Below are 283,582 nucleotides of genomic sequence, written 5' to 3'. Positions count from 1 at the left end.
ATACTCAAAAAAAAGAATTGTTTATTCTCCAAATAAATATTGCCTTCTTACATGAAAATTGATTTGTTCTTAAATTAAAAATATTCATTCTAAATTAAAGAGGGTTTGGTTTTTAAAAGAAGAATGGTTTACTCTCCAAAAAAGAATATTTGTTTCTTACATAAGAAATTATTCGTTCTTGAAAATGAGAGTAAATAAATACTTTAACTACGAATTCTTATGACTTCAATTTAAAACTATTCGTACTTAAATTAAGAACTGTTCATGCCTAAACGAACGTTTTTTATACTTAATTTGTTCACTTGCACAACTTAAACTAAGACACTTTTATATTTGCAAAAATAATTTTTCGTACTCAAACCAATGTCTTTCGCATTTTTGAGTACTTGGACTGATGACGTTCATTCTTAAATGTAGAACTTCGGGATTGAATAAAACGTACTTGAATATAGCCTTTCGTACTTGAATCAAAAATATTCGAGTTTACCTTACATTTGACATCGTTCGTTCTTGATTTGACACCGAAATTCTGGATTTTTTCTATGAGTGTAATTCTAAAATATTTAACCATTCCTTCGACATATAGTAAAAAAAAAACAAGAAAGAAAGCAAACTTTTGCAAGCCGAAGTTCATATACCCTTGCAGCTATTGCAAGAATTAAATATTTTTTAAAACATTAAAATTATGATTTACTTGCGTATATGTTTAAAAACATTGAAGCTATGATGATTTGCAGCTTAATTATTAGATAGCTCTTTTATATATTTTTAACATTTCTATGGGAGCTATATGATATGGTCGTCCGATTTTGATGAAATTTAAAACGTAATTCTGAAATATTTTACCATCACTATATGTCAAAGAACTAAAAAAAAAAATATGAAAAACAACAAAGTTATAATTTTTATTTATTTATTTTTTCGATTGTTCCTATGGGAGCTATATGCTGTAGTCGTCCGATCCGGCTCGTTCCGACTTATATACTATCTGCAATAGAAAGACAACTTTTGGGAAAGTTTCATGGAGATAGCTTTAAAACTGAGAGACTAGTTTGCGTAGAAACGGACGGACAAACTGACAGACGGACGGACAGACGAACATGGCTAGATCGACTCGCCTAGTGATCAAGAACATGTATACTTTATAGGGTCGGAAATGTCTCCTTCACTGTGTTGCAAACTTCCGACTGAAATTATAATACCCTCTGCAAGGGTATAATAAAAACAGCAGACTTATAATTTTTTTTCATTTATTTTTCCGATTCTTCCTATGGGAGCTATATGCTATAGTCTTCCGATCCGGCTCGTGCCAACTTATATACTACCTGCAATAAAAAGAAAGTTTCATGCAGATAGCTTTAAAACTGAGAGACTAGTTTGCGTAGAAACGGACGGACAGACGGACATGGCTAGATCGACTCGCCTAGTGATGCTGATCAAGAATATGTATACTTTATAGGGTCGCAGATGTCTCTTCACTGCGTTGCAAACTTCTGACTGAAATTATATACCCTACAATACCCTATATAAGTCAGAACGAGCCGGATCGGACGACTATAGCATATAGCTTCCATAGGAAAAAATCGGAAAAAATTTGTTTTTAATTTTTTGTTTAGTTCTTCGACATTTAGTAATGGTTAAATATTTGCGATTTACGGTATAAATTTCATCAAAATCGAACGACTATAGCATATAGCTCCCATAGAAATAATAAAAATATATAAAATAACTATCAAATAATTGATTTGCAAATCATCATAGCTTTGACCACTGCACCACGTTGCCACTTAGGAGGAAGCCGACAAGATATGATATTAAGACATTGACACATTCAAAGTGTCAAACACAGACAAAGCACACTAAGGTGCGCCAAAAACGTCCCCTTACACTACTTGGTATATGCTGCCAAAAATTTTTGGTAATGTTATACTTACTCCCAAGAACACGGTGCGTATCAAAAACGAAAAAGGTTTTATTATAAACGATCATACATATGTTCCAGAACCTCTTGTTACTGAAAGAATTAAATGAGCTTACATTTGTAGACTGTGGCTGTTTACAAGTGCTTACGATCAAAATCTTATGTTTTTATTTTCCATTTTGGCTTCAAATATCATTTATACTTTAAATAATATTATTTTTAATAGAATGTCTCAAAGCTGATATCTAACTAATGAGGACCGAGTAAAAGTTTCAGCTTACCGCGAAATGGGGATGACACAAGTTGAAATAAAGTGAACAGAAGCTACTTTACTGTCCAAAAATTCCTGAAAGATTCCCCGTCGTTACTCCAACTCCTTGATAAATGACATAAAAAGGTCCTTGCCGTTAAAGAAAGCCAGAGTGTTGCCCAAATTTGTCGCGAATTGGCTCTTCCCATATCGAAGCTCGAGTGCAGCAAGAATTATGATCCATAATCCATTTAGCTGAATCGAATATATGCGATGGGACATGGGACATGGAGTAGACAAATATTATCTTTAGTGATAATAAGAAGTTTAATTTAGACAATTATAGGGATAATAGGACTCCAAAGCAGGTAAAAATGTGACGCAATTTTCAAGGAGGCTCCTAATGGTGTGGGGTGCATTTGGGCTCGATGGCAAGAGTGATATATGCTTCATAAGTCACAAATGGTCAAAGCTCTCAATGACTTCGAAAAAAAAATAAATCGGCCAAAAATGTTACTAACATTTTCTTTCAACTTTTTTTTTTGTTTTGTGGCTTTAGTTGCCGCAACACCCGTAAGTGCCGTGGAGTTATTTGGCCGCCCTCGCGAACGTGATTCTTTCAACTTTATTGTTTGTTTTACATACATATATGTATAGAAATTTAATTTGAAAACGAGCGTCGGTCTTTTTTGTCCACTTGTAGAGCTATAATTGATTCTTTATAAACATAATAATTCATAATTAATTGTTATTTTATTAATTTACGTGTTAAATGAAATCATTTTACTTACGAAATATTTTTATGAAAAGCACATGCCTCGTTTGAGAATTGAACACGGGACTTTTCGCTCTCTAGATGAAAGCCTTAAGCACTCGTCCACGCTCGTTCTAACTTGTCAGTAAGCAAAAGCAGCACAACTATTTTCTTTGAAAAGGCGATTTTTTAGAAATAATAAAGTTTTACATAAATAAGCATTAATAAAATAAAAAAACCTTGGGTGTTAACTTCGTGGACCGGTCATCTCACACCGCTAGACCACGGATTTTGAGTACATTTTGCCTCATTATGAGAACATTTTTAATTTTTTTAATTTTGCAGAGGGTATTATAATTTCAGTCAGAAGTTTGCAACGCAGTGAAGGAGACATCTCCGACCCTATAAAGTATATATATTCTTGATCAGCATCACTAGGCGAGTCGATCTAGCCATGTCCGTCTGTCCGTCCGTTTCTACGCAAACTAGTCTCTCAGTTTTAAAGCTATCTGCATGAAACTTTCCCAGAAGTTGTCTTTCTATTGCAGGTAGTATATAAATCGGTACGAGCCGGATCGGACGACTATAGCATATAGCTCCCAAATACAAAAAAATTATAACTTTGCTGTTTTTAAATTTTTCTATTAGTTCTTCGACATATGGTAATGGTTAACTATTTTAGAATTATGGTTTAATTTTCATCAAAATCGGAGGACTATATCATATGACTCCCATAGGAACAATCAGAAAAAAGTAGAAAAAAATTGTAACTTTGCTGTTTTTCAATTTTTCTATTAGTTCTTCGACGCATAGGAATGGTTAAATATTTTAGAATTACGGTTTAAATTTCATCAAAATCGGACGACTATATTATATAGCTCCCATAGAAATAATAAAAAAAATATATAAAATAACTATCTAATAATTGAGCTGCAAATCATCATTGCTTCAATGCTTTTAGACATATACGCAAGTAAATCATAATTTTAATGTTTTCAAAAGTTTTTAATTCTTGCAATAGCTGCAAGGGTATATGAACTTCGGCTTGCCTAAGTTTGCTTCCTTTCTTGTTTGAAAATAATTTATATCATTCTTTTTCAGTTTTTTGTCTTATAAAAATACACAGTTTTAACGATATTTTTCTCAATGCACGGACTGTTAACCAGAGGCCTTGAAAAGCTAATTTCAATCTGTTACTAAACGAATATTCAACTTGGACTCGTTGATATCGTTTTTGGGCTGCGCCAGGTACAAAAAGTCAAGAGCTCAATTACGAACTTTATGTTTGGCGCACAAAAAATGCTTTATTTACTCTTTTCCAGCTGCTTTTGGTTCTTTCACTGGGTTGGGCCCAACAGAGAGCCAACAGCCTAGGACCGCTGCAATATTGTAACTTGTCTGGCAGTCCGCAAAGCCAACCAAAGAAAACAAAGAAATCAGAGGAAAAATCAACTTTGTGCAAATAAATGCAAAATAATATTACGAAAAGTTGACCGTAAAAAAAAAGTTGCCGGCACAGTCGAGCGAGCGGAGCTGGCGCGGAGTCGTTCACTCGGACTGGTAGCTTCTCTTGCCTCTGCTCCTCCTTGTGGCATAGCAGGACACACTTAATTTGAAAATAGAATTTTGCCCTCTTGGCGAGGGCCAAAAGTTTTTTCCGCTAGCCTTTCGCCCATTACTTGGCCATTGATTTCAATTCCATTTCGCCCATTGGCTTAAACTCCCAACGGCCCTCCAATCGTTTTTTTCCATACGGTTATTTAATGTGCAACTTGGAGAATATGTTAATTTGGATCCCGTTCTTGGGGCTTTAAGTTGCCGACTGGCAAGGAAATACGCAAGTTAGAGGCTTCATCTGATTTTTCGTGAATAAATTTTATTATTCCATATGCTGGGACAACCCAAGGTCTACATATTAGAGAAGGGCAAAAAAGGGAAGTCAGTTGGATAGGGCGTGGCCCAGCCCCGTCCGACTCTACTTCCCGTGTGTACTTTCAGGATCAATTTGGTTCAATATGTCTAGGTTCGGGTCTGAGGCCTAGTGGCGGTGGCGGTAGCGCAGACGGCGCACTGTCTTATAGCGGTAGCCGTCCTTAGCGAGCTCCGTTCCCTCCTCGGCGGCCTTGGGCTCGGCCTCGGCGGGGGCGGGGACGGGGGCGACTGCAGCCTCGGCAGGGGGCAGGTACTCTCCGTTGGGGGCGGCCTCGGCGGAAGCCTCCTCGGCGGCAGCCTCGCGGCGGTGGCGGCGGAACTTGAGCCGGCGCACGGTCTTGTAGCGGTAACCATCGCCCAGGACGGTCTTCAGCTCGGGGGCCAGCTCCACCTCCACGGGCGGCAAATACTCGTTGCTGGGCTCCGCGATTTCAGAGACGTCGCGGCGGTGGCGGGCTCGGAACTTGAGCTTGCGCACCGTCTTGTAGCGGTAGCCATCGTCGGACACCTTTGTGTCCCCGATGGCAGCGGCGTCCACGGGCGGAAGATACTCCTGGCTGGGGGCGTTGTCCACCGGGGGAAGGTATTCCGAGCTGGGGAGCTGGGCGGCTGCGTAGGCTACCAGGCAAACGGTAAGGGCGGCAATGAAGAGTTTCTGCAAAGAAATAATGCATTCGTTTATAAAAAAAAGACTAGTTTAACTCAAGAGAAACCTGATACACTTTTAATTAAATTGAATTAAATAAAATAATTCAAAACAAAACTCCTTGTGGTATGTACAGGGGCAGGGCAAACGGTACTCACCATTCTGAAGCTATAGTTATAGGCTTCTGGATGTTGGCGAACTATTCGAACTGACTGGAGATGTTGCTGAGTCGCTAGTATTGAACCCAATGATACCTTGCTCCAATTCGACAGGCGACTTTATAGCTAGACTTTGGCGGGTCGGCTGGAATCAAGTTCTCATTACCAATCTCTGTAGTAGGTTGAACTCGGTCGAGAAGAAATCATAGCCGCCAAGTCGAGTGTTCATCAAAGCCAACATCGAACTCTATTAACCACTTAAGCGATGGCGGTGGGCTCTGGACATTGGTTGCCGGATTCGTCGATCCGCATTTGGCCACGCACTTGAGCGCAATTATTTTTGGATCTGGTTTTGAATGTGAAGTGTCTCGAGCATTCGTGAGGCAGCGATGAATCGTGAATGCTTGATGGAGCTAATGTGTAAAAAGCCTTGTGGTAACCATATCGGCGAGCTCCTGGATGAGTTTCCTAAATTCCGCCAGCCGTTTTCGGAGCACTTATAAAAGCCACTTCACAAATTTAGCACCAAAGTATATTAGTGTTTTGGCCATATTCTAATTATCTGACCTTGAACACGAATACGTCTTTGGCAAATTTGTTTCCTGTATGCTTAAGTGCCACTTGAGGTGAGAATGATCAAGGGCCTGCGCCGACAATAAAATCGATTTGCTTGTTCCATAGAAAAGCTCCAGCTTAGACGACTGTAAATTTCACTGTGATAGATTTTCTAGTGTGGTAAACGCAAATTCCGCGAACATAAATTTTGTACCTCCCAATTAAGTATTTTCGGCGACCTTTCCACTTTTTATGTAGTAACACTCTTCAGGCACCGACAAAGGTCCCGATGCATCTGTCGGTCTACTACGCGATAATCAGTATAATTTCAAATAACAGTCGACGAGCACAGACAACAGACAAACATAAATGACGACAGCGACAGTCAGCAACAACAATAATTTGCAACTCTGCCAAAAATTATGCATTGAACACGCTTCTGGCGGTAACTCAACCCGGACAAGGATTCCACTCCATTGCAATCATTTGATTGTTCGATAAAGAGAGTGTTGGTAGTCAGTGGCAGCATTCGGCAGGACACCTTCATGAGATATGATTTGCATTAAAATGAAATTAAATGGATGCAGCTGCGTTACTGGTCCTGTTGATACTGTCATTGTTGTACAAGCGCTGCCGCTCCTGAATATTTAATAGGCATCGAGGATACGTGGTGGGGGCCTTGTTGGTTGATGCCTGAAACTGACCATCCTCTTCTTTTAAGCCAAATTTTATCGCTCTTTAAATGGGCTGCATAGGTCAGGTTCATACCATGCCAGAATTAAACATTTCCCAAAGACATGAACATATTGCTCAGAACACGAAACTCAGATATTTGACGACATTTTGAATGTTATGGCTCAGTTAAATTGAACTTCATTCAGAAAAATATCATACAAATATTTTCCCATGGAACTAAATATTTTCGGTACTTGTTTTTCCCGAGAGTTGTTTTGTTCAAATAGTCGTATACTATACACACGCTCTAACTGCGCATCGGCACTACATGCACTGCCGCCCATAGAGATTTAAATTAAACAAGTACATATTCAAAATAAAAACTGAAAATACAAAACAAAATTTGACATAAAAACATGTTTTTTAGTTAAAAAAAAAACAAGTTTTATGCACGCCTGCGACAACTGCAATGCGTTTTATAAAGAAATTATTTTATTAAATTATTTATATACACGCTTAACATTTTAAATAAAATTTCAGTGCAAAGTGTACTTAAACTTCTTTTGCCGCATGTATGTATGTATGTATGTATTGTACATTTATATCTGTAAGGAAGATTTATTGAAATGAAAGAGAACTAGTAATGTTTAGACGTCAACATAAATATTCTATAATTTTTTATAAATTCTTACATAAGCATTTACCTCGGGTAGAAATCGAACCTCTGACGCAATGATTTCTAAGCTTTTATTTGCAGTATACACCTTTGTTGAGTCACTTGTTTCAAAATACTTAGAGCTACGAAGCCTTGCGTTTTAAAGAAACTATGCAAAAAAAATATATTAATGCGTCGATTAATTGTTATTCATCAAGTTAGCTATATTAACATTGTATACCCTTGCAGAGGGTATTATAATTTCAGTCAGAAGTTTGCAACGCAGTGAAGTAGACGTTTCCGACCCTATAAAGTATATATATTCTTGATCAGCATCACTAGGAGAGTCGATCTAGCCATGTCCGTCTGTCCGTCTGTCTGTCCGTCCGTTTTCCTTTTCCAAAAGTTGTCTTTCTATTGCAGGTAGTACATAAGTTGGAACGAGCCGGATCGGACGACTACAGCATATAGCTCCCATAGGAGCAATCGGAAAAATAAGTGAACAAAAATAATAACTTTGCTGTTTTTATACCCTTGCAGAGGGTATTATAATTTCAGTCAGTAGTTTGCAACGCAGTGAAGGAGACGTTTCCGACCCTATAAAGTATATATATTCTTGATCAGCATCACTAGGAGAGTCGATCTAGCCATGTCCGTCTGTCCGTCTGTCTGTCCGTCCGTTTTCCTTTTCCAAAAGTTGTCTTTCTATTGCAGGTAGTACATAAGTTGGAACGAGCCGGATCGGACGACTACAGCATATAGCTCCCATAGGAGCAATCGGAAAAATAAGTGAACAAAAATAATAACTTTGCTGTTTTTATACCCTTGCAGAGGGTATTATAATTTCAGTCAGTAGTTTGCAACGCAGTGAAGTAGACGTTTCCGACCCTATAAAGTATATATATTCTTGATCAGCATCACTAGGAGAGTCGATCTAGCCATGTCCGTCTGTCCGTCTGTCTGTCCGTCCGTTTTCCTTTTCCAAAAGTTGTCTTTCTATTGCAGGTAGTACATAAGTTGGAACGAGCCGGATCGGACGACTACAGCATATAGCTCCCATAGGAGCAATCGGAAAAATAAGTGAACAAAAATAATAACTTTGCTGTTTTTATACCCTTGCAGAGGGTATTATAATTTCAGTCAGTAGTTTGCAACGCAGTGAAGGAGACGTTTCCGACCCTATAAAGTATATATATTCTTGATCAGCATCACTAGGAGAGTCGATCTAGCCATGTCCGTCTGTCCGTCTGTCTGTCCGTCCGTTTTCCTTTTCCAAAAGTTGTCTTTCTATTGCAGGTAGTACATAAGTTGGAACGAGCCGGATCGGACGACTACAGCATATAGCTCCCATAGGAGCAATCGGAAAAATAAGTGAACAAAAATAATAACTTTGCTGTTTTTATACCCTTGCAGAGGGTATTATAATTTCAGTCAGTAGTTTGCAACGCAGTGAAGGAGACGTTTCCGACCCTATAAAGTATATATATTCTTGATCAGCATCACTAGGAGAGTCGATCTAGCCATGTTCGTCTGTCCGTCTGTCTGTCCGTCCGTTCCTAAGCAAACTAGTCTCTCAGTTTTATAGCTATCTGCATGAAACTTTTCCAAAAGTTGTCTTTTTATTGCAGGTTCTGGATACGTTTGTTTCAGGGATGTGGATATGGCGGTATTAATTTTAGAGCCTGTTTCCTCAAAGGTTTTCCTCTGTTGTCTACATTTTGTTACAGATTTACACCGAAAATGACCCCAAACGGTTTAGTTATATATTTTTGACAGCGTTTTCTGTTTGTTTTTTACCATGTTCTAACATTGTGAAATGGATACTTATTTAAAATTGGAAATTATTTCTTTGCAACAAATACTTAATTGTACTTTGTTGGACCGAAAATGTCTATCCCACTGCGACGCAAGCTTTTCACTGAAAATAAAGTTATTAAAGTTTTGTAAAACATAGGGCACTAAAGTAAATCAAATAAATTCAAATGTGTGCCCCAAAAAGGTATAATGCTAAGAAAAATCTACTTTTGGCCGAAATCCAGTCTCTTTGGCCCAGCGTGCTTTACAAGCCGTATGAGCATCTTGTTATCACCTTAAGCGAATTTAAACGGTAGACCCTTTGTTCCCTCCACGCATTATCTGCTTGTGCGTGGGCCCATTTATCGTTGCAAGTGGCGAACTGCTGAAGTGGGGGGCTTGGGGGCCATGTGTACACACTCCTGGCCTTTGACATCACTGCCTACCATGATAATGTGTCATTATATTAAAAGCTTTGCAAGTACGCCCACCACCGGCCCTAGGATGCGCAGAGTCGACTCTACCGACCCGACTTTCCCCGCCCACTCACCCCTACCCCCGGCCAACGCCCACCGGCTGAAGCAAACACAGCAATGCCGCCTGGGCTGAAAATTTCATTAGCATTTCTACTTTGTGGCTGTGTTGTGTTTGCTCATAAAACTAAGATGCCATTGGGAATTCGCCGCAGGTTTGTTTGAGAGCCTGTTTGTGTGCCTCCTTCAAATGCACCCAGCAAAGTAGGCAATTAATTTGTTAATTGGCGTGAATATTGTTAGTCGAATCGAAGGCAATTGACGAACATGTCCTTGGCCGAGGTCGAACGGCAGAACGAGTCATTTCCGGGACAAATTGAGTTTTCGCTCCCTGCAACGGACTAATTTGGTCAGTTGAGTGGATTTTGGAAAGTCGGCATTCGACATTCCAACATTGTTTTAATGAACAGGCTGCCTGGCGCTGAGGGCCATAGTCATGAGATTTGATTTTCATGAGGGGCCCTCTGAGATATCTATGACGGGATTCTTCTCAACGCATTTATATAACCCAATTGATAATGCAAAAATATATGTTTTTTATCCGAGCCTTTTTCCCTTTTCTTTTTGGGAGGCGTATTTGCATTCGAAATTTTATGAATCCTTCAATGGTAAAATGCTGCATTCATTGTTTTCATCCAAAGGGCCATTTTATGGGCTTTTGATCTTTTCATTACGGTCATAAAAATACACAAAGTCCCGCCCCTGCCACGCCATCCTGGCTTTTTATGTCTGTCCCCATCCCGCTGATTTGATTTACCCAAAAGTCCAAATGCGATTTCACGGCCATGTTGGCTGTTTACATAACTGCTGGCGTTGTTGCAATAATCGAGAGGTGCGAGCCGTGCAACAGTGCGTATTATGAATTTGGTTAAACGGTTCGGTGCGTCGCTTCGGGCCAAATCTAAAATGTGCTTTAACCGCACCTGCAAATTCATGCGAATGTTTTATTTCCCGTATGTGACGTGTGTGCAAAGATATACAGCACGAGCGTTCGTTTAATTTGTCATCAGGCACCTGCTGTGCTCGAATAGAGAAAATTGTGTATTTATTTAGTTGCTTACGCTTTTTGACGTTACAACTAAAAAGCAATTAGTGTGAGCATCTGGAAATTGTTAATCAGAACCGTATGTGCTGCCAGAACCCTCCTGCGTATATCATCATTATCGGTAATACCGCCACCCTCCACTTCCCGAAACTCTCCAAGCACATTCCCTGCATTCAAACTCCCTGGTATCCGAGGATTTCAGTAGTCGAGTTCATAAATGCTTGTAGCACCTGTCATCATGGTTGTGTCTACCAACATCTGTCTACCAACAATGTCATCATTACGACCGCGAGATGGGTCCTTTTTTGCGGCTCCGCTTAGCATATGCTGAAAATGTCCGCTTAATTCACTAAATTCCTCGCTGCCCACTCACTCCATCCATTTGGGACCGTTTTTTTGCCGTGGTGAACTGGTCGATGTCAAACAATATTTATGTATATATTTGTATACTAGTCGCCTTTGCTGTTGCACTCGCATAATGTGCGGATTATTTTCTTAATTGATGGCGATCGGGCTATTATAGGCACATGCCTCAACTGCCAAACAGTTTGAATTCAGAATTTATTTTTTTATAAATAAGCGCGCGCGGTTGCAGGGGAAAATTTATTCGCGCTAAAAGTTAATTTGATTTTGTTGACCGCATGTACAATTTTGAACTATTTGACTTTGACAAAATTGCGGATTCAAATTGCATTGAGCAGGCATAGGAAGTTGGCGGGTGTTCTGCCGGTGAACGGAGTGACCAGAATTTCGGTGACCAATTTCGGCTTTAATTCTATTTTGCAAATTGAAAATTTCAGATAATTGGACTGCAGAGTGCCAGAGAGGACAAACAATCTATCGACCTACTTTGGTTTCTAGTTCAACAAAACAATTTAAATGAGAAAAATATATTGGGACCAGCATTGGGAATCTGCTTGCAACAAAAGAACAATCTGAAGCGGTTTCAGGCAGCCTGTCTAATTAAAAACCAATAAATAGATGCAAGCTTTCCGGGCTTTCAATGGGTACCAGTCTACTGGGTTTGACCCCAGCACTCCTAGCTCATACGATTTGGTGACAGGCTTATGAAAATGCACGCAACTCAATATACAGAATGCTCCAGAGTCCTGATCCCAACGGCACGCTTCGCTTGCCGCTACATTTTACAGGATTAAGCACTTAACAACAATTTTACGCACGCATTTTAAATGAATTATGCATTATTTATAGATAAACAAAATGCAAACGCACCGAAAACTTTGCAAATGATGTGATGTGCAGTCATCCCCGGAACGTCCTCGTCCTGGTCCCCGGATTCCTGGACCCATGAGCTCCCGCAGGATGCCGAATGAGGTTGGTGGTGAAAGCCGCAGGACGAACATGCTGCGCTTAAAATACTTTGCTAATTTTTCGCTAATATTTACCAGGTGGACTGACGCCAAGGGGAATTCCACCCTGCTGCTGCACCCCTCGTCCTTCGTCCTTGAGCACGGTTTGTCGGTTTGGCTTGTCGGAAATAACAAATATTTAAACGTATTTAATTAAAACTCACAAATGAAACCACAAACGCAGAGTGCTCGCAATGAGCGCCTAAAATTTCAGGCACTGCGCTCCTCGTCATTCTCCCTTGTCACTAATCCCACTGCCCTTCTCAGGCATTTATTGTTTATTTATTTACCTTTTACGGCAGCTCGCAGTGGATTCCCATCGAATAACTCTAGGCCGAAAATTCATTTGAACCGCACTGTAACGCAAATTGCGTTGCATACTCAGAAGCGCTCACGGTAAAGCGCGGGTTTTGGTGAATCGATAAAATGAAAATTGCATCCGCCTGGTTAGCAGAGTTTGGCAATTTAATACCGCTAACCACCGGACAGAAACGCATCTGTCATGCATATAGTGTCAACCTCTAATAGATACAATGTGGAAAAGTAACGTTTATACAAAAATTAGGGTTTATACTTAGAAAACTTATGACAATTTGATTGCTTTCAACTTACTACTAAAACAAAACTGGCACTTGCCTTTACTTGAAGTATACTTTTGGGCCGATTTTGGAGAGTCTATTGGTTACAAACTGGCAGGCAAAAAATAGAAAAGAAAATTTCTGCAGACAAGCTTATGCTTGCCATTACTCGAATAGCAGCGTGTGAAAAATAGCATTTTTTCGCATATGTGCGCAGCAAAAACACAAAAGTCAAATTACGATTCTCTCTTGCAATATTCTTTGCTTTCCGCCGACCCGCTCAATCCCACATAAGCATTTGATATGCTTTTAAAGTGCATAAATTAGTGCTGGGAAGAGATTGAAATAGAAGGGGTTAGGGGTAAATCCGGCAAAACAATTGTGTTTTCTCAGTGGACGCCTTTGTACCATTTGGACCATCCAGCGATGGCAATCCTCCACTTGGCATATTCAGTATCCCATTCTATCCGTTCATACATACATACATACATATGTGCTGCGAGTTTGTGTTTGTTTGCATTATCCAAGCAACTTTTGTCTGGCTTTTTGGCTCTGAGCTGCCCCGACTATTTACTCTTGAAGTTTCCCAAGGCATAGAAATAAGAGGGGCGTGGCAGTTGGGGGAGACAGGCTGAGCGGGAAAAGGACCAGATTCTCAGCCATTTAACTAAGCCGGTTAGCAAACAGAGTGGATGTGGATTTTGGACTTGACCTCTACGGCAGACCCACTCGAGTTGCCAAAAAGCACAAAGAAATACGCTCGAAAAGGGCTGCCCAAGCCAAAAAAAAAAAATTTTGACTCTGACGCCAGGCCCATCCGAGGTTGTAAAGAATGGAGCCTGGGAACCGACTGCAGCAGTTTCTGGATAAATCCTTATGAGCCCCAGTACTCGTCGAGTCTCAGGACGCAAAGATTTCGCGGTGGTATCCAAGCGCACATTTCAATTAAGTTTACCAAACACTTTATGTTGAACATCATTGCATTTTTAATAAACAAGAGGGGCAAAATTCGTTTCTGTTTTTCGCTAATAATAACAAATTTGGGAAGCTTAGCAGCTAAATAGCTTAAATACTAAGTGCGGCTACGGTTGTGTGGGCTGCACGCGTATCTGCGATGACGTAAAATATTATGGTACAAAATTCCATTTACATAACGACAGTAATTGTGACAAATATACAAATATGCGAACAATATTACTCTATATATTTACAAATATCACAACAAAAGGGGAATTGCGGCGGCATCGTTTGGGTTTGTTAAAAGTTGGTTAAAAGATACATAGGTGTAATGGTGTGTAGAAGGTTAGAAGGGTGAAATGCTAAAATAGAGTCTGTTCTGAGCTCTCTCTAGAAGTCCTGAGGCGCACAGAAATAACAGATCCGCACGGCCGGGGCAATAAGGGCTGGGCAGGCACAGTGCAGATCCATTTAATTTCCATACGCAATCTATTCATCTCTCTCACATAAACGTGCTAGCTAAGAAGGCAGAGGAGTCTTTGTTCTATTCAGAGGAAGATGCAAAATCGAATGAAGTTCAAGTTGTGGTAGAAGTTTGGGGAATAATACTTGGCTAATCGCGCCTATGGCGCTTACAACTTCTCGGAGAACTCATAAGACGGCGGTTGTCGCCCGTTCTCCACCTTGCAGTCCGGCTCGAAGGCGGCATTCTCGTGCTGACCCTGATGCTGCATGGTGTTGGCCGCCACCTCGGCGTGGTTGCGAGCTCTGGCTATCTGCGTGGAGTTCCGCAAGCCGTAGCAGAAGTAGATCACGTAGCCGATCACGATCCAGATGAGGAAGCGGATCCAGGTGTTCAGGTCCAGCTGGAACATCAGGTACAGATTCGCAAAGACGCTGAGGCAGGGCACGAACGGCACCAGAGGCACCTTGAACGTCAGCTCGATGGTCGACACCGGCTGCATGCCGATCACCACGCAGATGAGGATCAGCACAGCGCCTACCAGGCTGAGGGCCACGATCCCACCAGTGCTGTCCAGGTCGAACACCTTCTGGAAGGAGCACCACACCAGGCAGAAGATGGCGAACACCACGATGCCCACCTTGGTGATGGCCGAGGTCATCGAGTTGGGCTCCCGGAAGGAGTTGCCATTGAAAAACTGCCGGAACAGGTTCGGGGCCTTAACGGACACCAGCTTGGTCATGTCCTCGTCCTGGTATCGCAGCACGAGCACGCAGATGGCCACGATGGTGTAGGCGAGCAGCGTTCCGATTGACATCATGTCCACGAGCTGGTCCAGGTTGAAGAGCAGAGCCATAATTGCTGCAAAAGGAGAACAATTTAGCACTCAGGGGTCGCCTGAAATGGGGATTCGCATGGATTCCGCATGGGCTACGGCTACTCACAGGCAAAGATGCCGGACACAATGGTGGCCAGGAGCGGGGTCTTCGTGTAGCTGTTCACCGTGGACAGCTTTTTGAACAGAATGCCGTCCTTGCCCATGGCGTAGAGGATGCGAGGCAGCGGGAACATGGCGCCCAGCAGACTGGTGCAAAGCGCAAACACGGCGCCGATGGTCACGATCCACTTGATGGTGTACCACCCGACTTCATCGAAGGCGTGCGGGAAGGGGGCGTCCTTGTCCTGCTCATAGTAAGGCAGCATCATGGTCAGCACCGTGGACACACCGAAGTAGGATAGGAAGATTATGATCAGCGACACCACGATCGAAAGCGGGATATTTCGTTTGGGATTAATCGCCTCCTCGCCCGTAGTGGCGATGCAGTCGAAACCCACAAACCCGTAGAAACACTTGGCGGCTCCGGCCATCACTCCGGCAATGCCGAATGGCATGAAGCCGCCCGTGCCGAAGCCCGCGGGCACATCCGTTTCCGGAATGCGCCAGTTGTCGGCGTTGGCATTCATGGCTCCGGCCACCAGGACAATGGCGATCGTGACCAGGTTGACGGTGGTGAAGATGTTGTTCAGGAAGCTGGACTCCTTGGCGCCAAACGCCAGGATGCCTGCCAGCAGCAGCACCATGCCGAAGGACAGGAAGTCTGGGTAGTCGCCCAGAAAGTCCACGTCGATGTGCATCGACGCGTTCAATGCCTTCGACATGTCGTTGTTGATCAGCGAGTCGAAGTATCCGCTCAAACCGCGCGCCACTGAGGCCGTGCCAATAACGTACTCCAGGATGAGGTTCCATCCAATGGTGAAGGCCACAAACTCCCCGATGGTCACGTAGCTGTACACGTAGGCGCTTCCCGCCTTGGGCACTCGGGCGGCGAACTCCGCATAGCAGATTCCCGCGAAGGCCGACGCGACGGCCGCAATCAGGAAGGAAATAGTCACCGCCGGCCCGGCTATATTATAGGCCACCTGACCGGCCAGGACGTAGACGCCCAGCCCCAGAGTACTGCCCACTCCCAAGGCCGTCAGATCAAAGAGGTTCAGGACTCGCGCCAGCTGGGACTCGCCTTCGTTTACGTCATCCGTCTTGCGACGCGTCAGTGCCTTCCACAGATTGGTCATGGCTGGGGAAAAACAGATGTAGACAGAGATCGGTCAAATACTGACGAGATGATTTGTGTAAATTGTGTAAACCAGTGTAAAGAGCCTTATGGCCAGAAGTAAGGAAGTCAGTGTAGAGCCGAGGAAAAGAAATAAACAAAATAAACTTGACTCAGCAAATTGTAGAAACAGACAACAACGGGTAGCTTGTTATTGAACCCATCAAGAGAAACAATCCAATCTAAAGAACGATTTGATATTGGAACAAATTTCATTTCAAAAGTAAACTGGTTGTTATTTGTTATTTGTTGTTATTTTGCTTAGCTTTGCCTTGATTAATGAATGGGAGTATCCGTTCTGTAAACTGGTCCTGCAAAGTGCAATGGTCTTATAATTAATGCTTGTTAAATACACTTCTACGGTTGTCATTGAAATGGTTTTTATTTTATTTTTATACCCTTGCAAAGGTTATTTTGATTTCAGTCGAAAGTTAACAATGCAGTGAAGGAGTCATTTCGGACCCTATACATTATTTATATTCTTAATCAGCATAACTAGGAGAGTCGATCTAGCCATGTCCGGTTCTGAGCAAATGGAGTCATCAACATTATAATCAATAAATCAATGTTCTGACTGAAATTAAAATACCCTCTAAGAATAAATGAAAAAAAATTATAACTTCGCCTCTTTTTATTTTTTTGTAATTTATTTTAAAATTCTGCTTGACAACGTTTACTTTCTTTATTGTTAATTTGAACCTAATGCGTTTGTTAAACAAAACACATAACAAACATTCTAGGGCACAAAATCTTAACAACAAATTTGTGTTACGTTGCCCGAATTTGAATAGGAAATTAAGTGTGGCTTGACATAGACTTCCGCTGCGTCGTCTTGTTTAGTCTAAACTTGGTAGCTTTTATAGATTTCTGAAATAGCTACATAAAAAAAGGTATTCAAAAACACTGAAAACACAAAATGACAATTATTTGAGTCAGATAATCGTATTCCTAGGTATTCCGCGGAGCTTGTAGGAAATGATGTAACACAAATATCTATGGGACTTTTACTCAGAAGCACCCAATTATTATCCTGTGTTATTGGCCTAAATTTTTTCTATTTCAGAGATCTGATTATATCATTTTTTTCAATATCACATTGATTGCAATACCAATAATGTTTTACTGTCAAGAGAAAAACATATATTTAGGTATCAAAGTAAAAGTCTATGCAAATGTCTTTTTTATTCTTCATAACCTGAACAAAAAATAATCATGTATTATATATCAGCCGAGTCATTCAAAGCACTTTGTATTGAAATACGTGTGAAAATGCATGTGGTCATGAAACGATAATTGCTCCCATCTGAATGGGGAAACCCTTTTGTAGGTATAAGTCGTTTTGTATTATTAAGCAAACTTAACTTAAAGCACACGTAGCCTAGCATGAAAAAATTTCTAATTTTTGAAAACACAGTTGTAAAACCAAATCCAATTTACACTTGCTTACAAAACGTATTTAAGAATTTACCCCAACAGATATGGTTTCAGTTCAAAAGCTTAAGTAAAAGCAAAATATTCGTAAAATTAGGTATATTTGCATATATAATTTATTTTTTTCAGTATTTGTATAAAGATTTGCAAATATTAGGCTCATCCCTGAGCTCAAACAAAATAAGATGTCTATTTTCTATGCCTGCTATATTTGACGAAAATTTATATATAATATTTGCGAATTAGACAATCCTGCTGCCAAATTGGTGTGCCATTGTTTTGCAGAAAAAGAAAAGCACAATAGAAAAAAAGAAAAACAAGAAAGAAAGCAAACTTCGGCAAGCCGAAGTTCATATACCCTTGCAGCTATTGCATGAATTAAATACTTTTGAAAACATTTAAATTATGATTTACTTGAGTATTTACTGAAAAACAGTGAAGCTATGATGATTTGCAGCTCAATTATTAGATAGTTATTTTATATATTTTTATTAGTTCTATGGGAGCTATATGATATAGACGTCCGATTTTGATAAAATTTAAACCATAATTCTGAAATAATTAAACATTTCCATATGTCGAAGGACTAAACAAAAAATTAAAAAACAGAAAAGTTATAATTTTTTTCATTTATTTTTCCGATTGTTCCTATGGGAGCTATATGCTATAGTCGTCCGATTTTGATGAAATTTAAAACGTAAATCGGAAATATTTAACCATTACTAAATGTCGAAGAACTAAACGAAAAATTAAAAAACAGCAAAGTTATAATTTTTTTTCATTTATTTTTCCGATTGTTCCTATGGGAGCTATATGCTATAGTCGTCCGATTTTGATGAAATTTAAACCGTAAATCGGAAATATTTAACCATTACTAAATGTCGAAGAACTAAACAAAAAATTAAAAAACAGCAAAGTTATAATTTTTTTCATTTATTTTTCCGATTGTTCCTATGGGAGCTATATGCTATAGCCGTCCGATCCGGCTCGTTCCGACTTATATACTACCTGCAATAGAAAGACAGCTTTTGGGAAAGTTTCATGCAGATAGCTTTAAAACTGAGAGACTAGTTTGCATATAATCGGACGGACAGACGGACAGACCGACGGACAGACGGACATGGCTAGATCGACTCGCCTAGTGATGCTGATCAAGAATATATATACTTTATAGGGTCGGAGATGTCTCCTTCACTGCGTTGCAAACTTCTGACTGAAATAATAATACCCTCTGCAAGGGTATAAAAACACACTTAGACTTCTTGGTAGGCACCCATAGTTTTATAAATCGAAACTGCTTTCGTGCGGAGCTGTGTATGCAGTCTGCTTTCTGAAATACTATGTTAAAGCGCTTTGCATTTTGAAGCATAGAGTCGGTAATATAACACCTAAAGCAAATTTTTAGAAATTCGGCTGGTTAAAAGACAATTTAAAACAAGGAAGCAAGCTTCGGCAAGCCGAAGATCATAAAACCTTGTAGCTATTTCAATAATTAAATGTTCTTGAAAACATTAAAATTATGATTTACTTGCATATATGTTTAGTAGGATGGAAGCTATGATGATGGGCAGATCAATTGTTCGACAGTTCCTATAAAAGCTTTACAATATCGTGTTCCGATTTTAATAGAATGAAAAGCGGAATTCTGAACTGTCAAATTATAAATGAGTCAATAAGAATTTTTTAAATAACTACAAAATATTACATATGCGGGAGCTATTTGATATAGTCGTCCGATTTTGATTAAATTTAAACCACAATTCTGAAATATTTAACCATTATTATATGTCGAAGAACTAAAAAAAAAAAATTAAAAAACAGCAAAGTTATAATGTTTTGTTTTTTTTTTCTATTGTTCCTCTGGGAGCTATGTTATTTGCTAAAGCCTTACGATCCGGTTAGTTCCGACTTATGTACTATTTGCAATAGAAAGATAACTTTTGTAAAAGTTTCATGCTAGAGTAGACGGGCATGGTTAGCTAGAGCATTACTAGGAGATGCTGATCAAGAATATATATTCTTTATAGGGTCGGCAATGTCTCCTTCACTGCGTTGCAAACTTCTGGCTAAAATTATAATACCCTTCTCAAGGGTATAAAGACTATTTTTTGGGTCTCTCGTGAACATTAAAATAACGAGTTGTTTAAGAACCAAGGAACCACTACTCAACACTTTCATATGATGTCTGCATATATATGTATTTCAGGTTTTATTCCGAATAGGGTAGTGCCAATTTTATGGACTTGTAGTTGGAGGATCGGTAATCTGTTTCTTTATATAAATCGTCGGCCAGCAAAAAAAAATAAGTTAGAAAGAAATCGAGTCATTCGAACCAACGCTGTTTAATAGATAGATAAAAAAAACCTGCACTAACATGAAAGTTTCTTGTTTAATCTTAGTTATGCAAACTTATTTGCATCGAAAAATTAACTTATTAAAAATAAATGCTTTTTGGATCATAACGCCCTTACCGACCTTTTCAACATCTAGACGCTAACTAGACAATGTATCAGCATTAAAACAATCATGACTGAGTCTTCGTTCGTTAAGCAGGAGTTCAGTTTGATATACAAAAGAGACTTGGACTTCGTTACTTTATAACTAAATGGTAAATGACAGCAAAACAATACAATTTGTGTTTCGTTCGGTAAGTTGCATCGAAAAACCCAGTCATAATAATAACATTTATACTATGTCGCCTTAATCAGTCTAATTAGCTAACCATTCTATAAGTCATTTCACATTATTTGGCTTTACCCAACCCCCATTGAGCGATAAGCCGCCTTGGGAGCTGGTGAAGCACGCGCCGGGCTTTATCTTATCGAGCAGGGTTCAATGTAGAATGGCCAGATTAACACGCCGAATCGGAGTAAACGGCATTGCAATTGGGGTAGCGTTCAAGGGGACCGAAGATTGGTTGGCTTAGATTTCCAGGGTGGCAAGCGAAAGTCAACCTTCATTCTTCCGAGAATCGGTGATTAGCTTTTATAAGTGCGAGTACTTACATTGTCGAGTAAAGGAGTGGTTACACTTTAAAACTGTTATCGGAAACCTGTTTCTAGCGTCTTATCTATGGGACGAAGTCTGGCAGCTCCCTGATCTTGACTCGCTCGAAATAAATCTCAAATAGTCTGTGAGAAGGTCAACTATCTTATTAGTTTCATAGCTTTATGGTATAGGTCGTTTAAGTCCAATTAATAAAAGCTTGTCACTAGAACACGCAGTTTGGAATATCAAGGCAAAACTACAAGTCAAAATCAATAAATCGTACGTTCTATGGCTGACAAAAAAAAAAAAACAATAAATTGGTAGCTATGCGGCTTATAAGGTGATCTTCAAATTCGGAATTTTTCACCAAGCCAAACTATTCCTTGATCACGCTGTGTCGGCGTGACTCTTTTTTTATAATTTTGTTTGCTAAAATCATTCGTTGGTCTGGTTTGCATTATAAATTACACAATTTTATAAGCTCGTCATTAAGTTAACGTTTGTTCTCTTTGCTTTCAGGCCGCTTGAGGACAAACCCTGACGATAAGAAATGTATGAACGAATCAGCCGTCAGCGAGTCAGCTTTTTTCAGAATTCAAAACAAATGGTCCTTGCCCATTGTCACAGAGAGAAGTTTGCATCCTTTCCCCTGAAATTCACATACTTTTTCCCTCTTTATTTTTCCGCGGGTTTGAGTCGAATGGCGCACCGTTTCACTTCGTCACTTCAGTCTCACTTAGTTCACGAACTCTCAAAATGGTCACAAAAGTAACTGCCGATCAAGTAACCGCGCGCAACGCGCTCCAAAGTGCTTCTGATCGTCGTGCGCTGCTGGCGGATCGGTTAAAGCTTTGGTTTTCGCTTTTGGCCGACGCGTCGGCAGATTGTTAACAACATTTTTACCCAACGAAACGAAAGCAGCGTCGCCCTGGGTTTCCGGTTCAATCCGATTCGCACCCGAGGGCATTTTCATTTTCGGAACGATCGGATCGGCCGAGATTCGAGACTCGGAGTCTCGGGCTTGAAGCCGTATGTTGAACTCGGCCAACAACTCCCAATTACATAAATATGGCGCCTGATAGCGGGTGCTAGCAGCTGCATTTGCCTCACCGCCTGACGTCACCGCGATAAGCTGTTTTCGACCGTCGCTCGTGCCACTGATTAGCCATTGTCGAGCGTTTCGGGCCAACTTCTATTTGGGGGCTGCTTGTACAAACACTCAAAGCCTCGTCCCGCCCCCCTACACCGCCCCGTCCCGCCCCGCTCTCTGGGTAACCAGCGCGGGTCTAAAGGCACGTTTGTACGCAAAAAATGCGAGCGGAGCGGGTTAGCCATGAATTTGTAGTCGCAAACGCGTCGTAAACGAAATGCCTGCAAGTCGCTTAGAATGCAGGGCATTGCACGTGCGTGGCAATGATCGCGATCGCCTGCCAACCGACCTTGACCTAGTTGGGCGGCCCTCCCCTCTCTCCCGAAACCCCCTTCCCGAAAGACCAAAACTGTTCTGGAAACACTTGCCAGCAGCTGTGTTCGAGAGCTCAGCTGTGGCGGACTCGCGATAGAGAAACAGTCTTTTAGAGATTTAAAAAACAACTTCTCAGACGCAGCTCGGTTATTTTCCATACCTCAACTTGGACTAAGCGGCTCTTCGGCCGAGTGCGAATCGCCGATCAAAACAAATATATCAAGCCGGAGCTGGCTTTGCCTCTGGGCCTCGCGGCCCCTCATTTCAAATTCCAAGTAGCGGCCAGAGCCCCATGACCAATGTCTTGTCAAAAACTTCTTGAGTGCAATGGCTGGGCCCGAAAACAGACGAGACCGGCTCCCAAAGGGGCGGAGGGAGTAGCTGTGGGCCAGTCAAACTCGAAAAACAAATCACGGACCCGCGAACATCTCAAAATCTCGTTTGGTAGTCCATAGTCCAACAGTAGGCCTAATTTTCTGCAACGTGAATCCCAAGCGTGCCATGGACACGAATCTCCAAGCTACGATTACATGTGTGCCAATGCAAGTCGATGGGTGGGCGGCAATATGTTAGCATCGAAATACCAACGTCTCTATTTGATGTGTCATTAGCAACCATACAGCACCGTACCACTCTTTTCAGTTCTCAGCGAGACATTTTGACGTCAGATTGTCGTTTTGTGACGACATCTCGACCTGATAAATGGTCGCCAGAGATGGAGTAATTGATCGCTAATTTGATCCGATTGCCTGCAAATATTTGAACAATCCATTGGCTGTGGATAAACAATTTCACACCTTTGCCAGACGTCTTTGGCTGTGTCGAGCCATCGTTACCGCAAAGGCACCATTACCTTGCCGTGTCTGCTATGGAGCAGCAGCAGCTGTCAGCCGATATCGTTGGGATTGTGGAAAGCCCAGTCGGTTTATGATCCGCACAATATATTTGCTCTTTAATTTATGACCCCTCAACTGGGGTCTAGTTTTTACGATCTCGCCCCGATTGCGTTCAGCCGTTAGAACGCCCTTGCCGGTCGACATGTCCCCCCCGCAATAACACTTCTTCGAAGTCACTTGTTGACTCGACAATTGAAAACTCTATAAACACTTCCTTTGCCACTTCTTACTATTAATGACCTAAAATAAGCCGAAAGGATTGTAAATACCGTCTCGATTTTATACTATATTTCCTTTTTGCTGATGGGATCAAAGCATGTTTATAGCGTTTCCCAGACGAACCATAAAAATTAGTCAAATTGTATAATCCCGTGAGTTTACGTTATCTTTCACCGGTCGACAGACGTTGGCATATTAACCGCTCGAGAATTTCGAGGCAAGAAGAGGCACTCATGCTTAGTGCAAAGTCGGCCTCTGCCGTGTCGGCGGTCCCATATAATTTTTTCATTCGCCTAATATCTGATGCAATTAAAGTAGGCCCCATCCATTTGGCAAGACCCGCGATAAGAGATAACTGCACTCAAATAAGCAATTCCCATGTTGTATTTTTGCCACTTGGCCACTTGGCCGCAACTCGTGAGTTCACCCGATAACAGAAAGGGAGAGAGTGTTGCCCAGGTTTTGTGGTTCTATCTTCAACACTATCTGACAATGGTTATTAATTCCTAAGACCGTGAATCAGCGTAAAGTATTAACACTTTGAAGTGACAAGATGGTGGGGCTCATCATTCATTTAGTCTAAAAGTAAATACTTGCTAACATCTGTTTTACCAATAACATTGTTGGGATCACAGGCTGTTTAAAAACTTATCAATGCACCAATAAACAATAAAAAATAAGCCTACATTTGATTGATCTTCCTTTTAGGCGAATAATTTATAGTATAGAAAATGTTTAGACTTTTCAAATTCGGGGAAGTTCCGCTCGAGTTGTTGATATATACATCTCTTATTATTAAGATTACACTCCCAGCTGTTCGGCTAAGCACAGCCCCAAGGCAGATCTTAATTACTCTGAAGTCAGTGAACTCGTTGAATTATTTGGTTGTTCAAAAAGTTTCAATGCACCTGGGGAAGAACATTTTGCATACTATTTTAACTAATTTTCATTAGCTGACGAGCGGCGCAGTGGGGAAACCTACCTGCCTATAACAATGGGTTCTGTTTTAATGCGGCTTGTTGAGTGCTCAGTGTTGCTTGCAAATTGCAAATTGTTTGTGACTTTGAAGCACCGCGTGCGGCTGCCTTTTTGTTGGGCTTTAGCTTGGGACGGGGTGTTTTCTTGACTTGACATTCGCAGAGTCAGTTGCAATTGAAAGGTATACTCGGGCGATCTTACTTTAGAAAGCAATTTTAATCTAATTTAGAAGCTAAAACATTTTCTAAGGTGAATCACAACCGAACAGAAACCCCAATACTCCACAGATTAATAAAGCAAATGATCGTTATAACCATCAGCGATTGCAGCGTTAGCGTACTGATACGGCTCTTTTAAATTTATAGACTTGCCTTGGGCGTACTTTAAAAACATTTAAAGTAATACATGGCAAGTTCCATGAAAACAGCTAAGATTGCCTGTAAATATTTTTGGTTGAAATCTGATTTCGTGGACAATAACGAATCACTCCTAGTCTTGACCAGATTATTTTATCAGCTCCTTTAATCACTTAAATTTGCAGTATGGTTGCCATGTGGCGTTTAACGTCTTAACTATCATCGGAGTGTGCATTGGTATTAAGCGATACAAGGTGCACAGTAAATCATAAATTCGAAATAGATTCCTTGGGCGCTCAGCCCAAGCTGAACCCACTTCAAGAGCAGAGCATCATTGCCAATGATTTACTAATCCACTTTTAGAGTGAAGTCATTGTTAACAACCTTGAATAAATCCAGTGACAGCAATTAAGTTAACAGCCCCTACATAAATACAAAACAAATTATTTGCTTTTTTCTTCCGGAATCTAAGCAAAGCGAAATAAACACATGAAAAAATATCTGTTTTTTGAAAACCGTCGATATGAATACTCTTTTAAACCCATTTACATTTACATTTACGTTTTATAAAAATAAAAAAAGTTTGCAAACCATTTTTATACAAGGTTTTCTAATAGATTTTTTTATCTGATAAAACCACTTTAAGAGTTAATTAAGAATTAATCAGACAAGTGAAAAATATGGTTTCTGCTAACAAAATTTGTTAGCTTCGCAAAGCTTCTCGTGAAAAATATATGACCCATAATACAGTTATTACAATGATGTCATTTATGGAGACCATGCGCGGAATACAAACACAAAAAGAAAGTCCCAGTGGTAATATAAATTAAGAATAACGGAAAAAGGGGCAACGTTGAGTACTCTTCAGAACCGGAATTACCGTAGTTTGAACAAAACTTTCTGGGTTTCAGGTTCAATAGGTATATAACTTTTGCGTGATGTGAAGCAGCGCAGATCGAGATAACGGCAATCGAACGTCACACAACACTTTATTCGAAGTACTTTCCATAAATCATTCGCGCCTTTATTTTATACTTTATGCCTGTGATCAGATCAAGGGACAGAAAACACTAATTAATTCAACTCTCTTCCCGCGCGCTTCACGTGAACTTTATTAAGCTAAATGCGCGACGAGACGGAGCAGACTGCGCTTAAACACCTGAACCGCACAAAGTGTTAACAGGAGAAGCAAGGGGAATTCTGATAAAACAAAGAGTTGATGATCGGTAGAAAACGAAACGGGAAGAAACGCTGAAAGACACTCATAGCATATTCCTATTTGAGTGGCTGAGAAACAGACTTTGAAGAGAGTTATAGGGCTAAGAGATCAATGCAATTATTTTTCATTTATTTATTTCGACTAGTCGAGGTTTGTGTGCCGTGGCAAAATTATAATAAAATTGTCTTTTTTAGCACTACAAAAAAAGATTCTCAACCTTGGTACTTGCTTTATTTTTAATTTAAACAAGAAAGAAAGCAAACTTCGGCAAGCCGAAGTTCATATACCCTTGCAGCTATTGCAAGAGTTTAAACATTTTTGAAAACATTAAAACTATGATTTACTTGCGTGTATGTTTCAAGCTATGATGATTTGCAACACAATTATTAGATAGTTATTTGATATATTTTTATTATTTCTATGGGAGCTATATGATATAGTCGTCTGACTTTGATGAAATTTAAGCCGTAACTTAAAATATTTAACCTTCACTATATGTCGAAGAACTAAACTATGGGAGCTACATGCTATAGTCGTCTGATTTTGATGAACTTTAAACCGTAATTCTGAAATATTTAACCATTAATATATGTCAAAGAACTAAAAAAAAATTTAAAAACACCAAAGTTATAATTTTTTTTATTTATTTTTCCGATTGTTCCTATGGGAGCTATATGCTATAGTCGTCCGATCCGGCTCGCTCCGACTTATATACTACCTGCAATAGAAATACAACTTTTGGAAAAGTTTCATGCAGATAGCTTTTAAACTAAGAGACTAGTTTGCGTAGAAACGTACGGACAGACTGACAGACGGACAGACAGACATGACTAGATCGACTCTCCTAGTGATGCTGATCAAGAATATATATACTTTATAGGGTCGGAGAAGTCTCCTTCACTTCTGACTGAAATTATAATACCCTCTGCAAGGGAATAAAAATGATTTCATTTTATTTGTTTGATAAAATTTTTTTTTAAAGGTAAACCTAATTTTACTACCCGTGCCTTCCGTTTAACAAAACAAGTTTTGTCTTCAAAAAGAAACAGACTGAGAAGTTAGATTAAAACGGGAGGCGAAACTACAGAGTCTGCCACAACATAATTTCTTTGTTCTAGTGGAGAGAAGATTATCTCCATGTAATTTCTTTTGTTATATAATAAAGATAAAGACATTTAAAAAATGAACTATTTTATCTTTTATTATGCCAAATTTCAATTCAAAATTAAAAAATGTTTGCTTCAAATAAAATAGTTTTGTGTTGTTAAGTTAACTATTATATTCTTTATTTTATAATAGCGTATGTAAAGTGTCATCTCTAGCTACGAAGAATAAATTGCAGTATTACAAAAAAATAACAAGAAGAAACGCTATGGATAAAAATAATGGTTCGATTTGGAAAATGTTTGACAGAATACCCATATAAACCCTAACATATCCCAGAGTGACTTGACAGACTTTCGCGATTTATGGGCATAAATATAATCTGCATGGTACATCGCTTATCTCTCGCGTTTAAAGTTTCTGAGATCTCGACGTTTATATGGTCAGAAACGTTTATTCTATCTGTTATTTAATTTTTAAAGAATACAATTTACCCTTTACTCTATTTAACTGCAACAAAACCCACATTTTTCACATAGAACAACTTTATACATGAGTGTTAATGCCCAATAACTGGCAAACAGGTTGCTTAGATAACTTAGATGTGGCTATATTTAGGAACCGCATCCTATTAGTATATGTAAGGGGTTTTCTCGTGCACCGCAAGTTCCGAACGGTCTATAGAAAGCTGATACCATCAAGCAAGTGAATACGACCACGCTTCGAAGTCCGTCCATTCGCATTCGCTATTTTTCAAATTAGCAATTTAACATTAATTAATTATATTGCATTATTGCGTTTACAAGTAGGTGAAAAAACCGTATTTACCGACATTAATCGCCGATTTTGGTTTTTGTTGATTTTCTGTTTTTGTATCATTAATTGTGTGTGTGTTGTGGGTAGGCTCTCCGAATTGGGATAGGAAAATAGGATTATCATTTTCATTTAAATTGGCCGCAAGTCATTTGCGTCTGGTGTTGTTTTTGAGAAATTAAAGTAGAATTTTTGTTGTGGCTTTGATAGTCGCATATTATAGTAATATAACTAGAATGATTGATTTATATTTGTTTACAAATTAATGCGGCTGTATAAACGGCTTAAATCGACAGAACATTAATTTATACAGCTTTATAAGAAAGTTATTTTAATAAATCTGAAAATTTGCTAATAACCCTCCACGCCCTTTTCAGCAGTCGTCTTATTTGTTTAGCAATATTTAAAATTAAACCATAACGATATGGGCTCGATGTGAGCTCGAGAGGCACATCCCACCAAAATAAACACAATGCTAATTGGGCTTTCCTGTCTCACGTCTTATATGTTTACATTTGGTGCTTTTGATTCCGTTTTAGCGTTCAAAGCTCCCACTGCCTCATTATTCATCACTTCAATTTATTGTCTCTGAAGTCGACATCCAGAAATCATATTTTAATCAGTGATGGCAATTTACAAGCCATTCCAAATACTTCAAATTAATGCAAATAACTCTGCCAGCGGCAAACTAATGGTTGCCTTCAATGGGAAGTATATTTAGGGTGTCTTCCCTGGAGGACAGGCCATGAGAAATAACTTAACAAGTGATTAGCTGCAGATAACTTTTCAGCATCAAAGTCTGCCTACCGCCCATCCCATTTCAATTCTCCTTTTTACGAAAAAGCCTTGCAAGATTACAGAACTCACTTTGGAAGCTATTTTAACATAAATTATTATAACGCCTTACTTTCGGTTAGTTATTCCCGGACAGCTTTAAATAAGCAAGCAATTTCCCAACAATGATGGAATTTTGTACTCCTTCATTTGGCCCAACGCAATTGGACTTTACTAACTTCGGATTACCATACAGACAAACGCAAGTATATAATTGAGAGTGATATTTGTTATCTGGTTCATTCCACTTTCACATATAAATTGGAAAAAAAAAATATTTCAGGAAGCAAACCTTGAATTTATGATTTACATCCGCTAAAAGCCCAAAATCACAGGACTCTCTTGCTTAAAAATCCGTCATGTCTTTATTAATGTTCTGTCTTCAAAATAATGCGATGCAAATATTTTCGGTATTTGTTCGTGTATTTTTATACCCTTAAAAATAATTTTTACTTATCTATTCCTTACTTTTTTTTAATTTTTTTTTTAATGTCTTTAAACATATACGCATATAATTCGGAATAGCTGCAAGGGCTTGCCGAAGTTTGCTCCCTTTCTCATTTAAAAAGGTCTTCTACTCTCGCAGTTTCAAAAAATCGTTTTTAAACCCTTGCAAAGGGGATTATAATTTCAGTCAGAAGTTTGCAACGCAGTGAAGGAGACATTTCAGGCCCTGTAAAGTATATATATTCTTGATCAGCATCACTAGGCGAGTCGATCTAGCCATGTCCGTCTGTCCGTCTGTCAGTCTGTCCGTCTGTCCGTCTGTCCGTCTGTCCGACTATAGCATATAGCTCCTATAGGAACAATCGGAAAAATAAATACAAAAAAATGATAGCTTTGCTGTTTTTATACCCTTGCAGAGGGTATTAGAATTTCAGTCAGAAGTTTGCAACGCAGTGAAGGAGACATTTCCGACCCTATAAAGTATATATATTTTTGATTCTTGATTCTTGATTTTTTTTAGTTCTTCTACATATACAATCATATAAAATCGAAAAAAAACAATATAACTTTGCTGTTTTTTAATTTTTTTTAGTTCTTCGACATATAGTAATGGTTATAGATATCAGAATTACGGTTTAAATTTCATTAAAATCGGACGACTAACATAAAGCTCCCATGAGAACAATACAAATATTTTAAAAAAAGTTTTTTTTATTAACTTTTTTATTTTGTAATTTTTTTAGAAATTCATTTTGACTAATTAATAATTTGACAGTTTAGAGTAAAAAATTAGGAGTAACTTTTAATTTTATTAAAATCGGAAAAAAAATAATTGAGCTGCAAATCATCATAGATTCAATGTTTTTAAACATATCCGCAAGAAAATCATAATTTTAATGTTTTCAAGAATATTTAATTTTTGCTATACCTGCAAGGGTAAATGAACTTCGGCTTGACGAAGTTGGCTTCCTTTCTTGTTTTTTATTATTTTAATCTATATGTGTCTGGAAGTACGCTGCAAAAAGGATTTTGTCGAGGTACTAATTTCAATCAAGTTATACAGCGTTATTTATTTTTCCGAAAGAACTAGTAAGATTTTTATAATTTTTTCTTCCAATTGTTCACAGCATACACACATCCGATTTTTAAATTTTGTTTCCCATTTTAAGCCCCTAAAATTGAACTGCCTTGGGAAAACGTTGTCGACGTAACTACGAATAACTAAGAATAACATTTTTCTAATTTCAGATCAACCACTGTAGTTGCTACATGTGTTATGAAAACCACACTTCAAGGTTCTGAACAATTTTTTTTTTCAATTTTAAAAACAACATTTTTAAGTCAAAACATATACCTTAAACACTTTTGTTATTAATTTTCTAAATAACCAATCAGTTACCTCGAAAGTAGAAGACCCCCTTAAGAATTATTTTATGGTGTAAAAACTTCAGTTTTAACTACTTTGTCGAGCTCTGGCATCTAAAATAGAAATCCTACATTACGTAGTTGAAGAAAGTTTTATTTTTAGTAAGATAAGATATCGATGACCGAAATCTGTGAGGCAGGATTAGAGATAACAAATAAAACATGCATGAAAATAGGTAATTTACACACTAAATTTGTAAGCCAGTGTAATTATCACAAGCGATATGTGATCGTAAATTCTCGCTTTTTGTGTGGGGTGCAATGCGGAAATGTCTTTATATTGCTCAAACGCATTCGTTAGTACGAACAAATGAATATAAGCTGGCATGATGCTGGGCTAGTCTGTAATTAACGAGACAGAGTAAACTGTCTGACTGTCGTTTAACTGCGATTTGCGTTCTAAATAAACTTCAATGGACTAATATTATACAGTTCGGTTGCAGAAGGTAAAAACAATTGTATGATCGCGTCTTCCAAGGCAGAATACTTTTCTAAAAGAAAATAAATACTGTAACAGACATGACCAAATACACTAGACTATTGAAAACAAAACAGGAAGCAAGCTTCGGCAAGCCGAAGTTAATATACCCTTGCAGCTATTGCAAAAATTTAACATTAATTTTCACTTCAATTATTCCAGCGTATCTATGGCAGCTATATGATAAAATTAAAAGCGTAATTCTGAATTATTAAAATATTACTATATCTAAAAGAATAAAAGAACAATTAAAAAAGAAATAAATTGAATTTTGGTTGTATTTTTTTTTTGTAATACTGCGATTGTTCCATCCTCGGATTATCCTCAGATTTTAATCAAATTAAAGCCGCAATTCTAAATAATAAATATATAAAAAAGCTGTATATCGAATAACTAAAAAAAAATTAAACAACAGCAAAGTTATAATTTTTTTCAAATTTGTTCCAATGGGAGCTATATGATAGAGTCGTTCGATCCATCTAGTTCCGACTTATATACTGCCTGCAATAGAAAGACAATTTTTTAAAAAATGGCATGCTTTAAAACTGAGAGACTAGTTTAAGTGGAAACGGACTGACGGATATGGCTAGATCGACTCTCCTTGTGATGCTGTTCAAGAATAAAACAGAAATGTATCCTCCACTACGTGGCAAACTTCTGATTAAAATTATAATAACTTTTTGCAAGGGTATAAAAAAAGAAGTCAACTTCGACCAACGTTGGGTGGCCCTTGCAGCTAATACAAAAATTCTCTGCAGTCTGCACCTGCGCCTAAAAACTATTTTTGCAATGAATTTTTCAATCTTTCCTACGGTAGCTATATGGTATCGTTGCCCTATTTGTATAAAATTAAAATTGTAAAATAGAAATCCATCAATAGAGATGTATATTTATAATAATAGATTATAAAGTATATTTGCAAAAATTTTAAAACATCGTAGCTATGTTTTCCGAAGCTTATATGAAGTAATTGTCTATATGAAGTAGTTGTCTTCTCAATAGAAAGACTTTTAGAAAAGTTTCATCCGAATAGCTTTACCTGATTAGTTGCACAGAATTGGACAGACGGAAATATCTAGATCAAATTTCATGGTGATACTGATCTAGAATATGTATCTATACATTATACATGGCCCTTTTCCGCGTTGCATTTTTTTGACGGAAATTATTATACCCTATATACAAAAGAATTTAAATAATTAATAATGTGTTTCTCTGGACATCAAGCTTAACAAGAAGCCAGATCTTTAGTCTACCGACTATGCGATATCCGTAACTAGGTTATCAATTTAAAATAGATATAACGCAAGCAAAAAATCGGCTAAGAAGCTAACAAATCCAAAATTAATGGTTCGATTAGGATATAGTTATATCAGTCGATAGATATAGAACCAATTAACATAAACAACTAAAATACTGAACTTTCTATAGCAGCTATATGAAATCGTTTTTTGTTTTTAAAAAAATTAAAAGCGTAATTCTGAAATTTCAAACCATTACTATGTTTAAAAGACTAAAACAAAAATGTAAATAGAGAAGTTACATTCAGTCGGACATGGCTAAATCTCTCCAGTGATGCTGATATATACATACATATATACTTTATTCGGTCGGAAACGTCTTCTTCACTGCATTGCACTACAATAATACCCTCTGTAGGGGTAAAAAAATATAGCTAGATTTAATGCCATCATGAAAAAGTATAACTCCTCACTTAAATGTTTAACATGAAATAAATAAATCGATAGCTGTCGCGGTTTAGATGGGCTCAAACTAGTTAAATACTAGTTTAAAGCAGCCTCATTGATCTTTAAAATTCTTTATGGGTGTCATAGAACAGTACCTCGACTCCACAATACCGAAGTGATCTCTCGGGGCTTGCTCTGTAAAATTCACACACCAACGCGGAGTTAACTCTATTCCAGCCAGTCGTGGCAGCAAGAACACCTGTGGATGCCGAAAGCTTTGGGATCGAATCGAAACAAAACCCAACCGAATGCGGCAAACGCTGACAATGAACTCAAGCGGGCTGTAGACAGAAGTCCGCCAAGTTGGCATGGAAAGGCACGGAGAACCAGCGAACAAGCAATTTGCTATTAAAATGAGAGGGGTTGAATGCGGCCACACAACGGCCATAATAATGCCACGCTCACCTTCACAATTATTAAGCATAACACCAGATCTTAATTGATACAACTCACGAACACCGGTACGAATTGAACTGTATTGGTTTTTGCCCTGAGTGCGTAGTTAGAGTTTGTAAAATCTATCTACGGAAAGTCAGTTACATGCCAAACTGGCCGCGTTGCTTGGAGGTTCCCGGGTGTGCATCCTCCTGGTCGGACTTGGCACTCTGCTGGTAGACCAGGCCATCCACGCCCGGAATGGTGTTGCATCCGACACAGGCGTGTAAGGTCTCGTGGATGAAGATGTCGCAGTCGACGCAGAAGAACTGCTTGCAGAACCCGCACCTGAAGACAACCTTGTCGGCGACCTGCCCAAGGGCTTTAGCGCAGGCGTAGCACTCCTTGACACCGCCGCCGAGGTCGGTGGAGGAAGCCGGCATCGCATCGAATGGCAGTTCCTCGAAGTTGGGAACCGGAAACAGGTGGTGGTATGATCGGGCAAGGTGCGGCGCCGATACCAGAGTCAGGCCGCAGGACTGGCACTCCACGGGCAGCTCGCAGTACTTGCTGTTGCACTGTGGACAGTGGTGACCAGTGGTGCACAGTTCACTGGGCTCCTCAAGGTTCTCTATGTGACACATGCACATGGAAAGCGGCGCGTCCTTGCCCTCCACTTCGCTCTTGGTGTGCGGGAAGCCCATGCGAATGAGGGAGTTGTGCTGCGTCTTGGCGGCTGGCGGCGGATCCACCTGGGACATCAGCTGGTCCCGGAAATGGGCGTCATCCAGAACAGCCCCGAAGGTGCCCATAGTCTGCTGAGTAAGGTAGCGAGCCACGTGAATTTCCGCCGACAGGGAAATGACCGAACACCTTATGCCTTCCTTTTTCAGCTCGTCTATGGTGATGTTAATGTCGACAGGATCGCAGGTGGTGAGCGAGCCCATTATTATGACGATCTCGCGAGAGGCGTGCGTGGGCACCACCTTCAGTGTTTTCAGGGCTAGATCCAGGCCGTTCTGCAGCGAGGGCTCGCTGGTCAGAGACACGTTGGCCAGGCTTAAAAAAAAAGAATGTGATCGATGTCGGGAATCATGCAATTAACCAGAACCCACCTTTCTAGCGCCTTGAGGTGGACGCGCGAGGTACCGGTGAGCTCGGTCACCTTCTCAGCCCGCTTCGCCTTTAGCGCTATGATGCCCAACTGGCTGATAGGGTTCTGGTCGAAGAACTCCTCAATGAACAGCTCCAGCAACTTGACGGTGCAGCGCAGTCTCGTGGGCTTCAGATCCGGAACGCTCATGGATTCGGAGCAGTCCAGCACGAGAAACAGGTGGCGCATCATTCCCAGGCGGTTCTGCTTGGTCTTTTGCGCCTGCCGCTGGCGCTTGGCCTTCTGGATGATCTCCGCGATGGCCCCATCCAGCAAGCCGTCGTCGTCATCCTTTATTGCTTCCCTGGAAGAGACCGAAAGTGACAGAAAATGGGGGCTGATATCTCTTGCACTCCTCACCATGTCTTTTCGTAGCCCGTTTCCCAGCGGTATTCCTTCTGGTCCTCTTGGTCGTCGTCGGCCATGCTTGCAGTCCTGTGCCACAACTAGCAGACAAATTAAACAAATAAAACAAACGCAACGAAATGTGCCGGCAAATTAAACAGTGTGTACACACCGCACCAAGAATAAATACAATGCGCTGGGTTGCCACACTGAGCGGGGACTGAACATTGCCCACCAAAAAAATAATTTTTACAACTGCAACTAATAATAAGAATTTAAAATTAATAATTTATAAATAAGAATTTAAAATTGTAACATTTGTATTATTACACAGCGCACAAAGGTACCACATCGTTGAAAAATTTCACCACAGTACGTGATTGGCTTACCAAGTGCACCGCTTCGCGTGCGAACGGAAAAGAGCGCTACACTCGATGTCTGGGCATTTAGAGCATAGGACGTGCAGGAAAGCACAAATTTAAATAAAATATATTTGACATCAAAAATAAAATTTAAAAAGTGCACAAGTAAAATTAACATAACATTTTTTTGCACCATTGCATTCTTAGTTAAATTTCGCAAAGTGCACTTACAAAACAGAAGCGCATACAAAAGTCCGTCTATCCGAAATAAAATCATCACTGGACATTTTTCGTTCAGCCGAACCAATTCTGCATTTGGCATTCAGAGTTCGCGCGTACAATTGTGAACAGCAGCGGTGCTGCGCGTGTTGAAAATCGGGAATCAGTTAAATTAAAAGTTCCATTACCGTTAAAAAACTGTATTTAGTTTAATTCTGCAAACGAAATTGTTTATGAAGGTGTGTACTGAATTGAAGCAGCCAAACCGTTGTAATGACATTGTGGGAAAGTCGTGTTCCTTGTATGAAAGATTTTAGCGGGCAACATGAAATTGTATAGGTTATTTGAAGTATAATTTATCATTATGATTATCATATGCTAAAGGGTAGGATCCATCCGCCTTGTTAGTTTTCTTTTGTATTTAATCAGTTTTTGTCAAAAAGTTTTTAACTAAATATCTTAAAAATTTGCAAAATAATAAACGTGTACAAAATTTGTGATTTATTAAATGCTTCATCTAATTACTTTGTATATTTTTTTTGGCGCTTAACTGGTTTAACAATGTTATACAGTGTTATTTTTTGTTGCTCAAAGCGCCGCTTCATTTTGCCCATTGGTTAAACCCACCATACCGGGCACACACCGCAGACGGGGACAAGTTGCGTTGCCACCCGGTCCAAGTTTACGCAAACACACCACGGCACTGTACTTTTTCTTTGCCTGTTGGGCGGATTGAAAGCCAAGCAATAATAAAAAATTTGAACAATACTTGCATTACAAGTAAAGTATTTTAAATGTATTTCACAGAGGCTTGGGCGCTGGGGTCGTGAATAATGTTGGCACAGGAGATCGCACCCACGGAAATTGGCAAACACGCAAACATTATCAGAGGTGAGTGGCCGAGGAAGATTGGCAAACTTTGCAAATGTAAAACTTTATCTGTGCCCTGCAGCTGCCCAGGAGGAATTGGCAAACATGGACGTTCTCGTGTGCGGACGATGCCTGAGGGCCTACCACTTCGTGGAAGAGTTTCAGGGTCACAAAGAGGATGCCTGTGAGAAAGAGAACGCGAACCTGAAGGAGTCGCTTGACACTAAACCCACCATCTGGGCGTTCACTCTGTGGAAGGCTACGCAGCTGCACACGCGCAAGGACACCAACTCGGGGAGCTCATGGGCCCTGTACCAGCACTGGGTGAAGCTAGAAGACAGCGTCCGGGAGCCTTGGATCGTGGCTGGAAAGACCATACAGTCCTTCGGCAAGATTGCCCATGGACAGCTTCAGGACATGCCGGTGCGCATTACCAAGACGGTTGTGAATCCGAACAATAACAATACGTCCAACAGCAACAACAATACGAGCGTCTCCCCCACCAGAAGTAATTAAAAAAAAAACCAGAAAAAATTTAAAATTAGTATTAAACTTTGCACTTATATTGCCAGAATCCCCGGCCGGTAAACTTCCCACCTTGGCCAATCAGCTGAAAGACACGGAAAACGAAAGACCCAAGTCCAAGCCGGGCACGCCAACGCTTCCCTCAGTAGCCGCCGCCGGAACAGTCAAGCCCAACAACCGCATAGCCATTCGCATCGATGCCAAAACAGAGCAGCGTACCGAAGAACCAGTGGAAAAAATAGTGGCCAAGCGGTTCAACCCGCGCAGAAAAACCCACGAATATTTGGTAAAGTGGGTAGACCGCTCGCACCATGAAAACACCTGGGAGGTGATGGCCAATCTCGAGCGAGTTCCCTACTTCCTGCAGATGTTTGAGAAACAATTGGCGCGACAGAAGCTCACAAGAGAGAAGGGCCTGGACGCACTAAAACGCATGCAGCCGACCGGGTCGTCCTCGAAGACGGATACAGTCGCCCCACTTAGTCCGGTCCCGGCGCCTTCACAAGTATCGCCATCTTCTCGACCCTCACGCACTTCCAAAACCAAGGCCATGGACTCGTTTAAGCAGTGGGTCAATGAGACTGGCGGCGGGGATGGTTCTTCCTCGCCCTCCTCGGCTAACGAGGATGAATCTGCTACGGAACAAGAATGGCCACCATCGTCGGGTCCGGTCAAGCGCAAGCTTAACCACACAGACTCCAGTCTCGAGGGGACCGGGCTGAACGACTCTATGGACCTTGAGGACCTCGAAGAGGACCTGCCGTCGCACACCGTAAAGCGTCTAAAAAACGGAGGAAGCTCCGTGCAGTTGAATAAGCCACGGGTTCAGCCCACGGAAAAGCAGCAGACTAAAATCAATGGCAACTCGACCGTGTCCGTAACGGAGCAGAAGATGGGTGAGATTATCTACACGGAGGACAGCACCAGCTCGGGGATGTTTCGCAAACCCGAAATGCCGAACACTTTGCACCTGGTAAATAGTGAAAATTACATTTCTGTGCAGCGTTAATTTACTTGCTATCTTCATACTCCGTTTCAGAAAAAGGAGAAACCAGAGTGTCCCGTGCGGTATCTCGCGCGCTCTGAGATGTCCAGCAGCACGAGAGGTGTCTTTCGGGTTGAAAGTTCTGAAGCACCTTCTCCCGTTTCGCCAGCCGCCGCGCCACAACAGAAGGTCAGTTCCGCGCCCATTGGCGCAGGCGTAGCCAAGCGCCTGCCCGTGGCCCGACCTGCACACTCCGGCGCTAACTCCCCCATCACCGTGGGTCAACGACAACAGGTGCTGCGCACCCCCGGTCAGGGCCCCACAACAACAGCAATTCAGCGTCGACCTGTGGTGGGCGGCACACCACTGGCGCGGCAGAACCAGCAGCAGACGCCCGGCCGGGCTCACCCGGGCGGTCGAGTCCTAGCCCGCGCTGGTGTCGGAACGCCGCAGCAACGCCAACTTGCGCCGTCTTCGCAGGGCGGTAAGGTAGTGACGCCAGAGCAGAAGATTTTGCAACTTTCGAAATCGGGGGATTTGAAAGTTACGCGCAAAGTGGTCACCCGGGAAGAGATTTTGGCCCAGCGCGCTACTCAAGCCCGGCAGCAGCGACACGTGCAGGCTCAACAACAGTCATCCCAGATGCAGAAAATGACTCCTGGCCGGCAAAGGATAGCTCCAAAACCGACGCTCCAGCCAACCCCCCTGCAAATGGAGTTAGAGGAGGAAGTGCAGCAGCACCAGGCTCAGTTGTGTCCGATCACCGGCAAGCTTATCGGCCAGGAGGAAACCCAGTTGCAAATGGAGCAGGAGCAGCAGCAGGAACAACAGCGCGAGCAGTTGGAGGCCGCGGCACAGGCGCTTTTGGGCAGCGATCAACAAGTTCTTACCAACGAGGACGGCTCTGCTTTGTTGGTTCGGGGCGAGGACGGCACTGTCTACCAGGTGGCGGGAAAAAATGCGGAGGGTCAAACCATACTTGTTACCCAGGGTCCGGATGGAGAGCAGCAGTTCGCTTACGTGGCTGCCGCCGAGGGAGAAGACCAGGATGTTCTCTCTCTTGACCACGCAGTGGCAGAGGCCGTTCAAGCAGGAGAGCAGGTTGAGGCACATGGAGTCGCAGCAGCTTCAGCGGATGGCGAGCAGATTCTGGTGTCTATGACAGAGGAAGAACTGGCGCAGCATCAGGTGCTTCAACAAGCAGAAGCAACGGTCGCAGGCACCGGAACACCGCCCACGGCCCAGATCCATATCACGACTTCCGATAGCGATGGCACGGAAGCCCAGATCCCGGCCGAGGTGGTGCAGGCAGATTTGCCTTCACCGGGTAAGTTGTGATGATATACGTTTTAAAATCGAGTCTATAAATATCGTATTTTTTTGTTTATTTGTTTAGGAGGTACCCGTCGTGTCGTTTTATTGCTACAGGATGGCACCTTCATGATGACTGAGATGCACGAAGAACAGTTCAAGACGCTTAACATCCCGACGTAAAATCATGTTTATAGTCTTCAAACATAGATTTAGACGTAGATCATAAGCGATAATATTGAAAAGACCTGTCGTTGCTAGGTTTCTCCCACCTTCAGTTCCGTTAAGCCCTAGCCATTCCCACACTGTACACCACATGGGCCGCGACTGCCAGTGGTTTTAAGACTATTATATTTTGAAAGCATGCCGGGAATTGTAGATTACAAGCTGTTCCTTTGCCCAAACTTAATATTGCGTCAGGAAAGGCAGCAAAGGACGACAAAATAAATTACGCGAATACATAAACTATAACATTATTTTATCGCGGGAAGGCTTTATCTCCGCCTATACAAACAACCTTGAGGTATGTCCATATATTGCGCAATCAATAGTTTTGGTTGTTTTCGATCATTTTGTTTACCATATATACACCCCCATCAAGGATTGCGAAAAACAATGGACTGCCTTTTAATTTACAACTCTTAGAAATTAAAGACAAGACTTTAGTAACTCTATGTCGTAGAATTTGTATCCGAAAATCTGCAAATTCTGAATTAAAATACAAAAACAGGCTTAGATGTAAGTAAACTTACGATAGATACCAATTGTAAATTATTTAAGTAATTTTAACCTAGAAAACTAAAACAGATCAGCTCGTTAATACATTACGAACGTATAAAATCTGGGACTCTTTGAATGCTAATGTAAACGTAGAATTTGTCATTTTCGTTTTATTACTTCAGCAACCGAAGCTCAATCCGTATTTCCGCTAATTAGCTTAAATAAAGAGCAACAACAAAGAAAAATTACGAAATAACGAGCACAATAAACAAAACATTTCAGTGAAATTTTATGAATTCATCAATCTTTCTGAAACTTGGCAATGAAGAATCCCACCGTGTCTGCACTAGCACCGCTAGGTCCAAAGCGCTGCAACAGCCTCGACTTGGTTGCATCCAAATCGGGAAGCGTGAATCCTGGACCGCCCCAGCGGGGCGTGGCATCCAACAGGTGTAAATCGGGAAACTTTCTCAGCGCCCAGGCCACTATGCACTCGCACTCCGCCTCGGTGACGGTGCACGTGCTGTATACGAGGATGCCTCCGGGGCGCAGGAGCTGCACTGCCTGCCCAAAAAGCCGTCGCTGGATGTTGGGATAGGATTGCAGAACTTTGACCTGCTTTACGCTGCAAGACAGCAGTGGTCGGTTGCCCAAGCCACTGCAGGGGGCGTCCAGCAGAATGCGATCGAAGCTGGCGCTGGGAAAGGGAGGGCCAGTGACTGTTTCATTGTGAGCAGCGGCCACTGCCTTAGTGGAATCAAACACATGAGTCGTAATGCTCTTGTAGTGCTCCAGTTTGGGTAGCATGCTGCGCACGCGACTTTTGGAGTTGTCCAGAGCCACCACGGACCCTTGGTCGCCCATTAGCTCGGCTATGTGGCTCGTCTTGTTTCCGGGGGCAGCGCACATGTCCAGGACGCGTTCGCCGGGCTGCGGATCGAGGACGCGCACGCACACAATGGAGGGTAGGTTCTGAAGCAATGCGTCTTTGCTGCTCAGGTCCCCCAGCGAGGGCACTCCGCTGACGTTGGACTGCATTTCCACGGCAACTCCAGTAGCTGGTTCGTGGGAGTCGTTGAACAACTGGTATCGCTGCATCAATACCTTGCCCGTGCCCAGGAAGATCTTCTCTGAACTTTCATAGCGGGTTACCGAACCGCGCTTGCATTTTCCACTCAGATCGGCGTAAACGCTGACCGATTCCTGGAGCTGAGTGTTGGATTCCATGGCGAGGACGCCGGGGGCGTATATGTGAGCACCTCGCAGCAGGGCGGCTCCGCAACTGGTGTCTACTATGATCTCCTTGAGTGAGGGATCGGCAGAGACCTCTGGAAACTGTGTGACTAGCGGTTCAATGCACAGCATCTCGGGCAGGTTCGGCAACCCATAAATCTTTGGAGACTTCGGGCCGTAGCGAGCCTCAAGTTTATGTTCCAACTTCTCACGGAAGGCTTCAACGGAAATGCGGTGAGTGTTGACCCGGTACGTGGTGACTTTTGGTGTCAGGCACAGCCATTCCAGCAGTGGAGCAAGTGCAGCCGACTTGACATATAAGGGAATCAACAGTTTAACATATTTGAATGCCAGTGTTGGCTAACAAGTTAATTGATGTGCGCACATTGCGAGTGCCTTACCTACATTCACTTTCAGGATCTCGCCCTCCAGCAGGGGACTACCCAAAAACGGAGATTTCGGATAAAACATAAGTACAGTGGATCTGAATGTCTTTTAAGCCTGTTAAAATCACCTGGTTAGTAAACGTTATCGATTTCGATTTGGTGTAGGAATACTTTTCGATTATTTCAAAGCGATGGGAACTCTGCCGGCGGTGGTGGAGAGGAGACGTGGCAGCATTTCCCCGTGTTTTCACCACGACACAGTACTGTATTGCCATTCCTCTCTAGCACATGGCCCGACGAGCACTGCGCTGCGCTCATCTCTATCGGCAACGTTTTGGTTGGTGAGTTTGCAGTTTTTCAACGGCAAGTGTATTCTCGGTCGAGTTTTATTTTGCTCTGTGATTTTAGACATTTCCAAGCTGAAGTTTTTAAAATTTCCGCTCCAATACGAGTGCATTTGATTCAAGTAGTTGGTGCGTATTTGTTTTCAGTCGAAATCAGAGGTTGTATGAAAATGAAGTAATACCATTGCTGTATTTAAGAACTTCCGCAAATGTGCAGGATGTCGGTGTGTTCGTATTGGTGTGGGTTATAGACTACTGACGCAGCGATTGCAGCTGTGGGGAGTAGTGGAAGTAATAGTATTGGAAGGCGTTCGAATTTATCGTTGGCACTTTGTTTATTGCATTTGAGGATTAGGAAGAAGTGGATAGCCTTTTACAACAACAATAACTAATGTGCCTGAAATTGGACATAAAAAATATATTGTAGTTGTGCATTTCTCGAGTTCGGCCCACTTAAAACAGTGTCTTGTGTTCATCGCCTATCGGACGAGTATGCTATCGATAAATTTCTTCCCATTATCTTTCTCTTCGCAATTCGGTGTGTGGTGTGTTTGGCAGCAGAGAAAATTCAATCAAAGAAAAATCCACGAAAGAAGCCTGATTAAGCGGTAAATTAACGTATAAAGCGATCCTAAACAAATCACGTTATAGTTGATCGATTTTCCTGCAATTCGGAACGAGAAGTTGTTCTTTTCGAGAAAACAAGGGACGGCGCCGTCGCATTTCACCAACCTAGAAGAAAAAAGCGTACGTCACACACACAGACGCATTTAACCACGTATAAGGTTCAAATTTGCCCGATCCGAATCCAAAAAGGGCTTTATCGAGAAGGTAGCGTACCTGGCCAGGCTTGTAGAGTGGTCATCATCGCAGTGTGACGTCGTCGACTTGTGCTCCGTTTGGAGCTTGAATAAGAGGCATCGGGCAGGGCTTGGCGCAGTTGGCAACCCTGGCTCCTGCGTGTGTGTGTGTGAGAGCTGAGTGTCGGTGTGTTAGTGGGTTCGCCCCGCTTCCCACAGCTTAAAATTAAAAGCTGCTACGTGTAGTTTTCGATTTCGGTTTCTTCCAGCCCAACTATCGTCAGCTGGCTGGCATTAGCATCTTCTCCAGAGCGTAGGGCGTTTTTATTTGCGCATTATCGGGGCTGGCACCAAAACTTCTAGAGATTTTAGTTGACTTGTAGATGCGTTTTAAAGCTACTTCAAAGTTGTAAATATTACCGTATGTTTCGTTGGCAACGCTTCGATTTTTGTGTGTGCGGGGGCTGAACGGGCATACATCCTGGGTTCCACGATTAAAGCAATAATTGGTTTGCGTATTCCAGGCTGCTAGATGGCAGCGATGACTCACCGAAGAGTTTGGCAATCACCCCCTCCGCCCCACAAACTTTGCTTAAAACTGCACATTACCTGGCCAAAGGCCTTATCATTTACACACTTTTCAAACCGCACGTTTCTTGAAAACGCTGGGTAAAGTGTGAAAGTGGTGTCGGAAGTTGGGAGGGAGGCCACAGAGCACCGTCATCGTTCTCTACTACAAATCGATATCTTATCAGCGGCAACCGCTAGAGAGCCACACAACTGTGTTCCTATACATCCTTATTTTAGCGTTATTAATAAGTGAGCAATTAATTATATAAACAACTTTCGTGGGACTGACACACTTCCAAAAAAAACAAACAGCTTTATTTAAAAAAAACGAAGCGAAATTTCGTTAGCGATTCGCTTAGCCTCTTCCGGTTTATTATTATGACTCAACACGTCAGAGCGATCGGGTAAAACAAAGCCCCACACAACATCACAAAACCATTGCTTCCACCGTCGTGCAAGCCGGCCCGAAATCTTCTGGCTTGCCATAAATAATTTCCGAAAATAATTCTCGGTTCGATCGGTCTCTTTGCAGATTCCTCCAGTTCAAGCACACAAGTCCGCAGTTTGCATATTCTGATCGGTATTGCAACTCGGATTTGAACTTGTCATAATTCCAGCCAGCAAGCAGCGAGAAGACCAACCAGAGACCCAACTTCCTACGACTAATTCCGAGCATCAGAAAGACAAACAGCAGTCATGGGAAATGTGTTCGCGAACCTGTTTAAAGGCCTCTTCGGCAAAAAGGAAATGAGAATATTGATGGTCGGTTTGGATGCCGCTGGTAAAACCACAATTCTGTACAAACTCAAACTAGGCGAAATTGTTACAACGATACCTACCATTGGTGAGTTTCTGGGGCCCCTTTTAAATGCCTATTTTCCGTGTCTAATATTTTCCTATTTTTGTTCCTAGGTTTCAATGTGGAGACTGTAGAATACAAGAATATTAGCTTTACGGTGTGGGATGTGGGCGGCCAAGATAAAATTCGTCCCCTGTGGAGGCACTACTTCCAGAATACACAAGTAAGTGTGATTTCAACCGAAACCCAGATTCCAGGCGATCCTAGATGATGTTAACAACTTGTAATGAATCATGCTGTGATTATTCAAAGTTTATTTTGTTTCAAGACGGGACTGATGTTTTATTAGAGATCCTAGAGTTTGTCGACCCGAGGACCGCCATTTGAGTAATTTTGGCATCTGGTTTCTTTCAGGGTCTTATCTTCGTCGTAGACAGCAACGACAGAGAGCGTATCGGGGAGGCGAGAGAGGAGTTGATGCGCATGCTAGCGGAGGACGAGCTGAGGGATGCTGTTTTACTAATATTCGCCAACAAACAGGTACGTTCCGTCATAAGTATATAAGTATGGCCTTTATTGGCATTTGCTCTTGGTTTAATTTCGCAATTGGAGTTGCCCTTAAGTTGTAATACTTCTAATGCACATCACTTTTCTATAAAATAATTGTAGGATCTGCCAAATGCAATGAACGCGGCCGAAATCACCGACAAGCTCGGCTTGCACTCACTCAGAAATCGCAACTGGTACATCCAGGCGACGTGTGCAACCAGTGGCGATGGGCTCTACGAGGGACTCGACTGGCTGTCTAACCAATTGAAGAACGCTAATCGCTAATTAAACATACTACAACTAAAGCAACAATATGAATAAAACTAACTCTGATTTCAAACAAGCCGAAGCAGTAAACCAGCAACAAAAACCACAAGCGGCTCAAGAACATCAAACAGAAGGTAACCGGTGGAAATCGACATCAGAAGGAATTATCACAAAAAACAGCAGCGGCAAAAACACCAACAACAAGAGCAGCAGATCTTCGCATAATCTAATGGGCTCCACCTGGCCGTATTTCCAAACAAGAAACTGAATTGTTTATTGAATTGCAAAAACATAACCTTTCAAGCAGCATATAAAAAACGCTATAATTTAATTTAAATTCTTATACATAATTATTGGATGTTTAAAAGCAAAAAACGAGTAAAAGAGAACCCCAACCAATCACAAGAGAAAGGAAAACTATAGTATATGGTAAAAATGTCTTTTTTAAGTTATTTTTGTCCTCTCCCTCCCCCTCATCAATATATATTTCTTATTAATTTTATAAATATAAAAGTAATAATAATGAGAAAAAACTGTAATTGTAATTGCTCTTTAAAAATACAACAAAAACCATTTTAATTTTTAACTCTTTCGTTTCTTGTCGCTTGGCCATGCAAAATCCATAGAAACTCACGCATATACATAAGACCATATTAAAAAGGAAAGTACTACTTAAAAGGTAATTCGAAATAAAATTTAAATATAAATGAAAACACCTGCTATGCTAAAGATTTTTTCAACGAGTTTTAAAAAAGTCCGCGTCTATCGATAACAAAACGCCAGTTCACGACAATGGCCTATCGAAATTTGTCAGCACTGTCCGGAATTCAACGTTTGCCAACACTAGTTGACCAATTGGTGTTAAGACTGAAAATTTTCATTTAATTCCATAATTAAGAGATATTAAATAAAATAAATACGCAGCATGTCCACCAAGCAAAATTCGAAGAAGTTCAAGTGGGCGCTGGACTTTAACGTGAGGTAATATTGGATGTCTTGCAAATTCGGCCATCTTTTCACCCCACTAATGCTTGCCTCTGCAGCAAAAATGCTGATATTCCCTCGCCGCTGGGCTACAATCCTTCTGCCCTGGTAAACCAAAGTGAGGTGGTTCGAGACCAGCGTCTGGTTATTAAGAAATCCTGGGACCTCGCCCTGGGACCTCTGAAGAACGTGAGTACTACCCCCATTAAGTCGCACGGCTAACCTTTGGATTTCCCGCAGATACCCATGAACCTCTTCATCATGTACATGTCCGGCAACTCGATCTCCATTTTCCCCATCATGATGGTCGGCATGATGCTGATTCGACCCATCAAGGCCATCTTTACCACACAGGTGACCTCGAAGATGGCCGAGGGCGCGCAGGGAACTGGTCAGCGTATTGTCTACTTCCTGGGCAACTTGGCCAACGTGGCTCTGGCCCTCTACAAGTGCCACAGCATGGGACTGCTGCCCACCCACGCCTCTGACTGGTTGGCCTTTGTGCAGCCCCAAACGCGCCTGGAATATTACGGCGGAGGAGTCTCTTTCGTCTAGTTTTATACATGTAACATCGCTTTATTTGATCAAAGATAAATTTGTTTAAACTAAAAACGTGGACTTAGTGCAGCAGTCAGTCGTCCAGTGTCTTCTTGGCCTCCCTTTTAATGTCGTCTACTAATTTCTCGCCGGCCGATCTGTGAAAAGAAATGTAGCATTTGCTTTTAGTTTTAAACGTATTCTAGCACAATTTTAGGATACTGTCGAAAAAAGTCTTCATTCTTCAGGGATACATTTAAATGACGTTTGCTTCCAAAGCTAGCTAGCTTAAATTATAAGTTGTAGCCACTTTTGATTATTTTCAATACTTTAAATATTTCTTGCATCGATATGCTTTAGTTGTCCATTTAAAAATGAGATTTGTCCCTTTGGGAAAAGTAAGTTTCAATTTCTGCGTTTGGAATTCTTAGTGCAATAATGCATCTACAATAAAACGCAAAAAAATTACAGGTTAAATTGATTTGGTGATGAACTTTTATACAAACAGATTTACAAAAGGGCGATCAACGGATATATTCAAATTTAGTGACGGTTAGGTTGGGGTTCCCATGTACAAAACTACCAAGGCCATTACTTGTTCTTGCTTTGGTCCACGAGTTCCTTCACTTTTTCGTTGAGACGCTGAACCAATTTTTGGGGATCATCTACTCGAGGAACCTTAACAGACATAGAAGGGTTAGAAGATTCAGTTTAAAATATAGAGCAGAGTGCTTACCTCATAGTTTTGCGAAACATAGATGCCAGTATAAACCCCGGCGCCAAAGGTCAACTGAAAGAAATAAAGAAAGAAAGATAAATGTAAAAGCAGGTGGTACAGTAAGGTCTCCATTATAGTGGTTCGAAGAGAGGCTGTGGAGTCGCCAGCTCCGGAAGTGGACATCGCATGCTGACCGTGGAGAAGCCGAGCACTCTCTTGAAGGTCCAAAAACGTTTCTTGGGGCAGCACGGTAGTGGCTCCTGGATTTCCGGTGGGCAGCGGGTACTTGTGGAGCGGCTTTGCCCGCCACTCTTGAGCCTAATCACTTGTACCCCAAGTCCGAGCAGTTTCATTTCGGTTTCAAGTTTAATATTAACGATCAATTTTGAGAGGTTCGTGCGGCTTTTTAAAGAATCTGGGTTTGTATTCCTGAGCTGTTCGAGTGGAAGTCGACATAGTTCCCAAGGACAAGCTGATTGTTTTCTTTGGTTGATATTAGAGTTGGTGGCCCTTATATAACCTTGAATCCTACATCAGCACATCCGAACGAACAGTTTTGTTAGCGAGTTTCTCTGGTCAGTCAGCTCTCACAATGGGCAAAGACCAGACAAAAGCGGGCAAAAATGTTAATTATGAAATCCGTGCTGAATTACCCATAAGCTAATTGCATCTTTATTTATTTATTTAAAGCTAACGTATAGTTAAAACTAAAATCTAAATAAAGAGCATTCCGCTCGTTTAAGGTGGCATAATTAAATTAATTTAAGAGAATAATTTGAACAATTTAAATTTTATGAATGAGTTTTGTTTATGTAAGGAAAGTAATCATTTATGTTGATGCTGGTATGGTTTGCTAAAATGGTAACAGGTAAGAAACATATTTTTGAACATAGTTTGCACTGCATGAATAAAAAAAGTGCATTTTGTGTTTTTTCACTTACATTGTTAAGCTAAGTTGGAGTCAATTAAATACATTTAAAATACTTTCTATAAAGGAGATTAATTATATAAGAAGGTATATCGCAAATAATACTTAATAAATCTGTTTCTTTGGGTCTCGTGAAGTAAGGATTTTTGCCACCTTTTGGGAAATGATAACTTTTTAGCTTTGTCTGACAATATAGAAAATGTTTCCTTTTAATTCAATGATTTTGTAAAAAAAAATAAAATTGTTTCCACTACATAACCCATTTCGACCACTGTGCCGCGGCGCGTCATCGCCGTAAAAAGCAGACCAACAACAATTGACTTTGCATATTTTACAGAATAATTAATATGAATACATATGTTGGGGAGTTATTTAAGCTCACAGGTGTAAGCTGAATCAAGGAAACTTGGTTTGCGGGGAACTTACCAAAAACTTCAGCATTGTCGAGTAGTTAAAAGCGCCTTTGTCGCCCGCACCCGCCAGTGTGAGAGTTTAACCAAAAGTGAGAAAGTGCAAAAGAAACGTCAAAACGGCGCGAGAGAGAGCGCGCTGCTTCAGCTGTACTGTGAGAGGAAGAGTGTGACAGCAGCTGACTGGCTCACTGTGATTAGATAATCGGGTTGACACTGATAGCGCTTCTGCAGTTAACTGCCTTTAAGCACAGAACTTTAACTGTGTTTATATACTTCAAAAGCTGTGATTACCGTCCGCGTCAGTGATCACTTCGAAACGGACAAAAAATAGAGGCAGCGCGAGGACAAGCGAAAATGTTAAGCGATCAACGACGTGGCCACTATCTTTACCAAAACATTAATTTAGCCACCTTTGCCAGGGTTTTTATTTTTATTGTATCATTTTAAGTTTGCCGCCATCGCTTTTGTTGTTTTCCAACACTGCCAGCATCTGAGACCAAATACAGTAAAACTCAAAGAATCAAACTTCCCCAACATTCATTTTTCAGACACTAACCTTCCTTAAAAGGCTAACGCTGTTTCTACATATATACAAACTGTTATGTTTTGTCGGTTGGTGGTTCATGTTATCGCACTTCGAAGGCAAATCAAAAAACAGCTTTGACGGACGAATTGAGATTTAATTTTACTCTTAAAACATGTGTGTAAAAAACGAATCTATTGCACTCTTCATTAAAGGTTATGACTTAGACTACATTAAACTAGGACAGGACCGCCGGACGGGTTTTCAGGTAGACGAACAGTATCAGGAAGACCGCTAGAACGCCCACCGCCGGCAGCACCACGGTCCGGATTTTGGCCTGGGTCTCCAGGTTGTCCAACTTGCGCTCCTTCTTCTGCTTGCGCGTCTCCTTCACCTTTCCCTTCAGCTGGCGCATCCTAATATATTTTAATTATTTGTTATTAATTCCTTAATGGCGCTGGTGACGTGTGTGATTCCGCGGAGTGCTTGTGCGTGGAACAGCAAAACAGAGAGCGATGTGCTGGCTCTTTCTGACGCTCAACAAGTAGTTTCTGGTATTTTGCTCAGCTTTTGTCAGTCTACAATGCTGGCAGTGTCTGCTGTGCAGTGTTGAACAGCTCCTGACGTTCAGTGCTGCCAACTCGAAAATGTAAAGCGCGCGATTTAAATAGAGTTTTCATTCTCGGGAAGTGGTTATGCTACTAACCCAACCGACTGCCAGATGTTCTTTTGCCAGGACTCAAACTTAAAACTTTAAAGTTGAAGATTACAAATTATATGATTTATAATACTATGAATTTGTATTAAATTGAAAAAAGTATGGCAAACCGTCAGCCTGCGAAATCAAAACAAAGGGGAAACTAATATTTTATTTCTTCTGGTACATATAAGATGATTTTCAATTTTGTTGTAACAAATCAGTAAGTAACGGTAATCTTATAGTCAGGACTTGTCTTATTAATGTAAATTAGGTATGATTTTAAAGGGGAGATCTGCTTGCCAATCCTAAATATTTTCCTTTCATGTAAACTCAAAAAATTATCCGTCTTCCTTACTAAGAAATTCGGTTACGCTCGTTACGCTCGAATTTTCTTTGAGTGCATTGCGGCGTAGGACTTAGGGCGTTCTAAGCCCAAGTGTGGGCCAGCTTTTGTTACCGTCTTTAAGCATGCGCCATCCACACGAGTGTGCACAAGCCTAACCCATATTTTCCATTAATTAGCCTGCCCCGTTAAGCCCTTTAACTGTGCCCTGTGGGCCGCAGACACCAGATATGGCAGCAACTGTTGCACCTTCACCTTTAAATACGATTTCGAAAATGTTTGAGCAGTTCCAAACGCTCTCAGGGGTCAGGTCTCTGCCGCTGCCGACTGGTCGGTCACTGCTTAGGCTTCTGTCGCGATTTCACTTTGCACGTTCTAGCTGTTGGGCACAAGACGAAGCAGTAATATAGCAGCAGACTTAAAATACCATCGTCCTTGATACTTCTGACACATTACACCTTGGGCTAGAAAATTCCTTTCTAATTTGAAGGGCATTTTTCTAAATCTTAAATTGAGCTATGAATTTTTTTTTTAACAAAATACGATTTGGAAAGAGGTAGTTTAAAAATAACACCTTATATTCAAGTCAACACAAGGGATTTCTGCAACACAAGGAGTATTCTGGTCTATAAGCCTGAATTTTAGGCATATTCTCAAGTATGATAAAAAAAGAAAACATTTTTAATATATAGGGTTTTTTATAGGTTTTTATTAAAATTTAAAGAATAATAAAGAAAAAAAAAAAACTGAATATTCGCCGAGATACAGGCCTGGGGAGTGTGGTCTTGAAATAAAATCGCTGCGTCCTTGTAGAAATCAAACTAATTCTTCATTGGAAAAGATGACGTTATCGGGTTGACCACTTTCAAAAAAAAAAATTTTAAATAACAAAACTATTTGACTTGAAAGCAAAAAATGTTTTTTAACCAATTCTTTCCAACTTTTTGAATATTTTAAAAATACTTATAATCAAAAATATAATAAAAATAGAGAGTTGTATATAATAGATATACTTGTATACCAAATTTCAAAGGAATCGGTTCAGTAGAAGAAAAATCTTTTAAGGATCTAAGCCAAACGTATAAACTTCAAAATTTCTAGACCAGAATATTCCATTTAGATAACTTTTCAAGAATTCAGAAAATATTTTGTATTTCTTAAATATGAAAAATTTTATTTTAATGAAATTTGTTAAGTCAACACTGAAATAAAAATTGCAATGAATTTTCGAAAATCGCCCGTGATTTAAAACGCGATGGAATCAAGAAATTTTATTTTTGATTCTAAGGAAACTCGCCATTTAAAATCAATTTGGTAAGGTTGAACAAGAAGAAGCATGTCGATTTTTTCTCGATTTTTATACCCCCGCAGTGGGGTAATGTCGATTTTTTTATAAGTTTTTCTATGAAGAAGAAATGGTTCTTTTTTTTTTAATTTTTAAGAGTTTGAATCATTAGAAACTATAAAAACTAGAAAAAACTTGCAGAGCAAGTTTATTTTAAAACGGAGCCGCGCCCAATGAACCGCCCAAAAATTGTGAAAGTATCTACTGTCACTGTGAGACATGTTAGGTCTAGGGGTTCAATGTGTGTGTGTTTCGGTCATATCTATCGGTCGACAACAACAATTTTTAAAATCGTGCTAATATTTGAGAAGTTGTAAGGTTTTGAAGTTATCTGCCGTCGCTCTGCCGCGCCTCTGCCGCTGCTCGCCCAAAGTTCGGTCGCTGCGCTGGCGGTAATAGCTGCAGCAGGTGCACAGTAAAAATTAATCAAGTTTATTGCACTCAATTTGAGACTATTCGTACTCCAAAAAATTCAAGACCAAAAATTCTCAGTTTGAGTTCAATTTTCTCAGTTTGAATAAAAATTTTTAAGAAGTATCTTTTTGTCAAAATGAGAATCCACTAAAACAAACCTGCCAAAAATATAACAAACATTTTCTTACAACTGTGTTGTTTGTTTTACATATCTATGTATGTAATTTGTAATTTAAAAACGAGCGTTAGTTGACTCATAATTAATTGTTATATTATTATTTTACGTGTTAAATGAAATCATTTTACTTACGAAATACTTTTATGAGAATCTCGACTGCCTCGACTGAGAATTGAATATGGGACCATACGCGCTCTAGATGTAAGCCTTAACCACGCGTCCACGCACATTCTAACTAAACAGCTGCATAAATAAGCATTATGCTCGAAAAACTAAAAAACAAATCTATACAATTCGATGTGAACTCAGAACCTCTCTCACTTTGCCTCATTATTAGAAAATTTAGCTAAGAACTAAAGTCCTGCAAGAGTAAACTTTTAAGTTAGAACTTAAAGTTTACTTAAAATGATCACTCACTTCAACTTGAAAAAAAAAAAATTCAAGTCGAGTAAGCCAAGTACTTAAAACGAGATCCGAGTTGAAAAAATGTTTTCAGGTCACTCCCAACACTTGGAATTTGTAAAGTGAACTCTATGATTTATAAGACATCTGAGCACCTTCAATTTCCTTTTTACAGACGTCACGAATTATCGTGAGAAAAAAATTCTTTGATGGATCGCGAAATCTTAAGAGAAATGTATGGTGATATTGACTCCTTAGAATTGGTAAGCCGCTTAACTTTTAAAGTGCCTTTTAGACCAACCCGCAACTACCATCCTCTTAACTTGCCAAAAAGTACCTCACATTTTTTCTACAATAATAAAGCAAAACACAGTAAAAAGGCAGAAAACTGTCGTAAGCTTTGCCCGTTCGCGACTGCTTAACTATCGATAGAAACAATTTTCTAAAGCAACGTTTACACTGGGGTTGATTTTCTAGTCTATCAAGTTTTGGGCACAGGAAACTAGTGATGAGTAAGTTTAAGTTGAGTTTTCCTCATTTTCAGGTATATCATAAGATGATTTTTTATTTTTGAGCTTTCGTTTGCATATTGTGGGTCTATCATTACTATCCAGTCAAAAACAAAAAAACGTAGTCATTAGGCGTATTCACCAGAAAAACATGATCACTGATCACTGATGGATTTATATCGATAGTTGTGATGAACGCGGGTGAATTCTTTCATCATAAACAGCAAAAAAGGAGCCGAAAAATACAACGCTACCTTTTCTTGATACATAATATCTGATAGCCTATATCGATGGTGTAAATTTAGATAATAATAGACCAAAACTGGGAGCACTTCGATAGTATGTCATACATCCTGCAGTCGTTCAACGAATTGGATGGTAGCGTTGTGGACAGCATAAGTTATTAAAATTTATGAAAATATGGAAACTAAAACTGGAGATGAATCGATAGATAGCCATTCTACTTCATTTACCAATCATTCTGTAATGGAGCAATCGGGTCATCCAAAGGAAATGCGTCGGATGAATGGGACCGACCGACAAACTAAAAGTTATGAAGACATTGGCCAACGATTCTAAAAATTTTAAAATAAAATATTTAAGTATTTAGAACGGCAGCAAAAAATACATAAATAATGAATAAACTGGTTAAATGTTTTTATCGAGAGTTTCCATTTATAAAATTTCCATTCCATTCCCTATTTGAATGTGTGCTACTTCCTGCCAGATGTCTTTAACCCGCAGTTGTGGGCAATGCTAAAATTGTGAAGGATGCAGCAAAAGGCAATTATTTGCGAAGTGTTTCTGATGTCGTTATCCAAACCTTTTCCGATCCTTCGAAATCGAACCTTAATGTGGTCAAAAGCGTTCTCTACCACCCTCCTGACCCTACAAAGGTGGTAGTTGAAAACTCTCTTCTTAGGAATTGCTTCCACAGAAACAGGTTTTATCACATTTTTAAAAAATTAAAATGCTGGTTGTTTAAAACTAATATTGGGACTTACACTCCTTGTAATGCAGATTGCATCAATTTCTTGTTAAGGTTTGACTTCCCAAAAATTATTATGGCCCCGTCCGGGGCTTCCTAAACTTATATAGGAGAATCTGTAACTGTTTGCATATGAATTATTAAATAAATATATTTTTAAACAGAACCAGAAACTTCATACCGAAAGTCTACGGTTGAGTACCACCCCTTGTAGTTTCGTTAATCCTCTACATCCTTAGATCTCGGTCGGAAATCGGAGTGACATCCATCTTAATTTAAATGCTTTACAGATTACCAATTCTTATATCTTTCAAATATTCTTGCCCTACCCATAGCTCCAAGGCATTGGGTAAAAAAAATGCCTTTAAATCCCTTTACTGTTTTCATGATCTTCTTCTGTGTCAGAAAGTCAGCTGGTAAGTAATCGCCTGCAAGTTCGGTATAACCTCACGGAAAAATTCGAATATTGTTCGGTATTCCGCAGAGGATCCAAGTGCACACAATGCGATTTGCTTCTCGCCTCTCTAAAGGAATTGAGAGACGAAAAGGAATGTATTTTTTCCAGAGATTTGGAAGCCGTTCAATTAAAATGTTAAACGCACTTCTATTCAATCGGAAATTTTCCTTGAAAAAATCGTCTGAATTTTTTTGGACACCTTCTTCCAAAAAGATCGAAATCGTGGCTAACAAGTTTTTAACATCCCCGCGAGATCTACTATTTGTATCATTGTTAACTTTTGTTGTTTCAATGCTGATAAAGGGGTTTCTTCATTTTATCCATTCATTATACCCTTGCAGAGGGTATTATAATTTCAGTCAGAAGTTTGCAACGCAGCGAAGGAGACATCCTTGACCCTATAAAGTATATATATTCTTGATCAGCATCACTAGCACAGTCGATCTAGTCATGTCCGTCTGTCCGTCCGTCTGTCCGTCAGTTTCTACGCAAACTAGTCTTTCAGTTTTAAAGCTATTTGCGTGAAACTTTCCCAAAAGTTGTCTTTCTATTGCAGGTAGTACATAAGTACATAAGGAACGAGTCGGATCGGACGACTATAGCATAAAGCTCTAATAGGAACAATCAAAAAAAAAAAAAAATTATAACTTTGCTGTTTATACCCTTGCAGAGGGTATTATAATTTCAGTAAGAAGTTCGCAACGCAGTGAAGGAGATATCTCCGACCCTTTAAAGTATATATATTCTTGATCAGCATCACTAGGCGAGTCGATCTAGCCATGTCCGTCTGTCCGTCCGTCTGTCCGTCCGTTTCTACGCAAACTAGTCTCTCAGTTTTAAAGCTATCTGCATGAAACTTTCCCAAAAGTTGTCTTTCTATTGCAGGTAGTATATAAGTCGGAACGAGCCGGATCAGACGACAATAGCATATAGCTCCCATAGGAACAATCGAAAAAATAAATTTAAAAAAAAATTATAACTTTGCTGCTTTTTAATTTTTTTTTAGTTCTTCGACATATAGTAATGGTTAAATATTTCAGAATTACGGTTTAAATTTCATCAAAATCGGACGACTATATCATATAGCTCCCATAGGAACAATCGGAAAAATAAATAGAAAAAAATTATAACTTTGCTGTTTTTAAATTTTTCTATTAGTTCTTCGACATATAGTAATGGTTAAATATTTCAGAATTACGTTTTAAATTTCAAAATCGGACGAGTAACTATATAATATTTGAGATGCAAATCATCATAGCTTCAATGTTTTTAAACATATACGCAAGTAAATCATAATATTAATGTTTTAAAAAATATTTAATTTTTGCAATAGCTGCAAGGGTATATGAATTTCGGCTTGCCGAAGTTTGCTTTCTTTCTTGTTTTTAATTTTTTCATCGACATATAGTAATGGTTAAATATTTCAGAATTACGGTTTAAATTTCATCGAAATCATATAGTTCCCATAGGAAAAATCGGAAAAAAATACAAAAAAATGATAACTTTGCTGCTTTTTTAATTTTTTTTTAAGTTTTTCGACATATAGTAATGGTTAAATATTTTGTAGTTATGGTTAAATTTTCATCAAAATCGGACGACTCTATCATATAGCTCCCATAGAAATAATAAAAATATATAAAATAACTATCTAATCATTCAGCTGCAAATCTTCATAGCTTCAGTGTTTTTAAATATAAACGCAAGTCAATCATAATTTTAATGTTTTCAAGAATATTAAATTTTTGCAATAGCTGCAAGCGAATATATTTTTTGTTTTCTTATTTTTTTAATTTTTGATATCAGCAAACTGCCAATATAAAAATCAAGTTTGCCGGAACTCGAGTTTCTATATACTAGTGTTTGTATGAATGAGCTATAAACAACACGAGAATAAATATTGGCGGGATGTTAGTTTTAAAGGATATAATATATATCAACCATGTTTAATTATTTAATTTTGGATTTATTATTGTTCAGATAAGCAGAATCGACCACTGTGCAGCGGTTCAATTTTAAAACGTAAGGTCTAAAATGATTCAAGGCTGGGATTAAAACCAAATAAAATATAGGCTTAAATAAAAAAACATTTTATATATTTTATATGCCTCGAATTAATGATTAGAGCGAATAAGGTTTTTACACGTAAAATGTTTGAAGTTTCTTAAGTTCGAAGTTAATTTAAAATCTTTCTCAAAATAAGTAACTTAAATTTTTGACTTTTTTAAATTTTTGACTTTGTCGAACGTGTAAAAGTTTCGGTAGGGATTTGTTTTTGGTCGCGGCATTTTAATATAATTTAATGTACAAAATTTTGTATGCTTCTTTTTTTTTGCATTGTAAAATAATCCTCTAAAAGAAAATCATTTGCAGGATTTGACACATGAATTTGTTAAGACGTTAGGAATTATGTTTTCTTAGAAGACATTAGCAAAGGTACAAAGGTTTCGACTTACACTCCTTGTAATGCAGATTGCATCAATTTCTTGTTAAGGTTTGACTTCCCAAAAATTATTATGGCCCCGTCCGGGGCTTCCTAAACTTATATAGGAGAATCTGTAACTGTTTGCATATGAATTATTAAATAAATATATTTTTAAACAGAACCAGAAACTTCATACCGAAAGTCTACGGTTGAGTACCACCCCTTGTAGTTTCGTTAATCCTCTACATCCTTAGATCTCGGTCGGAAATCGGAGTGACATCCATCTTAATTTAAATGCTTTACAGATTACCAATTCTTATATCTTTCAAATATTCTTGCCCTACCCATAGCTCCAAGGCATTGGGTAAAAAAAATGCCTTTAAATCCCTTTACTGTTTTCATGATCTTCTTCTGTGTCAGAAAGTCAGCTGGTAAGTAATCGCCTGCAAGTTCGGTATAACCTCACGGAAAAACTCGAATATTGTTCGGTATTCCGCAGAGGATCCAAGTGCACACAATGCAATTTGCTACTCGCCTCTCTAAAGGAATTGAGAGACGAAAAGGAATGTATTTTTTCCAGAGATTTGGAAGCCGTTCAATTAAAATGTTAAACGCACTTCTATTCAATCGGAAATTTTCCTTGAAAAAATCGTCTGAATTTTTTTGGACACCTTCTTCCAAAAAGATCGAAATCGTGGCTAACAAGTTTTTAACATCCCCGCGAGATCTACTATTTGTATCATTGTTAACTTTTGTTGTTTCAATGCTGATAAAGGGGTTTCTTCATTTTATCCATTCATTATACCCTTGCAGAGGGTATTATAATTTCAGTCAGAAGTTTGCAACGCAGCGAAGGAGACATCCTTGACCCTATAAAGTATATATATTCTTGATCAGCATCACTAGCACAGTCGATCTAGTCATGTCCGTCTGTCCGTCCGTCTGTCCGTCAGTTTCTACGCAAACTAGTCTTTCAGTTTTAAAGCTATTTGCGTGAAACTTTCCCAAAAGTTGTCTTTCTATTGCAGGTAGTACATAAGTACATAAGGAACGAGTCGGATCGGACGACTATAGCATAAAGCTCTAATAGGAACAATAAAAAAAAAAAAAAAATTATAACTTTGCTGTTTATACCCTTGCAGAGGGTATTATAATTTCAGTAAGAAGTTCGCAACGCAGTGAAGGAGATATCTCCGACCCTTTAAAGTATATATATTCTTGATCAGCATCACTAGGCGAGTCGATCTAGCCATGTCCGTCTGTCCGTCCGTCTGTCCGTCCGTTTCTACGCAAACTAGTCTCTCAGTTTTAAAGCTATCTGCATGAAACTTTCCCAAAAGTTGTCTTTCTATTGCAGGTAGTATATAAGTCGGAACGAGCCGGATCAGACGACTATAGCATATAGCTCCCATAGGAACAATCGAAAAATAAATTTAAAAAAAAATTATAACTTTGCTGCTTTTTAATTTTTTTTTAGTTCTTCGACATATAGTAATGGTTAAATATTTCAGAATTACGGTTTAAATTTCATCAAAATCGGACGACTATATCATATAGCTCCCATAGGAACAATCGGAAAAATAAATAGAAAAAAATTATAACTTTGCTGTTTTTAAATTTTTCTATTAGTTCTTCGACATATAGTAATGGTTAAATATTTCAGAATTACGTTTTAAATTTCAAAATCGGACGAGTAACTATATAATATTTGAGATGCAAATCATCATAGCTTCAATGTTTTTAAACATATACGCAAGTAAATCATAATATTAATGTTTTAAAAAATATTTAATTTTTGCAATAGCTGCAAGGGTATATGAATTTCGGCTGCCGAAGTTTGCTTTCTTTCTTGTTTTTAATTTTTTCATCGACATATAGTAATGGTTAAATATTTCAGAATTACGGTTTAAATTTCATCGAAATCATATAGTTCCCATAGGAAAAATCGGAAAAAAAAAAAAAAATGATAACTTTGCTGCTTTTTTAATTTTTTTTTAAGTTTTTCGACATATAGTAATGGTTAAATATTTTGTAGTTATGGTTAAATTTTCATCAAAATCGGACGACTCTATCATATAGCTCCCATAGAAATAATAAAAATATATAAAATAACTATCTAATCATTCAGCTGCAAATCTTCATAGCTTCAGTGTTTTTAAATATAAACGCAAGTCAATCATAATTTTAATGTTTTCAAGAATATTAAATTTTTGCAATAGCTGCAAGCGAATATATTTTTTGTTTTCTTATTTTTTTAATTTTTGATATCAGCAAACTGCCAATATAAAAATCAAGTTTGCCGGAACTCGAGTTTCTATATACTAGTGTTTGTATGAATGAGCTATAAACAACACGAGAATAAATATTGGCGGGATGTTAGTTTTAAAGGATATAATATATATCAACCATGTTTAATTATTTAATTTTGGATTTATTATTGTTCAGATAAGCAGAATCGACCACTGTGCAGCGGTTCAATTTTAAAACGTAAGGTCTAAAATGATTTAAGGCTGGGATTAAAACCAAATAAAATATAGGCTTAAATAAAAAAACATTTTATATATTTTATATGCCTCGAATTAATGATTAGAGCGAATAAGGTTTTTACACGTAAAATGTTTGAAGTTTCTTAAGTTCGAAGTTAATTTAAAATCTTTCTCAAAATAAGTAACTTAAATTTTTGACTTTTTTAAATTTTTGACTTTGTCGAACGTGTAAAAGTTTCGGTAGGGATTTGTTTTTGGTCGCGGCATTTTAATATAATTTAATGTACAAAATTTTGTATGCTTCTTTTTTTTTGCATTGTAAAATAATCCTCTAAAAGAAAATCATTTGCAGGATTTGACACATGAATTTGTTAAGACGTTAGGAATTATGTTTTCTTAGAAGACATTAGCAAAGGTACAAAGGTTTCGCTATCGGTTACGGTTAATCCATTTGCTATACATTTTGGTTACGGTTTCGGTTAGGCAAAAACAAATTTATCGGTTTCCTTTTCGGTTACGGTTTTGATTAGGATATACCGATTAAGCATAGCGGTTACGACACCGATTGGTTATTCTGATTTAAAGTGAAGCGAAAGGTTTTCCCAAACTGTGGGCCTTAGAGTGTGTGTGGCTTGGTTTTGAAATAGACTTGCACTGAGTAGTAATTAGTAGAATATGCATGCCGAATCCCAACACTCCAGCTTTTATAGTTTCCGAAATCTCGACCAGTATACAGACGGGAAGCCGGAAAGACAGATCTTATTGATCCTGATTACAATATAACCTAATACTCTACGAGTAATGGGTATAAAAATGTCGTCGGATTTTCGTGCCCTTGGGTATACCGCGGAGTCCTAAGCTGATATGCGACTTTAACTCAGGAGCACCCAAATATTATGGAAAAGTACAAATAGCTTGAGAAAATTTCAAAAAGTTAGATTTTCTGTTCCTGTGTTATAAGCTCAAACCTTTTTTATACCTGTAAACATGAGTTGCTGCCTGCTTTTAGCTTGCAGTTCGTCAGAATTATGGGAATCTGATTGTCGGGCACTCTACCAAAGCATCCCTTCTTGATTTATTTAAAATAATTCAAATATTTTTCAAAAGCTTCCTTTGGCGTTGGACTTCAACAAAGAGTCGCTCTAAGCGCACTAGTTTGGAAATTTGTATTAATATGATAGTCCTGATACTTGACTGGTATGTCGCTGTTTCATTTTTTGTTGCAATTTCAGTTTGGACATTCTGGCTGATGAACACATGATGAAGCAATAATAATGCTGAACGCTGGCCGAGACCGTGTCCAATCAGTCGGGACGTACTGCCAAGTTTGTGCATTGGTAATGAAGCTTCGCAGCCCGTTGCGCATTTCGGCATCTAATTTCGCCCATTACCATAAACGGCAACCCGATCAGTTTGGACACGGATTATTGGCAACTATTTAGCCGGGCCCCAAAAAGGCCCAGAGCTGCCAGGCCGGCCGAGTCTTCACGTCAGATTGGACTCGATGCGAACGCGGCTGTCTTAAAGTCATGTTCTCGGCCTGGCCCAATCTTAGTTTCCTGGTTCTGGTTAGCAAAACATGACTCTCGGCCAGTTCGTTAGCCGGCTAGTCAGCTACACTGATGAAAATATATATCAAGGTCCATTAGTCATTTACATATTCGTCTTTGTTGTCAAAACCCAAACAGAGATCCTTTTTTTTTCATCGAATGATAACTATGATCTCCATAATAAAGTAAATAAACATTCGAAAGTATTGGGCCAAAAATTTATTTTTAAATTTGTTACTCGTCCATTAACACTTTTGAAAAAAGTTTATATACGATAACACTGTTTTTGAAAGTCTTGTTCCAAAGTTTTGGGCAACAAATTTATTTAAAATTTTTCATTTATCCAGTAATACTTTTGGAAAGTGTTAATCTACAACAAATCCTCTTTCTAAAGTCCTATTAAAAAAAATTATAAAATAATGTTTATTTAAATAATCTTTAAGTTAATAATAATAATGTTGTTATGACATTCGAATTTTAAATATACAATCAGTATTTTGTGAAATTAAAATTCTGAAAACATATTTTTTTTACATGTTAGGCCAAGTACTATACAAAATACGCAATGTCATTAAAACGAATATAATTTCTCAATACTTAACCAATTTTCTTTTCAGTCTATGTATGTAGTCGTTGATTGGTCAACCCGGTGTCCGTCCGCCCGTTCCACGAGTCCGTCCTTGGGGCCTAGAGTCCATCTTTTAGTTAAACTCCTTGTTTTGATTGCCAAGTCGTAAAATGATGGATTACCGAGATGGGATTTATTTCTGGTTACGGTCATAATAGATTATTTTTGCTCACTCATTGTCAGAGCTGCTGCGCTTCCACCAACTGCCTCCTTCCTAATTTTTTTTCAACTGCTCGTTAGGTTCCGAGCCTACCGTTTGTTAACCAGGTTTCAAGCAGAGAATCGTTGTCGTCGGCAGATTTGGTATGTTGCCGGAGCATGCCTAATCACATGGCCGCCGATCGCAAGATGCGAATGAGAAGGCCCGCAATTAAAGGCAAATAAATATCTCAGGCAAGACAGAAGTCCTTTCAGCGGTAATAATCAATTTTTGTTTTTCGATAGTGCTTAAAGAAAAATTTCACTGTGTTACAAAACTTGACCTACAATGTACTTTTCTAACAGATTTCGGAGTGCGTATTCCGAATCTGGTTTCCACATCATCAGCGTTGAAAAATTGGATAAATTGTTGTTTAATTTCTTTGCCGAAGAGGGAAGAAGTATATTTGTAATACAAAATAGTAAAATTTATACTACGAAGTTTTATATGTAAGCTACATTGCGTTTAAATGGTACACGCAGAAAAATGGTTAGAAAGAGCATCCAATTTTTATTGGGTGAGAAAAAATTGGATGTTGTATCTATTTAAAATGAAAGATCAAATAACGGTGATGGTTATTTTAGCAATTTAAAAATGATACCTCCGATTGGTTTTTATATGCTTTGAATTGGATAAGACTGCCAACTTTGTTGGAAATGATGACTTATACTGGAATTCGAATTTCGATTAATGAGTCAACTTTTTTGAAAGGCAGAAAAGAACTCGATTAATCTTAGTTGAAAATCGTATTCGACTGACTTTATTCAATCCTCGAAAATTCTGTTGAATTTATAGGTTAAGAGTTACATTTTTTATGAAAATAAATTTTTTCAATTCGAGAAAATTCATCATCAATACTTAAATATACCAAAATAATATCACAAAAGTACATACAAACGATTATTTAACACGTATACGTGAAAATAAAAACAAACGGCAATTAATAATTCAAATAAAGTGTTCAATTTTTGTCAATTTTTAAGCCTACAAAAATCGATAACATTGATTATTTTACAATAATCGACAATCAACTCTCGACTATCATTGGCTTTGCATTTTTCATCCCTACTCTTTTCTGTTCTTTTCGGCTGCTCGCCACGTTCGCTACCACACGCTCGTTCCGGTAATGCGCGTCTTTTTGTGTTTAGTTCCTAGAAAATTCTACAAGAAGAGATGGATGAAAAAAGTTTGGAGTTTTTGGAAAATGTGGATCCCGAGAACGCGGGATTTTTGATTGTTCTTTTCAAAGGTAAGTTCTCTCATGCTCATTAATTGATGCCTGAATTTATAAAACAACAATTTTCTAATAACTATTTTGTTTTCTAGGCAACGTACTACGTACCAAGGCAGCCGAAAACTAATTTGGAAGGCGCGAAGCAGCCCAGGGGTAAATTATATGATAAATATACCTGTATAATAAAAGATTTGCGTGCTTCAGGATTACGGTCGAAAGAGTCCGAATAGGTATGTCATGAGAAATGTCCCTTTCCATTTCTATAAAGTTTCTTTTTTAACTTTTTTCTCTTAACAGCCAACAACTGTTCATGACGATGGAGTAAAGAGAGATGAACAGGCTGAAGTGAAGGAAGACCTGGAGTGGTTAAGACGATGCCTCGAACCCGAGGTTGAGGCTACTGAGCGGTGGAGTAGGACTTCCGATTATCGCCACCATTCCTTAAGAGTTACTCCTACTAGAAATAAGGCTATTTGTCGTCAAATTCATTCAATTACAATTTATTTGAAAATAAAAAACTTATTGAAAATTTTTTTAAGCAATTAAAATAGATATAATATCACTGGTAGATGGGTTTATGAACCAACTAAATAGCAACCATATACAAAAAAGTTGGATCAAGCAAACAAGCGCTTGTTTTGTCGAACTCTCTCAGTTGGTGAATATATCCAATTCCTGTGGATCCAAGAAAACTAGGTAATCCAACCAACAAATTGGATCGCTCCCCAGCACCTATTTAAAATAGTTGTATTATCCAATTCACAGGTGTATATTTCCAACTATTTTTCTGCGTGTATGTTATTTATGCTAAAGAGTATGAAAAGTAAGCTAGGAGTTTCGGTATAAATACACCGAGTGATTTCAAATTTATTCTCGTGAGTATAGAATTGATAGGTTCGACAGTTTTGTTTTAGCACTTTCAAACTTATTAAATTAATACTCATCTTATTAAAAATTGTTGTTACCCAATAGTTTAACATTCAAGTAACAATAGTTAAGTTTTTAGGACAATTTTTTGGTTGTAACTTGTTGGCCTTGTATATTTTGCATTTGTTGGTCGAGTTCTAGCAGATGTTAGAAAACCAATCCTTAACTCGTCCATAGCATGACGTTAATAACCCAACATAAGTATGTTGCATAAGACAACTAAATAAAAATGATAAAATCAAAAAATTATAAAAAATTAGCCAAAGTAATTCGTTAAGTCTATTACAAGAAATGGCAAAAAACCTTAAAGAACGGGTTTTACCGTTTTTTCCAGGAAATCTGTTTTGTCGCAAACTTTAACTTATTTTTTCTTAATCAAGACTCCAAATACATTAATCCTGAAAATTTGAATATGTTCGGGCGTTGAGGCTTTTTGAAAATACAGCCGTTTTTACTGTATTATTGTAAAGTGCACCATGTACCAGTGTACCAAGGACCAGGAAATTGATCTCGCCACATATAAAATGCTTATTTATATGATTATTTCTTGTAAATGTAATTCTAGAGTGTGGCTATTATTTTGATATGTTGAACTATATAAGCGCAGCGGATCTGGATCTTATTTTCACAAGCCGAGAAGTTCTCGGCTTAAAATCGGAGTTCAGAGAGACGCTAGTAAGTAAAATTATTCATATTTTAAAATTGTTTACTAATTTTCTTTGCTGTATCATTTGTAAAGATTGGAATATTCTTTGCTGATTTCGATTTTTGATATATATTGTAGTCTCCTTGCGCACGCTTTCCGGTGCAACAGTGCATCAAATTTTTCTTTTCTTGCCTTCGTCGCTTTAAATGTCATTTAAAAACAAGAAAGGAAGCAAACTTCGTCAAGCCGAAGTTCATATACCCTTGCAGGTATTGCAAAAATTAAATATTCTTGAAAACATTAAAGTTATGATTGACTTCCATATACGTTTAAAAACATTGAAGCTATAATGATTTGCAGCTCAAATTTTTGATAGTTCCTCTGGCAGCTTTATGATATTGTTTTCCGATTTTAATAAAATTAAAAGCGTAATTTTGAACTGTCAAATTATTAATTAGACAAAAAGAATTTCTAAAAAAAATATACAAAATAAAATAGTTAAATTTGTTAAAAAAAATTTTTTTTAATATTTTTTTTGTTATCATGGGAGCTTTATATTATAGTCGTCCGATTTTGATAAAATTTAAACCGTAATTCTGAAATATTTAACCATTACTATATGTCGAATACATAGAAAAAACAAAAAAATACCAGAATAAACAAAAAAGTATTTTTTGGTAAAATAAAAAATAGTCGTCACAAAATGTGATATCAGATGTGATATTAGAAAAATTTTGCCCTTCTTTGTAGGCGATTTTCTAAATACAAATGCGAATTTCTACATTCTAGAAAAAAAAATTGTTGAGTGTTGTACAGGTAGGATGAATCGTTTCCGACCCTATAGTAATATATATTCCTAATCAGGATCAATAGTCGAGTCGATCAAGCCACGCCCATCTGTCTGTCCGTCAGTATGAGCGGAGAGAGTTTCGAAACTATTAAAGCTTGGGAATAACGAATTCAAAACGGAGCCACGCCCACTCTATTACAAATCGCAAATGTGATATCAGAAGATTTTGAAGTTGAACGTGCTATCGTCACGTTAATTTGTGAAAAATGGCAAAATTTTCATTGTTTTTAGATATTTATAGCTTTATAGATCAAAATTTAGTCCTAATGTAGTATCGAAGTTCGGGTCCTTTCATGTAAAAAAAACAATTTACGTTTTTTTTCAAAACTTTTATTATTATTTTTTTTAATTTAAACAACAATTTTATTCATTAACCTTCTTTTTTGTTAGTTCTTTTTAAATTTGATTAAAATCGGACGAATATATCATATAGCTCCCATGGGAACAATCGGGGTTCAAAACAAAATCGATCGAAAAATTGAGCTGACAATTATTATAGCTTTTATGTTTTAAACACATACGAATTAATATTGATTTTTTTTGGCAAAAGCTGCAAGGGAATATGAACTTCGGCTTGTTAAACCTAGCTTCCTTTCTTGTTTTTAATTTGTACAGTATACTAGAGCCCATTTTTTATAAAAGTACGTCTACACCATGACCAGGAGTTTACCCAAATGACTTGTATATTAGAAAACCGAAGAACACAGTTCTGCTCCTTATCACAAAATTAGTATGTCTATAATATCCTTTCCTTTTTTTTTAATAATAATATGATATCACTATTATTTCGAACGATAAATTTTCACAATCGAATTTGACACGCATAGATTTCTGCTCATTCAAATAAGCATAAAATGCTTATGAAAACAAGAAAGCAAGCAAACTTCGGCAAGCCGAAGTTCATATACCCTTGCAGCTATTTCAAAAACTAAATACTCTTGAAAATGTTAAAATTATGATTTACTTGCGTGTATGTTTAAAAACATTGAAGCTATGATGATATGCAGTTTAATTATTCGATAGTTCCTATGGCAGCTATACGATTGTTCCTATGGAACTAACAAAAAAATTAAAAAACACCAAAGTTATAATTTTTTTAAATTTATTTTTCCGATTGTTCCTATGGGAGCAATATGCTATAGTCGTCCGATCCGGCTCGTTCCGACTTATATACTACCTGCAATAGAAAGATAACTTTTGGGAAAGTTTCATGCAGATAGCTTTAAAACTGAGAGACTAGTTTGCGTAGAAACGGACGGACAGACGGACGGACAAACGGACATGGCTAGATCGACTCTCCTAGTGATGCTGATCAAGAATATATATACTTTATAGGGTCGGAGATGTCTCCTTCACTGCGTTGCAAACTTCTGACGGAAATTATAATACCTTCTGCAAGGGTATAAAGATCTTAAATAAGTTGAATTTTTGAACGCTAAATAACTCTTAAAACGAAAAAAAAATTGTATTCACTATAGACGACAGTACATGTAGTGACGATGCGCACCAAGAGCGTGAGCATAGGAGACTTCTATTTATAGCCGTAGAATTAAAAATTTGCTGTGATGGCGGATTCGTAACGAGTAATACACCAATCTAAAGGTATCGCTAAATGAATAAGGATTGCATATCAATCCTTTAGGGAAATTATTGGTTCAGGAGAAAGGACGGTGAATGTGACATACTACAAATTTTTGAAAAACTTGCCTTTTTAGCGGGAAATCGCTGAATATAAAATAGCTAAACCTTTAAACTAGAGATGCTACAGACAAGTGATATATGTATACAATAATTTTAAAAATATTTAAATTTTTTCTTTTTTAAGATTGCAGTGGTGAAACCTTTCTTGGATATACTGGCACTAACTTAACTTAACAAGCTTAACAGTATTTATAGCAAACAACGGATAAAATGTGCTAACGGTTTACATATAGTGCTTTACATATTTCTTATGTCAAATGTCTTTTTTTCTGTGTATCTCTAACCAAAGTAGGCGGCATAGTACTGGTTCGTGGCTGCAAAGCCGGCAGACTGTTGGGGGCCACTGATGATTTTTGCAAATTCCGCTGGGCGGACGAATCCCACAGCTCCTGCCGGATAGTATGCAATGGTTGGAATCACCGGGATCTTCGGCACTGGATCGAGAACTGGACGTGGAACAGGCGGTGCCCTGGGCTGTGTCATCTCCACCTCCTCCACGGCGTCGTCGAGATCCTCCTGCGCCTCGCTGTTGGCCACCAATCGCGCGGGTTTCGAGTTGCCCGCCGGCAGGTCAAACTGTCTACCTGGCTTAAAGCCGGCTGCTGGATAGGAAGCCGCGCTCTGCTGCTGCTGGAGGCGCGCGCCCGCTCCCCGCTGCACCAGACCGATCAGAAAGAGTCCGGCGAGGAGAAAAACTACCGTCGAGCTGAGTGTCATTGCGCTGACTATGCCGTGCTGGACGGTGGGCCCGGAATTTATACGATCTGTTTAAGTTTTCGACGGTGCGGTGTGCCTTTTAAAAAACATTTTTGACATTGACCTCATAAGCGAAGCAAAGCTGAAGCTCGAATCAATCACCTAATGTACCTGACGGGCAATATGGCTGCATATTGATGGGGCGACGATTGCACCTGGCCCCATCAATATGCATCCAATGTTCTAATGCTCGCCTGGTTTTCGGCTTGGGCATTTTCCAGAGCTCAGTGGTCAGTGGTCAGTGGCCAGCTGATTATGCAGATCGTGTTAGCAATAGTTTAGTCACGTTCACGCCTGACACCGTAAATTAAGCCATCTGCTCCGACGAGGGGGGCTCGGAAGTTCGAGGGAAGGGGTTAATTTGACAAAATAGATTGCCCACTGATCGGGTCGGAAAATTGTTTTAGATCGCGTGGCCTGGCCCGCAAGGCACTTGGCCATGTGTCCGGATCTCCGTTCGCTAATCAATACTACGCGCCTTCATTGGGTCCCAGGCCAGGAGGACACTCCTCCGGACTACGTCGCATAAATTCGCCATAAGTTAGGCTCTCCTCCAGCGAACGGCGACGAGAAATGGTCCATAAATCCATACAAAATGGCAGTCAATGGCAGCCAATGGCAGCCACTGGCTGCTCGAGTTGTCTAGCCCAATATTTACAGCAATTTCAATAAAAATGCAGAAGCTAATTGATGTAATTAATTTATTAAATTACATTTGCCACTTTTTGCCGCCGCTTGCTGCAGGTTTTTCCCCTTCACGACTCAATGGAAGGCGTCCACAAACGGACACAAGTCAGTAGTTGGCATTCAGTTTATGGGCCAGAGAAACTGCGATTGGGCCGAGAAAAAAAGAGAGATGTGTCGTCATTATGTGCTGGCAGTTAGGCAGATGAAAATCGACTGGCGCAACGGGGGCAACTGTACTGCGGCTCGATTAACATTCTGCCATTGTAAATTGGCAAAACTTGCATCCCATTTGCAACCCGAAATTAGTTTTCTGGAGCATTGGTTGTGCGTCATCCCGGCCAGGATGGCTGTGGCTGCATAATAGTTGCGAATTCTAATCTGGCCCGAGTGCACCCCCCGGAATCCCTCGCCATCCGGGTTAATTTACACAAAACGAGGCTGCCGCCCAAGTCTGTGGCTCTTCTCGGAACTCCAGCGGAGTCCATATTCATGCGAAAAACTGGGCGTCATATTTCAAGGCAATCGGAGGCCGCCACATCGTCCACGCATGCGTCGTTGCCCAAGCTTCAGGTTTAGATTCAGTTTTGAGCTTAGCCTTCTGCTTAGCTATTCCCCATCCCCATCCCCATCTTTATTCCGATTTGTGTGTATGCTGGAACTCTGAATTGATGCGCCCGTTGCACTCACAATTAATATTCGACCGGGAAAAAAAGATGGTGGTACGGTTGGTAGCTCGGCCAGAGATTTCTCTAATGCCCGCCCGGTTTTCAGGCGCTAGCGCTTGATTTATTTTCTCTTTTAGTGTCTTTTATTTTATGATTTATGCAGCCACCGGTGCAGTGCTCGTGGTGCGTAATGTAATGCCCTGCACTGTACTGCACAGTGCTGGTGCTGGTACTGGTACTGGTGCTGGTGCTGGAGGTGGTGATCATCGCGTCGCTTGCTGAATGCAATTGTGCTGCTCGTCACGTTCCTGGCCGTCGACGATCTGCTGACTCAGGAGCCCCCCGCGAATGGGCAAGTGGCAGAAATAGACAAAGACGGCGTTAACGACAATTGCGCACTAATTAGCGCCTGGTGCGATGCGCCGGGTCGCGGAGTGGACTAAGACTGGGATTGGGACTGGGACTGGGACTGAAAAGCATTCCTGGCGGGCGTGAATTGAATTCCCTGCATCATGGCCACGGCGATGCTGATGCTGATGAATGGCTCGTGGATTGCCACCTGTCCAGTGTTCGATGGTCACTTGTAACTACTTCATTTGGAAACGAGTGGCCTCGCACTGGTCCGGGTGCTGGCCGGGTCGGGCTTTGATTTATGGTGCTGGAAATTAAAGTTTCGCACACTTCTGCGTGAGTTGCAGGAATGCAGCCCGCTCATTAGCCGGACAATGCGTCGGTATTTGGGTTAGGTCCAGGGAGCTATTGTCCGTCATGGTTACTAACGGCGCTGGCCAACACGGAGGCGCTGCACTAATAGAAATACATTTCTTTATTTAGACAGGTTTCCTTTTATTTGGCCGGACTTTGAACCAATAAAAATGTGTTGTTTCAAGAAACGTTTGCATTAGAATTCAATATGATTCATTTAAAGACATTTTTAAGAAAAACTTGTACCAATAAAGATGTCCACTGAAAATAATCTAACGAAAATGTTCAATTCATTTGCTATGTTAGATGCACACCAATCTTCCTTATGGACATAAAATTACCCACCTGTGCATACTTCTTGTCTATTATCAAACAAAAACACCTCTTAGCGAGGTTAAAAAACGTGACGATCGGTTTTGTGACGAAAAATTATTAGGCATTAATCCTAATAAATACACATTTTAAATTTACACAGGCATATTTTTGTTTCAATAAAAAATTTTAAAATGTGTATTTATTATTCGTCACAAATATTAATATCAGAAATTTTAGGACTCGAAGGAGCGATCGCCACGTTTTTTTTTTACCTCGTTAAGAGGTGTTTTTGTTTGATATCAAAAGTTTTTGTTTTATCTACTGTTACAGTACCCCAATACCATAACCCGGAGTCGTCTCCATATGACTTTAATATCAAAAGAACCAAACCACAAGATTCAGACCTCTGATCTTAGTCGAACGGCACATAAAATCAGGCACTGTAACTTCATTACCAGTCGGCACCCTCGGGAAGGTTTTAGTATGATGATTTTTGCCAACCAAAAATTTTAAAAATTGTATGGATAACAGAAAATTAAAAGTACTAATATTATATTTCTATTATAAAATAATAAAATATAAATAAATAAAATAATTAATAAAAAATTAATGTTCCTCATAAAAAAAAATATAACTTTGCTGTTTTTTAACTTTTTTATTTTGTTTTTTTTTTAGACATTTTTTTTGACTAATTAATAATTTGACAGTTCAGAATACGCTTTTAATTGTATTAAAATCGAAAAACAATGTCATAGGAACTATCAAATAATTGAGCAGCAAATCGTTATAGCTTCAATGGTTTTAAACATACACGCAAGTAAATCATAATTTCAATGTCTTCAAGAATATTTAATTTTTGCAATAGCTACAAGGGTATTGCAAAGGTTTGCTTCCTTTCTTGTTTATATATGTTTTCCTGATTGTTCCATGGGAGCTGTATGATATAGTCGTCGGATTCGGCTCGTTGGGCAAGTTTACGTAGTAACGAGTGGACAAACAATCGGACATGGCTAGGTCGACTCTCCTAATGATGTTGTTAGGGTCGGAAATGTGTCCTTCTGACTGAAATTAAAATACCATTTGTAAGGATATAAAAACTAACAGAAAGTTATGGGACACTTTTAGGAGGCTTGATCGACTCTTCTTGTGATGCTGATCAAGAACATATGTACTTTATTCACTGCGTTGCAAGGGTACAAAAGTATATTTTACTGGTAGATACCTAATTTTCGGTGCTATTTTTTTAACTACAGTTGTATGAGCCTGATCGACACGCCAAAAGCTCCAGACTCAAAGCCATCCAATGCAAAACAGTTGCTAGCTTGATTGGCCAACGAGTTTTGTTTATTTACTGCGGCTGCCCTAGGAGTGGGAATGCGCTAATTAGCCACTTGCCAAGAGATCAATGGAGCGTTGACTTGGCCACGTGTCCTTCGCCAGCGGCGGGTTAATTGAAGTGAGGGCCCCTTTTCAAAGCAGTAAGCGGGGCGCCTTGTTTGCCTCCTTTGCAGTGTAAGTGCCATCTAATTGTAAATCTGTCATGAGGCTATTCAATAGCGTCGATTGCCGCTGTTCCTTTTAGCTGCTTTGAAATAATATGACATTAAAGTATTTGCAATAGGCATCTGGAAAAAAATTAAAATACTAATTCTTGGTTAACATGCCCGCTATTTGCCACACTAAAATATAAGCAAATAAAGAACTTGCAGTTTAAGCGTTTTAAAGCATTACAAACAAGAAAGAAAGCAAACTTCGGCAAGCCGAAGTTCATATACCCTTGCAGCTATTGCATGATTTAAATACTTTTGAAAACATTTAAATTATGATTTACTTCAGTATATACTGAAAAACAGTGAAGCTATGATGATTTGCAGCTCAATTATTAGATAGTTATTTTATATATTTTTATTAGTTCTATGGGAGCTATATGATATAGACGTCCGATTTTGATAAAATTTAAACCATAATTCTGAAATAATTAAACATTGCCATATGTCGAAGAACTAAAAATTAAAAAACAGAAAAGTTATAATTTTTTTCATTTATTTCTCCGATTGTTCCTATGGGAGCTATATGATATAGTCGTCCGATTTTGATATAATTTAAACCGTAAATCGAAAATATTTAACCATTACTAAATGTCGAAGAACTAAACAAAAAATTAAAAAACAGCAAAGTTATAATTTTTTTCATTTATTTTTCCGATTGTTCCTATGGGAGCTATATGCTATAGTCGTCCGATTTTGATGAAATTTAAACCGTAAATCGGAAATATTTAACCATTACTAAATGTCGAAGAACTAAACAAAAAATTAAAAAACAGCAAAGTTATAATTTTTTTTCATTTATTTTTCCGATTGTTCCTATGGGAGCTATATGCTATAGTCGTCCGATCCGGCTCGTTCCGACTTATATACTACCTGCAATAGAAATACAACTTTTGGGAAAGTTTCATGCAGATAGCTTTAAAACTGAGAGACTAGTTTGCATATAAACGGACGGACAGACGGACGGACAGACGGACAGACGGACAGACGGACGGACAGACGGACATGGCTAGATCGACTCGCCTAGTGATGCTGATCAAGAATATATATACTTTATAGGGTCGGAGATGTCTCCTTCACTGCGTTGCAAACTTCTGACTGAAATTATAATACCCTCTGCAAGGGTATAAAAAGAAATAATCTATTAATGGACTGTTATTAACTTTGTTGCTTTTTTTAATGAAGACATCTGATTTCCGCTGAATTTATAGATTGTTTTTATGGCAGCTTTTTAACAGTTGTCAAATTTTTATAAAATATCGCAATATAGGCGAATTTACGTTTTCGGAGAACGAATTTATGTACCTACCAAATCATGATTAATATCTCTGACATATTACGAACAATAACCTTAACATGACATTAACAACAAGAAAGGAAGCAAACTTCGACAAGCCAAAGTTTATATACCCTTGCGGCTATACCAAAAATTAAGTATTCTTTAAAACAACAATGTTTCGATATTTATGCCTATATGTTTAACAACAGAGAAAATGTCATCGTTGTCTAATTTTCACAACATTTAAAACGTAATTCTGAAATAATAAACCATTACCAGGTATCGAGAAATATTCAAATCAATTTAAAAGCATTGAAATTCTAATTTTTTGCATATACATAGTTATATTTTTATACCCTTGCAGAGGGTATTATAATCAGAAGCTTGCAACGCAGTGAAGAAGATATGTCCGAAACTCTTAGTTTATATATTCTTGATCAGCATCACAAGAAGAGTTGATCTAGCCATGTCCGTCTGTCCGTCCATTTCGACGCAAACTAGTCACCCAGTTTTGAAGTTATTTGCACAAAACGTTTTCAAAAGATGTCTTTATATTTCAGGTAGTATATAAGTTGGAACAAGAAGGATCGGACGACAATATCACATAGTTCACATAGGACCAATCGGAAAAGTAAATAAAATAAATTATATCTTTGCCGTTTTACGTTTTTTTTAGTTCTTCAAGATTTAGTAATGGTTAAATATTTCAGAATTACGGTTTAAATTTTATTTAAAATCGGTCGACTATAGCATAAAGCTCTAATCTACTAAAAATGTATCTTCTTGTTTTCCGAATTTTTTTAAAATTCTTTTGGACATTTCGTTTTATTTCAAATCGAAAAGCGATTTTTACCATTCTGATTTAATTGAGCAGAGAAGTACCATTAAATTTTGTTGGCGGAATGAAATTTTGTCGCAGAAAAATGTTTAAAAGTGGTATAAAGACTCCAAAGAGGGTTGAGAACGTTTTGATGACTTGGAGTGCTCCGGACGACCACCGACGTCAACAAATAACCAACACGTCAATTAAGTGAAGGAATTAGTGAACAAAAATAGTCGGTTGACTCCTGGAGACCTTAAGGCTCTTGTTTTACAGACCAAACCGCAACATTAACTATAGCTACTTGTTAGGTGTAATTTCAGACGTCTCTATGTCTTATATAGATGTTATACACCCAGAGAAATAGTAGACTTCTTTTTAGGCTATGTATTACCCAAAAAATTGAAAATGGAGTAAAATTTCAGCTTTAGGTATCGCATTACCTAAACATCTCAGAATATTGACTATTTTTCTACTGTTAAGGTTAAGGGTGGATTATATTTTTAGGTCAATTGTCTTATTAAAAGAAGCCCATTTTACCTAAAAATTTACCTAAACATTTTGATACAATATTATTGGAGAAATATACAATGTATGAATTAGTTGCTTATTGTTATATAGTTAATAATTTAAAGAATTATTTTAAGTTTAATTTCGCTTTAATGTTATACTTTAAGATGTATGCTAGAGGTGTACGAGATTTCGATAGATAGATTTACGGTTATCGCCTTAAATCGGTGGCATGCAATCGCTTACAGAAATCACGCGCATTTCGTAATTTCTTGAAACTGCAAGTGCAAGTAACTTTATATATACGCATTTAATTGCTTGTTTTTTAAAACGGATTTAAACAAGATATTTTCTTGGTGGCCAAAATCACATTTAAATAAATTTTTCTGGAATCGAATTAATGCGCATTTACAATAAAAAGTGTGCGCAAATGGTTATTTATATATGTGTGCATGGGCAAGAATTGGTTTCTTTTGTAGTGTTCTGGTTGGCGTTTATGGTTTTAATATGTTTATATTTTTTAGTAGATAATTCGAGATTTTAAATTCAAATACCCTGGCGTAGAACTCTGTTTGGAAAATTAGTGGATTACATTCAAAACAAAGTTTAAACAGTTGGCTCAAGAACGGGTAAAGGAGCATTAGAGCCTGGAAATTTTTAATAAATTATAAAATTAATTTAAATTTTGTTGACAAGATTCTTAACTATAAAAAGAAGGACATTGTTTACAGTAACACATCATGTAGATTCAAAAATTCGACACATTACCAATAATTTCAAAAAGTTAATCCAAAAAAGATTTTACATCGGCAAAATGCATTACGTATTGTAAAAATTTTCGATTACGATATTAACAAAAAATATGTTATATTTGAAAATATCAAATATCAAGTTTTTTATTATAAAAGACAATATTTTATATGAAGGAGAAACCTAAATTTTTGTTCAAAAACTTGTGACAACATTTAGCCCAAATTGTTGTTGTTATGAAGTGGAAGGATGTGTCCATTTAAATTAATTAACCTGAAGAGAATACATAAACGCTCCTCCGAAAAATTTTAATTAGCTGTTATTAGTTATAATTAATTATGATAAAATTATTTTAAAACAAATAAAACAATAAAAAAAAACAAATTCAAATTTTAGTTTAATAAATAAATAAATGTAAATAACTGGTAAATTTTATAATAATTATATGGTCATGTTTCATTGTTTTTTTAAGACGTAAATGACCTAAATTCGGACTGGGAGTTTTTTCCAGTTTTTAGGTCGCCAGTAAGTCAAAAATAAGGTAATTTTCTTCCCAAAATTTAAGGTCTTGAGTAGCCTTAATTTGTTCTACAAATTTAAAGCTGTCAATAACTTGAAATATAGTCCTTTTTTCTTTAGCTTAAGGTCATATCTGGCCTGAAATGTTAAGGCCATGGATTCCTAAGCATTAGGCCATAAATGATCTTAGCGGCCTTTTTAGGTCATGTTTCCTAAAATTTTAGGTAATTTTCTTACTTTTTGGGTCATTTTTTTTTCTCTGGCTATAGCCAATTTCAAAATAAATATGCTCAAAGAATGTAATCTGATTTTAGGTGGTTGCCAACTGTCGAGCCGCAGGGTCAACCTTACAGCTATGAGAGAGTAGTACCGCCCCCGCTAAAAATACATTCCTTCTCTTCCTTTCTCCCAATTAAGTTTACTCCGTTTTTCTAATATGCAAATTATTTTGATAGAAATTGACCAAACATCTTCTAGCGACCGATAACTTCCCTCTATAATGATTTAGAGCTACAATGCGGAGTTTGGCGTTTTGTGAGCGTCAGAATGGGCGTAAATCGTAATCCCTGTATTTTTTAGTTTCCGAGAACGAGCTTGGCTAAATTTTAGAATTAATTTGCACTGCGCATGCTCAACTGGAATAAATAATAATCTAAGGATTTAAAAGTTTCCAAGACCTTGACGGACGGATAAGTGGACAGACAGGCACACATTGCTTGCTCGACTTGGTTATTGATCCTGATCAAAAACATATATTCTTTCTTTTCCTTTTCCACGAACACTATTCTGTGTAACCTTTTATTCTTTTTTAGGTATATCCTTTTTAGGTATTGACATTTTTAGTAATTCTTTACATTTGGAACCTAGATATGGAAATCATTGCGTGTCAACCGCAAAGCAAAAGCAGTAAAACAATTGGCTTTTTATTTGTTTTTATGAGACCCAATAAAAAATGCACAATTGGTTTCATTAAAAATTAATTATATTATTCAAGATTTTGACAAAAGGGAAGGAGGAGATCTTCTAAGTTTTAGTTTCTGATTCAGCTGTATAAGAAAAGTCTTCCTCTGACTTTCCACAAAAAATTTCTCCTTGTTGGTTTCACCGGAATGGATTGGCAAGTTCATGACACCACTGTTGCCCACGTGCGCCCACATTTGGCGACAACCCGCCACAAAATCAGGTTTTGGAGCATGTGGTTGCTACGACAACTGGAAACAGGTTGCTGCTGCGGCTGATATCCAATTTCAAGTGCGGTCGACCAATTGGCGTCCAAAACGAAACGGAACGAAGCGATGCCAAATAAATTAAAATAAGACTTGCTTAGAATACAAGCCGCCTGGTCTTCAGAAATGTGACACATTTTTGGGCACCCGTTTGAGGTTAGACGCAATTAATATGTACCCAATAAAAATGATGAATTGCATTTATAAACAAAAAACGCAGCTAAAAAAGTTCGACAACAAATTGAAAAACAGTGAAGTTATTATTTAATTGTCCTTTATTTTTCCGATTGTTCCTATGGGAGCTTTATGTTTTAGTTTTTTAATGTGGCCCGTTCCGACTTAATAACAACCTGCAATAAATATACACTTCTGAAAACGTTTCATCCAGATAGCTCTATAACTGTGAGACTAGTATAGACAATGGGACGACGGACATGGCTGGATCGACTCTCCTATACAGAGAGAATTCTGACGTTCTCAGCTGGGTTGAAAATGTTCTCAAAAATATAACGAAATTTTTGAGAACAAAATGTTTAAATCAAGTTTAACTGGTTCTTGAAATGTGGTTTGTTTAAAAATATTCTCAAATAAGTACACCGTTTTTTAAACAAGAAAATTCTTAAAATGATTGGATTAAGTGTCTTGGAATATCAAACATTGGGTAAGCTATTAAGTTAATTATCAAAACAACTAAAAAAATAAACCACAATGTTATCAAGATAAACCCTTTTTGTTAATAATTTAATACCAACATGGTTTTAAACTAGTAACTAATTCACCACCAAAATGTTCTTTGAACAAGTATTTTCGTTTTTAAGAACGAATGTTCTCAGATTAAGAACATTGTTCTCAGATTAAGAACATTGTTCTTGGTTTTTTCTTTCTGTGTAGTAATACTAATGACAGGTAACGTCTCGTTCATTGCTTGCAAACTTTTGACAGAAATTACAATACCCTCGGCAAGACTATTATAATTAAGTACAAAAGAAAGAAGAAGATGCTTTTGACCTCAGTACAATGGCAGACGAAAACTGCAGAAAACTAAAACTCAATTATGCCTGGATGGGTCATAGTTTTGTCTGTGCTTCGGCTTTTGGCAGCCTAATTGCGGCAGACAAACATTGCACGCAGACAAACAAGACGAGCTCTTGAAACCAATGCAAACTCTTGTCGAGGAAACTTATTTCTTCACAGTGACGACAGCCTTGCATCCCTGACCTTTGCCGACAGGCCGAGATAGTCAAAGACAGCATCTGGTTTAAATAGCTGAATCGTCTTTGGGAGAGGCATTCGTTGCAAATCCACTGCACTAGGCCCTGTTACTAATTTTTGTTGATTGTCTGCAAAAACTTATTCGATGCAGTTTTGTTTTTGGCGTTTGGAACATATTGCGATACTATGGATAATATCGATAGTGGTCACCATTGATAGCCAAAACTATCGAAAGTGTACCAACCCTTCGGACAGAGGGACATAGCTGGTCAAGAATATATAGTATGTCAAGAAACTTTTTACACAACATAAATACATTTTATTTTTTGACTTTACATGCAAAAACAAACAAATTCTGTTAAATTTTATCATATTTTTTAAAGCAATTTTTTAAGTTGGAGTGTTCCTAATTAGGCAGTTTAAAAAAATAACCCAAAAATTCAATAAAAATGAAAAATTCAACAAAAGATTTGTTAACACATTTTTGAATCTGTCAAGAAACACTTTACGCATTTTGTTTTTCTATTCTATCGATGACCGAAATCAGTTAAGAAGACCTCCAAATAAAAAATGAATATGAAAACAGGTGAAAAACGTTATTTACACTAAAAAAAATGGTAACATACAAAAATTTTGGAGCATCATTTTTTGAAACAGGGAGTCGATCTGCACCGGAAAATCAAGGTTTGATCTTTGGAGGATTTCATCGATTTAAATTTGTAAGCCAGTATTATTAAGGAGTGTCAGAAGTTTCCTTTCGAATATAACTTCCATTTTGGACCATTCAATGAAAAAAACGGCTACAGCATGTCGTTAATGCTAAAAGACTCATACAAAATATTTGAATTAAGTTAAGATGTTAAGTATAAGTATAAGATGTTAAATATTTAGATTTAAACTTAGCTTAACTGTTTTGTGAAAAGAGTTTCTTGTATCGTATCCTTCATTGCGTTGCAAACTTCTAACTGATATTATAATACCCTCTGCAAGGGTATAAAGAAAAGTTATTTTTTTTTAATTTAATTTATTTTAATATTTTTAATGTTCCCATGGGAGCTTTATGTTATAGTCGTCCGCTTTTGATTAAATTTAAACCGTAATTCTAAATTATTTAATCTTTACGATTATATATTATTTTTATAGTCGTCCGATTCGGCTCGTTCCGAGTTATAAATTACCTGCAATAGAAAGACATCTTTTGGGAAAGTTTCATGCAGATAGCTTTAAAACTGAGAGACTAGTTTGCGTAGAAACGGACGGACAAACGGACATGGCTAGATCGACTCTCCTAGTGATGCTGATCAACGAAAACGTCTCCTTCAATAAAATATATTTTAATTGTCACAAAATATGATATCAGAAGTTTCTTGAGTTTAAGATGCGATCGTTACGTCTTTTTGTTTGATATAATTTAAAAGCTATGTTGACATTTCACCTTGAGTTAAAAGGGCAAAATTCTTTTTAAGTAGTTTCAAAAATTTGTTTAATTTTGAAAAAAAGAGAAGTACTAGTCGTTTTAACAGAACAGATATGCATTTGTGGAGGGTTGGGATTTAACCTGTGTTACAGCTCAGCAAAGACTCTTGCATGCCACTTGAAAGTGGCAAAAAGAAATGCGAGACGTTTTCATCAAAGTGAGCTAACACATGAGGAGGAAAGAGGTTGGCGGAAAGTGGCACTTATCATGCATACGCCAAGTGGAAAGAAAGAACAGCAGTGTAGCAATCTCAGCGAATTTAATGGACTATAATTACGCCTTGCAGTAGCACTGGGATCTGTTGTGTTCTTCAGAAAATTAAGACCTAAATTTGCTGTACAAAATTTACGACGTGTTTACGATGCCTCAAATTATTGGTTGTGCTAATGCGTTACAGAAACGCGAAGCTAATTTCCGCTGTCTGTGCTCGTGGTCTGGTTGTTACGATCTAGGCCACGGCTAAGGCCCCTTTCCCTTAAGTTGGTTGAAAGCAGGAGACTCTGGATCACCTGTCAGAGCAAAAGGTTTCGAGTTTGGAGTCTGAACGCGAGTTTAGTTTAAATTTACAGTGATTGGTATTTACTTGTACCAGTATAGGAAATTTATAAATTTTCGGTGAAATGGAATTGAAACGTGAAATGCCCACGGACGATGCGTCTATGGAGTTGGATGGGGTCGAACCGTGGACTATGGTCAGGTCGTCGGACAGCCTGCTTACTCTGAAGCGGAGTTGGAGCCAAGAGACGGTGATACCATCCGAGGATGGCATGCATGTTCCATCCGAGCTCAGCTCGGACGACTTCCACCTTGGCCTGTTGGTTGAGGTAAGTACAAACGGTCAATTGGGGGAGATCGGTAATAAAAAATCCAATCTCTCAGAAGGGTTTGATCGAGTACGACTCTCTGGACCAGGTCTTTGTCGAGGACGAGGCAGGGGACTATCCGAGGCTCTTGTCTAGGTCGGCGGATCGCGGGGGAATCGCGGAAATAGTCAAGGAAATGCGAAACGAGTTCATGGTCAAGTTCAGCTCCAAGGCCAAAAGCCTTAAGGAAGTCCTCATTAAGGTAGGAGTGGGTACTTTTGGCAACTAGAATATAACCTTGCTGCAATACACACACAGAGGGGTATGATGGAGCATACGGAAGACGGAGCTGTTAAAAGGGAACCTAAATCCGAGCTTGAGGATGAATCTAAGACAGAAGATGAATCTAAGAACGATGAAACAGGGGATGAAACAGGGGAAGCCCCTGAGAGAGAGGTTCTCCGGAGCGATGGGATCACCCAGCTCATCAACGAAATCAATCAATTCACGTCTAGCATGGAGAGGAATCCGGATAGTGCGGACTGGGGTCAGTTCCGAGCTAACCTTTTGAAAATTCATAAGTACTATGGCAGCATAGGAGAGCCGGAAAAAAATAGTCCAGTTGGTACAGCCGATATCCACTCTGCAGCTCAAGCAACTATTATCAGCGATCCTTTGAACGACCTCCACAATCAAGCCAAGAGTCTTCGAAGAAACATCCTAGGCCTCGAATGCAAGATGCTCAATCTGGACAACTCTTTTGAAGACTTCTGTGATACATTCAATCGCAGCTTGATCAGCAAAGAGCGAGTGGAGCGGGATATGGTAGTGCTCGCAATAATGCGTGACGGCATTGGTCGCCGACTTAGCCAGATGGAATGGGAACTCCGCAGGGCCAGGGACCATTTGTTTAGTCGGGGAAGAAATTCAGAAAGCCAAAGCCAGATCGTTTTGCACGCCCACAATACCCCTGATTGTGGAGCATGACTTTGTTGGGTATCTTTAGAGCAAGGCGCTGTGTTTATAGGCTAACGTGTTAAAATATCTTCGAGAATATAACTATCCTATATTTTATATTTCACTTTTGTTTCCAACTAAAGAATTGACCATTTCTCAGGTATATAAATGATTAAATAATATGCTCCTATTTAGGTGTCAATGTGACACTATTGAGTGGTAAAAAGTTTTTAATGACAAGATCACCAAATTGAAACTTATTGTAGTGACCGATTGATATTTTCGATATTTTCAATAGCTTCTTTGCGTGGCAATATCTCCGTATAGTCTTTGACACTATATAGAATTAGTATGGTATTGACTTAAGGAATTTCTAGGATCGTCTACCCCAAAAAATATTCTTAACAAGAATGGAAGCAAACCTCGGTAAGCCGAAGTTCATATACCCCAAGTCAAAAATATAAATTTCTGGTACGACTTCTAGATTAAGAGTATCCCACTGAAAAAATTTTCTATGGGACAGTTTTTATACGCTTGCAGAGGGTATTACAATTTCAGTCAGAAGTTTGCAACGCAGTGAAGGAGACTTTTCCGAATCTATAAATTATATATATTCTTGATCAGCATCCTCAGGAGAGTCGTCCTAGCCATATCCGTCTGTCCGTCCGTTTCTACCCAAACTAGTCTTTCAGTTTTAAAGCTATCTGCATAAAACTTTTCCGAAAGTTGTCTTTCTATTGCAGGTAGTACATAAGTCGGAACGAGCCGGATAGCATATAGCTCCCATAGGAACAATCCGAATAATAAATAAAAATAAATTATAACTTTGTTGTTTGTTAATTTTTTTTTGTAGTTCTTCGACATATAGGTATGGTTAAATATTTCAGAATTACGGTTTAAATTGTATCAACAAAATGGGACGACTATCTTATACATAGCTGCCATAGAAACAATATAAAAATATTAAGCACTTTTTGTTTACATTTAAGGGTGTAGCTGCCGTTTTATAGCCGTTTAACAGCCAAAAATTTTCAAAAAGTTTGTGTTTGTCGAGCTCTTACAGACAAATGACTATCAATCCAATTAGTCGGTTTGACAATGTTAAAGATTGATCTATTGGTAGTAAAATTTTCTAAAATGCACCAAGATCGATTGGCCACAACTCGAGATATAAATCAAAACTTGAAAACTTAAAAAAAATTTAACAAAAAACTGTCCCAAAGAAAAAAAATTTAGTGGTATACACGTAATTCAGAAGTCGTACTTTACCAGAAATTTGTATTTTTGGTTTGGGGGTATTTCGGCAGTAAACTAGCGTAATTTATCGTTATTCCTTTCCTTTCATTCCAATTACAGAGAGCGGGCACATAAAAAAATAAATATATTATAAAATAACATATATTTAAACAGGTACCAGCCACTCTCCACCAAGCTTGAAAAGTTAAGAGTATTTTTAGAAAATCTGTCAATACTTCAACTTCAAAGGTCTGTATCTTCTGTTCTAATTTAAGCCAGTAAAAGCGGCGACGATGCTTAATTTAAATGCCACTGCTTGGACAATTCGTCGCAGTTTTGATAGATTAGGTCTGAAAGCTAAGGAAATAAACTTTGCTAAATGCAACCTATTTCAAAATTTTTGGGTCTTCAAGGTTATATGGTCGGACGAAACCAAAATGAACCGATTTTGGTCAGTTGGTCGTTCCTGGTATTGGACTAGAGATCCCACAATCCACTCACCAAGTAAAGTTCGGTAATCACGGTGGAGGTTTCCATTATACCAACAAAACAAGACTAAGATTTTTAGCGTGCATAAATTAGAACAGAATAAGTAGGAGTATTGAACTCGTGTTACAGTTTTTCTCGTCAGTGTATATATTTTTTTTGTTCGTCAGTGTATATAGAAAATAATTTCTGTTTTAGAAAAATTTTGCACTGTACCTTTCTGTAATATAGACAAAACCGCCCATAAATCCAAATTGTAGGCGAATTTCTAAAATCAATGTCGAATTTCTATGCATTAGAAAAAACATTTTTCAAGAGTCGTTGGTTGGAGAGGACTCCTCCTTGAGGGGTTCCTCTGCTGACGAACCATGTAGCATGTAGCCGATCCCATAATTGTGGACAACACTCTGCTGGTAAGCATTGATTCTCACTAGTGGTGGTTCAACTACCAGACTTTTCAGTGCTCGGGAAATTGCTTCTGGGGTGACGTTGTTAAAAGTCCCTTCTATGTATAAAAAACCGTCAAGCTGTGCATTTGAGAAATGGTTCGGGCTTACTATTGCTTTGAGCCTAAACCTAATTCGCTTTATCAAAACATTCTTATTAGAAAGTAAGAAATTGTTAATATGGTGTTTCTTTTTAGATATATGAAAAACTATTCTCATTCATAGTTATTTTTGTTTTGGTTACATTCTTTTAATCACTCAAAGGTGTGTGTAGCTGGTCTCTTATCTTTTTTGTTTTTTCCTGTTCGAATTGCTCTTAGTTAATTTTAGTTTTTTTTTCACATGGATTTGCCAAGAATAATACATATAAGGTTACCAGCAGTGGATGCGGCCATGCGGATTTTTAATAACTTAGCAGAGCGGGGTGTACACTGATAAAGATTACATTGGCAAATGAAAAGCTTTAACTGTATTCATTTGTGTCATCGCCAGGTTTTAATATTCCAGCAACAACCATTTTCACCAAACTTTTAGAGACTGTGCAAAATTTATAGAAGGGGTCGCTAAGCCTTCAATGTTTATTTGATGTCCTCAGTTTCCTGATCCGATGAGAATAGCACTCAAAGTTGGGCGTGGTTCTTATAGAAAGCCACGAATTACTTTCGTATCCAGAAATCCTGAACTCAAGGCCGTTCCAGCGTAAGCCGTGATGCGTCTGAGTATGGGGGGAAAACTTTCGAAAATTTGATAAAATCTGGTGTTATTAAGGGTACTGTGTATAAACCAGAGGTGGGACATACCTGTGATGCAATATAATTCCCGAGAGTTTTAATTGAAACTGTTCAGCTTTGCCTTGGAAGTGTTTCCGTAAACCAGAACTTGCTCGAGGCACCTGGGGTTTTGCCAACGCCGATCGGAATGCCTTTGATCGCACGAAATTTCTTTACTGCCAATAACGATCACGTTTTTATTTTACAATTTCGGCGCGAGAGAAGGATTTTTACCTACTGCGTTTTACACTTAGTCTAGTGCGTTTGGCAGAGCACTTTGGAAATGAGAAGGCTTGCAGTCGCGTGGGCGTCTTTATAAGCTTTGTTGACTTCAGCTGGTTGCGCTTAGCAAAGCAGCTAATACCATGATGCTAGGCTCAGACTTACGATCGCTACCCTAAAGTATACACTTATAAGGAACTAGATAAGACCGTTGAGTTTGGTCTCGGTTTTACTTAAGCGCAGTCTGGTCAAGTGAAAATGTTGTACTGAAGTTTTCTATCAGTTAAAAATGATCAACCTCTCTTATCTGCCGGGCTCGCTGTAAAACCATGAGTATAGCTACAGTCAAAACATCATCTATGAATAAATTTAATTTTGCGAAATCGTGTTACTTTGAACCTTAATTTATTATTGTTTATGTTGTTAAACTCTTATCATTGCTGTGTTAAACGTACAAATAATTTTAATAATCTGTGTAAACTCCTACTTACGTTTCGGAGGACAATGAAATAAAATATGTATACTATACTGCACTATATACTATTCTCCTGTATATATACCTGAGAATTTTATTAAGCTCATCTCGGAAAACAAGATGACTGATAAATGCGCTAAGGCTGGTTCGGCAATCCGTATAGGCTTCACGGTGACAATCTTAAAAATACTCTTTCAGTGCGTTTTCGCTGGGCACTGACGTGAATCATCACAAGGCATTGTGCCATTACCCAAACGGCGCAAAATTACGGTGCGCCATACTATGACTTCTGTCGCACCTGAGGAAATGGAGATGAGACGGAGAGCGTCTAACGCCTTATTTGCGATTGCCCTGCATTTCGAAGGAACTGACACTCTTTCTGTCTTAAACGGCCTGGTTTCAATATGAAAAGCAGACAATCGAGGCCAAGCGAAAGGCTTAGGGAATCGTTCCACACGCAAGTGCGGTCGCTCTACCCTTTGTTTCTTATGTGCCAAGAATGGCATCGGTGCGAGCTCTTCTTAAGCCGAACGGCATAAATAACCTAAGCGATTCTAACATACAACTTTGCAAATAGTATTTTTAAGAAAGCATTTTGGCTTTGCTTAAGTTTCATCTTTGAGAATAAGCTAACAATAAATGCAGACGCGCATTTTAATACTTTTTTAATGAAGGAGAGAAACCAACCCATTAAAATATTTATTATATACGTGATCTACACTCAAACAAATTTTTTTTAAAACCTAAAAATGGTACATATTTTTATAAATGTTATTTTATTATATTTTATTCGAAAAATTATAGTGTTATGTTAAAGGGAAAGACAAACTTACTTCTTTTTCATTCCTAGATGGCTCAACGACGCATTAGCCGGTAGCGCCACACGGCATCCATTCAAATTTGCCAAAAACCAGTATAAGAATTCAAAGTGAAAAGTATGCAATAAGTCTTTAAAAGTCAGGCAATTAAAAAATAAAAATAAAAATGTACTGTTTTTCTGTTCTGTTTCCAAAAAAATAATTTCTCAAACTTAATTTTTTTTTCGAACAAATTATTTAACAATTTATTTTCTTCATAGAAAAGTCTATACAGATCTTGCTGAAACGAGGCCAAGAAGATTTAGTTATTGTTGCACTCCCTCTTTTCGTAAAATGGATGTATAACGTCCTTTACTTAAGCCTTGGCCATGGTGAAATATTGCACTTGATAAACTGTATCTTTTGTTTGCAATTCAAATCTTATTTTGTGAAGTACTTTTTAAATAAAAGTTGTTTTTTCCATAGAAATGATCGACTGAACTAAGTGCAAAAATAAGAACACGGCTTTAGTTTTTAATTAGTGTCTGACTCTGTAATGCGGACATTTGCCATTTTCAACAATTTTTCAAATACCGCAGATAAAATTTACTATATCATTTGGTGTGGAACTGGCAATGACATTCATTCATTTTCCGGTGCAGATGGACTCGCTGTTTCAAAAATTATACCAAAAATGGTTTGTATAGCACCATTTTTTTAAAAGTGTATATAATGTTTTTTACCTGTTTTTATGCCAATTTCCTTTTTTTTTTAACATTTTGATTTAGTTGAATTTTGAGCTCAATTTCATATTCATTTTCTTTTACAACAGATTTTACAATGCGGGCGATAATTAAATATTTACGATATTTACTTTCTCAAGCAGTTTTTTATAATTCTTATTGCGCCATTTCCTGGACCTTTTGCAACGTCTAAATTTCGAAGTAACAATTTTTTTGCACCTTTTTTACTTATTTAATATCCGCTAAATTAGCTGTTTCTGAGCACTTTCCTTTTTTAAAAGGTTTTCTAAAGATTTTACTGCTTTAAATGGCAGATTTAACTTCGATTAAGTCTTTAGTTCTTAGAAATATTTTTTTCTGAAGGAACAAGATCCAACATTCCCGTATTTAACTTTGTACATTGTTCCCTTGTTGGAAATATAATAAATCCATTTAATTTAATTTTCCTTTTCAGTAATAGCAAATTTTATCAACGAAACCCTATGAGTTCAAACATTGATTTTCCGTTGCAGGTAGACTCTCTGAAAACGACAATCAAAATGTTTTCTATCGCAATATTTATTTTTTAAGTGTAAATAACGTTTTTGCATCACCAGTTCTGCTTCATTCATTTTGGTCATCGATCGCTTATTTCACTAGAAATAGATCATTCTTCAACTTTCCCATATATGTTATAAGGATAAATTGCTAAACTGTAGTTTCAACATAAATTAATTCTTAAAAATACACGCCTGAAGACCGAAAATAATTTGATCACTTTATCTTGCAGATGGAACGAATCTAACAAGCTATTAAAGTCAACATTTCGCCGGTTAATCTAATTAATACGAATTTTTCAAGCTTGCATAAACGGTGATTTGTGGGCTTTAGCGGCTGTGAAACATATGCTATGTGGTATTGCTAATTTTTACGAAGACCTCAGTCAAAAAAAAATACCCTTATTTCGCAGACAGTAAAATCCGTATGCAACCGGTTGAACGGCGGAGTGTTAGATTCGTGAATATTTTAATTAAGTTAAGATAGTAAAGGTTGTTAAATATATAGATTTAATCGTACTTTAAGTGTTTTGTAAAAAGAGTTACTTGACAGTGTCAAAAATGTGTTTAATTTTTAATTTTAATTAAAAAAATGTATACATCAAAAAATTAAATTTACTTTCAGTTTGTACAGTGTTTCCTGACATACTGTATGTTATGTTGATTTTATTGATCTCTATATTTTCCTGAAGTACTAGAATACAGTTGACTTCCATTTGCAGAGTTTTGCTTATACGGGTATGTCATTACAATGTTCGCCTCATTCATTGACGAATTCATTATGTAAAGTGCTTGAGATTTTTTTAGTTATAAAATCACGGTCACTTTTTTAAATACAATTTTTCTCATTGATGTGTCGGCCCCGGTGGTTCTTCATCGAATGGTTTTTTTTTATACCAAAATTTGCTTCATATTTTTTACTATCGGTTATCGGTTCTGACAATTTTCCTCATTCATTGCTCATTAGAATTGTCATAGGTTGTCTTGCTAGCACTTAAGTAAAATCATATAGTTAAAACAAAATTAGCAATGAGTGAGGCCAACAATGTAGTGTCATAACCCCATTAAAGTTTTAGAGTAGATTACTTGCAGATCAAGGGATTTTTTCACGGCCCTCTATTTGGCCAAGCAACCAACTGACTCAAAAACCAGTTCCGTTTCAAAACCAAAACAAAAGATTTTGTTGTTCTCTTTTTCAAGTCGCGAAAAGTTAAAAATAAAACACAAATAATAAATAAAAGAAAAACCTGTCCACCACGCAAATATGCAAAAAATTGCGCGGAAACTGTGAATCAGGCTAAGAAGTACGAGAACAAAAAATATAAATACAAAAAAGAAGTAAATAAGTCAAGAAGTACGAGAACGAAAACAAAAATATGTATATAAAAAAGCAAATAAAGCAAGAAGTGCCCGAACTTCAGAGCAAAAGCGAAACAAAACCAAACTGCATTCCGAAAACTCAGTCAAATGCAAAAAAAAAACCAGTAAAGCAGTTCGCAGCACGAGACAACACTAAGTTCGAACTTCTAAAAAGGGCAACAAAACGGAGTGGAAGAGTAGACGAAAATCGAAAAAAAAAAGAAATCCGGTTTCGTTTTCAACCAGCACAAGGGCTGGGGAACGTAACGTTCCTTTGTTGTGCAGCCTTACATATTTATCGTAGCATCGTTTTGCGTTCCGTCTCTTCCCCGACCTGCGAGTGAATGGACGTGGATGCAGAAAATTCAGGGGGAGTTGAAGCTAACCAAAACGAAACCCCAGAAGGATGGATTGCATTGCCCGGGAGACGAACTTGAAATTTAGATTTCGAGAGCAGCCGCCAGCGGAGAGCAGAAAGTGAAAAGCTCTCTCCAGTGCCGGTCAGAAAGAGCGCAGTGCACACGAGCACCATTGCGGTTTTTGTAAAGTGGCGAGTTTGGTTATGGGCATGGAGAGAGTCAGAGCCTTATTGATTTTCGTTCTATTTCAAAAGGACACAAATTCGAACGATTTAATTAAAATGAGAGTTCGTGTATTATGTCGGAAACTTGAGCAGTGCATTTCACACTCAGTTTACAAGATTTTAGTTTTCTTAAGAAGATGCTTATAAGAATGGCATTATTGATTTTTGCAGTTTAAGCACAGTTTTTTTTAATCGATCACAATAATTCTTTTAACAGAACTGTGAACCAAACGTTAAATTTAAATTTTTTTTTGGGGATTTTTGAAAGGTAATTGTGGACTGTAACCCACTAACACTACTTGTTGAAACGAAGTAAGAAAATAATTTTTTCCACTTCTACTTATTGACGGAACTGATCCGCCTCGATCTACAAACTCTTCTAATGAAAGAAAAAAAATAAACAAGAAACGAAAAAATCTTCGGCATGCCGAAGTTCATATACCCTTGCAGCTATTGCAAAAACGTAATATTCTTGAAAGCATTAAAATTGTGATTTACTTGCGTATATGTTTAAAAACATTGAAGCTATGATGATTTGCAGCTCAATTATTCGATAGTTTCTGTGGCAGCTACATATATGATAGCGTATTCCGATTTTAATCAAATAAAAGCGTAATTCTAAACTGTCAAATTATTAATAAGTCAAAAATAATTTAAAAAAAATTAAATAATAGTAAAAAATTTATAAAACATTTTTTTTTAATATTTGTATTGTTTTGATGAAATTTCAACCGTAATTCTTAAACATTTAATCATTACTATATGTCGAAGAGCTAAAAAAAATTAAAAAACAGCAAACATATATTTTTTTTATTTATTGGTCTTATAGGTGCTATATGCTAAAAACGTTCGATCCTGCTCGTACCGACTTATGAACTACCTGCAATAAAAATACAACTTTTGGGAAAGTTTCATTCATATACATAGCTTTAAAACTGAGAGACTAGTTTTCCTAGAAACGGACGGACAGACGGACTTGGCTAGATCGACTCTTCTACTGATGCCGACAGGCGTTAAGCCTAAAACTCAGATCGTTGAACAGTTACGCCAGCGTAAAAAGTTTATTCTTTCTATTGTGACCTATGTTTTGTTCTTACGGTCTTACTGTCAGTCAGCTGGGCTTGTTGACAAACGGAAAACAATTCAAATTTAACTCTCCAGCTTGCAACTATACTTAATCAAAACAACAGAAGTGGCATATAAACGGATCGGGAATATGGTTTTTTCATATTCCTTTTCTTTTTTTGATCCGACAAATACTATGCTCTGCCAACTCCAACCTCCTTAGAATATATTTATATTCTTTACGCCGGGGCCTAGTTTACGATCACCCAGAGAAATCTGGCAACGCTTGAAAATTTTTTGGTATTTTTTCGTCGATCTGAGTAACGGAATGCAAAAATGCACCGACGAAAAGTGTACGTTAAAGGTTAATTGCCTCGCATCTCGCTCTCGAAGACTAGGCTTAAATATCAAATTGACCAGTCGTTATCGAATAGAAATTTACGAATATATTTTTTTGAATTGCTGCCATAGGAACTGAGGTGAAAATCGTTTTGAAACACATAATTCAGACTGGGTATTCCCGAAGCATCTGAATTTGCTGAAAATTCTGCAGAAATATACTGAAATTCGGTCTGCTGTTCGTCAGCTGTTCCATACAAAATTCAACTCGCTGAAATTTCAGCAGTTTAGCAACCCATTGACTGCTAAAAATTTTAAGTATATTTTTGCAGAATTTTCAGCAATTCAGAGACTTAGACGTTTTGGGAACACCCAGAGAATTTACATGTTTTAAAGAATATTAAATTTTTGAAAAATCTGCAGAGGTATATCAATATAAATAGCGTCAAACAGAATAAAATATGAATTTGGATTTGTTATTATTGGTATTTTGTTTTATTCTGAGGCTGAACAATTTTCGATACTATCTATAGCCCAAGCAATCGATAGTGCACTATCAACGTTTTACCAACCCTACCTTCACTGCGTTGCAAACTTTTGACTGAAAGTTCCTTTTTAAAAAAAAACGTTTCAGTCAAATGTTATACTTTCAATCCATACATAAAAGTTATAGAAATAAATTAAAAAAAAAAACTAATTTCGAAAAAGCTTAAAATTTAGCTCTACTGCACAAATTTGAGTTAGATAGGTGAGCGTTAAAAGTATGTTGTGGGAACGATTGTATAATTTATTGGAAAATCATCATAGCACAGAGTTGTAAAAAGTTTTTTTTTTTAATTTAGCAAGGGTATATTCTTGTTTCTTTTAACCTATTTTATGTTGACGCTGCCAAAGAAATTTTTCTTAAGCCCCCAAAACTATGCAACACTTATCACCTCGCAAACAAAGCTGGGTCCAATAAAAGACTTGAGTAAAAATGAAATACATTATAATTATTTAGCACAGTTACAAGGTATCCGTCCAGAAGCACTGTTAATTGCATTGGTCAATTAAAACAATATAAAAGGTATAAAAATATTATTATGACTATTAATTTTTACCTCTTGAGTAACTTATGACGGAATCCAGGAAAACAAAACTTTGGTACGCAGCTGGTCGACACACAGAGTCGGGCGAATTTGCAACCCAGTTCCTAAAAGTGATAAGCGAAGGCAATAAGGCGATTCATGACCTTAATAAGGTTCTGCGAGGTCTACTTATTGCTGACCCCTGCGGTCTTTCATTGAAAGCAAGTGGCGTAAAATGGGCGGTGTAATTTTGGAACGTCAAAAATTATAAATTAATTTGCTTTAATGATATTTGATACAATTTAAGGAATTTAAAATTCTGCGGTTAGCTTCAAACATTAATTTTGGAACGTCAAAAATTATAAATTAATTTGCTTTAATGATATTTGATACAATTTAAGGAATTTAAAATTCTGCGGTTAGCTTCAAACATTCGACTAAATAAATACACTTTTTAAATGTTCTTATTCGGACTGCTTCAAACAGGTATTTTGCCTACACAGACATTTTTGGTCCAGCGTGCCGAATGGGAACATTTAAAAAGTGTATTTATTAATACGGGTATGACATTACGTTGTTCGCCTTATTCATTGACGGATTCTTTTTAAATACAAATTGGCTCATTGATGTATCGTAACGTAAAATCGTATAGTTAAAAAAATAAATGAGCTATGAATGAGGTCAACAATGTAGTGTCATTTTTCGTCACAACATTTGATAACCGATTTTTTGTATGTTGAAGGTCATGATCTTCATGACTTCTTTACATCGTGTAGAGGTGCTTTTGTTTGATATCAGAAGTTTTTGTTTGAAATATAGTCAAAGTACCCCAATATTATTAACATGATTTAAAATAAAAAAGTTTTTAGCTATACTTCAGTGCTAATTTTATTTTAACAAACTACGTTTGGCAAGACTTTAAAGCTTAACTGACAATAAAGGAAGCAAACGTTGGCAAGCCGAAGATTATATACCCTTGCAGCTACTCCAAGAATTGAATATTTTTCACAGTAACCATATTCCGATACTTATGATCTTATGTTTTACAAGCAGCTATATGATATCATTGTCTGATTTGAATAAATTATGAAATAAACTTACTTTGAAGATTAATCAAATCTATTTGAAAAGATATAATAATTAACGAGAGAGTTGTCTTGCTCAATTTCATAATTTCGTTGTTTTTAAGATATTTACTTACTTTTTTGGCAAAGTTTCTGATTTCATATTAGTTTGCTTAAATTAGCAATATTTTAAATTTAATTTTTAAAAATAATTTATTTTGTACATATATTTCTTTCTTTAACCTGAAACCATTTATATACCGTTTAAGAGGGTATTATAATTTCAGTCAGAAGTTGGCAACGCTGTTAAGGCCGCATTTTCGATCCTATAAAGTATATATATTATTGACCAGCATCACTAGGAGAGTCGATCTAGTCATGTCCGTCTGTCCTTCTGTCCGTCTGTTAGTCCGTCTGTCCGTACGTCTATCCGTTGTCCGGCCGTTTCTACGCTGCATGAAACTTTCCCAAAATTTGTGTTTCTCTTGCAGTTAGAACATAAGTCGGAACGAACCAGATCGGACGACTATAGCATATAGCTCCCATAGAAACAATCGGACAAAAAAAATTGTAACTTTGCTTGAATTGAATTTTTTTTTAGCTCTTCGACATATAGTAATGGCTAAATATTTCAGAATTACGGTTTACATTTCATCAAAATCTGCCGACTATAACTGTATAAGCCTCCATAGAAACAATAAAAATATTACAATTAAAAGTTTATTTTTCAATAGCCAAGTCATAAGGGTCGATTCATGGTCGTGGTTTTTAGGTACTCTTTTATAGTAACTAGGTTTTGGAGCTTCGCAGAAATAAAACTGTGGTTTTAAACAAAAACTTCTAATATCAAACAAAAGCAGGTGTTTTTGTTTGATAAATGAGTCTGTCTTGTTTTTTTTCATTGTGTAATCGCCATCTGCACGCTTTGGTTGTGCTTCGTCACTACGTGGACGGCCGTCAGATTATTATTGAGGACCTGGAATTTAAGGTTTTTAGAGTTTTTAAGTTGCATCATTTAACTTAAGCGTTTTTATTTATTTTAGCAGGTATTGTGAGTTCCATCAGCGCATTGATTGCCTAGAGCATAGCGCTTAATTAGAAGCGGAAATGCCTGAAAAATTGTTATTGATCAGCTGTCTATTAAGAAATGACAAGTCAGCATCTTGAGGGGTTTTTGGCGAGAACATTGCTGGGTAATTAAAATTAATTTTCGCAAAAGTCTCGGGCCTCATCGAGTAAACAGTGCCAACAAGCTACGAACGAAGATTTCAGAGAGTTAGCTCTGGAAGCTGTGGCAGTGGGCTCTACTCGGTCAGTTGGCGGCAGAGAAATCTAGTTTTCCCAGTTCGGGTCCGTAATGATAAATGGTGTCTGGTTAGCGCAGCGCCAAAAGAGAAACAAGTTCACCTGCCAGAAGACAGCCGAAAGCCGTCTCCAGTACGCGGTCCTCAGCGGGAAAGTCTGACAATTCTGCCGGGCTTGCGGGTTGGGGTATGAGTACGATTCGTGTTGTATTTCAATTAGAGTGAACTAGTCCTACATCGCGATTAGCAACAAAGTAGCTGACAATGTCTGTTTTTGCTATTATCATTTAAATTTATTTTATGGTCCTACACATATACTATGTATAAGCAGCATCCCTCTCCATTTTGATCTTAAAAACGGCATGCAATACGTTTTGGTCGTAGTCGGGCAATTTATTAGAAGATGCACCGGCGGTTTGGCTGATAGATGTCCTTCTCTGCCCTTATTTATTTTAAGGGAAAAAATTCTGCTCCTCTGGAAAATAGCAGGCATCAAATTCTGAATCTGGGTAAAGTTCCTTCCAAAAGGTTTCAAACTCGAATCTATTTTACAAAACAGAATAAACCGCAAACCAGTGATATTAATTACACTTCAAAAGAAGTTAAAACTAGAAAGAACGATATAGTCGAGTTCGCCAACTATTACTAGAAGTTAAGAGCGTGTAGCACCACCACTCCCCGCTAGCAGTCCATTCGTTTTGTCTCCTCTTCATCAGCGACAGCCGGCAATGCAGCGGCCGATCAGCGGCCAAGCAGCGGCAGAGCGGCGGCCAAAGTCTTAATAGTTTCTAAAATAATAGCTCGATTTTAAAAATGTTTTTGGCTTCCAAAAGAAAAATCTCTTTTTCTTTTATAGTTTTTAAGACCTCGACGTTAATACGAACGGACAGACAGACGGAAATAGCCAAATCGACCCGGCTATTAATCCTGGTCAAATCACCTACCTGCCCTACGAGTAACGGGCTTAAAAACTTAAAAACCTTATTGAATAAATGATTTGACATACGGTATGATCGGTGGAGCTGTCCACAAGTCTGATTGCTTAACTGTCAGTACTAAGCCCAATCAAGTTCATTTTAGTACTAAAAAATCCAAAACCAAAAATTTTCAGTTTGAGTTCAATTTACTCAGTTTGAGAAAAACTCAGACTCAAATACAAAAGTAATTTTTTCATTTTAATTTAACTTGTTAAAGTAAATAGTTTTATTTATGAATTCATTTTCGCACAAGCCTCGCCTGAGAATTGAACCCGGGACCGTTACGAGCTCTAGATGTAAGCCTTAACCACTGCTTCACGAACCTTCTAACTTGTCAAAGACCAAACAATCCACAGTAATTTTCTTTCAAAAGGCGAATTTGGAAATGGTAAACATTAGTAAACAAAAAATAAAAACAAACAAAAAAAAACACAAATCTAAAAACTCGAAGTGAACTCAGGACTTCGATACCTTGGAAGTCGGCTGCCTGTTGCGGACATCTCCGTTAGCTAGACCACGGAATTTAAATACAGTTTGTCTCATTATGAGAACATTTTTTTAAAATTATAAATTCAAGTATAAATATCCTCAATTTAAGATTGTTTTTTGTTAAATGTGTAAATAAGGAATAAAGTAATACTTCCTCGAATTACCCTAGTTTACAACTTTAAGTCGATTTAATCCTCTAGAGATCAAACCTTGATTTTTGGGTGCAGGTGGACTCCCATTCAAAAAATGACACTCAAAATTTTCGGTGTGGTACCATATTTCATTTTAAGTGTTATAACGATTTTCACATGTTTTCAGGTCAAATTTATTTTTATCTCCAGTTCTGTTAACCGATTTCACTAGAAATAGATCTTCAACTTTCTTATTCATGTTATTAGAATCGGTGTCCTAATATAGATGCTAGAGCTCGAAGTTTAAATAAATTACTAAAACTGAAGTTCCGACAACATAAATTAATTCTTAATTAATACACGCCTGAAAGTTTATTGCAGATAGCTTTAAAACTGAGAGACTAGTTTGCGTAGAAACGGACGGACAGACGGATAGACTCTCCTAGTGCTGTTTATCAAGAACATATATAATTTATAGAGTCGAAAATGTCTTCTTCACCGCGTTGCAAACTTCTAACTGAAAATAATATACCCTCTGCAAGGGTATAAAAATCACTTATATCCTCAATTTGAGTTTTTTCGTTCTTGAAAATTTTTACTCGAACTGAGTAAATTGAACTCTAACTGAGAATTTTTGATCTTGGATTTTTATTGAGTAGGATTAATTGCAATAAACTTGAAAAACTTTCTATGTGTAAAAATTTTGATTTATATACGTATATGTTTAAAAACATTAAAGCCGTGATGATTTTTAGCTCAATTTGAACCTAAAAAGTGAGAGAATGACCTAAAATATTAGGAAACATGACCTAAAAAGGAAAATTTATTTTAATGGGATTTTTAACTATTTGCTTATTTGCATATGTATGTGTGTATGAATGTAAATAAGTGGCGACCAGGAAAATATCTTGTTTAAATCCGTTATAAAAAATAAGCAGTTAAATGCGGAAAAAGTTATTTCGTAGTACTTACTTGCAGGTTTAATTGTCTCCAAAACTTTTCACTTGCACTTGCACTATCAAAAAACTATGAAATGCGCGTGCTTTCTGTAAGTGATGGCATGCCACCGATTTTAACGCGATAATGATAGCTTTACATTTTCCGTAAATCTATCTATCGAAATTTCGTACACCTCTAGCATCTCTTGATTCAAGAAAAAACTGTAATTAAAAATGGAAATCTTTTCTGATTGTAAGCTTTTAAGAAAAAAACTTTCTTAAAATAGGAAAAAGACTTAATTTTGATTTTTTTCGAACGACAACAGTAACAAAAATTGTTTAGTTTTTAAAGGTGAATTTGGTTTGAGTTCCATAGAATATCCCTCAAAAATAGAAAACCAGCCTTTGACTTACAAAAGCAATTCGAAATAAAAGAACGGTTAAATGCGAAGTCAACGATGTCAATAGGATGACTTTGCCGAAAGCTCAAATGGCGTTCGGCTCAGCTACGTCATTCATTAGGTTTTAAAGGAGAAATCGCCTTTGAGATCAAGAAAGAAGTATTTAACTGAGCCGATTAATGGAAGCCTAGCGGCTAAGTTGCCTGACCAGAAATCAGAGCAGTAAATCTGAGCAGCACTAGTTCGAATCCCCCATCTCGGCATTCTATGTATACTCTTGCAGTCTGAAGTTGGCAACGCAGTGAAGGAGACATTACCGATCCTATAAAGTATATATATTCTTGATTAGCAGCATCACTATGAGAGTCGATACAGCCATGTCCTTCTCAGTTTTAAAGCTATTTGCATAAAACTTTCCCAAAAGTTGGCTTTCTATTGCAGGCAGTATATAAGTGTGAACTAGCCGGATCGGACGACTATAGCATATAGCTCCCATAGGAACAATCGGAAAGATAAGTGAACAAAAATAATAACTGCTGTTTTTTAATTTTTTTTTAGTTCTTCGACATATCGTAATGGTTAGGTATTTCAGAATTACGGTTTAAATTTCATCAAAGTCGAACAAATATATATATATATATATATAGCTCCCATAGGAACAATCTGAAACAAAATACTAAAATAATTATAATTTTGCTGTTTTTTTAAAGTTTTATTTAGTTCTTCGACATATAGTACTGGTTAACTATTTCAGAATTACGTTTTAAATTTCATCAAAATCGGACGACTATAACATAAAGCTCCCATGGAAACAATAAAAATAAAAACAAAATTGAAAAAAAATTTAACTTTTTTAATTTGCAATTTTTTTAGAAATTCTTTTTGATTATTACAGTATTTGACAGTTCAGAATTACGCTTTTAATGTTATTAAATCGGAAAACGATATCATATAGCTGCCATAGAAACTCAAATAATTGAGCTGCAAATCATCATAGTTTAAATGTTTTTAAATATACACGAAAGTAAATAATAATTTTAATGTCTTAAGAGTATATGAACTTCGGCTCGCTTCCTTTCTTGTTTTTGATAATTATTTTAAGACATTTTTTTTGACTAATTAATAATTTGACAGTTTTAATTTTATTAAAATCGGATAGCGATATCATATTATTGATATTGAGTTGCAAATCATCATAGCTTCAATGATTTTAAACATACACGCAAGCCAATCATAATTTTAATGTTTTAAAGAATATCTAATTTTTGCAATAGCTGCAAGGGTATATGAACTTCGGTTTACCGAAGTTTGCTTCCTTTCTTGTTTTTAAATTCTTTTGGTCTATGTTTTAATAATTCAGAATTGCTGCCATAGGAACGATCGAATTATTGAGCTGAGAATCATCATACACTCAGAAATTAAAATTCCTTTAATTTAGGAATAAATTTCTTTAAGGAAAAAATGACCTAAAACGGAACACAAGGCATGTTTTCCTATATTTTGTATGGAAGACACAAATTTAGGGCAAGACTCAAATAAAGGCAAGTCCTAAAGTCAAAGAATTTTCTTAGTGTAGCTTCAATGTTTTTAGACATATACGCATATGATTTAATCGTGTTGTGATTATGAGCACCGGATAATGTGCGCAAGGAGACTGCTATATAGCCGCAATAGTAAGAATCAGCAAAGAACAGTCCGATTTAGAAAAAAAAGGCCGGTGCAAAAAGTCGGTGGAGCAGAACGTCCAACTTTTTTTGGGTGGTTATATTCTGGCTCTAAATACGCTTCCAATGACACCTCAGTCATCTTATTCGGATCCGTTCAAAGGATATTCAAAAATCAAGATATAGACTACATTCTTAAAATGAAAACTTTTGTCCTTGTTTGTTTGAATATACATATGTTTGAATATATACATATGTTTTAGGATCCCAAAATCTATTTTCCAATTTTTCTTGACAGAGGCAAAAATGGATAAACTTATATTTTTTTTTCTCTTTTTATATATATTTCTCCGTTTCGTTGTTTTGTTATTATTTTTTCACGTTCTCAATAAAAATATTCGATATATAGTTCTGCATTAAATAAATATTGTAAAAACTTAACTAAAGGCGTTTTTTGCATGAAAATTAAAAAAATACATTTTGTTTTCAAGTTTCTTGACATAATATATAGATTATGAGGTCGAAAACGTTTCCTTCTTCCTGATACATACTTCTTAACGAAAACAACATACCCTTTTAATCTACGAGTAGCGGGTAAAAAAACATTTATGAACATGTGATTAATTTGCGCCTGGCCATGGATTACCATAATGCTTGCCTGAAACTGCAAGAACTATGATGACGTAATAAAAGTACAGATCCTTGTCAACAGGCGGCACTGCTGGTAAGCTTCCTTCAGCTCCTATGGCAAGGGTTCTGCAGCAACTGGAGGTGCCTCCGGCTCGTTCACCTTCACTCCTGACGAGCCTTTCTGATGCCGGTGGAATGCTCTCTTAATAAATGAAAATGTTTTTAATTAACATGCTTCAATATGTCGAGTGGCACACACAGTCAGTCACACCACACTCCGAAAAAACAACCCCTGCTCGATCTGTGTCCCAATCCTACAGCCCTCCGCTTTCACCCTCTCTTCTTTCTTTCTTGAGTTCCATTAAAATTTGCATAGCAAGTGGGAGAGGAGGCGCTCCAACTGTATTGTGGTTTTCGTTTTCGAGCACGGGCTAATTTTCAATATAATATTTAAGGTACATTTATATCGATTGCAGCTTAGTAAGTTTATGCTTTCATTTTAAATTTTGTTGCAGTGTTTTGCCGTAAGTTTTGTCTTTTGTTCAATTTGTATAGAATGACTCAAGAACCACATTGGCGATAATAAACACGAAGTGCCCGAGTCACCCAGTGGCTGAATATCTATTTATAGCACAGAGCATGTGCTTTGTGTTGCTAGTTTAGCCACTATAGAACATCCATCCCATATTGTCTAGTGGTTAGGATACCCGGCTCTCACCCGGGAGGCCCGGGTTCAATTCCCGGTATGGGAAATCGATAATTAATTTTTTTTTTCTGGTTACTGGATTGGGGGAGGCTTTTTAAGAGTATCAGGAGAAAAACATCTCAGCGGTGGTGGCATCCTCATTGCAGCTGCATAATTAAGTTTTCGGCCCATTTCCGACCAACGCCAACCACTGTTTTCATTCATATATCATACAAGCATCAATGTCCGTCTCGTCTATTATCCGAGTTTCCATATTCATCTGCCGCTTGACGATTCGTGCGTCCAAAAGTCCGGTTTCCTGTCTGGTAGCTTCTGCCGGTTTTTGTCATCTGATGGATGATTTCCCGATTAAGCTCCATCAAGAACTCTAGGTGGCCAAAGGCAATGGGAATCGCAATGATATAAGCAGGGAGAACTGTTGTTGTTGACAGGCTCTGCCGCTGCCATTGATCGCTTTAGATGCAGTACAGAGCGCCCGCCCTGAAGTGCACTCGGCGTGCATTCATTAATCAATGTAAATTGTGAGCCTGGAGAAAAGTTTTCGGTTGCCATGTCGACGCAGCTACGTCTATCTCCCCATTAGGCCTCAGTTCTCCGACTGGACCACCCTTTGAGCACAGACCGCAAACTGCATCACCGAAATGGCCATTCATTTGCAATTTTAATCGAGGGGAGGACGTGGTCGCGAACGAAGGCAGGCAATATTATTTAAAAATGCAGAACTCTCTTGTTGCGGATATTGCACCTGACTGTGCACGCAGGATGTGTGCATGCTGCATGCATGTCCAGGACGTGCATCCCAAATTGGAAATCGTCTGTGTGCGGTTGAATTGCTGAAAACACATCAAACAACGGCCATCCACCAGCCACCCCAAAGCCACCACATCCACATCCACATCCGCTTGAAGTGGCTAGTCGGGGGCAGCTGACAAGGGGCTTCCAACTTCATTAGACGTTTTCCAGAACCCAGGCCTTGTCAAGGGGTCCAGGAGAGGGAGAAAGGGTGTCCGCTCCTCCGGGGAGCATATGCCCGGCATCAGGAGGAGTGCTCGTTGGCAGATCACTTGGGTGCATTCAAGGCTGAGACTCTGGCCCTGGACCAGGCCTCGGTCTGTTACACCCGCCTGTTTCGGCAATGCAAAGGGCTGCGGAGCAGGATGATGGGGTGGGCTTTATGTCCATGCACATTTGCATTTTTTATATTTACTCCATATATGCAGAAGTGGGGATGTGTGTGCAAACCGACATGCATTGCGTCTCTCTCTCGCTTCAGACGCAGCCATCTTCCTGCCTCTGTCCCGCCGAGAAAATCGATAGCAACAACATTTAAAATGCACTTTACTGTTTCCATTGTTTTTGTTTGTTTTCTCTCCTGCATCCAGCCTGCTGTAATATGTAAACCCAACTTTGAATGCATGCATGAGGGGCAGAGACGTTTATCGCCCTCCAAGCAGCACCATCGAGACACATGTTTTTGAAGTAGTCTAATTCACAAGAGCTGTTTTTCATTTTTTTTTTTTGAATCTAATAGAAATCTGAGTAAATACGGTTTTAGTTTTATTAAAATCGCACGACTATATCGAATAGCTCCGATATGAATAACCAATAAAGTTCAAGTTTAAGGGATTTGAAAGTACTTTTATACATAGTATAATGGTTTATTATTTCAGATTTATCGAACAACGATGTTATGTAGCTGCATTGGGAACGATCGAATAACTTAGCGGGAAACCATTAAAGCTTCGCTGTTGTTAAACATATAGGCATAAAAAACGTAAAATTGTTGACATAAAAAACATTTAATCACTACACCCAAAAAAAATTTTGACAATATGCCCTAATAAGGTGTCAATGTGATTTTGTTGAGTGGTAAAAAGTTCTTAATAAGATCATGAAACTGACACCTATTTCAGGGGCAAAATGAAATTTTTTAAATTATCAATGTGTATTTTTGCGTATCCATTGTCTTACACTTGGGTTCATTTTAGGGTCCATTTGACCATATTTTGTATAAAGATGGTATTGACGTGAGGAATTTCTAGGATCATTTTAGGGTCATAATAGTACATTCCTTAATAAATTGTGGTATCAATATTACCCCAAAAAAATATATTCTAACAAGAAAGGAAGCAAATTTTGGCAACTTCAGAAAATTGGAATTTAAAAAAATTTTTTTTTATATATTTGTATTGTTTTCATGGGAGCTATATGATATAGACGACTGATCTTGATGAAATTTAAACCGTAATTTTGAAATATTTAACCATTACTATATGTCGAAGAACTAAAAAAAATTTAACAGGAAAGAAAGCAAACTTCGGCAAGTCGAAGTTCATATACCCTTGCAGCTATTGCAAGAATTAAATACTTGCGTATATGTTAAAAAACATTGAAGCTATGATGATTTGCAGCTCAATTATTAGATATTTATTTTATATATATTTATTATTTCTATGTGTGCTATATGATATAGTCCTCCGATTTTGATTAAATTTAAACCGTAATTCTAAAATATTTAACCATTACTATATGTCGAAGAACTAAAAAAAAATTCAAAAACAGCAAAGTTAAACATTTTTTTATATATGTTTCCGATTGTTCCTATGGGATCTATATGCTATAGTCGACTTATATACTACCTGCAATAGAAAGTTTCATGCAGATAGCCTTAAAAGTGAGAGACTAGTTTGCGTAGAAACTGTCGGACAGACGGACATGGCTAAATCGACTCTGCTAGTGATGCTGATCAAGAATATATATACTTTATAGGGTCGGAAATGTCTCCTTCACTGCGTTGCAAACTTCTGACTGAAATTATAATACCCTCTGCAAGGGTATAAAAACAGCAAAGTTATAATTTTTTTAATTTGTTTTTCCGATTGTTCCTATGGGAGCTATATGATATAGTCGTCCGATTTTGATTAAATTTAAATTGTAATTCTGAAATATTTAACCATTCTTCATGTGGAAGAACTAAAAAAAAATTTAAGAACAGCTAAGTTATAATTGTTTTAAATTTATTTTTCCGATTGTTCCTCTGGGAGCTATATGCTATAGTCGTCGCAGTTGTTTGTAATTGCAAACTGGTTGCGTGCTTTCGTATTTTAAATTAAATTTTAATGATTTAATTATGATTTAATTATCTTCCTGAAAAAAACTTACATTTTGTTTAGCGAGAGTTGGGAAGCGTAAAATTAGGCTACACTCGCAATTGTTAAATGTCAAACTTAAACAAACGTACACATGTTTGCCTTGTCATCTTTTTATATTTCTGCCTGATTCTAAGAAATAGTTTAGACAACAAATAAAATAAAAAAAAATATAAATGACGTTCAGCGCCGTGGGATTTGAACTCACGCTTCCAGATTACTAGTTAAGCACTCGACGTCCTGGGCTATTTGGTTTAAGGCGAGCCCCGATGTCATGTTGTGAGTTTAACACTCACAGCTGGTACAAACTTCGAAAATCGAAATAACCGATTGTTGGTGCCAAAGTGACCCTGATTTCAGCCAATTGATTATATTTACACTTATACAGGATCGAGTTGATCCCAAAAATCTGAAACTAGGTGTAGTGTCGAGATGAACCACACTTATCAAATTGACACTCAGAGATTTTGTGTGTAGGAACGAGAGCAATGGGTCGTAGAATGCGATATGTTGGGGCAGACCTACGGAGAAAAGCTGCTAAAAGGAGACCAATCACAATGGCCTCAATGGTCGAAAAGAATCCTCTTAAAGGTGGACGAAAGCTATAGGACTCAGTTCAAAACGGAATCAAGTGAATTGCGACTCGGCTGACTCTGGGCGTTGGCAATTAGTTCAGCGACGCTTTCACTGTGAACCAGCCTCGTACCATTTTCATGACCAGAGGAGAAATACTCGCACAACAACATCAGACAGGCGCTCAAGTACTGATGGGTTCTTTTTACATATTCTAATATCATTTCATGCACGTAACGCAATTCACCTAGTGTTGATCTTTTCGGTGGAACGATTTGGTATCTTTTCTAAAAGAAGTCCTCCAGGTAGTACATAAGTCGGAACGAGCCGGATCGTACGACTAAAGCATATAGTTTCCATAGGAGCACACGGGAAAACAAATTATAGTTCTTTAAGAAAAAGTATGGTTAAATATTTTAGAGTTACAGTTTAAATTTCATTTAAATCGGACGACTATTTCATATAGCTCCCATGGAAAGAATCTGAATATTAAAAAAATAAATTTTAAAAATATTTAACTTCTCTATTTTGAATTTTTTTGAAACAAATTTTTAGAAACAGTAATAATTTGATAGTTTACATTTACAATTTTATTTTAATAAAATCGCTAAACGATATCATATAGCTGCCAAGGGAACCGATGAATTAGCTGAAAATTATCAATTTTTTAAACATATACGCATATAAATCGAAATTAAAGTTATTGAAGAATATTTAATATTTGCAATAGCTGCAAGGGAATATAAACTTTAGCTTGCCGAAGCTTGGATCCTTTCTTGTTAATTATACATTTGAATTAAAAAAAAGTTGATATTAGAAAAGATACGATTTTAATCATTTGTTATTTAATATTCTTATTTTTTTCAGTTCCAGTTTTCACTTCCGAAAGATGCACACGGATTCGAGTTTCCCAGACCAGCTCCATTTTTCACATTCGAATGATTTCCACGGAATCTAAGTTCCCTCTGTAAACTCTCTGTTAACTTCCGCAAAAAACGCACGGAAACTTTTCGGCAAGCATTTGGCTGACGGATTCAGAACCGCAAGAACAGAAATTAATAATTTTAAAATACTTTGCGACAACTTAAAACATTGTTAAAATCAAATCAACAATCTTTGAATTACTTCGGGCAACACAGCTGATTTCCACACAAGTTGTTCAACACTTTTGTTGGTCAGTTTCCATCACTGCCCTTAAAATAAGTAGAATTTGATATTTTTGGCTACCAATGATTTTTTGACTGATTTTTATACCCCTGCAGAGTGTATTATAATTTCAGTCAGAAGTTTGCAACGCAGTGAAGGAGACGTTTCGGACCCTATAAAGCACTATAAAGTATATATATTCTTGATCAGTATCACTAGTAGAGTCGATCTAGCCATGTCCGTCTGTCCGTCCGTCTGTCCGCCCGTCTGTCCGTCCGTTTCTATGCAAACTTGTCTCTCAGTTTTGAAGCTATCTGCATGAAACTTTCCCAAAAGTTATCTTTCTATTGCAGGTAGTATATAAGTCGGAACGAGCCGGATCGGACGACTATAGCATATAGATCCCATAGGAACAATCGGAAAAATAAATGAAAAAAATTATAACTTTGCTGTTTTTTAATTTTTTTTTTAGTTCTTCGACATTTACCAATGGTTAAATATTTCAGAATTATGGTTTAAATTTTATCAAAATCAGACGACTATATCATATAGCTCTCATAGAAAAATATATAAAATAACTATCGAATAATTAAGCTGCAAATCATCATAGCTTCCATGTTTTTAAACGTATACGCAAGTAAATCATATTTTTAATGTTTTCAAAAATGTTTAATTTATATTATTTATTTATATAATATTTATCAGAAAATCATTATTTTTAAACGCAAAAAAATATCGTTCAGATATAACGATTATTTCGTAAGTAATATTATTTTGCTAAATATGTTACTCAAAGCCTGACTGCAGCCGTTTCATCCGGAATTATGACAAGATTGAAATATGTACCTGTGAGATGAACCACGTAGCACCTATGTATGATAAAACAAGACATGTACATCGCTATAGTCGAGTTCTCCGAGTATTAGATACCCTTTACTCAGCTAACAAATTTCATTCTTAATCCCAGCGGCGAAATGTTGAATGGGGTTTTGGAGAAAATATACATTACTTTTAGAACAAAAGTTGTATTATCGATTACGCGAATTCGTTATTTCGATTCCCCTCCGTCACATTTGCGCTTCGGACTCCGCAAAATAGTAACAACTCTCGCCTTATTTTCCCGTTACTAGTAATGCTGATTGTATTGGCCCTGCATTACAAGGCGGCCATGCTTTGGCAAAGTAATCCAGCTAAGAATCCATTCTCTCCTGATTACTGGAGGTAAAATAATGCAATCGTAATCGATTTTGTAATGATAATTTTCGCCGCTGCGACAACGATGTCATATAGCTGTCTTAGGAACGATCGAATAATTTGATCTAAAAACAAGAGAGAACGCTGTAGTCGAATTCCTCAACTATAAGATACCAGATATCCAAAACAATCGGAATTTAGGTGGCGCCATTTGTCGAGCTGCATAACCAACACCGAAAGTTAAGAGCGTGCAGTATCCCCACCCCGACTAACAGTTCTACATTAGCGATTACCGGCAGATCATGATCAATAGCCCAGTCGATCTAGCCATGTCTGACTATATGGTCGTCTGTATGAACGTCGAGATAGGGGAAACTATAACAGCTAGAGATTTGGGATTTGTCATGCAGATTCAAGTATTTCATAAGCAGCGTAAATTTATTTTGAAACGGATTCACGCCCACTCTAACACCCACAAATTGCAAAATCAGACTAAGACATGCTAGACTGTGCTTATTAGGCTCTCTGTGTGTGTTTCGGCCATTACTATCGGTAGACATGGAAGACAATTTTCAAAATCGAGCTGTTATTTTAGAAGTTATTATTATTGTTTTGTTTTGTTATAATGGCGCCATCTATAACCCGATTGTTATCTGGGGAGCTTTTTTTTTGTTAGCTGACTATATTGTTTTTTTTTTACTGTTTACTGTTTTTACTGACTCCTAGGCATAATGTCCTCTCCTCAGCGCTTTTAATGCATGTGATGTTTCTTAACTATAGTTCAGCCAGACAGAAGAACAGTAAATTTGGCGGGTTATTCAGTCGTCGATAATCCAATTATGGGGTCACATTATCCATTAGCTATCAGGCCCTGTTCATCGAAAGGCAGTGCAATTGCAGCCAATTTGTTTCGCTGCAAGGCTCCAGCTACAGCGATGGGCATGACATAGGTGCTGCCGACTAACGGACAATTAATTGAATATAACATTCAATTATTTTTTGAAAAAGGATTAAAACGACAAACAAAGATCTGGTCCGGTCGAGCTAAGGGTGCGGGTCTGCTGATGGCAGTAAACCGCACTGGATAAACACCGGAGTCCATGTACTACATAGCTGAGTGCATGTACCTATGTACAGGTCCTGCATATGCTCCATGCTCCGCCGTGTCCATGACTGTACCTTCCACTCTGGTGCTGCCCTGTCCTGTACATGACGCACTTTAAGCCTACAGCCATGACCCCAACCGCTTCTAGACCGCCGCCCCAGTGGATGTTTCTGTCGCTTTCGCTCTTGCACTGCCGCTCAATGAGGGGAGGTCGCATGGAGCATTAATGAAAATTTCGTACATCGAATTCGCATCATTAAAAAACGAAGTCCCAAAATTCACATATGTGAAACTCGCGGGCATTTTTTAAGGGTTGCAAGTGGTTTGTTAAATAAAAACATTTGGAATTGCTGTATAAAAATCAATTTGGTTTGTCTGTTTTTTTTTTGCTGGAAGTAGCAACAATGCGTGTACATAAAGGGCAGCAAATAGCAGGGAGTGTGTAAAATGTGATGCATGCTATGTAAAATGTATTTTTGTTGCGTTATTTCGGGTGCAGAAGCGCCGAAAAAACAGGCAGAAAAACAGGCAGAACAAAAAATTAATGTCAGAAGTGGGATTCGAACCCACGCCTACAGAGTAGACTGCGACCTGAACGCAGCGCCTTAGACCACTCGGCCATCCTGACTCTCCCAACAGCTGTGATCCATAGCTCGATCATTTATCTTTTTGTGAGGGAATTTGTTATATTATATATGTTATGTACTTACGCTAACAGCCATGAGAGTTCTTGTTTTAGAAACCGGATATTCAGATTGTTTGAAAAATATTAAATACACGATGCAATAATATCTCAATAATATCAGTTGAAAATAGAAAGAACAATTTTGTCATATTGCAGTTAAACATGGAATGGATTCTAGTCAGAAACAATGAACAATGGACGGTAATGGAGTGCAAACAATCAGCAAATCTCTTTTCGCATTTAGTCAATAACACTGATTTACAAATTTAAATCGACAAAATCCTGCATAGATCAGACCTTGTTTTTCCGGTTCAAATGGACTCCCCTGATTCAGAAAATGGCACTCAAAATTTTTTCTAGTGCACCATTTGTTTTTAAAGTGTAAATAACGTTTTTCATCTGTATTCATGACTATTTTGAACATCGATAGCTTTCTTTACTAGAAATAGAACATTCTTCAACTTTCCCAATCTTGTAAAACGGTTCATTATGAGATGTTAAGTGACAGACAGAAAAATATAATAAAATAAATAGCATAGTAGCATAAAATAGATTCATCGGCGGATTTTTGAGGTTAATACATAGCTTGTTAAATTTCTTATTGTTCCATCTTGCAGATAAATTGATAACATTATTTGCAGTTTTTAGGCTTGTATTTTATAGGAATTCATTTATAGAGTAGAGACTTTAGTTTTATCAACTTAATCAAATTTGTCGAGCTCTAGTAAAATAAGCTATCCAAGATCAAACATTAATTAAGCATAACTGAGATAAAATAAACAAGAAAGGAAGCAGACTTTGGCAAGTTCATATACCCTTGCAAATATTGCAAAAATTGAATATTCTTGAAAACATTAAAATTGTCATTTAATTGCGTATATGTTTAAAAACTTTGAAGCTATGATGACTTGCAGCTCAATTATTCGATAGTTCCTATGTCAGCTAAATGATATCGTTTTCCGATTTTAATAAAATCAAAAGCGTAATTGTGAACTGTCAAATTATTAATAAGTCAAAAATATTTAAAACAAAAATTACAAAATAAAAAAGTTGCATGTTTAAAAATTTGTTGTTTAATATTTTTATTGTTCCCATGAAAGCTTAATGGTATAGTCGTCCGATTTGGATGAAATTTAAACCGAAATTCTGAAATATTTAACCATTACTAATTTACCATTATAATTTTTTTTTTCATTTATTTTTCCGATTGTTCCTTAAAGAGCTATGTGCTGTAGTCGTCCGATCTGGCTCGTTCCGACTTATGTACTACACGCAATAGAAAGACAACTTTTGGGAAAGTTGCATGCAGATAGCCTTAAAACTGAGAGACTAGTTTGCGTAGAAACGAACGGACAGACGGACGGACAGATGGACATGGCTAGATCGACTCTCCTATTCATGCTGATCAAGAATATATATACATAGGGTCGGAAATGTCTCATTCACTGTGTTGCAAACTGCTGACTGAAATTATAATACGCTCCGCAAGGGTATAAAAACAGACATGAAAACAGAAGGAAAACGGTATTTACAATTTTAAAAAAATTAAAAAAAATTGAGTGCCATTTTCTGAATCATCTGCACCGGAAAATCAAGGTTTGACTTTTTGAGGATTTTTTCGATTTATATTTGTAAACCATATAAGACGATAGTGCGGAACCTTGAGGTCTCTGAATTGCGAATATTATTAAGGACATTTAATTAATTATTGTGCTCGCCCTGATTGGATGAAGATTAAATTATGTATTATGGCATAAAATGGCTGGAAATGGTAAAACTGCAACACTTTAGCAACAGCAACAGCAACAGCAACAGCAACATTCAATTATTGCGTAGACACGTAGACCAATCCATAAGTACTGGCGATTTATGTACAACCAGATTGTGGGCAATGTGTGAATTTATGGTCATGGCCCATCGGGCATTCAGTGGATCTTTGTTCCTTTCTAGGATCCCGTAGATGAGGTCACCACTAATTTCCCTTTTCAACGAGAGTACATAAGTATGTACATGTGCATACGCACTCGCAGCTCATTTCCAGTCATTTATTCGACTCCCATTTTGGACAGGCTATGGAGTGGTTTTAAGCTACGCAAAATGACAATAAAATCGCATAAAAGGCTACAAAAAATAAATGTGTTGAACACGCAGAATACAACAAGCTCGAAAATAATGCGTTGCTGCCAATGGGCGGTTGTAGATGGTCCGCCCCTTGGGAGGAGGGGGTTGCATTTTGGTTGGTCGGCGGGTCTGAATGGCAGCAGCTGAAAAAACAGGTAAAAATTAATAGTAAATTGTATTATAATTTCTTTTTTACGATAGACTGGACGGGATGCACCTGCAAGTCACCTACATGTATTCTCTGAATCAAAATCGTTCGATTTAAAACGAAGAGGTACGTAGATCAAATAAAGCAACTTTTCATCCAATCCAATTTTTAGTTCTGTAAAAAGTTCTCATTAACATTTCTAGCTTTTTGACGTCCATTAAATTATTTTTTCTGAACCAATTATATTAAACTTAGATAAATCGTGGACTAGTTCCTAGACTATGCAATTTATTTTATAGGTATTTCAGGTATTGCATTATTAAAAAGAAAGGAAGCAAACTTCGGCAAGTTCAAGTTCATATACCCTTGCAGCTATTGCAAAAATGAAATATTCTTAAAAACAATAATATTATCATTTACTTGCGTTAAAGTTTAAAAACATTAAAGCTATGATGATTTGCGGCTCATTTATTCAATAGTTCCTAAGGCAGCTATATGACATCGTTTTCGGATTTTAATAAAAATAATAGCGTAATTCTGAACTGTCAAATTATTTAAAATAAAAAAAATTATTTAAAAAAAATTGTTTTTAATATTTTTCTGATTTTTATGAAATTTAAACAGTAATTCAAAAATATTTAACCGTTACTTTATGTCGAAGAACTAAAAATAAATTAAAAAACAGCAAAACTTATAATTTTTTTTAATTTATTTTTCCGATTGTTCCTATGGAAGCAAATATGCTATGGTTGATCGATCAGGCTCGTTCCGACTTATGTACTACCTGCAATAGAAAAACAACTTTTGGGAAAGTTTCATGCAGATAGTCTTAAAACTGAGAGACTAGTTTGCGTTTCTGTATGAAACTTTACAAAAAGTTGTTGTAGTATATAATTTTTTTAATTTTTTTTAGTTCTTATTATTATTTAAGAAAAACGGTTTAAATTTGACTAAAATATACTTCAGCGCCAATAGTCACATTAGTACACCAAGGCCGCAGTCGACGAGTAAAGTTCTGGCCCAGCAAAAACTGTGAATGATTGTCGGGTAGAGAAAAAATATTGAATGCACTTTTTGTGTGTGAACGCATCAAAAAACATTAAAAATAAACAGTGTGGCGAATGAAACGGCAGGCGGAGCCGCAGTGGGAGATCCGCATCCCGAATGCCATGGACAATGGACAATGGACGGGCTACTTTGTGGGCTGGAGGCAGGCACAGGGTCTGGGTATGCAATAATAATAATGCGCTGCTGCTGCTGCTGCTGCTGCTGCTGTCGCAGTCGACGCAGGCTGCTGTTGCTGATTATGTTGATGGCGATGCGCAAACATCAAAATAATCGAATAAATTAAAATGTGAAGAGAGAGAGAAATACACCAAACCCAATCGACACCCACTGGGCGATGGCAAAAGTGCAGCGGGGTGGTCGAAATTCGCAATAATAGGACTGCTAATTAGTGACGTGCGTGGCCCAATCCCCAGCCCCGACCCACATTTGTGGCTGGGCGCTGACTGCGGCGGCAGTGAGCGACTCTTGTAATGAGTTTTTTCTGGCTGCAGTTTTGTTGCTGGGCAGCGACAAATGCGGCAGTGCGTCGTGCCGGGGCAAAATCAGTTTCGAAAATGCTTTGTCAACAGCAACACACATTCAAAATTTTCGGTTTAGTCGCATAAGTTTTATTTTGCCTGATTTAGTACAACATTACAACTTTGGCTCGCCACTTGATTCTGTGTTGGAAAATTCTCCTGATTTTCTATTGAAAGGGAAAGTCCCCTTAACATGAGTGAGTGCACCGACTCCCGTGAGAGTGTGTTTCTATCTGCGCGCCAGTGCTTGTCCAGTCTAAATCTAAGCGCATCCTGTGTCCAGCCCCGAAAAGGCCAAGTAAATGCCTCGGCCCCTGCCAAACGGGGGTGTGTGTTTTGATGTAAATTATGCAAATACTACCCCTATTACGGCCCTAAGCCGCAGCGAGCTTCCTTTCACCGCCCACCGCCCTCCCTATTGCTCTATTACGCTGGCGTCGGCGTTTTCGCTGTTGTTGTTGCGTCTGGTGCTTGCGGTTTTGTTTTTGACGCTAGTTAGCTGCGCTGGCCGATGCATCTGATTAACAAAATTAGTTTAGAAAACTCCGCTCTCGCGTTCGAAACAAACAAAAATTGGTTCGCTTTTTTCGACAAAAATAAAATGATTGCAAATTCTTCTGAATCGTAATGCCCTACAGAGGTGTGTTTGCCATTGCTTCGGATTATTATTACGTGAAATAGGATAACTAACAGTCATGGTATGCCAAACAAAAAAGCTTTAAACGAAAGACACTTGAATTATTTTCGAAAATAATATTTTACGCTGGGTTAGTAAGGAAACCCTCTTCGTTGCTCATGTGAATCTAAAGTGAAGAAATATCGCCCCCGATAACTAGCTGACAATCATGTCAATATCAAACATATCCTCGATAGGCCGTTAAAATGGTGAAATTATCTTTAAACAGCGGCTCGCTGAAATTCCTTGCAGCATCCCCTGAAAGTCTTCGGTTCTCTTTAATTTTCATTAGAGATGTGTGCGTGGTCGCCTGTGTTTCCCGACCTCGACGATGTTTTTTTTTTTAACACTTTTGTGATCTATTTTCTAGCTGTGTGGCATCGGGCATCGTTTCTGTGTCGCGAAGAGGCGACTCCCGACGCGACGAAGACTGTTGAATGAAAGTCAAAGTAAAAACGGCCAAACGGCAAAATGGCAAAACAACAAAAATCTAAACAAAATACAGAACGCCGCACGAAGCACAAGGTGTGGATGGAGGGGGGGTGTTGAGGGGGAGACGGCGACTAGAAAGCGCGCCAGAGAGCGCCAAACTTTGATAAGGCCAAAGCACAACAGAACGGATGGCGAGTGGGTGCAACCGGGGGCTTGTCGCCGGGAAAAACAAACAAGAAGCGCGTTCAGTTCGGCTTTCCGCTGCAAAAGAGGCAAAAGGGGCAAAAGGAACACACGTCGAAGAGGAATGCAGTGCGGGGATGAGAACGCCTCGAACTGGGCTGATTGCAATGGGTAGCAGTGGGCGGTGGGCGGTGGGCGGTGGGCGGTGGGCCATTGTCGGTAGGCGGTAGGTAGTGGTGTGTGCAGGGCCTGCTCAGGTGCGTTGTCGGGTTGAATGCACGCCGTGCCAGAGCGAGACAGCCGATTGCTGCTGCTGCATTCTTCCGCCGTCTCTCACTGCGCATGCGGAAAATTTCTCATGGGAAGTACGCGAGATGTGGGCTGGAAAGGGGCTGAAGGGGGATCGTATGTATGTAGTAAGAGAGGGTGTGGTGTGGGTGGCCGAGTGCTCGGTAGCCAGGGACAGGTGCCATTTATTTATTTATTTCGATTCATTTCCGCTTTTGTGTGAGACTAAATGAAAACTCATTTCCCTTTGATGTGCGCTCTTGCTCCTCTTACACTTCTCCTCGGACTCGAGCAGAGCGAGACAGCCATAGCCAGCCGACACGGAGAGAGCGGGATAGAGCTGTGGGGCTCAATTCCTTTCGCTCTCTCTCTGTTTTTGGGTGCTGCTGCGCGATAATGAAAAAGTGTAATGCACCAAAAAGTGACATAAGGCTGGCTGTAAATTAAGCAACAACAACGACAACGGGCTTAAACTCTGCCCTATACATATGTGCCGCGAAATACTTGCATACATAAAAATGTGTACGGTACATAGGTGCGGAAATATATGTGCATATAATCGGTTATTTACAGTTATCTGCATATCCTGAACGAGAGCCAGCACAGCCACTGCCACTGCCACTGCCACTGCCCCAACCCAGGGGTGGTTGAGGGGTGGTATTGGTATTGCTATTGCTATTGGTATTGGTAAGCTGCTGGTGCTGGTGCTGTTGATGGCATTGTGGCGCTGGAATTTGTCCTGGGGCAACCAACGTACGTGTGTACATATGAAGTCCCCGTGAGGCCTTTTTGGGTCCTGGTCAACTTCTTTATGTTTTCCCATCAAATTAAAAGCCTTTTTACCGAAAATTACGAAAATGGTAATCACCTGTCTATATGCCTCGTGTGGGGTATGCATCAGGATTCTGTTAAATTTCGCTTCTGGCTAATCGATGCTCTCTGCCAGGAGACATAGGATGTATCACCTGTAGGTGAAATATTTTGAATTTTTATTAGGCTTCCTTTTCGAATTTAAAAATGTTAATATAGTAACTTATAACGAGATTTGACGATCGCACATTCAACCTCCACAATAACCTAAATTACATTTTCTGACGATAAACAACTACACGTTGGATTTCTGGAGACTAATGTTTTAGCTTTACATGTTATTTAACTAAAAGAAACTGACAAAAAAATGTCAAATCTTTTAAAATATTATTATTGCAACAACTACAAAATTCTAAAAACCACCATATGTAATAATGATGTGTAAGATTTAGTTAATATTAAATTCGAATTTTCAAAAGACTTACAAATAAATAATTATAGCAGTATTGGACGATCGTATCAGATTGCCAATTTTGCAGTTTTATAAGTAATGCAATCGCTCGGTGCTTTTTTCATAATGTGAACTCCTGTCCACAGTGATAGCTTTGCTGATTTTTAATATAATCAATATCCTCAAGGTACAACTTTCTTTAACCAAAGTAGCCTTCCTTTATCGTTCAAAATTACTTAAAACTAACTATAGGTAACTTTCTTCCTCAGATAAATGTCTTATATCTTAAATTGAATTGTGTTTATTAATTTAATTAAGATAAATTATATTTCAAAAATTATATCACTGCAAAAATATTTATGTATGTATGATGTAAAAAAAAATTATTTATTTTAGTATTCATTAAAGTACCCTCCATTGAGTCTCATCGTTTCCGCAATTTCTAGATATAAACAAATGTATACAAATTTAGCACATTTTCCTATTATTTCGCCTTTCGGTGTGTATTGCTCTTTTAAGAGATAAAACATTTAGTTCGCCACTCTAATTATGTATATTACAAATTTGTTTACTTTAAACATATAAAAACATTAGTTGACTAGTGCTAAAAAACTTTACTTGGGCTTAATTTAAATTAGAAAAAGTCAAGAAAAATAAGCACCTCCTTCGTGAACTTGTAGTTTACATATTGTTGCCCATATAAGTATGTACATAGTTCCTAATTCAGATGAAGGCCATCAGGGAAACCCCACAGTTTGCTCTGCCTGCCAAATTCATCTTTACTTCGTTCCATTTCTCTTTATGCTCTTTTTGTTGACTTGGAGCATATGCTTCATCGGGAGTGGACCGGCTGAAATTTACATAGCCAAAGTCGACAAAGTCGCAAAAAGCAACAACGTCCGAAACCGGCTTGCCAGCTCACACATGAGCCAAACTCACCCACATATGCAAGCTCCACACAAATAACAGCGCCAACAACAAGAACAAGCCGAATACAACACAAACCGGCTTTTTGTGTGACCTAATATTTGAGTTAACTACTTTGGCAAAAAGGCGAACAGAATTCGCACTGGGTAGTAAAAAGACCGCTTTTCGCTCGCGATAAGATTAGAGCATATCAGAGCGGAGTAGAGCGGAAAGGGCCCTTATCAGCAGGTACGGACCCAAAAACAGAGAGCATTCTCCGTGGCAGTACGTGCACCATTGGTTTTGGCCATTTCCACGAGAAAGCAAACAAAAACAAAGTGGTTTAGAAGGGCGCTCTTACATTGTCCCTGTCCCGATGCCAAACCCTGGGGGAGACATGTTTAGGCTAAAAAAGCAAAATGTCACTTGAGGGAGCAACAACTATTCGAAGATTGTTCTTTATTTGGATTATGTATACGCCGTGTGTGACTAGACCTCACCGCCGGGTGAGGTACCAGAGTGCCAGGAGGGGTGGAGGGTAGGTCAAAATCGGAATGTGAATGTGAACGCGAATGCGAATCTCAACTAAATCGGAGGGAGAGTGGAAGCTTTCGGCGTTCTCTCGCAGTCGACTTTTTGCACCGGCAAAAAAACTAAGCAACCGGCAAATGTTTTTGTGCTCACCCTCCACTGCCCCGCCCCGCCCCGCCCCCAGCCCCGTTGCCGATTCGGGTTCGGATTCTCATTCTCTCCGCACTTGACGGGCCCTCTCAGCAGAGTGCTCTAGTGTTTTACATTGTTGTCGTTCGTATTGGCGCCAAACGAGAGTGTCTTTTGTCTATTGTTGGTTGTGCCGTGCGGCGTTGCCACTCTTCACGCTTAGACGGCGCCGTTGCCTCGTTTGGCGAAGGAGACTCTAAGCCCAGAATTGAGCCGAAGGCCCATGAAAGTGGTGTTGGCATCTCTAGTCCCAACAGCGTTTACCTGCCCCCGATCCTCCTTAACTTGCTTCTGCAATCTCATATACCCCGCACCTTACACCTCGTACTGAACGTATCCATTGCAACCCAGCCAATCTTCGTGGTCGTCGAACTTGCCGTCTTTCTCTGAGTCCACTTCCAACTGCACTCCCGCCATTAGAGCCAACTCAAAGTTGCCCTGCTGTTGTAGGTGCTTTCTTTATCGAGGTCGTCCTCCCTTAACACATCTAAACGCTCAAATCCACCCAACAAAGTATTTTGAGATGTGCGGCTGGAAAATGTTTTATCGCAGGCGGGGAAATCAACCGTATCTTGGCTTATATGATCATCGATCTGGGTCGGATTCCTTCCTGGGAAGGTGGAGCGGTCTGAAGATGGGAGTCCGCCTGTACAGCTTAATCAGGAAGGTGAGGTCCCTGTGTTTGACCATTAGCAACAGCTGTCCCATCCTGATCAGAAAATAGTCTCTCATAGCCAGTGCTTGTCAAGCAAATGTCTAATTCAAATAAAGAATGTCAGTTTACTTGCGTCAAACAACTAGTTTAGAACACATCACAATGAGTAAATCGCAATCCGAAATTTCTGGCCTCACGCTTAAGGGCTGCCAGCAGAAAGAGCGACTGCCCAAGAAACCAGCAGACAGCGACAGTCAGACCGGGGATGCTGACTTAAGCCTTTGCGGGAAGCCCAGCTTCCTTGTCTGCAGTGGAAAGAAGTCTCCCGATCTAACCGAGGTCGACAGCTCGACCGGCCTCGGACACGCCCACAGCTCAGCTCTTCAGCAGACCGCTTTCAAAGTGCAAGGAATTGTGAAGCACCAACAGCACATCATCAAGATAGTGGACAGCATGAAGGAGAGTTTTGCAGGGCAGAAGGGTTCCCGCAGGAGGGACGATGTCGCGAACTAATAGACGACCAAACATCCTGTTCTTGTCGAAATTTCGAAGTTAGCTTAAATTGATCAGAGTAACATACTAGTAGACTAGACTAGTCGGTTAGCATTTGCCATTGTACCCTCGGCTATATTTGTTGTTTTGCTGCTATTCAATTTGCTTTATCATTTTGTTTTTAATAAATATTTATAAGTGAGCACTTTTGTTTTTCTGCTGATAGTAGCGGATAGGACGGAGCCCCCCGTAGTCCAAAAGCAACAACAACGGCGGCTGATTAAGCCCACGAAGCCGAAGGAGATAAGTTTATATATAGAATTTGGCATATGTTTTCAATGAGTAGTAGAATCAGCCGGGGGAAAACAGTCTAGCTTCCATAATATATCCGGTTTATATATGAATGTAAAATTTTCAAAGAAACTAAACAATTTTTACATGAATTTTAAACTATCATTAAAAATTTATTAGTAAGATAAGTATTAAATTAACACCAAGAAAGTATAAAAAGAAACATAAGGCTTAAATATAAGGTCTTAGACCACAGCTTAGACTCTGTGGTATAGAAATGAAACTAAAACGTATAGTTGTTTTTTTTTTAAATTGACATACAAGTAATACTTATAGTTTTATACTGATTTTTGAGACACACTTATTAAAACGAATTTTCAGCTCTTTTTTGGGATAAAATATATTCTGTAAAAAGTCAAACATTTCGCAAACTCTGTGTTCCAACCTTTGCGTTATTTAAAGTAGGTTTATAATTTTATATTTCTATCTAAATTAAACAGAAAAACTCAAAAATGCTTGGATTTGTGGATGTTTGACTGCAGTTGATTAGTTCAAATGGTTGCTAGTATCGCTTTAAATGCAGGACTTAAATTTTGGCGCCTCAAAACCCTGCCTCTGCTCCCGACCCACACCGAATGCGACTGATTTACCCACTTCTAAGCTCGGCCAGTTTCAAAATCGTAACACTTTCACGCGCTGCCGCCAAAAGTAACCACAACGCCAGACGGCAAGCCGCGGGGAAAGGCGTTAAACTAACTCCCTTGGTGACCAGACACAGCCCCTCCTCCTCTACCTCTCCCGCCCATGGCCGGCTTAGCCCTTAGCACGGGCACCGAAAACGGCCAGCGCAATTTCAACTGCAGCGGCACGCGACGCAAAGTCGCAGTAGCAGCGACGCGTGCGTCGACCGCGGGACTTATGCGAGTCGCGCGACACGCACACATTTCGTCCAGATGCACACGGACGAGAGTATCTGTGTGCACAGATGTAGATACAGCACAAGCACATCCATATCCACACACGCCTCCACCGCCAAGTTGCTTTTTGCGAACTTTTTGCCGACGCTTTTTGTTGCTTTGCTTTTGATTTTCTGGTGCTGTGCCCTGTCCCCCTCACGCTGTCTCGCTCTCAGTGCCATTGCTCTCTGTCCATCTCGCACACACACACGGGCAGAGTCTTGTGCTTGAGCAGCGCTCTCCTCTCGCAGCACTTGTCTCTCTCGCGTAGCGACTCTCTGGCGGTGGGATGGGGCGTGGGGCCAAATTCTCGTCGTCTTTTTGGGCTCGATTCGTTAAATTTTCGCTTCGTTTTTGTTGTCTGAGCGCGAGTGTCCGTAAAAAGCTTTGTCCGCCAACTGGCACTCACCCCTCCTACCCCGCCCACGCCCGCTTAAGAAGGTTTATTCCGTTTCTTCTCGGCTCTCTCAACTCTCACGGCTCCTGCTGCGGTCGACGTCGACGCTGGCAGCGACCGCGACTGCGACTTCGGCTAGGCCGTCGACGCTTTCATGGGTTCTTGAGCGTATGCAAAAGATTTTTGCACATATTCATCTTTTTGGCCGTTTTCGGTGCGTTTCGCGGAGCTCGCTGGCTCTTGGAGTGTTCGCGCGATTTTCCAGCCATTTCGCGCGCCCAAAGAAAACGTAGTTCCGGGTTTCTGTTCTGGTTCGGAGGCTACGACCCAATCTTTTGGGTTCTGGAATTATACCTCAGCTTCTCAAAGTGTTTTTTCCTATTTTTTGGACCTGAATTGGACTTAGCTCGGCAGCTTTACTCGAATTAACTGTTTCATTAGCAATAGAGTTTTGAAATAAAATATCTTGCTTATTGTTCAAGTTGGGGAAGTATGACTGTACATTCTTTTCGGGAGAAAAAGTGATTTCAACTTTGCCCACCTTGTGATTGCGAGAGACATGATTTGTGATTTGTTTTTAGAACAATTCCCATCGAAAGCTAACAAACTAAATAATGTTAAAACCAAGTGAATATCGAAAATACTGAAGCTCTGCCAAGCAGGAATACTTACCAGACATTTTCAGAATCGTGGGAAGGCACTTGGATAACTTGCTATTAGTTGGGCAAATTCGTTGCCAGTATGGACTCGTTAGTTTGCCCAGCCCAAAAGCAGAGCTATTGACTCTCCCCGATGCGGTTCAACGATTTCTGTTCAACTATTCGGAACTTTTGTGTTTCAGTTTTTGGCCGGTGGAAGCGGCGGTGCTGACGGTTGATTAACTTACCCGTAGTGTTCCATGGCAAAAATAAGTAAGCCGTTTTATCTGGGGGCATAATTCTGCCCCACGAAGTGCAGTCACCGCCTTTCAACTTTTATGTAGCTGGCGTTGCCACTGCTTTTTCGACTGCTTTGTCTGCATTAGATCGTATCGAAGTTGCCTTTTTTGCTTAGTTTGAGTAGGTTTCGCATTGTTTTTGGCGCCTACCACCCACGATGACCCACCCTCGCGGGGCCAATGCTATCGAAGACTTCCCTCTATCATCTGGCGGCGTTTTGAACTTGAAAATTGTGTTGTTCGCTTAGTTTCCCATATTTTCAGCTTTCCGGCTTTGTCCTTGCGCCCCCTCTCTTTCTCTCTTGTCTCTCTTTGAGGTCCTCTCCGATGTTTAGACAATGCGTGCCCCTATACAAAACACTGCTGTCTAGGGTTAGGAATAGAGGAGAAGTGGATGGGGTGTTTTTGGCTTGTGGGTGCAGATGTGTCTGCGGTTGTTTGTTTCGGTGTCTGCCGGTGATGTTGTGTGTGTGGGTGTGGGTGTGAGTGTATGCCATGTGTTGGTTTTATTAGGCAACAGGATGCGGGATATCTAAAGATGAGCAGGCCAGAACCAAGAACCACGATGAACTAAGTTTTCTTTGGCTGTATTATTATCTTACTCAATTTGTTTTATTAAATGCCGTCGGCAGTTTTCGGATTAAACGTTTAAAGACTCTAAAAAAGCAATAGCAGCCGAAAACTGCTGGTAGGCCTTACTTAAAAAGCCACTAATCAGGCATCTTCTTCTTTTGCAGGTGCTTTTTGACTGTTTGGAACATTTTTAAACATTACGTTAACACGTTGTTGATACTTACTGAAATATTTTTTGTTTAATCAAATAATAATATAATCACTATAATACTGTCAGTATAATACCAAACGAAAGGGAACAAAGATCCAAATATAATACAAATGTAATAAAATAAAATGCGACAACGATAATAACTTATTTGCCATCTGTTAACTTTTTATTTTAAACGTTCTTATTAATGATTTGAGTATAATTTGACGCAACCAATTTAACGACAACAAAAATTTATAACATCAACTACAACAACAACAACAACAAATGAAAATAGTACAACAAATTAAAGTTAACTTTCAGTTGAATGAAAAAACAAAAAGTGATTTTTAGTTAGTTTCTCAAAATTTAACAAACAAAATTCACAACAAAATTTGGAATACAACTACAAGCACCGCAACAACAAATACAACAATAACAGCAACAATTACAACCACTGCAACAAACAACCAACCGATAAAAACTACAAAATCAAACAAATTAAAAGAACAACAAATAACAAGAGTAAAAGCAATAATATAAAAAAATCGTAACCATAATTAAGAGAATCATTAAATAAACTAAACCGAGAAATAATTGAAAGCGCAACAAATAAGAAATAACACAACCAAAAGGAAACGCCCAACAAACCAGCAAACCAAATTAAAGCAAACAAACTTAAATAGCCACACGAAATAGCAACAGCAACAGCAACAGAACAAAACAAGCATAAATAGAAACCGAAGCCAATCGAAACAGAATCAGAACCAGAAATAGCCTTAAAACCCGCCTCCAAGCCCAACTTAATAGCAGACTTCAAGAGATATTAACCCGTAACTGAAACCGATAACAGAAGAACAAACAGAAAATAGAGCAACGAAACAGAAAATGCAACACCAGAAGTGAAAACTAAAATTCAAAACCAAAAGCCAAGAGCCAAACAAACAAAAAAAGAATACAAAAACGGAAATAGCCAAAATTTGTTAAATTTATTTTGTGTGTTTTAAACGGAAAAAAAGCAAAACTGCAAACAAAAAGCGAACGGAAATAATTAAAAACATTTGTCGTTTTAAAAATTGAACTCTTGTGTTGAGGTTTACATATTCGCCTTAGTCCTTAAATTTTGCGTTCGTCAAAAAGCGGTCGAGATAATGTTCTGAAAAAGTCTTGAATGAATAGAGCTGAGAAACACTTATAAACTTTGAGAGGTGAAGCAATCGAAATAAAGAAGAAGCGGCAAATAAACCATTTCAGCGGCAAACTGAAAAAACAGTTTTGTGCCAAAGTTCACAAGACTACATTTGTGTATGTGTGTGCGGAACGTGTCAGTGCTAGAAGTTAACGTTACACCGAGAAGGAGATAAATCGGATAGAAGAACATCACTATATCAATTAATATCTATATACAAATTATCTAAAATTGTTCATATCGTGGCAAAAGCTATATATGATATAAAAGCATGTAAAATCAGTTTTCGAAAACATTTCGTACTTACCAAAAAATAACCTAACATTAGTAGTGAGAAAAAAGATAAACAAAAACCAAAACAAAATAAAATTCCATTCAGATAGAAGGAAAGTCTAGGCTAAAAATCAAATGATATTACTATTAACGATAACCCAAGTTTTTGAGGATCTTAAAAGTATAAAGAAGTCAAAAGGAGACGCCGTTTTTCTGGTATAAGTAAATCCCCACACACCCGTCAGCATCGTAGCAAAATAAATTCTTTCGAGGGAGTCATCTTTGCATGTCAATTTGGTAAGAATAAAATTTTTATACTATTTACATACTCGTCAATCTTAGTATTATTATTGCTATGATCATCCATCGTTTATATTTAAGCGATTTTTATTACTCATAATAGTGGTGTACATTTTTTTAATACTTATGGGAACGTTACTTCTAGTAAAATAAGATATTAATGACCGAGGTAAATAAATAAAACTGGGAAAAAATTTAATATTACACTTTAAAACTAATGGTTTATTTATTAATGTAACTTTCTGAATCTGGAAATCTTATATCACTAGAAAATTAAGTTTTGATCTCTTGAGGACTTTGTGAATTTAAATTTGTTATATGAAACAGTTCGGCGAGTCAAAGGTTACATACCCTTGCAGCTTTTAAAATAAATTGAAGTGACGTTGTTTTGATTTCTATGCGTATTTGACTAATAATAATGAAGCAATATCGATTTTCTGTTGAATTCTTCGATCGTTTCTAGTCCGATTTTAATAAAATTAAAACTGTAAACCTTAATCTTAGTTACAAACTGAAAAACAACGAAATAATAATATTTGTACCCGTTACTCGTAGAGTAGAGAAAAATACAGAAAATCATTTTTTCGCTTACTTTAAATATGGAACATTATCGAGGCAACAAGCTATTAAACCCAACCATCCGCCGGTTAATCTATTTTATGTGTTTTATTTGTAGTAAAATAAGCTATCGATAAGCCAAATCGGTTAGGCAGAGCTTAAATAAAAATAAAATAGACATGAATATAGATGAAAAACTTTTTTTACACTTAAAAAAAAATTAGTGTCATACAGAAGATGTTGAGTGTCATTTTCTGAATCAAGGGTTTGATCAAATAATGATCTCTGGAATTTTTGTCGATTTAAATTATATATTATATTTCAAATGCTTTAATGTTTTTAAGAAAAGTTTTTTGAGAATTATTATTATACATTTTTTATTTACATTTTTGCAATGTGTAGTTTTCTTGTTATACCTTTCAGAGTTATTGTAATTACAGTCAAAAGTTTGCAAAGCAGTAAAGTATAAATTTCCGGCATAAAAGTATATATATTCTTTATCAGCATCACTAGGAGAGTTGATCTGGACATGACCGTCTGTCCGTCCATCTGTCCGTTTCTAAGCCAACTAGTCTCATAGTTTTTAAGCTATCTGCATGAAACTTTCCTAAAATTTATCTTTTAGCAGGTAGTATACGAGTCGGAAAAAGCCGGATCAGACGACATAATCATATAGCTATATTTTATAACTTTATATAACGATTTATAGTAATAGATTAGTATTTTAGAATCACGGTTTAAATTTGACCAAAAGCGAACGACAACATATATCATAAAGCTCTTATAGGAATAATAAAAATATTAAAAAAAAATAAGTTTAACAAAATGTAAACTTTTCCAATCTTTGATCTTTTTGTCCACCCGTTTCTAAGTAAACTAGTCTCTCAGTGTTAAGGCTATATACATAAAGCTTTCTCAAAAAGTTGCCTTTCTGTTGCAGGTAGTATATGAGTCGGAACGAGCCAGATTGGACGACAATATCGTAGCTAAGCAATAATTCCCCCATCGTAGTTTGATAAAATTAAATTGGTACTAAAGTTATTTTAAACAACATTTTTTATACCAGACAAAAACATCTCTTAACGATGTAAAACAACATCTAAAATTCCTGACATCAAATTTGGTGACGAAAAATCAATAAAAATCCAACTAAATAAATATACATTTTATTTTTGTTTTATACATTTATCCAATTTTCCCATTCGGCACGCTGCGATAGAAAATGCCTGTGTAGGCAAATACCTGAACATGTTAAAAGACTTTATTAGGGTGTATATAAAGACGACACTTAGATCGTCGAACATGTCAGGCCCCATCGAACAAAATAGTCTTTTGGTGTTGGAGTTGTCAGAGTATAGTATTTTTCGTATCAAAAATTGGACGGAAAAATAAAAAAAAATTTATCCGATCCATTTCGATTTCACTTTTGTTAAAAGAGCCTTCGAGGATATAGCTGCAAAAATTTATAAATATTATATATTATTTATTCATCAGTTTACATTTTTAAACGTAACAAATTCAATATAAATTATGTGTGTGTATCAGTAATTTTTAGTTGCAATCTGGCTTGTCAACAAACCCAGCTGATTAACAGTAAGACCATAATCACTCCCAGGTTGGGTAAACCCTTAAGTTATCTAGAAAGCTTAAAATTAGATATAGCCTTAAACAAAAAAGTTTTTAATGTCGTTTTCGAGTATCAAAGGTTCGGTTTGACTTATAGCTTAATCGCTTTATGTCGTTAAAAATGTATTTTAAAGGGAATTTACGTGTTCTTGGCATTATTTCATTTAGTTAAGTAATTACGGAATAATAACCAAAATTTGGTATTTGTGTTCACATTTTAGCGATTTTTTTTTTACGCCAGTAATGAATTTTTTTTTATTCTCGAGTCCGTATTGCTTTTGAGATTACACAACTTTTGATGTGTAACAAATTTTTCTTATAAAACTCGCGCTTGGGAGTTGTTTAGCGTGTTAAAATGAGACCCATTTCAGATTTTTATAATTAACATTTTATGCTAATTTGAATGAGTAGAAATCTATGCAAGGCCAATTTGAAATTGCAAATTCATAGTGGAGCTTTTGTCGATTTTAATCAAATTTAAGCCTTAATTCTAAAATAATAACCATTTTTGTAATGTTTCTAAATAAAGTTAAAAAAAAATTTTAAAATTTAATTTTAAAATAAAAACAGGGAAATACTTAATAAAAAAGTGAACACAACTAACATGCTTTTAAACGTACCGACAACTATAAATACCCTTTTTATAGGGACAATTAATTTAAAAAAAGTTTAGCTCATAGGGGAAAATTATTAAAATAGTTAACAAGTTAAACATGCAAAAAATGATTTGAAAAGTAATTTAAAAACATCATACTTATAACTAAAACTAGAAAATAAAAAAAAATTGTTTTTACGTAACCATACAAATTGTATTAATATTTCACATTTATATTGAACTATTAGAGACTGTAACATTTCAATATTGTCAATAATGAACTGCTTTGTAGACTAATAAACTGCTTTAATGATTATTTAATGATCCTAGTTTGGTTTACTTTGATACTGCTTGCTGCTTAGATTATTGTCACCCGCAACGATAACTTTACCTTTTTTACTTAACAAACTAAATAAATAAAAATAAAGTTATTTTTGTTGGTGAAATAAATGGTCACAAAATTTGATATCAGATTTTTAGAGTTGAAGGTGCGATCGTCACTTTATTCTTACCTCGTCAAGATTTGTTTTTTGTTTGATTTATAAAATTTAAACAGAACAGAGACCAAAACATGTACTGTATGAATGTCCATGTGTTTACAGAACGCATATAATAGCCCCTCAGGGTGCCATTTGCGCAAATGTGTAGGTGTCCCCATATACTTTCATATGTACGTGAAGTCTATGTATTGTGTGCCCATGTACTCATCTACATGCAAATTTCACTTACGCGCAAAAAATTAATTATTGAAAAAATGCGCAATGGACACCCAAGGACCGCGAGCAACAACTCCAACCGCCACCCATCCTCGCTGTCCATTAAAAGCCGGCGGGGTGGTGGTGGTTGACCATCGACAATCGAAATACAAAAGTCGAAGGGATGAGCGCCCGCAGCAGCAGCAAACAAAAAACGAGCCATTACACATATTTTAAATGAATTGAAATAAAATTCGTATATAAAAATGCTTGTAAGAGTGTGTATGTGGCCAGCAAAGTACAGTTGACTCCACACATTTTTAACAGAAATGGCAGGCAAGCAGTATTCGCTGCGAACGCGGCAGCGGTAGATGCAGAGGAAGAGGCAGAAACAGAGGCAGAGGCGTGGGCAGTGTGTGCAACCGGGTTGGGATGTGGATGTGGATGTGGATGTGGAGTCACCGAAAGGGGTTGACTGTCCGAACGGTCAGTTGCCGAGTGTCCTTCCACACGAGGATGTGCGACAGGGACGGAGACTGTCTGCCCGCCCCAATCCCAGGCCACCTATCTACGCCCCCTTCCAGCAAGTAAGTGCAGTCCTTAGTGTGCTGAAACTGACGATGCGTCGCCGAAAAGAGCGCAATTATATTTTCGCTCTCTATCTCTGGGAATCCGCATTTGGTGCTGTACTTGTATATGCTGCTGTACATGCAAGCCTTGTCATTAATGATAAGTTTAATTTACATTCGCCGACCTTCTTTCTCCCTTTTTATTTTAAATTGGGGCTACCCTTGCAGTTAGCAACAGTGGAAGCCACAAAAGCACCCACCGAAAACGAACCACCCACACCCACACCCACACTTACCCATCGAACCCGCTGAACAGCGCGCAAATTGCATTTTTCGGTTGCGTTCTTTTCCATGCCATTTCACTTCATTTTATTGCTAGTGCTGCGTTTATTTTTGAGTCTCTGCGCGTTTTTTTGTCTTGTCATTGAATGTAGTTTCTAGAGTCTAGAGCAAACGTGACATGTCATTAAAGGGGGGAGTGGGCAGGCTAGTTTTTGTTTATAACATCATAATTAATTGTAAGCTGGGGTTCTTTTGTGCTGCCGAAGGTTTCTTTTGCCGCCTGAAACAAGGTGATTACAAGTTTTGCTTAATCTACAATTTATCCCCTCAACCTATTCAAGAGCTCTATTCATAAATATTCTAAGCAAACATTCCGAATGACACATCCATGTGAATCCTCTTCAGCTGCAACAGCAAGTGAAAGTCGTGAAAGGCAGCAACTAGAACGGCAATCATGGGGGCGCATTGCCAGGGTGAGGATACCAGATGATGAGACTCCCATGTGTGGAGTGGATGGTCGGGTGGCTCTCCACCCAATTCGAATCGGGCTTTGTGGCCTTGGGTGGGTGACTAAAAGTGCTAGGGTGCCTATATAGATGCCTAGAACGAAGCTTGGATAAATGGAGGACAGGATAAAAAGATGAATGGATGGATGCGTTCACTCGAGGCAACTAGAGCGGAAGTCAGGTGACATTAGATTATCATATCTTCTAAAAGTACAAATAAAGAACGTCAATATGCTGGCCGAAAGGCTTTTGCTGTCGTCAAAAGTCAGCGAAATGAGTTTACACATAGGCTGGAGGCCAAAATGAGTTGCAGAGTAGTGGCCTTTTTTCGAATTGCGTTCGTAATTAGCGGAAAGTTAAGAAGGGTATCATGGAAAGGATGGGACATAAAAGAGTATAAACTGCACAATGATTAAACCCAATTCCAATCTTCCCGTAACCAGTCAACCACTGCCTCGTGCACACTCACAGGTGCCTTAAAATAGGATGGAAAAACTTAATTCTTGTCTGTCTTATTGTATTTAATATAACCGACACACAATATGGTGGGGTCGAGGGTTGACAATCCATGTCAACAGCCTATTGGGATGCACCATGGGGCGTATGCGTAACATTTTTACATACGTCCGTACCGAGATCGCTTCTCGTTTTCCCCTGAGAGGGGAAGTGGGGAATGGAATTGGTATTTGAATTGGGGTTGCCCGGCAGTACTGCGGATAACTGGGCGCGAGATAGGGGCTGCCATTATTTACATGGCGTTGTTGTCGTTAGTTGCCATGCAAGAAACATTTTACCCAGCTGGTGGGTGATGGTGGCAAGTTTGGAGTTGAATTTCAAGGCTTATAATGGATAAGAACAGAACATTAATAGGGCCATTAAAATACTAGTAATGCACATTGATATCAGCTTAAAGCCCAATAACTTTCAATGTCGGTGAAGAGCTTACTCCAAAAACTAAACTTAAACGCTCTTTGAGCCCCAACAATGGGCAGTAAGCATATGCAAAAAGTCTAACAATTTATGCATATTCATATTCGTCTGTCGCAGGAAAATTAAACAAAAGCTTGAACTTAACACTTGTACGGGCGTTCTGTTTTTAACTTTCCACTCGCTCTGCATCCGTTTTGCACACTCTCGTATTTTTATACCCTTGCAGAGGGAATTATAATTTCAGTCAGAAGTTTGCAACGCAGTGAAGGAGACGTTTCCGACCCTATAAAGTATATATATTCTTGATCAGCATCACTAGTAAAGTCGATCTAGCCATGTCCGTCTGTCCGTCCGTCTGTCCGTCTGTCCGTCCGTTTATATGCAAACTAGTCTCTCAGTTTTAAAGCTATCTGCATGAAACTTTCCCAAAAGTTGTCTTTCTATTGCAGGTAGTATATAAGTCGGAACGAGCCGGATCGGACGACTATAGCATATAGCTCCCATAGGAACAATCGGAAAAAAAATTAAAAAAAAAAATTATAACTTTGCTGTTTTTTAATTTTTTGTTTTGTTCTTCGACATAAAGCAATGGTTAAATATTTCAGAATTATGGTTAAAATTTCATCAAAATCGGACGACTATAGCATATAGCTCCCATAGGAACAATCGGAAAAATAATTGAAAAAAATTGTAACTTTGCTGTTTTTTAATTTTTTATTTAGTTCTTCGACATACAGCAATGGTTAAATATTTCAGAATTATGGTTAAAATTTCATCAAAATCGGACGACTATAGCATATAGCTCCCATAGGAACAATCGGAAAAATAATTGAAAAAAAATTTTAACTTTGCTGTTTTTATACCCTTGCAGAGGGTATTATAATTTCAGTCAGAAGTTTGCAACGCAGTGAAGGAGACATCTCCGACCCTATAAAGTATATATATTCTTGATCAGCATCACTAGGCGAGTCGATCTAGCCATGTCCGTCTGTCCGTCTGTCCGTCCGTTTATATGCAAACTAGTCTCTCAGTTTTAAAGCTATCTGCATGAAACTTTCCCAAAAGTTGTCTTTCTATTGCAGGTAGTATATAAGTCGGAACGAGCCGGATCGGACGACTATAGCATATAGCTCCCATAGGAACAATCGGAAAAATAAATGAAAAAAAATTATAACTTTGCTGTTTTTTAATTTTTTGTTTAGTTCTTCGACATATAGCAATGGTTAAATATTTCAGAATTATGGTTTAAATTTCATCAAAATCGGACGACTATAGCATATAGCTCCCATAGGAACAATCGGAAAAATAATTGAAAAAAAATTATAACTTTGCTGTTTTTTAATTTTTTGTTTTGTTCTTCGACATAAAGCAATGGTTAAATATTTCAGAATTATGGTACAAATTTCATCAAAATCGGACGACTATAGCATATAGCTCCCATAGGAACAATCGGAAAAATAAATGAAAAAAAATTATAACTTTTCTGTTTTTTAATTTTTTGTTTAGTTCTTCGACATTTAGTAATGGTTAAATATTTTCGATTTACGGTTTAAATTTCATCAAAGTCGGACGACTATATCATATAGCTCCCATAGGAACAATAAAAATATATAAAATAACTATCAAATAATTGAGCTGCAAATCATCATAGCTTCAATGTTTTTAAACTTATACGCAAGTAAATTATAATTTTAATGTTTTCAAAAATGTTTAATTCTTGCAATAGCTGCAAGGGTATATGAACTTCGGCTTGCCGAAGTTTGCTTTCTTTCTTGTTTAATTTTTTTTTTAGTTCTTCGACATATAGCAATGGTTAAATATTTCAGAATTATGGTTTAAATTTCATCAAAATCGGACGCCTATATCATATAGCTCCCATACAAATAATAAAAATATATAAAAGAACAATCAAATAATTAAGCTGCAAATCGTCATAGCTTCAATGTTTTTAAACATATACGCAAGTAAATCATAATTTTAATGTTTTCAAAAATATTTAATTCTTGCGATAGCTGCAAGGGTATATGAACTTCGGCTTGCCGAAGTTTGCTTTCTTTCTTGTTAATGCTCCTCTAGCCAAAGCCAGAAATTGCTAGTGCTCGCAAAAGTACGCTTTTTGTATGAATGACTATGAAAAAATAGAAACAGCATAAAAACACTAGGGGTATGCGACGTTGCTGCAACGACAATGCAGCCAGCATCAGCTAACCCGACCATAGACCTCGTAAAAAATGCAGACTTCCGACGAGAGGGGCGTTTTGGGGCGTTGGCAAGGCAGTCTAATATTCAATACCTGCAACTGCATTTAAATGCTGTACTAACTTTGTTAGCAGTTCACTCCGCGTAATGCCTTTTCTCTTCTTTGTTGCCACAAATTTGCCTCATTTAATTTGCAGTCAGATGTTGATGGCTATGCAGTCTTGGTGGGGTATCTTAAATTGGGTATAATTCAGATCAGCTAGTTGAAATGTTGGTGACTAGAATGTGGAACAACTTAGGTTTTCACGGTGGCTCGTTCCGCATGCGGGTGAAATTCTCAACTGTATGGCTCAGCTCAAATTGTTTCCATTTTAACTATCTTTTGTCTGGTTGCTGTCTGCGAAAACTTTTCTGCCCATAAAAACTTGTTCCCTCCAAGCGGCGGAAAATTAAGCGAAGGGAAGGAAGCCTTTAACGTCGTACCTCACAGTTTTCACTTTCGAGCTAGGCAAGTAAAGCAGAAAACCCGATAGAGTTTATTCAGCCAGGCCGAAGTGTTTTCAAACGGCAGAGACGAGAAATAAATACAACACAAATATTTTTTGGTTTAAAGAGTCTTTCACTTAGTCGACTATGTGCTATTAATAGTGGTCCAGACCAAGTCTTTTCCTCCACTGTTGGTTATTCGGCAAGCTGCTTTAATTGGAATTTGACACACTCCCCCAAGTGCCCCTGAAAAGTTGCCAGACGTCAAATTTCGCATGATTCAACCCCAGTTGATCTTGCCACTTCAACACAGAAAACTATGTCAAAACTCATTTATTTCTTGATGAAATTTTCGGCACAACAACTGAACATGTTTTTGCTTCGGGAGTAGAAATAACACCACAAGGGTGAAAATGGTGTACATGCTAATAAATAATACACTCCGAATAATTACATTTTTCATCAGAATTTCTGCAACATTATTTAACAAAAAATGTGATAAGTTTTCTTCAAAGTTAAAAAAACATGATCCCTATTTTGTCCAGAGCGGTATTTTCAAATACATAGAATGGTATTTCCGGTGATGCATACGTACTTAGGTCGGGTGCGACCCTTGGTCCCACCTAATCCTATTACTTACAAAAATGCCATTAAACGGTAAGACCCATGAGTTGGCTGAGACTGATGAAGAGGTAGGTGAGCAGGAGGCGGCCAGAGAAGACCAGGCGTGCCACCGTTTGTGCGTTGAGCGGCTTTTGTTGGGTGCGTGCGGATTTTCACACTTTACGCATGGACGGATCCATTGGCCGTCAAACAACAAGGTTGCCTGGGGTGGAAAAGAGTTACGCAGGGCATTTATTGGCACCTGCCCAACTGTACTTGGGCGGTTGACTCAGCCCTCTTCTTGAATACTTGCGGCACCTAAGCTGTTTGCCATTCCCTGTTTCCCGGGATTCGAACATATTTCGCTAAATTGCATTTTTGCAGTCATTTGAGCTAATTGCATTAGACTCATTTGACACGTTGGTTTAGGTCGACACTGACAAAGGGTAGGGAAGATGCATATGTACAAAGATAAACCTGTGAGAAAGGGAAGCCCACCCATGGAAATACATCAAATAATTCCCTTATCAGAAAATGGGAATAGAGATGGGAATAGGTTTGGTTTTAATCGACAACGAACATGTGTCGAAGCTTGACCAAAATCAATAAAACAGCTCTCTGTATTTTTTGTTATGCCCCCCAGTTGTCCTTTTGCAGACTCAATTTCATGCATATGGACGTCAAAATGTTTGCGAATTCCCCAGCGCTCTCTCCACCATTTCAGTTTATCAAGTCGTAAAGGTAAACAAAATCAAATCGATAGGTTACTGAACCAAGAGCACGGTGCAAAAACAACCTACAAATACAGGCCCACAAGCGAATTCACTGGCAAAACAGCTGAATGCATTAGTAAACATCTCTCAGGAACCACAAGCAGATGAAGAGTAGCAGGAATCTTGGCAACAATGCAAAATGAAATGCTAAATATAAACTGCAAACTGCACGGCATATGCAAAAATAGAGGGAGGGAAACGGAGAGAGCTAAGAAAAGGTAGAACTTAGCTCTGAGAGATAGAAATTTATCTCCGAAAGCACCAAATGTCGTTTATTCTTGGCCATCTTCGCTTCGACGTCTTGTTGGGCTTGATCTTGCTCTGTTTTGAAATAGCATTTTCATTTTTTTTTTTGCTAAGAAGCGTATAAAATAACTTGTAATTTTTCGAGTTTTTTCGTTTTTGCAGCAGAGCAGAAACCTTAACATAAAGCAAAACCTAATCAAAGTAAACAACCAGCAAAAACGGCACAAAAGACACGATGTCAGCAACGAATATGTACACTTGTATCGAGGGGAGGAGTTTTGGTATATCTGCTCCGCTTGTTTCTGTTGTTTATAAAAAAAAAAAGAGCGCTGTTTATTTATACAATAATGCATACACATCATACAACAATTTACTTTATATTTATATTCGTTGCCGCTCCTCTGTCTCCTTTCAACACATGTCACTCGCAGTAGCTGGAAAAGCGCTTTTAACCCGCAAAGTAGCGAAATCAAATGAACATTTGCAAATTTTGTGCCACGAGTACGACGGTTGAGTGCCAAATTATAATTGCCTTAACGGCTTTTGTATTTGGTCAGCAGGTGCAAAGGTTGAGCTGATAAAGCGATCTGAGTTTAGCGGTAACAGGAAAAAATAAAATTATTTTAACCTGAGCTTAATACAATAACGAAATTCATAACCTTAACTATCAGATACCATTTACTCTGCCAACCAATTTTAAAATAAACATGCGTTCAGCAGAAAGACTCTTTATGGGGCTTATAGGGTTATTGCATGCGACAACTGCCGTATAGTATAGACATAACGTAACTGACCTTCCTATGTCTTCTTACATTAATCAAAATACAAATTTCTAAACTAAAACAAGAAAGACATTGAAGCTATGATAATTTGCAGCTCAATAATTTGATATCGTTTTCCGATTTTAATAAAATTAAAAGCGTAATTCTGAACTGTCAAATAATTTTCTTTTTTCTCTAGGAAACAAAGGTATTACCAACAAATGAAATGGGATGGAAAGGCATGGAGCCGTATGGTAAATAGCAGAGATAAATGACACCTGTAGGATATAGAAAACCAACTTTGGTTAAGACTCATTGGCTAGTTTCTAAATGCTTTAAAAAATCAAATTTGATCTACGTTTACATCAAAAAAAGGTTAGAAAGTTTCAAGTCTAAAAATTGAGCTCGCAATCGGTATAAAAAATACACTATTTTTAACACTGAGAGCATAATCGGCATAGAACCTTAGAATGACAGATATATGGCAGTTTTGAAATATGGTCAACCAATTTTCGTGAAACTCGATATACTATATACTCAAACGTCAAAGGGACAATTGCGAATATTAAAGTCTTTTGCCTTAAAACGGACATACGGACAAACTATAAACTGGTATATACGTTATGTTTTTAAAGCTTAAGCTAAGTAAGAAACTCGAGAGACAATAACGCACTTTAACATCGAAATTTAAAATTTTGTCACGAAATATTATTATAACTGGCAGACTTTAAATAAATATCCAAAAAACAGTACTTCATATTACACTGGCTTACAAATTTAAATCGATGAAATTCTTCAGAGATCAAACCTTGATTTTTCGGTGCAGATGGATGATTCATGCCGATTTTATTTCTTATCTCCAGTTTACTTAACTGATTTCGGTCTTCGTTAGCCTGTTTCACTAGAAATAGATCGTTCTTAATCTTTTCCCAACATGTTATAGATATTTGTTTCCTTATATAGTTGATGGAGCTAATCAAAGTTTGAATAAATTTCCAAAAGTTTGTTTGGATTGACAAATTTAGTTTTTTGACGATTATTGTAAGCTATTATTCTATAAGGTCAAGAAACCTCCGAACGTTTTTTAAATTAAAAGATGTCAAATATGGAACAATTGGGGAAATAAATATTTCAGAATTAGTTAGAAGTTGATTAACAAAATACTGTAAGTTTCTTAACTGACACAAGTCCTTCGAACGACTAAAAGTAAATTATTCATGAGTTTTTAAAAATGAAATTGATTGACCTGTTACATATTTATATTATAACTTTTCTATAATTTGAAAAAAATTAACTTGAACAATGGTACACAATTAGAAATAAGTTGTAATTTACCGTACTTCAAAACCAACAGCTTTTTAATAAATAAATAGCTATAATAGTATATTTTTGGTTATTACAGAACATTACACAAAATAAGCATAGTCTTTAGTATCATTGGCTTTATCCTAGTTCTGCTGATCTGTAAACATTTTTTTTTGTATTTGTGAAAAGATATCGTTTAAATTTAGATTTTTAGCTCAAATCCTTACTGCAATGCGTAAAACTAATTATGAATTTTTAAAATTTTATTCTGTTTCGGTTTTTTTTTCATTTATATTACTTTTCCGAAAAATTTTGATAAAACTATTTATTTTTCTTAAATCCATAAAAAAATAATAGTCTCCGAATTACAAAATTTTAGCAGCAAAAAAAATAATTTAGAATTATAAAACTTTGAGGTTTTTTAATTTTATTCACTACTATTATTTGGACCAGTCGATGTTAGTCCTATTTTCAGATAATGGATGATTTCCATAAAATAAACTGCAAAATGGGTCGGTTTTCTTTTGTTTTCAACTATATATAGTCTAATCTAAAAAAATAGTCAATCATGACTAAGTTTGGACAAGAGATATAACCATTACTGTTTCTAATAAAATAGGTATAATAATCGGAATATAGTTGTCATAAAGAATATTTAATTTAAGCAATAGCTGCAAGGGTATATAAACTTCGGCTTGCCGAAGAAAACGTACTTTTTTTGTTTTGTTTTAAATCATGCCCTCAACTATTCAATTCTGCTTGAATTTTAGTTAAAAACATTTTTTGAGACCACTAATAGAGACATAAAGTTAGAATTTAAGTTAGAGAATGTTCAAAAACAATTATACGGTTGAAAAATCCAAATTGAACTTCACCTCCTATTGGATCCGATTCGACAATTTTTAACTGCCACTAGTGGGACACTATGTTTATTAGCCAAGAGGGCGCTTAGCTTAAAGGAAAGGAGAAAAAGATTAGACTCGAAATTAAAGGGGGACAGTGAAGTGCGGCAGGGGAGAAGGACGTGGGACAGCGACGTCTGCGTCAGCTGCAGCCGTACTGCGACGCGGCGTCGCTGCTCCCACATTAGAAAATTGACAACAGAGCTCGAGAGCGAGCTTTGAGGGAGACTGCACTAACACTAAGGAGATTGGGTAAGACACACAATGTACGTACCCATACTCACGCAGGCTCCCCCGCCGGCAAAAAGTGGAAAAAATTCGCGAATATTTTGCTAAAAAAGCTTAGAGAGACTCTCTCGCTCCCGCTCTCTGAGGTGGAGACTCTCCCTTTCTCTCTCCGCTGGCGACTACAAAGCTAAATATTGGCGCGCTCCTGCACACCCATGCACTGAACACCACAAACCGAGCACTATCACAGGCAGAGGGACGGAAAAAGAGAAAGAGGCAAGACGAGGACGGACACACAACCAGACAGAGAAACTGTTCAGACGACGAACCATCGCTGAGAGGCGAGTTGAGTCGCGTTGAGTCTCGTTTCGGGTTCGGACTCAGATTCGCGTTGGCTTCGCATTCGGTTTGTTATTTTTTGGCATTTTGTTCGATTTTTCGTGCCGACATCTAATAAAAAAGCTGTACATCGCGAACGTACATGTGCGGAGAGCGCTACCGTCGAGAACTTGTGAGGCAGCCATCAAAAATAACTAAAAATGTAGTCGGCGAGAGACACAAACCGAAATAAAACGCAAAAGTGCACCGAAAACAATCGCCAGGCGGGCAAAGTGTTGAATAAACAACGCATAATTAACCTGGCTGCCACACATCGCGTCGTATACGCAACGTCGACCCAGCGGATAGAGGAAGCAGCCGTTGGAAGAGCAAAGGGACGAGCAGAAAAGTACAAATAATAAAAGCGCCTAATAAAAAGTGGACATGTCCTTTGGAATTACAGCAAATAACACTTGGCTGAATCAGTAGCTGTTTCGCGATCGTCTGCAGTTTGCTTTTTGCTACATTGCAACCGCATCAGCGTATCTGTGTGTATCTGCCACGCCGCTGCACTGGTAGAGGTATTTTTGCGAATTTCGGCTCGTCTCGGGGGTGTCTGTGTGAGCACGTGCATCTGTGTGCGCTGAGAACTGCGCCTGTGTTCGCGGCCCATTGCAATTGCAATTTTTCGCCCCTACCTCCTCCAGCTGCCCCGTTCGGAGCTTCGACAAGTCGTGCCATTGCCTGCCGCAATCAGCATTTTGAGGTTAGTGTCTTTATACCCTGTATACATACTAGCACAGCCGTTTGGCCCCACACACACCCACAGTCACAGTATGTCAAACACCCATGAAGAGGAACTGGATGGTTTTTTTTTGGGACTTTTAGCCATAGATACGAATTCATATACAGATTTATTGGCTCGCTAAGCAGCTAAATTGGGATAGAATGTGTTCCCGATATGAGTTGCGAGCCCCCAGAATCTGACGATTTCAAAAGTATAAGTATATGGACGAAGAGTTCAACAAAACACTTTCTGATAAGGCTGCATTTGGAAAAGGCCCCAAAGAGATGCATAGGTTGCGAAAATTTATTGGAAACCAAATAAAAGTATATATGTATGTATATATACACAACTAAAAATGTTTGCGCGTAAATCAAGTTGACAAATGCAAAGGAGATTTGCAAGGGGCAGGGGGGGATAATGGTGGGGGGCAAAGTAAGGGGGTGCTGGAAGGGGCGGAACACACAAAACGGCACTAATGAGCAGAGAAGCTCAAAGCAGAAGGCGCAAAACTAAAGCGCGAGCAACAACAAAAATTGCCACAAATCATTTGCAATTTTTATTTGCTTTTTTGCTCTCCGATTTTTTGCGAAATTCTCCCTGGGGCTGAATTCATTTATATTTTTGGTGTCTGGGTTGAGTTGGTGGTGGGGGAGGGGGAGGTGGATGGGGAGCGCGGGAGCTGAAAGAGTATGACATATGTATGTGTGTGTGTGCGTAGTCACGATGGTGTGCGAATGTCAGGCCATAAGGGAATATGATGAATTATAAGCAAAAACGCTTTTCGCACAAAAAACTAAAATCTACAAAATGTTCAGCAACAAAACAAGGAAAATCACTTAATTGTGTGTGCGTGTGTGTCTGTCGTATTTGTCTTTTCGTTTTTTTTTTTAACAGATACATCTCCGACTCCTAATGCATGTGTGGCGTGCTGTGGAGCGTTCATCTGCCGTCAAGCGACGAGTTCGTTGCCGGATAAAATGTTGGTTGTCACACAGCTGGGCTCACATTTGGGCGCCAGTTAAATGTACGAAAGATTTGTTAAAAACAAGTTAACGCCGTGCGAAACTTCATATACCCTTTTTAAAGCTAAGGAGAAAATAACAATGTTGACCAAATCGGAACTCTTATCTGGCTTCTTGTATTCAATTATTTTGGAGGGCCCAAAAAATTCAAGCTAAGCAGATAACCTAAAGCAGCTAAGTTTTTTCCGAAACGCTCTCTGAAAACAAATAAATAGAGGAAAAAAGCCCATTCGGCTGTTTTTGTGAGTCATTTATTGCTTTAATTTTCATTTTGTTTTTATTTACTCTCACATCTCTATACCTGTCGCTGTAGTTTGTGCGCTCCCTCTCTCTCTCTCTCTCTGTCCCTAGTGCGCTCTCTCCCCCTTTCCGACATGCTGGAGCTCTCTTTGCTGTGTGTGTGCGAGTGTTTCGCTAGCAGAGCTTTTGCACATTGAATTAGATAGCTGCACAAATTACGCTAAAATGTTTTGCCGCTCATTTTTTGTGTCTGCTGGTGCAGCAACAAGCGCAAAAACTTTTGACAATTTGTGTATTTTGGTGTTTTATGTTTATTGCCTTAACCTTGAAGTGTGTTCTATTCTGCGTTTTGAGTTAAGGTTACAAAAGTTAGGCCCCTTTAACAAGTATGTATGTATATGGAAGGCAGTCCCAGTTGCGTTAATGTGTTTTATTGGCGGGCAAAATCAATTTGATTTCCCTTTCAGGGGTTATTATAATATCAGTCAAAAGCTTGAAATTTAGTAAAAAAGATACATTGCCCATCTTATGAAGTAATTAAACCCCAAATGTCTTAATAATACTTTCCCAAAAGCCTTCCTTCTGTTGCATATAATATATATGTATATATACAACGCATATATGTATATATGTCAGAATGTTTAGTTGTAATTTATTATATACAACATAAAATTTATGTTGCTATGTTAAGGTATCTTTTTTTACAATCATCATTTGGAAAATTTGCTTTGTAAGGTTTTAAAAAAACGCAATTAAAGTACAGGTAAAAGGTACATCTTATTTTCTTAAAAACTACACTAGACATCATAAATTTGCACAGCTTCTCAATTACTTTAAAAAACATAAAGCAAACAACAAAAATCGGTTTTTATTGTTTTATGTTTTCTTTTATGTTTATGGTTATGGTTATGGTTATGGTTATTGTATCTAAATCAGTTATAAGGAACTTTTGGAGACCTATTGAGCTCTTAATTATAAAAACAACATTTTGTTAATGGTGTAGTAATAAATTATGTACTAATTTGTTTTTGACAATGTTTACTTGTGCCCATCTAAGGTCCGGATCCAGGTTAGTCTCGGAGAAGGCTTATCCTTATATCCTTATTCCTATATCCTTACACAACATCCGTTAGGCAGTGTCTTAGTAGCGATCTAGTGGGTACATTAACAGTGAGTGTGTAGCCAAGCCAAACGAGATTCGTTCGCAACGGATAATCTGGGCGGGCGTTTGCGGGACTCCACCTACTTCACACCTGACGGCCTAGGCGCAAGACAAGACACACGCTGCACCAGAAGATACAGGTTACATGACACCAGATACTCGTACTGTGCACATGCAGCAGACACGAGTGCGAAAACTGAAAGCTTCGCTATTGGCAATGAGCTACGGCATCATTGGCTACCTCGCTGTTGGACGCCATTCGAATAGAAACAGAAACTGAAATATCATTCTCCCTTTTAAACGGACCACAGCTTGTGGGTGGGCCAGCGATTTCAGTTAGAGGCGGGCGAGTTAACAACTTTCACTGCCAACGGAGCGTGAGCCAGAAATTGGCGACTCAATTTTGTTGGCGATAAACCATCGAAAAAGCGAGTTTACAAATTCATGCGGTCGAACTTTTTAACCGTGAACTCTCCTAACTTGCAGTCTTCCCAAGCCGATCTAGGTTTATTGTCCATATAAAGTATATATGGTAAATTCTACAGAAAGGTCAGCCAAAAAATTCTAAGTTTATAAATGCAAGTTCTTCTCACATTTTTTTAAAGTTTGTCTCGTGCGACAAAAAAATAAAAAAAAATGCTATTTTTTTACTTTTTATATATTTTTTTTTTTCAATGTAGATTAAAGAAGACAATAAAGGCAAAATAACATCTACAGAGATTAAAAAATTAAAAGAAAATACATGCAAAGCATATATATTTTTTTTTTTACTATAATAGAAATAATTGAAATACGTCTAAGTACCAAAAGTAAAAAAACAAAATAAGAAGTATGATGGAAGAAAATGTCGCGTGCAGTATGTCGAGTGCAACCGTAATTAAAATTTCATTAAATAAAATTATTTAATATTTTAAGGTCAAACTAAAATCATTATTAACGATAAATTTAATTAATTAAATTAATTAAAGTCTTCGATCAAGTTTCGCTGAAACCAGTACGTGAGCTGGTTTTCGAAAATGTCAGTTCTGTCTGTGTGTGGGTGCGAAAGGCCTAGATCTTTGTGAATATCCCAATAACAAACAATTACCCAATCTCCGTCATAGCACCAATTATAGTTCTTATCAAAAAAGCTATAAGAATCGCCTTTAGTAATAATAAAAAAAAATAAATTGGCGCTTGATTTTTCAGGCTAAACGAGAATTACCCGTTTTCCATGTACAATAGTTATAATTTTTGCTTAAACCGATTTTTAAATATGTTTTTAAGAATCTAAGAATGGAATTAGCTAAAGGTTGGTTTTGGAGAACATTTGATCTGATACCTTCTTATATGCAAACTCTACATGCTTGTTAACAATGTATTTATGGGGAGTAGAGTTAGTTCGTTTGTATTGTATTTTTTTATGAAACAGTTTAATTATAAAAACTATAATTATTTTATTTTTGGTCCCTGCTGTAAAAAACGTTTACTTTTTGTTAAAAAACGATAATTTTTTTATTTTTCTATTAAAAAAAACTCTCAAATGGCGTACATTAATTAGCAACTTTTGTGGAATTTCATCAAAACGGGTATCATTTTTTAAACATTTTTTTTGTTCGGTCAAAAAAATGAAGATAAATTGTCAAATTCATTAAAATTAGTTAATTAACAACATAAACCTTCATTAATACGGGTATCATTTTTATAAATTTTTTCCTATAAGCTCAAAATTCGAAAAAAAAAATAATTGTCAACTTAAATTAGTTAACTAACAACATTAACTTTCAAACATTTCGAGTTTTTAAATCCTTTTGCAATAAATTTATAAGATAGGGTGTCGGTGCGTGACATGTCGAACGTGACTATTCTTGCGAAAAGAAGTCTACCAATCTTCAGAAAATTAAAAAAATTGTTTTTTTTTATCTGGATATTGTGCGTATATTTCGACTCGGCTTATATAATTTTTTAATAACATTTTAATTTTAAAATTAGTCCTATTCTTAAAGTCTTCCGATCTCGGCGGTTCCGACTTTAACACACAAAAAAAATTTTTTGTTAAATTAACTATTTAAAAAAAGTTCCCTGCCTAACCATAATAGCTTATTCCCCAGAAGATAATAATGTTCCAATCAAATAGTTTATCATACGCACTTTTTTTTTGTTTGAAAAAAATATATTTCATATTGATAATACGTGTCAAATGAGTAAATTTATGGAAACACACAGTTTTTGTAGAGCACGTATTGCACAAACAAAAACATGAACAACCTTAAATTTAATAGTTATAGACAAAAACCTTAAAACAAATATTTCTATTTCTATTTAAATGATAACATCATTAAAAGTTTAAATATTTTTGCTGTTAATCTTATAATAGACTTCGAAAGAAGAGCAAAATTAAAATACATGAAAAATTGTTTAAAAGTAATATTAAATTTGTGTACAAACTTTACTAAAGAAACAAAAACAAAACATACAAAATTAAATAACTAAATAAAGTATCTAATTTTATAACCATATAAATGGAAATTAATAAATAAGTAAGTTTACATTTTTTTTTAGTTTACCTAAATTTTCTGCAATAGCTGAACACGCTTAGCGCTCCAGATGAAAACAAAATGAATAATAGGAATCCTATAGAAATATTTTACAACTCCTTGAACTTTGATAACTAAAATACATTATTCCACAACCCAAAAAGGAGTTAAGAACGCATTTCCCCCTGTACTGAACCAATAGTAGAGTGTGATAGCCCTTTTGGAAGATCGGCGGAGGGGGGCAAGCAACAAAACAACAACACGCCGCGTCTACAGATAGTGTGACGCGGAATTGAAATCGAAGGCGACCCTGCGACGACAACGAACGCATAAATTGCAAATGCTGTTGCTCTGCCAATGGAGCGCAATAATTCACAAATAGCAACGGCAACGGCAGCGGCGGCGACAACGTATATGTATGTACATACATATGTACATGCATACTTCGACTGCATTTGACACGAAGTGCAATCGCTGGAGAACGCAGCACGACTGCATCTGCGTCTCCTTTCCTCTGCGCAGTCGAGTTTCTCCCAGCTTGCGTTCATTTGCGGGTTCAAGGTAGTTTGGATATCTTTGCCTAGCCAACACTCGATTTCCGATTTTTACAGGGTATTTTGTACCTGAATTTTATGCAAAATAGTCCCGGGTTTGATCTATGTATTCCATTACTGCTGAACTTTGGTTTAAGAGAGATCAGTTTAGAATATTGGGAGCTCTTCCAGAACAATACGAATGAGTTGGCCTTAGTAAATATGTAAATATTTCGCATCAGTTTCGTACTGCAACCTCACTTTAATAAAAGTGTATTTTTCTCGGTTCATTAGTACCCTTATCATACAAGATCATTTCATGAGCCATTCTTTATAGATTGTAAACAAAAGACATATTTTCAAGCAGCAACAGGTTTTCAGTTGTAGAACTCATTGAATCTCTCTATTGAGTTTTACGTGCGTTGACTGTTTCCGTAATCAATACCGGATCATTCCTTAATACAGCGTTCAATTAAAAAAAAAGCGAACGCTAGTGGGAAATGGGAAGCTTTCCTTTTTATATTGCCAGGGCTGTTACTGCGGGATCAGTCAAAAGCTAACACATAGTGCCGCCTGCTAGTGAATAGCCTGAATAGGTAGCCTGTCCATGTCTGTGTGGAGCGAGGCGCACGCTCTCCGAGACCTTGATCCCGCATTAAAAAGTTGGCACGTCGTCGTCATCGTCGTAAAACAAAAAATAACACAGCACAAAGATAAAACCAAACCGAAACCAAAAAAGCAAAGAAAAGCAAGAGATCCGGGGAGACAAGTGAGTCAAGACAGACCGGCAAGGCATGACAACAAAGGAGAAGGAGGTAGCATGTGGACAGCCGCTTTGTGGGTCGCCAGGCGGTAAGAGGGGGTCGGAGGGAGGGGAGGGAGGGGAGGGAGGGGAGGGGGGAGAGGGAGGAACGCGCCTGCCTGGCATGCGGTGTCCATTTTTGCGCCACTCCTCCCAATCAGCCGCTGATGATCTTCATTGTTTTTAATTTGCCAGGCATTTCTGCTAGTGTCTCCGGTTTTTAACTTTTTTTTTCGAAGGTTTGCAGTGAATTTAAGTGTGGATGCGTTTTGCATGCCAACCCAATATCACAGTCTACGTTATAGCTGATTTCTAATGGCAGTTCAGTGTCTGATTAGGAGCCTTAGTGAACTTATCGCTGCGAAATCCTTTACTAATTTCATTTTATTTGTTTTCTTTCAGATGAACCAAATGAAATCGCATCAATTAAAACATCTTTGAAACCCATTTTAAACCAACAAAAAAAGTATAAAATTTAATTTCAACTAAAAAAGAAAACGTAACAAGTTCCGGGAAAACGGAACTACAAAAAAAAACGTTTTTAAACCAAAATAAATAAATGAGGCACTTAAGAAGAAAGGAATTTAAAATTTGATCAATATGAAGAGAAACAAATAACCAGCAGAAACCACAGTGGCGATTAGCCCAGCACAGCTAAGAAAGTCAAGAGAACCCGCGAAAATGTGCACCAGAAGTCAGTAGAGCAGGCACTTCGACCAAATCGAAAGCGACGACGAAAGCGAGCCACCGGCAAAGTCAAGTGCTACCGCTACCCAAACAAAAAACAACAGCCAGTACCTACAAGGAACCAATTGAGCAGAGCATCCGAAGCAATGGCCATTAACTTTTCGGCCTCCTTTGCGGCCTGCATAGCAGCCGGACTGAAGGTGCCGCGCCAGATCATGTACTGCATCACCCAGGACACGGGCCAGCCGTACGTGCTCTACAAGGACTCGCAGGACGCGGAGCGCAACCCCGGTGCCATTGGCGCCAGTCCCGCCCAGTGGGGCGGCGACATGTACCCCAACATCCAGCAGCAGGCCCAGCAGCACCTCACCGCCCAGCAGCAGCAACAGCAGCAGCAACAGCAGCAGCAGAACGCGGCCCAGGCGGCTGCCCAGGCGGCAGCAGTAGCGGCGGCAGCGGGACAGCCGCAGAGTCCTCCGGGCGGCGGTCAGGAGCCCCGGGACAACGGCAGCGGCGACGGCCGGCAGCAGCAGGTGTCGCCCTCGTCGAGTCCGTATCCATCCGTATCGGTGCAGCAACAGCAGCAGCAGCAGCAGCAGCGGGCGAACGGGGCCGGCGACGAGGATCCAATGAGTCAGGTAAGCCTTAAAATGGAGATTGGAGGAAACCCGAGACTAAACTAAATGCATGCCTTCTGTTACAGCTGGCCAACCAGCAGAACTCAGCGGCCAACCAAAACCAAAGCAGCAATGACCCCCAGCACTCGGGCTCCAATGCGGGCGAGCCGGGCAACCCGCACGTTCAGCAGAACGGTGGACCCCAACCAGATCCCGGCAACGGGTTCCAGACGCCGGACTACTACGCTCCCCGCCATGCGGCACCGCAAGGAGGCATGCTGGCGCCGCCCGGCTTCCCGCCGCTCCACTACCTCAACAAGGGCGTGCTGCCCATGGAGCAGTCCGGCGGAGGCGGAGGAGGTGGGGGCGGCGCCGGTGGCGGCGAAGCGTACGCGTTGCCCGAGCTGCTGCCCGCCCAGCAGAATGGCCAGCAGAACGCCGGACAGGCGAATGCCAATGCCACTGAAGGCGGTGCGGGGGCCAACGGCGGCGGAGGAGCGGGCGGTGCGTCGGGGGCGGGCGTGGGTCCTGTGGGCGTGGCGGCGGGCGGCGGAAGGACGGGCAACGGTCCGGGACGCCCGCACAAGAACAAGCCGCACAGCGATCTGCGGCTGTTCAAGTGCCTCACCTGCGGCAAGGACTTCAAGCAGAAGAGCACGTTGCTGCAACACGACCGCATCCACACGGACGCTCGCCCCTTCCCGTGCTCCGAGTGCGGCAAGCGCTTCCGCCAGCAGTCGCACCTCACGCAGCACCTGCGCATCCACGCCAACGAAAAGCCCTTCACGTGCCCGTACTGCTCGCGCAGTTTCCGGCAGCGCGCCATTCTCAACCAGCACATACGCATCCATTCGGGTGAGAAGCCCTTCGCCTGCCCCGAGTGCGGCAAGCACTTTCGCCAGAAGGCCATCCTCAATCAGCATGTGCGCACCCACCAAGGCGAGCGACAGATACAGATAACTTACTAACCGATGCAGAAGCAGATACAGATTCGAACGGGGGTCAGCTAGGGATAGGGATAGTGCTGGGATAGCGACCCCGGTTAGGTGCAGCCAGCCGATCCACAGGCGCTGCTTGTCTCGTTCCCTTTTGGAAACCGATCTCCCTGCTAAATTTATTACGCTCTTTTGGCCCTATGTATATCGAAATTGTCCCTACTGCTGTGCAGATTTGGCTCGTTCCCCTTGCTGATGACGAGAACAGAAGGCGAACCGAAGCTAAATCTCGAACAATGTTTGCTTAAATTTACAATTCAGCAGGGTTCACACCTTCTGCCATCGTCTCAGCAAGTTGGCAGTCCGAAAAAAAAAAAAAAAAAAAGAAAACCCTTCCGTCCCTAGATACATAAGCAGAAAGCTAGGCAGTTCTTTCGAAGATTTGTATCTCGGCTGCGCGCCAAGTTTTAGCGCTGCTAACAGTGGCCCTCTCTCGCTTGACTACTTCCATGTGACACTGCGGATGAACACGTACCCACAACACAGACGTCTCGCCACACCTCATCTTCAAGAACGGGCCGCACCCGACCCTGTGGCCCTCGGACGTGCCCTTTCCCGGCGAGGACAACGACACCAAGGGGGACATTGCCGGCACGGGCGGCGGCTACCACGACGAGGACTCGCAGGGAACGCCGGACGGCAGCGGCGGCATGCACTACCCCTCGTACTTCAAGGACGGCAAGGGTGAGTACTAGGGGGCGGTGTGGTCGGAGGCAGCTACCTTCTAATCAGATCCTCGCACAGGCCAAAAGATTCTGCCCGAGGTGCTGCAGCACATCGGCGTGCGGCCGGCGAACATGCCGCTCTACGTGCGCTGCCCCATCTGCGACAAGGAGTTCAAGCAGAAGACAACACTGCTGCAGCACGGCTGCATCCACATCGAGTCGCGGCCGTATCCCTGCCCGGAGTGCGGCAAGCGCTTCCGCCAGCAGTCGCACCTCACGCAGCACCTGCGCATCCACACCAACGAGAAGCCCTTCGGCTGCATGTACTGCCCGCGCTTCTTCCGCCAGCGGACCATCCTCAACCAGCACTTGCGCATCCACACCGGCGAGAAGCCGTACAAGTGCGGCCAGTGCGGCAAGGACTTCCGGCAGAAGGCCATTCTGGATCAGCACACGCGCACCCACCAGGTAGTTGTAGCCTGGCCTCAACCCGCTTTGATCCGATCAGTTTCTCCGTTTCATTTTATGGTTATATGCAGCTGCAATCGAGCAGAGAAAGCCAATCAGAAGTCAAGTTACACAGAACCAAACTAAACTTGCTGTACCCATACTCATCTCACTAAGAGCTCTGCTAGAGTTGAGCTTAAAATCAGTACCGAACCTGGGTGCAATGTGTCTCTGTGAGCTTTTTATGATAGCTGATACCATTTTAAGTGTAAAATTTAACCTCTTTAACCTCTGTTAATCTTAATACTTCACTGAAAAGTCGTCCTTTAGTGTCCTAGTTCGCCCAGTGTCCTAATCCATGATTTATTATCTCACCACGCAGGGAGATCGCCCCTTCTGCTGTCCGATGCCGAACTGCCGTCGCCGCTTCGCCACAGAGAACGAGGTCACTAAGCACATTGACAACCACATGAACCCCAACACCACCAAGGTGCGCCGTCAGCAGCAGCAGCAACACCAGCAGCAGCAGCAGCAACAGCAGCAACAGCAGCAGCAGCAGCAACAGCAACAGCAGAACAACAACACCGTCGCCCAGGTGGCTTCGGTGGCCAATCACCTGATGAACGACGCCAAGAATTTGGCGGCCCAGCAGTTCCTCAACAACAACAACCCGTCGACGGTGGACAACAAGGCCAACATCCTGCCGGTGCGCAGTATAGCGTCCAATGCGGCGGCCGCCGCCGTCGTCCAGCAGTCGGTTGTGAAGAACGAGCTCTACTTCCCCCAGTGCTATGGACCGCCGTTCCAGCATCCCTTCCAGACGCAGCAGCAGCAGCAGGCCCAGCAGCCCAGCGTGGCCCACGGAGGTCCCACTCCGCCGGTGACCGTGACGGTGGCCAACTCGGTGGCCTCCGGCGTGGTAGTGCAGCAGAACGCCTCCGCCTCTGTGGTGGCCCAGTGACATCCCACCACTGGAGCAACCGGGGCACAGCAACAGCAACAGCAGCAGCAGCCGTCAGCGGCGCAGCAGCAACATCACCCGCCGCCGCCTCCAGCGCCCACGTCGTCCGCCCATCACATTGCAGCCGCGGCTGCTGCTGCTGCTGCTGCTGTCACCGCGGCCACGCCCTCATCCGCCCACGCCTCGCCAGTGGCGGCGCCGCAGACGGTGACGCTGTCGATCACGCTGCCGCCGCCGCCGGCCACCCACACTGTCCATCCGGGTCATCCGGGTCATCCGGGACATCCGGGACATCCGGGGCATCCGGGCGTGGCGAATGGAGCTGCGCCACCGCCGCCACCAACTCTGTCACACGCTATTCCCATTCATCCACACATACACTCGATATTCGGATCTCTATGATGTCATCAGTAGGAGAGACAGGAGCAGGAGCAAGAGCAGGAGGCAGGAACTCAAAGTTGAGAGGACAACACACACTATTCACCATATTGATAGGTTCGATTAGTTCTTTAGTATTAGATGCAAACAAATTCTCCTAGTTTTTAAAACTAAACTTGAGACCACAAAACACAGTTTTGGTAATGGCAAACAAACGAACGAACCGAGAGGCGCTGAGCAGAGGAGTCGCAACCACGCAAACAGGACGATTACTAGTCTTTTTAAAAAAGGACTCTAAACTCCTTTGATACAAACCATAAACATGAAATGCAAATGGTCAATGTTTAAGAGAAGCAACGAGCGGAAAGAGAGAGAGAGAGAGAGCCAAAACACAGCGTTATACGATTCCTTTTTGATAATTTGTTTAAGCACCCCAAACACTTTAAATTCAAAGACTACAAATACATCAAATATTTATATACACACAGAAACACAACGGACACTCAAGGAAAGCAAAGTTCGTCCGTCTTGATTTTTGATACAATCGACCGAGGATTTACGACCCAGACCTAAAATAATTAGGATTCTCAGATAAAGTGGGTATCGATATGTGACGTGATAGATAGGGCAGCTAAAATCGGTTTGGGTGAAGGATAAAAGGACCGAAAGCATTAAGGGGAAACGCAGACGTTGGCGCTGAGCAAATTGTTTTTTGAAGCAGCATCTAAGTTTTAGTTCTGTTTTGGAGTTTTTGTTTAATGAATACGGTTGATTGGCTTTGCTGGGTAGCTTTGCTAGCTTGGCTAAGCCAAGGGGACTTGCCGTGCCCACCAAACTTTTATTATAAATTTATTTTTTCATTTCAATTGATATGTGATTTTTTAAAGTTTATAAAATAATACTGGAATGCAATTTAAAGATACGAAAAATCAACAATAAGTTATAAAACCATAAGTACTTTAAACTAGGATTCATTTGTTGTCTTCCCCAACTAATTATGTGTAATTTATGTTGAGTTTTTATTTAGTAATTAGGCATACGTTTAACCCAAATATGTCCACACAATTGCATACACACACACACACACAGGGCAGACACAAGAAATGAGCTGTAACATCATGTTTATATAGCAGGCAATTCAAATGTGACTCTTCAGGTGCCATACAAATGAACAATAGTCAAAAGATAAAGGATAAAGGATAAACACGTATCAATCGTTCAACTTATACTCAATCTGATCCACATCCACCATATAAAGAACCCCCGACCCCAAATACGTTCTTCCCCTGCCAACTGTGTGGATATAACCAACAAACTTAGTTTCTTATCAAATTTTCCAATGTACCGTCAAAGCATTTATGATTGTTATTAATATTTTAGCATATGTTTCCTACATATTTATATGTAAAAGTATACATATTTTGTGTATGTATATGTAAAGAAAAATCGCGAAAGAGCAGAAATTAACATTAGTTTAGCGGTTTCACTTTATCAAGTATCTACTCATTATTTAAAAGAACGTAGTAATTAGTCAATTAAGTTTCTATTGGAATCAAAGCAAGTGCTCCGAATACTATTTGTTTTCACTGTTTTAAACTTAATCATTATCAATTATGTTTGGATATATTATTTAATTATCTCAATAAAACAATTATATATTTTATCTGATATTTAGTTTGTTTTGCTTTTTTTCCATATACCTATTAATTTGATCCTTACCAAAAGCCTTTTAAATTCCCTTATACACAAAACTACGACTATTTCGGCTTGGGCAGGCGTCTGGTTTTTGTGATGTGAGTGTCGCTGGCAAAAGTTTTGGCAACAACGGCTTATTCAAAATTGTACATAACACGTTTCGGCATAAACTAAATGTAAATTTAACAGCAAAAGTTTTATAAATAGTTTGAAAAAATTGTTTGACATTGTAAAATATTTAATAACACCTACGGTTACGGTTAATTTAGTCAAAATTTTAAAATCACTTTTTAGGCACATTAAAATTTCAGAACTCAATAATGATTATTGATAGAGGAAAAAACGCTCTGTCACAAAGGCAACCAACATCCAAAAATTAATATGGTAACCAATGTGGTGGCTTTTATTGGAATTAGACCAACTGGACTTAATCGGAATGATCAGCATGATTTGCTATAAAACACAAAGAATAACACTAAGCTGTAGCAAACCTTTAGGCCTTTTAGACAAAATTTTATTAATCCTTTCGGCTTTAACAAATCGAAAATATATAATCGATATGAACAAACGACGAAAACACACGAACCTTTTGGCTTTAAATCAAAATTATTTTTAGTTTTAGTTAAAAAACAAATGGAAAAGTTTATGAGAACGATTATATCAAAGTAAGTTATGGCAAATTATGCTATAATTCCAATAAAAGCAAAATTTAGACTGAATGTCACTGTGATAAATGCAAATTAAAAACAAAACAACCTTAACATAAAACTTTTGTACATTTTAGGCATTAATACAAAATTTAAAGCATACACTTAATCAAAAACAAAATCATAAATTTAGGCGCAACAAAATCTAGCATAAAAACAGAAACTAAGAACAAAATTTTTAAACGCTCCGAAATCATTTTGCAGATCAACCCAGGAGAACTTAAGTTCTTCTACGATGCTCTGTAATTTGCTATTATTTTACAATTACTTATTATTTAATATAATTTACGTTTAATTTCTGTTTTCAGTTTCTTGATGTATTATTTGATTGATATCCTAGTTGCTAACGAAATTTCGTAGCAACGACGTGTTTAGAGAAAGCTGCAATATGGGGTACACCAGCTGCTTCCGTGGAATTCAGCCTTTGGTATTCTTCCAAAGGGCATCAGTAAGTGAAGACCAAAGACCACACCGGCCGAGACACAAAAAAAAAACTACATTCAAATGTACATTGAGGATGTAACAGTTAACTCATGAGTTGACAGTAAGCCTAGATAGATAAAGGGGCTACAACATGACAAACCGAACAGAACAGAACAGACCAGACCGGAAACGAAACATACCATTATAGAACCCTGATAGACAGTCGATGGAGGTAAAAAGTGCAGATACATAACGATGAGATGAAGAACTGCTGAAGAAGAAATAGGAAAAACAGAAACAGAAACAAAGTTACAAGCATACCTAACAAAAAACAATAGCCCAATTTAAATAACCAAGAGTACAAATACAAGTAATTTTTATAGCAGAAATTTTAATTGCAGTATCAAAGAGCCATAATAAGTAAACATAAGTAACATGTAACCATAAAGCAATCCAAGAAACACAAACACACAAAGAAAACAAAGGCATGGAAATATTTTAAACTTGGCCCATCAAAATCGACAAAGAAAAACCAAACTGAGAAAAGTAAATTAATCTGGAATCTGCATTTCAATGAGAAATCGTGACACCCTGAAAATCCAAAAAATGAAAAACAAAAGTAAAAAGATAAAATAAAATCCTTTCTTCTTAAAAATTAATAACGAAAAATTATAAAACATATAAAAACTAAAACATAATAAATAGAAAAACGTATAAAAATTAATCAGAATATGTTTGAGAATAATACAAAAATGATCATTTATCCGGCTTACACTTCAGACCCAGATACAGTTCAATCCCAGAGACAAAGCAAAATTCATAGAAAATGCCTACAACAAACATACAAACTACAAACGAAAAAGAAAAGTTGGGGATGGGGGCAGTGTACTCTGTGAAAAAACTACCATCCCACAATTTTCAGAAGCGAATGCATAATAATTGAATACAGCCGCTTTCTGCAATAGTGATAATAGTTTTTAAGTCAGCCACCAAGCATCAAAGCAACCAACAAAGAAAATATAATTCAAGAATCAGCAAAGAAAATGAGTATATTAAAAAAATAGATAATACACATTGAAATAGCAACGGTAAGCACTTATTTTAAAAAAATGAGGAATGACAATGACACTGATAATTCTAAATATAATTGATTTATAATAATATTTTTAATGATATAAAAGCCCATTGAACAGCTGTTTGGTTTTAATAGAAATTGAGATCAGCACGCAGTTTACTGATTAGATTCGAATTCCAATGAGATTTTTAGTTAAATTAACAAACATCCAAAAGGGAAGCGATTACCAAAGAATGAAATTGATTAATAAAAACTCAAAAAACTTAATAAAGCGAAACAAATACAAAAACAAATCCAGTAATAAAAATAAAAAGCTATGAAATTAAGCGTATAGCATATGAAAAACCCTAAACTCTTATATTATATGTATGGTGTATTATATTTTTTAACCTATTTAAGGCGTACTCTCTATATATACGATATATCTACTTATATTTGACGTAACCTAAAAAAGTGTGTAACAGCAGTTAGCTGCTTAAATAGATGGAATTACAGACTTTTAATTATATTGAATGCCAGATTGATAAAATTCATCCACAGCCTGTTCTTAGTTAAAAAGAATACAGAATGAGAAATCCAAAGCAACAATAGCCTCGTTAGTTGTTAATTAAGCTTATATGGCGATATTGAAACAAACTCTAAACTCAAATTATTGCAAAAATACGAACGAACAAGGCATAGATACTATCCTGGGCCCATTTCTTCGTTTTGGAACAAAAACCGTTAACGGTTTCCAAAATAACTTTCGTATTCGTATTATTAGTCCATATTAAGATGTGTGATTTTGTCTATATCGAATTTGAATGCTTTACCGTCAGACTAAAATTCAGTGCAACACCCCGCTAAAATTAAAAATCTTTAATATTTTTATAAAGGTTAAGGGGACAAGTTCTTAGTTGTTCAAGTACAATTTCAATACAAGGCCCCAGCATTATTCTATGCCCTTACGTATGTTCACTATTTGCAATAGACACAATGTGCCCATAGAACAAGTAATTTATTACAGACAGATATCAAATGATTTATTTATATTATATACGAATTGTTGTTTTTGCAACAAGAACGAACCACAAACAAAATGAAATAGTACCGAAAATATTTTACAGAGTTTTACAAGTTACCGACAAACAAGAACAAAATACAGCTCTCAAAATGTCAGTAAAAGAAATAGCAGCAGTACTAAAATAAATCAATCAGACAGCTTACAACTGAGAAAAACAGCAAAAAAATAGTAAAAGTCGACAAGGATCGACGAAAACCCTGAAAAAAACAAACTAAAACGGAGAACATATAGTTACATTTAATTAACATACATAAAATTATATTCCATTAAGTGTTAAGTAAAGTATGCAAATGAAAAAAAAATGGTAAAATCTTGCGCTTGTCAAGTAAAAGCAGATACTCAAAAGAAGAAATCATCAGAAGCGATGATAATGATAAGTTAAACACTCGAAAGATCACAAGATTAGAGAACGAACCGAACACAATTTGTTATGTTAACATTTCTTTAATATATACTTTTGTAATTATTATGAACAATTGACAGGGACTACCATTTAATAACTACCATAGAAATAATAACTGAGCAGAGTCAATAGAAACAAATTTTATTTATGCAAGTATCAGCGTCGGCTCCGGAAGTGAGCAGGAACGCACTTATTATTAATTGTAACTCACATCTAACTGTACATAAGCAATCACAAACTGCAACTGCAAACGCAATAGTACCAAAGTAAGTAAATCAATTATTTCACTTATTTTGCTAACGAATAGCTAATGCAACAAGTAAAAGGAGACCAGAGATCAACAGTTTCTCATCTGTTCAAGCGGATAGAAAAAAAGGCACCAATGAGTTTCGAGAATTTTTGCTATGAGTAAATCAGCTGAACGCAACATATCCATGTAGAAACATGACCCCTGCTTCATGGCCGATTACGTTTTGACATACCCAGTATAAATTCAAATTTTTTTTTATCAGAAAGTGAGAATTTAATTGAAGACTTACAGATTTTTGGTTTATTGAGCAGACGTTTTAATCAAAACCATCAAACAAAATCAAAACCAAAACCGAAATAGAATCAAACAAAGCAATAGTGATACTATACTGACAGGATCAGGATACGTACCTGCCCCTGCCAGCCAATAGCCAATAGCCAATAGCCTAATAAAAAATAACAATAAACCGAACAAATCTTTTAATTTACAACATATACAACAAATGCAACGGATACCGCAGCAGCAGCAACCATAGTACAATAAAGATACATTTTTCTTATTGACCGACTTTTATACAACAGACAACAACAACAAAACCCAATTGAGCAACTAATAGGCAAGCAGCAGCAGATGATGTTAAGAAATGATCATGAGAAGCATAGCAAGATTTAAAGCAGATTGAACCGAATCAAAAAGCGGATACCGAAATAACGACAGAGGCGATCTTAAGTATACAACAAACATAAAGCAAGAGCAAGCAAACTACCTATATACATATATTTTTTAAAGAGGCAAACGCAAAACCAAGAGCGGAAGTAACAATAGCTACAAATTGTTAAGCATTTTTATATTTGAATTTGTATAATTTTGAATCGATTTAATGTAAAAAGAAAGTTATACATATAAAACTAAAAACCTATGCAGTGAAAATCAAAGCAAAAGAACGTAAAACTTTTTTATATTACAAGAGACAAACAAGAATAACAAAAATCTCACTTTCCTGGTAAAAATTGAATTAATTGGTACAAACATAATAATAGTAACAGATTGCACCCAAACAATAAAACAGGCTTACCAACTTCAATAACAACACATGTTGTTATTTTTTATTTTATTCTATATCAGTATTGATTTTTAATCTAAACCAATCTTAATTTAATAGTCGAGTTTAGATTTACACTCACAACAACAATTACCGGAACAACCATCAACAATGTTTGAAACATACATCAACCACTGGCAATTCGTAGAATATTTTGACTATAAAAAACATCGTTGTTTCGGCTGAATCAAAAACGAGGTTCGAAATACCATTTAATAATTTGCATAAAATATGAGGTTCTCTAAACTATTCAGAAATCATATTTACATTAAAAATATAGAGGGAAAACTTTTAAAAGAACATTACAAACTTTACGAAGTAAATGTTTGGTGACAAAAACTCGCATTGCAGCGAAATCAAGAAACTTTAGATATCAAAATCTGAATAAAAAATGGTGACTTAACCAATGGCAATGAAAAAAACTAGACAAACATCTAAAAAAAAAAATTGAATACATACCTTCTCGGCCAATTCCAAAGTAAAGTTCTCGGAAAAAACAACTAATCTCGGTCATTTCAAAATTGATTGCACAAAACAAGGCAACTACTTAAAGGCAATTCACGTTTAATTACAATTTTCGGAGCAACCAAAAACAAAATTTAAATTTAAGCCAAATGTATAAGCATCATTTTTTACATAAAAATTAAGTAATAATTAAAATAAATACTTAAGGTATTCAATGTAAGAAACAAAATCAAGTCAAACAAGAAAAACGTTTAACCACTTTGAATATGAACAAAAAGTGAAACTTTAGGAAGAAAAAGCGAAGTGAATAAACAAATTTCACCATCAAGGAAAAGAGAATTGCTAATCCCGAAATAAACTACCAAAAATTCAAAATTGTAATTGTTATAAGGAAATTAAAGCACTATATATGCGAACATATATCCAGAAAATTCTTAACACCAGCCAAACTAAAAGTAAACCATAATATCACACTCACCCACACCCCCCACAAAAACCATGAAACGGGCAACCACCAAAGTACACACTACATTCTCCACCACACACTCAGCCCCACACAACTTCCATTGGTTTAGATTTTAAGCATCATTTTTAACGTAATCGTCAGCCAAAAGGAAAAAAATACGAAAACACAAAAAAGAAACCTATCATGGCAGTCCAAAATTAATCAAAAAAAAAAGAATAAATAAGATTTTAAGGCAAGCAAATATTACCGAGTCAAAAATAAAATATTTAAGCAAGTAAACTTATGCAAACTCTTGCGTCGTCTAGTTTAATGTCGTAACATTTTACTTTTTGTAATAATTAATTAATATTAAAAGATATATTCTGTAACAAAGCAACAGCAAAGGTAAACTCACATGAACATCTATCGACCTACAAATTTCCAAACAAAAAACAGAAACCAACTAAAAAAGCTCACCAAAACGAAAAAGCCAATGCTACGGCATGTGCAACAAAAAAAAACAATTCTGGCATCCAAAATATAGAACTACTTAAAATACGAACCCATATGATTATACAAGAAAATGATTTAAAATAAATTGAATCTTGTAATATAAAGGATCGAGTTTCTTTTAAGTACACATTAATTTTTTTTAAGTCCGATGCGAATCTGAACATTATTTAAAGAGTATCTTATTACACCGGATACTAGCATGCCAAATCGAATTTGACGACACCGTCGTAGTCTGGGCCATACTCGAAGATGGGCTTCCTTTTCCAAGGGCGGTTGAAGCAGGCCGAATAGGTTGTCTGCATATTGCTGATTTCGCCTAGAAGTTTCTCGCACTTGAACCGCATGGGATAGTTGTGAGTCCTCGTAAGATTTCCGAAGGCCTGCAGTCTGTCTACCTCCGTTGGGCGCTTTGGAGGACCGCTCTTGTCACTCTCCATATTGGCTTGCACAATACGAAGTCGAGGCAGTTCCTGGAACTCAAGGGTGTTGGTTGAAGTAAAGTTTCGATTCAGTAGTTCGTGGTCTTCAAGGTTCAAGCACGACCGTGTGTTTCTCATAAAGTTATGGTAAGCCAGCTTCCGCTGCTCTACGAAAAAGGGTACCGTTTCGGCACGAGCGAAAGGTGCATCTGTATACGTGTCCTGGGTGAGTGATCGATGGCGCTCGCAGCCACTCACCCGGAGTCCTGGCAGGATGGCGTTGCTTTGCTCCTCAACGGCGTAACGACGCTCAGCCCAGTTGCCAATCAGCACCTCCTTGCTGTATGGCGGCGAGGCCATGTCGTCCGCCAAAGACTTTTGACTTGTCCCACGCATCCTCGCAAACGTGGAAAATTTATTCGACAATAATAGAAAAACTGATCAAATTAAAACTAAATTTTTAATGGTAACACAACGATAGAATGACAAACAAGTGCTAGCCTCCTCTGCACCTCTTAGTTTACTAAACACAAGTGATACACTCATTCCCTGTTATAAATGATTTTATTTTACTACGAATTTTGTGTTCATCGACAGTACTTTGCATTTAGTCTTTTAAGTCGTCATGAATATTGCAATTGAGAAAAATAAACCTATCCATCTCCCTCTTTCTAGTAGCTTCGTCCGCAACTGTCCATTCACCGATCTTAACGTTTTCGGTCTTGGCCCTAGTTTTAGCATCGAATTCGCCTCTGTAGCTAGTTAGGCCTTTAGGTGCACGCTCGTTTGCCAACTTACAGCGCAACTTATTGTGGACTAGGCTGCAGTTGCCATAGCTGTCAAGACTATCAGGCCTCTTTGGCGTAAAGTGTGACTGACCAGCTTCCTCCATTTTCAAGCACTCCTCCAGCCGCATCTTCGGGAAGAGGTGGAACATGAGGGTATTCATGGTGGTGTAGTTGTTTTTGTACTGATCCTCCTCGGATAGGTTTAGACCAGCGCTCTGCGAGACCTTGTTACCGTACATCCGGTTCCTGAGGACCAAGTGATCGTGCACAGATTGGTTGTAGTTGAAAGGGGTGTACGATGCTTGGCTGCAAGTCTTGTGCTGCTCGCACCCTGTTTCGGTCGTCAGTCCTGGCAATATTGTGGTACCATTATGAACTGGGCCTTGGAAGCGATTGTTATACCAGTTGCCAACCAACACGTTGTTGCTATACATCAGAACCTTTTCATTGGCATATAAGCGCCGCTCATCCTTCATGTCATCATCCATAGCCGATGTGAGTATGAGGAAAAGTTCACTTAAAATATAACAACTTTTCGTAATATTATTTTTAAGCAACTATGGGAGAGGTGCTTAGTTGAAGCAAAATGCTCAGGCGAATTCTAAGGCCCAGTACTCAGATCAACGAACTACTTTCGTCAGTTAACATTTTTCGTCTGGGTCCTTTTTCAACCCGTACTCAGATCAACAAAAAAATAACATAGAAATTACACAGCGTTGGCAGTATCTGGGATGAGCTCTGGGTAACGTTCGTCAGGACCTGGTGAAAAGAATAAAAAATATTTAATTTTTTCTGGGATCATAAAATGTATGGAAGCTGGCGGTAAACAATTGAATTGTTTGAATCGAATGATTCATTAGAAATCCGATCCGGTCATTTAACTCACGAAATGAATAGTACAACTCGCCTGCAATGTCAAAATAGAAAAACTGTGTACTGAAGAGAGTTTGGCCAAAGGCGTTTGTTATAGATGTGTGCCCTCGAAATTTATTCTTCGTAATAAGATGAAAAATAATCGAAAATATTATACTATACAAGCTTATTATTTGAGATTTTACTTATGCAAGCAATAAATTAATATTAATAAATTTATTAACCGCACACTGTCAGCTTTGACGACAAGGACATAGCATAGAGTAAGAACTATATAGAGACACCATTTGCTCTGCCGCTCTCTTGAGTGACTTTTCCAGTGATGCCACCCAGACTAAAAAAGGGGAAAATTTAAGTTTTTCACGGTTCGATTGGAACTTGTAATTTGGCCCACGGTGAATTAAAATCAATTCGATAGTTTACAATTTTAAAAACATCCTGTGAGTTTTTTGAATGGCAGCGTTTTTAGGATCGCAGGAATGTACCGCTGCACCTGAAACTTCAACCGCGTTCATCTCGAAACGACATTTTCGAAAACTGCTAACATCATAACTCGACTACAAGTTGAAGTGCTTTTGATTCTATCGTTCTCTCTTTATCTCACTCTCTAATCTGCTGCCACCGGCAAAGCAGCGGCCGATCAGTAGCAGAGGCGCGGCATAGGTCAAATAACTTTTAAAATAACAGCTCGATTTTAGGAATTTTTGTGTCTACTGATACATATGACCGAAACCCACACACAGAATACAACCCTATATACCATGTCTCAGAGTAGCGTGACAGAGGTGTTTACTGTTTCGTGACTGTTTTGAAAATAAACTTGCCCAGCTTAGGAATCACTTAAGTCTGCAAGCCCAATCGCAAACCTCTAAATTTTATAGTTTTCGAGATCTCGACGTTCATACAGACGGACAAACGGACATTGCTAGATCCACTCGGCTATTGATTCTGATCCAGAATATACATAATTACTTTATAGGGTCGGAAACGTTTTCTTCTTCCACCGGTTACATACTTTTCAACGAATACAATATACCCTTTTACTCTAGGAGTAACGGGAATAAAAATTAAAAAATAAGGAACAAGAATTGAGCAGCGAGAGCTCGTCCTTTAACACTTCAAAAGTGGAAAAAGTCAGCGTGTCATTCCTGAAATGGTATCCGTCAACCCCAGTACCGTACAATACATCCTCCAACGGTTTGTTCACCGAACATGAAGAGCGTCGTAGTGTTCGCAAAATTAAGGAAAACCCAAAGCTATCGGGCCCAAAAATCGTTGCTCAGGTCGAGAATGATGTGGGCCAAAAGTGTAGTGTTCACGCAGTGCACCGTGTGTTGCATGATCACAACTTTAATGGCCAAATTTCACGGAAAAAGCCATTTATCAGCAACAAAAATATAGCTGCTCGCCTTAAATTTACGAGGGAGCATATACTTTGTCCGATTACATTTTGGAATGACTTATTATTTGCAGGCAAGTCAAAATGTAACCTTTTTTTCAGATGGAAGACAACTTGTTTGACGGCGACTTAATACGGAGCTTAAAACAAACACCTAAAAGCTACAGTCAAGTATGGTGGGGGTCATGTTAAGGTTTGGTCCTTATGGCAGCCTCTGGCGTGGGCATCCTCGTTTTTATTGACGGGATCATGATGCTAGAATGTATCTCGAACTTGAAAAAAAATCTGCTTCAAAGTGCTGAAAAACTCGGCATTCGCGATCGTTTTCGATTCTACCAAGACAACGATCCGAAGCATTTGGCAGGCATTGTGAAGTCCTGTCGTCATAACACCAGCACAGTCTCCAGACTTGAATGTCATCGAAAATTTATGGAAAATATTGGACTTGGCAATTTGAAAAAGACAAATTTCGAATAACGATTTGAAGAATGCTCTAATAGAAGAATGGCAAAAAATACCAGTAGAAACGACCAAAAATTTAGTCGCGTTTCTGGAAAATCGTCTGAAAGCTGTCCAGAAGCAGAAAGGAAGGCACACAAAATATACGAAATTTTTTTAAGAATAATAAGTTTATCCAAATGAAGTGCACGAAAGTACATATGTTTTTGTTGTATTTTGTTATTATTTTTATGATTAAGGAGATCGTTTTTAGTTTATTAAATATGCTTCTGTTTCTGTAGTTAAAATATTGCGTTTTCATTTTTGTTTTATCTATATTAGTTTAGTTATTATTTTTGTTATTCAACTGCACGAAAAAGCTGCGGGCCACTGTATATACAAGTATGTACAATATACTTCCCTCTGCAAGGGAATTAAAAGAAAATAGATAATTATATGCGAAAGATTAATTAAAATTCCCAGTAGCTAGACAGCTCTTCCCAAATCGATGAAAATTAAGATGTCCACAAAGAATATACTACATAAAGTTTATTATATTTAGTAAATATTTGTTTCGCGATATTCCACAGATAAATATTAAATATATTAGTATTGTTACCATTGCATAATTAATTTAATATTTAAGATTTAGCCCCAATATTATTCGATTAACGAATTATTTTATTTACGATGTTGTTGATGACACTGTCATCGTAATGTTAAGAGATGGCTTTAATTAAACACAACGATGAAAGTTCAATTCATATTATTTCTAGTTCTGAGGGGAATTTCCGAAATATGCATGTTTGCGTAATGCTTGGTATTTATCTAGATATACATATATTCTTAAAGCTTACATTTAATAGCACAGATAGTAATAGTTTATTTTTTTACGTTTATGAAAGGAATATTTATTTATTTATATTTGTAAGTTTGCCATCAGCTTGTACATTTCGTTTAACCGAACTCCGTAGAAATTATAACTTAGTACATGTTAAAACTAGGCACCATAATTTTTGGAGCTACAATATTTGCCAGCATTGTAAGACATTTACACTTATAAAATGAGACTTGCATACTTTTTATAGACGGTTAAAGTATATTTTCGTGAATAAGAGTTCTTTTAATATCATAATCATATAAATTATTGCATTCCTTACACAAAACTTTAAATAGTTAAGTTTAAATTCCATAATTTAATTTATACCTGTTTTGACTAATATATTAATATTATTTGGTGCAATTTATTTATTATATTAATTTTTGTTATTAAATACGCTTATTTTTCTAATTATTGTTACCATTGTGGATGAGATGTGAGTGAATGTGTGTGGGAATTTGTCGTGTATATTTTGTATTGTGTACTTTTAGTATGCTTTCATGCGTGGGTTAATATAATGAGCCTTTGATTGCTTGCTCTGTTGAACGAGCTTTTTTAAATATATATTTTTTTGTTCGGTTTTTAAGTTTTTTCTTTTTTTTTTTCTTTTTTTGCCTTGATATATGAGAATGCGTCTCTGTCGAGCTTGGACTGATGTGCGATTAAATAAAAAAAATTTTGATTGGTCCATTAGATGCCTTTAGCAGCGCGAACAAAAATTAATTTCCGCCAAATAAAAATTTCTTTACAATTGGTGACCCAGAAATCTCCTTGTAAGTTTATGATCTTGTACATTTCAACCGAATAGATTTCTGTGTCGCCCACGTATAGATAAGTTTTGTTGATCGAAACCAAACCATCGAAAATGTGATATGCTCTTAGTGCATCAGTATAATCTTTTCTATGGGTATAAGACTTCTGAGTTGCAATGATATGAATCAAATGACAATGATATTTAGTGAGTTCAATAATTTAGCTGAGATAACTCTCGGTATTCTATTGAATTTATTTAATATTCCTTTCAATTAATTGACTATTAAGATTCATATTTTTGATTTTTAACTTTGAATCCTTTTTTTTGAAGAAAACTAACCAAATTCGCTTGATTTCTTTTGTATATTGTGTTCAATCTAAGCAAGTATCTGAATTTTTTGTGAATACATGTAGAGCTAATTTTTTAAAGATCAATTACTGCACATTCCAGTAATCTTGTGCTGTTTTTCTGGTAGAAATTTTCATTTGGTTTAGTGCTTTATCCTTTTTTGAGAGATATTAAGTCCTAGGCAGAACCACAAAAACTAATAACGCATCGAAACTTTTTTAATATAAAAATATGCATAAAATGAAAGATTTTCTGTTTTTTAAAATAAATATCGATTTTTACTCTCCATTTGATGTTTTTATGGATATGATTTTGTCAAAATGTATATTTTAACTAACGCGCCAGAGTTTTGATTTGCGTAATTTTACACAAATGTATTCCTTGCTTTTCAAATACCGAATAAATTAACAATCAATTTTACCAAAAAAAACCATGTTTTACTTCACTACGCCTTGCTTTGCCTTGTCCTTGCCATGCCTTTGTTGACTCTTATCCATTTTATTTTCATTTATGCTTGCTGAGACCTGGTTGTAACTGCATTTGACTGTTGAACCAAATCGCATTCACGAAAACGATCACTTGATTTATAATCTGGCTGATTCGCTGCGGGGAAAAAGAGGTAAGATCTAAGATAATCAGAAATTGAATTTTCAACTTGTTGGTTTACAAATTCTTTAGATTAAATTTTATTTTAAAAAATTAAAATATTTGGCTCCACAAGCTGATGTGCAAATCAACATAAATTTTGCATTTGTGGGATGATCGGTTTATGTGCTTAAAATAATATCACATTAAACTGTTTTTTCCGACATTTTTATAGAATATTAAACACTTTGAATTGCCTTAATTTGTGTGATGAGCATTAAAAACTAGAGCAGAACTTACAAATAAAATGGAAATACAAAGTACATAAAAAGGTTGCCTTGCAGCCAATTGGACAATTTAAATTATATATATGCGCCGCTTGACGCTGAGATATCAATAGTTTTTGAAACTTTTTTTTTAAATAGAAAAGCATCAGCAAGAAAGTTGTACATAGCGAACAATAAAAGAAAAGTTCTACACACAATTGACTACTTACATAATAAACTCAATACAGTACATTAAAATAAAACACAATTCCTTGCAATTTATAAAAAAACAATGCATTAATTACAGAGAGCAAAAAACAAACCTGGAAGCTTACGTCAAATCTAAGGATATCGCAAACTGGTTAAGACCCCACATTGTCGGTTCAATTTTGGCTAACTTGTCGAGTCAAATGTAAAAGTAAACACACACATCGCTGCTGCCTTGCTCCTTTTTCGGCTCTTGCTCTCTGCTGGCAGCATTTTGCCGCGCTCCTCGCTTGTTTTGGCATAGTTTTGCTTTTTTTTGTGGTTTTTTTTTTGTTAAGGTTTTTAATTTACTCGGCTTTGGGGTGCAAGTCCTCTCTAGCGCTTGCGTTTTGTCATACAAAGTCCAGATCAGAGCGGGTGCTGTACACCTTGCGCTCCATGGTGCGCTCAAACCATTTCTTTATCTCGGAGACAACCAGCACTGAGGACGTAAGAGAGACCAGAAAGAATATGTCGTAGGGCGTCAGGGCTTCCGTCTGGAAAACCATCTGCAGAGGCGGAAAGTAGACGACCAGCATTTGGCCAATGATCGAAAAGGCGACAGCCAGCAGGAACATGCGGTTGGTGGTGAGTCCAATGGTGAACACACTCTTCGTCTGCGAGCGACAAGACAGCGCATTGAACATGTCGAAGAAGACGAAGCAAGTGAAGGTCATGGTCGTGTCTCGCTTGGTCTTTCCCAGCGTCCCGTCGGCCATCTCGCGCTGGAATACCCACAGCGTACCCAGCACTATTATGCTGGCACTGAGCAATACGTTCACCACCACAGACTTTGTGATCATCGGCTGCTTAACGTTGCGTGGCTTCTGCTTGAGCACGTCGTGGTCCACGGGCTCCACGCCCAGCGACTGTGCAGGCGGCCCGTCCATTATAATGTTGATCCATAGAATCTGCATGGCGTTAAGCGGGTTGGCAATGTCCATCAGTGTGGCCAGGGCTATGAGGGCCAGCGCGGCTATTGAAGTGCTGAGCTGAAAGCGCACAAAGTTTCGGATGTTATAGAATATGCCCTTGCCTTCCTCGATGGCAGCGCTGCAAACAAAGAAAGTTAATTTCAGGTCCACTGTTATCTGACCACTGCATCCACTCACATGATAGTGTGGAAATCGTCGTTGACCAGGATCATGTCAGCCGCCTCCTTGCACACATCCGTACCGTTTTTGCCCATCGCAATGCCGATGTCCGCCTTCTTTAGCGCCACTCCGTCGTTGACCCCGTCGCCAGTCATACCGACTATGTTACCTGTGCGCTGCAGCGACTTGACTATCTCCAGCTTGTGGCGTGGCGATACGCGGTAGAAAACGCTCACGTTGTTGGCCACCTTGTCCAGTTGGTGCTCGTTCATTTGATCGATTTCCTGACCGGAAAGCGTCTGGTGGTGGATTGTATCGATGCCAATGAGATTCGCTGGAAGTACCAAGAAAAATATTCGTAAAAAGATGGAAAAACATTACAAATTTCTTGGAGTATTAAATGGGGACAATTTCAGAGAAAAAGGGGAGATGGGAGTGGTGGTAGCAAATTACCAACGAACTTCCTTGGGTTTTTGAATCCACTCCTAATACCTTGTAATACGACCTCACCTGGCAGCGTCGCCTCTTTGTTGTGGGTAGGCAGTCAAGTAAATCGGCTTTTACTGCATTTTCCAAGCAATTGACGCTGAACTACACCAAGCAACAGGCGAGTGGAGCTGCCTGGCAAGGGCAAGGGCTGGAGATCCAGGCCAGGCGCCACGTGTGTGCCGGCACAGCTTGAAGTCCTCGACTTGGCACTTAATCCCCAAAGAAAATGCAAAAACAGTTGTTAATTTGTTGGGTGTGCTGCCAAGGAGTTGTTCGTTTCACGGAAATTCAATTGAAACCCAAGCAATAAAGATGAAAAACTTCAAAAAGAATGGCTCCCCGCCCGCATCACCATTTCCTGCCACCTTTCATTCCGTACTCGAGCGCATTTATGAAGTGCGCACAATGGGCGGCAGCAGCTGAGGCAGACAGGAACAACAACTTTAGCGCAAAGAGAACTTTTGCGAAAGTCGCGGCGCCATTTTCATTATGGCGCCCGCGTATTTGTCCTATCCCCAGAACTCGTCCTGTTCGTTCAAAATTTTAGCCAGAGTGCACTGAAGTAAATAATAACAAATTGCAACAAAAGCAACCGGTCGGGACCAATGGAAAGATGCGAGGCGAAGTGAGCAAAAGAAAGCCGTAATTAAAACGCATTCAGCGACTCCAATCCCTACTCCCTACTCGCTTGGTTCTCAGACAATTAAAAGCAGCCCGACATCAAACAGCTGCAGGAAATTACAGAGGAGGCCAGCTCCAGTGTCGCTTTCCCCACCGTTTTTATCCTTTTCGGGTCTCTACGGGAACGTTTCAGTTGGCTGTTGTCGTCCGGTCTCCTCAAATACCCAAGCCATCGAGCAGACGGAGGTTCCTATTTGAGCCAACGCAGACTTCAATGTGTGCCACTGTCTAGGCCAAGCCACAGTTTACTCCCCTGTATGTTTTGATGTTTTAAGAGGGAACTTGTAACTTAGAATCTTAACAAATTTTTATTTTCCCTCAAATTTGTGTCGATCCAAAATTGACATATTTAATTTTTATAATAAAATAATTTGTATTTTAATTTTATTTTATTTAATTTCCTATTTCCTAATTGAGTTATTTGAATCTTCCTTGATGCGACTTACATATATACTACCTGCAACAGAAGAACAACTTTTGGGAAAGTTTCATGCAAACAGCTTTAAGACCGGCGAACTAGATTGCGTAGAAACGGACAGCCAGACATGGTTCCACCGACTCTCCTAGTGAAGCTAATCAAGAATTTATATTTACTTTCGGAAATGTCTATATGCGCTGCACATTTTCTAACTATAATTTTAATATTTCCAGCAAGGGTCTAAAAATATAGTCTTTAATCGTTCATTTTTTTTTATAAACAAGAAAGGAAGCAAACTTTGGCAAGCCGAAGTTCATATACCCTTGCATCTATTGCAAAAATTAAATATTCTGGAAGACATTAAAATAATGTGTGTATGTTTAAAAGCATTGAAGCTATGATGATTTGCAGCTCAATTATTTGAGTACCTATGGCAGCTATATAATATCGTTTTCCTATTTTAATGATATTAAAAGCGTAATTCTGAACTGTCAAATAATTAAATAATCAAAAAGAATTTCAAAAAAAAATTACAAAATAAAAAGGTAAAATTAAAAAAAAAAAATTATATTTTTGTTGTTCCTATGGGAGCTTTATGTTATAGTCGTCCGATTTTGATTAAATTTAAACCGTAATTCTGAAATATTTAACCATTACTATATGTCGAAGAACTAAAAAGAGAACTAAGAGAAGAGGCAAAAACTTAAAATTTTGTAGGAGCTTATAAAATTGTCACAAAGTGCAGCACAACCACAAGCCGAAAGCGGATTAGGCAGAATCTTGGTGCGGATTAAACAGAATCTTGGTGCACCCGCAAGCATTATTTGGCTTTCGGTTCTAAAAAGTTTATGAAAATGTCAAGCGCATAAAACGGCGCGACAGCCATTTTCTTTACCCCCTGGGTAACCCTCGCAGGAAAACTGTGTGTAAGAGGGTGCAGAGTATAAAACAAAGTGAAAACCAACTTCAAATTGTGAACAGTGTTTTAAATAAAACAAAGCAGACAACAAACGTCGCCGATGAAAGCAAGGTCTCATTTGGTAATTTAAGGGGTCACAAGCCCGTTAGAAAAGTTTTCTCTGCGGTTAAAATGCATTCGTTCAGTCAACTATCGACACTGGAAGTCGCCCCTATAGTTAAGCGTGTTCATATACTTCACGATTTCACTCGACTGAATGCTGACTTTCTTCTTCCCTTAACTTGCTTCGACTCAGGGCAAAGAGCATGATTATTTCCGGAAGGAATCCACAAGCAATCAACATGAAGGATTATTGTGCCGATTGCAGAGTGCATTCCAGATGCACTTTGTAGTCACTTCGCTAATTGGAAGTGTGTTACGCTGGGGAAATTATAAGTGATTAAACTCTGCATACGTATACTTAGAAATAGAAAAGGGAATTGTTAAAGTGCAATTTTTTGTTGAAGCTTAACAGTCTAAAAATATGGATTTTGAAACCCAGATCTTATGGACCGAGAAAAATGAATAGCTAACAAAATCAGGTCAGCTGTTAGCGTCGTCACTGTGTCAACAAAAATGAATAAAAGATTTTCCAAACAAGCATTACATTAAAAATAAAAAATTACATTACATTAAAATTACATTAAAATAAAGACAAAAGTAGATACGGATAGAGTACGATAAGTGCTTATCGAAACTTGTAAAATCCTGTTTTTCGCTGCTTTGCTCGATTCTAACTGAAATTCAAAATAAAGGCAAACTAAATTGTTTTTTTCATCTCATCAGCAATTCTGTAGGTACGGACATAATTTACAAATTTACAAGCAAAATAAATTTAAGTAAAAATGAGTTCCCTTTAGGTCCCATTGACTGCCTGACTGGCAGCTGTCCGCTATTGATTATCAACGTTTTGCTGCTTTACGGATTAATGTAATGTAATATAACATATGTTGTATGGTTAGTGATAAACTTAACTTATATTAAATACTTTAAAGTATTTAAAATCAATTAATTTCTTTGCTGGCGCAATTAAATCCGCCAGCCATTTGCTTGACTGAAAGCTTCCGTGAGGTTACGAATAAAAAAATATCAGCACCGGGAGTTGAACTCGTATATGCACTGAACCACATGGGAACTGCAGGTGGATACATTTTTATATAACACATCCACCTATGTATTTTTAAATTACAATTACACTTTCTAAAGTTATGAGAAATGCAGTGTCATCCCCAAGTAGTTTTAATTGATTATTCAGGGATTTGAGTTCAGGAAAGTAAAGTTTATACATGAAGTGAAAAGTGAAATAGACCATAAAATGGAATTGCCTTTTTGTGATTTATTTGAAATAATTTTAAAAAGCTGTGATGACAAGTCGTTGGTGTTAGCTGTGTCAAATCTTATACATGTTTCAATTATAATTATTAACGAAGATTCGTTAAAACGTCTTTATAGAGCCTTTAAAGAAAAGTGGAATGACCAAAAACGGAATAAAGAAAGGTTTACAAAAAAGTATGAATCGTGGCTTCAAAAATAATATATATAATAGTCCATTGCCTGGCGAAATTTGACAATTTTAGGTTCAAAAATTAGAAAAAAATTACCTTTTTATCTAAAGAAATAGGAGCGAAAAATCCAATATTTTGATTATTTTTCAATTTGATTTTAAATTAATTCTTTAAAATTGGAAAAATAATGTTGCTCCTAGCTTACCAAATATTTGAGAAATATTAGTTTGAACTCGCCTATTCAGCACGTTTTTTTACCTTTCTTCAAATTCGGAAAAATTGTTCCAACTTAGATCATAATTTCGATTTTTCAAAAGCTGGATCAAAAGTTTTGCAAAATTGACAACCACGAAAGTATAATTCATAAATACCCTTTTTTTCCTTCACTGCGTTACAAACTTTTGTCTTAGTTTAGTTTATAATAAGGAAAACTCTAAATTTTACGAAATTTAATTTTAAAAATAGTAAAAATTAAAAAAAAAAAAGCTTAATGAAATTGGTCTAAAAATGCTTGAAACCGCCGGCTTAAAAAAATGGCTAAGCGAAAAACGCCATTGAACTTAGAGAAATACCCTTTTTTCTTCACTGCTTTACAAACGAAATTTTACGAAATTAAATTTAAAAAAGAGGAAAAATTAAAAAAAAACAAGAAAGGAAGCAAACTTCGGCAAGCCGAAGTTCATATACCCTTGCAGCAAAAATTAAATATGTTTGAAAACATTAAAATTAAGATTTACTTGCGTATATTTTTAATAACATTAAAGCTATGATGATTTGCAGCTCAATTATTAGATTGTTATTTTATATATTTATATTATTTCTATGGGAGCTATATAGTATAGTCGTCCGATTTTGATGAAATTTAAACCGTAATTCTGAAATATTTAACCATTACTATATGTCGAAGAACTAATAAAAAAAATTAAAAAACAGCAGTTATAATTTTTTTTTTTTCCGATTGTTCCTATGGGAGCTATATGATATACTCGTCCGATTTTGATGAAATTTAAACCGTAAATCGAAAATATTTAACCATTACTAAATGTCGAAGAAATAAAAAAAAAAATTTAAAAACAGCAAAGTTATAATTTTTTTTTATTATTTTTTTCGATTGTTCCTATGGGAGCTATATGATATATACTCGTCCGATTTTGATGAAATTTAAACCGTAAATCGAAAATATTTAACAATTACTATATGTCGAAGAAATACAAAATTAAATTAAAAAATAGCAAAGTTATAATTTTTTTTTTATTTTTTTTTTCAATTGTTCATATGGGAGCTATATGCTATAGTCGTCCGATCCGGCTCGTTCCGACTTATATACTACCTGCAATAGAAAGATAACTTTTGGGAACGTTTAATACAGATAGCTTTAAACTGAGAGACTAGTTTGCATATAAACGGACGGACAGACGGACATGGCTAGATCGACTCGCCTAGTGATGCTGATCAAGAATATATATACTTTATAGGGTCGGAGACGTCTCCTTCACTGCGTTGCAAACTTCTGACTGAAATTATAATATCATCTGCAAGAGTATAAAAACACTTAATAAAATAAAAAATGTAGACTTAAAACGTACGCCTTAAACAGCTTAAAAAAATGGTTAAACGAAAAACGCCACTAAACTAAGAGAAATTAGTCATTATGTCTTCATTTACCAGTCAATCGAAAATCATAAAAATTTAAAGTCCCCTTAGCCGGTAGAATTGGCTGGCTGGCCAATTAGTAAACCCGAAAACGGGTTTAAGACATAACAAATAACAAAGTAAGTCAACGGCAAAACAGGGGAGGTAGAGTGATTAAATTTTAATCTGTGTAAGGGAGAAGTGAAAATTAAAATATTTTAAATTAAATTGCAGAGGTAGAGTCAAATGTATTGAAGTTTTTTCTAACGGGCAACCGACCGAGTCTAATTCATTGTCAATGCAGATGATGAGTTTCTGTCTGCTGCAGATGCGCAAATGATGAGCTCGGTGAGGAATGTAGATGATGCTGGGTCGGTTTGTGATAACAATGTATGTTAAGGATGCGGAGAGATGAGGGTCACAGTTAATTATTTCTGACTGCTGACAACGATGTCGATGCTCTCTCCCCTGTTTTGGCCTTTTTTTCTGCCTTCAGGATATTCGATGTGGACACCCTGTTTCAATAAAAGAAACCAGCTACCTGAGATTGGCTTCCCTTCTCAGCTTTCCACTTCCGATGGAATCCTTTGTGCTGTTGCGCGCTGTCTTTTCCAATTTGGCGAGCAACCTTGTATATGTCTGCTTTTTGTTCAGCAAATCCATTTTTTCTGAGATTCTTGAATTCCCAACTAGTGAGTGTTTATGCATGTTCATTTGAGGTCATAGGACTGTTTTTAAATAGGCAAGTTCGTTCTGAATTAACACTGGCAAGATTTCAACGCAAATTTAACACAAGATTTAAGTGCAAATTTTAGAGCTCTACTTAAACCAGCAAAAACAAGAAAAACTTCTAAGGCTGGAAAACTTGAAACTTTGGCCACTTGCCTATGGTTAATTATTTTATATGGATACTACTTGGCTGGCTGGTAGACATTCCATTGTTTTGGCCAATTTCTTAGCAGAACTTTTTACTCACTCACATGTACATGCTCTTGTAGAAATTCGGAATTCAAGAGCCCTCTCTAGAGCACTCGTTTCATCTCGTCAAACATAAATTGTGGCTTGTCAAGGGGGCATGGTGGCAGCCAAGAGCGAGCCTTGCCACTTTTAATTATGCAGCCTAGACAAATTTATTTAAATAGTTGTAGGCGACTTAGCAGCAGTTAGTTAGTTAGCAGCCAAAAATTCTTTGTTTGTCTGACCCGACAAAAATGCAGCTTAAAGGCTTAATAATTAAGTTTTGATTCCACCTAATCGTCGAGTTAGGCAGCAGAGAAGCGGCCATTTTTAAATAGACAGGGCTACAGTTAGGACTAATTAAGGAATGATTATTTTTTCCGGGCTAGGGAGAATGTTTACAATCAAAAATCCCTTTGAGGTCCGGTTTCTCGTCCTCAGGGTAAGCTTAAATTAGGCTTTTTTTACTGAGAATTTGGCGGAAAAACAAGTTTTACTCAAGAAAGCAAAAGAACGGAACCAAGAGCAGAACAGGAACCTTCGATTACTCACCGATGGCCAAGGCCGTTTCCTGGGCATCTCCAGTCACCATCTTGACCCGCACTCCGCTCTGCATCAGCATCTCGATGGACTCCCGCACAAGGGGCCTCGGTGGGTCAGTGATGCCGACCAGGCCGCAGTATATCAGGTCTTGCATGGACCGGCCCTTGGCCAGCGCCAGCACTCGGAGCCCCTTGCGTCCAATCTCGTACGCCTCGGCTAGGAACTCGGCCTCGTTCTGCTTGGTTAGTGGTACCGCCTGGGTGCCGAACTGATATTTAGTGCACTGCGGTAGCAGCGTCTCCAGCGCCCCCTTGGCGAAGAAAATCTCCTCTTTGTTGTTATTGTACTTGTGAATGCACTTGACAGCCATCATTTTCTGCTCCGAGCTGAAGGGGTACTCCTGGATGCGAACATAGTTCTCGGATGTGGCGTACATGCCGTTCTTCATGGCCACCGCCACGAGAGCTCCCTCGGTGGGCTGGCCCAGCAGCGTGCCGTTTTGGATGTAAGCGTTGTTACATACCGCCCCGATCTCCAGGAGGTTCGTAATGTTGGCCTTGGCCATTTCTACGTTGTTGCAGTTCCGGATGTGGATCTCCCCCTGGTCATTGTAGCCGGCGCCAGTTACATCAGCCATGTATCCGTCGGAGGTTATGATGATCGTTGCCGTCATCTCGTTCTTGGTCAAAGTGCCCGTCTTGTCGGAGCAGATGACGTTCACGCAGCCCAGGGTCTCAACGGTTGGCAGCTTTTTCACGATGGAGTTCCGCTTAGCCATCCGCATCACCCCAAGTGCTAGAGTGACTGTTACCACGATGGGCAGGCCCTCGGGAATGGCCGCCACAGCAAGTGAGACGCTGATGTTGAACATCTCGGAGAGTGGCTTGCCCTGTAGCCAACCCAACAGCATGATGACGCCAATAATCAGAAAGGAGTAGAAGCTCAACTGGGCCCCAAGGATGTCCATCGACTTCTGCAGCGGAGTCTTTGGAGCCTCCTCCGCCTGCATCATCTTGAAGACCTCGCCGAACTCGCTGCGCTCTCCAGTGCTGACAACGATGCCCTTGCCGTTGCCACACCGCACCAGTGTGCCCATGAAAGCAATGTTCTTCATGTTGCTGTGATCCTTCACGTTGGAATTGTTCAGCAGGACATCAGTGATCTTGCGTGCCGGCTCTGTCTCGCCAGTGAAGCTGCTCTCGTCAATGGCCAAGTCCACTGCCTCGAAGAGGCGAACGTCAGCGGGCACCCGGTCGCCCACGTTGAGGTGCACGATGTCCCCGGGAACCAGTTCGCGTGCCAGGAAGGTGTCTAAACGGCCTTCGCGCAGGCAGTGGCACTCGGGTGGCACGAGCTTCTTCAATTCCTCCAGGCTTTTCTCCGAGCGGTACTCTTGGATGAAGGCCACCGTGACCACGATCAGGATGGCGATGGTTATGCTCACTGCGTCGTCGAACTGCTTCATGATTACGGACACCAGAGCTGACCCAAGGAGCAGTAGAATGAGCGGGTTCTTAAACTGCTCAATGTACTTCTTCCAGGTGGGCTCCTCCGCGACGAGCAGCAGCTCATTGTGCCCTATGATCTTGGCACGGTACTTAGCCTCTGTCCATTTGAGACCAGTTCGCACGTCGACTTGCAGTCGTCCTGCGACCTCGGAGGCGCTGTGAGTCGATGATTCCGAGGTCGATAACAACATTTCGGGTGTGAGGGTTAACCCCGTCTGCAAAAAGAGAAAATAATACAGTCAAATACTTTTGAAATCTTTGTAATGGATCGGTAATTGACTTGAGTTTAAGAACTTATAATAATAACGCTTCGGGAGTGAGGGTAAGAACCTTCTGGGAAGATAGTAACATTTTGAAATCTTATATGTGGATAAGTCTGAGCATGCAAACATGCCTCAAAGCTCAAACCGAAGTTAGATCAAACAACTCCTAAGCACTTTGTCTCCACAAACCGACAAATTCAAAGGCTAACAATATGCCCTTCCCCCACCAAAGTATCGCTCATTTTCTATACTCGACAAGTTTACAAGACTAAGAGGTTTTGAAGACACGGTTTCAAAGGCCGAAAAAATTGATTTTTTGTTATTTTCCGTGGTTATCCGAGGTTTAAGTGTGGAATATATTGTACTCGTTATACATTGGCATTTAAAGTATCTTGTTGTTGTAAGTCATCGAAATATATTGGCACATAGGTGGTTTGAGCACACATCATAAGGCATCACAAGGTAGTAGAGAATAACCTGGTAATCACAAAGTCCTTTTTTTTAAGCATCTGAAAGTGAAAAATTTGATGTTTGCCAAAAAAGGATGTTCACCGACTCCAAAAATGGCATTCGTGGAAAATTCGACTTAAAGTTATTCTTACCCGTAAATCCAACATAAAAAAAAGGAGGCAAACTTCGGCAAGCCGAACTTTATATACCCGTTAATGCAGTTAAATATTCTGTACCCTTATATATTTCGATTTATACGCGTATTCATATTATCGTTTTCTGATTTGAATAAAATAAAAAAGCGTAATACGGAACCGTTACTATATCCAAAATAAATAAAAATAAAATAAAAAATATAAGTAAAAATGTTGTATCAATAATTTTGTATAGCATTCTAATTGTTCCTATGGGAGGTAATGATATAGTCCGATTTAAATAAGTTTTGAACCTTAATTCTGATATAATTAACCATTACTACATTTCGAAGAACTAAAAGAAAAAATTAAAAACTACAAAGTTAAAATTTATTTTCCTTTTTTTCCCCGATTGTTCCTGCAACAGAAAGACTAAACTTGGGAGAGTTTCATGCGGACAGCTTAAAAAATGAGAGATTAGTTTCGTACAAGCGGGCGGACGGACGGGCAGACAGACTGTCGGATTGACAGACGGGCATGGCTAGATCAACTCTCCAAGTGATGCTAATCAAGAATCTACATACTTTATAGGGTCGGAAATGTCTATTTCACTGCTTGCAAACTGACTTAAATTATAATACGGTATAATAGGGTGTTTTAAATGTCCAAGAGAATCATTCAGTTAAAGTCATCTTGGCCAACAACCTAAAAATGTCTAGCGCGACTGGGAGCTTGCTCCACTCAATGAGCTGAGCTGTTAAAAGGTCTCATCAATCTTCCAACTCCGAGCTAGTTGTATAAACTCAGTTTTCTGTTATGCATTTTCAGCATGAAAATTTATCATTAGGGTAAGACGGGAAAAAACCCGAAAAATGGTTTGACCAATAGGTAGTCATTTTAAAACTATCGTTGCCGAGCAAAACCTCCAAAATAACTTTTATTTATGGGAGAAGTTCTCTCTCTGCCTCCACTAAGCTAACATTTTCCACTCCCCACACCTGAAGGGCCCATTTTGTGCAAACATTTTTTGTTTTTTGCTTGTTTGTGCACAGGAAGTAATATTCTCTTTTTTGGTTTGTGTATTAAAATGCAGAACAAAAAAAACTAGCGCACAGATGTCGCTTGCTGAAAAGCAAATAGTGAGGCTTTGTTGCAGTGCACTTGTGTGCACTTGTGCACTTGACAGTTCTTGGGCAAACATTCTAAAATATAGTTGTGGAACGTGATTGTTATATGAGGGGTATGGGCTTCGATGATCGAAAGTTGCTTTAAAATTATAATGGAAAACAGGCGTACATCTCTAGAATGCTGCAGTTGCGACTCCCACGTCAGCGATTAGTGATTTACTGCCGCCGAGAGTACCAGGCAGTCCCTTCCCGGAAAACCGGATAGTCTCCATTTGATGGACGGGGGACTAAATATTACATAAGCCATACCTAACTAATTTGCAACCAAGTCTTGGGCCATTAATTTCAACAAGTCGGCTTAGATTAGCAATGCAAAGGTTTAACCAGAACTTCAAGTACCACAACTACGAGAGGCTAAGCAAAAAGTTACTCCTGAATCTGGTATTTACAATACGTATAACACGCTGTACCTGTTCCTCAATGAAAATACTAATGGCGCGCCTAGCTCTGAGCATCTTTCAGGGCTTCTGGAAGAAGAGGAACTCATCGATATTAGCAAAAGTTTCGGTGGACAGATAAACGACGATCGGTGAACATTTACTTAAAAATAATAACCACAACCACCAACCCAAACATACGTGCACACAAAGGTACATATGTGTGTATGGATATAAATATACAAGTTAGAGGGAACCACTTACGTCAGAGGCATTGATGACTATCATTTTGGTGGAACAGAAACGACAACGATTCTTATCATTAGCGCGAGAGTGGATATTTTCCGACCCTCTCGCGACTCCACATTCGAGGGTGCACGCCAATTGGTTCTGGGACTGGGTTAGTGCTTGATTTATCCGTTTGGTCACGCACGAGATGGGAACATGAATATTAAAGTTTGTCTGCTGCAAATATCTCTCCGCACATGGTGGGTTCCCGAAAAACAGCTTGTGAGATCGTCTAGTTCTATCTTTTAGTTTCAGGATTTGTTATCTCTGTTGCGACAGCATTGAGACGTGCAGTGGGAAAATATATCACTCGGAAAATCTGAATCGAAAATCGCAGTCGGAAGAGTAGGTTATTGATAGCCCTCGAAGATCCCGCATTGATTGCTATTGTAAATTGTTATAAAAACGGAAGACATCAACCAGCTATACAGGAGACAACACCATAACAAATACTAATTAAACAGTGGATAATGGTTAGCACTAGCTGTCGTTTCTCATGGTGCTTTACTTTGAAAAAAAAAGTTGGCATTATTGTTTTTGTTAAACAAAAGCTCAATCGATTGTTTTTGTTTTTCCAATATGTTTTTGTTTTCAGGGATGTTTTTGCTTAAATTCTATCTTATTATACCCTTGCAGAGGGTATTATAATTTCAGTCAGAAGTTTGCAACGCAGTGAAGGAGACATCTCCGACCCTATAAAGTATATATATTCTTGATCAGCATCACTAGGCGAGTCGATCTAGCCATGTCCGTCTGTCCGTCCGTCTGTCCGTCTGTCCGTCTGTCCGTCCGTTTATATGCAAACTAGTCTCTCAGTTTTAAAGCTATCTGCATGAAACTTTCCCAAAAGTTCTCTTTCTATTGCAGGTAGTATATAAGTCGGAACGAGCCGGATCGGACGACTATAGCATATAGCTCCCATAGGAACAATCGGAAAAATAAAGGAAAAAAAATTATAACTTTGCTGTTTTTTAATTTTTTGTTTAGTTCTTCGACATTTAGTAATGGTTAAATATTTTCGATTTACGGTTTAAATTTCATCAAAGTCGGACGACTATATCATATAGCTCCCATAGGAACAATCGGAGAAATAAATGAAAAAAATTATAACTTTTCTGTTTTTTAATTTTTTGTTTAGTTCTTCGACATTTAGTAATGGTTAAATATTTTCGATTTACGGTTTAAATTTCATCAAAGTCGGACGACTATATCATATAGCTCCCATAGGAACAATCGGAGAAATAAATGAAAAAAAATTATAACTTTTCTGTTTTTTAATTTTTTGTTTAGTTCTTCGACATATGGCAATGTTTAATTATTTCAGAATTATGGTTTAAATTTTATCAAAATCGGACGTCTATATCATATAGCTCCCATAGAACTAATAAAAATATATAAAATAACTATCTAATAATTGAGCTGCAAATCATCATAGCTTCACTGTTTTTCAGTATATACTGAAGTAAATCATAATTTAAATGTTTTCAAAAGTATTTAATTCATGCAATAGCTGCAAGGGTATATGAACTTCGGCTTGCCGAAGTTTGCTTTCTTTCTTGTTGCTGTATAATTTTTTTTTAGAAGGCCCTAACGACACCTTGTTTTCAATTTAATTAAAGGTCAAATAAAATAACATAACTTATACCGTCTTTAGTGGATGGCATGTAAGTTGTAAAACAACAAGTATTTTATGATTTTTATTAAAAATTCAACACATACCAGTTATTCTCAATTTGTGTTTTAAAGACCAAATATTGCTCGGATTTTTTTTATTGAGAGGTATTTTATGATTTTTATACCCTTGCAGTCAGAAGTTGCATTTCGAACTTTTTAAAAAGATGTATTTGTATTGCAGGTAGCATATATAAGCATATAAGGCACAATCGGAAAAAAAAATATATAAAAATTATAACTTTGCTGTTTTTTTATTTTATTGTTAGTTCTTCGATTTAGTAAAAGTTTATTTATTTAAATTAATGGTTTGAATTTTATCAAAATCGGACGACTATATCATATAGCTCCTTTGGGAAAAGTCGGAATATTACAAAAAATATATGAAACAAATATTATTATTAGTTTTCAAGTTTTTTGTTATTATTTTTGTATATAGTAATGGTTTACTAATTTTTAATTTTATTTAAATCGGAAGACGATATGATATAACTGCCAAAGGATCGATCGAACAATTTAGCTGAAAACCATCATAACATCAATGTTTTTAAACAAATAATAATTTTAAGCATATAATTCGAAATTTATATGTTTTAAAGAACATATAAATTTTGCAGGGGTATATAAATTTCGGGTTGCAAAATTTGCTTCCTTTCTTGTTTTTCAGTTCTTTTTTTTGTTAAGTTGGGTATCGTGTTTGGCCTTTTGTTTTCCGAGTTTTTTATTATATTTATTTATCTAGTTGTGCAGTGCACTTCTCAAACCATCCTTAAATATATTTACCAAATAGGTACTTTTATGCTTTTATTGAAACAAACTGATTTTAAGTCGTAATATTATCAAAAATTTTGAACGAAATCGGTTAATCAGAACTGGAGATAAAAATAAAATTGACATAAAAACAGGTAAAAAGTTAATTACATTTAAAAAAAATGGATACCAACATATATAAACTTATATTAAATCAGTGGATCAATAATGTTGAAGATACTAAACTGTTATATGAACAACCGGAAATTTAAGCTTTGTCGTTTTTAAACATGTAAGCACGAACTACGAGTATTTTCATCGATTTTAGAAACACGAATTTAAATCTGTTCAAATATGTTCAAATGTTAACTGCTAACCTTTCTTGGTTATTTTAAATACTACGCAGATGTTAATTCCAAGATATTGCCATTTTAAAACATTTCAAAATTTGAGCTCTATTTTATCATATGGCCTTAAAAAGCTGTAAGAGTAGTCTGGACACAGTAGCCGAGATGTGAAAAGTTTTTAGCTATATATTGCTCTGTTTCAATGAAAACTCTAGTTTTTATCACTGTTCCGGCTCCCTATCAAATAACGTTTGTAAAATTTTCTAAAATGATTACCTCCATTCTATAAGGAAATTTTTCTCCCTAGCAATAGCAAATAGTAAAAACTACAAAGAATTTATTGTATTTCCAGACCTGAATTTTGCTTGCTACATTTTGGTTCTTTAAGTGAAAATGAAAAATCACATTTTAATGCTCAGAGCATCAAATTAATCAAACTTAATTCTATTTGTTGTTTTAAGGGACGTAGGAATGTAATTATTTAAAAATGCGACCCAGTTTTGTTTTGCTTGGCCATTTCTTTTTAAACGTCGTGAGCTAAAATTAAAATCCAAAAATTTGCCAGGATATTAACCATTTTTAACATTGAGTTTTAGAACACATGAACAAATTTATTAAATTTTTCGTGTTAACCAATATCCACTGTAAAATTGTAAATTCTTCTAGTGGAAGCGGGAAGCAGAAGAATGATACATATATATGTATGAACATACATACATATGTATGTACAAACGCCGCTTGACAAACAATTCTTGAGAATTGTGGGCCAGTTTCTCCAACTTGTAGAAAATCGATAACGTGGCCTAGATGCTTTGTTACTTCGCTGAATTTACTACGGGCAAAGTCGGTGTTTTCAGATTCGATGTTTTAGCACTGAACACATTCACTGGTACCCGAGATCTGGAGTCGCACGATAATTTCTGATCGCAGCTTTGGAAGTTTGGGATACGACTAAACAAGCAGTTATCAGCCAGGTAGTTAGGCGAATGAATTAATTGAAATGTAAAGCGGGAGTTGAGCTGGGAGCATCGCGACAAAAAAAAAAAACACAACAACAGAGACGGGACAGGTGAAAGAAGGCGGCAGATAAAATGGAAAACAGGCGACAATCACGGCACAACAACAACAGCGTCGAAAACAATTCACGCGAAGGCTGAAGAGGGACGCAGACACTAACAGCGGACGCGGGCAGTGCAGTCGCTGTTTTCTTGTAACTCACGGGTCAGCTGGCAGGGGGCGGGAGGCGTTCTAAATAACTGTGTCACATGAAACACAGACTGTTTTAATTCACAAAAAGGTTTCGCTTTGTTTCACTTATTTGTTTCCCGATATTGAGACACGCGCAGGCCAAGAAAAATGACGAATGCGATCGAGCGACGTGTACAGATTGAGAGAGAGAGAGGGAGCGCGAAGCGAGAGGGAACTACTAACAGCACGGACGGTGCTGTTGGGGCGCAAAATTCGATTTTTCGAGAGAGGGAGAGCAGTTCTCAATGCCGCAGCAATTCCAATTAGACTTCATCTCATGCTCTGTTATTGGTAGAATTATTTATTTGTGTGGGTCAAGTTCAGATTGGAGTTGCGCTCGTGTCGTGTTTTCTGACTCGAATCAAAACACTCACTATAATTATTTAACCGATGCAGACGTTATTATATTTTTTTTATTAAATTCATGGGTATACATATGTAAGAATAGAATGGCTTATTTAAGTTAGAGTGGAAAAATATTAAACCTGCTAAACAAATCATTTCATATTGCATTTTTTGTTTAGAACTATTTTACCTTCATAAATATCTACATACATATGTACAGTGCCTTACAGCTTTTATTTAACCAAGCACTATCCAAAAATGTATAAATCTGCAACATCTGAAGTTATCCGCTTAACAAAATAATTAATAAAACTGCAGGACACGTTTTTACGTGATTTTGTCTGATAATGTTGTGTTTCAAACGATTTATTAATCATGACTTAAAATTTTGGATGTCGGAAGAATGTTTTTTCGAAATCATGACATTAGGTAGGTTCCAATAAAATATTTTTATTTATTTATATTTCAAATTTCTAAACCAGAGGAATAACCCCTTAATGCAGACTTTTTTTATCTGAAGCCTTTCCAATGTAATCATTTCGTCAGAACATTCTTCAGACAAAGCCGACAATCTACATACTTATAAACTTATATGAAAAAAATATTTTAACTTCATATTTTCCAATTTTTTTTTGTTTCGAATAACGCTTTTAATTTTATTGAAATAGAAACGATCAAAAAATTGAGCTGAAAACCATCATAGGCTCGATGTTTATTTTTTTTCTTGTTTAAAAACATTAATTTCCCAAACTTTTTGAAAAAATAAAAAATAGTTTTGAAGATAAAAGAATTATGCTGCATTTAAATTATTTTGATTGTGTGTCCAGTTCAGATATTGTAGGTTGTTAAAGTTTTGGAAAAGTTTGGTTAAATAGGCTGTGATCCAATGCAGAATTCGTTCTCATCGCGATGCCCCATGCTAATGGGAGTTTGAATGGATTCTTAAATTGAACCCATATGTTACAAAACATGTAACATTTTACATCTTATAGCTTGATTCAATTGCTACGTTAAAGTGTTCAAGATATCATTATTGTACTTAACAATAACGAAAATATAAAACAAAATTGGTTGAAACAGGAACTGAATTTGATCGTTAATGTGTTGCAAATGTTCGACATGCGCCGATCTATAGCTCAGTTGATAATGCTGATCGGGGACCTTGAGATGTTTGCAGTGGGATGGTGTGCGCTTATTGGCGATTTTGCTTACAATTGTTTCGCCACTGCTAATTACTCAATTACATGGGACCGCTATCTGTAGCGATCTTTATTTTTGGAAAAGCCTGTCCATTGTGTCGTCGCTGCACTTCCAATTTTTTTATGCAAATTTTCTACACTGGCCAGCGTGTGAGATTTCCTGATCGCTCTGCCATTAGCACCATTCACAATGTTTGGGAATCTCTCACTGCACTAACGACCATAAATAATGGCTTCGCACTTTTAGAGACCTCTACTCCGCGTGACTTGTTATAAATTGCATAAGCAGTTAAGCAGTAAGCAAGGACCATCTGGTGATTTTCCCATAAAAAATGTAATCTTTGTTTAAAGTTATCTTAAGAGGTTGGTCAATGTAATCGTTATAAAGTATATACATATGTATATTCTTGATCACTAGAGAAGTTGATATTTTCATGTCTTCTACGCAAACAACAATATTTTCTCAGTTAGAATGTGCATAAAGTTAGGAGTACAAAAAATATATATAAAAAATATTTTAATGAATCTTACTACATCGATGTTTCTTCCAGTTCTACTGCTCACGTCGCGTACAATTCCCGTGAAATCTACAGCTAAGAAAACATTGTCTATCGTGGCTGGGTGCATATTTTATGTTTGGGGTTTTAATAAATTTTTTCCGCTCCGATTCATTCACATTATTAGAAAGGATACTAGTTAACACCTAGGTAAGATACAAGGTATTTGTGAAAACAATAAAATAGGCAAGGTACAAGGTGCAATTATTTAAGAATCAAGGTAAAGTAAAAGGTGCAAACAAATTGCAAAAAAACTATTACCTTTTTATACCCGTTACTCGTAGAGTAAAAGAGTATATTGTAATCTTTGAAAAGTGTGCAACAGGTAGATGGAAACGGTTTTGACCCTATAAAGAACATATATTCTTGATTAGGATGACTAGCCGAGTCGATCTAGTCATGTCCTGGCGAAAAGTTTGACATTACTTTTGTGATGAATCTTAGCCAGTTTATACCTGTTATATTTCAAATAACTTATACCCTAACCCAACCCACCATTTTTGGCTTGCCCTTTGGCGGGAAGCAAAGTTTTCTAATGACGGCTCCTTGACAGCCGACAACAAAGGCGGCAACAAGAAGCCTCTTGGGTACACACTGCGGTTTTTGGGGCAGTTAGCACTCGCTCGAGTTCTTTATTAATTTACGTTGTTTAGTTTGTAGGACACAAACACAAGGAGGGGGGAAGTTTGGTCTATTGGCAGGGTTGGGTTTTTTTGTGGAATAAGTTTTTAACTCCTTTTAAAACATAGTTGTTACAATTTTCGGCATCAATTACCTTGCGATCGGAGAGGCATAGGTAAGAGCACGACGTAATAGAAAATAACGTCAGCCACTTTTGCTTTGAGACGAGCAAGAAGTTAATAAAACAAAATTGAATGCATTTCTAATTGATGCCAGCATCCGCGATCTTCGCATTTCGAAAGCCTTCTAGGATTCCTGTCTGGTTACTATCTATGTGGCTTACATTTGTGGTTTACTGAACTTTTTGGAATAAAATTCATGAAATCGACAAAGCTCAAAACCAGAACTTCATTCAGGCTTACCACAAAAGGAATTTAAAAGAATTAAAGCTGCCTCGTTCGATTCGACTAATGGTGGGCCCTATTCCAAGTCCTCGCTTACAGCGATTGGTCTACGCTCGCCGTCTATCGGTAATTGACATGCATTTTCTAGTTCAATAATTGCAATTAAGCACCCTCAAATCGGAATTGCTTATCTTCTCCAATGCATGGAACTAAACTTGTCCATGAACCTAGGCTGGCCGAAACCAAATGTGCAAACCCGAAAATTCCACTTTTGCTGACACTTGATCGACAGATGGACAACGATTACAAGCTTTTAAACGGACCATTGTTTCGCAGAATCATTAAATTTGCAAGTTTAGTCCAGTTGGAAAGGGTTGGGTCCTTCGATTAGGAAGAACACATTTGTAGATGGGTTTTAGTCACTGAAACTAACTACCAAATTCCCATTTTCTAAGTGAATAAAGCTAACTCTAAGCTATTAATAATCTTTTTTGTTACTATAATAAAAAGCAATATTGACGCCCAAAATGCATATTCCAGAGGATCCGCCTATTCTGATTGTTCAAAAATCGAGTTTGTTTAGGCTTAAAACCATATTTGTAATTATACACTTTTTTGTTTAGATTTTTCGATAGTTTATACTCTTAACAATATCAAGTGAAAGCGGCAAAAACGAGAATTTAATAGCGTCATTCCTATGAACGACAGCTCGCAGGTATAAACCGTTTTTCCGTTTACAGATCGACAAATACTCTTGAATATGTTTACTATACCTACGTTATTTTTGATTGGTTACAAATTGTAAATTTGGCATTAAATAAACTACAATTCAATAAAACAATCCATTTCTTCGGAAGCAGGATATTTTCCATATCTTAAACTGCTCATTCGGCTGGAACCATGTCAGCAGTTGGGGAACTTTTTTTTGTATATACTATTATTTTTGAAAAAAAAAATCCTAAAATATAGCTGAAAATATACTTTTCAAATACGTCCTAAAATCTTTAAAACATTTTTATAAAGTGCTTTCTCTTTCAAAAAGTTGAAGAAAATCTGCAAGTTTTCATGGGTTCCTCTCGTATAGTAAGGAGCTACCTGGCAAAAATATTAGCCAAACTCATATACAAATTGGAGCAAAACTCAGGCCTTTAGACCAGTGGTTGGCAAAGGCCTATCTCTGGATTTTTGTTTAAGGCCAAGTCGGCAGAGTCCGACAAGAAACCGCAGTCGGCACACACACACTGACAAGTTTCGCCGTGCAAATTACTCGCACAAAGTGCGGGCATGTTATAGTATGAGTACCGACCACTGCTTTAAGCGATAGTGACTCGTTGTAAACAAATTGTGCTCGTTTAGCTATAGAGTTATTGTCTGAGCTTTGACATTTAAAACATTTTAAGCTATTACTAATTGATATTTATTTTTATACCCTTGCAGAGGGTATTATAATTTCAGTCAGAAGTTTGCAACGCAGTGAAGGAGACATCTCCGACCCTATAAAGTATATATATTCTTGATCAGCATCACTAGGCGAGTCGATCTAGCCATGTCCGTCTGTCCGTCCGTCCGTCCGTCTGTCCGTCCGTTTCTACGCAAACTAGTCTCTCAGTTTTAAAGCTATCTGCATGAAACTTTTCCAAAAGCTGTCTTTCTATTGCAGGTAGTATATAAGTCGGAACGAGCCGGATCGGACGACTAAAGCATATAGCTCCCATAGGAACAATCGAAAAAATAAATAAAAAAATATTATAACTTTGCCGTTTTTTAATTTTTTTTTTATTTCTTTGACATATAGTAATGGTTAAATATTTCCGAATTACGGTTTAAATTTCATGAAAATCGGACGACTATATCATATAGCTCCCATAGGAACAATCGGAAAAAACATACCAAAAAAATTATAACTTTGCTGTTTTATAAATTTTTTTTATTAGTTCTTCGACATATAGTAATGGTTAAATATTTCAGAATTACGGTTTAAATTTCATCAAAATAGGACGACTATATCATATAGCTCACATAGAAATAATATAAATATATAAAATAACTATCTAATAATAGGACTGCATATCATCATAGCTTCAATGTTTTTAAACATATACGCAAGTAAATCATAATTTTAATTTTTTCAAAAATATTTAGTTCTTGCAATAGCTGCAAGGGTATATGAACTTCGGCTTGCCGAAGTTTGCTTCCTTTCTTGTTTTTTTGAAATTTCAGCATAATAAATATTTTTAAAGAGGCAGTATATTCCCAGTACAATTTTGTTGGACTGACTTTAAATATCTGACCACTAGACGTCACGCATTTATCATTCCAATGCCATAGCTCAGCTGGCTAGACGCCACGATGAAACGTAGTAAATGGGGTTGAGGGCGTTTTAGAGCCACGTAACATGAAACTGTTGGCCAAAACTGTGCGTTACTTAACGGCCAAAAGCAGGACTCTTCGAGCGTAAAAAATGGTTAGCAAGTGCACCCATTTTTCTTGGCCTCCGTGCCTGAGGGCTTGGGTCACTGGTTAGTTTGCATAGCAAATGTCTCATGAAAAAACTAATTCCGCAGAGAAGGAAAATTCTAACGAGCTCGCCGGAAGTGCACGAAAAAAGCAAAGTGTATAGAAACGAGAAGCTCAAGTGACGGCAGAGAAGGAGTGAGTAAGGAGAGATGATCAACGTTTCGAGGACTCAAAAACTTTATACGGCATTCAATACTCGAACAGGAGGTGCCAGCACGAGCGCTAATGATGAGCAAATGGACTATTTAGTCTTGTTAAAGATGTGATGCGATGACTCTGCAATTGAGAAATTCCATACATTTTGAGGAGCCAGGATATGAAAGCTCCACCAAACAATCCAAAAAGAGAGGTTGAGTTTCGTTTAATGACATGAAGTAACGCATCGAGTCGAGTGTATTCGATCCGCGAAGTCATTACAAGCGCAAGAGACTTGATGTTATACATTAAATGTTGAAGTAAGTCGAGCCTCGCTCAAGTGCATACCCATATGCACTCGCGTTCCCTCGCCTCCAAACTGCCATCTTACTTGCACAGTTTACGGCGTGTAAGCTGCTTACCCAATGGCTTCGTCCGGGCACATGATTTAGGTCGCATGTCCTACGATGGCGACCCAACATTTTATGCGTCATTAAGTGCAGCTCAACGGCAAGAGGTTAAAGCTAAACAACTTTAACTTTTGGTCGAATGGACCCACTGCTCCAGACGCGAATCAATCTCAATCTGGCGAACCGAACCCAGCGGAGCCAAGCCAAACAATTGCGGCGAATTGTATTTTCCGTCCAATCTGGGTAACGTCGATTGCCAATTTTCCTGGCACCCTCGCTCGATCCCTTTTCCCAGCGTGCATGGAAGCTTCTTAATGGAACCCTTAAAAATATGCAGGCCGTCACTTTTGGCCCCGAAACTGAAATCCTATTAAAAGCGGAGGTAGGAAAGCGTTTCGAAAGGTTGACGGGAAGTCAGGGAAGCAATGTGAAGTGAGCGGAAGTTATTGCCCTGCGCCTTTGCATTTTTTAGGTTGCATTGTGAGGCTAAGAAAACCTCAACCCTTCTCTAATTCTCTTGCATATCTTCCAAAAGGAGCAAGCATATCTTCCAAGAGGAGCAGCCCAACTAATTCGAAACGAATGAAATACCTTTATTCGTTATGTCCCAAATATTTAACACACGCGATGTTCTCCTTCTCCTTGCACGACTGAGTACGTCTACAGAAATAACAAAACATGCAAGCTTTCACAGAAGATACTTTTGATAAGACGAATAGGGTGGTAGGTATATTATTATAGTTTACAACGCCTGCAGTAGGATGCCAGCTTCGGGAGAATCCTTCACTTTGACACTCGAGAGCAGCAGGGAGATAAAAAAAAAGTCAGACGAGGAGGGTGAGTTGGGAGTGGAAGAGGTCTCATCTTGTCCTATAGACGCAATTTCGAAATGCTCAGACGGCGGTTCACAGCGACAAGGCCAGACGTCGCATACAAAAGGGTATTGGATTCATTCCTCCCACAGGACCGCCCACAGGACCGCCCACAGGACCGCCCACAGGACTATCACCAGGACCACCTACAGGACGACCTACAGGACCACGTACAGGACCACGTACAGGACCACGTACAGGACCACCTCACAGAACCACCCACCATCTAACTGGTAATGGACCCTCATCAGCGTTTCATATAAATAAGAACTCTAGAACAGAGTTATTCTAGTGCTAATGAATATATGGCAAAAACTCTTTAATTTTAAAATTTCTTAGTTTTGTCGGTACACAAAAATAATAATAATCATGATTTTATACGCCTTGAGTTCCATAACCGGAAAGTGTATAGGGCGTGTGTTGTGTTACAGAGCGACCACTTAAATATTTGATAAAAAGGATTGGAAACAGCTGCCGATGCAAGTCTGTCATGCCCATCACCACCTTCTCTATGGTTCTTTGTGTATTTGTTATAGTGTGCATCTGGGAGGAGAAAATATGCAAATTGTCATTTCAATATCACAGCGTTGAAAACAAAGCCAAGATGAGTGATAAAATGGGGAGCGAACGTTGAAGTAGTTATCTAGCATTCCTTGTCTGATGGTTTTGTATGTTGCAAGCTTCATTGGTTGCACGGCTGCGAGCAGCAATGGTTGCCATGGGAGTTGTTGCATTTTAACGTATTTTCTTTTAAGAGGGAGATGCGTACTATCGTTCTTGTTTAGAATGTATACAAATTCTCGGTGCGTTCTTTGCCGCCCAAAAGGTTAAACTCATTAACGTCCTGTGTGTTGATAAGCATTAAGTTTTCAAAGGCTGTTCAGAAGTTATAGTTCTTTTATACTAATAACGTATTGAAGGTACAGAAAAATGTTGCGAAAACTTTTTGATTTCTTAAATATATTTTAGTTGCCCTCCTGTATACACAAAGTAAACTTCCCGTTTTGAAATAAAAAAATAAATCGAATGATAAAAAAGGGTTAGAGGGTTAAGGACAAGTTAAAGTTCAAAAATACAAAAATTTTATATTTTGTAATACCAAAAAGTTATTCAAAATGTAAAAATTAATTAAGAAAAGTGCCTTAACGAAAGTAGGATGCGTGTTATCTTACTGCATTTAAAAATATAAAAATTAATCCTTCGATTTAAAACTGACAGCACTGAATGCAAAATTGAGACTCGTCGACTAGGAAATGAAACTACTTTTAGGTTTTATATTATGTAGCATTGGAATTATACTGATAATGTGGAATCTGCCTATATAGTTTAATGTTAACTTAAAATTTATAAAATGTCAAATATGTGTTTTTTATACCCTTGCAGAGGGTATTATAATTTCAGTCAGAAGTTTGCAACGCAGTGAAGGAGACGTTTCCGACCCTATAAAGTATATATATTCTTGATCAGCATCACTAGTAGAGTCGATCTAGCCATGTCCGTCTGTCCGTCCGTCTGTCCGTCTGTCCGTCTGTCCGTCTGTCCGTCCGTTTATATGCAAACTAGTCTCTCAGTTTTAAAGCTATCTGCATGAAACTTTCCCAAAAGTTGTCTTTCTATTGCAGGTAGTATATAAGTCGGAACGAGCCGGATCGGACGACTATAGCATATAGCTCCCATAGGAACAATCGGAAAAATAAATGAAAAAAAATTATAACTTTGCTGTTTTTTAATTTTTTGTTTAGTTCTTCAACATATAGTAATGGTTAAATATTTCCGATTTACGGTTTAAATTTCATCAAAATCGGTCGACTATAGCATATAGCTCCCATAGGAACAATCGGAAAAATAATTGAAAAAAAATTGTAACTTTGCTGTTTTTTAATTTTTTGTTTAGTTCTTCGAGATATAGTAATGGTTAAATATTTCAGAATTATGTTTTAAATTTCATCAAAATCGGACGACTATAGCATATAGCTCCCATAGGAACAATCGGAAAAATAAATGAAAAAAAATTATAACTTTTCTGTTTTTTAATTTTTTGTTTAGTTCTTCGACATATAGCAATGTTTAATTATTTCAGAATTATGTTTTAAATTTTATCAAAATCGGACGACTATATCATATAGCTCCCATAGAAATAATAAAAATATATAAAATAACTATATAATAATTGAGCTGCAAATCATCATAGTTTCAATGTTTTTCAGCATATACTCAAGTAAATCATAATTTAAATGTTTTCAAAAGTATTTAATTCATGCAATAGCTGCAAGGGTATATGAACTTCGGCTTGCCGAAGTTTGCTTTCTTTCTTGTTTTTTGATGTATTTAAATAACGATTAAATATAAAAATCCTTTTCGCTTTTAAACAGTACTCGCAAGGGAATTTAATGCGCGGCGGGCGTGATAATTTACATATTATTGACTAGCAAATTGCAATTTTCTGGTATGCGGAATGGAATTTCTTGTGGAATTAATATGTGTGCCGACTCAAAGGACATTTTTCCCACAACAGTTAACGGACAGTTCACTCTCACAAGCCAAGCCCTCCAACCTCGAGATGGGTCTTCTTCGCTATGATTAGCTTCGATTTTCTCTCTTTAGAATTGCCTTTTTGCGTTGCTATTAATTTACGTGTAAACCAAGGGAAAAGCTCAATCAAGTGCGCCGAGAAGAAAAAGTATCTCATACAGATATGCAAACTTAGAAGTGGTGCCTGGACTTTCCCTTTTACCAACCAAAAGCATTTTGGGATCACCAAAATATTGTTTAAATGGTAAAGTTTTAAAAAACAGTATATATTTAATTTACATAATGTTGTTGTTAATTCTAATTTTAAATTATGTTTTTTTTAGCATACCGATATATGTATATGTATATTTACATATATTTTTTGGTTAGGATCGGAAAAGATTCGTCTTTTTAATTTTTTGGCTTTTTGTGCTTTTTAACAGTATCCTCTATGTTTTTAAAGAAATAAATATTTGTAAACTAGAGATAAAAACTGCTACCCTTTATTAAATTGTCCGTCATTCGTTCACAGAATTTAGAGTTTAGGTGTCGAGTAAATCTCCAGACAATACAGCATGCCGATTGATGCTTTTTTAAAATGCACAACCTCAATGCCTGAAACGATAATCTTATATTTGTCGCCATTCGCCGGTAAATAATTTGTTTGGTTTAAAAAAGCGAATTATCACAAATGTTTGTATTTTCTTCCTTGCAATCGATTGTGTTTATATTGGTAGCAGGACACGCTGGTGGTCAATTTAATTACAATTTTCAATTAGCTAAATCAACACCGGAAACTGGTAAAAGCAGACAAGCGCTGAGGGACGCTTGTTTTAATTGTATTTACAGCACTAAAGTGAGATTGATTATGTTTAGCAACTTAACAAATCAACCAGAACGGGAAAAATAAGGTTGGATGTCGTTACAGAAATATTGAATTATGGTATATTCAATTGGAGCTTGTAACAAGCTGAAATACAAACAACAGTATATAACTTAATACCCAGTTATATGGCGGTCAGTTAATTTTCGACATTGATTTGGAGTAGTTATCAGAATCTTCAGTTCAATCATTTTTATGAGAGTTTTCACCGACCGTTTGCATATTGCTTACTTTGAATTGCTTCAAGCACCGCGATCAGAAATGTTTAATGCAGAAAACGTGTCTAATAGTCAATAAATAAGCAACACCAAAAAAGATATATTAACATTCAACGCTTATTAAATTTATAGACATCTTGTCAGCCAGCGTCCGCATAATGAGTTTGGCAAAACTGAAGAGCGAGTATTTTGAATGAATACCTTTTGGCATATTTTCAGGCGAACCGCTTTTTTTTTTTGGAAATTATTTGTGTTGATGATTCCAATTGTCAGCTAAAGTCAACGTTGAGTATCCAGCCATCTATAGCAAAGCGAAGCAAAGAATTTCAACAGATAATCACTTGGTTTAATGAGAGGAATTTGATAAGTTGAGCGCCAAGTATCAAATGTAAGATTCAGGTCACCGGATAGCAGGTAGAGACAAAGTTGAAAAATCAATTTTTTCCTTTCACAAACTTCCACTAGGAGATAGAGCACCCACAACGCACCCAGTTGCACAAAAAATTAAATGAGACACGGGCAGGGGTCTGCCCGTTTGCTGCAATTTCTAGCCACTTACATCATCTGAAACAAGTTTGCAACTCTATAAAGTTCGTTTCCACGTCTTAGCCGGTCCATTCATCTAACATCCAAAGCAACGAAGCCGTTAAGTGCCCACCCAGCATACCACCCTTTCCAAGGAAAGAGTCCACCAACTCGGAAAAGCCGCAAAAAGTAATATTCCAGAAAGAAAAGCGCAATCAGCTGATGAAGGAAAAGAAAGAGAAACAGATTTATAGCCAAGCACCAAAATGGGCGTAGTAAAACAAAAGCCTCGCTCGGCTGAACTTAAACCAATCTGTGAAGGGTGTGCGCGTAAGTATGAAAGGTGAAGTTCTGAACTCAGGCAGTCAGATATCAGCTAACGAAGCAAATTTACATCAATCCTTCCCAGAGCTGCTTATTCCGCCTAACGACTTCTGGTCTAATTTTATTTCTATTCCATTTCGGTCGTACACCTCATTAGCACGCAATTGATGAGGGCGAGTGGAAAAATGAAATCTAGGAACGATAATTTTAAGGGGCTAACACAATATTAACTACGCAATGAAAATTTGGTATTGGAATGGTGGCTGATAAGCGGCTTTTTCGTGTTTATGTCTATTTTCCCTCCATTATGTTTGCAAGTTCAAGTCCAACAACACCAAAGATTAAATTTGCTATTCTTTTTGTCTTGCCTTTTGGGCAAACTTTCATCGAGAGTTCATCCCTGACGTCTGGCAACACTCTGCACATTTCTAGTATTTTTTCCTGCGAGCTGAGTACCAACGTGCAAAAGGGCACTGTCGTGAAGTGTTTGCCGGTTATTTGCCTCTCGCTTTCTCTCATAGGCGGCGAACGGTTTTCGTCGATCTGAGTACTAGGTTAAAAAAAAAAATCCCAAAAATGGCCTAATTCTTCGTGAATAATACTGGTGTCACCCCCTGATTAATTATACCCTTGCAGAGGGTATTATAATTTCAGTCAGAAGTTTGCAACGCAGTGAAGGAGACGTTTCCGACCCTATAAAGTATATATATTCTTGATCAGCATCACTAGTAGAGTCGATCTAGTCATGTCCGTCTGTCCGTCCGTCTGTCAGTCTGTCCGTCTGTCCGTCCGTTTATATGCAAACTAGTCTCTCAGTTTTAAAGCTATCTGCATGAAACTTTCCCAAAAGTTGTCTTTCTATTGCAGGTAGTACATAAGTCGGAATAGCTCCTATAGGAACAATCGGAAAAATAAATGAAAACAAATTATAACTTTCCTGTTTTAATTTTTTGTTTAGTTCTTCGACGTTTAGTAATGGTTAAATATTTCCGATTTACGGTTTAAATTTCATCAAAATCGGACGACTATAGCATATAGCTCCCATAGGAACAATCGGAAAAATAAATGAAAAAAATTGTAACTTTGCTGTTTTTTAATTTTTTGTTTAGTCCTTCGACATTTAGTAATGGTTAAATTTTTCCGATTTACGGTTTAAATTATATCAAAATCGGACGACTATAGCATATAGCTCCCATAGGAACAATCGGAAAAATAAATGAAAAAAATTATAACTTTTCTGTTTTTTAATTTTTTGTTCAGTTCTTCGACATATAGCAATGGTTAAATATTTCAGAGATATGGTTTAGATTTTATCAAAATCGGACATCTATATCATATAGCTCCCATAGAAATAATAAAAATATATAAAATAACTATCAAATAATTGAGCTGCTAATCATCATAGCTTCAACGCAGTAAATCATAATTTTAATGTTTTCAAAAATGTTAAATTCTTGCAATAGCTGCAAGGGTATATGAACTTCGGCTTGCCGAAGTTTGCTTTCTTTCTTGTTTTTAGGGTAATGTAAACATACCTTGAAAAAGAAAGGCCCTGGTAAGAAGAATTTTTGTGATAAAAGAAATTTTAATTTTGCTTGTTCATATGTTTGCTGAGAGCATAGTGCAGGTAGACAGTGAGTAAAAGCTAATTTTATGCGAAATTCATTCTTAAGAATTTGCGATCTAAATTTTTGATTTAAGTTTTTTATTAAAAAGATTTTGTTAAATTTAATATGATCTTACTGTATGAATTTCTTGTAACATGGCTAGCCTCCAGCTGAAATGGCCGTAATCGAAAATGTCGAGTATAAAACTTATCCTTGTTTTTATGTGTTATTTTACGAACCCTGATATTAACTCATAGTAATAATTTGTTTGGCGAAAATTTGGGGCACAGCGCGGTCTTCTACCAATGAGTAGGAAATTAATCGAAAAGAACCAAAACTATTCATATACAATGAACCCTTTATCATAAATTGTACCTTACAGTAAAATTATTTTTGATACTCCAAAACAGGGAAGGCCACCGAAATCTCGACTAAATATGAATTTTGAATGTGACTTTTTAGATAAGTTGTATGGAAAAGGTTTATGACACCAACTTAAAAAGAATTCGTTAAGCTAATTTGATAAACTGGCAACACAAAACAAGTCCAAAATAATTGTAAAATCAATCATTTATAAAGAGTTTTGAAAAGGCTTTTTTGCCCACACAGCTTAGAGTACGCATCACCATTACTGAAGGACGACACGTCTGTACGTTTGTGTATTTAAAAAAATTGCTAGACCCAAATTATGCACAGACACGACCCAAGACAGGGACGAAAGAGATGAAATCGTCCAGAAAACACGCCCCATAACAAAGTACCTTTGCCAGATCACATCGAAGTAGTCGAAGTAAACAGAAGCCTAACCTTTTATGGTCTCTCACCTGTTCGACTAAGTCCTCATCTGTTTCGATTCTATCTTTTTTGTCTGCTACACTGCCCGGCCTGACATCCTGTTTGACGTTCCGCTGCTCCTTGACGTTGCCGATACTCCTCCGTAGCTTGGACTTGCTCCCGACGCCCCTGATCTTAGGATGGCGATTGCGAAGGCCACTTGAAGTCGCTGGGCTTTCTGCCAGGGGGCTCAACGGCACCGTGGAGCCGGGAACTGCCGGAGGGACCCGACGCTTCGTCGTCAAAGGCTTTAAACTCTGAGGCATTTGGGCGAATTTATACTGAAGTAAGACTCAATGAAGCTGAGGCTGCCGCCTCGTGCAGAGCACTGAACTTAAGCCTTCCCATCCCCGACATTCCCGTCAATGTCCTACGCATGCTGCCCTGCTGATAATATCCATTAAACCACCCATGGGCGGTAAGTAATCTGATTAACGGCCAGAGGCAGGGCAGCGAGTGGGAAAACTTAAGTGATGCCATATGGACAAATTTTGTATTCCATTGAAAAACATCCTCTGTCTGAACTGCAGGACTTGCAGGACTTCAGCTACCATAGTTGTGGGTCCCGACAGTAAGAAACAACTGCAAGGACCACATTTAACACTTTGTTGCAAATGCAATTTCGAATGTGTTTCACCGAAATGAAGAGGCATTTCAATTTTAAATGGATTCTTTTCAGGGGGCCGAGGGAAGTAGATTGGTGCAATGACCAGCGAGAGATACAGTCGTTGGCTGCAAAACCACAGCGCATTGGGGTTTCAGCCTGACCAGAGGTGGGGAACACAAAACATCACCTGAATTTGAGGTGACAAACAATATTGGATTTTAAATTCCCATACTTCTACATGCGATTACACAGATGCTTTTGAGTATTTAATACCCTTGCAATAAATATTCTAATTTTGGACAGAAATATGTCAAATTGCCTACTCCGACACTGTATTCATTCTTGATCAGCGTTCATCGCGCGAACAGTCTAACACCAAGCACGGATAGAACGACTATATTCTCTAAAAAAAAATGGTTTTTATTTGCTTTTATAGAAACAATCAATTCATACATAAAGGTTGCAGGGTATGAAAACCTTCCAAAAACACATTCTATTCAGAACCATACATTCAAGGTTCGTATTCTATGAAAGCTTTGCAGAAAAAGTTTTTGGCTGCCAGCTCAGAAAAGAATCGGGAGGAGCAAAACAAAGCGCAATCATAAACAGACAACACTCTTTTACAGGGACTGCCAATGAAAACTTTTTTAATTTGGATTTATAAACCTATGTAACGTTGGCAATTGCCGCACAAAGCCTGAGGTGTTTAAATAATAGTGGCGGATGCAGGACCGAGCAGTTAGAGATTGCCAGGGTCAGTAAAAAGTGAACCTGAAAATCCAACCGAAGTGCAGTGCATCTAATTTTGGCTTTTGGGTTTTTAAGCAGCTGCTGCCATGTGCCCGAGTGCACTGCAAGTGTTTATAGCCAGCTCCTGGACGCAAAACTCTTTTGCAAAAATGTAGCAAAATATTCTGTTGGACTTTCCCTGCGCTTTCCTGGCACTTTCTCGAGCCTCCCACACAGGACTAACTGAATTTGTAAATGCAATCCAGACTGCGTGCGGTTGGCCGCTGACAGACATTAGCACAGCTTATACTTCCGCCGCACGACCTCCCATCACTTGCATACAAAAATTGCCAAAAAACTGCAAGCTCAAAGTGGAATTTTCCTTCTTGCACTGAGGCGTGGGTAGGTGCGCTGTGTATAGCTCTATATATGTATCTGGCAGATACGAGCCACAGTTATTTTTATAAACTTCTGGCTTCTGCTTCGTCCTTTTGCGTACTGCCCGTTTATCTAGATAAGGACCCGGGACAGACAATGTAGTATTGGCCAGTCAAATAAAATTCATGTCATTCCGCCTTACATTCACTGCACACAAATTTGTTCGAGAATGGAACCTGGAGTTTAAAATAGTGCATACTTTTCGGCTTGGTGGAATACAGCCAGCATTCTGTCGTTGCTTAAACTCTTTAGCTAGAATGCAGAGTTTATGGAGAAAATTAAACTATTAAAAATAAAATATATTAGACGTATTTTTGTCTGAACTATGTGAGGCATTTGCGAATATATATTATGGATCAGGACAGATATGTGTACTAGATATTTATTTTTTAAGGAATCGCTTAACATGAGGAAATATTGACAGAAATCGACATTCTTTTTCGGAAATACTTTTAGATTTGCGCTTGATTTTCTCTGACTGTCACCAAAAGCAGCGAATCTGAGGTCTGAAGTATTCGTGTGCTGGTAGCTCTTGATAAGCATGCCAAACGTTGACGGAGGGGTCGGATGCATCGCACATAAGCCCTATGCTGTTGACACAGACAGGACCAAATAGCGACGGCACATATCAACCATTTGGCAATGGGGGTCTTGTAAGCTGCTGCGGCAGGCAAAAAATTATGAAGAGTGGATGCGAGGGGCAGTACCATTACCCCAACTTCCGTAATAATGTTTCGTTACTCAACTCGCTCGTGTCCTTTTATCGGGGGCCATTTTAATTGTTTTTACAAGGGCTAATCCCCCTTTCTACTCCCTTAAATCCCCAATTGCTTTGCACTCAGAATAAAATTTGCGTTTTGATTCAAATCACGTTGCCCAAAAACACAATTACTTTTTTAATGCACTAGAAAGGTTTTTTTTTATTTTATCTATTTGACCTAGGTGCTGTTTATAGTAGTGATATAAATTATAAAGAAATCAGTTAAAGCAATAATGGAACAACTTCGGTAAGCCGAAATTCATATTCATAAACTACAAAATAGTCTTTAAAACGATTTATGTGTATAACAACAAAGCTATTTCGATTTACCGTAGAAATTTTCAATTTTTTAGTGTTTAGTTATTTAAGTTTTTATAAAATTAAAACAGTAATTTTAAAACAGTAAACCATCATATCTAGGAGTGTATCATATAAACATAAAAGCAATGAAGTTTTGGTTTCAAATTCCGATTTGGAATGTCCCGACTCATATACAACATGCAATAGAAATACGAATTTTTTGACTTTTTTTTTGAAATAGCTTTTAAACTGGGAGTCTAGTTTGCTTAGAAACCGGCCAAGGGACAGACGGACATGGCTAATTCCACTCTGCTAGTGATACTGATCATAACTTTATAGTTGCAAAGTTTTAATTGATATTACATAGAATACCCTCTGCATGCAATAAAAACATACCATTTTTGGCTGGAGTAGAGTTCTCCCACCAGATTACCGACCACAGATATTTGGAGCCCTATGATCTTCCTGGAATTGAGGGAACGTGATTCAAACAAATTTTAAAAAATTATTTAATGTTAAAATGGGCGATGAAACTCATTTCCACCTCAGATAGTACGCCAACAAGCCTAACTACCGCTCCTGGGGCACCAAAAATCCACAAGTGATGCACCAAGAGCCATTACACCCGTTCAAAAGTGACTGCATGGTGCGCTGCTCACACTGAAGGAGCCATCGAACCGAGTTTTTTCTGCCGCAATTGGGCGAATTAGGACTGGAGGACATGTGGTTCCAACAGGACGGAGCAACGGCACAAACTGCGCGACCCACAACCAAAATTCTGAAGACGGCGTTCCCGGGTCGTCTCATGGCTCGATTTGGAGATCGCCCGATTTGACCACTCCATACCGCGCCTATTGGGACGATATAATTTTTTCGACTTGACGAATAAAATTCTACAGGTTCAAACAGGTACAGAGGCAAACAACATCGAATGACAATTTTTAACCCACCTGGTATAACTCGTTAGGAAGGAACTTAGAGCAGAAAAGTTAAACATAATATAATCCCAACCAACAAGTTAGACAGCTAAATCGGCTCAACAGCCCTTACAGATTAGAGCGAAACTGTTTTATTTAAATAATATAGTTGAGCTAAGATTTGAATATTTTTTGTTAGACTCTTAAGAGAGAGGTAAAAAAAAAACAATTAAAAAAAAAAGTTTAAAAGGTTTAAAATCAAAAGCTAAAAAATATTTTAGTCAGTGTTCATGCTTATGGTCAAATGTTAGGCGATAATGTAAAAACTCTTTAGAGATCAATACGATGCCTAATGAAATAGTTTTGTAATTAAGGAAAGTAGTGCTAGTAATATCAGTTTTCAATATCATTAAAATAAGCAATACTAGATAATTATTTACTTTTGTGAAAAGTACTTCTAACGAAAAGTACTGTAAACATCTAGTCAATATCATAACAAACTTTTTAGGCTTAAGTGTTTATTGTAATTACTTCATAAACAATAATCTATAACTTATGTGAACTGATATATGGTCACAGACTGTGGATCGGCTTTTAAATAAAAAAAACACGCTTTTTGTAACCAACAATTTGAGCGGCTCCTGATAAACTAATAACTTAAGGCGTTTACAATACTTTAAAGAAAATTAATGCTATTTCAAATTTAATTTTTATATTTTTAAAAAGTAATGCTAATACAAAAACAACTTAATATTTGAAAAAAGTAATTCTAATAAAAAAAATTGCATTATTTTTGAAGAAAATAAAAACTCCATTACTTATAATGGCAATGAAAAAATGTTTTACTAAATATTAAATATTAAATTAGAGTACCTTAGAAAATAAAGAATATAATATTAGTGGAAGAACTTGTTTTATGTGCTTTTGTAATGTCCTTGCTACCAACCCCAATTATATATTTACTATATTGTGTTCCGTGGAATAAAATTATTAGACTACGGACTTTTTTGAAGTTTAATCATTTGAAGAATTCATATATGATCTAAATTGAGTAAAAATCAACAGTCCGTCCTTTATGGAAGAATTCGATCTGGAAATGTTATCTACTTTAGAGATTGCTCACCATTTAAGGAATTCGTTGTCTGATTCGATAGGAATACGTTACATTTTAATTTACACAACTCTTTCAGAGATCCTTTTCTCGGAGTGTTAAACCATTTTTTTCTGAACAGAAGGAAACGGAACGTTGGCTGCAGCTTTTCTAGCTCTTGATGATTTTGAAGTGGTTAGTGTTCTTGGTAGTGGTGGTCATAACTTCACGTAGCACAAGTTGAAATCATTATCATCCCATTCCATTTACCTCCGCTGGTTTCGGCCGTCTTATCATCATACTCGTAAACTGCGCTTTGTGGTCATGTTCATTCTACACGTTTTATACACGTTTTTTTTGGGTCTGCTTTTGCAACATGCTTTTCCATTATTTCAATTTCTTTTTACATCCACTTCTCAAATGCGGAAAAGCTTACAAGCACTGGGCTCTCACAGTTTGTGAAGCAAGGGCCTAACTTTATAATGCTACTAGGGTAATAAACGGAAAAGGCCGGATCGGTCGACTATATCATATATCAACGCAGTAATAGAATACTAAATTTTAAAAAGGGTTTTTTGATTTTTTGTAATTAAAAAAAAAATCTTTTGGACATAGTTATTTTTTAGTAATTCAGAACTACGCATTAATTTTATTAAAATTAAATAACGATATCATAAAGCTGCCATACAAACGATCGAATTATTGATCTGAAAATCTTCATAGCTTACATTTTTTAAGGAATCTAAATTTTGCAATAGCTGTAAGGGTATATAAACTTCGGCTTGCCGAAGTTTGCTTCCTTTCTTGTTTTTATTAATTTTTAAAATTTTTCTTTCATATTTTACATTTACCCTTTTTGTTTAGCTTTATTATTAACAAGAAAGGAAGCAAACTTCGGCAAACATATGATATAGTCGTCCGATTTTGATGAAATTTTAACCGTAGTTCTGAAATATTTAACCATTACTATATGTCGAAGAATAGAAAAGTTTAAAAACAGTAAAGTTATAATTTTTGTTTGTATTTTTTTCCAAATGTTTCTATGGGAGCTATATGATAAAGTCGTCCGATTTTGATGAAATTTAAACCGTAATTCTGAAATATTTAACCATTACTATATGTCGAAGAACTAATAGAAAAATTTAAAAACAGCAAAGTTAGATTTTTTTTTTTCCGATTATTCCTATGGGAGCTATATGATATATTCGTCCGATTTTTATGAAATTTAAACCGTAATTCTGAAATATTTAACCATTTTTATATGTCGAAGAACTAAAAGAAAAATTAGAAAACAGCAAAGATATAATTTTTTTTTATTTTTTTTTCGATTGTTGGGAGCTATATGCTATAGTCGTCCGATCCGGCTCGTTCCGACTTATATACTACCTGCAATAGTAAGACTACTTTTGGGAAAGTTTCATGCAGATAGCTTTAAAACTGAGAGACTAGTTTGCGTAGAAACGGACGGACAGACAGACGGACATGGCTAGATCGACTCGCCTAGTGATGCTGATCAAGAATATATATACTTTATAGGGTCGGAGATGTCTCCTTCACTGCGTTGCAAACTTTTGACTGAAATTATAATACCCTCTGCAAGGGCATAAAAATAAGCATTTTTTGCAAGGGACTGAGTAGGACAAGAGTGTTTTACGGCTCGAACGGACACAAAAGAAGAGAATAAGGCTATAAGAATTAATCAATTAATTAATTCAATATATATCCCCTGCATGTGCTTGAGCTTTTACAGGTACATGAAGTAGGATGAGAGGTTGCCGGGACATACGAAAAGTACAATCACAGACAGTCCTACAATGAGATGAAAGGCTGTTCGTGAAACCGTTCTGTCAGCGGTCAATATTTCAATTCATAAAGCGACTACAAAGAAAAACAGAAAGGACAACCCTTACAACTTTCTATTCTGGGACACACACATACGACTTCTATTTTTGCTTAGTAGGAGGAAAAGAGAACTGATAAATCCTTCAACTGCTCAATATAACTCCTCAAAAAATCAAGGAAATTCAATTTGCTGTAAGTGGCGTGTCTGTGTCATTTCAGACATGAAGCCCTACCCTTTACCATCGTATCGCAAGAAATGCGTAAGGTATTTCGCGTGTTCCGTAGTAAATATGCAAAAGATTCAACAATCACATTACGCTCTAATAGAATTTGGTAAACGTGCGGATAAACGGCAATTCGTGGACGAAAAAATACAACCTTTGGAAGTTTGAATGTATCTGCTGTAATTGCACAATAGTTTCCTCAAAATGAACACATTGGCATTGCTACTGCTTATCAGTCGTAATATACTTAAAATGTACTTAGATGTCCTGCTCGTTTTATGTTGAATTTCTTTGAAAAGTTTATGATTGGATTCCCAGCTCGCAGTCGACTTGGTAAAACGCTGGGAAGAGGTTCCCAGATTAAAACTGACCCAGCTGTGAGTCTGACTATATCCGTCACTACACCAAGTCAGTCGATTTTGAATGCCAAATTATTTTTTCCCCTTCTTTCTGTGTCCCATGTGCGTCACTCGAGTAAGAAAGACACTTGCAACGGCGAGGGGGAGGTGTGCCTGTCAATGCAAAACTTGTTAATATGATATGTAAGTAAAGCGTCAGCTGTTACCTGTATCAAAACCGAGCGCTTGCTGTAGAAATAAATATCCTGGGTTCATTTGGAAAGGGTATTAAAACGAAGCCGTTACCGTTTTTTATGTAACCAATATACTCTCATTTTAAACAAATTAGATATAGAATGCCTTATTTGTATAAGAAGCCAACGACCAATATAATATAATCGGAACGAAAGCAAACTTCGAGAAGCCAAAGTTTAAACAATCTTGTAGCTTTAACAAAAATCCAATTCTATACAACGATTACATACCAATTTTTATAGCGACTAAATTGCACGAATATTTTATATTGCTGCTACAGAAAAATGTGTCTACACGCTGTGTTTTTAAAAAGTTCGGCTGTATTCTAGAGCAGCATCACTTAGAAAGTCTGTCCGTCCTTCTGCCCGTCCGTAAGTCCGTCTGTCGGCCCTTCAGTCCGTTCGTCCAATTCTACGCAAACTTAACTCTCAGTTTTAAAGCTATCTGCAGAAACTTTTCAAAAATTTGTCTTCCTTCGGTCCCATAGGAACAATCGAAGAAAAAAAACAACAGAGAACGCTATAGCCGACTATTAGCTACCCGTTACTCAGCCAACAAAATTCAATACCTTTTTAATGACATACAGCACTTGTCTGTAGCTTAACTAGTTTAGAAGTTAAATAGTGTAATATTTTACCAACCCAAGTTCAGGATCTCCACTTAAAAAAATGTTTCGTATGTAACTTTTACCGCCCTTTCTCCTCAACCAATCAATTTTCCCAAAGTATCGGTATTCTTATTACTTATTGATTTAGCGATACCTTTCGATTGGTGTATTGCTCGTTACGATCGGACCATCACAACAGATTTTCAATTCTGTGGCCATATAATAGTAGTCTCCTATGCACACGCTCTTGGTCCGCATCGACCAAAGTGATAATTTTCCTGAAAACGCTTTTTAGACGAATGCCGGCCCAAGCAAGAGCCCTTATATTTTTCTACAGGCTTCTAAAGAAGCAATGACAACCTACAAGGGGGGAAAGAAGCCCACCAATAGTAAGTTTCTTTTTGTTCTTTACAATTTTTGGAATTTTACACGCAATTAATTCAATTTGAAACTTTGTGTACATGTCATAAAAATAAAATAATAAAATTATTTTTTATTTATTTAATTTTTTTTGTTACGAGTATATTATAAAAACGAAAACAAATATTATTTTGTGAAATGAAAATATGAAAAAAATTTATAAACATATTTAAGATGTGTGTTTAAAGGTCTACTCAAACAGAAATATTTCTAATCAGTACTACTTTTTCTGAATTAAATAAGTTATAATCGTGATTAAGATTTAAAACCAGATTGAGGACGGTTCATCCCAAATTTTAACTCGTCTAAAATTGGGTGGAAAGAGATTCCTGTGGCAGACCCGGTAAATTGTTGAGTTTTGGCTCGAAACTTAGCTCATAGTGCTACCGTGTGAGTTCATAAAATTGTTCTGTTACTTCGCCTACTGTCTGAATTCCATGCTCTCCCTTTCCATATCCTTTCATCTTCGCACGCTCCCAGGAACTACAATGCATAACAATGCAGTTTATGTTTTTTGTTTATAATAAATGCTCTTAAATACTGCCAGTCATTTTGCCAGCTTCCATTTATGCAGGTGGTGTGGGCATACCATTTCCTGTATAAGCGGGTAGGACAATACATATTTTTGGCCATGCAATAAATCCATTTATACCACGGGATTTAATGCTCAAACTTGCCTGTCATAAAAGCAGCCACAGTGAAAGTCAGCGCCAAAAAAGAAAACATGCAGCAGGGTAAAGCTCCTCTATGCATATATTAAGTCGTTAGCAACGCCTATGCTGTTCTTTAAAGGACACCGCATTCAATTCCCGAGACATGCTGATCTTCAAATAACTGTTAGGAAATACCTAAATCATGTATACCTTTGTGCACTTCGTAGTAGGTAATAATTAGATCTCGGATATTTTTGTAAAATGTGTCAAAAACATCTAAAACTTAGAATTTGATATTTAACGGAAATTATCTAGCAGGACAGAAAACAAAATTTGCTTTTTTTATAATATCGATCATTACAACTTGGCTTCTCTAGTCAAACAATCAACCAAATATGTATTAAAATAGTTTGCTTTTTATGGAAGATGACAACCTTAAGGAGAAGTTTGAGGTAAGCGATATACACTAATAAATTGCAAATTTTGTAATAGTTTAAGTTACTATAGAATGCCAACGTAGATTATAACTCCGCCTTGTTGTCTTTTAAATTTTGCGGCTATGTAGCCCTACAGAGCTCGTATACTATACATCAAAGGAAAGGTCTTGACATAACCTACATATTGCGTTCTCTAACGTTAAAACTCGCGCTATTTTAAAGTTTTCCTTCGTGAAAGGCAAATCCGATAGAGAAACGTTCCATTAGATTAATGTTGTTTTGGGGGATGTTACTCTATCACTTCGAACCGCGAATGTTGAATGTTGAATGTTTTCGACGATTCAGAGCTCGGTTCTCAGTTTAAAAGCTTTCTAAACAAAACTTTACCAACTTTGTCCTTCTGTGGCAGGTAGTAGATATATAAAACAGAACGAGTCGAATCGGACTTAATCATATAGCTCCCATAGAACAATCGGAAAAAAAGAAAACAATTTATAACTTGTTGTTTATTTTTTTTTTAGTTCTTTGAGATAGTCATGGTTTATCATTTCAGAAAAAATTAAAAAAAATTAACTTCTCTTTTTTTATTGATTTGTTAATGGTTTGAAAATTCAGAATAACCCTTTTATTTTAAACTTTGGCTTGCCGAAGTAACTTCCCTTCTTCTTTAACCCTGAAAATGTAAAATTTTGTGCCAAAATGGCTTTTCTATCTTTTGCTGTTAAAATATATTTTCTTTGTCTAAAAATTTGTCAAATTTTAAAATTTGTAAAACTTGCCAGTTGTCATTTGGAAATTGGAAATTTCAAAACTTGATATTGAATGTAGCTCTGCGAGATGGTAATGCTCTTCCGGCAAAACACTATCCTATGCTCATTAGATAGGGCCGTGTTGATCGCTGGAGTTACTTAATTTTTATTGCTGACAAACACTATTCATACACCATTAAAGTACCCGGCTTGAACCACGATCCATGTCTTTAGAATATTACGTCACAGCTGAAAAATCTGATTTCACAAAAATTTAAAATTCAAGTGCCTCTAAAAATATTTATTCCGTTGAAGAATGGAACCAATTTTCATTTCTCTTGCAATCTTGTGGATTATTAAAAAAATGTAATATTTTTAAATTTGTAATCCAGGCAAATTTAGTCTTAAAATTTAAAAAATCTGTATGCCGAAATACACGTTTGTAATCAAACCATTAAAGTAGTACTCGCTTTTCTTTATTTTCCTAGGTTTCTCTCTGGGTTATCGGAATCCTAGCACAACTAAAAAGGAACAACAAGCATAGGACTTAAACTCAAAATGGGAACTTAGCGCAAACCACATGCCGTGTACGTGTTGTAAAAGAAGCAAACTGAAAGTGAATCTAGGTCAGATTGCAATGACCTGAGCGCCAACGAGCAACCCATAATGAGGAGCATGAAATGCCCAAGAAATGAGTCTCTCAAAAGTAACATGTAAGCTATGCCGTCAGTTGTAGCAGAAGTAGAAGGGTTGAAGGTTAACACTCTAGGGGAAATCGTTCCCCAAGTTAAAGCTGTCTTATTTGGCTAACCAACTTAAATAAATAATTCATTTATTTCACATTAAAAGTGTATACAATTTTATTAATACAATTTTGTTTAGTATATGTCAATACTTTTGCTCGCACAATCAAGTAAATTAAAGTCATTACTAAACGTTTTAACAATGTAAAGAAAACTAAAGAGCGAAAACATTATGACACAGCTTTATAATACAACGAAGTACAATATTATTTTAAAACGACTTGCTGACATGATATAGTTATCTGAAAACAAGAAGCAAACTTCAGCAGGCCGAAGTATATATACCCTTGCAGATATTGCAATATTCTTTAAAACATCTAAATTTTGAATTACATTCATATTGGTTTAAAAAAGAGATGTCTGCCCATATACAATAACTTGTTAACTTGCATTTGTGTGCGTAACAGAAATGCTATGCCAAAGCCAAACCTTTTACAGTGTCGTAGTCGCGTCAGAGAGCCGGCAGAGCAACTCGCTGAATCGCGAGTTGTCCGCGTGGACAACACTGGTTTAAAAACATTGAGGCTATGATGATTTTCCCCACAATTATTCGAGCGTCCGTAGGGCAGAGTTTTCCGATTTGAGTAAAATTAAATGCGTAAATCTGAACTATTAAACCATTATTACGCCCAGCAAAATTAAAAACAAGTAATGATACAATTTTTGCTCAATCTATATTTTATTTTAATATTCCGATTGTTTTCATAGGAGCTATATTATAAAGTCGTCCGATATTAATTAAACTTAAACTGTAATTCTGACATAATAAACCATTACTATATATCGAAGAACTAAAAAAAAATTAGGAAACAGCTAACTTCTAAATTTTTTCGTTTAAAACTGACAGGCGTGACTAGATCGACTGTCCTAGTGATGCTGATCAAGAATATATATACTTTATAGGGTCGGAAGTGTCTCTTTCACTGTGCTGCAAACTTCTGACTGAATTGTAATACACTCTGCAATGGTATAAAAAGTATGGTAAATATCTTAAATAAAATGTAGAGACAATTTTTATACCCTTGCAGACGGTATTATAATTTCAGTCAGTAGTTTGAAATGCAGTAATGTACTTATTACATTTGTGTATTTTCCACGTGAAAAGCCCAAACGAAACATTGCTGTGATTTTTAAAAGCAATCTCATATAATTTGTCTCTCGGCTGAAAAAATGCTATACAAATAAGCTTTATATTTTCTTGTTCACTATCGCTATTCACAGGAGGAGCCGCTATAAAAGTAATTTAATGTCGATAGTATGGTGTGATTTAATAGTGTGCAGGCTTTTAGGACCATATTTTAATACTTTGGAATACAGCTGTATTATACTGCTAACATGCAATATTAAAGAAGTATTTAGTTTCCATTTCCATAAAATATAGAATTTTCTTCATATTGTGCAGGTACGTATTCTAACTATTTTCTCTTGAAACGTGTTAAAAAATACAATACTGATTTCGGAGAGCACATGTTTATATACTCTCCATTTACCGTTAAATATTCGTTAGATAAACCCGTTACTCGTAGAAGGGTATATTGCAATCGAATGAAACAGATAAAGGGATTCGTTCCGGAAACTAAAAAAGCTAGAGATTTGGGAATTGAAATGCAGATTCTTTTAATTTTGCGAGTGCAAGTTTATTGCAAAACTATTCTATTGTTTTTTGGGGAAATATTTAGGTTATAGTTTGTTGGCTGAGTAACGGGTACCTAAAAGTCGGGAAACTAAACAATAGCGTTCATTTTGGTTTTTTTTGTAATTGTTCCCGTAATTCCTTTTGATTTTTTAAAATTCTCAGTATTATACTTTGTTAAAACAATAACTTTTCATCGGTGCATTCTATGGTACATCCTGAAACATTTTTTTTATATATATGTTTTTCCTTTCTCCTAACAAAAGACCCTTATGGTTAAGATGAAGTTAAAATTCAGTTCATTTTAAAAATAAAAGTTTGTTAACTTTTTTTACGACAGTTATATTTTTGGCAAAGGTGTATTATAATATTTGTATTGATTAAAAACGACACAGTAAATTAACAAGAGCATAAAATGTTTTGTATTTCAAGCCGACAATCAATATCACTCTGGCTAATGGTTCAAGCGTGTCGAAACAAAAAAATTCAATTTTAACGCCTCTTCAAGATGCACAACACACAGAATAAGCTCCAATGAGTTTGACAAGCTCGTCAAAGCTTTTCCACCCAGGCAGAAGTGTAACAACAATTCAATCGCGGACATCAAGCGGGGGTGCGGAACTTTTACCTGACGACCAAGTCGTAGTACATCGCGTCACAATTAACTATGTTATTTTGTGTGTTTGTTTTATTGTCGATAAGGGGTCAGGATTATGATCAGTGTAGGGAAAGGTACTAGTTTATTGGTAAGGTAAAGTAAAAAGTATTTGTGAAAATGTGTCTCTCTACTGCAGCGATTACGGAAAGCAGCGACCGAGCAGCGGCAGAGTCGCGGCAGGATCTAACAAATATCAGAGTAACAAGATAGACGTGTTTACTAATTCACGATTTGTGGGCGTGTCTCCGATTTGAAATAAACTTGCCCTGGGTAGGAAATACTAGAATTTGCATGCCAAATCCGAAATCTCTAGCTTTTGTATTTTCCGATATCTCGAAGTCCATACAGACGGACATGGCTAGATCGACCCGGCTAATGATCCTGATCAACGAATACAATATACCCTTTTACTCTACGAGAAACGGGTATAAATAGTTCAGTACCCAAACACCTAACACGGCATGTTCTTAAGATAAATACAAATCATTACCTAGTAAGGTAAAAGGTAGCCTTACATATTTTACCTAGGCTAGCTATAAGGTACCAAAAATTATTCCTAGGTACGTACCTAGGTACATCACAACACTGGTAGAGATTGACACGGGTCTGACGTGTTATTGATTGAAAAGAGCGTGGGTACTGCAGTAGCCCCTTGGAGCGCCACCTCACCTCCTCCAGTTAATGCCCAGTGGCCACATCAAGATGAATTATTAACAAGTTACGGAGGCGGAACTCAGGACATTTCGATTGATTTTCCAGGGTAGTTTCGGGCTTTCTAGGACACTGGCCTACTTGAAACGTAATCTAGCGAGAGAAAATTGATGCCATGGCCACATCAAGAACTTGGGCTTATGCTTATTCTCGTCATTTCCCTATCTCCCGAAAGCGTGAACGACTGTGTCAACACAAATTCCATTAATATGGGACCACATTACCATTAGAGAACACTTCCGCTGAACAAATCCGTCGTGTCTCTGCCCGCCCACCTGCGTGCCGTTCCCACTCGCCGATTAAAAGTCAACAGGGATTGTGTGGGGAAACCCCGCACAAGCGGCCACGGGGGTTGCCACAAATTGCAGAATACTTCTTTGTCGCTTATCGATTTTTTCGCTCCTTCGCCTGGTGCCCACCCGCCCCCTTGTTTGGCTTTGTTGTGCTTTGGACTTCGCAGAGTGTTTTTCGGCCCAGCACTCACCACCAGCCACAAGTTGCAGACGCCGAATGAGCCCAATTCCCGCAAAGGTATTCGAAGTATCTTCAAAGTCTTACCCCAGATCCGCCTTTTGGAAGTAACTCACCTCGATAACGCTGTCGCTGCCCAGGCCGCAGATCTTGCTGCTAACTAGTATCTGCTGCTGCTGTTGCTGCTGCTGCTGCTCCAGCTGATGCTTCCGCTGCCTGCGCTGCTGCCTACGGGCCGCCACTGCCTCCGATGCGGTGGGAGCTAGTCGAAGGCCTCCCCCGCCGGGGGCGATGATTACGTCGTCGTCGTCGTAGTCCTCGTCCAGGCCCAGAGCCGGGGGCACGTTCACACTGAGCGCGGCCACATCCGCGTCCGCAAGCGCGTCTAGTTCTGCGTCAATGTCAGCCGCCGTGTCCGGCAGCAAGTCCAAATCGCTGTGGAAACTCAAATCGAGGTCTTGGGGCAACTTGACGTACTTATTGTGGTTTTTCATTGTTGCTGCCTGGCATGAGTCATGAGGCCGAGACCGCGCGGTTATTACGGGGACGAGAGGCCGCAAACCAAAACAAAAATAATCACACGGGCACAATCGATTTTTCCGCGTCAACAACGGCCCGAACGGTAGCACATAGTTAAGCTTTCGAATCGGAGTGCGCGTTTGGTCGCGTCCAACACCTTCGCAGGCTGCCTTTAGTGTGGCCACGCTGGGACCGACGCAATTGGCCTTCACCGAAAATGTACTAAATTGGTATCCTTAAAAATAGCAGACGCTTCGGTGACTGCCTGTTAGGAATATTTTACTGTAAAAAGAGGATTTCACTGCAATGTATTTTTACATTATTCAGCATGTTTCCAACTAATACTGTCTGCAGACAACCGTTTAAGAGTTGTAGCTGCCCATTCACACAGGCACCCGCTGTTTCAAAAGCCTACGATAAGTAAACAAACCTAAAGCCTTGTACTTAGAACGACAAACAGTTACGACAGCGTAAAAAGTTTCAAGAGTGACCAAAGTTTTGTTCTTACGGTCTTACTATCAGTCAGCTGGGCTTGTTGACAAATGCAAAACAATTTAAATTTAACCCGCCGGCTTGCAGCTATATGTATATAATCAAAACAACAAAACTGGCATATAAATGGATCGGTAATATTTTGTAGTCAACATTGTGTTATTGTAGTACATTTTGCTGAGTTCTTGGGTTTTTCCGTCCATTTTTTCAGAGATTTAATTATTAATTCTTAACGCCGGGGCCGGGCGTTCGTTCATCTGGCAACGCTATGCAATTTGCTTGTATTTCATCTGCCACCATTCCAATACCAAATTTAACTCTAGTGTCGTTTATATTCAACATCTCCGATTTTGCTTTCTCAAATTAATTTGCTTGTCAACAAGCCCACCAGATTGACAGTGTGACCAAAGCACACGAACTCGGATGAACTCTTAAAACTTTTCGTCGATCTGAGTTCTAGGCTTAAAGTGAAAAGTTTTTCCTCATCAAATGGTTCATCCACTGTTGTTGGCCCATGATGGATTATATGGTGACCACCACACTAGATATGAGTATTTTTCCACAGGTCAAATGGAAGTCAATTAAGAAATTCACGAAAACCGATCGCCGCCTATGAAAGAGAGCGAGAGGCATATAACCGACGAACACTTTTCGACAGTACCTTTTTGCACGCCGGTACGCAGATGGACGGAAAAAATACTATTAATGTGCAGAGCTTTGGCAGTTGTTTGGGATGAACTCTCGATGAATGTGTGTCAGGCCCTGGCGAAAAGAATAAAAAATGTAATCTTTAATACATTTTTTTTACATATTTTTATTGTTTCCATGTGAGCTATATGATATAGTCGTCCGATTTTGATGAAATTTAAAATGTAATTCTGAAATATTTAACCATTACTAAAAAAATTTAAAAACAGCCAAGTTATAATTTTTTTAATTTATTTTTTCGATTGTTCCTTTGGGAGCTATATGCTATAGTCGTCCGATCCGGCTCGTTCCGACTTATATACTACCTGCAATAGTAAGACTACTTTTGGGAAAGTTTCATGCAGATAGCTTTAAAACTGAGAGACAAGTTTGCGGAGAAACGGACGGACAGACGGACATGGCTAGATCGACTCGCCTAGTGATGCTGAACAAGAATATATATACCTTCACTGCGTTCCAAACTTCTGACTGAAATTATAGTACCCTCTGCAAGGGTATAAAAATCACGTTGCCCAAAAACACAACAACTTTTTTAATGCACTCCTTTTTGACTAGAAAGGGTTTTTTATTTTATATATTTGATCTAGGTGTTGTTTATACGTTAACAGCAAAATATGCCCTGTAGTGATAAAAATTATGAGAAAATCAGTTAAAGCAAGAATGGAAGTAAACTTTGGTAAGCCAAAATTAATTATTATAAACAACAAAAAACGATTTATTCCGTAGAATTTTTCAATTTTATAGTATTTTGTTATTTTTATAAAATTAAAACAGTATTTTTAAAACAGTAAGCCATCATATCTAGGAGTAAATAAACTTTAAAGCAATGAAGTATTGGTTTCAAATTCCGATTTGGCCTGTTCCGACTATATACAATATGCAATAGAAATACGAATTTTTTTACTTTTTATTTAAATAGCTTTAAAACTGAGGTTCTAGTTTGCGTAGAAACCGGACAAGAGACAGACCGACATGGCTAAATCCACTCTGGTAGTGATACTGATCATAACTTTATAGTTGCAACGTTTTAATTGATTTACTTGCGTATATGTTTAAAAACATTGAAGCTATGATGATTTGCAGCTCATATATTAGATAGTTTATATATTTTTATTATTTCTATGGGAGCTATGTGATATAGTCGTCCGATTATGATGAAATTTAAACCGTAATTCTGAAATAATTACCCAATACTATATGTCGAAGAACTAATTAAAAAATTAAAAAACAGCTAAGTTATAATTTTTTTTTAAATTTATTTTTCCGATTGTTCTTATGGGAGCTATATGCTATAGTCGTCCGATCCAGCACGTTCCGATTTATATACAACCCGCATCAAGAAAACAACTTTTGGAAACGTTTTATGCAGATAGCTTTAATGTCATATAGCTGCCATACGTTGGATCGAATAATTGACTCTCAGGGCGGTTTGTCAAAACAGGTGTTTGCTGGACTTACACACAACTCAAATTGCTCGCTCATCTCAACAGCACATATTCTAATATAGGACATGAATGGCATCTTACACTCTGCTAGAGCTTACGGAAACTTCAGCAAAACAAATTTATGGAACCATTCAAGCGACAGAATTTTAAGGTATCAAGAATTGGAAACATTCGAGAGCAGTTGAAGTTTTCTTAATGTCAACTAATGAATGGACGTTGCAATTATGTGTTACACAATCTATATCAGCAGCTGGAAAATCTATATCTCACTATGGTCGATCCCTGAAGATATTGATTTGGACGACCCACAGTTCTTCATTTATATTTTTATCAGTAAGCTGGAGCTTTTTTTAGTTTCTCATTGCACACTGGGCCAGAAATCTAATTTGTTGGCATTTCTTTCTATGTACAGCTAGGAAGCTGAAATAAAGCCGATACTCTTTTAAAAATATCGATATTTTTAACAAACAAAAACTAACATTTTTAAGATTTTTAAAAGATAACTATATCTTATTATACTATAAACAATTTCGGAAAATATTTCAAATTTTTGCATATTTAATATAGAATAGCATAGAAAAAAATGTAGGGAACGGATTCAATATATTTTAAAACACATTTAAGTATCAGACATCCAAATCAAAAAAAAAATGTAAACCGCAAAAAAATATGAAATGGTGTTAAATTGATCAACTTTTAAAAATGCCATCTTTTGGTGCCCAAGTTGCCAATATTAGTAAAGTAATCAACCCAACAAAAATGCATATATTTTTTTGTTTTTTCTTTGCATCTGCACTATCAAAAGTTTAAAAAACAATTATTTATTTTTTAAACATTTAAAATTGAGTTTAGTTCTCGTATGAGAATATATAAGAGATGCAGCTTGCTTTTGGGCTGCATCGTGCTGCATTAGACTTCTATAACTGCCTCTCCTTTAAATTAGGTTCATACTTGAAACCGCGATTCTCTAAAATTAAAGCAATATGCGCGCAATTGGCGGTTAATTGACTAAAGAACTTATTTTTAAAGGAATCACTTCTTTTCCGGAAGGTACCCGAAAATAAGTTGAAAGCTAAGTGTCCCATTGATAAAAAATTAATAATTTTTTAATGATTTTGTCGATAATGTAGAAATAAGTAAGAAATACAGCTAAATAAGTAACATATTCATCACTTTTCACCAGATTTTTTAACTTTTTATTCAATATTGCGTGAACTTCTATCTATCCACAAAATATGCCAAAAAAAACCGCCCAAAATATTATATTTCAAAAATAAAATATATATAATTAATATAATATTTTATTGTAATGTACTCATATATTTTAATGAAAAGTAGTAAATTCTTTAATTCTTAAGACCTTTTAGTTTATGTTCTGCGGACGCCTCCCACGGCATTATTCCAACAGGAAGACTGTAAAAAAATGCAGCAAGTGCATTGCGTTCTTCAATGCTCCATCGATGGAGCAGTTCCAAGAACATGGTCGGATCCAGCATGATGAAGTCTATAAGGGCCACATAAGAAATCAATTCAATGATTTACCTTTACCTTTTGTTGCCTTTTTGTCTTTAATTACATTAGCTTACAAATTTAAAACGTTGAAATCCTGCAGAGATCAAACGACTAACATTACTAGGTAAAGAGGATATTGATGAATGGTCCACGTAAAGGTTCTGGACTCGTCTGAAAATAAACCGCAAAGTCCTAACAATTTGTCTCGATTGCGACCTTCGCAGCTTCGGGATACAACCGTCTGCTTCGTTCATTATTTTTATTGTGAAAAATAATTTATTTTTGAAATAAAAACCCTTTTACCAAGTAAAGAATTTTAACAAAATGTCTGATATCTAATTTTGTAACGTAAATTGATTTTATGTTCGACGCAACAAACGCTACATTTTCTATATTTTTTGTTCGGCACGCTGCAGAACAAGGCACTTTTTTATTTAGGAAACTAAATTATTTTGCTCCAGCGTATTGGTTACTACCACAATAAGTCCTTGAACTTTGAATCATCTTGATCTGATGATCACTTTACCTTTGAGTAAGACATGATTACCCATCTTTTGTTTTACAAGCTGGGCCTCATTTTTGACACCGCATGGCATGTGTCGCTCCTACCAGCTCCATAATAATCCAGTTTGGCAATTTCTTTAAGGTTCGTCAGCTGGTGTCCGGATGCAACTGGTACTAGTGATTCCAATAATGAGTATTAGGTGATAAGGTCATTTCTATGAGAGACTTACTCAGTTTGAATTCTTGACTTTTTTGGCATTTCACATCTTTCTACTCCAATAACGTTCTTATTGAAATGCGCCAAGCCAGTAAAATTAAACCATTAAACAAACAATCTCCATGTACAAAATTTAATATTTTGTTATAAGAACTGGTTTTGTTCATATCCTTTATTCGAAAGCAGTTTTAATCATTAATGTTGTGTTTAGTCCCTTTATAGCTAATATCATTTATGATTTAATCCACACTATTATTTAATCTTGCAACTGCATCGTAAAAAATCAAATTTTTTGGAAAAGTATCTTTTTACCACAAAGTGTCCGTTTCTACTTTGCTTTTCCTAATTGTTGTTCTGTTGGTTTTCTTAATTGTACAAAAATGTTTATGCTCAGGGACTGATAATTTGCGGATATAATGTTACTGATACAGAAAAGCCTCGAGAAAGAATCATCATGTAATCCGTCGGATTATATTCGGTTGTAATCGTAAAGAAATATCAAAAAGATTTCATTTAGCTATAAAATTGTATACATAAATATAAATACTGGTCACGTACGAACATCGCGTACTCAAGCAGATTTGTCAAATGGTTTTGGTCATAATTATGATATCATAAATTATACCAAAAATGCCACGTTAATAGCTAAATTAGTTGCATTAGCTGTTAGCCATATAAGGCTTTAAGTACATTGGTTCGTTGTTTCCACCCTTCTAGTCGTCTAGTTAAATAAATAAAGTTATTGCGCGCGTTTCGGAGCTTCTCTTCAAAAAACCCGCCGCGACCCATCAGAGGAAATACGGGACAGGAACAAAAAGAGAAAGCGAGTGAGTGAAAATAAAAATGATTGACAAAATTTAGCTTCAAAAGCTTTTCTTTCGCAGCAAGGGGCTAATCAGGGCTTGGGGCTTGTTGACCCTCTGTACTCATCTTTCTCATTAACTTAGACTAAAATATCCCCGGTCTTACGGCTCTAGTGAAAAAATAATCATGGCAAGCGCTTAAGCGTAGCTTAGTCTACCCTCTACATAGTGGTTACTGCGACTATTGTTGCTGCTCTTGCAGCTGCTGTAGCAGTTGTTGCTTTGTCTCCGCCTTTACGGTCTTGTAGCGGTCCTTCTCCTCCGTGTTCTCTGGCGGCTCACACTCGAAGGATGCCAACGAAAGAGTGTTCTCATTGAGCACTGCGCTGTGTTGAAGATAGGCTATGATGTTGGGCAGCTTCTCGAAGGGACAGTTCACTTTTTTCCACTCATTGAACTCCATCACTTGTTTGGCCAGTTGGGAGCACTTCTCGAAGTTGATATGATTGTTTGGCAGCCTGTTTAGGAAGTCGGCAATTAGTGGTCTTACGTGTGAGACTACCACAAAACACTTACCGATTTGAACAGCCCTCGTTCAGAAAGTACAAGTCCTTAACAAATAAACTAAAGAATGGAATGATTATGCGTTCTCGTTCCTCAGTAGCACCCTCCGAGCGCCACATCGCAGCTTTGAGCGTGGAGCGATAGCTGTTGAAGTTCGATGTTGGATCCATTTGATGTTCCAGCACGGAGAACTTGGCCGATTGCACTTTGGCCCACTGAATTCAAAATTAGTAGAGGCCAAAACATAATGAATACACCCCCCAAAACTTACCGTCTTCTTGAGTCTGCCTATGGGCGCCAGGTTTAGACCAGCTATAATGGCCATCAGACTATTAAAGTTGCCAATGTTGAAGCACTCGCGGGCTGTCTCAATCCAATACTCTATAATACGCACACGCTGCTTTTTCTTAGGGTACTGTGAGGGACAATAATAAAATGTATTTTAACATATTAAATGTTTGCATATCGTCTAAAGGATTGCTCACTGTTTACCCACCTTGACAATCTCGCTGGCCGTCAAATAACTGAGGCGATTGAACCATTGCACATAAGACTCCAAGTTCCGTGTCTTTTTCATGTCGTTCAACGAACCACCACCGCCTCCAATGCATTTGCCTTTGCCGCCCTCCTTGCTCCCATCCTTCGCCTTCTGCTGGTAATCCTTTGTGAAGGCTTGGACAAACTCCTCCGGCCCAATGTGCGACAAGCGCTCCAGCTCGATGGCAGTCAGCTGGTGTGCCAAGTCGGCACAGCTTGGACACATGTCCATAATGCCGAACACTTCGTCCGGCTGTGGAGTTGTGGAGATCGAGTTGGAGGTGGAGGCAGAGGAGGTGTGGCCACTTGAGGAGGAATTAGAGGTGCCGCTGGTTGATCCGCCGCCACTGGCACCGTTAGCATGGGAAGAGGTGCCCAAAAAGGTCTGAAAGGCATTGTGCAAGTGATGATGATGTCCGTGGTGGTGGTGTTGCTGCTGCTGCTGTTGACTCTGTGCCTCCTCCGTGGTGAGCGTCTGCAGAAACTCCTCGTACTGCTCTAGTGACGTTAGCCGGGACACTAGTAGCTGCAGTATGCGCGATACCTGCTTGCCCAGCGAATTGTCGATGTACACGCACTTCCTTGCCAAAATGCGAACCTGTTGCATTAGCCGCTCATCTCTGAAGTCGTACGGAAAGATCTCGATCCATTCCGACAGTAGCCTTATGCAGTACTGAGCAGAGCGCTGAGTGCTCGTCCGCTGCTGCGGTCGCGGCTCCAGCTCTGAACTGGAAGCGGCAACAGCCGCCGCGGATCCCTTCCGCTGCGTCAGCGGCGAAGCGGAGTTGATGCTAAGCAGCTGGGGTCGGCCTGGCACCTGTCCGGCATCGTCCACCACGTCTCCGCCGGCGCTCACGCCCTGCTGCTGCTGTTCCCAAGTCTGAGAGATCTGCGCTAAAAGTTCGTGGGGGCGCACAAAAAGCCTGGCGCTAAGGAGGAATGCGAAAACAAATCCGTCATCCGGGTAGTATTCGTGGGTAGGGACCATGTGGACAATGAGTGATTGCAGCGGACCCGAGTGTAGCCGCCCATCGCAGTATACCAGGTGGCCGTCCTTAGCCTCTTTGCTGAAGGCCCGGCTTTGGGGCGCAGCATAGCTTAGCGGCTTCTCGGCCGATTTTTCCGGCAGCGCGATGCGACGAAGGGCGGTAAGTGACTCGTGGGCGGTACATGCGCTATTGCTCCTCTGCGTCTTCAGGTCCGGCAGTGTTTTATGTGTAATTGACGTGGTCGTGCCACCTGATCCACCAGCCCCAGAGGCCGCTCCTACAACCCGCTCCTGGCCCTTGAGATTAAGGTTTATGTTTGCGCTGCCGGTGCTACCGCTGCGGCCGTTACTGGCACTGGTGAGTCCGCCGTTGCTCGACGACATCTTATCGCAGTCCAATCCTAGGCTAGCGCATCTAAGCCAACGATCTCGTTGTGCCCGAAATGCATCGGGGAGTCAAGCGGAGAGCTGCTGAAATGGGAGTGCAACCAAAGATTAAAGTCCTTCTGTTCTTAATATCAAGCCAACTGATAACTTTTAGTTTTTGGAGAAATTAAATATAGTTAGGTGTATAAAATTTTATTGAATGGGCAATAGTGTGCTCCAATGAAATCATTTTTTAAACTTTAAGCTTTAAAGGACTTTCGTTTTCACTTCCTGCTCATATTAGAAATTATAAACTGAAAGGGTCATCATAGTCTAACTAATATGTTTTTTGTTGACTTAACAAGGCCATTTGGTCTTACTGGTTTGCCTATTATAGTTATATTGTGATCAGTAGTGGTGGAGACGTAAAATGGAATTGAAAAGTTTGGTTTCTTGTTTCTCTTTAAAGGTGAAATCCATACGGTTTTGTGGTAAAGTAATAATTCTTGGCTTTATTTAGTAATCGCTTAAGATCATGCTTAGAACGAACTCGAGATCGAGTGAACCCGTGATCAACTACACCAAGTTTATGAACCCGGATTTTAAAAGGGCATGAAGTGAAGTGAATCGGTTGATTTGACTTTGCCGACAGGATAAGGACCCAGCAGGACTAATAGTTCGGGGCGACTCTGCATGAAACTTTTCCAAAAGTTGTCTTTCTATTGCAGCTAGTATATAGCGGATCGGACGACTATAGCATACAGCTCCCATAGAAACAATCGAAAAAATAAATTTAAAAAAATTATAAGTTTGCTGTTTTTTAATTCCTATATGCTATAGTCGTCCGATCCGGCTCTTTCCGACTTATATACTACCTGCAATAGAAAGACAACTTTTGGGAAAGTTTCATGCAGATAGCTTTAAAACTGAGAGACTAGTTTGCATATAAACGGACGGACAGACGGACGGACAGACGGACATGGCTAGATCGACTCGCCTAGTGATGCTGATCAAGAATATATATACTTTATAGGGTCGGAGATGTCTCCTTCACTGCGTTGCAAACTTCTGACTGAAATTATAATACCCTCTGGAAGGGTATAATAACTATCTAATTATTGAGCTGCAAATCATCATAGCTACAATGTTGTTTCACATATACGCAAGTAAATCATAATTTTAATGTTTTCAAAAATGTTTAATTATTGCAATACTTGTAGCTGCAAGGGTATATGAACTTCGGCTTGCTTGCTTTGTTTGCTTTCTTTCTTGTTTTTTTAAATAAACCCTCTGTTCAGCTTACTTGATATCAACTATTCTCTGTTCTGCGAACTTAATATCAAGTTAGCAGAATACCTCCACTAAACTTTAACTTTTCCATACAATTTTTCACTAGGAATTTGCCGTTAATTATCCGTAAATTATTCGTGAAAGAATCCAATTTTTATATTTATTTTCTAAACAGACAAGGGCGACAAAATGTATTTATTTATTATGGTTCATTCTATTCCTAACAATAATTAAAAAGATTCCGTTTCAAGCAGTCTCTATAAGAACTAAGATGAAGGGAATTATAATACATGATATGAACAAAGAACCAAGAACTATTCTCGATAAGCGTAATTAGTTATTAATATCAAGTTAGCAGAATACCTAAAAAATGTTTAAAAAATTAAGCGGCAAATTTTATTGTTTTTTACGATTTATGTGTCGATAATTAATGGGTAATTATGAATAAAAAAGTTTAAATTATAAAGTTTTACTGCTAACTTTATGCTCATTTGAATGCGTTTTATTAAAAGAACGGTTGCGGTATACAAGATAACTCAAAAAGATTTCATCCGATTTTCAAATATTACATAAGTTAATATTAACGCCTTTTGGGAGGATAACACATTAACAAAGCCAACAAGCTAATATATCTTAACATTCCGCCAGTATACTTTTTTTGTCGCAGTCAAAAAATGTTGTGTGAAGTCTTTCGAATGTTGACAGAGGGACAAAAGATTCAGTGTGGTTCTTTAAAAAGAGTTTTGGAGCAGGTCATTAAATTGACTATTCTTATTGAATTTGACTAGTGTACACTATGAAGGAAGGTAACCTCCTCCCACCAGATAACGAGCCTCCAAAAACTATCGAGCTCAAATGAAAATCAGCCCAATCGTGGCTTATCACAGACCAATGAACAGCACACAGCCTCGAAGGCAAACTGAAAGACGAGAATTACAAATAGTAATTAACAGCACAACAAAAATGTGGAATATGGGTCAACGAATTGCTAAGGTTGGGAGCGAAGCGAAAAGGGAGGAAAGTGGCAGAATGGGTGGTCTGAACACGTTAATTTAATTACCAAGACGCACAGCAAAGAAGAAGGAATCCAACCGCCTGCAGCCAAGAAGGGAAGGGCAACCTTTTCATTTTCCTGCCATATTGAACGCTTCATACTGCAGTGGGCAGAAACCGGGGGGACTTTAGGATAAATTATTAACTGCAGACCAAACAAAATCAATTTTCAAATAATCTCCAACAACAACTGAACTCAGCTAAAGGCAAATTAAAGTCTATATTTATAACATTTCACAGTATGTGTACATGGCCAGCAAAACAGCACCAGCAACAACAACATCAACAACAAACAAGTGGAATGCACTGCCCATATAAGCTTAAAGCAACAACTGCAAAAACAATTACAACAACAGCTCACCATAATTTGTATACAAAACGAAAGAAGAAGAAAAAGCAGAGGCAGCAATGACAGATGAAAAACACTAAGGCCAGCACAGTGGAGCAAATTCATTACTGGAAAATATTGTCGGCTTACGGAAAAAGTTATAAGGCCAAAATAATCTTCTTTAAATTTATTATCTTTATAAAATATATTGTCGTTGGTTTTATTAACCTTGTATTATTGTATACATAAATCGAAGTGAAAAACTCGATTTCATAGTTGGTTATTGGATCTTTACAACACAACTTTTTGATAACTTTCATCACACTAGCAGTCCCTAAGGAGTGATCCCCGGACTCAGATAGGACTAGCGCTAGTTTCATCTGTGCGTCGCCGCAGACCTTCAGCTATCTCTGGGTACAGTTGCTGAACGTCTTAAATATATATACAACTTTGGACGAATCGTTTTGATTAGAGCTAGTTTATCGACCTGGATAAAAACTGTATTCTATGAATTTGTACACCCCGAAAGCCAGAAGACTAAATGGAAATGGATTTGCCTAATGGATGGTTTACGAGGCGGAAAAAACAAATTCTTCCACTTTTTGTTTTCTCATTTCTGAGTGATTATGAATATTCAAGTTTTTTACACGTTAAATGCCTATATTTAAAGAGTATCTAGGATTTTTTTTATTATTTATTAATCACGTAACGGCAGTCGGTCGGAGTCTTCAAAAAAAAAGCTGCGTTAAGCCTGGACTCAAAGTGATATTTAAAAAAAAATTAAATTGAAAAATATTCGATTTTGAATTTTTGGCGCGGTTTCCAAAAGGCCTCGACCTCCGATTATTTTTAAATTTTTTAAGCTTGAAGCTGGCGACAAGAAATAGTTCTTGAAATAAGCAGAAAAATATCCTATAACAAGACCTTTATTTAAAAGTTGTATTCGAAATACACATTTTTTGTTACAAGGCTTTTTGATGTAAATTTGTCATTTTATGATAAAAATATCATAAATGTCATTTAAAAAGAGAGCTGCGTTGGCAATCGCATAATCGTTTTTTAAGGCTTTTCAAGATTTAACTGCTAAACCTCTTTCTGCTGAATTTTCAGCTATTAAGGAAACCACCCAAAATATTTTCTGCTGAAATAGTCAAAAAACAGTTTCATCAAACAGCAGTTACTGCTCCTGTTTTTAGATTGTCCGGTTTGTCTTTTTGTGCATACACATTGGTAACAATCACGAAAACGATAATAATATTAATAATTATTTTGAATTTGCTTTATAAATTTCTTGTTTTGGAAAAGAATTCCCCAAGAAAACCCTTTTTTAACGTGTTATTCCATAAAATGGATCATAACAAATTGAAACGGATCTTAGGTCCTTTCCTTCTTTTCATGACACCATTAGGACACGGTTGTACGATCAGTTAGATTTTTAAACTTTAAAGGCGTATTTATAGATATATATAGAAAAATTAGAAAAAATACCTTATTAGTGAATTCCATGGGATCAAAACAATGACGAAGAAAAATCATGAAACTTGCCCAAAAGTAAAAAGATCTCTTTTTTTATGTCATGCAAAAATATATATATTACATGAAAGAAAACTAGTTGAATGTTCTACTAAGCCTACAATTTTTTTCAGATATTCTGCCTATTATAAAAAATGTGGGTTCTAATCATTGAAAATACAATTTTAAAGACAGTTGATCTTAAAAAAATGAAGCAAATTATTTTCCTATTTAGGCAATGGAAACATTCGGCTAAGGCGTTCCTTCTTGTTTGTGGCTGGCAGCGTGCGATCGACTCCACCGTGCAAGGTGAACGAAAGGCAAATGCAGGGGAAAAGCCAAAGAGGCCAGTTAAGAAGTCAACCAACCGGGGGAAATACGGAGAGGGAGGACGAGAGAGTGACCCGAACCGAAAGGATTTTCTGGGCGGCAGGACGAATTTCCAATTGGAACTGGCTGCGAAAGGCTTACCTGCCGCAGCTCTCAAGCATGCTGCAAATGTCCTGGTTCGGGGTCCTTCGATCTCCTACGCTGCGTTCCCAGAAATTAGGACACCGCGAAGAACACGCCCGTGAGGAAGCTGACGTCTTGGCTGCACTGCAGGGAAATCAGGACAGCCAAAAGTGGAACACTCGCTGCTGTCGGAGCGGGAAGTCGTGGGGTGGGTCTGTATATGTTTGCACGGCAATTCACAATACGCGAGCTTTCGGCGCACCACCCTCGCAGGCTCACATGCACACACCTTCACCCCCGCGGCTGAGCAGGGGCATATGGACGCCAATAATTACGTCTGCGGCAGGCAAATGATGTTTTTCGAGACACTCGGCGCAATTAATTTGCCACACAAAATGCACTGCAACGCTTTTCTCGGCCATGTACGCGTCCGAACTAGTGTCTGTGTGTATATACTATGTATATATACAATGTATGTACAAGACCGACCGGTTTGTTTGCTACGCAGAATTTTCCTTCCACAGCAGTGGGACAACACCACACTCGAGGAAACACGGTTGCGGCTACGATCAAAAACGCTTAATCCCGGATTTATGGCCTCAGAAGGTAGGGCGACGGCCAATTGCGTGTTTGCGCCTTGCCTTTCGCTTTTATTTTTATTGCATTAAAAATGGGCAGCGAACCCCGAACGTCGCGTTTTGTTTACTATGGCTGGACTGTGCGCATTTACCAACACTGGGCGCGGGGCGGTTCACAGAACTGCGTTTACGAGTGAGAAATAACAGGGGTATTCTTTTAATAAAAATATCGTTCAGGTACTCTAATTGTTTTTGAATTACCAAAGTGTTCTTAAAAGAAACATAAATATTGATTAAACAGTATATCTAAAAATTACCTAATCATATGTTTCTTTCGTATGGACTTTGTATTTGACAGACGCAGAACTGCCGTTTACACTTGGCAAACGCAAGTATGTGCGTCTACCTGAACGAAAAAGGCGGCTGTTTGTTTTGATTGTAAATGAAAATTAACAAAATCTGGGATAGCAACAAAAATTATGATTTATAACAATTTATATTTTAAACTTTTGTTTAGACGTATGCAGTGCGCTATGTGTGCTTGCAAAGACTGCCTTGAAGAGTTTGAGCACTTTAAAGGGGTAATAAACCCTATAAGAAAATTAAAATTTTACTATTTTTTACTATTGTTTGTTGTTGCTAGAGGTTCTAAAAAATATCACGAGGTCTACTACTTTTGTCCAAGGGTCTAACGAAATATAAAAATGCAACAATAAAGCCCAGTTCTCAGATTGACGAAATCCGTTCGTCAGGTATGAGGGTGAGCGAGATGCAAACAACCGGCGTACACTTTTCGGTAGTGCCTTTTTTCACCCCGGTACTCAGATCGACAAAAAAAACTGCAAAGCGTTGTCAGATTTCTATGGCGAAAAAATATAATATTTAATCTCTTGAGTTGGCAGAACATGGTATCACTTTTTTGAATGCGTCCCAAAATATATCTGAAAATATTTACAAAGATTGCAATTCATAAATTTACATTGGTAAATATTACATATACATTTATAGTATTGATAATGATTAAATATAGTTTCAAGCTGGCGGGTTAAATTTAAATTGTTTTCCAAATGTTAACAAGCCCAGCTGACTGATAGTAAGACCGTTAGACCAAAACTCGGTCACACTAGAAATAATAAACTTTTTACGCTGACGAAACTGTTTGTCAATCTGAGTAATAGGCTTATAGCCTATTCAAACAGGCGTCTTTTCTGCTTCAGCGATCAAATTCCGCTTAAGCGGCATTTTCTTCCATAGCAGGTGCATGTGCTAGAAAGAGACGGAAAAAAATCGCTACAACTCGCTTTAGCGGTTCAGTATTATTTCAGTATTCAAAAGATTTTAACTTGGTTATTTTGGAATTTTTGGGACATGGATATACATTTTGGCCTACAATGCGCATTTTATGAAAAAAAATTAAATTATATGAACAAATGCCATTTCGATAATATAAAAGAACAGAAGGGCACCATAGGCCAACATCAGTGGATAGATCAGATGCAGAGAAAAACTTTCCATTTGCGAGTGTCAAAATTGAATTTAGTTTTTCGTTAGTATTCATTTTCTTGCCGGGAAAATTGAATTTTTCCTTCTCTTCTGCTTTTTAGCTAATTTTGCATCAGCTGTGTGAATGAGTCGCTTCAACCTTTTTCGCTACAACTCTTTTAAAGCCTTGTACTCGATCGACGAAAACCCATTGCCGCTTATGAGAGAGAGCGAGAGGCAAATAACCGGCGGACACTTTTCGACAGTGCCTTTTTGATCGTCGACGGAAAAAATACTAGAAATGTGCAGAGCGTTGCCAGACGTCTGGGATGAACTCTCGAAGAATGTTTGTCAGGCCCTGGCGAAAAATTTAATCATAGGTGTTGTGGGATTTGAACTTGCAAGCGAAATGGGTCGAAAAACGACAAAAACACGAAAAAGTCGCGTATCTGCCATTCCAATACTACATATATTTTTGGTGTCGTTTATACTCAACATCTTTGATTTTGCTCTCTTAATTAAATTTGTTTGTCAACAAGCCCAGCTGATTGACAGTATGATCAAAGCACACAAACTCTGGTGAACTCATAAAACTTCGGTCTCACTAGAAAGAATGAAATTTTTTCGCTGGCGAAACTGTTTTTCAATCAGAGTACTGGCTAAAAGCGGCTGTCTGCAGACTCTATTAACTTTTCTATAAATCAACTATTTATAATAAGTTACCTGTGTTACCTTTAAAAATAAAGCCTATGTGGAGTTAAACTTTAAGTTAAAGATAAGTTGCACAAATGATGATAATTACAAAAACATGCAAGTATTGCAATAGGGTGGCAACGCCGTTGTGAAAAATATCCTATTTTTGCCCGCTTCAGCAAAGAAGCAAGAGAACTTTGCAAAAATGTAAGTAACTTGAATATTTTTTGGTTGAAATGAACTAAACAATGCTAACTTCCAGGGTTAAACATAGGACAGCAGCACAAGACGACGACGTCTCCGCGTCCACAAGCGGCACGGGATCGGGAGCAGCCGCCTCGTCCTCGTTCTCCTTTAAGCACTTTCTAAGCAGCACGGGCACTGTAACGGCTCCGACCAGCACGGTGACCTCAGCCGCCGTGCAGACGTCCACGGGCGCCCGGCCCAAGGTGCCCCAGTCTGCCTCCGCCTCGCACATGCAGCCGCCGGATGTGAACGGCAGCAGTGCCTCCTCCAGGATGAAGCGGTCTCCGCGCTTCAGCTCCTTCGACTCGCAGGCGAGTCTGGCTGAGTACGCAGCCTGCGGGGGAGGCCCCACCACCAGCAGCAGTAGCAACAGCGGCGGCGGACCCCAGCATCGATTGAGGCCGGACTTGCGGCTGGGCCACGACGTCGTGCAGGACGCACTGGACAACGACGACGATGACCACGTGGCGTTGGCCGAGGTGCGCAACACGGGCAGGCACTACGACAACCGAATGGATGACGGTGAGTGCTCGCAACGGATTCCAGCTTGGACTTCAACTAACCGGCAATCGCTTCCTGCTTCCTGTACAGATATTTTCCCCACAGCCGCTTCCAACCAGCAACCCGCCAGTGGTACGCGCTACGTGCCGCGCTCCTACTCCAACTACGAGATGCCACCCCATGTGCAATGCTCCTCGTCCTCGCCACGCCGTCGGCCGGCTGGAAACCGCGACCAACGCCCCACCCTTCTAGTGCTGTCCTCCAGTCCCAAAATGAAGCTTGACCTGCCGCTGGACGCATGCAATGCAGTGGGTGGCGGGGCCAGTGGTGGTGCTGCAGCAGCGGCCGGCTTACCGGACTTTGTGCAGGATCACCTGCCGGACGCTTGGTGCGGCGGGCAAGACGCCCTCCCTAGCTCGCCCCCAACTCGCCCTTGGGGGCGGCTGAGGCGGCGAGTGGAGCAGTGGGACTGCTGCCGTCGGCGCTCTCCAACGCTGTCGCGCTTCCTGGTCCGCCCAGCGAGCCAGCCGCCGGGTCCACTGCCAAAATGCTGCCCGACTTCCTGTCGGACGGCCCCATAATTCACTCGTCCCAGCGACTGGCCGACGTGGCTATCGGTCTGCCCTCCAATTCCATTGACTCGCCTCCCCAGGAGGCGGTCGGCACGTTGCAGCTGTCGTCACTGCGCCAGGAGAACGAGCGCCTGCAACGGGAGCTTCAGGAGGCTCGTGCGGAACTTAACGTCCAGACCAGGCGGGCTAGCGACTTTGAGCAGCAGCTGCTGCATCTTTCTGAGGCCGCAAGGCGACGGGAGGCGGCAGCCACGACGACCAACACACAGACCACGCAGCATTTGAGGCGCCAGTTGGCTCAATTAGAGGTGAGAGCCCGTGTGCACAACATTTACTCGATTTAAACGATCTCAGGAAGATTAAATGAGTTTTGTAAGCCTTGATTTGTTTGATTACATTCTCCATTATCTTTTTCAGGCGCAGCTTAGCAGCTTAAGAGGCGGCGCCGGCAACTCGGATTGCGCCGCAGGAGGTGCTCCTGCGGCGACTCCTGACAGGGGCAGCAAAAGCACCTCAAGTAGCGGAAGCAGCTCCACGCGACCGTCCAGAACGCACCATTTGTCAAGGGATCTTCTTCGTGCCGCCGACACCGCGGAGCAGAACCTGAGGTAAGCCGGATTAAGAATTGTGGTGTAACCAACCTGACTGACCGTACGACTGCGCATTCCTTGCAGGCAACTACTGACTGGCGTGGAGAACTTGCGCCAGATGGCGGCCAACTTGGAACAGCCGTCGCAGCCACCAACAACGCCGAGAAGTCCCGATTTGTACACCGAATTCAACTGAACCGCCCGGGATGGTCTCTTGGAGAGGCCGTTGTGCTCCTGCTCAGATCGGTTATTGATGTTTGTGTAATCATTGTAGCCCACGACGACGCGTAGAGCTTGTTTTTAGATGACCCCGCGAATGTTTTATATATCCTTATAATATGTTGCATCGGGTTAAGTGATCGGGAGAGTCCGTAGGTATGGTGATGGGCCATGTGAGAATCAAAGCGCAAACTCGTGATGTTGGTTGATAAAGCATAATATATAATTCATACATGATAAATCAATATATGTATGTAGCATATTCGAGGACCTACCTTATATCAACGGCTAATGTAAATGTAAATTACACCGCAATGTTAAATGTCTGCCACCCTGAACTGCGCATTGAGTCCGGGATAGCGCCCCGCGCAGCAATTAATAAGGAGCTATAAAAGCGATATATTTTTTGTTAAAAACAAAGGATTACCTGTGCACTTTAGTAGTTTGTGCTTCAGTACATAGCAAACAAGAATTGAAATAAATTACTATGAGACAACCAGCTGTTAACCCACTGTGTGATACTCCCCCTCCCCCCAGCGCTTTCTCAACCGCAAAGGAGAGAGCTTTTCGGCAGCCTTGACTTTGCTCTTCAATCTGAAATCGTCGTCCAAAGCTTTCGGCCGCTAAGCTTTCTCCGCTGGCACTGGAATAAAAATCATATTCTCCGATCAGTGGTTCTGCCGACGACGTTATATGCGGACAGATCGCGCTGCTTTGATTCGAGTGCGAGTAGAAGTGCTGTTCAAATCAAAATAGTAAATACATACCTAAAATATATGTGTATCGAAAGGTGATCACAGAACAGCAGAAGATTGGAAACTGAATTCAGAAATGATGTCTAAGCGATTATTGGGTGAGTTTACTGCAGGATACAACGACGACAAAGGTCCATTTGTCGACTACACTTCTCTGTCCATGCAATATTCTACATACATATGTCCCTGTTTTTGGAAATTTAAATTGAGTGTTAGTTGATTTACCGTCTGAATATTTATTAGAAATATCGGCTGATCAGGGCTTGCAGATGTGAAAATATAGTGTGGACAATTTCAAAGCACTGGTACTTTTGTAAAGGCAAATATCAAATACATAAATTTGGGAATCGGAAACTATGTGTCGGCAGATTTTATGGTTAAAATCAGAAGCATGGAAAGATACATTAAGACAGTATTTTTAGTTAGTGAAAAACTAATCAGAGAGGTACAGACGTGCTTATAACGCTTGGCCCGTGTTGGGTCCAGTTTGGTGTACGCGCAGATAAGAGAGATAAGCGAGAGTTGATAATTTGACAGTTGACAGGTGGCAGGCTGATAATCCGGAGCTGCTGCCAAGCGCACTAAGAAGTCGTGTGGCCTAGGCTGTCCGCGGGGGACCAGTTGTTATCAGTTATCAGTTCAAATGGGTGCAACTGCTCAGTACTAATAAAGACTCCATTGCTTTTCATTGCGCATTTAAGGCTATATACGAAAATTATATGACATTCGTACAAATGTACATATACTTTTTTGTACATTTTTACGAAAATTACCGATATATAATTTCGTTACAATGCAGAGCACAGGCTTAAATGCACGTGTGCGAGTGCAGCAGAAGGTTCTGTTTGAAATTGAGTAATCACATTTTGTCTAAGAAATTGGGCTTCAGTTTATAAAGAATATCAGGAGCACAACCTTTAAAATAAATACTAGTAGAGTAAAATAATACTGTGGCTCCATCCCACAACATAGGAACACAAAATCTAACTTTATAAAATTGGGTGCTTCTGAGTAAAGACCCATACAATGTTACGTCCCATCAGCTAAGGGTTCCGCGTAAAAACAAGCATACGAAAATTCGATGTTTGACGAAATATTTTATTATGTAGCCCATATAATTGAAGTTACTTATCTAATCTTTTTTTTTGCTGAGAAACACTCTTAGCATACAAAAAATCAAGAAAGAACGCTATAGTCCAGTTCCCAGACTTTTAGATACCCGTTACTCAACTAAAAAATAAATATTCCCCCACAAAAAATGGGAGATTAGGTGACACCAACTGTCGAACTGCATAGCCAACACTAGAAGCAAAGAGTGTGCAGCACTCCACAGCACTCCAAGTTTGCGCAGCGTAAGAATTACTGGAACCTGCAAATGAAATCCCAAATCTTAAGCTTTTATAGTTTTCGAGATCTCGACGTTCATTCGGACGGTCAGTCGGATAGACATACGGACATGGCTAGATTAACTCGGCTATTGATCGTGATCAAGGCTATTGATCGTAATTAACGATTACAAAATACCCTATTACTCCACGAGTAACGGGTATGAAAAGTGGATGTGCTCTGTGGGAACTAGAGTTTCACATGGTAAAAGGGTTGCACCAAAAAAAAAACATCGGGAACTCTCACATAAATAAGTCCGTCAAAGTCCGGACTAACTGGCAAATTTTTTGGATGCTGAATGTTGGATAGATCTCTGCTGGAAGTGGCTTGTAAGCTAATATATATAGTGTGTTAAAGTTGTTTCCGATACCCAATTTTCTGAACCTTGCTTTAAAATGTTTAAATATCCAAATTTATTCATAATACCGTATATAAAATTCAATCGGCCCCCTCACATACTCCTTGCTTTACAGTCAAGTGATATATGTCATTAAAAAGGTGATAAGTGGTGGAATAATAATCAGTGATCAAGTTTGTTCTGCTGAACAATTATAATTCATTACGCAATAATTTATTACGTTATGCTTGTTTTGTTTGTTTTTATTTTTTTTTGCTTAGACTCTGATTTTTCTGTTAATTCTTATCGATATTTTATACCATAGATATAGGCTAGCAGATATGTATGATCAGTGATCATACGCGTTTAGCAGAACTATTGTAAGTATTCGGACCGCTTCATCAAGGTATTTTGCCTACACAGGCATTTTTTATTAAAGCGTGACGAATGGGAACGTTTAAAAAGTGTATTTATTTAGTTGAATACTTATTAAATTTTCGTCACAAAATTTGATATGAAATATTTTATATGTTGAAGGTACGGTCGTCCCGACTTTTTTATCTCGTTAAGAGGTGTTTTTGTTTGATATCAAAATTTTTTGTTTAAAATATAGTAAAGTACCCAATATTGTGAACCATGGTCATAGTTTACAAAAAAAATGTTTACCTATGCTTCAGTACTTATTTTATTTTCGCAAAACTTTAAAGCTTAAATAACAAGAAAGGAAGCAAGCTTCGGCAAGTTCAAGTTTATATACCCTTGCAACTATTCCAAAAACTAAATTTTTTTAAAATAACAATATTTTGATTTTTATTTTTTTGTGTTTTACAATCAGCTTTTTGATATTGTGGCTTGATTTTAATAAAATTAAAACTTTACTTCTAAAACAATAAACCTATACTTTGTATCGAAGCATATTCAAATTTTGAGAGGTAAACGATCCCAGATCAGTTGTTCGCGCCATTCACAATGAAATCAGGCACGTTTAAAAAGTTCACTAATGCGTCTATGGAATGAGACTGTTGTTCGCAAACAATGGGAACGACCCTTGATCACCAAAAATACGATGTTTACAAACAGGACCTGTAACGGTTGTTTGGTGAAACCGCTGTTTGACAATTTCAGCATGTAAACACGCTTAGGGAATACCCAAATTATTACATTTTATAAAATTTAAGCTTGTACACAATTTTTTTCCACACTTTTCAGCACACGTTCGAAATTTTAAAAATGTTTTATTATAGACCACATGTCAATGATTTGTATGATACTGTATATTAAAATTCGATTTAAGAAACCTCCGCAAAAATAAGCAACCAAAAATTAGTTTTTTCGGAACTTTGTATTGTTTCGCTAACTGTAAATTATTGTAAAGAAACTATGAAAAGTAACTGCGAGAAAATTCAGATAATTTTTGGATGTCCTTCTACTCCTCCTTCTACTTGGGCTTTTATAATTTCCAATAGGTTCTGCTGCGCCATGCACCAAAACACATAAGTCAGACAAAAAAAAAAGACAAAATCATTTAGGTTTTTTGATTTCACTCCACAATAAAATTTTGTATTTTTTAATTTAATTGGATTTACATAAAATTAATCTAAACCAATAAAAATGGTAAAGATTTTTTTTTTGGTGTGGGCTAAAGTTTGATGCCCTGGGACAGCCCTTTGCTAAGCACGCTTAAGTACGCAAATTTCACATTCATCGTCGCTTGCTATTTAATGGTCAGTGAACTGTCATCGACGCAGTTATCTGTACCAGGAAATTTGCATTTCACCCTTGCGGGGGATCGGGTCCGATGCAGGCCACACTTTTGACACAGCCTTGCTTTAAGTTTGGCGCTGATAAATTATAAGTGTAGTCTCTCAGTTTTAAAGCTATCTGCATGAAACGACTATAGCATATAGCTCCCATAGGAACAATCGAAAAAAAAAATAAAAAAAAATTATAACTTTGCTGTTTCTTAATTTTTTTTTTATTTCTTCGACATATAGTAATGGTTAAATATTTCAGAATTACGGTTTAAATTTCATCAAAATCGAACGACTATATCATATAGCTCCAATAGGAACAACCAGAAAAAAATACAAAAAAAATTATAACTTTGCTGTTTTTTATTTTTTTTTATTAGTTCTTCGACATATAGTAATGGTTAAATATTTCAGAATTACGGTATGAATTTTATCAAAATCGAACAACTATATTATATAGCTCCCATAGAAATAATATAAATATATAAAATAACTATCTAATAATTCAGCTGCAAATCATCATAGCTTCAATGTTTTTCAACATATACGCAAGTTAATCTTAATTTTAAAGTTTTCAAAAATATTTAATTCTTGCAATAGCTGCAAAGGTATATGAACTTCGGCGTGCCGAAGTTTGCTTCCTTTCTTGTTTTTAATATTCTTGTTCTTTATTTTCTATAAAAATGTACACACATTTAGTCATTCTTATGCATATACCTACTATACAGATATGACTGCTATAAACCTACACTTTTCTTTCCAGGTCATACCAGTCGGGTCCTTCCCCGCACCTTGGTCCGCAGGAGCTCCAGCTCAACCCTGCGCTCAAAGGCAGCACCCGCCGCGGTGAACCAGGTGCAGAGTGAGATGCCCGAGTGCGGTCATAGTCCTGTGGCCTACGAAGGATCCAGCTATGAACAGATCCTCAAGACGCGGCGCAACCACCTGACACCCAACCTGCTAGCCCACTTCAAAAAACCGCTGGTGATCCATACGGGCCACATGCAGTGGCTGTACGATCACGAGGGACGGCGCTACCTGGATATGTTTGGCGGAATTGTCACTGTGTCTGTGGGACATTGTCACCCGTAAGCAACAGAAGTTTTTTATTTTCACAGAAAAAAACATAAACTATAAGAGACCATTTACTTTATTAATATAATACTTTTTTTGTATTAGCCGTATTCAAACGAGAAAGAAAGTTTATTCCTGTCAGCCAAATTCGATTGTTCGTATGAGAACTATAGGGTTACAAACCAAAAGCTCTTCTTAAAGGGGAAAGAAAATCGTTAGGTTATCACTGTCGGTGGCAGTCCACGGAATGACGAATCGCACGGAGAGTTTGCGGAGGAGACCACTATAAAAATAGTCGGATCAACTTGAATGGGAGGCGGTGAAGGGTGGGTTTTCCCCCGGGCCCGCGATCTTCCATTCAATCTTCAATTTAATGTACTAAAAACTTGTAGTACATCAACTCAATAAATTAAAAACAAGAAAGAACGCTATAGTCCAGTTTTCCGACTATTAGAAACCCGTAACTCAGCCACCCTACGTATTTCCCCTACAAAACAATCAAAGTTTGTGTGGCGCCATCTGTCGAACGGCATAGCCAACACTAGAAGCTAAGAGCGTGCAGCACCTCTACCCCTCCACTAACAGTTCTGTAATTCTCTCTCTCTCTCTCTCTTTCTCTCGGTCTCATCTGCTAGCAGCGGCAGAACAGCGGCCGCTCAGTGGCTAAGCAGCGGCAGAGAGGCGGCAGAGAACTTCATAAACCCCATTACTTCTAAAATAACAGTTCGAATTTAAAATGTTTGGGTGTACCGATAGATATGACCGAAACGCACACACAACAATCAACCTCAACCTTCAACATCTCTCAGAGTGACAGTACACACTTTCACGATTTGTGGGCGTTAGAGTGAGCGTGGCACCGTTTTTAAACTTGCTCTGCTTAGGAATCGCTGGAATCGGCATGCCAAATCGCAAATCTCTAACTTTTATAGTTTCCGAGATCTCATTATTTATACAGACAAACAGACGAACATGACTAGATCGACTCGGCTGCTGGTCCTGATCAAGAATATATATACTTATGGGGTCGAACACGCTTTCTTCTACCTGTTACATACTTTTCAACGAATACAATATACCCTTTTACTCTACGAGTAACGGGTATAGAAATTACATTCCAGTCGGAAATTTTAAATTTATTTGACGGGAAGTGAGGGGTCCGAACATGGATACCCTGTGCCCCGATTTCCCCTTTTGCCACCCAGTTTACCGGTTTATAAAAGAGTTCCCCACTGCCACTAATACCAATTGCATTCATCCCTAGGAAAGTGAACCAGGCGCTGAACGAGCAGACCGCCAAGCTGTGGCACACAACCAACATCTACATGCACCCGAAGATTCACGAGTACGCCGAGCGACTGGTGGCCAAGTTCCCAGGGAACCTGAAGAGCGTTTGCTTCGTGAACTCCGGCTCGGAGGCCAACGACCTGGCCATGCTGATGGCGCGCCTGCATACGGGCAACCAGGATATCCTCTCCTTCCGCAACGCCTACCACGGCATGTCGCCGTACACCATGGGACTGACGGCGCACTCCACCTGGCGCTTCCCGTTGCCGGGGGTCAACAACGGGTTGGTGCACGTAATGAATCCCGACCCCTACCAGGGCATTTGGGGCGGTTCCTCCTGCCGGGACTCGCCCGTGCAGACGACGCGCGACTGCCAGTGCCGGGACGGCTGCCAGGCGGGCGACGCCTACTACAACGAGCTGGAGGAAACCTTCAAGTACTCGTTGCCGCGCGGCAAGGTGGCGGCGATGTTCGCCGAGTCCATCCAGGGGGTCGGCGGCACGGTGCAGTTCCCCAAGGGCTACCTAAAGCGGGCAGCCGCACTGGTCAGGGCGAACGGAGGACTTTTCGTGGCCGACGAAGTGCAGACGGGCTTCGGACGCACCGGCGAGCACTTCTGGGGTTTCGAGGGCCACGACTACGTGCCCGACATAGTCACCATGGCCAAGGGCATTGGCAACGGCTTTCCACTGGCCGCCGTGGTCACCACGCCGGAGATCGCCGCCTCGCTGGGCCAGGCTCTGCACTTCAACACCTACGGCGGCAACCCCATGGCCAGTGCCGTGGGAATCGCCGTGCTGGACGTGATTGAGGAGGAGCAGCTGCAGCGCAACTCGCTGGAGGTGGGCACCTTCTTCCTGAAGGCTCTGGCCGAGCTGCAGGAGCGCTTCGAGATCGTCGGAGATGTGCGGGGCAAGGGCCTGATGATCGGCGTGGAGCTGGTGGGCAATCGCGAGAAACGTACCCCGCTGGCCACGCCACACGTATTGGAGATCTGGGAGAAGTGCAAGGATCTGGGCGTGCTTTTCGGACGCGGAGGCCTCCATGGAAACGTAAGTGTCAACCTTTTCGTTGGGCTGAGTGCATCCTCATCTGGGCTCTTCTGTCCTCGTTCGGGCACATCTGACTAACAAGAAACCGACCTCGGCTAAAGAGCCCCCAGGCGAGATGACCTCCCTGGTGGCTTTTTCTTCGAGCGCATCATCAACTCCTCCTGTTTCTATCTGTGCATCCTTTCGTGCATTTCCACAGGTTCTGCGCATCAAGCCTCCCATGTGCATCAATCGGGCTGACGCGAAGTTCGCCGTGGATGTGCTGGCCCGGGCCATTACCGAGTCCCTGCCACTGCAAGAATAATTAACGAGGATCCGAGTTGAGAAAAGGAGTACAGACAAGAGATAGCGTTTCAATGGTCTCGGATGGTCTCGGCTGCATTTATTAATCGATTCAATTAGAAGAGTCTCTTTCGTGGCTATAGAATATTTGAATCCATTATATTTCGCTTGTTAAACGTTAATATGAATTGGTTGTTATATAACCGAAAAGTTGATCGAACGTGAATGTTTTTGCAATACGAAACAGTGCGAAAGGAGATATAATATCTATAAATATATAGGCATATACCACTATATCACTACGGCAGTACATGAAGTCACGATGCGCAGTAGAGTGTGTGTATAGGAGACTAGATAGACTGCCATATATATATAGATAATATAGACTACTATATAAAACCGCAGAATGGAAAATCTGCTATAGTGGTCCGATCGTTACGTGATAAACCAATACACCAAGGTATTGCTAAAAGAAAAGAAAAGAACCAAGAGTTTAGAAAAATTATTTGGTTCAGAAGAAAAAGTAGTGAAAGTGACATAGTAAGATTTTGTATAATTGGGACTTCCAATTTGGAAGCTTTTGGGCCCTGTTTGGTTAAAATTGGTTCTATATACGCGTCGAATGACAGCCAATTTGCTTAAATTCGATGCTCCGTTCTATTTATTCAAAAATACTTTTTTTTAATATATAAAAATGAACAGTTGTTTGACAGTTTCAAAAAATTGTAAGGACTTGTTTTTAGAATCCTGGAATAATTTTTCTTGTGTTGGGCAGGTCGTTACAAAAAAAGTTTGTTCTTCGACTTTGCTAAACTCTGCACGCCCTTAACTAGTTAACCTACAGTGCCATATGTCGTTTAAAAGGTCAAATGCTAATTCCGCAGCCTTAACATAATTGGTGTTAATAAAATAGTCTTAGAATTATTTTACTTTTTTTTTTATTTGTTAACTCTTTTTTCATGTTTCTTTCTAAAAAACCTTTTTCGAAAGTTTCCCAGTTCAGAGCAGCTACGGCTGTCTGGGTATGGAATTTCGCTGAAAAGTATATTTCTCCAATTTGGCGGAAAAAATTTTAGAAAACAAATTTTCAATTGGGTAACTATATGATATCGTTGTCCGATTTTAAAACCGTAGTTCAATATTTAAATTTCATCAAAATCGGACGACTATAACATAAGGGTATATGAACTTCGGCTTGTCGAAGTGTGCTTCCTTTCTTGTGTTATATGTTTTATTGGCAAAAATTTAAAAAACCCAACATTCGGAGAGATACTGGCCGGTCCCATTCGACCTTCTTTATTTGTAGATTTGTAGAGATCGGAAAAAAATATTAAAACAAATTCTTCACAAATAAAAAAAAAATAACAAAATGGCGTCGACCAATTTTACCAATTTTTTCGACATTTTCAAATATTTTAAAAATACTTATTATCAAAATTTTTTTAAGTCCGAAACAAGATATATACAAAATTTCAAAGAAATCGGTTCAGTGGAACTTAAAATATAATGTCAACCACCTCAAGAAAAGTAAGTCCGAGAAAAACGCGTTTAAAGTTTAGGAAAAATTTATAATGGCTCGGACGCCACGTCACAAAATTTTGAAAAATCTTTTAAGGTCTATCCATTCATATCTTTAAAAGTCTATCCATACAAAATATGCAAAAAAAAAAATGAATCTACCACTAAGTTGACATGGTTAGTCACTTACTCCCAATACACTATAAAATATGGTGGTAATAATTGTAAAGTTTATTTTCTTCTAACATCTGCATGAAGACAATAAATTAAGTTACTAAGTTTGGTATATTTTTAAAAGTGACTAATTTTGTAGCACTGTAAAATTATTTACCAATCCTGAAGAAATTTATTTACGATTTACAATTACAATATTAGCTAACTTTTTATTAATTACTTACATATGTACGTTTTTACTCCTACTAATTTGCATGATCAATCACTCCAAATTCAGTTTCTTGGCGAATTTGGTAAATGAAAAACATCAATGTTAAATGTCCGATTTTGTGGTTTACTGTTAATACTCACTGCAGACAGGTCATGTGTAATGAACAGGGAATTTCCCAAATTAATTCTCCATATTTGTCCCCTGTTCCTCTTCAGGTGCTGAGCTTGAGGCCTCCTCTGTGCCTATGCATCGGAGATGTGGAATTCGCCCTCGAGACATTGGAGGCAGCCTTTAAATTTCACATGAGCAAAAGCCCTCGCAGCTGGAGAATCAGCCAAAGGACGAGTTAGGATAACAATTGTACTTCAGAGCTCATTTATTCACTTTGCTTACAAGCTAGTAATTAAACAACGATATAGAGCAGCATTATGACCGAAAATCGATTCCAAAAGTGAGCGATTTTTGAGCGAGGCTTTGACTTAGTTGTATTTATCCTTAGTTGTAAAAATTAAATTGTGATGTGGATCATGGTCGTGGTTTTTGAGGGAACCGAACGTGTGAATGAAATCCTTTAACATAAAAACTGCTTAAAATAGCGTAATGTTTGGTTTGAGCATAATATAAAAAACAAAAAACACGAAAATCGCCTTTGCTTAAAAAAGCTAATGCAAAAATGCAGTCAGTCCAGGAGATTCACTTGTGATGGGGAAGCTCTCGTGTTTCTTATAGGGGAACTCCTGTCAACGTGGCTCCTGCTAAACTTGTATGTCATGGTGCTTTTCTTCGTTGTCAGCGACTAGCAACGTTTCTGACAGTTCCTTCCTCGCCTTTTGAACAACCCAAAACATCAGAACCACGCCACAAATGACCTTTAAAGAGACAAAAGTTAGGAATAATTTTGTATAACTTTTAATATTTGCTACTGCGTCTAATTTTATTGTGTATATAAGTGAAAAAGAAATTAAGTGGAGAGGACCCCTAAAACCGGAGATATATAAATGTGTCGTTTTTTTTCCGAAACTGTACAAAACAATAATTTTTTTTTGTCAAATGTTGGTACACGTTTAGTTTTTTACCGAAGACTATCTGTAAACAACATTTTCGGCAAATCAAAAATTTAAACATTTTTTTTTTCAAAATCTGTTTGGTTTGTAAGAGAATGATAGGGTTAACTTGAATTTGAATTTGGAATATATCTCGAAACGGCATGCAATGCCCTTTTTTCATAAATTTTTTTTGGTTTGCGGTATTCAATAAAAACAAAAAACGAAGCAAACTCCTGCAAGTTGAAGTTCATATACCCTTTCAGCTATTTCAAAAATTAAATATTTTTGAAAACTTTAGAATTTTGATTTACTTGCGTATATGTTGAAAAGCATTGAAGCTATGATAATTAGAAGCTCAATTAGTCAATAGTTCCGATTTTAATAGAATTAAAAGCGTAATTCTGAACTGTCAAATCCTGTTATATAATTTAAGACGCTTTCTTCTACCTGTTACATACTTTACCCTACGAGTAACGGGTATAAGAAGACCTGCATGTAAAGTTTCATCACATTCAGTTGCAAGGCACCAAATACCAATTACTAATATTTAAGGTGACGAGCCACTTACCTCAAAGATAAAGCTAATGTATCCGGTCAGCTTGGTATTATTGTCATTGAGCACTTCGTGCATGGACCTTAGCGTGGAGCCCAAGTAAACATTGATAATTTGGGCTGGCAGCAGCCCAATCATTGTGGCCACATGGTAGTCTTTCGTATTGATGGAACTGATCTGCGAAAATAATCATCTGTTGTAAGCTGTGATTTCTTAAACGATTATGTAATTATACAATGAAAGGGCGTTTGAAAATGTCATGTTAAAATCCATAATACAAAATAACAAAGAATCGAATAATAAAGGATTCTCCAAATGAGTCCTTTTCGTTTGAATTGCTCAGATCGGCCTTTGAATGACTTACTCCGAATATCACATTTTGCACTCCGAAGGGAATGGGTGTAAGTCGTGTAAAGAGCACGACCCTAAATGCCTTTGGTCCAGAGATCACGCGGAGAATGGCTCGACCCGTGTCATTTTTGATTAGCCTGCAAAAAGAATGAAAATATACGGACACATTAGATCACTATGAACGGTACAGTACATATAGTGACGATGAGCACCGGTAAGCATTCGCAAGTATACTACTATATATAGCCGCAATATTCGAAGTCAGCTAAGAATAGTCCGATCTTAGAACATGATATAGCAACCAAAAGATATCACTTCTATAAAAGTTTGTGCATACTAACAGATTTAGAAATCCGATACACCGTTAAAAAGATATTCAATAAACAAGAGAGATACAGCATTTTTGGTTTGAATGTGCGTATCAAAGCGATGTTTTACTGTATTAAGCAGCTCGAGGTGAAAAACTTATCTTGTACCACTTGTTGGAAAATCGCATGTTTTAGCGGGAAATCATAAAAAAGATAGATTTCACACGCCCACAATTTTATTATCGTGACGATCGCACCTTCAACTCCAAAAACTTCTGGTATCACATTGTGTGACGACTATTTTTTGTTTTGTAATCTGTACACTGCTTTGAAATGGGTTAGTAACTGGGCTGATTTTATTGTGCAGCTTTGTGCCGATTACAAAATAAAATAAAAAAAATCACAAGTCACAAAATGTGATATTAAAAGTTTTTGGAGTTGAAGGTGCGATCGTCACGTTAATTTTACCCCGTCAAGAGGTTTTTTTGTTTGATGTATAAAATACAGTCATAAACACATTAACGTTTTATAGACTCGGGGTACTTATATCTATGTTTGTGGTTGTCTAACCCACAATCAGGAACTGATTATAGGGGCTCTACCGTTCGGCAGTTAATTAGTCTACGGTACCCCATAAAATAACTGGTGTGCAGGTCTATCATCACTGTGGACTGTCCACGTAGTGACGATGCGTGCCTGGCCACCGCGACATTGAAGGCAATTTCGTAGCTGACGAGCTGGCTAGACAAGGGACGGTCGGCGATATCCTTCCCGAGAAGGATTACCACTTGTAAGTGGAACTTTTTCGCCTCTTGTCTTGGCATTAATTGGAAATAAATAATTTTGCTTTTGGAGGGAGTAGTAGTATAATTGTCTTGGCATTAATTGGAAATAAATAATTTTGCTTTTGGAGGGAGTAGTAGTATAATTGACAAATTACACTGAGACAGTGAAACCCAATTTCATAATTAAGGGAAGTGTTAAAATGTACCCTTATCAGCTTTTGCTATATGCATTTAAGTCTCACAGTCTCGCCTGATAAGGCAACGAAAAGCCACTGTCTGATAAATTGGTGGTGTCTTATGCAACCCAAACTGAGGATGAATCAATAAGTTTTACGTGACCTCATATCGTTTGTCTAAATTTGTAAACTTATTCACCACATTTCAATTCAAATGAAATAAAAACCACGTGTTAAGCCTATATCGAATTAAACTGGTGTTTTTACTTGCCATGGAGTCACTAATTACGTTTAACTTTCACTTTCGTTATAATTTTTGAAATAAAGGTTCCATTTGGAAAATGTTTGTTGGGTTCATAGATATAGACGGACGGATAAAATAACTGGCCTCTATTCCACAATGTCTCTAAAGAGTGGGCGGGATCAGATTTAAAATAAAATTGGGCTATTACCAGAATCTACAATTTAAATGACAAATTTGATAGTTTTCGAGATCTTGACGTTCATAAAAAATTGTAAAATTCTTATTAAAACCAAAGGTCACTTTAATATTTACAAGAAGTTCACAATTGTACCATTGTAATAGGGAAAATTGATGTTGCAAAATGCTAATTTTACGATTTTTCTTTCTGCGAAAGTTTTCAAACCGAAAAAGAGAGACCAAAACAAGAAGGCGACTAAAATACCCTTAGTTAAAGAAATATGAATACTTTTTAAATGCAAACAAAGATACTATCCCGCTCGCACTGGCACTGGCACTGGCATTCGATTTCCTTGCTTTTCGGTCAGTTCATTTATTGACAACTAGCAATCGCGCCAAAGGGTTAATTGTTTTCGAAAAGTTGTAAAGTCGGAGGTACATAAAAATTTTTACATAAAAATCTGCATAATAATGCCTGTAAAAACTTAAAAAAAAAATTTTAAAAAAAACCTTTGTTTATCCGCAAGTATTTACTGTATAAAGGATGTGTTTAAAACTTAATTTAGATCGGACCATAACTTTTTGAGTAACGTTACGCACCGACTTAAAAAACGTAGTTTTGGGAAAAACACGTCTAAAGTTTTTACATACATATTTGCATACCTGCCTTGAGCACGGTTACGAGATAATCAAACCGATTTTAAGTCCGATCGACAAGAAATTTTCACAGGATTTTTCTGAGATGATTTACTTTTATATACAAAATTGTCAAAAACAAAATTTGTTTTAAGTTGCAAAGGGGCAACCCTTACCATTAAAGAAATGGGTTTAGAAAAAATAATTTTTTAGCTATCACAAGGATGTAATCACTTATAGTCCGAAGTCTTACTATAACAAATCGTTTTTTAATATCCACAAACATCACATACACGCATTGAATTCCACAAGATAACTGATGATGGCCTTTTCAGCGCGGCCGTTCGTGAACAATTTCTTTTTTTTCAGTTTCCCTCGGCGAGGTCATTCAGCTGGCGCTTATCATTAGATCCGTCCTGACCACCGTCTTCCCATAATCGTGGCGTTCTAACTCGACTGGCAGGTGAGCATACGGCCTCAATTGCCTGCCGCTCGCTGGGACAGCGGGCAGTGAGCACCTCCACGGAGTAGTCATCCCGTATGTGAAGGGTGTCGCCCAGCTGACAGAGCGTGCCCCTAAACTCGGGATACGCCTGACAGCAGTCGTCGGGAATGGAGATGGACAGGCGCAGCGACACCACGTTTCCGGGTGCGAATGGGTAGTCGAGCAGTCTTCGACTGGTGTCCCGACTATCTAGGCCCACGTGCGAGACGACAATTGGCGTACAGTTGTACTTGCGGGCCACCTCGACAGTCTCGGCTGCACTCCTGTTGCCTTGGGGCAAGATCCGGAGCTCCCTAAGGTGTCGCGCCAGCAGGATTAGATATGCGGCATGCAGTTCGAGAGGTGTGCGAACGGTACCCTCATTTCCAGTGGACTGTATTAACGAGCACAGATCGCGGCGAATGTCCAGCAGTGCACCGTAAAGCATTTTTTGGGGAGGCGTGAATCGGCCTGAGTTGGGCCAGCACCTGGCCAATGCGCCTTGGTAGCCTCCGTACTGGCAGCCAGCATCCATTTGCCACAGTCCATTGGCGTCCAAGCCGCAGGTCACTGGTGACACGTTTGGATGGGCGTGTCGCATACGGCACTTGTAGTCGAAGGATGTAGTCAGCTCTTTTGGATTGCGATGGTGCTGGGCTATCAACTCCGCCATGGATTCGGCGGCAATTGCGTTAGCCCGCCGCAGGGCACTCTGCTCCCGGGGTGTCTTAAAGGTGCGTGTGTACTGGAGGATGTACCGGGGGTTACCTAGTGGTTTCTTGGCCTCCACGGCTACCTCTTCTACTATCCGGCTGACTGGATTCGAGGGCTCGAAAAAGTGCCACAGTTCGGGAGTTTGATCCCTTAGCAACCGCAGCAAACTTTTCTTTAGCATGGTTAGGGGTAGAACATCGTCCACGTGGTGCATATGGCTATAAATCGTGGACAGCTGGGAGTCAACTTCCTCGGAAAGGAAGAGCAGCGCGCCAGCCTTTCCCTTCCGGCTGCGATGGAGTACCAGGGCCGCGCCTGGCCTCAAGCAGTCGCAGAGATAGAGAAACTCGCATTTTTGCCGCAAAGGGCATCTGCGGAGTGAGTCGACCCCGGCCACCACCAGAACGTGTGCAAATATCCGGTTTTTCCTCTGCGACTCCTTAAACGCGTCCTTTGCCTGCATATAGGCATTAAGATCCTCCAAGGCCATTGATCGGTGCAGGTCGATCTCTTCGGGCACCATGACTGCACTGGGCATCGGGTCGTTGTGCAGGTACTCGGCCATTGTGGGGAACTGACCTCCGGGGGAGTCTCGGGAGAACCTTTCGATCAGGTCGGGCACTGGGAGCGGTCGAAGTCTTTTAGCGAACTCGGAGGACGGGACCGTTGGCAGTACCAGGTGGACATCACTCCGGTCCGAAGCGGCCAATACGGCACACTGACGACGCACTCCAAGCCATGTAAAATACTTGAAATTTCGAACGGATCGTAGCATTGGAGAATCAAAGGAAGCACACTGGGCAGAGGGGACTATATGGACTATAGTTGGTCGGAGACTGTTGTACGATGGAGTGCCTGATCTCCGTAAAAACGTATTTTGTAAAAAAAGAAACACTCACTTTACCCAATTCAATTTTAAATTGTACAGGGCGACCACTAAAGCAGAGCTATAGTGACTATCCTACATGACACAAACCCAAAATCATATTTTTTTACTTTTGTTTAAAATAAACTTGTCTTATAAAAAAGTTTCCAGCAAAATTTAAGCACAATTTTACCTTTCCTGTCAATAAAAATATAATGAACATGTTTTTAAATTTGAAGCGATTTTATTACGAAATCTAGAATTTAAGAACGTTTGCCGTTTTCATGGAAGCTTATCTAATTCTGGCTCACCATATTTTCTAGAAACAATTCGCATTTATACAGAAATCTTCTCGGTTGATATTTGTCTGTTAAGTTTTTACCACCTAATATCGAACAAAAGGTTAACTTGTCGACTTTATTTTATGGAAATAAGTTTTGGGTACCGCTCTTTAATTTAATTTCTTGATTTAGGGTCCTTGTAAAGAAACCCAGTTAAGAGGAACTAACTAAAAACCGCTTTATTTTTTACGCCCTTGCTATTAAACGACTTGAGAAACAGACACGTTCAAAAGGTATTTGAGGAAAAATTTAAAAAAAATCTTTAAAACTATAATATATGGTTTCTCCTATTATAGATCTTGAGGACATTATAGATCACGTTATCTATAGCAAATTTAAAGTAATTCAAATTTTAATGGTTAGTTCCCTTTAGTGACCTATGTATGTTAATATGTAATGCAAAATTTAAGTTTTTAACAGCAACATCTGATATAAAACAACAACATTCTTACCGTGGCAAGAAATTCGTGGCGATTGGACCTAAAGCAACAAAAATATATGTTGATACCCTTGCAGAGGATACTATAATTTCAGCCAGAAGTTTGCAACGTAGTGAAGCAGACATATCTGACTTTATAAAGTATATATAATCTTCATCAGCATCACTAGGCGAGTCGATCTAGCCATGTCCGTCTGTCCGTCTGTTTCTACGCAAACTAGTCTCTCAAATAAAGAAATACATTTTTTAAATATTTGTTTTCGTGCCGCTTCAACAATAAATTTATGATTTTTGCCTACACAGGCACTTTTCACTTCAATTATTTGATAAGACATCGTTTTCCGATTTTCATACATAGTTCTGAATCATTAAACCAAAAACACTAAAAAAAAAAAATGAAAAATTAGGTGTTACAAATTAAAAAAAATTTTTTTGGTTATATTCCGGTTGTTCTAGGCTGCTTAGAAACGGACGGGCGGCCGGACAGACAATAAATAATAACTAATTAAAAAAAAAATAATTTTAAAATTTGTACTGCTAACTTTTTTCACATCGATTGTTCCAATGGGATTTAAATGATACAGTCAACCGGTTTTAATGAAATCAAAAGCCAGTTCTCTTGGCTTCTCAAATAATAAAATCAAAATAATAATAATAATAATAATGATATAGCAATCGAAAGGAAGCGGTTTTAGAAGAGTTTATGCATACTAAAAGTTTTAGAAAGTCATTTGATCCTGGAGAAATGGGAGCGAAAGTGCGAACAAATTTTGTCCTTATATTGGAACTGTTGGGACTGGAGGAGCAAAATAACTTTTGTGGCACTGTTGTCTTCTGACATTAATTACGTATCCAATGACACCTCGGTCATCTCAATTTGATTATCCGTTCAAAAGAAATTCAACATATAAGATTTTTAGAGCATTTTTGTCCGCTTGTTTGTTTGCACGGTGAACTTTTTGATTTAGAATCTCAAAACCCCTTTTACTGTAAATAAAAAGTTTTGTTGGAGCGCGACAAATAAAAAAATTGTAAAATGTGTATTTGTTAAGTTGAATGCTTAAAAATTTTTCGCCACATGATTCAATATCAGAATTGTTGTGCGTCGTAGGTGCGATCGTCACATTTATTTATTTTTTTTTTTTGATGTTTTTGTTTGTATCAAATTTGGGCATTTCCAGGAAAAGTTAACCAAGCCCCAAAAAGTAAACGTTAAGGTATTTTTTTGTTGGTAAGTACAATATTTATTAAACAATATTTGATAAACGATTTCATTAGATTCCATTCCTTACGGTTCCACTAAGATATCCGACTTTGAAACAGAAGCAACACTAACTATTTGTCTAAGCAACATTTTGTTTAATTTTCGTTTAGTTGGTATAGCTTCTGTGGAAAACATTGAAGCTATGGCGATTTTTAGGTCAATGATTCGATCGTCCCTATGGCAGCTATTTGTAATCGATTTCCGATTTTAATAAAAGTAAAAGCTTAATTCTAAAATTCAATTCAATTTTCAATTTTATACATTAATTTTTTTTTTATATTCCGATTTTTTCCATAGGAGCTATTACTATACTATATGCTATAGTAGGCAGATTTTATAGAAATTTTAACCGTAATTCTGAAACATTAAACTAATACTATGCTTAAAAGACCAAAAAAAAAAACAACGTTTTATTTTTTCATTTCTTTTTCTTTGTTTCTATGGCAGCTATATGCTATAGTCGTCTGATGCGGATCGTCTCTACTTATATACTACCGGCAATAAAAAGACAACTTTTCTGAAAGTTTGATGCAGAAAGCTTTAAAACTGAAACTAATTTACGTAGAAACGGACGGACGGAGAGACGGACATGGCTATATTGACTCTCCTAGTGTTGCTGTTCAAGAATATATATACTTTATAGGGTTGGAAATGTCTTCTTCACTGCGTTGCAAACTTCTGACTGAAATTATAACACCTTTTGTAAGGGTATAAAGCTACTTTTTCACAAGAAATGCTCAAAAGCTGAACCTGCTTTTTCGATTTTTGAACTACGTCTTCTCAAATGACACGATTGTTTAGATAACTAAAAATATCAAGTCTTAGACATGATACTTGCAAGACGTGTATTTAGACAAAGCACTTACCTTTGCACGGGAATGCGGTGCCGGCAGCTGCGAATCGTGGCATGGGCTACGGCAATGCCGAGGTTGGCGCCTAGAATCACGGTGAACCAGCCACGCAGGCAACCGAACAGGTAACCGGCGGTGACGAGCAGGACGAAGTAGCCCACCACCACGGGGAAGCTGACGAGGGCGAAAAGCGCCATGTACACGGCGAAGGTTAGCCAGGGGTTCTGCATCTCGATCCAGAAGAGGAGCTGGCGGGCGTAGTCCCGTGTCGCCCAGCCGACGAAGATAAGGGCGGCCAGGATGCAGGCGGGCACCAGGCAGCCCAGGTACCAGTTTCGGGTGAGGAAGCCGTGGGCGCGCCCCCACCATGAGTAGCGCATCCGACAGCGGAGCAGGGAATTGGAGCGGGTGGCCCTACGACTGGTGTTGTTGCTGGCGAGGAAGGGCTCGCACTCACTGCTCTCCGAGGAGTCCAGTGCTAGCAAGGCGGCGGAGGAGGCATCGGACTGGCTGGTCGGACAGCTGGGCAGTGGGTCAACCTCCAGTCCGCTGGAACAGCTGACCTTGATCAGCTGTGCGGCGGCAAGCGCTGAGGGGGCGGGAACTGACTTCTGCATATTGCTGTTGTTGCTCGCATATCCGTACGCGTTGTTGTTGTTGTTGTTGCAACAGCTGTTAGTCCCGAAGTCCGTCGACGACATGGCTAGGATTTACATTTAAATTTACAGTTGTCTCTGACACTACCTTTCTCCGTTTTCTCTTTCACTTAGCGCTACGAAATTTCACTTATGTGCACCCGCATCCGCGCTAAAACAGAATTAGGTGAAACATTTGGCAAGGCAACCGAGTGCCAAAAACCGTTGTTTTTATTGTTTTAATTCAATTGAAATAAGTGTGTGTTTTTATTTTTATTTATTAAGTTACTTCCTATGTGTAACAGAAGGAATTTCTTTGGCTGTCCCGTATGAACGGGTAATCACTACATATTACGCTTTTGTTGTTTTTAATATGTGGCTCAACAAACTAGAGGTGGAGAAACATCGATGTCAACATCGATATCATCGATGATTTTAAAACATCGGTTTTGTCGATGTTTGGCGGGGCAACATCAATGTTTTTTCATCTCTATTCTGCTGCAATTATGTTAGGAAAACGATGTTTTAGCAGAGGAATGTTAAGAAATTGATGATCTAACATAAATCGACGTTAGAAATTCGACGATTTTGAATTTCGAACTTCGAACAAACCCGATTCCGGCTCCATGAGAGAGTTTTGGAGCTGGCAGCAGCTCTTTTTACCGTTTCGTTTGGCGGTGCAACATCGATGTTTTTCAATCTCCAACTACGGGCAAGAAAGACCTGTAATTGAGAGTATAAAAATATATTTAATCTTTTTACTGCAATATTATTCTATTGGTGGAGGTAAATACATACCTGAAAAGTAAGTTGTATTAATAAAGGCTGTATATATATGTGTATTCTTTGACTTGCCCGTATTTGCGTACATTCACATGTAGTTGCAGCTCTAAATATATCTAGTAACATCAAATTTAGATGAAAATTTCGAGGATTCGGGAGCAAAAAGGAAGCGAAAAGTTTTGATTGTTTGGGACTATGTAAAAACTAAACCTTCTCGACCATATAGACCATATACCATAGAAATATATTTCCATATAAGTATGGAAAAAGCCAAAATTCAACTGCATCGGAGATATTTGTTGCAATACAAATAACTATACTCGCAAACGCCAAATGAAAACGCTTATGAAATATGATAGATGTGGATGTCTATTTATTTACTTGTGTTTAGGAAGAAGGGTTTTTAGAAGCTGTTCAGATTAGCTGTGGAAACATTTGTCAAAAACCCCAACTGTTTCCCACGAATGGACTGTGTGGAGGAAGGGTATTAATTAAATATATCGATGAATTAAGAAAATATAAGGCAACGATAAGTCGATTTCCTTTCATCTTTAATGCGTTTCCGGAACTTGGTCACACTAACCGCGCAGCTGATATGGAATTAAGTAACAACAAAACGCGATATAGAGCTTCAATATGCTGTCCAGGCGCTTATTGTTGGGCCCGTATATGGGATACCTTGGACTGTCATCCAGGCTGCAGCACGGAGCTGGACAGGCTGAAAATGACCAGCCAAGCGGCTTATTGCCCACCTACTCGGATGCGGAACGGACGAAGATCCTGCAGGCGATAAACGAAAACGGCGTGGATCAGATGACCAGGTAGGTATGCACCACGCACTACGCACCACACCTGTAGTCCAACCTGACCTTTCCATTCGATCCAGCTACGACATAACTAAGGCCAGGGCTGCCAAGCTGCACAGCTGGAAAACCCGCCACGGTCCGCTGCAAGACCTCGGTGACATCCTGTGCGTGGAGGGATTCGGTTTGAAGGTGGCCACCAAGTTATTCAAGAGTCTGCTCGAGCCGTTGGAAAGCAGGCGCAGCGGAGTAGTCGGAAAGAAGCGAAAGGTTGCACGAGTTGCGCCCTTCATAACACCGGCTATTGACGAGGCGCAGCGTCTGCGAATAATCTCCACTGTGGGCGTGCGCATCGGAGTAACTAGTGTAAGCTGGGCGCGATTGGAGATCGGGAGCGGTGAGGCAGCGTGCACGCTCACCGATTGGCATCACCACGAGCTCAACGACAAGAAGCTGCACTTGTCGGAGCTCACACGACGATGCCTTTACGTCTCCCACCAGATTCCGCAGGCCGACTGCTACGTCCTGGAGAGTCCACAGATGGCCCAAGCCAGCAGCAACCCGGGCAGCATCGATCAACAGAACGTCAACATACAGAAGGCCCAGGTGGCGGCCATCATGAGCTACTCGTTAATGTCCCGTTCGGACGCCGAAGAAGACAAGGCCAACAGCCTCTTTTTTATGCGCCGGTTCCTGTCAGCCCGCCTCTTCAATCACCTGGTTGGCACGGAGCGCGTGTCGTCCGAGGACACAATATTGGCCATGATGCGGACCCATTCCAACGTGAAGGATGAGCTCCCCAGTACGGAGCGTTCGTTGCGCAACGAGGTTCACTTTCCCGCCGACCTACGCCACGCATTCTCGCAGCAGGAACGCTACCAGCGCGAGCTTCTGGGCCAGGCCTTTTTACTTAGCTTAGCCTTTACTCGCCTCGTTCTCTTGCAGGATCCGCAAAGCATCGACTCGGTGTCCCGCAGCTCTAAGGGTTCTCTTCCGGTAGATGAAGGTTGCGGAGCTGGGGTTGTGTAACATAAAGGGTTGTCAACGCAACGTTATGTTCTAGAGTTTTATAAGTGTAAACTATTAAAGCAGACCCTCCCCGGAAATAAGAGGACTCCTGAAACTGAATCAAATTTAGTTTTCTCTAAATCGAATTCGAAATAGATTTTCTTACACTGGTCACCAAAAAAAAAAAACCTTAGGACTAAACGCTTATTTTTCACACGTTTAAGCTTACTATCACGTCAAAGATTTAAAAAAAAACTCGTTAAAGTATAATTTGTTCCCTAATTGGCTATTTGACAATGAGTTAATTCGTTAGTTTTGGTAAACAACTCGTAGTCATTAATTCTATCTTTTTTGACATTTTATAGGCTTGTGTAAATTAAAATGTGATTTAACACAGTTGAAAAAAGTTATATGTGATTCTAAAAAAGAAAGGAAGACGATTTGCTTTTAGAATTTGTCGATTGTTTCTATGGCAGCTATATGACATCGTTGTCCGATGTAAATATATTTTCGTATTCGTATAAATTAAAGAACAGCGAAGATATAATTTTTTTTCATTTATGTATGTTTCCGATTGATCCTTTTTACATTTGTGTTCAAAGCCGAAAAATGCAAATAAATTTTTTTTTTTTAAATGATGTTTACCGCAAACCAGCTTTTTTTTCATTATTTAATTTTATGAAATTTTTTCTTACGTTTATTACAAGTTGTATAATAATATGTAATTAAGTTAAAAAAAATAATGTACTTAATAATGCGGAGACACCTCCGCAAAAAAAGCATAAAAAGAGGCGTTTTTCCGCCTTTAAAACCCTTCCCCCTTAAAACAGACATGGCTGAAGAATGGCTGATACTGTTTAATTTCAGCGCTGAATAATAAATAATGCAATGCTTTTGGAAACAATTTTCTAAAAAAAACTCTGTTTTCTGTTATATTTTAGCTGAATTTTAAGACTACAAAAATATTTATTTGGAGCTCCTCTCAAAAAAGGCGTTCTGCGGTGACTGGATCCTCCGAAATTAAAAAACCGAACAGATTTCGCTCAAGTATTTCAAATCTAGTAAACAATCGAAAGAATTGCTTATTATATATGAATGAAGTTTTTTGACAAAATGACGGTTTCTTAAACTAAAAAAAAATAGATTTTTGAGCAAATTTTCGGTCTTAAATTGCTTATAAAAAAAAAAAATTTCGGAAAAATATAATTTTTGATTAATTACCAAAAAATATATTTTAATAGCTCGTGTTAAAATTTTATTTTAATCGGCTAAGCCATTTTCGAGAATGGTGGTAACCGACTTTAAAAAGACCATTTTGAGAAAAGCGCGGTTAAAGGTTTTAATTGTACTTTCAAGCACTCTAAAACGCCTTTTCAAATTTGCTTGTTACTTCGAAAATATTAAGCGGAACGATACAAAATGTTCTGTTTGCATTTTTAAATATATGTACACTGAGAAAATACAAGACAAACATTAAATTTTTTTAAAATTCTAACTGTATATAACCCCTTAATGTTGAAAGCTCAAGTTTATATGCCTTTATGGCTGATCAAGAATATATGTATATGTATGTCTCCTTCACTGTGTTGCAAACTTACGACTGAATTTCTAATACCCTCTGAAAAAGAATAAAAAGAATAACATACATAGGTTGAGGACACATTATTTGGTATTTTAAACATGGAAATAAATCAAACGGGAAAGAAAGCTGGTTTCGGTAAGCGGAAGTTTTAATATCCTTGCAGTTTAAGGATGGATCACCTTGTTACGCTTTATAGGGTTGGAAATGTTATTTTCGCTGCGTCACAAATGAATGAAGTGAACAAATAACTTAAATGAATAATCTGAAAATGTTCACAATAATAGATATTTTTTGCTCACTTGTTCAGTTGCTCATTTATTGAGTTAAGCAGTTTCATAAAGATCATTAGTCGCTCAATTGTTTTATTTTCTGACTAGTAATTTCCTTATATTATTTAAATAAATATGTATATGATTTCATATCTGTACTGATTTTATAATCTTTGATAAGAATGATGTTAACAATTACGTAGGCCAAAGAAGACAGTATAAAAACCAATAAAATTTTCAGCTTGTGAAACTTGTGAGCTAACTTGACCAACTGAACAACTGAATAACTGAGCAAATAAAAAACTGAACAAATGAGCAACTGAACAAGTGAGCAACTATGTAACTGAACAAGTGACTGAGTTTGTTCACTAAATAAAAAGTGAGCAACTGAACTTGTTCACCAAAGTGAGCGAGTTTGCCCAACACTACAGGTTAGAAACATGATGCAAGTTAATTGATTGACAAGGCAGTTGATGGTGATCAAGAAATATATATTTACTTTAAAGCGCCAAAAATATCTCCTGCACTCCTTCACAGTCTTGTGACTAAGATTGGAGTACCCTCTGCAAGCTTTTAACATATTCAAGCAAACGCAAAATTAGGCAGTTAATTTTATTTAATGCCTCACATTTCATATTAGTTATTGCTTTTTTTAAGCATTGTCGCTTACGTGAATTGAGTTGATTCTTTTAACGTGCGTGCACATAAACCAAGTCGTTTACAAAACCAAAATGCACTATTTTTGATTCTTCTTTTCAGTGCCGTTTACGCTAAAATCGCTATCGGAGATCTTCTGAAGAGGGCGCGAGTGCCTCGGTAAGTTCCAAACCCCTGTGTTCCTTTCGGCAGGAACACCGGCTGCGCGAGAGGGACGACGCTGGCCGAGACTGGGAAATTCTCCAACTTCGTTTAGGTCGGCGGTGAAAGCGGTGTGGTCAGTGGGAGCATAGGAGCTAGATGCGACGGAACGTCTGCTGCCAGTGGGCGACGTGTCACGGGATTGGTTCTCTTTCTTGACCCGCGAGCCTGGAAGCGAATAAAAAGAGTCGAATGAGGAGTCTTGGGCGAGTGAGGAGGCGTCCGAAGGGATGATCCGGTAGCTCGGTTTCGTTTTGGGGGGTATGTGCTTTCCGGGCTGGACGGTGATGGCCAGGTCGCCACACATGAAATCGCTAAAGGTGTAGGCCCATCTAGTCACCATACTCTGGGTGCAGTACTTGGTGCGGTCGTTCTCCTCGTGGAACTGCAAAAAGTCATCAGGGAACAACTCAACATAGATTCGGTTTTCAATGTTTTCAAAGTGTATTCTTTACCTGACATGCGATCTCGGGTGTAAATTCAAAAAAGTCTCTGGTGAAAAAGGCGTCAGTCACGAATTTGTTGATACTGTCGTCAGGCAAGCCGGCAATATGCAAGACTTCCTTCTTCAGTATGAACAACAGGTACTGGATGTCAAACACCTGAATCCTCTGGCCCCCGTCGCGGGCGTCATCCTCATCCTCGCAGGCCAAGTAGCGAAAGCACGACTTTACCATGGCAATGTTCTCCGAGGGTGTGAAGACGATGAGCTGATCTCCCTGGCATTTGGCCAAGTAGCCGACTATGTTGCGGTACAGCTTGCCCATGTTCTTCTCCCCAAGCGCGTTGGGCGGCAGCGGCAGGTTGTGAGTGGTCGACGAGTGGTGCTTGGCATCGCTGCCCTGCCCAAAAATGATCTGGCCGGGATCGATCAGGCTGCTATAGATGGACCTGATGCCCTCCTTCAGCGAGTACTCGCAGGCGGCGAACTCGGCGGGCACATAGATGTCGGCGTTCACTGCCTTGGTGAAGTAGTTGAAGGCTGCGAAGACGAACCTGGTGTTCTCCAGATCTGCATCAACATGGAAGCAAATTGGAAGTCACTTGGTGTGAGATGAGGTGTCTCTAGGGATGCATGGCTTACCATGTGACCTCTTGGCGTCCAGCACGATGCGCTCGATGGTGCGCTTCATGTGCATCAGGCTCTCAGCCGCTTCGCGTTGCTTCTGTTCCACCTGGGACACCGCCTGCCCGTGGCAGTTGAGACGTTCCGTCTTGGCCCGCTCCCTCACGTCGGCGTCCTTGGCCCCAGAGTTGTAGGGGCCCCGCTGCTGGACCGTCATTTTCTAAGGGGAACGGGAACGGGAACGGTGATTGGGTTAGCTTGTGCGGATCGGGTGCTGAAAGGGGGAAACCTACCTCCCAAATGCTGCCGCAGTGCGAAACAGCCTGCGCTAGCGTCATGCGGCGGCCGTCGGCGTTGCGGTCCCGCCATTCGTTCACAAACATCATGAAGCCACTGTGCTTCTTGGGGGCCATCCTGGCTGGGCGTGGCTAGTCGAAGGGGCGTGATATCGGACGGGGTTAGTGTGGCTAACGGCGAGCACGTGTGCGCGAGCGAGCGAGATAGCGAGCGGCAGACGAGAACCAATGAACGGCCAGAAATACAGGTTTTAGATCCTTTTGGAATGGTTTCCACCGAAAATTGCTTCTTTATTCTAGTTTCTCGACCGCACAACTGACTTCACTTCGAAACCACTAACAGGAAACCTGTAAATAAATCTCGAGTTGTAAACAAAGGAAATCAAATTTGATGACGCTTTCAATTTCTGGTTACTGTAAAAAAAAAACTGCAGTAAAGCGAGTACAATGACCTCAAACGTTACGCAACACTCAAAGGGTACTCGAAAAATATCGATTCTATAAAAACTATAACAGTTTTAAGCTTAAATGGTATGCAACTTAAAAATGTATATATATTTGCCAAAAGTACTATTTAAAAGCCAAGTATTTTCACTATCACCTCTATTCCAGTTTTTACTTCCGAAAGATTTGCACGGAATCTAAGTTCTGTAAATTCTCTGTTGACTTCCGCAAAAAACTCACGGAAAAATTTTTATCACAGCATTTGGCTGACGGATTCAGATCCGGAAGAACAAAAATAAACTATTTTAAAATACTTTGCGATAACTTAAAGTGCAAATGGAATTTTTACCCTATTCTTTGATGTTTTAAGAACATTATTGGGGACTTATTATACCCTTGCAGAGGGTATTATAATTTCAGTCAGAAGTTTGCAACGCAGTGAAGGAGACGTTTCCAACCCTATAAAGAATATATATTCTTGATCAGCATCACTAGTAGAGTCGATCTAGCCATGTCCAAACTAGTCTCTCAGTTTAAAAGATATCTGCATGAAACTTTCCCAAAAGTTGTCTTTCTATTGCAGACAACGGATCGGACGACTATAGCATATAGCTCCCATAGGAACAATCGGAAAATTAATACAAAAAATTATAACTTTGCTGTTTTTTAATTTTTTGTTTAGTCTTCGACATTTAGTAATGGTTAAATATTTCAGAATTACGGTTTAAATTTCATCAACATCGGACGACTATAGCATATAGCTCTCATAGGAACAATCGGAAAAATAAATGAAAAAAATTATAACTTTTCTATTTTTTAATTTTTTGTTTAAAATTGTGTTTTTGTTCTTATTACCCCTTAATTTAATGTAATTATGTAAGTAAATGTATGTAAGGAAAACGAATATTATTCTATTTAATATTAATTTTATTAGGAGGAAACATAAGATGTCATAATAATGAAGTTTATGGAGGAGAACGTGGACATAGCCCGGGAGCTTGTGAAAGATGACAGATCTGCCAAATGAAAAATAATAACATTGCATCTTAAATATCGGTTATTACGTTTAATGTCCAACAGCTGATTTCCACACGAGTTGTTTAACACTTTTATTGGTCAGGTTTCATCACAGCCTTTGAAATAAGTAGCATTTGTTATTTTTGGTTACCAACAGTTTTGGGGTGTACCTATTTACATGTACAAAGGTACACTTGTTTGATACCTTACACCTACCTAGGTAAACAAATATTTGGCTACATTGTACGTTACCGAGGTAAAGATTTGTAATCATCATACAAATTTGTTATAATTTGTTTTCAAATTAGCTTGATACCGCTAAATTGAATTTCGTATTTTTTCTCCAATGTGTAAAAATTAAATTAATACTTTCACTGCAAACTAAAGAAAAGTTAATTCCACCGCACATGCAAGATAAAAGATGTTTCTTGGAAAACTTGGGCAAATCATAGGCTTTTGTTAAGAACAGTAGCGGCAGTCAGCTGTTTTTTTTTCCACCAAATAGTTATTTCCCTAGGAAATTTGCTAGCAAGCAAGGAAACTTTGATTATGTTAAAGGGAAATCCGCCAATATTAATGAATTCCTTTTCGAGTGAATTCTGTAACAGGCCTGTATATCTTCTAATACGACAACAAATATAAATATGTACATAAATAATATAATCCACTGAAGGGCCGTAATGACATCATCGTAATACATTATATTTATTAAAAAAATAAATTAGTGTTTTTTAAACTTTTGATAATGCAAATGCAAAAAAAAAAACAAAAAATAAATTTTTTTTGGGTCGATTATTTTACCAATATTGGCAATTAGGGCACCAAAAGTTGGCATTTTTAAAAGTTAATAAATCTTAAACCACTTAAAACTTTTTAGCGGTTTACATTTTTTTGATGTTGTATCTTGAACTTAAGTGTGTGTTAAAATTAACTTAATCCGGTTTCTACATTTTTTCTAGAAATAAAATATGCAAAACTTAGAAATATTTTCCGACTTTAGTTGGAAAAACTATATCTTTTAAAAATTAAAAAAAAAATTATTTTTAGTTTGTTAAAAAGATCAATCTTGTGAGAGGATGTCAGCTTTTTTTCAGGGGAAATAAATGCCAGATTTTTGACCAAAAAATTAGATTTCTGAAACAAATTTTTCATTAGTTAAGATGTCATTATCGGGTTGACCACTTAAAAAAAATAATTTAAAGTAGCAAAACGGCATCGACTTGAAAACAATAAATTCTTTTTAACCAACTTTATCGACCTTTATGAATATTTTTAAAATACTATATGTAATCAAAATGAAGTCCGAGGAAGACGCGATAGGGATACAAGATGTATACCAAATTTCAAGAGAATCGGTTCAGTAGAACTTGAAATATCATGTCAACCACTTTAAAAAAAAATTGATTCGAGAAAAACGCGTTTAAAGTTTAAGAAACATTTATGATGGTTCCACGTCACTAAAAAGGCTGTATTTCCTAAAATAATTCGAAATTTAAAAAATCTTTTGAGGATCATATTTTTAAAAGTCTAAGCATTCAAAATATGCAATCAAAAAATTAGTTTTTTTAAATTTGTAGACCAAAATACCTCATTAAGACAAATAAAGTTAAGGCAGCCAGATTATAATTTAAAAATATATTTTCATAACATGTCTCAGGTCATTAAACGAAAAAAAAGCATGAAAAAGTATTTCTAAAAACCGTGCTGAAAACCTGAAAACCAAGCCTTAGAGCAAATGACAATGATGCTTAGGATTCAGCCAGCTACTACGGGACAAGAGTCGATCCCTATGAGTCATAGGCCTGGAGAAATTACTTATTTGTTCATTTAAGCTGTAACGACGAAACTTGTTACTGAACTTTGGTCGCTGACCAACACTTGCGCATGGTTTTTCAACGTATGATCGCGGCCCGAAGTGATGATTGCAGGAATTTCGTTTATAGCATACATATGTAGACGTGTTGCTTTAAGAAATTTAAAACACTAGATAACCGAGTGTACTTTGGTCAAATTAAATATATTAACAATATTTATTTATGTTTTCCAGGAACAGGAAACTGCAGCAATATATTCTTCTCCCTTTCCCTGCTACACATACATATGGCTTCGGAAAAATAATTTTGAAATCAGACGTTAATCGAACCCACACCCACGATGGCCGCCAGTCAGAGCGAGGAGGACCAGACTCATCCGGAGTCGATGCCAATCGAGCATTGCATGAAAGATCTAGCCAGGACTGGACATACCAAAGAGCCGGCGGACATCGACTTCAGTATGAGCAGAGGCCGCCTCGCATTTTTGGGTGCCCAAACCGTGGGCGATTCCGTCCAGGACCGGCCTCTAAAACCCAATTCCCCGGAGTTGCCGTCCGAGGATCCCACCCCATGGCTTAAGTGCTGCGGTCGTAACTTTATGCGTTCAATATTCTCTCTCCAGCCAAGCCAAAATACCAGATCCGTGCTCAACCGTCGCCGACCACGTACATACATCCCCCGTACGCAGCCAGAACGCCCCCTAACTTAAGCATACCATTTAAAGCTAGTAACCTATGTATGTAGTACAAATAAAGAATTAAGAATTACTGAGGAACCCTTAGTAATAGCCGCTGGGGTGGTACTGCCCAGGGTAGCCTGTGGGCCACTCGGGGTAGACGTTAAAGGCGGGTGGTGGCGAGTAGATGTCCGGCCGGCACACGTCCTGGATCCGGTGACGCAGGTCATGTGGACGCAAACAACAGAGGGATCGCGTTGTGACCAAACGGCGTCGCAGGTCGAAGGTACCGAGCTCGTGCGTATGTTGGCTGTAGGGTCCGGGTGTAGCCAGGTAGCCCGGATAGTGCTGCGAACTGTATTCCAGGTGGGTGAAGTGCTTGTAAACCACTTGTGGATCAGGGGGCGTGGGCAGCTGGTGCTGGCGCAGCTCCTTGGGGCGGGTCAACCGGTTGTCGTGCTGCGTGACCATTGGAGAGATGGGCTTTGGCAAGATGGGTGAGAAGGAGGAGGCAGGAGGACTGGACTCGACTGGACTCGCCACTCGGTCGGTCATAACAGGAGAAACACTCCTCTGACGCTCCTCGTGGTGAATCCTTGGACTTCTGGAAGACTGGCGGGGCACGATCTTAGGATTCCTGCTTTTGCTTCCCGAGTTTCTCGAAGACTCTCGCAGCATGACATTTGCTGATATGGATCTGCTCCTGGAACGCTTTCGGAACGGTATTCTTCTTGGCCGGGAGCTGCTCTTCGAACGCTCCCGGAACGGAACCCTGTTTCCCAAGCGCCGACGCACCAGGTTCTTGGCTGACCTAGATCTGCTCCTGGAACGAAGACGAGGCAAACGTGCTGGCAAATAGCGCTGGATACCGTGCCTCCATCCAAATCCGGGAGATCTAGGCCGACCCCGGTAATGCCTAATGCTTGGAGAAACATCCCTCAACCTTCTGTCCGAAGGGTGATTTCGTATTGAGCGTGAACGACTTGTGCGATCCGGACTTCGAGATCTGGATCTAAATCTTGGCCTAGGTGAGACCGGAATTCGGCGGCGCTTTAGTCGGTCCCTAGAGAAGCTCCTCCTCCTCCGTATGTGGTCCCTGGATTGGCTTCGATGCCTTCTGCGGCTGGCCTGGCTTGATCTTTCCCTGCCCGAGGATGAGTTCCTGGAAGAGCTCCTCCTTCTGCCTCTAAAAGTGGGACTGGGGCTGCGACTGATGGATATTTTTCTCAGTGAGGAACTCTTTTTTCGAGCACGTGTCCGCTCTTTGGATTTGCTGCGGGGGTTCCTCTGATCTGACTTGATTTCTTTGGCTTTGGTTGCGGTGGTTTTCATGGATAACCACTCCTTATGCGCAGTGCTGTCCCAGTGGCGCCTGGAATTTCCTTCTGGACTGCTTCTGCTCCGCTCCTTTTGGCTATCTTTTGCAGAGGAATTAATACGTAGAACGGGTTCCATTCCCTCGGATATGTTTATCTCAGTGTTGTTCTCCTCACTGGAAAGGATTTCGCCCGACTCCTGCAAGGATTCATTGAAGCTGATGGGGGAGACATCGCAGTCGGGCTTTGATCTTCTAGTGAACAATGAAGAGTCGTCGGCCAGTGTGATAGAGGGCGGCGGTGGCGTGATGACTGGTTTTTCATCCAGATCCGACTCGGCATCCACCTCAGCCAGAAGGACTCCTAGCTCGTCCAGGACATCCCACAGATCTTCACAAAAGGGCTCGCTCTTGATATGAATTACCTCCGGATTTTGGAGCTCACCTTCAGCCTGCGATTGGACACATTGATCCGAGGTGTCTACGGGATCATGGCACGCATCCATGTGTTTGTCTTTCTCTGGGGTCAGGGGCTATATGTGTACACATGAGGGATCAGAATTCGTTTGGGAAACTGTGGCTTTACGGGAGGAATGCAACAGGCTGATACCGTTTCAAATACACACCTTGCCCGGGGACTTCGCTGAATTCCGGAGCCCAGCGTCCCGACCAGATGAAAGGGATGCTTTGCTGCTTCTGGTTTTCATTATTTTGAATTTTGTTTGAACTTATTTTGTTGCTGGGCATTGGCGTTAGTGCATCCTTGGTTCTTCAATTGCCGATAGCACGGACATTCGATTGCACATTCTTAGAATTTCATAAATTCGAACATGTTGCAGGTATTCTTGTAACCGTTAGTGGAAGGAATGTATTGAACTGCAGCAATCGTTATACCTCCGGCACACTGAACACAATAGCTCTGTAAAGGCGTTCACACTGGACAAATTTGAGGCTAGGCAAACTAAAATCTTTTAAATATCATTGCAAAGATTTAATAATAGAAAACTTCAATAAGCAATTGCAAATATAAAATAAAATTAACTTAAGGCCTTATTTATGATCAGAACAACCACAGCAATGGTAAATTATTTTTAAAAAATAGATTTGGAAATCAGATAAGTATCCAAAAGCTTGCGTAAATGCAAAGCAGGTTTACACATATGTGCTCTCCACACTGCCTGTAATTTCCTATCGCGATCGCTTGCCTAATGCAATTCTTGTATCCACATTTGCCTATCCTCATCACTTGACCTGATCCTCGTTAGGGGAAAGCTAGGAATGTCCGATTTATTCGACTGTTTCCTAAAAATTCCAGCAAAATCGGCTGAAACTCCACTCCACTCCGCTGACAGTACTACATTTTTAAAGAGCATTGAGTTTGTTCCAAATCGAAACATAGCTTAAAAAGCCCTGTAATAGTCGACATTGATACTATTGATTTTTTGATTTCGAAAAAATCATTGATTTTGTTTTGAAATAAAAGATGTATTGTTGTAGTTTTTAATGCCCTCTTTCTGTTGGAAAAGATTGAAATTTTTAACAAATGTGAAACTCCGATTTCCATACAGCACATAAGCCTTCCGATTGCATTTAGTTGAGTTTGTCGCCGATATCTTGATTTTCCTCTGCTACTGATTTATCCACTGGTGTTGGCCTATAATGGATATGTTGGATTTCCAGATATATGTATGTACATACATAAGTGCTTTTCCTCGTAAATTTTGGGACGTCCAGATTTTTTCACGCAGGTCAAATAAAATTTCATATTATCAAATGATATTTGTTCATTTAATTACTTGTTTTGCTTAAAAAGTCTGTGGATTCTTGTCCAAAATTCATCTCCATTCCCCAAAATTGACATGTTAAATCAACTTAACACTCAAAAAATTCTGAATCACAATCGAATTTACAGCCTACTAATCGAAACTAATTTCTGTCTCTTTCTATCACATGCACCTCTTAAGGAAAAAAAAAATCCGCTGAAGGGAATTTTGGTCGCTGAAGCAGAACACCTGCCTGTCTGAATAGGCTATTATAGTGTGATGTGCCTGATTATATTGGCGCATTAAGGTATATGTTAATAGTTGTTGAATGTTGAACTGTCGAATATCCAAGGGAAATAAATTAAAATCAAGAATATGAAAGAGAATCAAGAATATGGAATCAGACAGTTACCTAAAATGTACACGTATCGTACTATATACATTTCTGACAAATAATTATTTTTTAATAAGCAATTCAACATATCCGAGGATTTCCTAGCTATAAATCATTATTTTTATTAGCTTTACTGTTAATTTTTTTGGGTTTTGTTAATATTCATTTACAAATCAAAACAAATATCTGCCGTTTTCCTACAGCCAAAAAAACTCATGTTGGCAAAGTGTATCTTGCAGTTGCGTTAGCTCCGATAACGAAAGGAAACTCGATTAAGTGTACATACCTAGGCTATTATCTATCGGCCCAAACGGTTTGCTATGAAAACGCTCCGCATCAACATTTTCGCTGATGTGAGCCATGTGCAAATGGTATCAACGAGCCCAGCTGGTTAGTTATTGGAACTCCCCTATTAAAAAAGAATCATTTAAAATGCGATGGGTTGGCGCCTCAAAAAAAAACGTGGCAGCGCCGTTGCCGCTGCGTTTTCCAACTCTGGTGCGCACATCAGCACCGAGTGGACGGACCCAACACTACGTCTAGTACTACGAAACGAAAACACGTCCACGTACGTTCTGAAAAGTCGAGAAATTCGCAAAGGTTTGTGTTTGGCAGTCAGGGCTTCCCTTGACCAGCGCAAGTCGCATTCGCAGTGAAAGGAAACGAGAGCGCCGAGCAACGTCGACGATTTTCAGTGTCCCGACTTCGAAATTCCACTCGTAGCATTTAGAAATGGCCAATCCAGCTGCAGGACCCTCCAAGCAGGAGATCGAATCGGTCTTCAGTCGCCTGCGCGCCCAGCCAGCCAACAAAGTGAGTGCCCGTGCCCGTGCCCTACTTTCGTATGTTCGCCCTTGGGCTTTTACTAATAGAGCACCCTTTGCTCTCCTCTCCTCTCCTCTTGCTCCACTCTCCTCGTACCACAGTCCTGCTTCGACTGCGCGGCCAAGGCGCCCACCTGGTCATCCGTCACGTACGGCATCTTCATTTGCATCGACTGCTCCGCCGTGCACCGCAACCTGGGCGTGCACCTGACCTTCGTGCGCAGCACCAACCTGGACACCAACTGGACCTGGTTGCAGCTCCGCCAGATGCAACTCGGTGGCAACGCGAACGCGGCCCAGTTCTTCCGGGCCCACAACTGCAGCAGCACCGACGCTCAGGTGAAGTACAACTCGCGGGCTGCCCAGCTTTACAGGGATAAGTTGAGCGCCCAGGCCCAACAGGCAATGAAGATACACGGCACGAAGGTGAGTCAGTCCACAGCACCCGTGTGCTGTGTTGTTTGTTATTGCCTGCAGTTCTGTTACACTAAACCTCCTAACCGACATTTGCATTGCCCCACTTGTCTGCCTGCTGCTCCCAATTCACCTCCTTGCTCCGCACACCATACCCATAACCAATCAGCTGCATCTGGAGCAGACGGACAAGAGCGAGGGCAACGAGGCCGCCAAAGAGGAGGACTTCTTTGCCCAGTGCGACAACGACACGGACTTTAATGTGGAGAACAACAATGTCAGCAAGGTATGGCGACTCTCATTCCCAGGAGACACGCACGCGCTTAAAGAGTTCTTGAAGTTTTAGAGTTTGTAGACCCACGTTAATGCTTGACTCTCTTTTAGCAGGATCTAAAGCCAGCGACCGCTGCGCCCGTCATCAGTCTAGAGAGCCAACTGGGTGGCGGCCCAAGCGTGGATCTGCTCAATTCGGTGGTGCCCGCAGCAGCGCCCTCCTCGATCGGTGCGCGCAAGGTGCAGCCCAAAAAGGGTGGGGTACGTTTCAGCCGACAGCGTTGAATGACGCAGAATAATCGATTTGTTTCTCTTGCAGCTGGGTGCCCGCAAGGTGGGCGGTTTGGGAGCCACGAAAGTTAAGACTAACTTCGCAGACATCGAGGCCCGTGCCAACGCGGCCAACGAGATGAAGACATCCGTGGCCACGGCCCCGCTGGACAAGCCCCAGACGGCCGAGGAGGAACTTGAAACGGTGGCCAGTATGCGGCTGGCGTACCAGGAGCTCTCCATCCAGAAGACTCGCGAGGAGGCTAAGCTCAAGAGCATGGATCCGGCCAAGGCCAAGCAGATGGAGCGCCTGGGCATGGGATTTAGCCTGCGAGGATCCGACATGGCCCACTCTGCGCTCGGCGATATGGAGACTATCCAGCAGTCGGCGGCTCCTAAGGCTAAACTTTCCTCCCTGGAGGGCGACAACTTCTTCACAGACTACTCACTGTACGGCAACAGCAGTGGTGGAGGGGGAACCGGATCTAGCGAAAAGCGAGAGAGCTCCGCTGGCGGTAGCAGCAAGCTGGATAAGTTTGAACTGGATGCGCTTGGCTACGAGACAATAGAGCCCATTGGCGGCTCGCACAGCAACATTACATCTATGTTTGCCGGCAGCAATGACTATGACAAGCCCAAGGCGTCGGCGCCGGTCAAAAAGAGTAGTGGATTGACCGCCTCGTCCTCCTCGGGTCACAGCAAAGCAGGCGCTAGCAATGAACCCGTGATCGCCCAACAGAAATTCGGAAACTCCAAGGGCTTCGGCTCCGACCAGTACTTCGCCAGCGAACAGTCTGCGGCTGACGTCAGCGCGAGTTTGAACCGCTTCCAGGGATCGCGGGCCATATCGTCGTCGGATTACTTTGGCGACGGCACTCCTGGCGGCAGTGCGGGCAACAGGGGTGAGTGACATAGCGAATTGAGAACTGTGAACAAGATAGTAACGTATAACTGCCGATTCTTGCAGCAGGCTACTCATCGTCTGTGAACTTTAGTGCACCCGACCTGGATGTGGAAAGTGTGAAGGAGAGCGTACGTCAAGGAGTGCACAAAGTCGCCGGCCGCCTGAGCAATTTGGCCAATGACGTGATGACCTCCTGGCAAGACAAATACGGCTACTGATATCAGCGGCACTCCCACAGTGACCCGCCAAGCAGCGTGAGCAGGAGGAGCAGCAACAGCGGGGTCGGAGAAATGTCTAATTTTAACGTTTTTATATATTAGTCAGACACCAACCATTTCGCGATTATGCAGAAAGTTATTAAGAATTCCAAGCAGATAGCCACTTAGCCTAACATCAGAGGAGCAACGTTTTCGCATACCTGATATTGATCTTTGTAAAAAATTGAAATAATTGAAACTGAACAAACCGAAACAAAATCCATGCAGTGTAGCCAGCTGTACAATACGCGTAGTGTCTTTTAAATTTACAAAAATATACTGTTCAGATCAAGCATGTAATCATGTGCATTAAATTTGTATTTCTCCATTAGTTATATTGTTTCGAGCTTACTTTTGTATTCCGGTAGGCAAATTTTTAATTTGGTTCTCGTTTATCATGAAATTTATTAAAAAAGAGTGTAATCTGAAAAAACTAGTACTGCATAGCAAATATTCATGAGTTAAGCAGCTTTTAAGCCCTGATTATTAATATGAGTTGGAAAATGTTCCCATCTAAATGGTTTAAATTTGTATTGTATAAAATATAAAATAACAACTGCATTTTAACTTACATTGAACAACCTTCGAAACACTGCAATTCCAAATTCATTCCTGCTCAACTTTGTCACTCTTTCATCAGTCTAACCGACAATCGTAGTAAACGCAGAATATACTTCTCTCTCTTGCTTTTCTCTAAAATAAGAGTTATGATAAAATTGAGATACCCTGTTGTTAAATTTGGGTGAAAATGGTCTTTGATGAAATGGATATGATATGCGAATGTTATATTCGTCACCATTTTTACATGGCAACTTATTAATGAATATTTACCAGTGACGAATTTTTGGAGATGGATCACTCATGAAGTGTATGTGTATACATATCTACACATATGTATGCATTCTCGAAAGTGCTAAGCTGAAAGCAATTTTCTGAGCATAAAAATGGGAATAACCCGAAACAAATTTTAAAATAAAATAAAGTAAATAGTATCCAGAACAGAATGTCACGTTCGGGGTGTAACAAAGATACAGTCCAAAAAAAATTCGGTTGAAATTTAAAGAAAAACAAGAAAGGAAGCAAACTTCGGCAAACCGAAGTTCATATACCCTTGCAGCTATTGCAAAAATTAAACATTATTGAAAACATTTAAATTATGATTAACTTGCACATATGTTTAAAAACATTAAAGTATTGATGATTTGCAGTCAGAAGTTTGATTTGTGCAGCTTAATGATATCGTTTTCCGATTTTAACAAAATTTAAAACGTAATTCTGAATTGTCAAATTATAAATAAGTCAAAAAGAATTACAAAAAAAAAAAAAAATAGAAAAGTTACATTTTTTTGAATTTTTTTTTAATATATTTGTTGTTCCCTAGATGCTGATCAAGAATATATATACTTTTTAGGGACGGAAATGTCTCCTTCATTGCATTGCAAACTTCTGACAGAAATTATAATACCCTCTGCAAGGGTATAAAAATACAAAAAAATTGTAACTTCTCAAATTTGTAATTTTTTTTTGTAATTCTGTTGTACACAGATATGGTTTATGATTTCAGAACTACGCATTTTGTGTTATTCAAAACGATATCATATAGCTGCCAAAAGAACAATCAAATTATTGGGGGGAAAATTATCATAGTTGCAATGGGTACTCATATAATTCGAAATTTATATGTTTCAAAAAGGTTTTTTTATGAACTTCTGCTTGCCGAAAATTGCTTCCTTTCTTGTTTTTTTTAATATTCCGATTGTTCCCATGGGAACAATATGATATAGTCGTCCGATTTTGGATATATTCAAACCGTAATTTCAAAAAAATAAACCTTCACTAAATATCGAAGAACATTAAAAAAAAAAAATAAAAAACAGCAAAGTAATAATTTATTTAACTATTTTTCTCGATTGTTTCTATGGGAGCTGTATGCTATAGTCGTCCGATCTGACTCATTCCGACTTATATACGACATGCAATAGGAAGACAACTTTTGGGAAAGTTTCATGCAGATAGCTTTAAAACTGAGAGACTAGTTTGCGTAGAAACGGACGGACGGACGGATGGATATGGCTAGATCGACCTTTTAGTGATGCTGATCAAGAATATATAAATTTCATTGGGTCGGCGATGTCTCCTTTTTTGTCGGCATGAGTTTTTTGTTAACGTGTGACTTTTTAAAGGATTCTTACTTTATAAAGTTTTCCAAACACCGTAATTAAAGTTTACTAGATCATTTGATGTGGAATTTCTTTCTTTCTAAATGTTTAAATGTCAATGACATTCTCTGTTGTCTATGGTTGCAGTTAGAGCATTTTGAATTTACCACATGTTTATGTACAAAAAAATGTCCTATTCCTGTTAAGGAAGAACATTCCAATAGCTGTCGCAAAAAAACATCCACTGTCTTGATGTTCCAAGGAATTGGGGAAAATTATTGATCGTAAATCCGAAATGTTAACATTTGTTCTTATCATTAAGGGGTGGGTTTGTATAATTTAAAAACGGTACTTCTAGAAAATATTTACTTCGATCATTCAGAACTGATTCTTAAACGCACCTGTCATTTATATGACATTGAAATTTTTTTTGCGGAAGGCTCGTAGGTAGACACATTTTTTATTTTTATACCCTTGCAGAAGGTATTATAAATTCAGCCAGAAGTTTGCAACTCAGTGAAGGAGACATCTCCGACCCTATAAAGTATACATATATATTCTTAATCAGCATCACTAGGAGAGTCGATCTACCCATGTCCGTCTGTCCGTCCGTTTCTGTGCAAACTAGTCCCTCAGTTTTAAAGCTATCTGCATGAAAGTTGTCTTTCTATTGCAGGTACTATATAGCATATAGCTCTCATAGGAACAATCAGAAAAATAAATTTAAAAAAAATTATAACTTTGGTGTTTTTTAGTTTTTCGAGATAAGGTTTAAATTTTATCAAAATCGGACGAATATAACATAAAGCTCCCATGGGAACAATAAAAATATTAAAAAAAAAAAAAAAATTTTAATTTATCTTTTATGTTTTGTAATTTTTTTTAGAATTTCTTTTTGATTAATTAATAATTTGACAGTTCAGAATTATGCTTTTAATTTTATTAAAATCGGAAAACGGTATCATATAGCTGCCATAGGAACTATCGAATAATTGAGCTGCAAATCATCATATCTTCAATGTAACCATACACGCAAGTCAATCATAGTTTTAATGTTTTCAAGATTATTTAATTTTTGCAATAGCCGCAAGGGTATATGAACTTCGTTTTGCCGAAGTTTGCTTCCTTTCTTGTTTTTTATAGGATTCTTACATATGTATATACATATAAGTACATGAAGGTTGTTTTGAAAGAAAGAAATTTTAGTTAGTTGGTTTCTTGCGTTTTTGTGGTCGTGCAGTTTTGGATTGAAGAATGAGCTGTGGAGCAGCCAAAATGCAGCGTATCTTGAGCGTGTGATCGAAACAATACTACCTGAGTTTAAGTACTTTGCAGCGACTAGATGGATTGTTGATTTTACTCTGTGTGTTCATTTTGCTTTTAGCGCGTTTATGTAGAGATTTCGAAGAATCCAGATGGGTGTATATTTTAATATTGTTATAAGTTTATATGTGGACTCTAAAAGTCTGTCTGGAATAGAGGTGAGTCCAGCACCAGCTAAATTACATTTGATTGGATATGTTGGGAAATCGTTTAGGCATCGATGAAAGGCTGTGTGGCATGGTGCCTGGAGCGTTCTTATGTTTCGGTTTGCGGATTAGTCATATATGTGTGATAGTATTAAGGTATTAAGTATTAGGGTGATGTTAATCAGTGTGGTGGTATATATGTGGGAAAAACTTGGATGATACTTTAAGTTTAAGTTTTCTTTAAGATTAATCCAGTGTTTTTTAAAGTTACATTTTTGGCCGAAGGTAGTCCATGTATCTGTTTGTTTTATTACCTATATAGTACATTTTTGCTTACTGCATACATATATGCAATATTTAGCAGATATAGTTGTCTTTTTGCTGGGTCAACTTGAAACGAAACATCTACTGGGTGGCGACTGAGACTCTCCAACACGTTGCTCAACCAGAAATGTGTAATCTTCCAGATAATGAATCATTCAACGACTTCTCTTTGTACGTCTTTCTTCATTGTTTGCGAAAAACCCTGCACAGTCAGTTATTAACTTGAACTTGATCCCCAGCAGGAAGTGTGGAAACTTCTTGGCAGCTTTGACCTCAAGAACGTAGCTACACTTGCCAGAAAAATTATGCGTACAAACATGTTCAGCAAGTTTGTGTTTAAAAAAAATGTGTTAAAAAAATACATTTTTGGGTAATTATTTTACAGGAAGTACTATATTTAATAGGCTTTATTTTTATGTAACTTCTTACTTTCTAGCACTTAAACCTTTAATAATATAACAAAAAATGTAAAAATTGCATTTTTTACTCAGAAAAAGTAAAAGCAAAGAATGTCAAATTAACGGTACTCGAAGCTTTTTAAAGTCTGTTTTCGCATTAAAAACTGTAAATCAAAGCTCGTTTACTTGCTGCTTGTCATTTTTTTCACATTTATCTTTTAACAACACGAAAAATTCATGGTGGGGAAAAAAACAAAAGAAATTGATCTTGATATGAGGAAACATATAGTAACCTTCGTAATGAGGGCAAAACGCTTCGGGAAATTGGTGCCATTATAAGTAGAACACGCTCCTCTGTACAAAGAGTCCTTCAAAATTTCAATTCAATTCCTGTGAGTCAAAACTTCGATCTGGCAGGCCGCCAAAGCTCACAGAGCAGGAAAAGAGATAAATCCAAGGACAACAGCCTCTAAAATTGCCAAGGATATTAAGGACAAGTTTGATAAGAACCTTCATGAAGACACTGTACGCAAAATTTTGAAGAAAGAAGGCTATAATAGCCGCACTGCCCGAAAGAAACCCCTCATATCAGCAGTCAACAAAACCAAGCGAATGGAGTTCGCCAGAAATTTTCAAAATAAGCCTACTGAATTCTGGGAAAAAGTGATTTTTAGTGACGAAAGCAAATTTTGTATATTTGGCATAAAGGGCCGTAAGTTTGTATGGCGAAAAATGGATACCGCCCTTGATATCCAAGAGCTTGCCCCAACCGGAAAGCACGGTGGTGGTGGCGTAATGGTTTGGGGATGTATGGCGGCTAGTGGAGTTGGAAATCTTGTTTTCATTGAATCCATAATGAATCAAAAACAGTATATTGACATCCTTAAACAAAATCTGCACCAAAGCGCCACGAAATTAGGACTGGATAGTGACTTTTGGTTCCAACAGGACAATGATCCTAAACATTGTGCCCACAATCAAAGCTGTGGTAGCTTTATAATGTTCGAAACCAGCTAAATTCGCCACCGCAATACCCAGATCTCAATCCAATTGAGCATTTGTGGGACATTCTGGAGCGCAGGATCCGCCTGCACACTATTACCTTCAAGGATATGCTAAAAAAAGTTGTTATCGAAGAAGGAGCAAAATAACAGCAGAGGATACAACGAAATTGGTCCAGTCAATGCCAAATCGGTTGGCTGAAGTTATAAAACGTAAAGGGTATCCGACTTCGTACTAAATATACTAAATACTAAATATACTAAATATACTAAAGCATATACCTACTTCTTCCTGTAAAAAAAATAATTTTCTATGAATTTTTTTAACACATTTTTTTTTAACACAAACTTGCAGAACATGTTTGTACGCATAGTTTTTCTGGCAACTGTATGTGGTTTGCGTCTGCCGATGATGACGCCAAAACGCCACTGCATGTAGTTCGTCTTCGTATCTATATCTACATAAGAACACCAGCAAAACCATTCATATTTACATCAGTATTCAGTTCTGTTGTTGATTCTCTGCAATACAACTGATTCGTCCTTTTCTAATACCATTCCAATACCAAATTTAACTTTAGCGTCGTTTATATTCAATATCCTCGATTTTGCTTTCTTAATTTAATTTGCTTGTCAACAAGCACAGCTGATTGACAGTATGACCGAAGCACACGAACTTGAGTGAACTCTCAAATCGTCAGTCTCACTAGAAAGTTTTTTCCCTCGCGAAACTGTTCGTCGATCTGAGTACTAGGCTTAAAGAAGTCATTTACCTCTATGATAAGTATTTTCACTTACAATACTATTGCTTTAATTATTAATGAAATATACTTATTTATCTAAATATTCGTCCTCAGGGCTAAACGGCTCTATTTTTCTGAACACTGCGCTATGGGGAATATATCCAATTTTTTGTATATTACTTCATTTTTTCAAAGTATTTAAATTGTTTTTTTTTTAACATCTTTAAAATCTTCAAACTGTAAAGCTCTATACCAAAAAATGTTATATAACTTAGCAAATTGTTAGTTGATATAGGTTAAAAGTGAAGCGTTCTTTATATAATATTTTTAATGGATTTCAATGTATGGGTTCTTATTTTGTTTTGGTTGTACTGTATCTGTGCCAGTTCATTAATGTTTTGTAAAATTAGCAAACGGTTCTATAGGTAATTTTTTGAACAGAAATATCAACTTGACGGACTCATACTAAACTTCGATTAGGGTCGATTAAACTACGTCCAAGTGTATGTTGTCGAACTATTAATTGTGATTCAAGATTACTTTATCTCAATGTGCATTAATCCGCACAGCCAAAGGGTTGGTACCATGCCCATTTTGTCGGCACTATCGATCTTAGAAGCCTAATGCAAAAAACTAGTCCAAACTATCGTAATTGGTTCTTGAGTTATTAATTAAAATATTAATTAATATTTGCAAAATGGTAATAGTGCATTGCACTAACAAATTACTTTACGAGTGAGTGTGTTCACACACAAGTAAAACTGGCCGTTAGGAATTGACGTGGTAATATTTTTTCGAGAAATAGTGTTGTAATATTTTGTACTCTTTGCAGTCAGTCGGTGACAAACTTTCGAAGAGCGATACCACCTTTCTCCGTGTCTCCTTGACTTGCAAAAAAACTAACGAAAAATCGTTATAGATATTATGCCTTCTCTAAAATTAACATAAAATCAGTAAATAATTTCGTACGCGCCGATAGTGCTATTGCTGCCTCTGCTGTCGTCGCTGCCGAAGATTCCTGCCGTCTCCGTTTCTGCACTTGCTGCTAAGTATCGATTTCAAAGTAGATTTTTTATAATATTCAAAGCTTTTTTTATGGTTAGAATTAACCGATTTATTTCAAATAAGCATAATTTATTTATACAATCTATTGCCATTTTGTTGGTAATTTCATGATACCTCTCTCATTAAATCCTTCGTGCTTACTTGCAAAAAACGGAGCCAGTCGGTTTTCACAATCCTCTCTTGTAGCTATGAGAATTTTACACCAACCAAATCGTTCGACATTGATAGGAAAAGGTGGTAGTCACTTGGTGTGATGTCCAGGCTATAAAGTGGATACAAAAGAACCTCCTATCCAAGTTCTCGGAGCTTCTGGCGAGTCGCATTTACCTTTTTTTTCCTGTTCATACAATATTCGTTTACTTATTTAGTTAATTTTTATACCCTTGCAGAGGTTATTTTAATTTCAGTCAGAAGTTTGCAACGCAGTGAAAGAGACATTTCCGATCCTATAAAGTATATATATTCTTGATCAGCATCACTAGGAGAGTCGATCTAGCCATGCTCGTCATTCCGTCAGTTTCTACGCAAACTATTTTCTCATTTTTAAGGCTATCTGCATGAAACTTTCCCAAATGCTGGAGGTAGTACATAAGTCGGAACGAGCCGGATCGGGCGACTAAAGCATATAGCTCACATAGGAACAATCGGAAAAATAAATAAAAAATATTATAACTCATCTGTTTTTCGATATATAATAATGGTAAAAATTGTTCAGAATAACGGTTTAAATTTCACCAAAATCGGACTATATTATATTTGACAGTTCAGATTTACGCTTTTAATTTTATTAAAATCGGAAAACGATATCATATAGCTGCCATAGGAACTATCGAATAATTAAGCTGCAAATCATCATATCTTCAATGTTTTTAAACATATACGCAAGTAAATCATAATCATTTAATATTTTCAAGAATATTTAATAGCTGCAAGGGTATATGAACATCGGTTGGCCAAAGTTTGCTTCCTTTCTGGTTTTTTTTTTTTTTAACGCCCTTTAAGCTATTTAAATTTTAAAATAGGAAGTTTTTTCGCGAAACAAAACGGTTTGCACAGTGTCCTTACTTATTTGATTTCTTTTTATCGTAAGCTTAATTTGGTCATACTATTCAATGAAATTTATAACGGAACTTCTCTTAACTACATGGCGCCAAACATTTTGCAACAAAGCGTCGTTTTTCCCAAGTTTTCTTGCCATTTGCCTAAATTTATACAAAATGGACCAAAAGCGCAAGGAAACTAATGCAGCCCAGCGAAAAATTATCCTTCTCCTGTACAGTGAAGGCAAATCTTATGGCAAAATAGCCCAGATTATGGAACTAAGCAGATTCACATTCAGAAACATCGTGCAGCGCTTTAGAGCAGCAAGTTTGGAGAACGCTCCCAGATCAGGACGCCCGAAGGCCTTAACTGATCGTGAATTTAACAAGGTGGTCCGAAAAGTTAGGTTAAGTTAATATCGTCTTCCCAGATTGCCGCTGAGGTTAAAACTGAGTTTGGAAAGGAAATTCATCCCATAACAGTTAGAAGGACCCTTCACAAGACCAATTACCATTGCCGTACTGCTAGAAGAAAGCCATTGATCTCTGGTGTCAATCAAAAAATGCGTTTAGCCTAGGCCAAGGAGCACTTGACTAAGCCAATTGTATTATGGGATCAGGTCATCTTCCTTGATGAAAGCAAATTTAATATATTTCGATGGCCGTCAGCAAGTGTGGAGAAAGCCTAAAACAGCGTTAGATACAATTAGATAAAAAGAACTTGGCACCTACAGTAAAACACGGCGGCGGAGGAGTCATGTGGGTAGTGTGGGGATGCATGTCATCGGCGGGTGTTGGAGAGCTTGTCTTCATCGAGGGAATCATGGAAAAGGTATACTACCTCAACAATCTGATGGAAAACCTTAAAAAAAGTGCCCTAAAGCTGAATAATATTTATGCAAGACAATGATCCGAAGCATACTGCCAAAGATGTGCGTATGTGGCTCGCTTAAAACACCGCACATTTGTTGCCACATCCACCACAGTCACCTGACTTGAATCCGATCGAGCACATTTGGGATGAACTGGATCGGAGAATGATGAGGTCTTAAAAATGCTATGCCCCATGCCCACTCTAACACTCTGAGACGTGTTAGCTGTTGTACTCTGTGTGCATGTTTTAGTCATATCTATTAATAGACACACAAATTTTTAAAATCGAGCTATTATTTTAGAAGTTATTTAGTACTCTGCCGCTCCTCTGCCGCTGCTCTGCCGATAATCGATGATGTACCCTGCAGTTCTAATCCCTAAAGATTCCCTAAGTAATCCCCCGGGCGCCGCCAAGAATTCCTTATGAATCCCGGGAATTCTCCATACAAAACGGCAATGAATTTGTATGAAGCAGGTGTTTACGGCGAGTAATTCGAAAATTGAGAGGAATCCTGAAGGAATTTGTCGGGAATTCCTCGGTAATTCCTGAGGAATTTCAAAAAAAATTCGTAAATTCGCAAGTAATTCCTGAGGAAAATACTAAAAAAGTCCCCAGGAATTCCGGGGGAAATTTGAAATAAATTCCTCCGGAAATGCTACTGAAAATCCCCGGGAATTTCTCGGGAATTCCTGGGGAAAATAGCATGCAATCCTAACCGAACTCCTAAGGAAAATCTTCGGGAATTCTTGGGGAAAAGTCAAGGACCCTCCTCGGGAATTTATTAAAATTAGTGTTTTAACATTTATTTTTGTCTTTTTTGTTTGCGTTGTTTTTTGCGCAAGATAAGGCGTGCGCAAGAGACTTTTCCGCCGGCAGCTGGCAACGCAGATATGCTGTCTGTAAACAAAACAGATATGTATGTTGGAATAAAATAAAAAATCTGATATATTTTGCTCTTTATACATACCGACTATAACGGAAAAGCCCTGGAAAACCCTTAAGGGCCTTTTTTCCATTCACACCGTCTATATTAAAGTTGCAAAGAAGGGGCTCTGCCAAAACTCCTTAAATAGTCTCGATCTGTTCAAAAAGAACACAGAATTAATTGCACACTCATCTTCTTCAGAAATATTTTACTTACATATGCGGTTTTAGTAGACGAGCATATTTTAACTTCTAACGCCACCAGCGCCTCCTCACTTTCGATCGGGAAGGAACTTGGACTTTCCCTTAAGGAAAATCAGCAGCATGGCCGTCAGCTAATACGCTTTTGCCGCGCTTAGACACCGTATTTCAAATTTGCAAATATATTTATTTATTTATTGTTTATTTACTTAAATTTATGCACTTACCTGATTAATTAATAATTGCTTAAAATTTCCACTTTTAAAAACACTTCCTCACTTTGTTGCAGTCGAATTCAAGTGGAAAGAGAACGAAAAACGAAACCGAAATTTCTGCCTGACGCGTGATAGGGTATAGCCGACCATAACAATGCCTTGTAGTTAAAATCACATAAGTCAGATAATCAAATATTAAAATTTGGCGTCTATTGCAACTTTACAATAACTTTCAAAATGTTATTACATTTAATCAATAAAAATCATTTATATATCATCTTAAAAATTAATATATATACTAGCGGTTTTAAAAATGGCTATTCAAAAGTCTACCCAGTTCCTTTTGTTTTTGAGATTTTGATTTTTTTCTCCGTTTTCTCTCCGTCCCTCTCACTTTTTCAGCCGCTGCTCCGAATTACTTCGAAATAAACAACAACAAAAAAGTTCGAACTTCGGCAGTGGGAAGGGAATTTTAGAACTACAGGGTAGAGAGTCAGCGGGGGTGGGGATGCTGCACGCTCTAAGCTTCTAGTGTTGTCGGGGAAAATGTGTTGTGGGGGAAAATTTTGATCGAAATTTGATAGCTGAGTATCGCGGTGAACTCTTGGTCCTCAAGAACTAGTGGGATGGTTCGAAGGGAGGCTTAGCTGGGGCCACCAGGCGGGTCGCAGGTTGCGGATAGCGAACGACCTTCTGGAAAGGTTAGTTGCGAATAAGCGTAAGCAAATAAGCAACCCCGGACAAACAGCGGGTATACCGATGGAGGTATACCGACAAGACGCTTGTTTGGCCGTCTTAACACCGTAGCCTTACACACCCCCTCCCTCACGACTACCCACCTCCATCCTATCCCCCCACATCTCACCTCGGTGCCGGACTAAGGTGTCATTCGACCCGTGCCGATAGTCAGCCTGGCTGGGGGCCCGAGTTAACAAATAGCCCAGTCGCAAACGGAGGGTTCAGGCAAGTGGCGACCGCCTGTCCTAAGTACGCCTTACCCGGGTACAGCGGATCTCTGCCCGGGCGGACCACATACTTCTCCGCAGCTCGTGGGACCACATGAAAAGAAGCAAAGAAATAAAAATCCCGCAGGATATCCCTGCAACCGGTGTCGCAAGACACTTTGAGGAAAGATCCCTCGAAGGCGACAGACCCCAGGCGGCAGCGCACCCGCCTAGGAATAAACCAGCAGCCCAGACATTCCCAGCCAGGGAGCGTGGGGTGCCAGCAGGAGCTACCCTGCCAGCACGCCCACCTCTCGCATCTGATAGGCCAACCTCTATCAGGCAGCTGAAGAAGCAGGACGCTCTTCCAGCCCTGGGACAGCCCGGAGGACTGGACGACCCCAACAGGCGTGGCCTGCCAGGGTCAAAGGTAAAGTGGTACCTGAGGTACCTCATGCAGGGCATGACACCAGAGGAGGCCTTGAAGAAGGCAAAGGAGCCGAGGGAGCAGCCGGCATTGGGGACAGCACCGGTTGGTAAACGGCTGAACACCAGCCGCACACCACCGACGGACACCCCCAAAAGGTCTAGGCACGGCCCGGGGGCTAGTGAGACGTCCTCACGGGTCCCTGAGCAAGAGGGGCCTAGCACATCAGCAGCAGCGGCAGAAAAGGCAAAAGTGCGGGCCAGGAAGATACCTTCCCAGCCCCATCAAAACCAGAAGCCGACAACCGCTGGAGGAAGACCCTCTAGCTCGGCACCGCCGGTCATCGGACCCCGTCCGACTTACGCGGAGGCTGCCAAGAAAGCCACCCTCATCAGGGTGGCTATACTCCCGGAAGGTTTCCCGGCGGCCAGCCTGACCGCAGAGGAACTATCCGGGCTTCAGGAGTCGGTCATGGACGAGATGCTCACGTCAGCGTGGAGCGGTCCCGTCGTGTTCAGGGGAATCCACTTCAGGGTGGGTTACCTGATTATCGACTGCCTGGATGAAGGCTCAGCTGAGTGGCTCAAGATTGCCGTACCTCAGCTGCGGACGTGGAAGGGAGTACCCCTAGAGACCCGCACGGGAGCAGACATCCCGGCAGCATACAACGCCACGTTGTTCTGCCCGAGGAGCTCCGACCGGACCAATGAAGAAATACTGGCCTTCATTGGTTTCCAGAACCGGGTCGAGACGGACGCCTGGAAGGTCATCTCCAGGAAGAACGACGGAGCTGGTGCACTCCTGGTCGTAGGGATGGAAGGGATGAGATAGTGGAGCGTGACCACAAACTCAACTTCCGGTTTGGCCACGTCACCGTGAGCGGTCTGAAAAAGACCAAGAGAGCTCCGGAAGAGACGCCCAATGACGGCACATGCAAGGCTGTCGAGGATACCCTCGAACAACCGAATGTGGAGCCGAAGTCACAGCGTGGTGAACAGGATGAACAATCCATCACCAGCATGGACATTGGGGACGACCAAGGGGATGGACACCCTATGTCATCCCAAGAGCTGGCCCAGGAGCTCCTCCTGGACGAAAGCTGCGAAGAAGCCGAGGTTACCGTGATAGCCGGTGGTGGAGAGACTTGCTCTCTCTCTTCACCAGACCTCACGGAGCATCAAACCTCGGAGTGATGGCTGCAACAAGCAGCACTCGGCTAGCCCAGGTAAACATCCATCGGGCCAAAGCAGCATCTGCTGTCTTGGCGAGGATGTTCACCTCCCAACACCTCGGGCTAGCCCTTGTACAGGAGCCATGGTGGCACCATGGCATAAAAGGCCTGTACACGAAGGACACTAAGGTAATATGCGATCCAGGAGGATCACCTCCCAGATCATGCATCGTTATAAGGAAAGATATCAACTATAGTATCTTTTCAGAGTTCATGAGCAGAGACTGCGTCGCCGTAACCATCGACGGCACAGAAGCTGCACCGAAGCTAGCAGTGGCCTCCGCCTACTTTGCCGGGGAGGAGGCCTGTCCACCGCCAGGAATACCCGGGCTAGTAGACCACTGCCGGACGAACAAGATCCCCCTCATCATAGGATGTGATGCCAACGCACATCACGTGATCTGGGGTAGCACGGATGTCAACAACAGAGGTGAGCAATTACTAGAATTTATTTTAAACAATAACCTAGAGATCTGTAATGTCGGCGCCAGGCCGACATTTGTTACTAGGGTACGAGAAGAGGTGCTAGACATAACTCTAGTAACCAATTCTTTTAAACCCCACATTAAGAACTGGCATGTGTCACCAGAAGAATCAATGACAGACCACAGGACAATTTTGTTTGAAGTAGCCTTCAAAACAAAAAGATGTAGCCCTAAAAGAAACCCCAGAAAAACAAACTGGGACAAATTCAGGTCAACTCTAGAGCTCAATCTTTCCAACGAACCGTCAGGATACCCTAGACATCCCTTGGAATTAGACAGAGCGGTAGACAACCTGGGTCACAAGATAGTAAATGCCTTTGAAGACAGTTGTCCTCTAGGTAGACAGAGGCGGGAAACAGACGCACCATGGTGGAATGCTAGTCTTGAACGACTACGAGTAACCACTCGGAAGCTTTTCAACAAACCAAAAACTGATAGAAACTGGGAACTATACAGGCAAAGCCTGACGCTCTACAACAAAGAGATCAGGAAGGCCAAACGGAAAAACTATAGGAACTTCTGTGAGGCAATAAGTAACGTCAACGAGGGCGCGAGACTGCAAAAAGCAATGGCTAAAAGTGCAGCGGGTAGTAATTTAGCCCTGAGGAAAGGGAATAACACCTTCACCTCCACGGATCGGGAGAAATTAGAATTGCTATTTGACACGCATTTCCCGGGGAATACTCCCACTATGGGAAACGCAAGGCGTGATCAACATAGAACCCCTAGGACAGTAGCCAGTGACTGGGCAACAGCCAAATCTATAGTTACGCCCGAGAAACTCAAATGGGCTATTGGAACCTTCCAACCATTTAAATCACCGGGATTAGACATGATCTCTCCAGCTTTCTTACAGCAGGGGCAGGAACTACTCCTAACCCGCCTAAGAAGACTATTGGTGAGCAGCCTAGCCCTTGGGTATATCCCAAGTGCATGGTGCAGCGCTAGGGTGGTCTTCATCCCCAAGATCGGGAAGAAAGACATCACCAGCCCAAAGTCCTTCAGACCTATCAGCTTAACTTCGTTTTGTCTCAAAACGCTGGAAAAACTGGTAGACTACAACATCAGAAGAACAGCTCTCAGAGACTGTCCGCTGCAAAACACACAGCATGCATATAGAGCAGGCCGTTCAACAGACACTGCACTTTATCAACTATGTCGCACCCTAGAAGGGGCAATTGACAGCAAAGAAATAGCTATCTGTGCCTTCCTAGACATAGAGGGAGCCTTCGACAACACATCACATGATGCAGTTCGAGCTGCCCTGTCCAGAAGGAACATAGACACTACTACGAGCAAATGGATTGGCAACCTACTTGAATCCAGGCAAGCAACATGTACACTGGGTTCGGAAAGAGTAACAATCGCTACCAGCAAAGGCTGCCCGCAAGGAGGAGTACTGTCCCCTCTGCTATGGAGCCTGCTAGTAGATGACCTTCTCAGCAAGCTTGCTGGAAAAGGAATTCAATGTCAAGGATACGCCGATGACATCGTGATAATCGCCAGAGGCAAATTTGAAGCGACACTCTGCGACATCGTCCAACTCGGACTAAGGACAACGCTAGACTGGTGCAGGGAGGTTGGACTCAACTTAAATCCTGCTAAGACAGTCATCGTTCCTTTCACAAGGAAGTACAAACTACAGAGAATGAGACAAATCTCACTGCTAGGAACTCCTATAGAAACTAGCCGAGAGGTTAAATATCTAGGAATCACTTTAGATAGTAAACTGACTTTCGCTTCCCATGTCCAAAAGACATTGGAAAAGTGTTACAGAGCACTCTATACCTGTCGGAAAATTGCTGGGAAATCCTGGGGAACCAGGCCTCAGATAATACGATGGCTATACTTAATGATCGTGAGACCAATCCTCACTTACGGAGCACTTGCATGGGGCAAACGAGCTAAGCTCATCAGCATGCAAAACCAGCTAGGAAAACTACAAAGACTTGCCTGCGTATGCATGACAGGGGCAATGAGAACCTGTCCTACAGCTGCCTTAGAAGTTTTGATGGAGCTAACACCACTCCACTATGTGATTGATATCCAACGCAAAGCTACACTCCTGAGAATAAGCACTGAGGGCACAGGTAGTGGTTGCATTCTAAATAACAGGGATGCGACTAATTTGTTAGGTGAGGTGCCCCTAATACTCCACCCTAGGGATGAAATGACAGCCGAACTAATCTTCGAGCAGAACTTCACAGCACACCTAGGCAATAAGAAAGATTGGACCACACTGTCTGAAGTGCATCCGATGGCTAAACACACCATTGCATGGTACACAGATGGATCCCTGACACAACAAGGCACGGGCCTTGGAGTGGTAGGGCCTCGCATTAAATACCACGAATCCCTTGGCCAATACACCAGCATATTCCAGGCTGAGGTATGTGCCATTGGACGTTGTGCAGAGCTCAACATACAGCGTGGATACAAGGAAAAGGACATATCGATCCTTTCGGACAGCCGAGCAGCAATTACTGCTTTACATAGTAACAAAATCACCTCGAAGCTAGTCCTAGAGGTGAAGAGTAAGCTAAATATACTGGGCAGTCGAAACAGGCTGGCCCTCAGATGGATTCCGGGACATAAGGACATATCCGGAAATGAACTTGCCGATAAAATGGCAAAACTAGGAGCCGAACAGCCCCTGGTAGGCCCAGAGCCCTACTGTGGCATAGGGAGGCACACTATAAAAGAATACCTTAGGAAAGCGGAAGGCGCCATGAGACAAGAACACTGGAGAAATACCCCAGGTCTTAGGCAAGCCAAAACTCAAATAAATAACTATAACAAGAAGAGGTCCAAGGAACTTATTCAACTGGGGAAAAACTCACTTAGGATCGTTACCGGATTACTAACCGGGCACTGTAGACTGAAAAGTCACCTAGGTAAGATGGGAATAACCAGCAGTGGAACTTGCAGATTCTGCGACATAGAGGACGAAACCTCTAGACACATCATTGCAGACTGTCCGGCGTTAGCAAGCATAAGATGTAAAATCTTAGGAACCAGAACTCTTACACCTGAGCTCCTAGTAAGAATCAACCCACTAAAACTCCTCGACTTTATTCGAGGAAGTGGGTTGATATCTGAGCTGTAGGCTCTGAATGGGGGTACAATAGATCTTATAGGTCGCGGTACACTGGACACCCCGATATTAATAATAATAATAATCGCGGTGAACTCGACTATAGCGATCTTTCTTGTATAATTTGTACTTATTTATTTATGAACGCTTACCAATATAATACAAAAAAAGTAATATTACAACACTTTTTGACTCTTAGTTCTCTAACTTAAATTTTTTACTTTGTCGAACGTGTAACTTCTTTGTGGGACTTGTTTTTTAGCGCGTCATTTTGTATGAAATATATATTGTGAAAAACGTCTTAAAGAAATGAATTTTAATGATCTGACATATTAACTAGTGAAGACGTTTTACGACTTATGTAGTTTTAAAGAACCCATTTTTACAGAACCTGTACTAATGTTTCGGTATCGGTAACGGTTATTCTGGTTGCCATATTTTTCTGTTACGGTTCTGGATAGGCAAAAACATGATATCATACAATGATATCTGTTCCGGTTCCGGTTACGGTTTTGATTCCGTTTTATCGGTTAAGAATAAAGGAAACAGGTTGGATACCCTGATTTCCAGACATGTTAAAGTTAGGCATGCCATTTTTAAAATTTAAGGAAAAATGGTAGAACATTGGGTGTAATTCCAAAAATGTTGGTTTTATATGCTATGAAAAATCCAACTAAATATACCTTAAATACTGTTTAAAACACAACCGCAAGTCACAGAGGACTGTAGATTCAAAGAGAAATTCAGATAATTACGAAAATATATTTAAAAGTAGGTTTTTCTACTCACATTTTAGCGATTTTATTAAAAAACGCCACTAACGATTTATTTTTATTTTTGCGTCATTATAGCTCTTGAGATTACACAACTTTTGATATAAAACACACTTTTCTTACTTCTCGCGTTTGAGAGTTATTCAGCGTTCAAAAGATCAACTTACTTCGTTTCACTTCTTTATTAATATTTTATGCGTATTTAAATTAGCAGCAATCTATGCAATGCTAATTCGATTAAGACTAAATCTTATTGGAGTTTTTAACAATTTAAAAAAACTTTAAGTGTATATATATGCGTGTGCAAAGATAACGCAAATTTTTCTGAACCGCGGGTGCAAAAGCAAACGGAAAATCGTTACTTACACACACACGCCTTCGCTTAAACATCCCAGTCGGAAAAAACACGCTTCCAGGATGTGTTCCTTTACGCTTCCTTTGCATGCGAAAAACGCATTCCAGATCCCTGAAAGCTCCCTTTCCTTTTTGTTCGAGACGGGACAAAAAGCAAGCCTTCTTTTAGAACCGATCTAAGAACGAGTCTTAATGCGTTCCATTGAAAGGTAGTTTCAACTTCGGAAACGCTCGGGTTTCCCTTCCATTTGTACTTTACGAAGGAAGCATTCTACAGCGCACTGTTAGAATGAACATAGAAACGTTCCTCGGGAACTCTCCCGGATAGCTTCCAAAGCAAGCATTGCGTAACACATCTAAAGAATGCATATTGATCCCTTCCACAAGAACACATTTAAAATGATTCCAAAACATGCCTTCTAATTGTCTTACCCAAGAATGCAAATATTATCCTTCCCAAAAAAGCTATTGGGAACAGTTCGATTTTTTAATTATACCCTTGCAGAGGGTATTATAATTTCAGTCAGAAGTTTGCAACGCAGTGAAGGAGACATCTCCGACCCTATAAAGTATATATATTCTTGATCAGCATCACTAGGCGAGTCGATCTAGCCATGTCCGTCTGTCCGTCTGTCCGTCCGTCTGTCCGTCCGTCTGTCCGTCTGTCCGTCTGTCCGTCTGTCCGTCCGTTTATATGCAAACTAGTCTCTCAGTTTTAAAGCTATCTGCATGAAACTTTCCCAAAAGTTGTCTTTCTATTGCAGGTAGTATATAAGTCGGAACGAGCCGGATCGGACGACTATAGCATATAGCTCCCATAGGAACAATCGGAAAAATAAATGAAAAAAATTATAACTTTGCTGTTTTTTAATTTTTTGTTTAGTTCTTCGACATATAGCAATAGTTATATATTTCAGAATTATGGTTTAAATTTCATCAAAATCGGACGACTATAGCATATAGCCCCCATAGGAACAATCGGAAAAATAATTGAAAAAAATTATAACTTTGCTGTTTTTTAATTTTTTGTTTTGTTCTTCGACATAAAGCAATGGTTAAATATTTCAGAATTATGGTAAAAATTTCATCAAAATCGGACGACTATAGCATATAGCTCCCATAGGAACAATCGGAAAAATAAATGAAAAAAAATTATAACTTTTCTGTTTTTTAATTTTTTGTTTAATTCTTCGACATTTAGTAATGGTTAAATATTTTCGATTTACGGTTTAAATTTCATCAAAGTCGGACGACTATATCATATAGCTCCCATAGGAACAATCGGAGAAATAAATGAAAAAAATTATAACTTTTCTGTTTTTTAATTTTTTGTTTAGTTCTTCGACATTTAGTAATGGTTAAATATTTCCAATTTACGGTTTAAGTTTCATCAAAGTCGGACGACTATATCATATAGCTCCCATAGGAACAATAAAAATATATAAAATAACTATCAAATAATTGAGCTGCAAATCATCATAGCTTCAATGTTTTTAAACTTATACGCAAGTAAATTATAATTTTAATGTTTTCAAAAATGTTTAATTCTTGCAATAGCTGCAAGGGTATATGAACTTCGGCTTGCCGAAGTTTGCTTTCTTTCTTGTTATTATTTAAATTTTTATATCAAATATATTTTATTTATTTCCTATTTTGTAATTTTTTGTTTACTTCTTTTTGACCTATTAATAATTTGACAGTTCAGAATTACGATTTCAATTAAAACAAGAAAGAAAGCAAACTTCGGCAAGCCGAAGTTCATATACCCTTGCAGCTATTGCAAGAATTAAACATTTTTGAAAACATTAAAATTATAATTTACTTGCGTATAAGTTTAAAAACATTGAAGCTATGATGATTTGCAGCTCAATTATTTGATAGTTATTTTATATATTTTTATTGTTCCTATGGGAGCTATATGATATAGTCGTCCGACTTTGATGAAACTTAAACCGTAAATTGGAAATATTTAACCATTACTAAATGTCGAAGAACTAAACAAAAAATTAAAAAACAGAAAAGTTATAATTTTTTTTCATTTATTTCTCCGATTGTTCCTATGGGAGCTATATGATATAGTCGTCCGACTTTGATGAAATTTAAACCGTAAATCGAAAATATTTAACCATTACTAAATGTCGAAGAATTAAACAAAAAATTAAAAAACAGAAAAGTTATAATTTTTTTCATTTATTTTTCCGATTGTTCCTATGGGAGCTATATGCTATAGTCGTCCGATTTTGATGAAATTTTTACCATAATTCTGAAATATTTAACCATTGCTTTATGTCGAAGAACAAAACAAAAAATTAAAAAACAGCAAAGTTATAATTTTTTTTCAATTATTTTTCCGATTGTTCCTATGGGGGCTATATGCTATAGTCGTCCGATTTTGATGAAATTTGAACCATAATTCTGAAATATATAACTATTGCTATATGTCGAAGAACTAAACAAAAAATTAAAAAACAGCAAAGTTATAATTTTTTTTCATTTATTTTTCCGATTGTTCCTATGGGAGCTATATGCTATAGTCGTCCGATCCGGCTCGTTCCGACTTATATACTACCTGCAATAGAAAGACAACTTTTGGGAAAGTTTCATGCAGATAGCTTTAAAACTGAGAGACTAGTTTGCATATAAACGGACGGACAGACGGACAGACGGACAGACGGACAGACGGACGGACAGACGGACGGACAGACGGACAGACGGACATGGCTAGATCGACTCGCCTAGTGATGCTGATCAAGAATATATATACTTTATAGGGTCGGAGATGTCTCCTTCACTGCGTTGCAAACTTCTGACTGAAATTATAATACCCTCTGCAAGGGTATAAAAACGATATCATATAGCTGCCATGAGTATAGAACAATTGAGCTGCCAATCATCGTAGCTTCAATGTTTTTAAACATATACGCGAGTAAATCATAACTTTAATGTTTTCAAGAATGTTTAATTTTTTCAATAGCTGCATGCGTATATGAACTTCGGCTTGCCGAAGTTTGCTTCCTTTTTTGTTAAGTGGTGTTCTTGTTTAATATTTTTTAGAGGCACTTTAAGATTGGAGAAATTGTGTAAAATCAGAGATTTCAACTTTGACGTCATAAATTTTTTTTTTTTAAAAAGGTAACTAAAATAATATGGGCTGCATAATTAAAAATGTTGTCAGACATCGGAATTTCGTATTCTTAGCTGTACCGCGGATCCCTTAGCTCATGGAAAAAACTTTTACTCAGGAGTCCCCAAATTATATGGAAAAGTACAATTGGTTTGTCGAAATTTCAAAATGTTCGATGTTGTGTTCCTGTGTAATTTCAGTAAATTTACTCTTCCAGTAACCGTTTCTTGTGCATCGTCATGAAAATATATTGGAAGGGAATCTGGCTTAACTATAGTTAAGCTTATAACATAAAATAGTTTTTCATTTACGTTGATGAACTATAAATGTTATAACCGCAAAATTTAAAAACAGAAAAAGCTTTATTTAATGCGCTCAAAAATGGAAAATTTTGCTAATAATTACAGGAGAATCTTTTTAGACTGAATT

At 38.6% G+C, this 283,582-nt stretch overlaps 27 protein-coding genes, 2 long non-coding RNA genes and 2 other non-coding genes across 64 annotated transcripts in view; 12 read left to right on the top strand and 19 right to left on the bottom strand.

Annotated features, from left to right (window-relative positions):
• Positions 1-4,781: 4,781 nt before the first annotated feature.
• Positions 4,782-5,772, bottom strand: LOC108150570. Its single transcript, XM_017278823.2, has 2 exons — positions 5,662-5,772; positions 4,782-5,512 (listed from the first exon to the last, which is right to left on the bottom strand). Exons 1-2 carry the CDS (start codon positions 5,662-5,664, stop codon positions 4,964-4,966), a joined length of 552 nt encoding a protein of 183 aa, XP_017134312.1. The 5' UTR covers positions 5,665-5,772; the 3' UTR covers positions 4,782-4,963.
• An 8,062-nt stretch (positions 5,773-13,834) lies between these two features.
• On the bottom strand, positions 13,835-33,045 carry LOC108150562 (cationic amino acid transporter 3). Of its 3 annotated transcripts, none has more exons than XM_041707865.1 (3): positions 32,894-33,045; positions 15,231-16,361; positions 13,835-15,147 (listed from the first exon to the last, which is right to left on the bottom strand). In XM_041707865.1, the coding sequence occupies exons 2-3, from the start codon at positions 16,357-16,359 to the stop codon at positions 14,456-14,458; spliced, it is 1,821 nt and encodes a 606-aa protein (XP_041563799.1). In that variant the 5' UTR covers positions 16,360-16,361; positions 32,894-33,045; the 3' UTR covers positions 13,835-14,455. The 3 variants fall into 3 exon arrangements, with proteins under 3 accessions (XP_041563799.1, XP_017134286.1, XP_017134285.1); XM_017278797.2 differs by lacking the exon at positions 32,894-33,045 and adding an exon at positions 25,611-25,845; XM_017278796.2 differs by lacking the exon at positions 32,894-33,045 and adding an exon at positions 21,481-21,635.
• A 210-nt stretch (positions 33,046-33,255) lies between these two features.
• On the bottom strand, positions 33,256-35,079 carry LOC108150563 (general transcription factor IIH subunit 2). Of its 3 annotated transcripts, none has more exons than XM_017278800.2 (4): positions 35,061-35,079; positions 34,687-34,772; positions 34,289-34,630; positions 33,256-34,232 (listed from the first exon to the last, which is right to left on the bottom strand). In XM_017278800.2, exons 2-4 carry the CDS (start codon positions 34,749-34,751, stop codon positions 33,335-33,337), a joined length of 1,305 nt encoding a protein of 434 aa, XP_017134289.1. In that variant the 5' UTR covers positions 34,752-34,772; positions 35,061-35,079; the 3' UTR covers positions 33,256-33,334. The 3 variants fall into 3 exon arrangements, with proteins under 3 accessions (XP_017134289.1, XP_017134287.1, XP_017134288.1); XM_017278798.2 differs by lacking the exon at positions 35,061-35,079 and adding an exon at positions 34,844-34,908; XM_017278799.2 differs by lacking the exon at positions 35,061-35,079 and having other exon boundaries at positions 34,687-34,837.
• A 235-nt stretch (positions 35,080-35,314) lies between these two features.
• Positions 35,315-39,408, top strand: LOC108150561. Of its 2 annotated transcripts, XM_017278795.2 has the most exons (6): positions 35,315-35,491; positions 36,060-36,143; positions 36,205-36,630; positions 36,695-37,620; positions 37,687-38,959; positions 39,029-39,408. In XM_017278795.2, exons 2-6 carry the CDS (start codon positions 36,086-36,088, stop codon positions 39,124-39,126), a joined length of 2,781 nt encoding a protein of 926 aa, XP_017134284.1. In that variant the 5' UTR covers positions 35,315-35,491; positions 36,060-36,085; the 3' UTR covers positions 39,127-39,408. The 2 variants fall into 2 exon arrangements, with proteins under 2 accessions (XP_017134284.1, XP_041563797.1); XM_041707863.1 differs by lacking the exon at positions 35,315-35,491 and having other exon boundaries at positions 35,960-36,143.
• A 133-nt stretch (positions 39,409-39,541) lies between these two features.
• On the bottom strand, positions 39,542-41,552 carry LOC108150564 (tRNA (cytosine(72)-C(5))-methyltransferase NSUN6). 2 transcript variants are annotated; one of them, XM_017278802.2, is made up of 3 exons: positions 41,454-41,552; positions 41,302-41,397; positions 39,542-41,205 (listed from the first exon to the last, which is right to left on the bottom strand). In XM_017278802.2, exons 2-3 carry the CDS (start codon positions 41,365-41,367, stop codon positions 39,964-39,966), a joined length of 1,308 nt encoding a protein of 435 aa, XP_017134291.1. In that variant the 5' UTR covers positions 41,368-41,397; positions 41,454-41,552; the 3' UTR covers positions 39,542-39,963. The 2 variants fall into 2 exon arrangements, with proteins under 2 accessions (XP_017134291.1, XP_017134292.1); XM_017278803.1 differs by lacking the exon at positions 41,454-41,552 and having other exon boundaries at positions 41,298-41,406.
• Positions 41,553-41,606: 54 nt separating this feature from the next.
• On the top strand, positions 41,607-45,592 carry LOC108150565 (ADP-ribosylation factor 1). 4 transcript variants are annotated; one of them, XM_017278808.2, is made up of 5 exons: positions 41,607-41,623; positions 43,529-43,840; positions 43,909-44,018; positions 44,210-44,335; positions 44,465-45,592. In XM_017278808.2, exons 2-5 carry the CDS (start codon positions 43,693-43,695, stop codon positions 44,627-44,629), a joined length of 549 nt encoding a protein of 182 aa, XP_017134297.1. In that variant the 5' UTR covers positions 41,607-41,623; positions 43,529-43,692; the 3' UTR covers positions 44,630-45,592. The 4 variants fall into 4 exon arrangements, with proteins under 4 accessions (XP_017134297.1, XP_017134294.1, XP_017134293.1 ...); XM_017278805.2 differs by lacking the exon at positions 41,607-41,623 and adding an exon at positions 41,642-41,755; XM_017278804.2 differs by lacking the exon at positions 41,607-41,623 and adding an exon at positions 42,114-42,234.
• LOC108150566 (ER membrane protein complex subunit 4) lies at positions 45,477-46,207 on the top strand. Of its 2 annotated transcripts, XM_017278810.2 has the most exons (3): positions 45,477-45,592; positions 45,655-45,784; positions 45,836-46,207. In XM_017278810.2, exons 1-3 carry the CDS (start codon positions 45,537-45,539, stop codon positions 46,148-46,150), a joined length of 501 nt encoding a protein of 166 aa, XP_017134299.1. In that variant the 5' UTR covers positions 45,477-45,536; the 3' UTR covers positions 46,151-46,207. The 2 variants fall into 2 exon arrangements, with proteins under 2 accessions (XP_017134299.1, XP_017134300.1); XM_017278811.2 differs by lacking the exon at positions 45,477-45,592 and having other exon boundaries at positions 45,716-45,783; positions 45,837-46,207.
• LOC108150567 lies at positions 46,148-48,490 on the bottom strand. 3 transcript variants are annotated; one of them, XM_017278815.2, is made up of 4 exons: positions 48,205-48,490; positions 46,869-46,922; positions 46,728-46,810; positions 46,148-46,290 (listed from the first exon to the last, which is right to left on the bottom strand). In XM_017278815.2, the coding sequence occupies exons 1-4, from the start codon at positions 48,217-48,219 to the stop codon at positions 46,227-46,229; spliced, it is 216 nt and encodes a 71-aa protein (XP_017134304.1). In that variant the 5' UTR covers positions 48,220-48,490; the 3' UTR covers positions 46,148-46,226. The 3 variants fall into 3 exon arrangements, with proteins under 3 accessions (XP_017134304.1, XP_017134303.1, XP_017134301.2); XM_017278814.2 differs by lacking the exon at positions 48,205-48,490 and adding an exon at positions 47,045-47,280; XM_017278812.2 differs by lacking the exons at positions 46,148-46,290; positions 48,205-48,490 and adding an exon at positions 47,045-47,218 and having other exon boundaries at positions 46,598-46,810.
• A 360-nt stretch (positions 48,491-48,850) lies between these two features.
• LOC108150568 (single-pass membrane and coiled-coil domain-containing protein 4 homolog) lies at positions 48,851-49,256 on the bottom strand. Its single transcript, XM_017278816.2, has one exon. The coding sequence runs from the start codon at positions 49,127-49,129 to the stop codon at positions 48,953-48,955; it is 177 nt and encodes a 58-aa protein (XP_017134305.1). The 5' UTR covers positions 49,130-49,256; the 3' UTR covers positions 48,851-48,952.
• A 17,393-nt stretch (positions 49,257-66,649) lies between these two features.
• Positions 66,650-67,463, bottom strand: LOC108138362. Its single transcript, XM_017260532.2, has one exon. The coding sequence runs from the start codon at positions 67,408-67,410 to the stop codon at positions 66,973-66,975; it is 438 nt and encodes a 145-aa protein (XP_017116021.1). The 5' UTR covers positions 67,411-67,463; the 3' UTR covers positions 66,650-66,972.
• Positions 67,464-79,166: 11,703 nt separating this feature from the next.
• LOC108138361 lies at positions 79,167-81,038 on the top strand. 2 transcript variants are annotated; one of them, XM_017260531.2, is made up of 3 exons: positions 79,167-79,985; positions 80,044-80,226; positions 80,283-81,038. In XM_017260531.2, exons 1-3 carry the CDS (start codon positions 79,782-79,784, stop codon positions 80,949-80,951), a joined length of 1,056 nt encoding a protein of 351 aa, XP_017116020.1. In that variant the 5' UTR covers positions 79,167-79,781; the 3' UTR covers positions 80,952-81,038. The 2 variants fall into 2 exon arrangements, with proteins under 2 accessions (XP_017116020.1, XP_017116019.1); XM_017260530.2 differs by having other exon boundaries at positions 79,173-79,985; positions 80,041-80,226.
• Positions 81,039-83,321: 2,283 nt separating this feature from the next.
• Positions 83,322-84,341, bottom strand: LOC121467089. Of its 4 annotated transcripts, none has more exons than XR_005977211.1 (3): positions 84,094-84,341; positions 83,890-84,030; positions 83,322-83,822 (listed from the first exon to the last, which is right to left on the bottom strand). It is a non-coding gene; the product is annotated as an uncharacterized LOC121467089 (long non-coding RNA). The 4 variants fall into 4 exon arrangements; XR_005977212.1 differs by having other exon boundaries at positions 84,098-84,341; XR_005977209.1 differs by having other exon boundaries at positions 83,323-83,822; positions 83,890-84,035.
• A 14,982-nt stretch (positions 84,342-99,323) lies between these two features.
• On the top strand, positions 99,324-99,395 carry Trnae-cuc. The gene has a single exon. It is a non-coding gene; the product is annotated as a tRNA-Glu (tRNA).
• Positions 99,396-107,061: 7,666 nt separating this feature from the next.
• Trnal-cag lies at positions 107,062-107,144 on the bottom strand. The gene has a single exon. It is a non-coding gene; the product is annotated as a tRNA-Leu (tRNA).
• Positions 107,145-115,583: 8,439 nt separating this feature from the next.
• LOC108138364 lies at positions 115,584-116,246 on the bottom strand. The gene is given in 3 exon segments (XM_017260534.2): positions 115,584-115,969; positions 115,972-116,136; positions 116,138-116,246. Coding segments are annotated over 3 exon segments (390 nt in total). The 5' UTR covers positions 116,231-116,246; the 3' UTR covers positions 115,584-115,837.
• A 49-nt stretch (positions 116,247-116,295) lies between these two features.
• LOC108138363 lies at positions 116,296-116,871 on the top strand. Its single transcript, XM_017260533.2, has one exon. It carries the CDS (start codon positions 116,340-116,342, stop codon positions 116,688-116,690), a length of 351 nt encoding a protein of 116 aa, XP_017116022.1. The 5' UTR covers positions 116,296-116,339; the 3' UTR covers positions 116,691-116,871.
• An 18,510-nt stretch (positions 116,872-135,381) lies between these two features.
• Positions 135,382-148,837, top strand: LOC108138369 (zinc finger protein 768). Of its 6 annotated transcripts, none has more exons than XM_041708447.1 (6): positions 135,382-136,123; positions 142,822-143,744; positions 143,810-144,662; positions 145,205-145,402; positions 145,451-145,851; positions 145,923-146,192. In XM_041708447.1, exons 2-6 carry the CDS (start codon positions 143,253-143,255, stop codon positions 146,004-146,006), a joined length of 2,028 nt encoding a protein of 675 aa, XP_041564381.1. In that variant the 5' UTR covers positions 135,382-136,123; positions 142,822-143,252; the 3' UTR covers positions 146,007-146,192. The 6 variants fall into 6 exon arrangements, with proteins under 6 accessions (XP_041564381.1, XP_017116036.1, XP_017116035.1 ...); XM_017260547.2 differs by lacking the exon at positions 145,923-146,192 and adding an exon at positions 146,213-148,837 and having other exon boundaries at positions 135,384-136,123; positions 143,810-144,578; positions 145,463-145,851; XM_017260546.2 differs by lacking the exon at positions 145,923-146,192 and adding an exon at positions 146,213-148,837 and having other exon boundaries at positions 135,385-136,123; positions 143,810-144,578; positions 145,463-145,854.
• A 6,132-nt stretch (positions 148,838-154,969) lies between these two features.
• LOC108138378 lies at positions 154,970-156,240 on the bottom strand. Its single transcript, XM_017260560.2, has one exon. The coding sequence runs from the start codon at positions 156,123-156,125 to the stop codon at positions 155,505-155,507; it is 621 nt and encodes a 206-aa protein (XP_017116049.1). The 5' UTR covers positions 156,126-156,240; the 3' UTR covers positions 154,970-155,504.
• A 96-nt stretch (positions 156,241-156,336) lies between these two features.
• On the bottom strand, positions 156,337-157,005 carry LOC108138360. The gene has a single exon (XM_017260528.1). It carries the CDS (start codon positions 157,003-157,005, stop codon positions 156,337-156,339), a length of 669 nt encoding a protein of 222 aa, XP_017116017.1.
• Positions 157,006-159,748: 2,743 nt separating this feature from the next.
• On the bottom strand, positions 159,749-208,124 carry LOC108138365 (calcium-transporting ATPase type 2C member 1). 7 transcript variants are annotated; one of them, XR_001774102.2, is made up of 5 exons: positions 207,527-208,124; positions 170,593-172,306; positions 163,419-163,734; positions 162,384-163,359; positions 159,749-161,812 (listed from the first exon to the last, which is right to left on the bottom strand). XR_001774102.2 is itself a non-coding variant. In XM_041708280.1 (5 exons), the coding sequence occupies exons 2-5, from the start codon at positions 174,788-174,790 to the stop codon at positions 162,660-162,662; spliced, it is 2,754 nt and encodes a 917-aa protein (XP_041564214.1). In that variant the 5' UTR covers positions 174,791-175,109; positions 178,778-178,945; the 3' UTR covers positions 159,749-162,659. The 7 variants fall into 7 exon arrangements, 5 of the variants coding, with proteins under 5 accessions (XP_041564214.1, XP_017116024.1, XP_017116025.1 ...); XR_001774103.2 differs by having other exon boundaries at positions 162,396-163,359; XM_041708280.1 differs by lacking the exon at positions 207,527-208,124 and adding exons at positions 174,767-175,109; positions 178,778-178,945 and having other exon boundaries at positions 159,749-163,359.
• Positions 202,186-220,706, top strand: LOC108138368. 2 transcript variants are annotated; one of them, XR_001774105.2, is made up of 3 exons: positions 202,195-202,400; positions 203,623-203,847; positions 220,484-220,706. It is a non-coding gene; the product is annotated as an uncharacterized LOC108138368 (long non-coding RNA). The 2 variants fall into 2 exon arrangements; XR_001774104.2 differs by lacking the exon at positions 220,484-220,706 and having other exon boundaries at positions 202,186-202,400; positions 203,623-203,982.
• LOC108138367 (ras-GEF domain-containing family member 1B) lies at positions 212,947-221,422 on the bottom strand. Of its 2 annotated transcripts, none has more exons than XM_017260540.2 (5): positions 220,720-221,422; positions 214,671-216,170; positions 214,446-214,589; positions 214,187-214,389; positions 212,947-214,128 (listed from the first exon to the last, which is right to left on the bottom strand). In XM_017260540.2, exons 2-5 carry the CDS (start codon positions 216,081-216,083, stop codon positions 213,852-213,854), a joined length of 2,037 nt encoding a protein of 678 aa, XP_017116029.1. In that variant the 5' UTR covers positions 216,084-216,170; positions 220,720-221,422; the 3' UTR covers positions 212,947-213,851. The 2 variants fall into 2 exon arrangements, with proteins under 2 accessions (XP_017116029.1, XP_017116031.1); XM_017260542.2 differs by having other exon boundaries at positions 214,671-216,167.
• Positions 221,423-223,192: 1,770 nt separating this feature from the next.
• LOC108138376 lies at positions 223,193-226,078 on the top strand. The gene is given in 6 exon segments (XM_017260558.2): positions 223,193-223,661; positions 223,717-224,222; positions 224,292-224,617; positions 224,620-225,081; positions 225,191-225,381; positions 225,448-226,078. Coding segments are annotated over 6 exon segments (1,599 nt in total). The 5' UTR covers positions 223,193-223,659; the 3' UTR covers positions 225,560-226,078.
• Positions 226,079-226,258: 180 nt separating this feature from the next.
• Positions 226,259-235,939, top strand: LOC108138371 (alanine--glyoxylate aminotransferase 2, mitochondrial). 2 transcript variants are annotated; one of them, XM_017260549.2, is made up of 4 exons: positions 226,259-226,435; positions 230,575-230,899; positions 232,150-233,224; positions 235,625-235,939. In XM_017260549.2, the coding sequence occupies exons 1-4, from the start codon at positions 226,414-226,416 to the stop codon at positions 235,757-235,759; spliced, it is 1,557 nt and encodes a 518-aa protein (XP_017116038.1). In that variant the 5' UTR covers positions 226,259-226,413; the 3' UTR covers positions 235,760-235,939. The 2 variants fall into 2 exon arrangements, with proteins under 2 accessions (XP_017116038.1, XP_017116039.1); XM_017260550.2 differs by lacking the exon at positions 235,625-235,939 and adding an exon at positions 233,424-233,726.
• Positions 235,768-245,666, bottom strand: LOC108138372 (transmembrane protein 64). The gene is made up of 4 exons (XM_017260551.2): positions 244,659-245,666; positions 237,373-237,496; positions 237,024-237,185; positions 235,768-236,278 (listed from the first exon to the last, which is right to left on the bottom strand). Exons 1-4 carry the CDS (start codon positions 245,342-245,344, stop codon positions 236,165-236,167), a joined length of 1,086 nt encoding a protein of 361 aa, XP_017116040.1. The 5' UTR covers positions 245,345-245,666; the 3' UTR covers positions 235,768-236,164.
• On the bottom strand, positions 239,876-241,674 carry LOC108138370 (xaa-Pro aminopeptidase 3). Its single transcript, XM_017260548.2, has one exon. The coding sequence runs from the start codon at positions 241,656-241,658 to the stop codon at positions 240,051-240,053; it is 1,608 nt and encodes a 535-aa protein (XP_017116037.1). The 5' UTR covers positions 241,659-241,674; the 3' UTR covers positions 239,876-240,050.
• A 964-nt stretch (positions 245,667-246,630) lies between the features above and the next one.
• Positions 246,631-247,992, top strand: LOC108138377 (transcription elongation factor, mitochondrial). The gene is made up of 2 exons (XM_017260559.1): positions 246,631-246,882; positions 246,948-247,992. Exons 1-2 carry the CDS (start codon positions 246,698-246,700, stop codon positions 247,891-247,893), a joined length of 1,131 nt encoding a protein of 376 aa, XP_017116048.1. The 5' UTR covers positions 246,631-246,697; the 3' UTR covers positions 247,894-247,992.
• Positions 247,993-250,193: 2,201 nt separating this feature from the next.
• Positions 250,194-252,360, bottom strand: LOC108138374 (protein maelstrom). Its single transcript, XM_017260554.2, has 4 exons — positions 251,941-252,360; positions 251,666-251,867; positions 251,037-251,593; positions 250,194-250,966 (listed from the first exon to the last, which is right to left on the bottom strand). Exons 1-4 carry the CDS (start codon positions 252,058-252,060, stop codon positions 250,460-250,462), a joined length of 1,386 nt encoding a protein of 461 aa, XP_017116043.1. The 5' UTR covers positions 252,061-252,360; the 3' UTR covers positions 250,194-250,459.
• A 3,042-nt stretch (positions 252,361-255,402) lies between these two features.
• LOC108138373 (serine/arginine repetitive matrix protein 2) lies at positions 255,403-258,011 on the bottom strand. Its single transcript, XM_017260552.2, has 2 exons — positions 257,836-258,011; positions 255,403-257,742 (listed from the first exon to the last, which is right to left on the bottom strand). Exons 1-2 carry the CDS (start codon positions 257,914-257,916, stop codon positions 255,997-255,999), a joined length of 1,827 nt encoding a protein of 608 aa, XP_017116041.1. The 5' UTR covers positions 257,917-258,011; the 3' UTR covers positions 255,403-255,996.
• A 1,855-nt stretch (positions 258,012-259,866) lies between these two features.
• On the top strand, positions 259,867-263,028 carry LOC108138375 (ADP-ribosylation factor GTPase-activating protein 2). Of its 3 annotated transcripts, none has more exons than XM_017260557.2 (6): positions 259,867-260,179; positions 260,293-260,616; positions 260,774-260,890; positions 260,989-261,138; positions 261,197-262,049; positions 262,118-263,028. In XM_017260557.2, the coding sequence occupies exons 1-6, from the start codon at positions 260,099-260,101 to the stop codon at positions 262,267-262,269; spliced, it is 1,677 nt and encodes a 558-aa protein (XP_017116046.1). In that variant the 5' UTR covers positions 259,867-260,098; the 3' UTR covers positions 262,270-263,028. The 3 variants fall into 3 exon arrangements, with proteins under 3 accessions (XP_017116046.1, XP_017116045.1, XP_017116044.1); XM_017260556.2 differs by having other exon boundaries at positions 259,868-260,179; positions 260,992-261,138; positions 262,115-263,028; XM_017260555.2 differs by having other exon boundaries at positions 259,868-260,179; positions 262,115-263,028.
• A 20,468-nt stretch (positions 263,029-283,496) lies between these two features.
• Positions 283,497-283,582, bottom strand: part of LOC108149900 (translation initiation factor IF-2) — a 1,569-nt gene continuing 1,483 nt past the window's right edge. For both annotated transcript variants that reach the window (XM_017277803.2, XM_017277804.2), the window contains exon 3: positions 283,497-283,582. This exon is cut by the window's right edge. The gene's annotated coding sequence lies outside the window, so the exon portion shown is untranslated.

This window comes from Drosophila elegans, unplaced genomic scaffold (genome assembly GCF_018152505.1).
Source record: "Drosophila elegans isolate 14027-0461.03 unplaced genomic scaffold, ASM1815250v1 contig_208, whole genome shotgun sequence".
NCBI classification, from domain to species: Eukaryota; Metazoa; Arthropoda; class Insecta; order Diptera; family Drosophilidae; genus Drosophila; species Drosophila elegans.
The sequence above is the reverse complement of the archived record's forward strand: the minus strand, read 5'-3'. Positions and strand labels throughout refer to the sequence as shown.

Excerpts from the sequence above, each read along its gene's own strand:
- LOC108150564 (XM_017278802.2), bottom strand. The coding sequence starts at position 41,367 with ATGTTTTATCCGAAATCTCCGTTTTTGGGTAGTCCCCTGCTGGAGGGC. Across the intron at positions 41,206-41,301 it reads GCGAGATCCTGAAAGTGAAT|TCGGCTGCACTTGCTCCACT; the intron begins GTAGGTAAGGCA and ends TTATATGTCAAG.
- LOC108138375 (XM_017260555.2), top strand. The coding sequence starts at position 260,099 with ATGGCCAATCCAGCTGCAGGACCCTCCAAGCAGGAGATCGAATCGGTC. Across the intron at positions 261,139-261,196 it reads TGCAGCCCAAAAAGGGTGGG|CTGGGTGCCCGCAAGGTGGG; the intron begins GTACGTTTCAGC and ends TTTCTCTTGCAG. Across the intron at positions 262,050-262,114 it reads CGGCAGTGCGGGCAACAGGG|CAGGCTACTCATCGTCTGTG; the intron begins GTGAGTGACATA and ends CGATTCTTGCAG.
- LOC108138373 (XM_017260552.2), bottom strand. The coding sequence starts at position 257,916 with ATGAAAACCAGAAGCAGCAAAGCATCCCTTTCATCTGGTCGGGACGCT. Across the intron at positions 257,743-257,835 it reads CAGCGAAGTCCCCGGGCAAG|CCCCTGACCCCAGAGAAAGA; the intron begins GTGTGTATTTGA and ends GTACACATATAG.
- LOC108138377 (XM_017260559.1), top strand. The coding sequence starts at position 246,698 with ATGCTGTCCAGGCGCTTATTGTTGGGCCCGTATATGGGATACCTTGGA. Across the intron at positions 246,883-246,947 it reads GGCGTGGATCAGATGACCAG|CTACGACATAACTAAGGCCA; the intron begins GTAGGTATGCAC and ends CATTCGATCCAG.
- LOC108150563 (XM_017278800.2), bottom strand. The coding sequence starts at position 34,751 with ATGGCCGACGACGACCAAGAGGACCAGAAGGAATACCGCTGGGAAACG. Across the intron at positions 34,631-34,686 it reads ACGGGCTACGAAAAGACATG|GGAAGCAATAAAGGATGACG; the intron begins GTGAGGAGTGCA and ends GGTCTCTTCCAG. Across the intron at positions 34,233-34,288 it reads CACCTCAAGGCGCTAGAAAG|CCTGGCCAACGTGTCTCTGA; the intron begins GTGGGTTCTGGT and ends TTTTTTTTTAAG.
- LOC108138361 (XM_017260530.2), top strand. The coding sequence starts at position 79,782 with ATGGAATTGAAACGTGAAATGCCCACGGACGATGCGTCTATGGAGTTG. Across the intron at positions 79,986-80,040 it reads ACCTTGGCCTGTTGGTTGAG|AAGGGTTTGATCGAGTACGA; the intron begins GTAAGTACAAAC and ends CCAATCTCTCAG. Across the intron at positions 80,227-80,282 it reads TTAAGGAAGTCCTCATTAAG|AGGGGTATGATGGAGCATAC; the intron begins GTAGGAGTGGGT and ends ATACACACACAG.
- LOC108150565 (XM_017278808.2), top strand. The coding sequence starts at position 43,693 with ATGGGAAATGTGTTCGCGAACCTGTTTAAAGGCCTCTTCGGCAAAAAG. Across the intron at positions 43,841-43,908 it reads TACAACGATACCTACCATTG|GTTTCAATGTGGAGACTGTA; the intron begins GTGAGTTTCTGG and ends TTTTGTTCCTAG. Across the intron at positions 44,019-44,209 it reads ACTACTTCCAGAATACACAA|GGTCTTATCTTCGTCGTAGA; the intron begins GTAAGTGTGATT and ends GGTTTCTTTCAG.
- LOC108150568 (XM_017278816.2), bottom strand. The coding sequence starts at position 49,129 with ATGCGCCAGCTGAAGGGAAAGGTGAAGGAGACGCGCAAGCAGAAGAAG.
- LOC108138370 (XM_017260548.2), bottom strand. The coding sequence starts at position 241,658 with ATGCTACGATCCGTTCGAAATTTCAAGTATTTTACATGGCTTGGAGTG.
- LOC108138372 (XM_017260551.2), bottom strand. The coding sequence starts at position 245,344 with ATGTCGTCGACGGACTTCGGGACTAACAGCTGTTGCAACAACAACAAC. Across the intron at positions 237,497-244,658 it reads CACCGCATTCCCGTGCAAAG|GCTAATCAAAAATGACACGG; the intron begins GTAAGTGCTTTG and ends TTCTTTTTGCAG. Across the intron at positions 236,279-237,023 it reads ACATTAGCTTTATCTTTGAG|GTCATTTGTGGCGTGGTTCT; the intron begins GTAAGTGGCTCG and ends GTCTCTTTAAAG.
- LOC108138365 (XM_017260535.2), bottom strand. The coding sequence starts at position 207,904 with ATGAAAAACCACAATAAGTACGTCAAGTTGCCCCAAGACCTCGATTTG. Across the intron at positions 172,307-207,526 it reads GCAGCGACAGCGTTATCGAG|ACGGGGTTAACCCTCACACC; the intron begins GTGAGTTACTTC and ends CTCTTTTTGCAG. Across the intron at positions 163,360-163,418 it reads GACGATTTCCACACTATCAT|CGCTGCCATCGAGGAAGGCA; the intron begins GTGAGTGGATGC and ends CTTTGTTTGCAG.
- LOC108150562 (XM_041707865.1), bottom strand. The coding sequence starts at position 16,359 with ATGACCAATCTGTGGAAGGCACTGACGCGTCGCAAGACGGATGACGTA. Across the intron at positions 15,148-15,230 it reads TGTGTCCGGCATCTTTGCCT|CAATTATGGCTCTGCTCTTC; the intron begins GTGAGTAGCCGT and ends CTCCTTTTGCAG.
- LOC108138378 (XM_017260560.2), bottom strand. The coding sequence starts at position 156,125 with ATGCGTGGGACAAGTCAAAAGTCTTTGGCGGACGACATGGCCTCGCCG.
- LOC108138367 (XM_017260540.2), bottom strand. The coding sequence starts at position 216,083 with ATGTCGTCGAGCAACGGCGGACTCACCAGTGCCAGTAACGGCCGCAGC. Across the intron at positions 214,390-214,445 it reads TAGGCAGACTCAAGAAGACG|TGGGCCAAAGTGCAATCGGC; the intron begins GTAAGTTTTGGG and ends TTTTGAATTCAG. Across the intron at positions 214,129-214,186 it reads AACGAGGGCTGTTCAAATCG|GCTGCCAAACAATCATATCA; the intron begins GTAAGTGTTTTG and ends CTTCCTAAACAG.
- LOC108138363 (XM_017260533.2), top strand. The coding sequence starts at position 116,340 with ATGAGTAAATCGCAATCCGAAATTTCTGGCCTCACGCTTAAGGGCTGC.
- LOC108138371 (XM_017260549.2), top strand. The coding sequence starts at position 226,414 with ATGATGTCTAAGCGATTATTGG. Across the intron at positions 226,436-230,574 it reads GATGTCTAAGCGATTATTGG|GTCATACCAGTCGGGTCCTT; the intron begins GTGAGTTTACTG and ends TTTTCTTTCCAG. Across the intron at positions 230,900-232,149 it reads TCTGTGGGACATTGTCACCC|GAAAGTGAACCAGGCGCTGA; the intron begins GTAAGCAACAGA and ends ATTCATCCCTAG.
- LOC108150566 (XM_017278810.2), top strand. The coding sequence starts at position 45,537 with ATGTCCACCAAGCAAAATTCGAAGAAGTTCAAGTGGGCGCTGGACTTT. Across the intron at positions 45,593-45,654 it reads GCGCTGGACTTTAACGTGAG|CAAAAATGCTGATATTCCCT; the intron begins GTAATATTGGAT and ends TTGCCTCTGCAG. Across the intron at positions 45,785-45,835 it reads CCCTGGGACCTCTGAAGAAC|ATACCCATGAACCTCTTCAT; the intron begins GTGAGTACTACC and ends GATTTCCCGCAG.
- LOC108150567 (XM_017278814.2), bottom strand. The coding sequence starts at position 47,203 with ATGAAACTGCTCGGACTTGGGGTACAAGTGATTAGGCTCAAGAGTGGC. Across the intron at positions 46,923-47,044 it reads GAGTGCTCGGCTTCTCCACG|TTGACCTTTGGCGCCGGGGT; the intron begins GTCAGCATGCGA and ends TATTTCTTTCAG. Across the intron at positions 46,811-46,868 it reads ATGTTTCGCAAAACTATGAG|GTTCCTCGAGTAGATGATCC; the intron begins GTAAGCACTCTG and ends ATGTCTGTTAAG.
- LOC108138374 (XM_017260554.2), bottom strand. The coding sequence starts at position 252,060 with ATGGCCCCCAAGAAGCACAGTGGCTTCATGATGTTTGTGAACGAATGG. Across the intron at positions 251,868-251,940 it reads ACTGCGGCAGCATTTGGGAG|AAAATGACGGTCCAGCAGCG; the intron begins GTAGGTTTCCCC and ends CGTTCCCCTTAG. Across the intron at positions 251,594-251,665 it reads GGACGCCAAGAGGTCACATG|ATCTGGAGAACACCAGGTTC; the intron begins GTAAGCCATGCA and ends ATGTTGATGCAG.
- LOC108138360 (XM_017260528.1), bottom strand. The coding sequence starts at position 157,005 with ATGGATGATGACATGAAGGATGAGCGGCGCTTATATGCCAATGAAAAG.
- LOC108138362 (XM_017260532.2), bottom strand. The coding sequence starts at position 67,410 with ATGACACTCAGCTCGACGGTAGTTTTTCTCCTCGCCGGACTCTTTCTG.
- LOC108138369 (XM_017260543.2), top strand. The coding sequence starts at position 143,253 with ATGGCCATTAACTTTTCGGCCTCCTTTGCGGCCTGCATAGCAGCCGGA. Across the intron at positions 144,663-145,204 it reads GCATGTGCGCACCCACCAAG|ACGTCTCGCCACACCTCATC; the intron begins GCGAGCGACAGA and ends CCCACAACACAG. Across the intron at positions 145,403-145,450 it reads GTACTTCAAGGACGGCAAGG|ATCCTCGCACAGGCCAAAAG; the intron begins GTGAGTACTAGG and ends CCTTCTAATCAG.
- LOC108150561 (XM_017278795.2), top strand. The coding sequence starts at position 36,086 with ATGTTGGCACAGGAGATCGCACCCACGGAAATTGGCAAACACGCAAAC. Across the intron at positions 36,631-36,694 it reads GAGCGTCTCCCCCACCAGAA|AATCCCCGGCCGGTAAACTT; the intron begins GTAATTAAAAAA and ends TTATATTGCCAG. Across the intron at positions 38,960-39,028 it reads GGCAGATTTGCCTTCACCGG|GAGGTACCCGTCGTGTCGTT; the intron begins GTAAGTTGTGAT and ends TTATTTGTTTAG.